This window comes from Schistocerca piceifrons, chromosome 5 (genome assembly GCF_021461385.2).
Source record: "Schistocerca piceifrons isolate TAMUIC-IGC-003096 chromosome 5, iqSchPice1.1, whole genome shotgun sequence".
NCBI classification, from domain to species: domain Eukaryota; kingdom Metazoa; phylum Arthropoda; class Insecta; order Orthoptera; family Acrididae; genus Schistocerca; species Schistocerca piceifrons.
In genome coordinates this window covers 305182262-305470619 of record NC_060142.1, presented here as the reverse complement: position 1 = coordinate 305470619, position 288358 = coordinate 305182262, and the positions used below count along the sequence as shown (strand labels likewise).

The 288358-nt window shown below is 40.8% G+C and overlaps 2 protein-coding genes across 4 annotated transcripts in view; both read left to right on the top strand.

Moving 5' to 3' along the window:
• Positions 1-52824: 52824 nt before the first annotated feature.
• LOC124798340 (lysosomal acid glucosylceramidase-like) lies at positions 52825-172948 on the top strand. Of its 3 annotated transcripts, none has more exons than XM_047261695.1 (11): positions 52825-52870; positions 117456-117510; positions 130644-130847; positions 135691-135817; positions 141785-141938; positions 145494-145654; positions 149827-150064; positions 156180-156324; positions 163982-164061; positions 170205-170485; positions 172274-172948. In XM_047261695.1, the coding sequence occupies exons 2-11, from the start codon at positions 117459-117461 to the stop codon at positions 172371-172373; spliced, it is 1542 nt and encodes a 513-aa protein (XP_047117651.1). In that variant the 5' UTR covers positions 52825-52870; positions 117456-117458; the 3' UTR covers positions 172374-172948. The 3 variants fall into 3 exon arrangements, with proteins under 3 accessions (XP_047117651.1, XP_047117653.1, XP_047117652.1); XM_047261697.1 differs by lacking the exon at positions 52825-52870 and adding an exon at positions 69980-69998; XM_047261696.1 differs by lacking the exon at positions 52825-52870 and adding an exon at positions 117336-117354 and having other exon boundaries at positions 172274-172947.
• A 37761-nt stretch (positions 172949-210709) lies between these two features.
• The window catches only part of LOC124797862 (rho guanine nucleotide exchange factor 18), a 605682-nt gene continuing 528033 nt past the window's right edge, over positions 210710-288358 (top strand). The window contains exons 1-2 of the mRNA XM_047260933.1: positions 210710-210839; positions 213411-213473. Of these exons, the coding sequence (XP_047116889.1) occupies positions 213431-213473 (43 nt within the window). The 5' untranslated portion in view covers positions 210710-210839; positions 213411-213430. The remainder of the gene's footprint in view (positions 210840-213410; positions 213474-288358) is intronic.

The following is a 288358-nucleotide window of genomic DNA, read 5'->3' as shown; positions in this document are numbered from 1 at the left end:
CCAACTCGTTCCACACTCTCTGTAGCATATCAGGCGTAACAGTTTGGATAGCTGCTGTTATTTCTCGTTTAAAATCATCAATGGTGGCTGGGAGAGGTGTCCGAAACACCATATCCTTAACATACCCCCATAAGAAAAAATAGCAGGGGGTAAGATCAGGGCTTCTTGGAGGCCATTGATGAAGTGCTCTGTCACGGGCTGCCTGGCGGCCGATCCATCGCCTTGGGTAGTTGACGTTCAGGCAGTTACGGACAGATAAGTGCCAATGTGGTGGTGCTCCATCCTGCTGAAATATGAATTGTTGTGCTTCTTGTTCGAGCTGAGGGAACAGCCAATTCCTGGGCTGCGAACAAATGCTTGCTGGATGCGTGCTACATTTTCATCACTCGTTCTCGGCCGTCCAGAACATTTTCCTTTGCACAAACACCCATTCTCTGTAAACTGTTTATACCAACGTTTAATACACCACCTATCAGGAGGTTTAACACCATACTACGTTCGAAATGCACGCTGAACAACTGTCATCGATTCACTTCTGCCGTACTCAATAACACAAAAAGCTTTCTGTTGAGCGGTCGCCATCTTAGCATCAACTGACGCTGACGCCTAGTCAACAGCGCCTCAAGCGAACAAATGTACAACTAAATGAAACTTTATAGCTCCCTTAATTCGCCGACAGATAGTGCTTAGCTCTGCCTTTTGTCCTTGCAGAGTTTTAAATTCCTAAAGTTGTGGTATTCTTTTTGAATCACCCTGTACTTCTCTGTTACTAAAACTCAAAGGTGCTGAACCGTATATAAAACAAGCCGTATGCGTGTAATATTAATGTTTCGCTATTACTGCAAATTGTAGACAACCAGTGTAGTCCCAAAATCACGTGACTATCGCGGTTTGATGTTGAGAACATGCGCAGTGAACATGCTCACTCCATAGATATACATTCTCTATGGGGAGAAACTCACATAGCGCCTCCTGGCGACTAGACCTCGTTTCGCAATCAGGCCATTTGGAGCGCTGTATGTCTAACTGTCCATTTTTTATGTTTGCTTTTGTTTTGTTCAAACCAAAGGCTGTTTTCACATCATCATGGTTACAGCTACTTATGTATATTGTATTTTTTGAAATACATTGTAAATATGTTGCTCGTATGAAACTTCCTGGCAGATGAAAACTGTATGCCGGACCGAGACTCGAACTCGTGACCTTTGCCTTTCGCGGGCAAGTGCTCTACCATCTCAACTACCCAAGCACGACTCACGCCCCGTCCTCACAGCTTTACTTCTGCCAGTACCTCGTCTCCTACCTTGCAAACTTTACAGAAGCTCTCCTGCGAACCTTGCAGTACTAGCACTCGGGAAAGAAAGAAGTTTGGAAGGTAGAAGACGAGGTACTGGCAGAAGTAAAGCTGTGAGGACGGGGCGTGAGTCGTGCTTGGGTAGCTTAGATGGTAGAGCACTCTTGCCTGCGAAAGGCAAAGGTCCCGAGTTCGAGTCTCGGTCCGGCACACAGTTTTAATACGCCAGGAAGTTTCATATCAGCGCACACTCTGCTACAGAGTGAAAATCTCATTCTGGAAACATCTCCTAGGCTGTGGCTAAGCCATGTCTCCGCAGTATCCTGTCTTTCAGGAGTGCTAGTTCTGCAAGGTTCGCAGGAGAGCTTCTGTAAAGTTTGGAAGGTAGGAGACGAGGTTCTGGCAGAAGTAAAGCTGTGAGGACGGGGCGTGAGTTGTGCTTGGGTAGCTCAGATGGTAGAGCACGTGCCTGCGAAAGGCAAAGGTCCCGAGTTCGAGTCTCGGTCCGGCACACAGTTTTAATCTGCCAGGAAGTTTCATATGAGCGCACACTCTGCTGCAGAATGAAAATCTCATTCTGTATGTTGCTTATATCTTGTCATATTTTTGCTCGCACCCATAATATTGAGTGGAGTAAATGATTCCATATTTGCTTTTCTTTCATATAAAACAGAAACTAGTTTTATTGCATGGTGTTTCCTGGACTCACATACTTTTGTTACTGTTTACGATCCCACGTTGCCCTGCTCGATTTAATTTGAATGTTAAGTACAGGGTGGAGCAAATAAAAGTACCCCAGATAGCAGAGTTCCAGGGTACAAATAAACACAGCAGAGCAAAGGGAATACTGTACTAACCTAAATGTTGAAAGTGAGCACCATTCCTCTCTTGGTATTTTGGACCCTGGTCAACAAGTTTCTAAAGGCGGATCGAAGGTGGACCTCTGGAATTGTTGCATTCTCATTCGAAATGTTCTGCTGCAGTTCTTTAAGACTAGGGGGGTTGTTGCGATACACCTTGGACCTGAGGGCTTCCCACACAAACTCGTCGCACACTGACAGATCAGGTGACCTGCGTGGCCAGCTAGGGCTGCGACCAGACTGACCTCTGCTAACAGCTCCATCAGGCGTGAAGATTGTGTGAATGTTCTCAAAGGTTCGGCCGGCTGTACGGAAAGTTGCTCCATCCGGCTGAAAGTAACTGTAGGTCTTTTCTTCCTCCGTTAATGCTGCCACAAATGGTTTCAAAATTTTGGCAATGTAATGCGCCGAAGTCAGCGTCTGATGAAAGAAGATGGGACCAATAATTCAGCGTGTAGACACTGCACGCCGAACTCCAACCTTCTGATCATGCAATGGTGTTTCGTGAGTTATGTGGATTCTACACTGCCCAGAATCAGTGACTTTTGTAAACTGACATAACCTCTCAGGTGAAACCGGGTTTCATTAGACGTAAAGAATAAATCCATGTCCAAACCATTCATTCTTATCTCAGAGGACAGCCACTCACAAAACCGGAGGCGCCGAGGAGCATCTGCTGGTTTAATATATGAACAAGACACTCAGTAGGGATGCATGACCAGGTTCAGGCGCAGCATTCGTCCGCACGATCATCGTGATGTGCCAGTCTCTTGTGACAGGCGGCAGGTTGATTTGGTAGGACTCTGAAGCATTTTCTGATGAATTGCATCCACATTTTTTGGTGTGCGGGCACATTATGGAATGTTTCTTGACTTGCTCAAAACAGATCCTGTCTGATGACATTTTCGGACTAAGCTTTGCATGGAACTCCTTGTTGGCACGTTGACACCATTAAACTTCTCAGCAAACAACTGATTACACCATTTCCAAAACTTTACACAACAAACACCCACTGCTCCGTTGTGAGTACCATCATCCCCTTTCCACTCCACCACTCATACTGACACAGCCCGCACTATGTTCTGAACTGGTGTCGATCACATGCCCGGTCTACACGTGGTGTGCACGTCACGGGATGTGATTGTACGCATACATTCATGTCGAGTTGTATCCACTCGTCCAGGACACTTTTATTTGCCCCATCTTGTATGGTATATTGTTTGTATTCTACTTTATTTTTATTTGCATCTGTTTTTCGTATTTGCCCGCGAAAGGCAAAGGTCCCGAGTTCTAGTCTCGGTCCGGCACACAGTTTTAATCCGCCAGGAAGTTTCATATCAGCGCACACTCCGCTGCAGAGTGAAAATCTCATTCTGTATGGAGAACTCCGTGTCAGCAGCTTTGGACAGAATTAGTATTCAACTTTATCACATTTTGTCATGGAATGTCAATGGTGTTCTTTCTTGTCACTGAGAATGTTTGTAGTTTCAATGATGGGATACGTATTATACTGCAAAAATAATCTTCAGTACATCAAAATGCAAATTTGTGTATGGGATTGAATGGTACTAAATAATTTGAACATACTTCCACTATACTGAATTCTTCCACATTTAGTAAACATTATACAGAATTCACTAGTACATCCAGTCATGAAGTCAAAAGAGTGTGTATTATTTGGTTTGAAATTTTCATTGGAGTGGGAAAATGATTCTAGTACATTGGTTCTGTTAAAATGTATTGGTTGTAGTAGCTGATAATGTGTGAACACAGTTATGTAACTATTTCAGTATTTTTAGCATTGCAAGGAAAAATGCTCTAGTCACTAAGACTACAAAGCATACTCAGTGGCAAGAAGCAACGCCATTCAAAACAGAATTACATACTCACTCCATGACAAGATATTATAAAGTTGAATACCAACTTGGTCAAAAGCTGCTAACATGAGGTTCTCCATCAAATGCGAGAAAGTGCAAAAAACTGATGTAAACAAAACTAAAATATACTTACATGCAATTAAATTGAGCAGTCCACACACAGATTCATAAGCAGTAACAAATAAACGTGAGTCTACAGAAAACACAGTGACAAAACAGCTTGCTTAATATGAAACAAAACCTGATATGGAATCATGTATTCCAACCAATATGACTGATGCAAGGAAAAATCTAGAGGAATATAAGCAACAGACAATGCAATTAAAAGAGTGCAATACAGACAAGAAGTATCAGAGTAAACGCAAAATAACGTGGCCGGTAGGTGCGTAATGGGCAGGGCACGTGTGGGGAGAGCAATAGTGGTGGGGGTTGAGGTAAGGCGCTGCTGTAAAAATGCCGAGCACTGGACAGGAAGTGCAGTACTAAACTGAAGCGTACACTCATATTTTTAATTTATATAAAGTGGAGACCCTCCACGCCCACAACTGTATGGTGACCATTCAAAGAGATTACTGTCACCTCTGCTTTTGGTTACCATATAAAAAGAACTCCGTTGAAAATGTAACAAAATCAGCGATTTATTTTCGCCTGGCTTGTCAGCCATTTGTAACTTACATAGAAGCATCACAAGTGGCGAATTTTGAGTAAAACCTACGTTTCTCTTGAAGCCATGTTAAAATTTGCTTCTTTTGCAAAACACAGCGGAGTTTATACAGTATCTCCTCACTAACATAGTGTACAGACGCAATTGCGAGAAAATTCTGACATAGCCGTTTATTAAGTTTATTAAGTGAGAAGCTGAGGAAAAGCAAGCCGGGCGTTGTAGCCGAGTGGTTCTAGGCGCTTCAGTCCAGAATCGAGCTGCTGTTACGGTCGGAGGTTCAAATCCTGCCTCGGGCATGGATGTGTGTGATGTCCTTAGGTTAGTTAAGTTTAAGTAGTTCTAAGTCTAGGGGACTGATGACCTCAGATGTTAAGTCCCATAGTGCTCAGAGCCATTTGAACCATTCTGAGGAAAAGCAAGTTCAATATCTTATGAAAAAGCACATCTTCGGCACAAAAATAAACATGTAATGTCTCCGCTTATTTTGTTCCAAAGCCCACTGCATTTATCCTTTCATCAGCTATCAATGGCCCTGAAAAATTACATTCCTTCATCAAAAAAGTCTGTAGTTAGTGGAATAACGTGGTAGATAATTAAGTTTTGCGTAATAATCAAATGGCAAAATGCGCGATCATTTGCCAAAATGTCATTTCGATATCTCAATCTGTTCTTGAAATATGAAGAATCTTGTTGATATTTCAATCTGCCTTTATCGCTGAAGCGCGCGATAGCAAATGAGTGTGATACATCAGATCCGTTTTCTTGAGATTGGTGACAGATAGAAACCTGCACACAAATCTAAAGGAAACTTCAATAAGTTAGCCAAATTTGATACACAGTAACATATTATGTATTACGTACCAAAGGTAAAATCATAGCGACCGCCATTTTTCTTTGCAGACTTTTTCGAATTTCTCGCAGTGTCTTACTTCAATGTAAATATCACAGTACCTATGATAATTAACGAAATGACTGGCTCGTCATGGTTTTACTAAAATGTGGGAATGGTGAAATAATGTTTATCTTACGCGGAGAAGTATTCCAAATTTGTACCGCACTGTTTGTAATTGAACTTTTATAAGCCTGTGTCCTTATTGATTGAATATGGTACTTTCCTTTTGGTGGACGATGGAGGAAATGTGCGTTTTAACAGAGCTACCGTGGGAATTTTACGCGCGCCCGTTGAGTAAACAGTGTGATTACGAACTGGAAGCATCCCTTAACTGCCGTTGGAGTGCGTTGCGATCGCGTACACCACGTTGGGGGCCCACGTAACTTATGCGCAACTCGCATCGTTACTGAGCGTTCAACAGCACGTTGAACTTGGCACGTCCAACGTTAACGTTCGACAGCACGGTCCGTGTGCCTACGGTTTAAGTCTGAGCACGGCGTCTGAAGGTTGAGCGAGAACAAAACGCCAAGTGGTGATCCACCGACGATTACGACACGAGCTTCGGTACTGGAAACACTTAACTTCCACTTCAGTCTTACTTGCTCACAGTTCCCACCCAGTAGCAGAATCTTTGCAACACGTGAATTACGAAGCGTAAAAGAAAAAGGACCAAAATATCTTTATACAAGTAGCGTAAGCTGTCCTGTTGGTGAAGCCAATCCATCAGTCACCCCTCAAAAACAGGTGAACTTATATTTACATAACATCAAATATTATAGTATATGCTTATATTAAACTAATAATAAAGTACCAGAACCTAATGAAAACGCGAATGTTAGGGGAAAAAATCTGAAAGGGTCAAGACGCCAACCACTACCCCACCATAAAACTCTCCACAGGTCAGTGACTCTACTCATTACGCTAAACCAACATCACACCCATATATCTAATCATGTTACGTTACACCTTGCTGAAAACCTTAATCGTCGATATGTTACCAATTGCAATATAATTATAACAAATTGGGTAGATCTTCAGTGTGTCGCTCCCTTCAAATAGCCTACTCTCATAATACGCAAGTTACAATAATTCTTTTGCTGCGAATATGATGTTTCTCATTATTTAATTGGAACGAATCACACAATTAACAACGGGTTTTCCAGTGATTCTCAATTTGCTGGTGCTCAGAAACGGCATATATACATATAGGCTTGAAATGAATGCCAATATGGCGCCTCACAGCTCTGTACTGAAGGGAGACGGAGTGCGTGTGACGTAGGTGGCGTTGTGCCATCTCATTGGTCAACCCTCGGACGCACGCTCAGAATATCTGACATGCCAGATATTGCTCTGCACGTTCGGAAAGACTCCCGAACGTGCTATTCCACGCTATGACGTCAGAAACTCAGCACGCTCAACGTTCGGATGCACGGTCCGTGTGCCGACGGCTTTACCTTCTGCAGCGGCCACTGCGGCGGATTTGGAAGTTGAGAGGTTTCCTGTGCTGGCCTGATTCTCACCTGCAGCTCGTAATCGACTACGTCTGGACTTATTTTTGAATCTTGTATTCGTGTTCTGTGTAGCCAGTTCGCTTTGCTTAATGAACGAACTGTGTACTACGACTCAACTATTAACTGAAACAGAATACGAGATACGAACGGCGATCTGATGCTCAGGTTCTTGTTTACAGTTAGGCATACATTCCACGTCTTTTTACGTCACAGTACATGAGCATTGTATGTGGGATCTACAGTTTATGGTCTGGAATATGTACCTGGGCCGGTTGGAGAGGCCGCGCGGTTCTAGGAACCGAGCGACAGCTACGGTCGCAAGTTGGAATCCTGCCTCAGGCATGGATGTGTGTGATGTCCTTAGGTTAGTTAAGATTAATTAGTTCTAAGTTCTATGCGACTGATGACCTCAGATGTTAAGCCCCATAGTGCTCAGAGCCATTTGAACCATGTACCTGGGCTTATCTTGCTAATCGCGCACTCATCTAGTTTAACTGCTGATCATTACAGGCAACGTAGAAAGACGTTAGTCATTGGTCCAGAAAGAAGCCGCTAGTGACGATTGTTTGCGAGTTGCTGATTGCCTACGTAATTTTATCTTACCACTATGGTGCGGCTAAAACTACTTTGTACTTGACAGCTAGCCAAGCGCGTGGCTTGCGAGAGTGCGGCCAATCTCAGGCTGAGATTCAGCATCTCCCGCCCTGTGTAGCTGTCACTACTTGTTAGCGCTCAATAGCTGCTAACGCCTGGTGTTGTGAGCGTCGTATCCTGTAAACTGCGTAATCGTTGTGTCTGTTTTTGCTCTCTTTCCACTGCGTCTTGCTGACAAATTTCTGCAGTGGTTTGTCCGTCAAAATGTCCGAAAATAAAAAGCGGGAACGGCCTAGAATCCATGGTACGAAATCATCTTTGGAGAAAGTCGTACAAGGAATACCACTGTAAGGACAATTGCGTGAATACGTCCGCAATGTAAGATGATATTTTCAGATGGAAATGGAGGGCCTCTTATTTCCATTAATAAGGTAGTCGAGAGGACTGTGGCGGCATTAAAAGTAAGCAGAACAACCGTCATAAATATACGCAAGGAACAAAATGAAAAACTGAATACACATTCCGGACGATCAATTCTTAATTCAGAACTGCCAAGTCTGGGAAATGCGGGGATAAAATGATATGTCGAGAAACTTGACAGTTATTACACTAAAACATTTTATGGATGTTGTTGTTATTATTACGATTATGATTATTATTGTAATCGAAACACCCGCTACTGTGGTACATTAAAAGTGAACGTGACAGTAAGTAGCATGGTTATGAGGATGCTGGCACACTTTGTTTACATTTATAGAGTCGTACAACTGAGGTCATCGATCCTAGTGATCATCACAAGTCATGCATCTTTTTCAGTGACATCATCAAGATGGAGGTAATCTAAATTTGAAAGATGGCGAGAGATTTAAAAACTGTTGGAATTTTTTTTAAAAATTTAAAGATAGCAGATGCTAGAGTACTATACTGTCTCGTTATCACCTTATTTCATCTCTCTCTCTCTCTCTATGTCAAACACTGCACCTCCTATTTTGTCTCTGTCTTTGTCACACACTGAAGAGACAATGAAACTGGTACAACTGCCTAATATCACGTAGGGCCCCCGCGAGCACGCAGAACCGTCACGACACGACGTGGCATGGATTTAACTAATGTCTGAAGGGAACTGACACCATGTCATGAATCCTGCAGGGTTGTCCATAAAACCGTAAGAGTATGAGGCGGTGGAGATCTCTTCTGAACAGCACATTGCAAGGCATCCCAGATACGCTCAATAATGTTCATGTCTGGGGAGTTTGGTGAATAGCGGAAGTCTTCATATTCGAAGAGTGTTCCTGGAACCACTCTGTAGCAACGCTGAACGTGTGGGGTGTCGCATTGTCCTGCTAGAAATGTCCAAGACCGAATACACAATGGACATGAATGGATGCAGGCAGGATGCTTACGTACGTGTCACCTGTCTAAGTAGTATCTAGACTACTAGGGGTGCCATATCACTCCAACTGCACATGCCCAAGGTCATTACAGAGCCTCCACCAGCTTGAACAGTCCCCTGTCGACATGCACGGTCCATGAATACATAAGGTTGTCTCCATATCCATACGTGTCCATTAGGTAAATGCAACTTGAAACGAGACTTGTTTGACTAGGCAACATTTTTCCAGTCACCAACAGTCCAATGTCGGTGTTGATGAGCCCAGGCAAAGTGTAAAGCATTGTGTCACGCTGTCATCAAGTTATACGAGTGGGCCTTTAGCTACAAAAGCCCATTTCGATGAGTTTTCATTGAATGGTTCGCACGCTGACACTTGATGGCCCAGTACTGAAATCCGCAACAATTTGCGGAAGGGTTTCACTTCACATTGAAGGATTCTCTCCATCGTCGTTGATCCCGTTCTTACAGTATCTTTTCCGGTTGCAGCGATGTCGAGTATTAGATGTTTTACTGGATTCCTGATATTCATGGTACACTCGTGAAACAAGTGTACTGGAAAATCCCCACTTCATCGGTATCTCGGAGAGCTGTGGCCCATCGCTCGTGTGCCGACTATAACACCACGTTAAGACTCACTTAAACCTTGATAACCTGCGATTGTAGCAGCAGTAACTGATCTAACAACAGCGCCAGACACTTGTTGTCTTATATAGGCGTTGCTGACCACAGCGTCGTATTCTGCCTGTTTTCATATCTCTGTATTTGAATACACATGCCTATACCAATTTCTTTGACGCCTCAGTGTATATTACAGACGTAATTGGAAAGGAAAATAATTCAAACAAAAAATATTCTAAATATAAAATTTATTACATTACCAAGAACGCTCCAGCACTGCAGAAGTCATAAGCAGCCAGCAACTGCAGGATGATCTCACTCCAGTTACAGCTACAAGGTTGATTACGCATTGTGAGACAGATCAGGGCTGGCACCTTGGACCTTTCAACACAGTGGTAGAACAAGAGTTTACAGAATGGGCAAAATTGTTTCTTCATCAATAGACTGCAGAAATGTTTCAGTAACATGGCTGTGACTGTTCAAACAAATTTCGGGCTTGCAGCCGGTCTTCGTTCAATACATCGCATGATATTTCAACTGGGCACCTGCCAGTCATCTTCAGGTGAGACAGGCGATAACGTTTTTTTTTTTTTTTTTTTTTATTCTTTATTGTATTTCAATTCACCATCGGGGTGGGCTGGCAGCAGCATATACGCTGCTCTTCAGCCGAAAGACATAGAACAAACAATAGAAGACATTTAAAAAGAACAAAGGAGAGAATATGGTGAACATAGATATAAAAAAAAGGGGGAACATCATGGAAGGCAATAGACAAAAAACGGGGTGACCATAAAATGGAGATAAAAAACTGTTAAAACTGTTTAAAAGTAGCACACACAAAAAGCCACACACTGCGACAATTAAAAGAACACAAGGCACAGTATGACTGGAGCATAAAAGGTATCGATGGATGGTGTAGCACATAACAAACACTGACGGCGAACCTCAAGGCAGTACACAATTAAAATCACACCTTTTGACACACAGGAGAAACAGCACTAAACACAACACTGATGTGCCACACTGATGATGATCAAAACAGAGGATCTGCCAGGTGTAAGGAGATGAGGGATACTGGAAGAAGGGAGGGAGGAGAAGAGATGTGGGAGATGAGCGGGGGGCGTGCTGAAGAGGGCCAGGTTGGGAGGGATGTGGGAAGGAAAGAGGCAAGTATGGGGTGCAGGGTCTCAGGGGAGGGGGGGGGGAAGGAGGAAAATCCGCTCTGGGAGAAGGAGGGAAGAGGAAAAAAGGGGGCCCTGGGGAGGGGGGGGGGAACAAGGCCAGGTCATAGTTGGAAGGAAGGGTAGATGTCACGGCGAAGTTCGTCATCCGGGAGGGGGAGGCGTTGGAAATTGCCCTGATGAAGGAGATGAATGGTGTGGAGGTGGAGAGAGGGAGGGATACAGCGATAGAGGAGCGGCAATGGGTGGGGGGGGGGGGTGGAGAGGAAGGAGGAAACCAAGGGTGGGGGGGATCAAGCCTGCAGACAATGTAAAGGATGCGGAGATGTTGGAGGAACAGGAGGAGGTGGGGGAAGGGGATCAGTTCATACAGGAGCCGTGTGGGGGAAGGAAGGCGGGTACTGAAGGCAAGGCGGAGCGCATGGCATTCAAGGATTTGGAGGGCCTTGTAAAAGCAGGTGGGGGCGGAGATCCAGGCAATGCTGGCTTAACAGAGGATAGGACGGATGAGGGATTTGTAGGTGTGGAGGATGGTAGAAGGATGCAATCCCCATGTCCAGCCAGACAGGAGTTTCAGAAGGCAGAGGCAGGAATGGGCTTTCTGCTGGACGGTCTGGAGATGAGGGGTCCAGGTGAGGTGTCGGTCGAGGGTGAGGCCAAGGTATTTCAGGGTGGGGGTGAGCTGGATGGGACAACCATAAAGGGTGAGGCAGAAATCATGAAGCGAAAGGAGCGAGTGGTGCGGCCTATGATGATTGCCAGGGTTTTGGAGGGGTTGAGACGGAGGAACCACTGGTTACACCAAGTGGTGAACTGGTTAAGGTGGATTTGGAGGGTACGTTGAGACCGTTGAAGGGTAGTATAGAGAGCCAGGAAGGCAGTGTCATCAGCATACTGGAGAAGGCGGACTGGTGGGGGTGGCTTGGGCATATCAGCTGTGTACAAGAGATAAAGGAGAGGGGAGAGGGCAGAACCCTGGGGGACGCCAGCCATGCGATAAAAGATACGGGAGTTGGTGTTGTGGAGGGCGACATAGGATGGACGGTGCGAGAGGAAGGAAGCAACCAGACGGACAAAATTGATAGGCAGGGTGTGGGTTTGGAGTTTAAAGAGGAGACTGGGATGCCATACACAGTCATAGGCATTTTGAAGGTCAAGGGAAACAAAAATGGCGGAGCGACGGGAGTTGAGCTGGAGGGACAGAAGGTGAACAAGGTTGAGGAGTTGGTCTTCAGCAGAGAAGGAGGGTCGGAAGCCACACTGGGTAAGGGGGAGGAGGTGGTGTTCAGCAAGGTGCTGATGGATATGGTGGGAGAGGATGGATTCAAGGACCTTACTGAAGACGGAGGTGAGGCAGATGGGACAATAGGAATAGGTGGCAGAAGGGTCTTCCACAGGTCAGGGTAGAAGCCAGTAGAGAGGATGACATTATAGAGATGGGCGAGGACAGTCAGGAAGGAATAGGGGCTTTCTCGAAGGTGACGGTAGGTGACACTGTCGTGACCAGGGGCTCTGTTGCATTTGGACCGAAGGATAAGTTTAATGTCTTGTGCTGTGATGGGAGTGTTTATGTTGGAGGGGGGCAACTGCCCCAAGTACTGGAGACTAGAAGCAAGTGGAGCAACCAAGGTATCGGCACGTTCCATGATGGCGGGGAAAAGAGAATAATCAAAGTGGGGATCATCGGGGATGGAGAAGACCTCGGAAAGGTGGGAAGCGAAGTGGTTGGCCTTACTGAGGTTGTCAGGAAGGGGGCGATCGTTATGGAGAAGGGGTAGTGGGGAGTGGAAAGGGAACCAGTAAGGCGATGGAAGGCGGACCAGTACTTGGAGGAGTTGATAGGGAGGGTGGCGTTGAGTCGTGTGCAGGTCTGGCGCCAGTCTCGGCGTTTCGTTGCTGTAATAAGGTTCCGTACGTGTCGCTGTATTTGCCGGTGGCGTTGGAGTGTATCCCTGTCACGAGTGTGCAGGAAGGAGCGATAGAGGTGGCGGGATTCACGGAGGACAGCCTGCGGAGGGAGAGTGGGACGGTGTGGGTGGATGGTTTTACTAGGAACATGGGCCTCCACGGCGTCAGTAATTACCTTCTGAAGGAAGGACGAGGCATGGATGACGTCGTCAGGATGGCGATAGGTAAGAGGGTGGCTTTCGACCTGTGTGGAGATGGAGTCCCGGTAGGCATCCCAGTTGGCACGGTGATAGTCATGGACGACCTTGGAAGGGGGTGCAGGGTGCAGAGCCGGAGGGGGGCAGTGAGCAGACGTTATGGTGAGAAGGACAGGAAGGTAATCGCTACCTGTGGGGTCAAGGACGGCGACAGCGATACACCCAAGAAGGTTGGCGGAGGCAATGACAACATCGGGGGTGGTGTCACTTTCGGGTCGGGTGTGCTGGGGAAGGGGAACAAAGTCACCTTGGATTGTGGAGAGGAACTCATGCCACCACCGAAGGGCAGCAGGAGTGCGGCTATGGATGTTGAGGTCAGCGACAGTCACATAGGTGGAGAAAGTGCGGTCAATGTGCGAGATGAAGTCATAAGGAAGAGGAGCAGTGGAGCAGACATAGATGGTGGCACAGGTAATGGTGAGGGAGGGGAAGAAGACGCTAAGGATAAGGTGTTCAGTGGGGTCATTGAGAAGAGGTTGTGGCTGGACGGTGATATGCTTAAGGTGGCCAATCGTGACTCCACCCTATGCACAAGGGACAGGAGCGTCAGTGCGGTGGAGGATATAGGGAGAGGTGCGGATAGAATGGTGGGGCTGGAGAAAGGTTTCGTTCAAGAGGAAGGTGTCGACCTGGTGGTGGGAGTGGGTGTGCATGAGAAGGTATTTGTTGGAGCGGAAGGAGCGAATGTTCTGAAAGAGGATGCAATACTCATGCCGTGCCATGGCGGGAAGGAGGGGGGGGGGGGAGAGGGAAGGGAAGAGACTTAAACTAGGGTGTCGAGGCGGGTGAAGGTGAAGTGGGCTTGGTTGTGGGAGTAGGTGGCGAAGGTGTTCAGGTGGAAAACAGAGCGAGTGGCAAGGTAGATATGTTGGAAGGTGTGGGGGCGCTGAAAAGGGTGAATGTTTTGGAGTACAACGGTAAGGAACCGGATGATGTCTTCGGTCGTGGGGGATGGACGGAGGGAATTGTTGGGATGGACAGGGGGATCGACGGGACGAACTGGGACTGTAAGCTCAGGGGTGGCTGGAGGGGGTTTAGCTTTACACTTGTGGGAGTAGGTGGGATGGAGGCCATTGCAGGTATTACAGGAAGGAGGAGCAGCGAGGTTGGGGCAGTTCTTAAGGCGAGAACGTCCTCCGTTCCGCAAAATATAGAGTACTGTAACTATTCTGCGCATGCGTCGAAAATTTCATAGATGAGCCACACTGCTCGCCGGCAGTGCCCTCGCTGGTGGAATAGCGACACTCAGTCGCCCTCTGCGTTGCTGTTTGCCACGGCCGTCGACGCACTCTGTCGTCTTCGATTTGAGCAAGTCGTGAAGATGATGGGATTCCATGCACTGTCCAGCTGGTAGCCGCTGTCACGGTTTAACAGATTTTCCGCCAGTCGTATTTCTACGGATTCTTTAAAACTGGAGTCCCAGTAAGACGTTTTTTGTGGACAAAATCATTGTTTTCTCATACTCCATTGAATGTCCAGCAGAAATACACTGTTCAGCAATAGCAGACGTGCTCGGATGCAAAAGGCGGGTGTAACGTTGATGTTCAGTGCAGCGTTCTTTCACGGTGTGTGTGGTTTGACCTATGTAAGCCATACCACATTGGCACGGTATCTTGCAAATTCCGGCCTTTCGTAGTAACAGATTGGCCTTAACTGATCCCACAAGGTCCGCAATCTTCGATGGTGGGTGGAAAACCACTTTTACCTGAAATTTTTGGAGGATTCTTGCTATTTTAAACGAAATGTTGCCAACGAAAGGAATAAAAGCTAAAGATTGTTCTGGCATGTTCTCCTCTTTATTCACTTCCTGCTTTTTAGTTTTAACTGTTAGTGCCCTGTTAATCTGCCGGATGGAATACCCATTTTCGCTGAATACAGTCTTTAGATGGGCGAGTTCTTGAGGTAAGCTATCTAGATCTGAGACAGTATGAGCTCTATGAACAAGTGTTTTAAGCAAACTCATGGTTTGCGATGGGTGATGGCAACTCGATGCTTGCAGGTACAAATCAGTATGAATGGGTTTCCGGTAAACTGAATGCCCTAGAGAACCATCATTCTTCCTTCGAACTAGGACATCCAAGAAAGGCAAACAACCATCTTTCTCTATTTCCATGGTGAACCGGATGTTGCTATGAATGGAGTTGAGGTGATGTAGAAACTCCATTAATTTATCTTCTCCATGAGGCCACACTATGAAACTGTCATCCATATACCGCCAAAAAACTGTTGGTTTCAGGACAGCTGATTCAAGTGCTCTCTCTTCAGAATCCTCCATAAAAAGGTTGGCCACCAAATAAGACAGGGGGCTGCCCATGGCGACACCGTCAGTCTGTTCAAAATATTCTTGATTAAACATAAAATAAGTTGAGGAAAGAGCGTGCCTGAACAAAGCAGTGATATCAACAGGAAACATGTTACCAATCAGTGTCAAAGAATGTGCAAGAGGAACTTTTGTAAAAAGTGAGACCACATCAAAACTTACTAGAAGGTCTACACTGCTAGGACGAAGAGCCCCCAGTCTATTGATAAAATCGCAGAATAGTTGCAGTATTCTATATATCACGGAACGGAGGACGTTTTCGCCAGTCTGCGCCGGCTCACTGAAGATGACTGGCAGGTGCCCAGTTGAAATATCGTGCGAAGTAATGAACGACGACAGGCTGCAAGCCCGAAATTTGTTTGAACAGTCAATTCGCCGGGAAAATTTTAAAATTCACATGGTTGTGACTTTTTAGCAGGGATACACACATCCCAGCAGACCTGCAATTATGATGTATATGCCAGTCTCTGCCCTACCATTGGTCAACAAGCAGCAACTGTGAGCCCAGCTAGTTACCACTTCCACACTCATCTTTTAGCACCCAACCCACCTTCTGAGACTTTGTGCCTCTGCACTGCTGGGCCTCTCCAATGTTCACTCCAACAGCTGCTCGACTCGTGGACCACTCTCCCCACTACTATTGTTCAGATACTGTGGTACCTCATACCACAACTTGTAGAGGTGGGACATCACACTGGGAGGCTGCAAGCTCTGCAAGCTTTCCAGTTGTCATCTTTGCTGCACTGTTGTGCTCCTAAAGGGGTCACTTCCTGCAAGATGGTTGTGGGCATCAGCATTCCAGGGTGCATATATCAGAACCCACCAGTTTGTTGCCAGCTGTCGCCGCACCACTGAAGGTGACTCGAGTGCTCTGGGGTTGCACTTTTGTCCGCATATGGTGGGATGAGTGCAATCTTTTTTTATCGCTGATATCACGGAGAATCAATTGATCTTTTGTCAAGTATGTAATTACACTGGTAAGCTCAATATGTGGCAAGTAGATGTAGGCAGAGTTCTGAGTATTCTGTTGGTATGTAAATAAGAATGTTACATTTGCAATATATGTTATCATGAGCAAGGGATGTGGCTCATTGTCTAAGAGTATATAAGGTGTTAACCATTCAGGAAGGGTGCCTAAGTACTGTCAAGAAGTATTTATTGTTTTCAATGTGTAACCAACAGGTTTGAGCAACCATGCAGGGAGAGTAGTCAAGTTAAAGTATGAAGCATTATGATAGTGTTACACTTAAGTGTCCTTCTCATAATTTGATTTTGCTTTATTCGCTATGACAGGGTCTGAGACCTGTATGAAATGTGTGTTACTTTGCAGTATGGGCATGGGCACTGGTGTTGAACAAGGACAGGGATACCATGGAGGAGGTATTAAAAAAATCGTAGCAACCGAAATAGATAAGATGCAAACAGATAATGCAGGTTGTCTTAGAGACTGGAAGCACTAAAGGCTAGGGAGGAGGAAATAGCTTTCTGCAGTTCTTTGGAGAAAGCAGTGCAAAACGCAGGGATGACTTGCTGACTAGTGGATTAAATAGGTCTTGGGAGATGAGAAACGGGAGGATTTTAGAGAGGATACAAAGAAGAGAAAGAGAGTAAGCACATAATGAGTATATGAAAGGACAAGGACCAGGCTTGTATCTTGTAACCTCCCCACAGATAAATTATATGTCTAATAACCTCCCAACAGTAAAAAAATATAAGTATATAATTCACATTCAGCGTAACCTTCCAACAGATACACTCCAAAACCTCCCAACAGTAAAATTTCGTAACCTGCCAATAATACAATGTGACTAACTTCTCAATAAAATTGTCGCTCACTTATAACCTTTCAATAATGAATGTCAATTTAAACCGGTGAATTTTGGACGTCAGCAGCGCTGCGTCATGGCCCTGAAAGATCATTCTGAATAAATTGAAAATTCTAACCTCAATAAGGTCGCCGGATAACGCATATGTATCTGCTCCTATAAGAAATTTTTCTGGCACAGCCCTGTGCAATGCTGGCCGATAGATTTGTCATTTATAAAAGGAAACAACTGATTTTTCTTTTCAATAATCGGGATGACCAAGGATTGGAGAAATTAGTAAATTCTTTAAATTGAAATGAATGATTGTCAAAAGTTACTTTTTATGAGAAAGATTATTATTAAGAGATCTTTTTAAAACATTTACATGGGACTCGATATAACAATACTACATATGCACGAGGCTGCTTTTACCTCATATTATACCGCTCAGGCTCCGCCATCGCTCCACCACGACCGGCCCAGCCAACACGATACACCAGACTGATTGCTAGCTACTACTGCAACTGCTACACAGTTCCTACTGCATACAACGCTGCTCTCTGGTCTGAGATTCTCTTATACCTTACATATTGCAGGCAGCACGTGGGCAATCCATCGAAATTACATTTGCTCGAGTGCGCTAATAACAAATTCCTTAATCATGGACCTCTTACGTAACCCTCCACTGAGGGGGTAAAAATTTGGTAGCGATGGTGAGTCAATTGGACTCGCCATGAGCAACAAATTTTTCTATGATCCATTTAGTTACTAAGTCTACAGTCACAGAGTATATACATTATTGATAAGTGCAGAACATATTAAGAAATGAAATGGAGTGCACATGCACTGAGTTCAGAACATATTAAGAAATGACAAAATGTATACGCAATCAGTACAAAATATATTAACAAATGACATAAAGTGCACACACACTGTATAAGTCTGTAGCATTTTTTACAAGAACTGAATGCATTAACAAATGAAATAAAGTGCACATGCACTGTAAAAGTCTTTAGCATTTTACAAGAACTGGATACATTAAGAAAAGAAATAAAGTGCACACGCACTGTAAAAGTCTTTAGTATATTTAGGACAACTCATCATATTAACAAATGAAATGAAGTGCACACGCACTGTATAAGTCTTTAGCATTTTTTACAAGAACTGAATACATTAACAAATGAAATAAAGTTCACACGCACTGTAAAAGTCTTTAGCATTTTACAAGAACTGGATACAATAAGAAAAGAAATAAAGTGCACATGCACTGTTTAAGTCTTTACCATTTTACAAGAATTTAAACATATTGAGAAATGAAAGAAAGTGCACACACACACACACTGTAAAAGTATTTGCCATTTTTACAAGAACTAGGAATGGAATGGGAAGGATAGCATCATGGTTGTTGCACAGTGAGTTGCACGTAGCTGCACTGAAAGTCCATATCTTTCTACAGAAGCACAACACCAAGTGAGACAATCTGAAGTTCTCTTCCCTGAAGTTTTTATCATTGTAGCCAAGACACTGAAATGTTGTATTCATATTGTATGTTATCATTTCGGTAGTACATTAGGTACACCAAACAGTAGGTCCATAATAGCATCTCCATCATTCAAGGTGGTGGACAGCTTTGTATGTCAACACCACATTCTTGTAGAATCCATACTCTTTCATCAACGTAAAATTAGTGCAAAAACCAAATATAGCGCTCCATGATCATGGAGATGGACAGGACATACGGATATTGCAGTAATTGGAGGTAATTAAGTCAGAAGGTGAAGGACATTAAGTCTTATGCTAGTCATCATTCAGAATTACACTAGTGTATCAACCGATTTGAATAATTATTGGCAATCACTGGCTAGTTACTAAACGTTTATGTGGTATGTATGGAGTATTACAAAACATTAATCATAAGTCATCTTATTACAGTTTACAGCAATCATTGGCATTGCGTTTATGCATAAGTCATCTCGTTACAGTAATCATTGGCATCATAAGACATCTCATAACAGTAATTATTACAGAACATTATTCATTAACAGTTTACAGTAATCATTGGCATTGCATTTATACATTTGTTATCTCGTTACAGTAATCATTGGCATCATAAGACATCTCATTACAGTAATTATTGGCATTCATTGGCCAGTGACAAGGCATTTATTATGCATTATTCAGAAGTCATCATTCAAAACAGGAGTTATTGCATGTAGCATCAAATTGTAGTGTTTTTATATGATATCATGCAAGTGACATAAGACATATTTAAAATGTAACACATTGTAACTATTACTCAAGGTCTGTAGTCCAATAATATGTAGATACAATGGATTCAATAAAATAGAGAAATTTGTATTATATTTAGGAATAGAAACATATCTTAAACTGGTAGCATTATTTAGTTATATACTGGTAATAGCTTGTTAATACTTGTTAATTCTGATCCATTTAATCTTCATGACAAGTTATTGGAATTTATTTCGTTCATTCCGAAGGTGAAATTTCCATTTCATAGTAAACCACTGTGGTTGTATAATTTATTTCCTTTACATGGTATTGCTTTCTGAAAATGACGAATATGGATCAATATTTTGCATTTAATTCATACACCCATTAAATAAAAACTTGTTTCTAGTGATATAACTAAGCATACAGCATATCATGACAGAAAACGTATTAGGTCAAAACTATAGACAATTTTCAAGTGCAAAAAATGTATACACAGTATCATAATGTAGTACCTAAAAAATCTAGAATAGTCAAAATATTGAGGTATCATAAGGCAAAAATGTCAAAGTCAACTGGTGTTTCTTATATCTTAAAGATTTCATAGCACGTACAGACAAAACAGGAAAACAATCATACATACACGAAAAAATGTGCACAGTCTGATGTGTAACAACAAGAAAAGCGACCTGCTAACCTTACCTAGCCGGGCACTTGCCAAGAAAAAATATAATCATCAGTAAGTGGTCATATCAATAACTAGAAAAGGCATTACAATGTGATAAACCATAAAGTATGTTCATTCAATAAAGGATTTAATATTGGAGACATGGTGATTGCCTTTGCTTTTTCTGGTTCTCAAAGTTTCAACATGTACTACATTGGGGTGAGAAATGCTGCGAATTCTGTATGGACCTGCGTACAGAAGCTCAAATTTACTGCATCTACTCTTTCCTCTGTTGGATAAATAGTGTGTACGTACTAATATCTTCTGTTCTATGTGAAAGTCACGGCGTGTACAAACCTGTTTTTGCTGTCTTCTCCGGCGCTCTGCAACTCGTTTGATGTGGTTGAGTGCAATGTCAATTATTTCATGGTGGCGTAGTCGACGAGATGTACGAAAGGATACTAATTCTTTAAATTTGTTAGGTGGTTCAACATTTTTCAATATAACAGTCGGAGATAGCATAGTAGATTCATTTGGTATGGAGTTAATTACATCCTGGAATGAGCGTATGTGTGTATCACAATCAATATGTTTTTTATGGCAGTATATTCTACATAGTTTACCAATTTCTTTCATCAGTCGTTCACAAGGGTTCGAAGAAGCGTGATACTTGGATATATAGATCGGAGAAATGTTTCTAGCTCGTAACATACGGCTCCATATTGCAGATCGAAATTGTGGTCCATTGTCGGAAATTACTTTCAATACATGCCCTACATGAAGTAGAAAATGTTTTACAAATGCATTCGAAACAGATTTAGCAGTAGCTTTGCGTAACGGAGTGAAGGTAACAAATTTCGAAGTGAGTTCAACAGCGGCAAAGATGTAACAAAAACCTCTATTAGATCTGGGAATTGGACCAAAAATGTCTACAGCGGCCATGAGTCTCAAATTAACGGGTACAATGGGATGTAACGGAGGAATACGTGAAGTCGTGTCTGATTTAGCTTTCTGGCAGATTTTACATGACGCTAAAACTCGTCGAATACGTTTCTCCATGATCGCAAAATAACAGTTCTGTTTCAGTATAAGAAAACAGTTTCTGGCTCCATAATGTGCGTAACTTAAATGAGTTTACCAAATTAATTTGTTAACAAGCTCGTCAGGAATGCATAATAACCAGTTGTTGCTGTCAGGGTGAGACCGGCGAAACAGAATATTATTACGTACAGTATAATGGTTTCTAATGGTAACATTATTCTTATCTTGCCAAAGGCGTTTAATTTCTTTCCATACGTTGTCTTTACTTTGCTCTTGTGCTGTGTCTCGTAACGATGACGAAATAAAATTTTCGAATGCAACTTGTTGAATATACATGACGCTAGAATTTGCTTGGCAGAAGTTGGTTGCGATGTCTTGCTGATTGTTGCTGAGAGAACGGGATAGTGCGTCTGCTACAATATTTTGTGTACCGGGAATGTGAACCATTGTAAAATTAAATTCCTGTAAATAAAGTTTCCATCTGCTTAACCTGTCGTGTGTAAATTTTGCGGAAAGTAAAAACTGTATAGCTCTATGATCTGTGTAAACGGTCGTATGTCTTCCATAAAGAAAATGCCTAAATCTCGTAAATACCCATACAACACATAATGTTTCAAGTTCTGTGACAGAATAATTGCGTTCAGCAGGTGACAGAATGCGACTTGCAAATACAACGTTTTTAATTACTGTAGTACCGTCTTCTTCAATTTCTTGAAAAATGTGTACGCCTAAAGCGGTGTTAGAACTGTCGGTGGCAATGGAAAAATTTCTGGTAGGATCTGCGTGTGATAAAAAATGGTGCGTTCAACAAGGCATGTTTCAGATTAACAAACTCAGACTGTGCTTGGCTATCCCAGGACCAAATAGCGTTTTTACCCGTCAATTGGCGTAAACTAGGGGTGTCTAAAGCAGAGTAATGAGTAAATTTACAGAAAAAGTTAATTAAACACCAAAAGCTGCGTAGTTGTTTCTTCGTCGTAGGAACAGTAATATCACGTAAAGCTTGAAGTTTTTCCGGGTCAGGCGCAATGCCTTTTGCTGAAATTACATGTCCAAGAAATTTTATGGAAATTTTGCCGAAGTGCGATTTGTTAAGATTAACTGTGAGTCCTTGTGCACGAAAAGTTTGCAACAGTTGTTCCAGAATCAGATTATGTTCAGACCAGTTAGCTTCTGCAATAAGAATGTCGTCGAAATACGTTGTGATTCGGTCTTTAAGTTCTGTCGGAAGTATAGTATTCAAACCGCGAATAAATGCTGCTGAAGAAATTGTTAAACCGAACGGTAATTTGCAAAATTGATAACAGTCACCAAAACAGAGAAATGCTGTGTACTTTCTACAGTTCGGATGGAGTTGAATTTGCCAAAATCCCGATTTCAAATCTAATGTGGAATAAATAGCAGTACCATGAAATTTCTGTAAAAGTTTTTCTAGAGTTTGTGGGCGGTCTGTTTCATTAATAATAATGTCGTTGACATGACGCGAATCAAGTACGAGGCGAAGTGATCCATCCTTTTTCTTAACAATATGGAGCGGGTTTATGTACGGACTAACTGCCGGTTCAATAATTCCTTGGTCTAACATAGCTTGTAATTTTTTCTTAAGTTGTCCTCTGTGGATATAAGGAATGGGATAATGTTTAGCTTTAAATGTGTCGTGCTGTTTAACTTGAAATTCATACATAACCAGACATAGTACCAGGGACGTTGTCAAAAACTGGAGCTTTCTGTAAAAGAATTTTGCGTAGTTGCGTACGTTCGTCGTCTGTATTTGCGCTGCTTTGTTTTACTTTATCAGAAATCATTTGCATAACGTCATAGTCAGCTTCGTCTGGTGTATTATAGTTGTGTACGTACGTATCTGTGAACAATGTGGAACGACAGTCCGTGTTACGCGATGTAGAAATGACCTCTGTTCGATTAATTGCCTGTTCGTCTGCAGATAAAGCGTGCTGAAATTCTAATGCTAATTGTACATTCTCATCCTCTAACATTAAATAGGAATTTTGAAAGCCAATAATTGCGTCATGTTGTACCAGAAAATTCGTACCTAAATAACGTCTGTTGCCAATAAGGGAACAATCCAAAAATTTGAGTGGAACGTATGAACCACAACACAAAATGATAAGTGTGTCTGTAATTTTACATCTACTCCTTTTACTTCAGTTTTGCCTAATGGTAACGTAGGAGAGGTATTCTCTTTGTTACATTCGTTGAAAGTTTCTTCATTTATAACTGACATAGGTGATCCAGAATCGATTACTGCCAAAAATGTGGTCGATCCAATCTTTACTTCAATGACAGGGTGGGAAATGGTTTTTTGAATAACTGGTTCTTCATGCAAATGTGTGTCTCGGATGTCGTCAAAAGTAATAACATTTTCGTGAACAAGATTCTGTGTGTCAAAAATATTGCTTACGTTGCTGGAAGATTCAGTGTGTACTGTATCTAGTCAAATTCTTTCTGCCGTGCTGTTATTTGCGGGAGGATGCTGTGTCATTTCGACTATTTGTACTGTTCTGTTATTCCTTCCTGACGTATTAGTTTCGGGATGATACCGACTGTCTGGTTCATTCATGATAATCTGTTGATGCGGATGATTCTGCTGTTGGTAAGACCGACTGTTACGCTGAAAACTGTGCTCATTGCTTTTACGTCTGTCATAATAGTCATTATTATACGGCGCATTGCGGTAGGAGTTGAAGTGATGTGTCGTCTGTACGTAATGATTTCCTTGCTGCTGTGCGTTACTATTTGTCGGAGCCGAAGCTATGCGTGTAGGCGGCGAAAAATTAAACCTTGGTTGACCTTGTACATTACATTGTTGGTTAGGTATGCAAACCGGCTGGTTTTGTTGATGTTGTGGGGAAAAGCCTCTATTGTTACCAAAATATGTCTGCGATTACTGAAAATTTTGTACATACTGATGATTAAAATTTTGTCTGGTATTAAAATTATGCTGGTAGTTCTTGTCATTTCGGGAGTCTCTAATGAAAACTGTCACTTTCAGGTAAAACTTGTCGTATCAGGTTTTCTTTACTAATTCCTAATTATAGATAGATCGATAGTTGAAGAATTGTTTTAATATATATAAAGGATAGTAAAAGAGAAGGCAGCAGTGCACAAAACTAAAGATGAAATAGCACTACTACGGCTCGGGGCCATGTGCACGCTACTGCACATACTCATCGAAGTGTAATGAATCCCCTGAGATCGCTTACGCGCTCCAAATAAATTTTAGTTTCTGCATTACAGGCCAATCCGGTGCAAATTCAAATGCAAATTGTTGTATCCAGTCCAAAGAGGGTATCTGTGTTCTGTCACTTTTAAATACCTTAGATTTTCTCAGGATAGAAAGTGCTTATAATCAAAATTATCGTCTCTGTATATCCGAGCAGGTTCAGGGTTGTATGATAATCTGTTTGTCTGTGATTGTTCGGAATCCAAGTCACGTACTTTCTGTAAATTACCTAGATTATACTGGCTGTGTGCGTTTGAGAAATGTTCACGATGTGGCATATGCTGTGACGTGTTAGTGGCTGAAACATTTTTCAATTCTGTCACTTTACAACGTTCGTCAATTTGGCTGTTCTGTTGTTCAAATCTCTTATCGACTTTCGCATCTAGAGTGTGTGAGAGTTCTGCTGACATTAATTTAAACTCGTCGCGTAACTGTGTTGTGTTTTCTGAACATTGTTTATCAACCGCACTAATTTCATCTCTAAGTGATTTTGTTGTGGCTGCATGTGTATCACGTAATTCTTCGCTACTGTTTTATCACAAGCCTTAATTTCCTCACGTAATTGTTCTTTAGTTTCATTACATTGCACGGAAATGGCTGTAATCTGTTCATTAAGCTGTTCAATAGAGGTGTCAAGTTTTTCATTACTTTGTTTAAAGTTGTCATGAGTTTGTTTGATCGACCTGTCATGTTTTTCATTCGACTGTTTGAAACTTTCATTAAGTTGTTTGTTCGATTCATTAAGTGGCTTATAATTGTTGTCTTGTTTTTCATGGGAGTGTTTGAGATTTTCATTAAGTTGTTTATAATTGTTGTCTTGTTTTTCATTAGCTCGTTTGAAATTGTTGTTTAGTTTTTCATTCCACTGTTTGAGATTTTCATTACATAGTTAGTACGATTCATTAAGTTGTTTGAAATGGTTGTCTAGTATTTCATTCCGCTGTCTGAGATTTTCATTAAGTTTTTTGTTCGATTCATTGAGTTGTTGTTTGAGATTTTCATTACTTTCATTAATTTGTTGTTTGAGATTTTCATTAAGTTGTAGCAATAATGCCATAACTCGATCCATGCCAAAATTAGCTGCTGTATTCTCTGTGTTGTGTGATGGTGTATCTGCATGTGTCATGTTTTGTGTAGCAGTAACCATTTGGTCATTGTCTGATTCACAAAAAGGTTTGCCATTCGGATGTGAACTGTTGGTCACTACATCGGAATCAAATAAACCTGACGTGTTTTGTGTATATTGTTCACCTTCGTTAGAATCATTTATCTGTTTACTGTGTAAATTTTGCAAATCAGGTGTGTTAAACTGGGCAGCGTTCATTGTAACAGAAAGTGCCCAATTGTCGTTAAATTAAATGTGGACATAACTGAGATTGTTAGTTCATCATTTGGAATAAAATCATTACTGGTGGTCGGCACGCACTGAATGTCAATAATTGGAGGATTATCATTAAGACACTGAGTATCGCTAGTATTATCCGTCAAATTATTCAGGTCGGCTTTTTCGCTCATTGCACATCGCGATGTACTGTTAGCAGTTTTTCGAGGCATTGTCACAAATCAAAGTTAAGCACAAAATCAAACAAAGACAAAGCAAAAATGGAACAAATACGGTGACAACAAAGAGCAATAAATTGCCGATGATCTGTGAAAGAAAGAGTGACAAATTAGTAACTGCGTTGCGCCAGATGCAAACTACCTTTAACAATAGTGTAAATAAGAGCAGATATATAACTGACTACTTCTCAGAAATTCACATAGAAAATACGATCCTGGCCGGTTGTCGACAAGTGTAACCTCCCCACAGATACATTATATGTCTAATAACCTCCCAACAGTAAAAAAATATAAGTATATAATTCACATTCAGCGTAACCTTCCAACAGATACACTCCAAAACCTCCCAACAGTAAAATTTCGTAACCTGCCAATAATACAATGTGACTAACTTCTCAATAAAATTGTCGCCCACTTATAACCTTTCAATCATGAATGTCAATTTAAACTGGTGAATTTTGGACGTCAGCAGCGCTGCGTCATGGCCCTGAAAGATCATTCTGAATAAATTGAAAATTCTAACCTCAATAAGGTCGCCAGATAACGCATATGTATCTGCTCCTATAAGAAATTTTTCTGGCACAGCCCTGTGCAATGCTGGCCGATAGATTTGTCATTTATAAAAGGAAACAACTGATTTTTCTTTTCAATAATCGGGATGACCAAGGATTGGAGAAATTAGTAAATTCTTTAAATTGAAATTAATGATTATCAAAAGTTACTTTTTATGAGAAAGATTATTATTAAGAGATTTTTTTAAAACATTTACATGGGACTTGATATAACAATACTACATATGCGCGAGCTTGCTTTTACCTTATATTATACCGTTCAGGCTCCGCCATCGCTCCACCACGACCGGCCCAGCCAACACGATACACCAGACTGATCGCTAGCTACTACTGCAACTGCTACACAGTTCCTACTGCATACAACACTGCTCTCTGGTCTGAGATTCTCTTATACCTTACATATCGCAGGCAGCGCGTGAGCAATCCATGGAAATTACATCTGCTCGAGTGCGCTAATAACAAATTCCTTAATCATGGACCCCTTACAATCTAGTTCACCTGTTCCCACAACACGTCTGACTAGAATTGGTGTAGTTACGCCTATTTACGCTGTGAAGTGTAGGGCAAAGCTTGATGACTGGTGGGATGATCTTTTATGTGGGAAAATTGAGATAACTAATGAAAAGGATAGCACTGTGGAAATCTCTGGGAGATTACACAATAGGAGGAGTAGTAGTGTTGTGGATATTAAAGGGAGTACCATAGAAGTATCAGCTCTGATACTACATGGAACTGTGGAGTCCGAAGTAGTAGTAGTAACAGACCGAGTGAGAGTAGGCTGTACCAAAGAGTATAAGTACGTGGTTAGCAGCATATTTAAGGGTGATAGTGGGTATTGTTTAGAGGCCACAGATCCTGGGCCAGACGTTCAGGGGAGTACACATGCCGTTCATTTTTGGTCCCTGCAGAGCGGAATTGCAGATAAAGATGTTGTTGTAGGTATTATGGAGGATGTGCAGGAAGGTGTTGATGTTGGCAGTTGTGTTTCAGATGCTGCAGAAGGAACAATACAGATGCATGAATTTCCTGAGAAGCAGGGTGAATGTAGGAAAAGGAGATGTGTTCGTGAAGTTAGTGATCAGGCTAAAAAGGCAGAGCCTGTTGAGTAGTACGTGCCTGAGGTACAGAATATAACAGTAATGTGACCACTAGGTCACAACCTTGCAGAGCAAGCGGCTGACGTGAGCTGAGAGCTGTTTACATACAGCCATTGTCTGATGTGTGTGACAAGTGTGAAGTGGTTAAGGATACAAGGCAAAATTCAGACTAATCTAAGAACATCATGCCAAAACTAATCTTGGGCGATGCACACTGAAACTTAGACAGACAAAATTCTAGCTATGGGAAACTGCCGTCAGTGGATTGTTAACGCAAGTTTTGTCCACCTTGCTGGGCATGCCAGTTAAGGGCACAGGGTACCTCTGAATGATATAAATATGTATTTTTATTATTTTATTAAATTATATAGTCTATCTTATTTCTTTCCTGTGTAATTTAGTGAGTTAGGATTGAAAAATAACCATGTATCATTTCTTCGGGGATACTTGAGTTAACAGTGTTGCTGTTTGTAGTGGATCCTAAATCCTTCCTACCAGTTTGTTGTTCAGTTACTCTCAGGCGATCTACTGCACCACATTGTTTACATTTCGCCACTTTCTTTATTAACTACTATGCTCCGATAATCAATAACTGATTATGAAATGATATCACAGTACGCTCCAAAATTTTACCCACAATGGCGAATTAAATGCAGAATTCTACTGTTAGGCAGATATAATTCCTTTTAAGTCATTACATATTCATTTATGTAAAATGTATTTATCTCCATAGTAACCCTATGCAACAATAAAATTTAACAGTATCGATCACCTTACAAGGTAAGCCAGTTAAACTGCAAACAAAAACACCAAAGCTTAATTCGCATGATGTAGTAGCACAAGCCACAAGGCAATTACTTTGATGAGCAAAAGTACCAGTAAGCTGCAGGTTTCTGTACTTTGAGTAGTAGTACCATATGTGACTCATGTGCAGGGATTGGTTTGGGAATATGTTTCCTAAGAGAGCGTAAGGGGAACTTTTGCCTCAGTGCCAAAGTTCCATATGATGTTCCAAGTCAATAAGTTACAAAATCACCGGAATGACAAAAGAGATGCCAAGCATTAGAGTTTAATAGAGCCAGACTATGTGTTCTCCAAGAAGCTTTGTCAGAATAATTTACTAAGAGAGAAAGAGTTTTTCAGGATAATTCTTAGTTATAAGTTGAAAGTGAGAAGTTAAAGATAGTTGTTGTCTACACAGCTTTGTAATGTGGTTGTGGCAAGAAGTATAGAGGTTATAAGGATACTGATCAGGACAGGAGGAGCTTGTAAAGTATGGTGAGGTATTAAGCACTATACAAAGAGAGTCGCCAAGATGACATGGCTAGTGGGTTTAGGTAGTTGTTCTTTGTGTTGTATGTTATCATGAGAACTAATGCACTTTTTATTAGTGTGACACAGATGTAACCTTGTAGTTGTAAGTAATGATCTAACGTGCTAAGTATTTTATGGTGAAATTGCAACCTCTCAGCCCAGCGGTTTAAGCTTCCTAGTACCCATTAAGTGAAGATTTTTGTAAATATTGTATACTGTTGACCATGCATATTGATTTTTTTTGCGGGTCACTCCAAGATAGAGATATGGGAAACAGCTCTTCCAAAAGAGGGAGGGGGAAAAGGGTATTGTAGTGCCAGCACCATTTTTTGGCGATTCTGTGCAAGGATAGTAGTGTAGCATTGGAGAAGCCATTGGCAGCCAGCAGTCACAGGACATCAGCACCTGCAGGTGTTCCAGTCGTCTTCTGCGCCACTTGCACGCTACATGACACACCTAAATGGGTCACATGCTGCTAGCTGGCAGTAAATGCCAGCATTCTGAGGCACATATGTCGGGACGCACCAGCTGATCAGCAGCCATCAACATGGAACATGTGCCTACCACACCACGTGCTCAGAGTGACCTGCCTGTCACACCACCGTGTCAGAGTGTATCTGCATGGATTGTAACAAAGTGATGATTTTGTTTATATTGTTTTACTGATCCGCCACCGGCCTGCATCCTAGCCATGACTTATGATCTTCCTCATTGTAATCATACTCTTGTTCTCCAATATCTCCACGGTCTGCTTTCACAAATACATTGGTTTAACGTCTTCAGTTTGGTCTGTCTTCTTCTTCTTCAGAATAAACGTCCCAGAGTCTGAGGAACAGGTCTGATTGGAAGCTGAAGTCCATTCTACCAAAACTGCATCTTCTTTTTGTATCCAACATTGGGCACAGCAGGATTAGGATCTGAAGTTGTGATCTCTCTCTCTCTCTCTCTCTCTCTCTCTCTCTCTCTCTCTCTCTCTCTCTCTCACACACACACACACACACACACACACACACACACACACACACACACACACACACACACACACGCCTAAAAGTACGTCATCATCTTGCAATATTGATTCACCAATTTTATCTAATCCAGGATTAACAATAAGCTTATACATTCCAAGACAAAACGACACACCACAAAGGAATTATCCGAACGGGACGGAAGTCGGTAGATGTGATGTTCATGTACAGACAAACAAATGATTACAGTTTCTGATAAATTGGACGGTTTATTCAAGAGAAAGAGCTTCTTCAATTGAGCAAGTCAATAAAGCATTGGTCAACTTCTGGCTCTTATGCAAGCAGTTACTTGGCCTGGCGTCGAATGTTACTGGATGTCCCTCTGAGGGATATTGCGCCAAATTCTGTCCAATTGCTGCTTTAGATCATCAAAATCCTGAGCTGGTTGGGGGGCTTTGCCTGTAATCTCCATCGGTTCTTAGTTTGGGAGAGATCTGGCGACCTTACCTGCCAAGATAGGGTTTGGCAAGCACTAATAGAAGCAGTAGAAATCTTAGCCATGTGTGAGCATGCATTATCTTGCTGAAATGTAGGGCCAGGATGGCTTGCAATGAAGGGCAACAAAATAGGGCATAGAATATCGTCGACGTACCTCTGTGCTGTAAGGGTGCCGCAGATGACAACCAAAAGGGTCCTATTATTACAATAAATGCCATGCAAGACCGTCACTTTTGGTTGTCGGGCCTTGTGGCAGGCGACAGTCAGGTTGGTACCTCACTGCTGTCTGGGGCGTCTCCAGACGCGTCTCTCGCATGGAATCTCATTGACTGGAGCAAAAATGGTTTTCAGTGATGAATCCCACATGGAATTGAGACCCAATGACCAGCGAAGACGTGTCTGAAACCGACATTCTACACCCTGTTTTGTTGCCCTTCATGGAAAGCCATAATGGCCTAACGTTTCAGCAAGATAATGCCCGCCCACACACGACAGGTGTTTATACAGCTTGTCTTCGTGACTGCCAAACTCAATGTTGACCATTGTAAGAGATGGAAAAGAGCCACCGTGGTACAACAACCGAGTTAGAAAACTGCTGTGGAAGCCCAGGGAACTTCACAGCAAACATAAACATAGCCAAAGCCTTGCAGACAAACAAAAATTACATGAAGCGAAATGTAGTGTGAGGAGGGCTATGCGAGAGGCATTTAACAAATTTGAAAGTAAGGTTCTATGTACTGACTTGGCAGAAAATCTTAAGAAATTTTGGTCTTATGTCAAAGCGGTAGTTGGATCAAAACAAAATGTCCAGACACTCTGTGACCAAAATGGTACTGAAACAGAGGATGACAGACTAAACGCTGAAATACTAAATGTCTTTTTCCAAAGCTGTTTCACAGAGGAAGACTGCACTGTAGTTCCTTCTCTAGACTGTCGCACAGATGACAAAATGGTAGATATCGAAATAGACGACAGAGGGATAGAGAAACAATTAAAATCGCTCAAAAGAGGAAAGGCCGCTGGATCTGATGGGATAACAGTTCGATTTTACACAGAGTACGCGAAGGAACTTGCCCCCCTTCTTGCAGCGGTGTACCGTAGGTCTCTAGAAGAGCGTAGTGTTCCAAAGGACTGGAAAAGGGCACAGGTCATCCCCATTTTCAAGAAGGGACGTCGAATAGATGTGCAGAACTATAGACCTATATCTCTAACGTCGATCAGTTGTAGAATTTTGGAACACGTATTATGTTCGAGTATAATGACTTTTCTAGAGACTAGAAATCTACTCTGTAGGAATCAGCATGGGTTTCGAAACAGACGGTCGTGTGAAACCCGGCTCGCGCTATTCGTCCACGAGACTCAAGAGGCCCATAGACACGGGTTCACAGGTAGATGCTGTGTTTCTTGACTTCAGCAAGGCGTTCGATACAGTTCCCCACAGTCGTTTAATGAACAAATTAAGAGCATATGGACTATCAGACAAATTGTGTGATTGGATTGAAGAGTTCCTAGATAACAGAACGCAGCATGTCATTCTCAATGGAGAGAAGTCTTCCGAAGTAAGAGTGATTTCAGGTGTGCCGTAGGGGAGTGTCGCAGGACCGTTGCTATTCATAATATACATAAATGACCTTGTGGATCACTTCGGAAGTTCACTGAGGCTTTTTGCGGATGATGCTGTGGTATATCGAGAGGTTGTAACAATGGAAAATTGCACTGAAATGCAGGAGGATCTGCAGCGAATTGACGCATGGTGTAGGGAATGGCAATTGAATTTCAATGTAGACAAGTGAAATGAGCTGCGAATACATAGAAAGAAAGATCCCTTATCATTTAGTTACAATATAGCAGGTCAGCAACTGGAAGCAGTTAATTCCATAAATTATCTGGGAGTACGCATCAGGAGTGATTTAAAATGGAATGATCATATAAAGTTGATCGTCGGTAAAGCAGATGCCAGACTGAGATTCATTGGAAGAATCCTAAGGAAATGCAATCCGAAATCAAAGGAAGTAGGTTACAGTACGGTTGTTCGCTCACTGCTTGAATACTGCTCAGCAGTGTGGGATCAGTACCAGATAGGGTTGATAGAAGAGATGGAGAAGATCCAACAGAGAGCAGCGCGCTTCGTTACAGGATCATTTAGTAATCGCGAAAGCGTTACGGAGATGATAGATAGACTCCAGTGGAAGACTCTGCAAGAGAGACGCTCAGTAGCTCGGTACGGGCTTTTGTTGAAGTTTCGAGAACATACCTTCACCGAGGAGTCAAGCAGTATATTGATCCCTCCTACGTATATCTCGCGAAGAGACCATGAAGATAAAATCAGAGAGATTAGAGCCCACACAGAGGCATACCGACAATCCTTCTTTCCACGAACAATACGAGACTGGAATAGAAGGGAGAACCGATAGAGGTACTCAAGGTACCCTCCTCCACACACCGTCAGGTGGATTGCGGAGTATGGATGTAGATGTAGATGTACATGTAGACCAGCAAGGACGCAAGGTCTCTCCCCAATTGAGAGCATTAATTTTTAAAGTAAGTGGGGGAATTGAATATATATTACAAGTTGGAATTGTCTTTTAAAGCATTAAAACTCTTCCATTCAATTACTGTTAATAGAGAACATCGACTGTAGAACGCTAGTCTTTTCGCGAAAGTTGCGTTACCAAGAGGTCTTCAACATTCTGAAGCAAATTATCGCTTCGCAGTTCTTTCGTGAGTTCGCAGGTGGCGCACATGGGTCTCTGAGCTCTTGCAACCCATTCTTCCTTCCCTGGTTGCGTTTCCTTCACCATGCCCCTTTGTCCGTATCCTCGCTCCTTCCCCTTTCTCGGTGTTCTGATTTATATCCACCTGGCTATCACCCTGATTCCCTGTATTGTTTGCAGTTGGTTCCTTCTGCCTGTTCTCGTTCATCCTTTTTAGTGTTTTGGCCCTGCTTGGGGTTTGACCTCCACTTATAAATTTTTTGTTTTTAGTGTGAGCCATTTGGGGAAGAACTCTCTCCCCCCTTACTTCCCCTCTTCCTTCCCCTCTTCCTTTCCCACTGTAGCCCCCCTCCACCCCACTAGCATGTGTAGTCAGTCTGTGTGGTGCGGCTGTTACGTACCCACCTGGCTGAGCCCCCTGACAACACAGGGCTCACACAATTGATAACTGAGCTGTTCCTTCCCCATGTACTGGAGCATCAGAACTCCTGGCAATGGTCGCCATGCCAGACTGCCCTTGCAGTGGCTGAGTGGCACCCATGGGTAGAGCTCCTGATCAGAGTGGGTGGTATCAAGGTAGATGCTTGGCGCATGATGAAGCTGCAAAAATCTCTCCATTCTGAAACAGCCATCTCTCTGAGTGGTAAATGTTCATTGAATGCTGCTTTGAATGACCAGGCAGCCTTCCCTGGCTACGCCCTGGGAAGAGGATCAAGCTCGCTTTCTTGAAATGGAACATTTTGCCCGCTACCTGGTCTGCTCTAGGACAGACTGGAACTCTTTCACAGCTAAAAAGCTGGTGTTTTTTGTGGAGAACATCGAGGACTGGTTTGGGGAAGTTCAGTTTCTCAGTAAGATGTGGCTGGGCCCTCTGTTCACCACAATGCTTCTGCCGTCCAATCTACAGCTCTTCATGCTTTTAATTGTCTTGGCGACGTTAAGGTGTCTATTATCCCTCACCAGTCACTGAATATGGCCCATGGAGTGATTTTTCATAGGGACATCACCCTGCAAACTAATGAGGAACACTGGGCTAATCTGGAGTGATGCAGCGTTCACTTTCTTCAGCATGTGCAGAAGGGTCATAAAGAGAACTACACCAATAGCAGCGGCTTTATTCTGGCTTTTAATGGAGATACCCTCCCAGTCAAGGTCATATGTTACTGCTGTGACATGAAGCCACATGTCCTACCATGCATGAAGTACTTTCAAAGCTTGTGTTTTGGGCATGTGTCTTCCCAATGTGCGGCAGACCCTCTGTGTGGTGACTGTGAATGCCCACTCCATCTAGGCAGCCCCTGTGTTCTGCCAACTGTGTGTGTAAACTGTCTTTAACGCCTCTCTCCACAGTCGCCAGACTGCGCAAAGAGAAAAGAAGATCCAATGGTAAAATTCCCTGGATCGCCTATCTGATGCTGAGGCTCCCCAAAAATATGACAAATTCCATCCAGTGTCACTTTCTTCAACATTTGCCCCTGTTACATTCTTTCTCCCCACTCCTCCCTCTTCCTTGCCTCAGCCCCAAGCCCCCTCTCCTCCCCCTCCCTTGCAGTTCCCACGCTGTCCCCTCTGGGTGCCGCTCCCCCTCCTCACCCGGAGGACTGGCCTCCTCTCTCCAGGAACACCTGCCCTGGTGTCTATCAGGCCGGAAGCCTGCTACCACAACTCAGCCACGAGATGTACCGATTGTGTGTCACAAGACTGCACACTGTCTTTTGGTCAAAGATTTTACAGAAGCCTGCTCTCTCTCTGCGCCCTGCCCTACTCGTCCTCCAATAGAGGAGGAGGAGAAGAAGAAACGTAAGTCCCAGCACAGAGGCTGTGCAGTTCTAGGCGCTACAGTCTGGAACCGAGCGACCGCTCCGGTCGCAGGTTAGAATCCTGCCTCGGGCATGGATGTGTGTGATGTCCTTAGGTTAGTTAGGTTTAATTAGTTCTAAGTTCTAGGCGACTGATGACCTCAGAAGTTAAGTCGCATAGTGCTCAGAGCTAGAACAAGACCCCACCAGTGTTCCTGGTGGTGACATCTCCCACCTTGCAACCTAAGTCTGCATCTAATTTATGGATGTCACTCCACCCTTGTTGGTGACGACCACTGACCATGTGATATGACCTCTCCTCAGCTTCTTCATATCTAACCTGCACTCTCGCCACATGCTACTCCAGTGGAACTGCAACGGATATTATCGTCACCTACCAGAAACACAACACCTTGTTTTCTCTTATCAGACATTCTGTCTGAATCATGTCAGCTCCGGGATAGCATCTGGAGGGGTCTGCATTTTGGTTCACACTGATGTCATTAGTGGCTGGATTCTCCTTCTTACCAGCCTGGAAGCAATAGTGGTTAGAGTGCAAATGACCCCCAGCAATCACCATTTGCAGAGTTTTCCTTCCTTCAGGTAAGCCACTTCCTTATGTTGAACTGTTTACCTGAATACAGCATTCAGTATCTCCTCCTTGGGGTCTTCAATGCACACCACCCCCTGTAGGGTCTGCCACTTCGAAAGGTAGGGGTCTTCTGATTGACCAATCCATTACAGACTTTGACTTGTGCCTCCTAAATCATGGTTCCTCTACCCATTTTAGTAGCACTTATGGCACCTTTATTATTATCGATCTCACGACCTGCTCCCCTGCTCTTGTGGCTTCCCTACATTGGTCACCCCATGATGATCTTTGCAACAGTGATCATTTTCCAGTGATATTTTCGTTCCCCTGCCGCCGCCAAGCAGACAAGACCCCATGTTGGGTATTCTGCAGACCCAGTTGGCCTTTATATACATCTGCTGTGCACTTCGACGCCTCTGTCTCAGATTGCACTGACGTGGTCGTGCAAGGCGTTTCTGCCGCTATTCTTCATGCTGCTGGAACTACTGTCTCCCTATCCACAGATCGCCTTCGTCGCCGACCAGTACGATGGTGGACCAAGGACATAGCAGTCTCTATCCAGGACCGCCGAAGGGTGCTGCAGCGATTTCAGGACACACTTCACAATCCAATCTTATTGCTTTTAAGCATCTCTGTGCTAGGGCTGGTTACCTGATTGAGCAGATAAAAAGGAATACTGGGAGCGTTATGTTTCCTCCCTGGGAACCGAGCGAGGTGGCGCAGTGGTTAGACACTGGACTCGCATTCGGGAGGACGACGGTTCAATCCCGCGTCCGGCCATCCTGATTTAGGTTTTCCGTGATTTCCCTAAATCGCTCCAGGCAAATGCAGGGATGGTTCCTTTCAAAGGGCACGGCCGACTTCCTTCCCTGTCCTTCCCTAATCCGATGAGACCGATGACTCGCTGTCTGGTCTCCTTCCCCAAACCAACCAACCAACCTCCCTGGGAATGCATGCATCTTCATCTCATGTTTGGTCCAAACTCTGTTGCCTTCTGGGCCACCAGCAATATTCAACTGTCTGGGATCTTATCCTCTAGGGTGCTCTGTGCACTGAGCCACAGGTGGTTGCAGAAAACCTCACGACCCCTGTGTCACAGTATTGGCTTCCTCTTCCTATCCTGCTACCTTTCTCTGACAGATATGTCAGGTTGAACAGACCCCTCTCTGTTTCAATCCCCACCAAGCTGAGCCCTATAAGGAACCCTTCACTGAGTGGGAAATCTTGCAGACTCTTACCTCTTCAGATGATATGGCCCAAGGCCCAGATTCTATCCACAACCAGAGATCCAATACTTGGACATTACCCAAGGGCAACATTTCCTCAGGGTCTTCAACTGCATTTGGCTCATGGGTTCCACACCCTTAAAATGGCGAGACAACATAGTTTTCACCATCGTTAATCCTGGTAAGAACCCAACGTCTCTTGACAGCTACCGCCTGCTTAGCCTGACCAACATACTTTGTAAACTGCTGGAGAAGATAATAAGCTTCCTATTATGTTGGGTACTTGAATCTTGGGTCCTTTTGTCGCCGTATCAGTGTGGCTTCCAGGAAGGGCGATCTCCAAGTGGTCATTTACTCAGATTGAAAGCAGCAATCCGACAGGCTTTTCCTCACCGCCGGCATCATTTTGCGGTCTACTTTGACGTACATAAGGCATACGACACGGCTTGGCACCATCACAGTTACCTTCTAAGACTAGGGCTTTCGCGCTCCCTTCAGATTTTTATCCGCCTGTTTTTATCCCACCGGCTCTTCCAGGTTCGAGTTGGCACTTCATTCAGCACGCCACGGATTCATGGGGAACAGGTACTGTGTTGAGTGTCACTCTTCCTCAAAGCAGCAATGGGCTTGTAACGTCTGCTGGGCCTCTGGTTACCCTGGCGTTGTACGTCAGCGATTTTTGCATCTGGTGCAGCTCCCACTCGGTAGTATCTGCTGAACATCAGCTCCAAGGCGCCATCTGACGGGTCTCTGCATAGCCCTCTCCCATGGCTTCCAGTTTTCTGCCTCCGAAACGCGGGTTATGCATTTTTGCCGTCGACTCGCAGTAGACCCCGATCCAGAACTTTATTTAGGCGACCAGCGCCTACATGTTATGGCACATCCAGTTTCTTGGGTCTTATTTTTGATAATAAGCTGATGTGGCTGCCCCACATTCAGCACCTGAAGACTAAATGCATGCAGAAGCTTAATGCTCTCCACCTCCTGGCCCACACATCTTGGGGTGCAGACTGTGCATGCTCTAGTCTTGTCCAGATTAGATTACGGTAGTCAGGACTATAGTTCAGTGGCTCCTTCCACTCTGAAACTACTTGACCCTGTTCATCACTGTGGGTTGTGTCTGGCTATTGGTGCCTTTCGCACTACTCCTGTCGACTTCCCCCTCTACAAATACGATGAAGCCAACTCTTGGTTACTTACACAATCGCCATTTGACGATTCCCTGACCATTGTATGTACCCTGTTCTCTTCGTAAACGAGGGGTGTCTCCATCCTTATACCTGTCACTGGGTGGGATTGCTGATTGGAATGCATCTGACTTCCCTCTGTTGGGATCTTTATCTCCACTCACTGGAATGCGCCCCTTGTATTTCCTCCCGCAACCTGACCCTCTTTGGATGGTCTCTAGACCACAGATAAGGACCAACCTATTCCACTTCCAGGGTCCTAAGGTCTCTGTCGCCCCTGTAGTCTCCTGGCGTCTTGTATACTCCATCCTTGCAGAGTTCCAGGGTGCTACCATCTTCGACAATGACGGTTCTGAAAAATAGATAAGACAGGGTATGCTTTTATGTCTGCTACTGGCATGGAACACCACTTACTGTCGGGATCATGTAGCGTGTTCACAGCAGAGCTGCTACCCATTAACTGGGTCCTCCATTTCCTTACTCAGGCTTCCCTCCACAACATTTTAATGTGTACCGACTCAGTGAGCAGCCTGCAGGCAATAGACCAATGCTACTCTCTTCACCCTATGGTCTGTGCTTTCTATGACCTTGTCTCTACCCTCAGCCATGTCACCTGCTCAGTTGTCTTTCTCTGCATCCCAAGTCATGTGGGCATCCCAGTAAATGAACTGGCTGACCATTTGCCTAAAGAGGCAGGTACTTGTTCCCCATTCCCTTCCATGACTCAGGATGCAGATATGTGGATCCATATCAAATCTCTCTTTGCCCAAAAGTGGAATGATATCTATTCGCTACTGCTCTCGGTAATAAACTCCCTACAACCAAACAGACTTTTGCAGTTTGGCGCTTTTCCTTCCACTCCTCTCGACAGGAGTTCACTGTCTTATGCCACTTATGCATTGGTCGTACCAGGCTCACCCATTGTCTTCTATTGTGTAACGAGCCACCCCCACAATGTGGCTGTGGAGCCAGACTGACGGTATCCCATATATTGGTGGACTGTCCCCTTCTTTTGGCCCTTCACACTAAGTATAGCCTTCCAGATTCTTTGTCTTTAAAGTAAGCAAACGATTCTGGATGGTTGAACAGGTCTTCAGTTTCCTAGGTGAAAGTGATTTTTATTTCCAGATATAAGATTTTGTTTCATTCCTGAAGCAGGGATAGGGTGAATGTTGTTGGGGCCTCTCTTCATGTTTTCTCGTTCTGGGACCCATGACCACTCCCTCATGCAAAGATCACTCTTTTATCCCTCTGTTTTTCCAGTTTTTAGATTTGGTCTACCCTTCTCTGTCATGAACAATGTGTGTTTTAACTTCCTCGTTTTTATAGTTTGACTCCTCTGATTGGGTCCGTCCACTTTTTGGGGACGCTATCTCTTCCACAAGTAACTTTAGATTGCGGGACTGATGACCTCGCCACTTAGTCCCATAATCCCCCTCTAGTCAACCAATCAAACTTTCTCTGATGTTGCTTAAGTGTTATGGACTATGGATTTAAGACTATGGATTCAAAAGTGCCAATGAAAAGGAAGAAGTGTGCTAGAATTCTAGTGTTACATATTTATTTATCGAGTAGATTAAATAAAAAAAATACATGTAAATTAATTTTTACATTTTATATGAAATGAATGTCATAATTAGAGTGAACTGGCTACTACTTGTTTACAAAAAATTATTACAATATATGTCTAATATTTCACACAGCCTTCACAGCTTGCCTTTAGTCTTTCAGACTAATGATTTCATCTCACAATATCATTATTGTTATGAGTATTACCATACGAAAGCATGATGTCAGATGACTGGTTAACGCTATTAAACTGCACTGGTTCTAATAGATGTATTTCGGCGAAAAAAAAGAACAATAATAATTATTAGAAGTTTATTCATGTTTACCAAGTAAAATCAACTGCAGTCCTTCTTTTAACATTATAGTGAGCCCCATTCACCATTCTAGGGTATTAACTTCATATCGATCGTTTGTGTGTGTGTTTATGTATGTTTGTGTGTGTGTGTGTGTGTGTGTGTGTGTGTGTGCGTGTGTGTGAGTGAGTGTGGGTTAATTGTGACATCATACATAAGGGGGTGTAGCTTCTGATGTCATTGGTCAATGACTTCTGTCACTTGACATCACAAATGTAAGCAAAATGGGTCAGAATCCATATAGCCATACTACTACAGCAAACTACTGTATATTCGTGAAAGGTTATGGAAGATAAAGTAGAAAATAGTGACCCCTCCCCCAGAACCGTGCAAAACTTACTCTGCTTGACAGCAATGCTGTGCTATTGAAATGTTGAAAACCAAACCATTCGAAGAATCCCCGTACTGAGCGCAACTTGAGGCAGTCACATGTCGTTCAGAACAAAATTAAAGAAGAGCTGCGTAATCTATTGGAGTACGTTTTATCAGCTCCTGTGCGTTCCTGTGTTACTGAACTCTACAAGAAGGGATCTGGATTTTCGGCAAAGAATACCCATGAATTCCGAGAACCTACTTTCACAAAGCATTCTGAGAGCTAATGCTATGGTGCTACACCAGTAAACTCTGGTCATAGAAGAAATTTTAATCAGCAATAGTTGGTCGACAACTGGAGGGGAAAGATTTTGGCCTATCTTGTCACTGGACTTTACACCGGTGCCATGGGTTAAAGAGAAAGACTTTCCACATTGTCTAAAAGAGTCTGGAATATACTTCTGTTCATTGTGGTCATTTCTTCGGTGGCATTAAGCTCGACGGATTCTTTGTTTGGGAGCAAGTTTCTTTATAATGTGTAATCGCAACCTCACATCGTTCCTCTCCAATACTCAACATAACAACACAAATATTATACACCACAAAAACCCTAATCACAATACGAATCTCAGACCACACTTGACACAAACCGTCTAGGAGAGAATGGAAATTCTGTTTCTACGTATCACAAATACACAGCTAGAGCTGGTGGGCAGGCGTCCATCCATCAGTATGTCGTACAACGGTTTGAATTTTGTAAAAAGATAGGTATTCGTTATTTGCCTCATCCAGAATGCTGTAGCTTTGCACAAACACGCAAGTACGTGAACCAGTATCTGTTGTTCTACACTCCCTCGCAAATTCTCGAAAAAACAATTTATTGTTTCGAAACTGCGTTTCAAGTCAGCGTCGGTAGCTTCCTGCTTAAAACATTGGTCTGTGCGTGTATTTTTAATTCTGACGTACTCAAGCTAGTGGCTCATTACTTTTCTGTTATCAAGTATTGATTTATCTCATCTTGTAATGACGGTAGATAGCGTTCGTAATAGCTTCTCGTCTTGTTTTCTTCTGTGCTTCCAGACATTCATCTCCTTCCCATTCATTTCAAGTAGTTGCCTGACGCTCAGTTTTAATCTTCCAAAACTTTTCAACATAGCACTCACGCCATTGCATAATGAAAGATTCTTTGTGAAAATAATCCCCTTACCTATGATTAACCCATTTGTCCACGATATCCTGTCTTCAAGGCGTACTAGTCGCGCAAGGAATCCAGGAGTAGTGAGGTACTGGCAGAAGTGAAGCTCAAAAGGCGTGTTGTGAGTCGGTCCTGAGTAACTCAATTGACAAGAGGGTTGGCCGTGAAAGGCGAAGTTAGTCTTGGGAGTTGTGGTCCTGCACGTACACTGATTAAAAGTGCGCGGACATTCCTATGTGAGACGGCCGCTGTGACCGTGCAGTTCTAGGCGCTTCAGTCCGGAACCGCGCTGCTGCTACGGTCGCAGGTTCAAATCCTGCCTCGGGAGTGGTCGTGTGTGATGTCCTTATGTTAGTTAGGTTTCAGTAGTTCTAAGTTCTAGGAGACAGATGACCTCAGATGTTATATCCCATAGTGCTCAGAGCCATTAGAACCAACTCTACATCTACATCTACATCTACATACATACTCCGCAATCCACCATATGGTGCGTGGCGGAGGGTACCTCGTATCACAACTAGCATCTTCTCTCCCTGTTCCACTCCCAAACAGAACGAGGGAAAAATGACTGCCTATATGCCTCTGTACGAGCCCTAATCTCTCTATCTTATCTTTGTAGTCTTTCCGCGAAATATGAGTTGGCGGCAGTAAAATTGTACTGCAGTCAGCCTCAAATGGTGGTTCTCTAAATTTCCTCAGTAGCGATTCACGGAAAGAACGCCTCCTTTCCTCCAGAGACTCCCACCCGAGTTCCTGAAGCATTTTTAACACTCGCGTGATGATCAAACCTATCAGTAACAAATCTAGCAGCCCGCCTTTGATTTGCTCCTATGTCCTCCCTCAATCCGACCTGATTGGGATCCCAAACGCTCGAGCGGTACTCAAGGATAGGTCACATTAGTGTTTTATAAGCTGTCTTCTTTACAGATGAACCACATCTTCCCAAAATTCTACCAATGAACCGAAGACGACTATCCGCCTTCCCCACAACTGCCATTACATGCTTCTCCCACTTCTTATCGCTCTGCAATGTTACGCCCAAATATTTAATCGAAGTGACTGTGTCAAGCGCTACACTACTAATGGAGTATTCAAACATTACGGGATTCTTTTTCCTATTCATCTGCATTAATTTACATTTATCTACATTTAGAGTTAGCTGCCATTCTTTACACCAATCACAAATCCTGTCCAAGTCATCTTGTATCCTCCTACAGTCACTCAACGACGACACCTTCCCGTACACCACAGCATCATCAGCAAACAGCCGCAAATTGCTATTCACCCTATCCAAAAGATCATTTACGTAGATAGAAAACAACAGCGGACCTACCACACTTCCCTAGGACTCCAGATGATACCCTCACCTCCGATGAACACTCACCATAGAGGAAATGTACTGGGTTCTATTACTTAAGAAGTCTTCGAGCAACTCACATATTTGGGAACCAGTCCCATATGCTCGTACCTTAGTTAGGAGTCTGCAGTGGGGCACCGAGTCAAACGCTTTGCGGAAGTCAAGGAATATGGCATCCGTCTGATACCGTTCATCTATGGTTCGCAAGATATCATGTGAAAAAAGGGCTTCCTGAAGCCTGCACTCCTGTGTGAATCGGAATTGACGATTATATGTCACAAGAGGTCAGTATAAGAGGAAGCTGAGAGTACCGTGTTGGCAACGGAGAAGCAATAACAGCACAATGGATCGATCAGGAGAGCTCAGTGACTTCGAACGTAGATTAGTCGTTGGCTGTCACCCGCATAATAAATCCATCAAGGGACATTTCAACCCTTCTAAACCTCCCCACATCGTTTGTTGACGATGTGATTGTGAAGTGGGAAGGCGAGTTAACAGCAACAGCTAAACCGAGAGCAGGCAAGTCTCATGTACTGCCGGACAGGCGTCGACGAACAATGCGAGGGTGAAGCTTCCTGGCAGATTAAAACTGTGTGCGGACCGAGACTCGAACTCGGGACCTTTGCCTTTCACGGGCAAGTGCTCTACCATCTTAGCTACCCAAGCACGACTCACGCCCCGTCCTCACAGCTTTACTTCTGCCAGTACCTCGCCTCCTACTTTCCAAACTTTACAAAAGCTCTCCTGCGAACCTTGCAGAAACAGCACTCCTGGAAGAAAGGATATTGCGGAGACATGGCTTAGCCACAGCCTGGGGTACGTTTCCAGAATGAGATTTTCACTCTGCAGTGGAGTGTGCGCTGATATGAAACTTCCTGGCACGCAGTTTTAACCTGCCAGGAAGTTTCATATCAGCGCACACTCCGCTGCAGACTGAAAATCACATTCTGGAATGCGAGGATGGTTGTAAAAAATCGCATATCAGCGAAAGGAATCACTCGTGCGTTCCAAAGTGCTGTCAGTAGTCCAGTTAGCACAATGGTTGCGCGTAGGGAGTTAAAAAGAAAGAGGTACAGTGTTCGAGCAGTCCTCATAACCTACACATTTCTGAAGTCCGTGCTAAGCGACGTTTGAGGCGGAGTAATGAGCGACACCACTGGATAATGGACGACTGGAAACTAGTCATGGAGTGATGAATCAAGCTACATCCTGTGGCAATCCGATGGAATGTTTTGAGAACGTTAACTGCCATCATGTGTAGTGCCAACACTAAAGTATGGAGGAGGTGGTGTTACAGTATGGAGGTATTTTTCGTTAAGGTGTAGTCTCCTTATTGCGTTTAAGAAAACATCGAATTCGGAAGAACACAGAAACATTTTACAGCATTGTTCAGTGGGTACAGTAGAGGAACAGTTCGCCAACGATGTTGTATCAGCGTCACAATGCACCCTGTCATAAAGCAGCATCTGTGGAGCAATGGCTTGTGGTCAACAACATTCCTGAAATGAACTAGCCTGCCAATAGTTTCGATCTGAATAGAATGGAATGCCTTTGGAATGAATTAGGATGTCGACTTCGCTCCAGACCCTAGCGTCCAGCATCACTACCTTCTCTGGTTGCGGCTCTTGACGAAGAATGGGCTGCTATTTGTAATATAGCGAGGCGATAATGTTTTTTGTTGGTGAATCTTGGGATGTGTATCGTTGCTTTAACACAAGAAAAACAGTATACCACGTCATATTACGGATATCCTCTACCAAATAAATAATACAAATATTGTGTAATCCGGGGCGCTGCTTCTTAATGCTACCGTAGGTCCATGTTTATGTTACTGCATAGCCACACGGGAATCTTGCAATGATTGAAATAAGTTCCAGTATTTCTTGTTCACAAAGAGTTTTATTTCGCAGGCTAGATGTTCGGCGGCGAACTACATGTGTAAAATAGACTTAACACTGTCTCATGACTGACGTAAGACTGACCTCAGACTCACTTCAGACTGACTTATGGCGGCGTACAAATCGCCTCTATTCATATGGTTTTAAACAATTATTGCCATTGTTACATATAAAATTTTTAGATTTATATAAATAAAATTTTTACATATATCTTCCCAAATTACATAGAAATTTACATGAAATAAAAGTGAATAATTTCACAAAAAGACAGGAAAGAATCTGTTTCTATTAAGACCTTAAATTAGATGTTTTATTATTGCAACAATATATTTCGTTAATTTGCATATATTATTATACATACTGAAATGATATTCACCCCACCATTTTCAGGTGAAGAGAAGGATTAGTTTTATTGAATAAAGGCCTAGATTCAATTAATTAAATTTTGTACGAGTAAAATTTTACATTTCTATATAGTCGTAATTACAGTTCTATTCACTGCTACCAATTAGAACATGAGCATATTTGGTTCTGGCTGAAAAATCATCGTGTCATATTTCTGTTAGGAGAATGAACGATTTCTGACTTAAAAAACATAAAAACAGCTGTCTCTCGATGGCGTGAAATATCAAAACTTTAATCGTTAGTTACTCCATAATTACAATAGCAAATTTGTTCCTACCATGTGCTTGTATTTTGTATTGTGTACAAATTGTGATGGTGCATTAGCTTTTAATCAAACATGTTTCCTTTATTCTACAAACAGGTGAGGCCCAAAATAAAATTGTCAAAACAATAGCTTAAATCAGTACAAATTACTAATTTGATGCACAAAAGAAAATCTTCGGTGTATTCGATCCAGATAACTAGAAAAGATAAAGTCAAAGCAGCAGTTTAAATTGGTGTAAATTACTGATCTTACACATACGGGTGAGACTCGAAGAGGATACAGGACCCCAAAAAGGTTGTGGTATTACACATTCCTAGACAGACACTGAGGCACTTAATTGAAAGTATCCCCAGCAGACTTAAATCCATCATAAAGGCGAAAGGTGACTACTCTCCATATTAATGTCCACTAATAGATGTCTGGATACTTTTGATCAGGTAGCGAAATTTAGAAACAATGCAGACTCTGCCGCGGCGTGAAAGATTCCTTTGTAAATTCACAGCAATTAACACTGCAGTGCATTTCTGTCATAATACTTCCAGCAATGGTCATCACTCACGAAGTGCTCCCATAAAATTGCTTTGGTGCCTCTAATAGAGGGGCTTATCTTCTATTTATTTTTCAACCCTTTGCTGAGTCACTAAATTCCCAAGATTTTACTCCACTACTCAACGAAGCGGTGTACTTCCGTTGCACAGAAGCATTTCAAGAAAGTGCCGTCACAGAACGTCTTACAGCATCGTGTTTACCGAAGGGTTAGCACCATAGTTCCCTCCGTATGTATGTGTCGTCGATTACTTCTGCTACACACAGCCCCGACTGCGTGACCTAGACCTCTTATCTAGGAAGTCACTCGGTCACCAGTGCGTTGATATCAAAACATATTGACGTAAGCGATACGAAGTTCCAATTTCTTGACCGATGCTACAGCAGAATTCGAAATGTAAACTGCACATACTGACATGTGTTAATGAGGAGCCGGCTGCTGTGGTCGAGCGGCTCTAGGCGCTTCAGTCTGGAACCACGCGACCGCTACGGTCGCAGGTTCGAATCCTGCCTCGGGCATGGATGTGTGTGATATCCTTAGGTTAGTTAGGTTTAAGTAGTTCTACGTTCTAGGGGACTGATGACATCAGATGTTAAGTGTCATAGTCAGAGCCATTTGAACCATTAATGAGGTCATTACTGTATACTTCTTTGAGTCTGAATAATTTTTCAACATATTTATCAAAACCATAGGGAAGTATCTGAATGGTTGAGTTTTTGTTATCACCACTTGCTCGACTGAAAATTGCTTTGAATATGTGCACCAGAATGGTTCTACTTTATATTTGCAGAAGTGCAGTTACCTTATTCATGTAAATAGATTTCAATGGTTATTTCACACAGTGTGTCCCAGGAGGAAAGGTCAATATTCTGGGATATGGGAGGAACAATCATTCGAAACAGAACAGTCCAGTAAACGTGGGCTCTAAAATGCAGGCCTTAACAGCTATGAGCACTTTTTCAGTAGCAGAGATGTGTTTCGAAGTAGCGAAGATGAACAAGTGTCATAGTTCTTAAGGTATGCACTTCAGAGCCCATGTTTACTGGACATGTTTTCTTTCAAAAATGGTTCAAATGGCTCTGAGCACTATGGGACTCAACTGCTGAGGTCATTAGTCCCCTAGAACTTAGAACTAGTTAAACCTAACTAACCTAAGGACATCACAAACATCCATGCCCGAGGCAGGATTCGAACCTGCGACCGTAGCGGTCTTGCGGTTCCAGACTGCAGCGCCTTTAACCACACGGCCACTTCGGCCGGCCATGTTTTCTTTGCTCTGGTCCTTACTACCACCTCTCAACATATCGAAAGCAAAGAGCTTACAGTAGAAGAGATTTGTTTCACATTACCAAACCTTTTGCTTCGAATGATCCCTCCTGTCGTATCCCTGAAAACTGACCATTCCTCTTGGTACACTCTGAATAACCACTTTCATACTTTTGATATCATTTTAGGTTGAAACTGTTCGATTGGGTTTGATAATTATTTGATGGAATGTCTGGATTGGCACTTACGATTTTTTTCCTCGAACCTATATTAGACTATAGCGCTATGTTAATATCCAGCTGCGCATTTCATTTATCGTATAGCAAAAAATTCGTGAGCCATTAGTGTCTTCTCCTGGTTACTAACATTGACATGCTTGACGCTTAAGCCCTGTCCTCTCAATCGGCAATCATAGCACAACTAACACACAAACAAGATGTCGTACTGTGCATTACTCGGCAAGGCGAACTTCATAGAGGCAGCACCTTGGTGTTCACTTCCGAGAAGCAGGAAAGGAAAGTAGTATTAGCCTACACTCCAGAACTCTCGATAAGCAGAGCGCTGTCACGCGTAACACGTCTGTACGCACCATTGAATAAAGTTCCCACTTAGAAAAAAGGACAGAAACAAGATGAACATTGCATCTCACGTCAGCTGCTCATGACGCTTTGCTTGCAGTACCCGTAAAACTGCACTTCCCACTGGTATCGAATTTTTCACAGCTGTCTGTTAATTCGTCACCTGCAGTTTCAAATTGCGGATGATAATGCCGACACTTAGCTCGAATCTATGCCGACTGATTTTATTCCATTTTCAGTTTCCATCTCCGTCAAAGAATCTCTCTTCCAATAGCCATCGCACTAATTTTTTGCGTCATACACGGTCTTTCTAGTCTTATAACGTTACATCAGTAAATCCTAACGTCATGGCAGCCAAAGCAAACTGTTTTCGGCTAGTAATATCGAGATCCCGGGTTTGATTCCCAGTGGCCACCTCAAATTTTTCTCTGTTTGAAAGGCCTGGAACGAGGTTCGATCACCTTTGTGGTGCCAGTTGAAACACTGCTTGAATATTAATGTAGCGAAACTGACGCGCAAGTCGCCGAAGCAGCGTTACGTCGAAACGGTTCCACCAGACTAGGAGACACAGCAAAAGCAACAGCCGTCATTTTTCTGGGGCAGACAGCGACATGTCTGACATTAACACTACGGATTCCATAACAATGCTACATGTCCGTCTGGCATGGCAGTTTCGCTTTGTTCTAAACTGGGGGCGGAAATAAGACGGGAACCTTTTACTTGCAAAATTTTGTCAGTGGAATAAGTATGAGTAGGTTGGTTCTCCTTATTTAATCCTGAAAGCGCAATTTTCTTGTCTTTATGTATTTGTAATTTTATCCTGTTCATTTCTACACGATAGTCTGAAGTATTCCTCTTAGTCACAAAGGAGAACTGATTACGAAATTAAAATTCGCATTTACAAAAATGAAACGTTGCCTGACACTGTTGTTTGACAATACTGTTTGCTCAGTGTCACTTTGTAACATTTGTTCGTAGTGTAGTATGTATGAATCCACGGTTCGTCTAAATAAGCCACTGGCCGCTTTAATTCTGATGCTTTATTTTTCCATAAAAAGATCTAATTTAGCATGCTCTTTTCACGTATATGTTCCCACTGGCATACAATAACTCGATTCTGGCCCTTTTAAAATCAAATCCTTTAGATGGAACAGGTTTTCTCCGAATTTCTTTGCTAGTGTGGAAGTCTACTGACGAAAGCTATAAAATTTCTGCAAAAAATGCCATTTGCTTGTATTGTTCATAATATCGCAGAGATTGTTGTTTAATAACGCATTTATCTACGTTATCAATGGAACATCAATGGCGCTATTTTACTCGTTCTCCTTTGGAGCAGGGTCTTGAATCCCACTCCGGTCGGCATCGTGTCCGTGCTTCCGTAATTTGTGCATCAGTGACTGAACTTCACTCGTCAACGTTTGCTTGCACCTTCCGTCGCCTTCTCTGCCGGTGTTATCACACCCATCTCGTTCTCATTGTCAGCAAAATTAATGATTAACAGAAAGTGTCAAGACTTTCCGCGGGAATAGTTTCCGCGATCAATTTTAGCAATCGCATTGCTACGTAACAAGCATGCTACTTTGAACTGGAACGTAATTTTTAGCTAGCCCTGTAATCAAGTTAACTCTAACTACAGCCGGATAACCTGCTTCGCTGAATAATAACTATGCGTCTGAAATCAGTGTGTGCATACTGTTATTCATTGGGAGATATACCATTATTCGCGCGCTTCAATCTGACGCTAGGCCAGGTGGCTGAAGGGGCAACTATAAAAGCATATTCAAGGTTATTACACAGACTGCCATCACCATCGCGACGATAATCAGCTTGGATTGTGCCAATATTACATACTTTCTCCCACTGAGTACTGTGGCAAGCGATGTGACTGACTTACAGACTATACCTCGTAACAGTTCGTCGACTTTTGTACTTGACAGACAGGTAGTTTTCAGTTTTAAACCCAGCATTTTTAATTCATTCAAAAAAATATTGAACAGTTGTGGTGTATTCCCAAACTCTGATTTTCAAAGCATGCGTTAATTTGGCGTTATTGTCTGAGGCACTAACTAGCAACGATGGGCTGGAACTGTCAATTCCACTGAAAACAATAGGGTTAGGCAGAAAGAACGGCCCTTTTCAGTTGCCTATTGTGACTGTGGGAGCGCGCGCAGGTAGCAGCATAGCAAGGCAGTGGGAAATTCAGTTGACTGCAAGGCCGAGTCCAGTAATAGAGCTTTACATTGAAACGAAGTCAATAGTAGCGACTCGACCAGATTTCCGCAAGTCACTGGCAAACCCGCCGATAACGATCACCCAGGATGGTGCAAAATCGCGATCCATTTCTCAACGCAGTGTGACGTTATTCATCAGCATCTCATGCTTCCAGTTACGGCGCCATTCCGAATGCAGCCGTTTGAGTCGAGATGTTAAAGGCAGACTACACACGGGATTCCCTACTTCGGCTTCTGCCAGTCACCGATCAGTGGTGCTGGATGACGCGGAATGGTGAAGGGCGTCCATTACTTTTTCTCGAATGGCAGACGCTGATGTAAATGGGTTACATTGCATTTGGTTCACAGTACGGGGATCCTCCCTTAGGTGGTCAGATATATGGTTGACAGGATCCTTGACGACGAGTGTGCCTGCGTTCACATTCCTGCGCAGTCCAACATCGGGCCAATGTCACATACGAAAGCCCCAGAAATATGAATATTGCACAATGTGACCAGCCGGCCACATGAAAATCCACGATGAGGCCCTTTTCGCACTCTGTAAGCTGCTGACAATTCTATCTCACACGAGTACGTGGCGTCTGCCGTCCTTTTCTTGTGATAACATCTGATGCTGTTCACGCCCCTTGCATATATCTACCATTCTTATAAGATAATATAAATCAATGCTGGATAACTGAAAAATTATGAGGCATACTAAGAAGTAAAAACATACTCATAGACATATGTTTTAAGAAGGAATCTACCATCGCTGATTTCAGTTGCAATTTCTTAACGATAAAGTGTATGTTCGAGAGTAGGAGAGGAAGCATAGAACAACAGATTCTGTGTCACGTACTCACGTGTTACTGCAAAGCTACTACACTCTGGAGGAGGCAAAGAAATAATACACATCTTTTACAAAATTCGTAACATTCTATGGCCCCTTCTGGAGGAAATAAATAAATAATATCCATCTTTTACAAAATCCAAAACATTGTATGACGTTCTGATGAATGTACGCCTATACACCACCACGAGTTGTGTATTTTTGGTACATAGGAACAGAGTTTCTCTCCTCTCCTAGACTCTTTGCGTCAAGTCTGGACTGAGTTACGTATTGTGATTAGATTTATGCAATGGCTATTCTTTGTGTTGTTGTAATGAGTATTGGAGCGAAACGATAAAAGGTTGAAGCAAGGTACTGTCGCAAACTTACTCCCAACCAAAGAGTCTGTTGAGCTTAATGTCACCCACGGAATGATCAGAATGTATAGTATATTACAGACTCCATGAGCAATGTGGAAAGGTTTACTCTCTAACTCATGGCTCTGGTGCAAAGTCCAGTGATCGGACAGATCATCACCTCTCTCCTCCACTTGACAACCAACTTTGGTGCCAGTTAAGTGCGATTTCCGTCTCGCATTGAAAGAGATGTGGCATAATTGTAGTGCGATTTCCGGTTTGCAATCGAAAAGAAATTGCACAATTTTAGTATGATATATGCACTGTTCTCTAGCACACTGGCACGTAACTGACCACCACTGGTTCTATCAGAAGAGAGGCCAGATATCTGAAAAGCGAAAATATATTTTGTGTTCACGGTATGTGGACAGAAAAAACACGTATATTTTATACGAATAAAAACATACATTAATAAAGCAATGTTCATTTTAACTTTCATTCAATAATCTTCCTTCAGCAGTGGAAAAATCAGTTCTATCGAAAGATAGAAACAAAGTTGTTTTTGATGTTATTTGATACTTCAAAAAAAAAAAAATTACAATGGAGATTCGCTGAATTATCTTGTAAATACAACATATGTTTGTACATACAAATTGCTCTAGCAAGCAAATGTCGACGTTATGAAATATTTGGACGAAACTTTTCCGGTTGCTTGACTTGTCATCAGTTTACCACACAAACTTTATCACGAACATATGTTATGAAGTTTTCTTTGGCCATTAATAAACTTGTCTTTGTCTATTCTGATACTGTATCCCGACATTTTGTGTCACAAATGGTATCTCATTATTTCACTTTCACCGTTCGATACTGATCTAAGCAAAGTGACGATATGTTTACGGTCTGTCTAATAACCGTGCGCTTTAAGATTGTCGTTTTGTTATCGGTGGAAATCGGCTGTCATCGCGCCCCAACAGATTGTTTCAGCTCGTCGCCAACCTTAGCTAAGTAACAATTTTTTTTTTGCGCCGTAGCAATACAAATTCGGATCTAGTATGAGCTATAAGCTGACTGCCCTGAGAGGAGGAGGTGGGGCTTGTCGCAGCAGCCAATGTGCTACGAGCCGATTACAAGCGTTCGCTCCCAGCAGTCTCCGCAGAAAGACCGCCTTAAACTGCGGGACAGTAGCGTGAACACGCCACAATTTCTCTTGTGGTTTAGTGGCAAAGCGCGTGCTAGAAACCAAGATGTTGCGAGATCGAATCACGGAAGTTTTCCAGTACTTCAGCTTTCTATGATGTAACGACACGTAGTTCGCCGCGCGGAGTGGCCGCGCGGTCGTAGGCGCCCTGCCACGGATTGTGCGGCCCCTCCCTCGGGCATGGGTGTGTGTGTGTTGTTCTTAGCATAAGTTACTTTAAGTAGTGTGTAAGTCTAGGGACCGATGACCTCAGCAGTTTGGTCCCATAGAAATTCACACACACATTTTTGACACGTGGTTCGGATTCCACGTCAAGCTGCGGGTCCGCTTTCCCCGTGGTATGCGGTAGGTCAGGTGCATCCAAGTGGCCCAGGTGACGTCCAATTGAAAGATTTGCAACATGCCGATGAAAAACACGAAAGTATTATAATTATCTAACTTTCACCGTTCAGTTCTGGGCTAGGCAAGGTGTGTTGACATACCGTCTATACCGTCGTGTTGATGCGACTCGCGTGCGCTGCGCAGTGTGTGTGTTGCAAATATGGGCCGCAGCGCGGCGCTTTCGCTGCCCCACCTACGGAGTCACGTGCTCGCCAGTCCGCGGGAAATTAGTGCTGCGGTCCTCTAGCTGCTGGCTCGCGGCTTCTGCGGTGAGTACAGTCACAACTCAACAGGGCAACTGCGCCGTTTCAGTTTTCACAGACTAATGCCATGCATCGTCTGCAAGAGATGTAGTGAAATTCCGTTACTGCAGTCGGAAATCGCACCTACGCAGTATTGTCGTGCAGTATTGATGCGTGCCGGCCGGAGTGGCCGAGCGGTTCTAGGCGCTACAGTCTGGAACGCGCGACCGCCACGGCCGCAGGTTCGAATCCTGCCTCGGGCATGGATGTGTGTGATGTCCTTAGGTTAGTTAGGTTTAATTAGTTCGAAGTTCTAGGCGACTGATGACCTCAGAAGTTAAGTCGCATAGTGCACAGAGCCGTTTGAACCAGTATTGATGCGGTGGTAGTTCATCGTTTTTGAGCCTTACTTTCTGTTAGGTCACTTCGTTTATAGAATCAACCGAGCTAGCATATTAGTAGCGTGATCGGTGGCGTTCTGTATCAGATCTTGAACTCCTTTACATCTATTGTCGACAAGCTACACAACGGTGTGTATCTTTTCTTCTTCTTCGTCTTCTTCTACATTTGCCTTCTCCTGTTTCTTCTGCGGAGTCGACATTGTTATATGGCTTGATGCAATGTTACTAGTAGTTGGTGGCCAATAGTCTTAAGACTGATTGTCGGTAATCCTCCTTATTTTTTTCTTGATTTTCCCGCCACGAGTATTACCAGTATGTGGGATTCTTCTAGGACGTAGCCTTTGGAATTTTAACGGTAAAATCTCGGCGATACACAACACCGCTCTCGTAGCGTCTTCCACTGGCCTTCCATGACCACCGCCGTAACGTTCCGGCGCTGTCTAAATGCACCCGGCATGAGCTGCTGCATTAATCCTACCTGTTATGGGACCCAATGTGACTAGCAATCCGCAAGAATCGATAGAACGAAGATTTTGTACTTACCTCATTTTTCTAACGTACTTTCAATGAATCTTAGTCTGACTGCTTTTCCTTCGAGGGCCGTACCGAGGGTGACGAAATATGCATTCCGCGAAAGTAGGAGTCACGTACACAGGTAAAGATCGCTGGAATACTGTTCGTAACCCAATACGTCTCAGTAAGATATTGCATTGTATGTCCGAAAGAACAGTGCATCGTTCTTCTTACCAACACAGGCATTGTAATATAGTATTTACCCGCCGATACCAGGCAGTGACTTTCAGTTAAAATGTCCTCCGCTATACGGGAATAATGTAATGCGGGTACAGGTTGTGACACAGAAATGACATGTGGAAGTTTGGGCCGGCCGTGAGTCGAGCACGGACAACCAAATCCTTAAACATGGCCGCTCGTGTAAAGCAGGGTTCGAGCCGCAGTCCGGCACAAATTTTCATTGTCATTTTCTGATACACCTGATGTGAACATATTTCATGTATAACGTCTTACATATTGGCATTTGTAATTCAGGTCCTAACTACAACAATTACGTATACTTCTCACCAGCAAAGCAAACAATACGAAACAGTGTGAAGTACAACACAACAGTCAACAATAACTACCTGACACTACCGTCAGCTAGGTGGCTTTGGCTGCTGCCAAAAATAAATGACTGTCGGCCTAAATCTTCCGACGTCTAGCGATTTCTGCCGGTTCTGCACTGGGGAGCTTATCGGCCAATTTAAAGCTAACACACAGTCGCCACAAAAGTATGGAAAGAAAATTTTCAATATCTTGAGATACCAGTGCTTATATTTGACTGGAGAATTTGGCAATGCTTCGCAATTGCTAAAAATGTATGGGAGTTGTAAAAACGTCCTAATCTTCTTCTCCGCCTGCTCTCTGTCCATCTCCTCTTTTCTCCCCTTCTGTTTATCCATCTCTTCGCCCTTCTCACTGTTTACCTCTTACTCACCCCTCTCTCTGGCCGATTTCTCCCCCTTCCTGACAATCTCATCTTCCCCCTCCCCCCTCCCCGGTCTCTCTCTCTCTCTCTCTCTCTCTCTCTCTCTCTCTCTCTCTGCCGCGCGGGATTAGCCGAGCGGTCTTAGGCGCTGCAGTCATGGACAGTGCGGCTGGTACCGGCGGAGGTACGAGTCCTCCCTCGGGCATGGGCGTGTGTGTTTGTCCTTAGGATAATTTGGGTTAAGTAGTGTGTTAGCTTAGGGACTAATGACCTTAGCAGTTAAGTCCCATAGGATTTCACACACATTTGAACATTTCTCTCTCTCTCTCTCTCTCTCTCTGTCTCTCTCTCTCTCTCTCTCTCTCTGACCTTGCCTCTTGTTTATTGTTACTGCAAACGAAACCTCAATTGGAAAATGAAGTCACATAAAATGAATGGGTAAATCATTTGAGATCATTAATACAAGAGGTAAGGAGAGACGTCTGCAACTGCTGTGAGGATAGTAGCTTCAGTGACAGTATTTCTCATAGTTTTAATCTGTGAACAGGTATGAGTGAAAAGTTTCGGATGATTCAGATGTCATATTACGTTAGTATTCTGATCAAAGTCGATAAGACATAAAAACAACATTCCTCTTAAGTACAACGAAGAAAACAAAACAGCACTCTGTTGTATACACAGTTTTTGTTTAAAATTATATTCGGCATTCTATACAATGCTTAGGTAATGTATAGGATGCCTAAAATCGAACGTCAAAGTAAGAAAAGATTGATATTTTATACATTGCCTAAGCAGTGTATACTTTGAGTGATTGTCTGCTAATACGTCTAACCCCGCCATTTTTTTCTCGCCACCACTATTCGCGGTAGCGGTCGGGTCATTGTTCAAGAGCTGCGAAGACGGCATGTTGTAGTACGACGTCCAACTATCACACCATCGATATTGCAACAATAGTCCTCCAGTGTATAGCATCTGGCTGATGTTCTACAGACGCTCTCCCATAAACCTTAGCCGTTCTTGTAACACCATATCGGAAGGGAGTGTAGTGCCAAGACAGGAATCGCGCCACGGTGACTTGTAACGACGATTCTGCGGTTAATTATCTCACGTAAGAGCTAATGCAGCTAAAAACTGTGTTTTCCTACCGAAACCAGTTACAAAAAGGTAGCCTACAATGTGAAAAAGTCGAGGACTGCTACGAAGAAGGAACCCCGGGACTATTCACTGCTGAAACACTATGACGTAATGATCGTCGAGAATAAGACAAAGTTGACCAGTCTTGTTAAGGAAGATACGAGTGCTGTTAAGTTTTACGTCGCGGACTCCAATATTGGACATGCTCCATAAGGCCTATTTGGCTGTTGGTCATGGAGGATGTGGTATGTTGTTGAAGCTTTCACCCAAGGATAAGAATATTATCCGTCATGATACTGAGCTGTACATTCACCTTTGTGAGCTTTGCCAGAAGAAGCAAGACGGTGTTGTGGACTAGCAAATAGTTTTTTCGGAATTCAGTTCCCGTTTTCAGGTCGATCTCATCGATTTTCAGTTCCATCGTGATAGAGAGTACAATTTTATAATTGTCTACCAAGATCGTCTCACTAAGTTTGTCGTTCTCTGAAATCAAAGAGAGCGGAAAAAGTAGCCTGCAGCCTCATCGATATATTTACGTTGCCTGATAAACCAACGTCCGATAACGGCAGGGAATTTGCAAACAATTTGATAAGCAGCCTAAAGGAATATTGACCCAACTTGAAGGTCGTCCATGGCAAGACGCGCTACTCACAAAGTCAGGGCAACATCGAAAGAGGAAATCAGGGCATTGAAAATATGCTGTGTGTTTGGATGTAAGATGAAAAAAACTAGCTGCTGGAGTGACGGATTGCGGTTCGTCCAACTTATGAAAAACAGAGCTTTTCATTTTGGGGTAACAGGTCACCATACGAAACCCTATTCGGCTGCAAAGCTAAAGTAGGTCTCTCGACGTCGTTCCTGCCTGGTGAAGCCATGATTATCTGAGACCCTTCCATTTCTGTGGTTACTGAAAATCCTTCTTTTTCTGATATCTATTGCGCCGGCTGAAAAGAAACTAGCGACGCTCATACTTCTCAAAAGTGTGGCTGCAATGTTCATGCCATCTCTGGACATTCTGCTAAAGACGACGACGGCAAAGAACTGCTAAAACCTGTGTTGTCCTTTCCGACAAAGGGCGGGGTGACTCACACTATGTTGGCCGTTGTTATGAACGTGAAGGAAGATGGCTTTTACCGACTTCGAACTAGCGAAGGATTCTTGAAGCAGCTCTGAGTAAGATCAGTATTCACCTGACCACGAAATACCTCTTCGATCTGCAACTGCTTCTCGGTCCACAGGAAGCGGCCAAAGAATCGTCAGGTGTACGTGCAACACGAAACGCCAAAATATGAGGTGCCTTTGTGTCTAGAAGAAAATTAAGTGCGATTCATAAAGTCATTCTAGCCTTCCCTGCTGCAACTAGTAGGCCACGCCAGTTCTGCTTTGTGTTTTACCGGTAACAATATTCTGTTCGCATTCTTGTTTAAGTCGAGAAATGTATATACAAGATCAAATTGCCAAAACCTAATTTTTTTGTGTGACGAATACAAGTGAGCATTCATTGTAACAAGCACTTCCATCACAGTTCTGGTTTCACTGTTTTCCGGTAAAATTATCCTGTGTTTCATTTCGTAATGCGTATTAATTAATAAAGGCTTCTCATCTTGTGCCCTTTTAACATTTGCTTAAATGGTACTAGTGATTCTGAGTAATGCCTAGGACTTGTATAGAATGCCTAGGAAAAGTATTTAACATTTTCACAAGATCCTTATGCGAGGGTTGGAACTTGAAAAGTGGCAACTATTTATTCACAACCGATACAAAGGAGTTACTTGTTTGTACCTGTTACTGTCCTTCAAAGTAGTCACCAGTGTTGTGTAGAACCCGTTGCCAGCGATGTGGACGGCACAGTATATCGTTAGCAGAGCCTTTTCTGTTGATGGTGCTAATGGAGCGGTCTACTGTCTGTTGGTTCTCTGGAATAGTTCTGAAACGAATGCCACGAAGTGATTCCTTCATCTTCGGAATCAGATTAAAGTCACGAAAACTTAAGTCCGGGGAGTATGGTGGATGGTACAGTACTTCCCAGTCCCATCGACCGAACAGAGCAGCCACAGCTTGCGCTGTATGCGCCCGCGCATTGTCGTGCAAAATGATGGGTGGGTTGCGCAGAAAGTGTCGCCGCTTCTTTCGCAAAGCTGGTCGCAGGTGATACTCCAAAAACGAACAGTAATACCGTGTATTGACGGTCTGCAGTGGAGGAACGTAATGCGTTAGGATAACACCATCACAGTCGTACACGAGAATCACCATTTTTAACTTTAGACTACTCCATTCGCACCATCAACAGAACAGGCTCTGCTAACGAAATACTACGCCTTCCACATCGCTGGCAAAGGGTTCTGCACTACGCTGGTGATTACTTTGAAGGGCAGTAACAGTTGTAAACATGTAACTCTTTTATATCGGTTGTGAATAAATAGTTGCCACTATTTAAGTTCCAACCCTCGTATTTCATAGTTTGCCCATAACCATCACGCATTCTATACATCATCTAGGCATTCTATAGAATACCGGGATTTGACACTATCCCGGTAAGGAGAAAGAACATGTGTGGAAGAAACGATTTGTCTGATTATCTAAATGCCCTGATATCTGAGTTAAAACCGACTACGAGAAAGAGAGTGAAGCAGCACATTTCCACAGCACAGCACTTTCTTTCTCGCAGCCAGTTTTAATATAACATCTTTTCATTGTCGTTTAAAGAAAATATGTAGCCTGATTTAACATAATACATTTTTATTGTCGTTTAAAAAATGTATAGCTTATGGCCGTCTGAATATTAGTAAAGTATTGCGTAACAGTATCGGTTAAAACGGTCAATAATTATTCGAGATCTTTGCTAACAGCGTTTCCCCTATATATATAAAATGTATATTTATATAGGTCTATCACACATATTTAAAAAACATACCGTTAAAGTCCATTTGAATGTTTATTAGAGTATGATGTGAAAGTCTGAAATAAATTGGTCAAGAACTTTTCGTTATTTTTGCTAAGAGCGTTTCCCCCTTACGTATTATATAAATGTTTATTTGAAGTATATATTCAAAATATATGTATCTGTCGGAACGTTTATTGGAAATGGAATAAAAATACAAAAAAGACAAGTATCTTTAGAGATATTTACTAACAACGTTTACCCTTTATGTATTACATGTATGTATTTATGTACCATATATATTAAAAATGTGTAGCCTGTGTCTGTCCGAATGTTTATTTATTAGAGTATCGTGTAAAATTTTGAAGTAAATCGGTGAAGAATTTTTTGAGGTTTTTGCTAACAATCTTTCCCTTTTATGTTCTATATATACATGTATGTACCACATATTTTAAAGAAGTATGTTACCTTTGCCCATCCAAAAGTAAGAATATCATGTTAAAATTTGCATTAAGTTGGTCAAGATATTTTCGAGATTTTTGCCTACAACGTTTCCCCTTTATGTATTAAATATGTATTTATATGCTACACATGTTTAAAAAATATGCAGCTTATGTCCGTATGAACGTTTTTAGAGTATCGTGAAAAATTTGAAGTAAATCGGCTAAGTAATTTTCGAGATTTTTGGTAACAACTTTAATCAATGATTTACCTTAAGTGTATTATTAGAGCATTGTGTAAAAGTTTGAAGTAAACCGATCAAGAACTTTCGGAGATCTTTGTTAGCTACGTTACCCTTTATATAGTGCATATATATTTATATACCATGTATACACTGAAGTGCCAAAGAAAGTAGTACACTTGCCTAATATGGTGTAGCACGCAAAAGTGTCGCAACACGACGTGGCGTTGGCTCGACTGATGTCTGAAATAGTGCTGGAGGTAATTAACACCATGAATCCTGCAGGATTGTCCACAAATCCGTTAGAGTACGAGGAGATCGAGATCTCCTCTGAACAGCACGTTGCAAGGCATCTCATATATGCTCAATAATGTTCATGTCTGGGGAGTTTAGTGGCCAGTGGAAGTTTTTAAATTAAGAAGAGTGTTCCTGGAGCCACTCTGTAGTAATTCTGGACGTGTGGGGTGTCGCATTGTCGTGTTAGAATTGCCCAAGTACCTCTGATTGCACGATGAACATGAATGGATGCAGGTGTCACCTGTCAGAGTCGTATCTAGACGTATCAGGTGTCCCATATCGCTCCAACTCCATACGCCCCACGCCATTTCAGAGCCTCCACCAGCTTGAACAGTCCCCCACTGACGCGTGGGGTCCATGGATTCATGTGGTTGTCTCCATATCCGTACACGCCCATCCGCTCGATACAGTTTGAAACGAGACTCGTCCGACCAGGCAACACGCTTCCAGTCATCAACAGTTCAATGTCAGCGTTGACGGGCCAAGGCGAGGCGTAAAGCTTTGTGTCGTGCAGTCATCAAAGGTACACGAGTGGGCCTTCTGCTCCGAAAGCACATATCGATGATGTTTCGTTGAATGGTTCATACGCTGACTCTTGTTGATGGCCCAGCGTTGAAATCTGCAGAAATTTGCGAAAGGGTTGCCCTTTTGTCACGTTGAACGATTCTATTCAGTGGTCGTTGGTCCCGTTCTTGCAGGATCTTTTTCCGGCCGCAGTGATGTAGGAGATTTGATGTTTTACCGCATTCCTGATATTCACGGTACACTCGTGAAATGGTCATATGGGAAAATCCTCCCTTCATTGCCATCTTGGAGATGCTTTGTCACATTCAGCACCACATTCAAACGCACTTAAATCTTGATAACCTGCCATTGTATCAGCAGTGACCGATCTAACAACTGCACCAAACATTTGTTGTCTTACATAGGTGTTGCCGACCGCAGCGTCGTATTCTACTTGTTTACATATCTCTGTGTTTGAATACGCATGCCTATACCAGTTTCTTTAGAGCATCAGTGTATTAAAAAAATTCGTATCCTATGTTTGTATGAACGTTTACTAGAGGATTTACTAGAGGGTAGTGTAAAAATTTGAAGTAATTCAGAGAAGCGCTTTTGGACAATTTTCGTAACTACGTTTGACTTTAATGAAGTATGTATATATTTATATACAATTTATATTTTTATAAAGAAAGTGCATATATCTGTCCTTACGTTTATTCGAGTATCGTGTAAAAATTGTAAATAATTTCGTCAAAAACCATTCGAGATTTTTGTGAACAACCTTTCTCATTTCGACAGTGTACATATACACCTAAACTCAACTCCCTCGAACAGGCCATGAATGCGCAACGGTACCGACCGACCGCTGTGTCATTCTCAGCCCACAGACGTCACTGGATGCAGATATGGAGGGGCATGAGGTCAGCACACCGCTCTTCCGGCCGTATGTTAGTTTACGAGACCGGAGCCGCTACTTCTCAATCAAGTAGCTCCTCAGTTTGCCTCACAGGGGCTGAGTGCACCCCGTTTGCCAACAGCGCCCGGCAGGCCGGATGGTCTCCTATCCAAGTGCTAGCCCAGCCCGACAGCGCTTAACTTCGGTGATCTGACGGGAACCGGTGTTACTATTGCGGCAACGCCGTTGGCACTTATACACCATATTACATATTTTTAAAAATGTGTAGCGTATGTCTGTCCGAACATATATACCAGGTGATCAAAAAGTCAGTATAAATTTGAAAACTTAATAAATCACGGAATAATGTAGATAGAGAGGTAAAAATTTACACACATGCTTGGAATGACATGGGGTTTTATTAGAACCAAAGAAAAAAAAACAAAGTTCATAAAATGTCCGACAGATGGCGCTGGACAGCAAAACGTCAGTGACTGCGCATGACAATCATGATAAAAAAAGGGGCTGTAATGAGAGAGAGAATCAGATGCGCCAGCACTCGCAGCATGTTGACGTTACTTGAAAAGGCGCTTTTAGTAAAGCTGTATTATCAGAATGGGGAAAGTGCTAGTTCAGCGTTACGATTCTATCGCCATAGGAAGGGGATTCTAACGGGTAAAGGTCCGTTGACAAATGCAGCTGTGGCGAGAATGATTTCGAAGTTCGAAGCCACAGGTTGTTTGGATGGTAGACCACGTAGTGGCCGACCGAGCAAAAGGCGTAATGCTGCTGAGACAGTTCAGGAAGAAACGGAGACTGTAGCGGGTTCGTCTATGCACGGGGAAGTCAGCGCTCGTGCAGCCGCACGTCGCACCGGCATTCCTTCACTACTGTTTGGTTGGCACTGAGGCGTACCCTCCCATGCTATCCGTTCAAAATCCATCGGCATCATGAACTATTACCTGGCGATTTAATGAAGCGGAGGGCATATGTGGTGTGGGCGTTTCAAAAGATGGCGAAAGATGACGATTGGTTAAGTAACGTGTTGTGGACCGACGAAGCTCATTTCACGCTCCGAGGGTCTGTCAACGCCCACAACTGCAGAATTTCGGCTACCGAAAATCCTAGAATTGTCGTGGAAACTCCATTGCACGACGAGAAAGTCACGGTATGGGTTGGATTTATCACATCTACCGCTATCGGGCCTTTTTTCTGGGAGAAATGCGTGATTCTTGTGAGAAGCACACCGATATGTTACAGAATCGCATCATCCCCAGCCTGGGTGATAAACACCTGCCGGAACGTATGATGTTTATGCAGGATGGCGCTCCACCCCATATTGCCAGACGCGTGAAAGATCTCTTGCGCGCGTCGCTTGGTGATGATCGTGTGCTCAGCCGCCACTTTCGTCATGCTTGGCCTCTCAGGTCCCCAGACCTCAGTCCGTGCGATTATTGGCTTTGGGGTTACCTGAAGTCGCAAGTGTATCGTGATCGACCGACATCTCTAGGGATGCTGAAAGACAACATCCGACGCCAATGCCTCACCATAACTCCGGACATGCTTTACAGTGCTGTTCACAACATTATTCCTCGACTACAGCCATTGTTGAGAAATGATGGTGGACATATTGAGCATTTCCTCTAAAGAACATCATCTTTGCTTTGTCTTACTTTGCTATGCTAATTATTGCTATTCTGATCAGATGAAGCGCCATCTGTCGGACATTTTTTGTACTTTTGTATTTTTTTGGTTCTAATAAAACCCCATGTCATTCCAAGCATGTGTATCAATTTGTACCTCTCTATCTACATTATTCCATGATTTATCCAGTTTTCAAATTTATACTGACTTTTTGATCACCCGGTATAATCAAAATATGTAGCCTTTGTGAGTCCGGAAGTTTATTAGAATCGGTCAATAACTTACCGAGATTTTTGCTAAAGACATTTCCTCTTTATACAGTACATGTATATTTAAACACCTTTCACATATAATGTGTATGTGTGTGTAGCCTTTGCCCACCCGATCGTTTATTAGAGTATGGCGTGAAAATTTGAAGTAAAACGGTCAAGAACTTTTCGAGATTTTTAGTTAAACAACGACTTGTCTTTACACAGTGAGATGACAAGAGTCATGGACATATACGGATGGCGGTGGCACGTCGTACACATGGTACAAAAGGGCAGTGCCTTTTCGGAGCTGTCATTTGTACTCAGTTGATTTACGTGAAAAGGTCTGTGACGTGATTATGGTCGCACGACGGGTTAACAGACATTGAACGCGGGATAGCAGTTGGAGCTACGCTCGTAGGACATTCGATATCCTCAGTGTCAAGAGTGTGCCGAGAATGCCTAATTTCAGACATTTCTTGTCACCACAGACAACGCAGTGGCCTCTGGCATTCTCGACAGAGTTGCGTTTGCGTAGATTTGTCATCGCTAACAGACAAACAAAACTGTATAAAATAACTGCAGAAATAATTGTAGGACGTATGACGAACGTATCCTTTGGCGTAGTGCGGCGAAATTTGGTGTTAAGGAGACCACACCGTGGTTCAGGTCGAAAAAAATCGATTTTCGGTTTTCATCATGTTTCAATAGATTAAGGTTTTATTTAAGTACTCTGAATAGGATTTTGCTGATTTTTTTTTTTCGAGCATTTAAAGAGCATTTTCGTACCATGTGTGTTTATGTGCCACGTCCACTTTTCTGTCACCCACTTTTCTTCATATATTTTAGATCTTTATATCCCCTACATTGCACGTTAGGGATTTTGTTTACTCCCGAGTGTGTTGGCTATCCTTGGAATGCAACGGTCGGTATTCTTTTGTTTCTGCTGTTTGTAAACAACACGCTTTCAAACACGTGGTTAGTTTTGTTCAAGTGTGATTGCGAGTAGTTGTTATTGAAAACTTGCAGGCATGCTATGAGCAGGCAATTAGGAGAAATAAAGAAAATCTGGAGGCAATGAAGAGAGATGTTTGGGCCTTATTCCTCCTTTACTGATGATAAGCCATGCCATGGATTTTGTCCATCAGGAGAAAATTCGTGGTGCAAATACATTAGGGCTCAGGCAACTGGAGAGTCTTATTCTCACCAGCATTCTGTTCCTGCTGTTGTTATTACAGCAATTAAACCTATTTTCAGAGACTTGGCACATCCTGACATTCTAAGGAAATGTCTGCATGGGCAAACACAGAACCCAAATGAATGTTTCAGCAGCATAATTTGGAACTGCCTTCGTAAAATTGTATTTGTAGGCATGCATACAATGAAACTAGGAGTTCATGATGCTGCTATTACATTCAACTGTAGTAATAATGGAAAGTTTTGAGTACTGTAAGAGCTGGGAATTAATCCTGGTGAAAATATGATCACCGGGCTGCAACATTGCGATAAAATGAGGATAGCCGATGCAGACAGGTCTGCATCTAATATGGCCAAGAAAGCAAGACAAACGTCCATGAAGGTGAAAAAGAAGCTGGAGGACTTGCTAGAGGCCAAAGAATGGCCATTATATGCAGCAGGACAGTTTTAATTAACTGTAAGTAACAAATTTCAAAAGTTTTTTCTTTAAAGTCAATTTCCTGCATTTTCAGTACATATGCCCCATTATATCGGAAACTATCATAGATAAATGAAAGAAATTTTCAGAGACTCTGCTGAAACCTTCCCGTCTCCTCTATACCTCTTTTGTTAATGATAACCTTCCCTTTTACAATAAACTATGAAACCTTTCCTTAGGGTTAATAATAACAAATGAAATCTTCCCTTTGAAATTTATTCCCTTTCTCTATCTTCGCATACAAATTTAATTGCTGCTTATTAAAAGTGATTTTCTGATTATTTCGACGAAACATAGAATGTGTCGTCGTCGTGGCCCTCAATAACCCAAAACTGTTCGTTACCTTTTTTACTGTTACTGGATCGCCATCTGACTGCTACATCGAACTGCGACAGCAATATACTTACTCTGTTTTACTATGCTCTATTAGCTGCTAGTGGGCTTTCATAATAAGTCGCTGTATTTATTACCAAAGCTGACGTTATTCTTTAATAGCAAAGCTGACGTTATTCTTTAATAGCAAAGCTGACGTTATTCTTTAATTAATTTGACTGAAGTTACGTAATTCATAGTTAAACTTTTTCTTGACAACAATAAAATTTTGCAAAGTTTTAAGTTGATGGTTTTTGGGATGGATTATAATTAGAAATGCAATACTGCTGGCAAAAGTTAATTATATTATGAATGAAATGATTTTACAAACGTTCAAATGGGACTTACTTTTTACAATAATCTTACAGCTAGCAATGCGCAAACATACCTTCAGTAGTCTTGAGTTTCTCAAAAAATTAATTCAATAATATTAGTTCCTCTTTTCATAATAGTTAGCTGATGTCTCTGTACATCCGTTTATAATCTCTTGTAAATCATAGCTAGTGGCTGGCAGGCACACCGCTCCTCTCAACCTATCGCTTCAGACCTGCTACCGACTCGCTTCACTTCTCGCTTACTACTGACATCCTACGAACGCTAAAGTGCGGTCTCTCCTGCCAGCAATGCTTTCTGGTGCAGACAATCCCTGCTACCATTACAAAATGTATCAATGCGCGGTCTTTCCCGCTCTTTTCTTAAAATGTATCCGTACGCGGTTTCTCCCGCCCTATTTAAAGTTATATCAACAATACTTTGGTGCAGATATTCCCTGCTACCACAATTATTTCCAACATGACAAATATTAATTATTCCTACTTAATCCTATTAATAAAATGTAAACATCTTTCATAAATTGTGATTTGACAATAGACAATAGGAATATACACGTCTTACACTGCATAACATAAAAAACCGCCTCTGGTACTACTTTCATTAATATTCCCCCATTAGGAAGTTCACAAAAAATATTTTCTGCAGAAAAGACTTAAAATTTTTTGTTAATGAATTTAAAAAGTTTTTCTTAAAAACTATAAAATGGATAAAGTAGATTTTAGTGCAGTTGACTATATTAGCATCATGTAACATACAGTAAAAATATTAAGGTCCTACATCAAATAGTTTTTTTCAGAAGTGGGTTAAATACTAGCATAAATTAACATGGGTTATATGGATGGGCAGGGTGTGGTTCCCTTAATGAGCTATGGCAGCAGACGAACAAGGCGAGTGCCTTTGCTAATAGCACATCGCCTGCAACGCCTCTCCTGGGCTCGTAAACATACCGGTTGGTCCGTAGACGACTGGAAAACTTTGGTCTGGGCCGATGAGTCCCGATTTCAGTTGGTAAGAGCTGATAGGGTTCGAGTGTGAGGCAAGCCCCACGAAGACATGGACCCAACTTGTCAACAAAAAATGGTTCAAATGGTCTGAGCACTATGGGACTTAACTTCTGAGGTCATCACTCCCCTGGAACTTAGAACTACTTAAAAATAACTAACCTAAGGACATCACACACATCCATGCCCGAGGCAGGATTCGAACCAGCGACCGTAGCGGTCGCGCGGTTCCAGACTGTAGCGCCTAGAACCGCTCGGCAACCCCGGCCGGCACTTGTCAACACGGCACTGTGCAAGGTGCTGTTGGCTCCATAATGGTGTGGGCTGTGTATACATGGAACGGATTGGGCCCTCTTGTAGGGCCCCCTGAACAATTCGGGCTAGTGGTTTGGCCAACCAGACCGACCGACATAAATTCCATGGAACATTTTTGGGACATAATGGAAAGGTCAGTTCTGGCACAGAATCCTTCACATGCAAACCTTTTGCAATTAGGGAGAGCATCGAGGAAACATGACTGAATATTTCTGCAGGGGGCTTCCAACGACTTGTTGAGTTCGCGCCACGTAGAGTTTCTGCACTGCGCCAGGCAAAAGGAGGTCCGACACAATAGTAAGAGAGATCCCATAACTTTTGTCACCTCAGCGTGTAATAAGATAAAATCTGAGTAGATTCCTTCAGTTCAGATCTGTTCATCTCTGTTTTGAAAATAATTGTCAGTAGTGAAGACAGAAAGTCGATCCTCATAATTTTAAATACAATAATACAAGTGTTAAATCAAGCACTGGTATAAATTTTATAACAGATAATTATTTTTTTAGAATATTAATAATTTAGACTAACAAATTTGTGACGAGCAATCACTCTCGTCTTTATTTTGTTAAGTAAATCATTTTACCTTGGTTTTGCGGTGGGTTATTTTCTTAAATGCTTTTTCGCGTTCGAGGTGTTACCCGAAGACTTCAAAGTTTGAACCACTTTTTGCACTTCACTTCATTATTACCCAGTTTATCAAAATGCTACCAAATTTCTCTTTTGGTAGGCTCCATTCTGTCTGATGATTCAGAAGTTCTTGGGGTCAAATTAGTTTAAACAACAGTAGAAAAACGGAATACTAGGTGAACGAACTGCGAATGAAACGTTGCAAAAGTTGGCGAAGCATCGCATGTGTTTTTCGCTCGCATGCACGCCGCGCGTTCAGTTGTTCAAAATGTAGAAACTGAGTCATACGTCCAAACGTTTGGGAAAATAATAAAAATGTAGTAAATAATTACTAGGATCATTCAATACGATACCTGCTATAAAGTACCAATATGAGTAAAACTATTCAGTTGGATAGTATCGAGGAAAAAAGTACGAGTATCGAGATCAAAGTACTGGATACCGAAGGTCGGTTCGATAACATTTTCTCATATAAGGACACATTTGGCGTCCCTTCTCCGCCCTATCATCATTACCTCTACCCTTGCCAGTTTTCAGTACGTTCTATGATATACCCCGTACACAAATTTTGCGCTTTGCCAGGGGCGCCCCTCACAGCTTGGCGCCGCTTGCGTCTTAACAGCGACTCTGTCGATACCAAGAAGTATCTATACCTTTCCGTGTAGCTAACTGTACATACGTAGATCTATACACCCGTGAACACCAAAGCGTCAGTTGAGAAGGCAGAGGTGAAAGAAATGTGAAATTTCAAGGTCGAAAAGTTGTTTTCACCAGAAAGTGGGTTCTCCTTAAACTCCAAGGTGTGCAACCCAGCGCTACATGCAATCCAGTTGATATGGGAGCTCCCGGCAGCAGGAAACGTTGCATCTTTGTGGTGTTTTCGGTCATCTAAAGCAGACGTTAAGTTAAAATCTTTACCAAACTTGCAGCTGTGATAGACAAGTTCTTACCTGTCTTGTTAAGGGTCAAAGTTACGGTAATTTGATAATATCACCCGATTCTAAGACCTTTAACTCAGACACTACTATGGTGTCCAAAACTAAAGGAACAAACTGAAATTCTGCAAGGTTGCGCTTGTTTTGCCACAAAACAATATAAAAGGGTGATAGTAAGGTATGTACTTCGTTTTTTTTTTTCAACTTAACAGGTTTGCACACACATTCCGACAACTGGTTAATGTGCTCAGTATGGTGTATGGCCATCTCTGGCAGCAGTACAGGCCTTATAATGGCGGATCATGCTGTGAATGATGTCATCAGTTTTATGTTGAGGCATTAACGCCCATTCTTCCTGCAGAGCTGGTTGATGGATGCTGACGTGATGCAAGCCGTCTCCCTAGCGCATCCCAGACACGCTCTATGGGATTCAAATCATGAGAGCGAGCAGGCCACGCCGAGTGTGACCTTCTCCAAGAAAACATCAATCACCTGTGCTTTATGAGGTCGAGCATCATCGTCCATCAATACGAAGTCTGGGTCCACAGCACCTCGCAACAACCGCAAATCAGGTCCCAAAATCGTCACGATACCTGACCACAGTTTAACCTTGCCAATTCACCCGTGCAATTTCATCGAATGGGTTTCGAGTTTTAAACATAATTCCTGTGCACATCATTAGGGATCCTCCTCGATATCCGTCTCTTTCCACAACGTTTGGGGCCCGAAATCTAGTTCTACGTTTCCTCCAGAAGCGAATCCATCGAAAATCACTTTCCAGACAAAATCGGGGTTCATCTGTGAAAACAACTTTGGCTGACTGTTCTACCGCCCAAATGGCATGTTGATGACTTCACTCTACACGTTCCCTTCTGTGAAGACACGTCAGAGGCAGACATACAGCGGATCTCCAACAATAAAGGCTACTCTGCCGAAGCCTTCTGCACACCGTTTGCCTCGATACAACACGTCCAGTGGATGCTGCGAGCTCACATGCCAGTTGCCATGCTGTACTAAGGCGGTACTGTCGTGCCCTTACAGCCAAGTACTGATCCAAGCTTCTGAAGTCACACTTGGTCGGACCTGCACACTTGGACTTCGGGATACAGTTGCGGTCTCTATAAACTGTCGTCACATTCGAGAATCAACAGAACGATTCACATTAAGCCATCGGCCACATCAGTTTGCGATTGTCCCGCTTTCTTTCTTTCCATGGCCATCCATCACAGAGTGTCTGGTAGGCATCTTATCTGTGCCATGCTGCCGTCTGTGACTGTGTACACAGCGATTGTGGATGTGGGGCTATCCGGCAAACACTACCTCGTTTCATAGGTGCCCTGACGTCATCGTTCGCATGGTTGCCGTTGACCGGAATGCCATCTTTCGTGCAGAGCACGATCGTACCGACATTTGGCTGACAATTTGTATGATTTTATCGCGAATTAGACACAGACGGGAAAATAGCGGTCGGTCGCTTTAATTCTGAACACCAGTGTATTCAAAGTAAAATTAAGAATGAAGGTAATAATATATAGTTTGAGGTGGTGTTTATGAAGTATTTTTAGAAGTAAAATTTTATGTACTTTTCATCATATTTTATATTTTTTCTGAAAAACCCAGTTGGAAATAGAATAAAAAATATACCGTATTGTTCAGCATTTGATTTTAAAAAGATATTAATTATCTCTTTTATGATTTTTCAATGGAGAGCTTAGGAAAAAACAGAAGGTAAATAGAAACAGTGGCAACATAAAGACGAGGCCTTTGTCGATCGCGTGCTCTTTGAATTCGCAGCAGCCAATTGCAACCTAAGTACAGCATGAACTTAAGTATTTACTATTTATTTATTTTTTATTATTCTTATTATTTTTTTATTTTTATTTTTTGTTGTGTCTCAGACAACGGGCTCCATTAAGTTTCAAACTGAAATCAATGTGTACTGAATAGAGACTCAAGCGTGAGTAAGTTTAGTCTTCATGAAAATATTGTTTATGCTTAATATATGACTAAAAGGTTTTTAAAAATTCTATCATTTATTGTTATGTTATTATTGTACATTTCCATCAACAATGGACATTTCAGCTTCAAAATGAGTCGTAGTTCACTGAAACCCGATAAAGTTCTTGAGTTACACCCTGATAGATTGTTGTGTTCGGAAAATAACGCAAAATTTAAGATCATTTTTCGTCCTATTTGAAACTCAATAGCCGGCCGCGGTGGCCGTGCGGTTCTAGGCGCTCCAGTCCGGAGCTGCGCTGCTGCTACGGTCGCAGGTTCGAATCCTGCCTTGGGCATGGATGTGTGTGATGTCCTTAGGTTAGTTAGGTTTAAGTAGTTCTAAGTTCTAGGGGACTGATGACCACAGCAGTTGAGTCCCATAGTGCTCAGAGCCATTTGAACCATTTTTGAAACTCAATAACCTGGAGACGAGGACTTCCTGGTTCAATCCGAGGCTGTTAAAAGTCATATCGGTAGGCCATTTGCAGGTCTTTTTTTTGTAGGAGGGGGGGGGGGGGTCGTGGCTTCCTACATATATGTTGTTGAACGCTGGGCCTGTGTTGCACTTTATCCAAATAATGGAACGCATTTTGTTCTACTTTATGCTAGCCAAGTTAAAATAACAAGAGCATAAAAATAATGCAATAAACCCATTAAAGTGAAAGTTTGTAAGCATAGAGAGTGCTATAAAAAGCATCGCAGATGAATGTGCGATTTATTTTATTTCCTATGTCTCCAATTTGAAGGGAATTATTGTCGTATTTTTTTATAGTTACACTTGCAGCTATCCAAGAGGAATGAATCAATCATTACAATTTTTTTTTGTTTCAGATTTTTAATCTTCAGTGAAACCCGTAATGCGTTCGTATTTATATGAATAAAAATGTTTTTTTGTGAATAACTCGATAACTTCCTAAACTGAATCATAAGAAAAATGATTTTAGATCTACATGTACATGTACCTACGTCTACGTGACCGCTTTGCAGTTCACACTTTAAGTGCCTCACAGATGGTTCATCGAACCACCTACGGACAATCTCTCTACCTTCCAGTCTAGAACTTTGCGTTGGGTGAAAATGAACACTTAAATATTTCCGTGCGAACTCTCATTTCTATTTTTTTTTACGATGATCATTTCTTCAGATGCAGCTGGGCGACAGGAAAATATTTTCGCATTCGGAGGATAAAGTTGGCGATTGAAAGTTCGTGAATAGATCTCGCCACAACGAAAAACGCGTTTGTGTTAATGAGCGCCATCGCAGCCCGTATATCACATCTGTAACATTCCCTCCCCTGCTTCGCGATAATACAAAACTAGCTGCCCTTTTTTTAACTTTATAGATATTTTCCGTCAATCCTGTTTGATAAGGATCTCAATCAGAGAGCATTATTCCAGAAGAGAACGGACAAATGTAGCATAAGCTGTCACTTTAGTAGGTATGTTGCATCTTCCATGTATCTGCCAATAAAACCCAGTCTTTGGTTGCCTTCCCCACAGCGTTTTGAATGTGATCGTTTTAGTTTGATTTGTTCGTAATTGTAATCGCTAGGTATTTAGTTAAACTGACAGCCTTCGGATCTGTGCAATTTTTCGTGTAACCCAAGTTTAAAGTATTCCTTTTAGCGCTCATGTGGATGACTTCACACTTTCATTATTTAAAGTCATTTGCCAATTTTCACGCTATCAGATATCTTGCTAAACCATTTTGCAATTGTTTTTTATCTTCTGATGACTTTACAAGACGGTAAACGGCAGCATCATCTGCAAACAGTCAAAACTGCTACGGTCGCAGGTTCGAATCCAGCCTCGGGCATGGATGTGTGTGATGTCCTTAGGTTAGTTAGGTTTAAGTAGTTCTAAGTTCTAGGGGACTGATGACAACAGTAGTTAAGTCCCATAGTGCTCAGAGCCATTTGAACCATTTTTTTGAAACAGTCAAAAAGAGAGCTGCTCAGATTGTCACCTAAATCATTTACATAGATTACGCACAGCAGAGGGCCTATAACAGTTCGTTGGGGAAAGCCATATCACTTCTGTTTTATTCTATGGACAAATGGAAATTAGCGTTTGGCATCAATAGCCGGGAGGCCCCTTGGTCCGGCCGGCTTGGTGCAGGTGTCATTACATTCGACGCCACATTGGGCGACCTGCGCGCCTGATGGGGATGAAATGATGATGAAGACAGCACAACACCCATTTCCTGAGCGGAGAAAATCCCCTACCCAGCCGGGAATCGAACCCGGGCCCCTAGGACGTCAATCCGTCACGCTGACCACACAGCAGTCGGGGCGGGCTGTTTTACTCGATGACTGTCCATCAGTGACCTTCCTGACAGGAAATCACGAATCCAGCGCGCAACTGTGACGTAATATCATAGGCAAGCAATTTGATTAGACCCACTTGTGATGACCGGTGTCAAAAACCTTCTAGAAAACTAGAAATATGGAATCAGTTTAAGGTTACCTGTCGATAGCATTTTTTACTTTGTGTAAACAAAGAGATAGTTTTGTTTCATAAGGCGGATATTTTCTGAATCCATCCTCGGTGTCAACAGATAGTTTTCTTGTATGTAATTCAGGACATTCAAACTCAGTCTATGTCCCAAAATCCTACTGCAAACTGTCTTCAGTGATAGCGGTAAGTAATTTATCGGATTACACGTATTTCCTTTTTTGAGTGGTGGAGTGACCTGCGCAACTTTTCTGTCTTTAGGTCCGGATCTTTCTTCAAACGAGCAGTTGTATATGATTACTTATCATGGAGCTTCTGTGACTCAGCCGTCAATTGTCTTAGAAAACTCTTTAGCTAGTAGGGCATAACTGCGCTACAACACTATCTCTGACTGGGAATTTACCCTGAACAGTAGTTGTGTGCACACGCGCTGTGCTCACAAGGGAATATCCCCATCGCACCCCCCTCAGATTTAGTTATAAGTTGGCACAGTGGATAGGCCTTGAAAAACTGAACACAGATCAATCGAGAAAACAGGAAGAAGTTGTGTGGAACTATGAAAAAATAAGCAAAATATACACACTGGGTCGTCCATGCCTAAGATAGGCAATATTAAGGTCAATCCGAGCCGAGGAGCGCCGTGGGCCCGTGGTTAGCGTGAACAGCTGCGGAACGAGAGGTCTTTAGTTCGAATCTGACCTCGGCTGAAAATTTTGCTTTCTTTATTTCGCAAAGTTATGATCTGTCCGTTCGTTCATTGACGTCTCTGTTCACTGTAATAAGTTTAGTGTCTGTGTTTTGCGACAGCACCGCAAAACCGTGCTATTAGTTGACGAAAGGACGTGTCTCTCCAATGGGAACCGAAAACATTTGATCGCAAGGTCATAGGTCAACCGATTCCTCCACAGGAAAACACGTCTGATATATTCTATACGACACTGGTGACAGCATGTGCGTCACATGACAGGAATATGTTGTCGACCCACCTAACTAGTACACTTGGCGAATGGGTAAAAAGATTCTTCTACCTTGCCCGATTTAGGTTTTCTTGTGGATGTAATAATCACTCCAAAAAAAGTGATGAAAACATAAGGGTTTGTCACATAAACTGAAAATAAAAAGTTAAAATTTTCAGTCGAGGGAAGGTTTGAACCAAAGACCTCCAGTTCCGCAGCTGTTCACGCTAACCACGGTACCACGACTCTACACGTCTCACATTGCCCTTAATATTGCCTATATTGCACATGGACGACCCAGTTTGTATATTTTGCTTATTTTTTCATAGTTCCATACAACTTCTTCCTGTTTTCTCGATCGATCTGTGTTCAGTTTTTCAAGGCCTATCCACTGTGCCAACTTATAACTAAATCTGAGGGGGGTGCGATGGGGAGGTTCCCTTGTCAGTACCGTGGTATCAACAAATATAGCGTACATTATCTCCACTTGCTGCCTACATTACTCACTATGACTATCTCTAGAAGGCTCCTCCCCACAATGGCGACGAACGTCAGAACCTGCTACAGATTGCTCAGCATACTTCGTCTCATCACCTACACGACAACAGTGATACCAACACGCATATACAGTTCTGGTGCACTACAAGTGTAAGATAGTGACATTCCTAGTGTTTCTTTTAATGCTAAAAATCAGCACGAACAAGCTACGTTTTCTGCGAAACACGAAAGTGACGCTTTTCTGTGCCGTGCTGTTAGTAGCGACAGTGACCTGTGTTGCATAAACAATGTGTAGTGACTGCGTCCGCCGCTCGTGGTCGTGCGGTAGCGTTCCCGCTTCCCGCGCCCTGGTTCCCGGGTTCGATTCCCGGCAGGGTCAGGGATTTTCTCTGCCTCGTGATGACTGGGTGTTGTGTGCTGTCCTTAGGTTAGTTAGGTTTAAGTAGTTCTAAGTTCTAGGGAACTGATGACCATAGATGTTAAGTCCCATAGTGCTCAGAACCATTTTGTAGTGACTGCCGACGTTCTGGATGGCTTCATTAATTAGTGTAACGCGTTTTCCTACACTGTTCTTCGGACTGTCACCGACAGACACAGTGGCATGTCACCTGAGCTTATCACGCCAGCCGCATCGGGAATATTTCTACCAGTCCGCCGCTCGTGGTCTCGCGGTAGCGTTCTCGCTTCCCGAGCACGGGGTCCCGGGTTCGATTCCCGGCGGGGTCAGGGATTTTCACCTGCCTCGAGATGACTGGGTGTTTGTGTTGTCCTCATCATTTCATCATCATCCAGGAAAGTGGCGAAATTGGACTGAGCAAAGATTGGGTAATTGTACGGGCGCTGATAACCACGCAGTTGAGCGCCCCACAAACCAACCATCATCATCACAATATTTCTGCCGAACCCGTTCGTGACGTCATGCGGAGCTCCCGGCCTGTAGGCCATGCGACAACACTCTCTTGGGATTTTCTTCCGAGCTGCATTTATACCAGGGAAGGTAGTCCGCCGTTGCTTCCGGACTTCCCGTGCCACCACATACGTGCCAAAATTTCTGTGGAACTTTTATTCGACTACCACACTTTTGCCCAAAACAACTAACAATACGGTTCCTGTCGTCGATTGTATTCAGTACAACTACAGAATTTTCGATTACATTTTCAAGTTCGTCACACTACTGAGCTGTATAGGCGAGCACGCTGATGTCATCAGTGACATCATTCGGACTCCCAGCTATGGGTAAATACGACATAACAAAGGCAGCATTGCTTCACCGGGTTACCCAGGATTCCAGAGCAACAACTAGGCTAAGTCATTCACAATCAGCGACTGGGCACCGAGATTCCTTCTGAACTTTGGAGACGCTAACAAACTTTAATCAATAAATGAAAAGCTCCAGTTTGCTTTTTTTCTACAATATTACTTTTACTGTTAATCGGTTTTCGGCTTACAAGGCCATATTCAGACATTTACTGAGTATTATCACCAAAGAAGTTAAAATGTTTGCAAACAACATTGGAAGAGAAGTAACACGTGTAGACTGAAGTAGAAACATACAGTAAGTAACATCTTTGACAGCGTGGTGGTAATGCATTACCACCGCACTGTGCAGTTGAGATGTCAACGACACAGCCGTGTCGCCGATCATTGTAACAAAACCATTTGTTGATCGTTTTGTTTTAGTGTTGCCAGCGAAGTCTACATAAACATAAGTACAAAGTTTACCGCCAGATAAAGTATAGGAGAGACCCAAATCTGAAATACCTCCGAAATATCTGAAAATGCCTTTTACAGTGTTCCAATCAGAGGAAATGGGTGTAGCCTTAGATCGAACAACTTTCAAACAGCATAAGCGACATCTGGACGAGCAGAACATGCCAGGTGCACTAATGATCCCACAGACGAACAATAGGGAACGTTGCTGTCAAGAATATTGCTGCATTCATTGTCTAATTGTTCATTATCACAGGGAGTTTTTAATGGTTTCTAATCAGACATGTTAAAATGTTGTATGGTCGCTGTGAAATGAATAAGATAGGCTCTTGTTGCTCTGTTTGCACCCGTAAAAATGAGTCTATAGATTCCACTATTATTCTGGATTCTGACTTTAACATATCTAAAAATGAATTCGCTGCCCTTTGCGATAGGTTCATCATCGACATAAACAGCAGTTAGCAAGTTTCGTGTTTTGCGGTCGAATATAAATGCAAGTATCTGCTGCAGATCTAGTAAAGCAGTTTTTTTCATGAATGAGTGAAATTTATTATTCCAGCAATGAGGTGATTGCTTAAGTCCATACATTGATTTCTTGAGACGACAAACACGACCTGAGCCGTCATCGAAACCTTCTGGTTGAGTCATGTATATTTCTGGATCCAAGTCACCATACAAAAACGCAGTTCTGACGTCGAACTGACGGAGTTTACCAAATTTTCTTCTGGTGCAGTCGCTATTACAGCACGAATAGCGTCATAACGAGCAACTGGGCTAGAAGTTTCATCATAAGCAAGTCCGGCGCATTGAAACATACGTCTCAAAACCAAGCGAGCGCCGTATCGATTAGGCGACTTATCAAGTCTATATTTAACACGAAGTACCCATCGATTATCGATAATACGTTTACCTCTAGGCAGCTCTACCAAGTCGCAGGTATCATTTTCTTCAAATACCTTCATTTCCTCTTTCATCGCATTAAACCATTTATTGGAATTACTACTTTCCATAGCTTCGTTGAAGTTTGTTGGAGCAAGCTCTTCATGGATTGCTTTTGTCAGGCAAACTAATGCATTTGCTTCTTGAGAATGGTGAGCTTGGTATCCTAATTCGTAGTCACTAACGATGTAGACGTCGATTTGGTAACTCATTCGAATATTCTTGGTCACTAGTCTCAATTTGATCAACAGTAGATTCACTTTTCCCTCCCGTTTCTTCAGGTATGAAATTAAGTTACAACTCAATCGAATTTCCAGTTGTTCACAGTTTTTCTGGTTGAAAACAACGTTGTATGATTTCATCACATGTCGTTTTGATGGAATTCACAGTTTGTGACCATCTTTGTCATTCACGTAGACAGTAGAATGGCCGTGTATAGCTTTGTCATGGAACTTAGAACGAAATTTCTTTGGCAAATATACATAGCATTTTGATCCAAAAATGCCTAAATAGCTGAAACTGTCAAACACTTTGCCAGTCCACAGTTCGTAAGGTGTTTTACTTTCAACTCTTGACTTCCCAGTACGACTGAGTAGAAAAACGGCTGTGCACATGCATGAGCCCAAAATGATTTAGGTAACTTGCTACATGTTACCAATGAGCCAACTCATTCAAGTAAATGTCGATTTGATTGTTCAGCAACACCATTTTGCTCAGGAATATGTGGACACGTAATACGAAGCTCAGTACTACGGACTCGTAGCATTGCAGCTATCATATTGCAATTAAACTCTCCTCGACAGTCAGAACGTGACATTTTTACCTCATGACCAACAGCATCACACTCCTTCAAAAAAGCTTTCAAATTGACAGTCACTGCAGATTGGTATCGCATGAACTATATCTGAACGAAACAAGAATAATCATCTTTGAAAATCACTTAGTAACAAAAACCATTTGTAGAGTCAACAGATATGGGTCCATTAACGTCTGCATTGATTAACTCACCAGCAATTTGTGGACGATATCTGCTATGGCTACATCGTTTGCGGTGAGATTTGCCAAGAAAACATCCATCAAAAAACGATGTTGTATCAGGGCACGTAACTAATATACCTAAGCGAGAGAGCACGTCTCGTACGTGACGTTTATCCTTGTGACAGACTCTCACATGCCAACGTCGTAGTTGGTCTTCTGAAGTTGCCGAGTTAGACATTACTTGTGAAGCCGGAGGACAAATTCGCATGTTCATAATCTAAACTAAACCAACACGTATTCCTGTTGCGACAATTTCACTATGTCGCCGAATGATAACACCTTCCTTATCATAAGTCACATCACATCCGAGCTGTGTAGCTTGACGGACAGAGAAGTTGGTGTCTGACGTCCGCTATGTACCAGACATTTTCAAGCAAAGCAGGCGGCCACGTTATGTTTATGAATATTTCAGTATGAATTTGGGAGAGCCAGTCCTGATGAAACTCTATCATCTGGTGACCAAGATGTACGAGACAGGCGAAATACCCTCAGACTTCAAGAAGAATATAATAATTCCAATCCCAAAGAAAGCAGCTGTTGACAGATGTGAAAATTACCGAACAATCAGTTTAATAAGCTACAGCTGCAAAATACTAACGCGAATTCTTTACAGACGAATGGAAAAACTACACTCCTGGAAATTGAAATAAGAACACCGTGAATTCATTGTCCCAGGAAGGGGAAACTTTATTGACACATTCCTGGGGTCAGATACATCACATGATCACACTGACAGAACCACAGGCACATAGACACAGGCAACAGAGCATGCACAATGTCGGCACTAGTACAGTGTATATCCACCTTTCGCAGCAATGCAGGCTGCTATTCTCCCACGGAGACGATCGTAGAGATGCTGGATGTAGTCCTGTGGAACGGCTTGCCATGCCATTTCCACCTGGCGCCTCAGTTGGACCAGCGTTCGTGCTGGACGTGCAGACCGCGTGAGACGACGCTTCATCCAGTCCCAAACATGCTCAATGGGGGACAGATCCGGAGATCTTGCTGGCCAGGGTAGTTGACTTACACCTTGTAGAGCACGTTGGGTGGCACGTGATACATGCGGACGTGCATTGTCCTGTTGGAACAGCAAGTTCCCTTGCCGGTCTAGGAATGGTAGAACGATGGATTCGATGACGGTTTGGATGTACCGTGCACTATTCAGTGTCCCCTCGACGATCACCAGTGGTGTACGGCCAGTGTAGGAGATCGCTCCCCACACCATGATGCCGGGTGTTGGCCCTGTGTGCCTCGGTCGTATGCAGTCCTGATTGTGGCGCTCACCTGCACGGCGCCAAACACGCATACGACCATCATTGGCACCAAGGCAGAAGCGACTCTCATCGCTGAAGACGACACGTCTCCATTCGTCCCTCCATTCACGCCTGTCGCGACACCACTGGAGGCGGGCTGCACGATGTTGGGGCGTGAGCGGAAGACGGCCTAACGGTGTGCGGGACCGTAGCCCAGCTTCATGGAGACGGTTGCGAATGGTCCTCGCCGATACCCCAGGAGCAACAGTGTCCCTAATTTGCTGGGAAGTGGCGGTGCGGTCCCCTACGGCACTGCGTAGGATCCTACGGTCTTGGCGTGCATCCGTGCGTCGCTGCGGTCCGGTCCCAGGTCGACGGGCACGTGCACCTTCCGCCGACTACTGGCGACAACATCGATGTACTGTGGAGACCTCACGCCCCACGTGTTGAGCAATTCGGCGGTACGTCCACCCGGCCTCCCGCATGCCCACTATACGCCCTCGCTCAAAGTCCGTCAACTGCACATACGGTTCACGTCCACGCTGTCGCGGCATGCTACCAGTGTTAAAGACTGCGATGGAGCTCCGTATGCCACGGCAAACTGGCTGACACTGACGGCGGCGGTGCACAAATGCTGCGCAGCTAGCGCCATTCGACGGCCAACACCGCGGTTCCTGGTGTGTCCGCTGTGCCGTGCGTGTGATCATTGCTTGTACAGCCCTCTCGCAGTGTCCGCAGCAAGTATGGTGGGTCTGACACACCGGTGTCAATGTGTTCTTTTTTCCATTTCCAGGAGTGTAGTAGAAGCCGACCTCGGGGAAGATCAGTTTGGATTCCGTAGAAATATTGGAACACGTGAGGCAATACTGACCCTACGACTTATCTTAGAAGCTATATTAAGGAAGGTAAACCTACGTTTCTAGCAATTGTAGACTTAGAGAAAGCGTTTGACGTTGTTGACTAGAATACTCTATTTCAATTTCTAAAGGTGTCAGCGGTAAAATACAGGGAGCGAAAGACTATTTACATTTTGTACAGAAACCAGATGGCAGTTATAAGAGTCGAGGGGCATGAAAGGGAAGCAGTGGTTGGGAAGGGAGTGAGACAGGGTTGTAGCCTATCCCCGATGTTATTCAATCTTTATATTGAGCAAGCAGTGAAGGAAACAAAAGAAAAATTCGGAGTAGGTATTAAAATCCATGGAGAAGTAATAAAAACTTTGAGGTTTGCCCATGACATTGTAATTCTGTCAGAGACAGCAAAGGACTTGGAAGAGCAGTTGAACGGAATGGATAGTGTCTTGAACGGAGGATACAAGATGAACATCAACAGAAGCAAAACGAGGATAATGGAATGTAGTCGAATTAAGTCGGGTGATGCTGAGGGAATCAGATTAGGAAATGAGACACTTAAAGTAGTAAACGAGTTTTGCTATTTGGGGAACAAAATAACTGATGATGGTCGAAGTAGAGAGGATATAAAATCTAGACTGACAATGGCAAGGAAAGCGTTTCTGAAGAAGAGAAATTTGTTAATATCGAATATAGATTTAAATGTCAGGAAGTCATTTCTGAAAATATTTGTATGGAGTGTGGCCATGTATGGAAGTGAAACATGGACGATAAATAGTTTGGACAAGAAGAGAATAGAAGCTTTCGAAATGTGGTGCTACAGAAGAATGCTGAAGATTAGATGGGTAGATCACATAACTAATGAGGAGGTATTGAATAGGATTGGGGAGAAGAGAAGTTTGTGGCACAACTTGACTAGAAGAAGGGATCGGTTGGTAGGACATGTTCTGAGACATCAATGGATCACCAATTTAGTATTGGAGAGCAGCGTGGAGGGAAAAAATCGTAGAGGGAGACCAAGAGATGAATACACTAAGCAGATTCAGAAGGATGTAGGTTGCAGTAGGTACTGGGAGATGAAGAAGCTTGCACAGGATAGAGTAGCATGGAGAGCTGCATCAAACCAGTCTCAGGACTGAAGACCACAACAACAACAACAACAACAACAACAACAGCCAGTCTCATGTGCAAAACTAACTTCGTTGCAGCTGTACACATTGTGGAATCGGAAACGTTCCTGCCGTTATTTGGTGAGTTATGATGTGTCGTGGCAGTCAGAAATCCAAGAATCTGTACCATCAAAATTAACATGAAACAACAAACTAGCGGCTAGAAATGTATTTGGTTTACTGCTCATTTTTAAATTGGAACTCGAATTATTTTTAGCTGTCGCATTTACTTCTCCTCTTTACACTCGTTCGACCTATACTTGAGTATTGTTCATCAGTGTGGGATCCGTACCAGATCGGGTTGACGGAGGAGATAGAGAAGATCCAAAGAAGAGCGGCGCGTTTCGTCACAGGGTTATTTGGTAACCGTGATAGCGTTACGGAGATGTTTAACAAACTCAAGTGGCAGACTGCAAGAGAGGCGCTCTGCATCGCGGTGTAACTTGCTCGCCAGGTTTCGAGAGGGTGCGTTCCTGGATGAGGTATCGAATATATTGCTTCCCCCTACTTATACCTCCCGAGGAGATCACGAATGTAAAATTAGAGAGGTTAGAGCGCGCACGGAGGCTTTCAGACAGTCGTTCTTCCCGCGAACCATACGCGACTGGAACAGGAAAGGGAGGTAATGACAGTGGCACGTGAAGTGCCCTCCGCCACACACCGTTGGGTGGCTTGCGGAGTATAAATGTAGATGTAGATGTAGATGCAGCCATGCGCTTTCGGCAGTTTGCGATAACATATTCAGCTTTGTTGCAATACGGTCATGTACGATTTTTTCTTCTTTGACTTATTCCGCTCTGCTGTAAATTTCTCCTGTTTTTGATGTTGCTCATCTGATTTTGATTTTGCGTAGAAAGCCCCAGCTGACTGTGTAGCTAGGGAATTCTGAATCGAAAGCAAATTCTCAGTAAAAAGCTTTGTCGTCTGCTCAGATTCAGGAATACGATAACAGGTCGAACTGTAAAACTGATATTCGGGTCCTAATGTTTTGAAAATGCAATGGCGAGACAAAGTTGCGTTTGGATTAATTTTGTTCAGCCATGGAAAATGTAATAAGTAGCGACATGTGTTTTGTTACAGACGTAAAGTCATCTTCCGATGTTTCAAAGAAACAATCGAACAACATATACAGCCGGTGCAGTGAAGATTGTTCATATAACGACGTGAGGGTACTCAAATTTCTTTTCCATCAGTCTTCTTTCGTACATGAATAGCAGGTTCCTCTTCAAGTGCCGTTCCAATGATACGAGCTGCCCGAGCATTGCCATGCTGCCAGCACCGATACGGGTCGGACGGTTCCTCTCCTTCCTCTAATGACGGACACTACGTGTACCATCGAATGAAGAGAATGTTCTAGAAAAAAAGTTGAATCTGCCATTTCCATGTTTCCCACTGATCTTCACTTGACAACTTGCGAATATTTGTACGACTACTGTCATTATTCAGCTGAACCGTTGTGTCTGTCATTCCACAAGTCTTGGAGTCTCGCGATTGTCTTAGTAAATAAAAAGTAGTCTAATGAACGAATACTGTAATTGTCACAACACGAAGAGTTCAAACCTGGGCCTAAACCTGCTATGGTTAACTTAGGATATATTTTTGTAGAAAGAATACTTTTAGGAACAGTGATCTTCTCTCTCTAATACCTAAAAAGGTAACACATAGCAATAATACTTCCTAGAGTAAAAGCATGAAAAAGAGAGTCTTAGGAGCGAAGAATTTCACAAGACACAAAACCAAGCAGCACCGTAGGAGGAAATATACAGTTCCGATTTACTTTTGCACGACAGTGCTCGGGTGGATATTGGGCAGGGTATTACTGATTTGTTCGATCGATGGCGCTGGGAAATACTGTACCACCCACTATATTCCCTGGACGTAGCCCTTATGACTTCAGCTGGATTTCTAAGATGAAGAAAGCACATAATGGCATTTGCTTCAGACCGCTCGGTTGGAACCGTCAACGCAATGTGCGCTGCTGAGGGTATCCTAAGGCTTCCACATAGCTGGCAACGGCTTAAGCATAATGCTTGTGAATCCGTTGAAGGACAATAATACATCGAAACATGTATCTACACTCATGCTCATAAATTAAGGATAATTGCAGAATGTGGTGCCACACTACGTGGCACTACACAAAACTGGCGCTAATAGCTTAGGCACATAGGGAACATACACGACACAGGTCTGTAAGTCCACGGTATTGGTGATAAGTTGAGAAAACCGTCCCGAAACACATGTGCTACAAAATGTCACTGTTTCCTGCGCATGTGACCCGACATCAGTATGGTGTATGATGAATATGCACACATACACAGGCTGCACAATGGGTTGGCATACTCTGGATCAGATGGTAGAGCAGCTGCTGGGGTCTACCCTGGTTGCAAGATTGGGCGTGACCACGGTAACATCGATGTTCGTGCCTTCGCCCCCACCTCCTGCATAGGTGGGGGGGGGGGGGGGGAGGGTTCCCTTGTTTGTTGGCGACCAGTAGCTGTAACGCCATGGTGGTTTCCTCGGCTTTTTCTCCCCGATCATCATGGGTGCCGCTGAACCATAGGGGTGACTTCGCATTTATGTCAGCTGTGATGATGCATCTACACTCCCACAACGCCGTGGTCACTTGTGTTAGTTTATCTAGGAACTCATCTATTCCTCTGCCATACTGGAAGTACTTGTTGATGATGTACAGTACTCCAGCTGGTGAATGTAGTTCCACGACGTTGTAGTGGTCATCAGAGAACTGAGAAAGGACCGTGGCTCTTAACGCTTTGTTGATAATCATTACTGCAGCTCTGTGTTCTACTTCACTGTGAATTGCTTGCCAGTTTGCTGCTGCAAATGGGATTCGCCCGTCTTGGGAGTATGGGTCCTGCAAACAGAGCACATCCAGACCCCTCTCCTCCACGACTCTCCAGAGTTCCTGCATGACTAACTTAATGTTATGTGAATAAATCTGTCCTACTTTTAAAAGGTTCACGTGCGAAGTATGTTCTGCTGTGTGATTCTGGCCAGTTTTTGCTCCAGTCGTGAGCTAATCTTCCGTTTGTGATGACAGATTGATTGTGAAGTTCATTTAGATAAAATTTCTCATTTCTTCTTTCAAAAACTTTTCTAACCAGGTCTCGTACGGCTCCGAAGTCGATGGGGAGATTCATTGTCTTTAGCTGTATTCTATCTACAGCCTCCATTACCGAGAAGGCGACGTCTCTACCGTATTCATGACCAACACGTACCACATGTCTCAGGACTGTGGTAAGGATCACCGGCTCCTCCAGGCATGCTAGTTGTAATGCATGTCCTAGGTTGGGGTATACCCCATTGGGATCTACACCCAGACCTCTATGAGTCGATGGATTTGTGAATGAACATGTACTGCTAACAATGTTAGCTTGCACTTTCTGTTTATTAAGTATGTCATTTTGCTTTGTCATTAGAATACTTCCTACCACAGGAAGCCCTTTTGGTCGTTCTAGCTCTTCAGGCGACCTTGGTCCCCGGTTTGAGGGATAGGGAGCATCTGTCTGACCACAAGGGTCCGTTTGCACACCTACATCTCTCGTTTCCACACTTTCCGTTTTATCTTGGAAACTCTTTCCAAAAATTCCCTAAATCTGCTGGCCCTTAATGCATCCCTCAACCTTTTACTCGGGGACTTTCTTTTAGGCTTCCTGTGACCTGATATGGGCTCAGCTATAATCAGTTCTTAAAATGAGTCTCTGTTCTAGTACCCTGTAGGTAGGGCAGTTTCTTCCTGTGGCGTTACAACTTCTTTTTCCTCTCCGCGTGCAGGGTATACATATCCCTGTTCTGCCGCAGGTTTTTCTGGTATGATCTACTGCGTCGCACCTGGAGCAAGCCGGCTTTCGCTCACAGTGTTTGTGTACGTGATCTAGGTCACCACAGTTGTGGCACTGGGGAACTATGAGATAGTCTCTTACGTTAATTGAATGTAATCCCATATATACTCTGCTCATAGTGGTGAGCTTGCGCCACATGTTCCCCGAGACTTAGGCAACATGGTGCACAACATCACACTCTTGATGTCCAGTTTTGAAGCGCAATTTAAATTCGTTCTTAAAGGTCTCCAAACTCATGTCTTCAAAATTCTGTTGATTCATTGTTACATAAATGTCGTTTTCATTTATTGCAGTGGGAACATTGTATAAGATTACTAGAGGATTCCGCTTTTTAGGCGGTTCACATTTAACTAACTTATTTAATTTCACATGGTTGAGTATTTTATCTCTGTCTTCTTCAGTGGCAACGTCAACTATCACAACATTTTTAGTTGCCTTGACCTTATTTATTTTTATTTTATCTGATGCAGGGTTCACCGTTGTTGTAAAAATCTCCTTTTTGATGTCCTTTTAGAAAGACTGCCGTGTCCAGTCTTTTGGACACCTTAGCTATCGTCCCTCTTGTCTGCGTTTTGGTGGCCGCCTGCGTGACCACTCCAGCCCATGTTTTGGTAGGCTGTTTTCGTAGTCGTTCGTTCTCCTTCTCCAACTCCTCCAGTCGCCCCTCGAGCTTCACGATGGCAACAGCCCAGGCGACGAGTTCTTTTCTAATTGAGAGAACTACTGTGTTGCTTATTTTTCGATTTTTGATACTGGAATCTAGTAACTGATTTATTCTCGTATGCCTTTCTGTTACATTTACTACGTTCTGCCCGGGCCCTCTTCTGGGTGGGAACAGCAAGTGTCGAACACGTCGAAAGAACAGTTGAGTGACTCATCTCTTGGTCAGCCATATTGAGTACACGAGTGAAAAAAGTTGGGAGGGGAGCTCGTCTCTCACCTCGGACCAGCTCCTCTGGCATGGGAGGGGCTGCTGCAGCTCGCCCACCGGCCTCGCCCGAGGCCAAGGGCACTCTTGGGCTACCGAGTTCAGCACGCTGTCACCAACGTATTGGTCCCCCTCGGTGGCCCCGTCATTGAAGATTTCACTCGAGGCTCCTCAGCAAGTGCACCCCGCACTCCGGAGGGGCGGATGCACCTCTCGTCCTTCGCCACCTACTAGCCCGAGCTTCCACCTCTCGGCCGAGGACCCACTCCTACTCAGGTGGTGGGCCGGTCACACAGTCGTTCAGCGGTCTGGACCCAGCTAACCTGGACCAGGCGATGTCACCACCTCCTGGGTTTGGCAGAACACGCCTCGGTTACCCAGGGGCGCAGCGAAGCGTCCTTGCCGACTCGCGCCGAGATTCCACGCCGACAAACGAGGTCGCCGGCATGCAGAGCACCTGCTGGTCTGTGCCTTGCGAAAAGAGAGAGGGAGAGGAGCAGCTGCCGCCCAGTGCAAAGGGGTCTCACACAAGTGAGGAACATCCCCCTGCGGCCTAGTAGCCCCGCTCAACTCTCACCCACAAGGGGCAGATCTTCGGTCCCTCGACACAGCTCCCCCTGTGCCACGCACCCTTCGCTTTCGCATCGGGTTGGGTCGTAGCTCTCCCTTTTGTCGCAGGGCAGCGTTCGGGTGGGCCCGAGAAATGCCGAGCTTAACGTCTGGCACCACGGGAAGCCGGAAAGAGCCATTTGGGAAGGAGAGGCTATAAGAGACGCGTCACTTCCCCTTGTGAGGCCTGTCACGGCACGCCCTACTAGAAGCGATACGCCCTAGTCCGAGCCTCCGTGCCTTACAGCGCGCCTGCAACGGGCAGGGCCGCACCAAGCGCAACCGACCTCACCCCAGACATCATCATCGTACTCGTCATGACCAGTTTCTTCCATATATTTGGTATATGCAGCGTTTGGCCAGATATGAAAGCATGAATACATGAAATGTATTCGCCATCGTGAATATGAACTACCATCAGCTGTACAAGGGAATAACGATAGTGAAAGTTTGTGCCGGACTGGGACTCTGACCCGGATTTCCCGCTTTCCGTGGGTGGTCGCCTTAACCGCTTTGGCCATCCGTGAACGAATCATGGCCAGACCCAGACTTCCATATGTCTTCCTTCCTGCGTCACAACCTGTACTTGTACACACATTATGTACTTCTCGGACAGGGGAGGACATTTGAATTGAAAGTCGCTTTGCATCGACGGATAAATACGATATTGCAATGCCTGTGTTGTTAAGAAAAACGATGTAGTGTTCTCCGGACGTGCATGCATGTCCGAAGGAACATTGCATCATTCTTCTTAACACCACGGGCACAACAGTTACGTAGAAAGGAAAGTGGCAGAAATGCAAGCTCCAGATGGCCAAGGTTTAGTAAAAATAGCATTCTTGCGCGGGTCGGGCGAGTAATGAGGCATTTATGTTAGCATAGTATCCAGGCAGCGGCTGGCGTAATGGTAAGATTGCTGACCGGTAATCGGAGAGTTGTGGGGTCAAGTCCAATGCGGAAATTTTTTTATTTTCAATTTTTACGTTACTCACACTGCAAATCAACCCAAATAATTCTAAATCTGCCGTATTTATTAATACTTTCAGAAAAGCCATGAAAATGAGAGACAACGGAAAATTTTGGATTGCAAACATATTTGAAGGAAGGGATTGTAAGACGTACACGAGGACGCCAGAAGTTTGTAGCCATCCTCTTTATTAATTTTGTCATACTGCTTAATAATTTTAATCGCCTCTCGTATTTTGCGTAAGTGCGTCTATGACTGTTTTGCACGCACGAGGGGTTCCTGGAAGATGATAGGTCGTCCACAGTCTCAGTAGTGTTCCCCTATCGCCGATTTATTGCACTGTGCTAATTGCAGATGTCTTTATCATTCTGTCACCCGTGTGTTGACTTTCCTCCACGTCTCCTCTAAAAACCACAAGTACGTCACACGTTCGATAAGTAAAGCGGTTTTATTCAAGAGCCCAACACGCCATATTATTCCCCACTCTTTTACATGCAAAATCCTACTTTTCAACATAATATTCGTTCAGTGCGCCGCTTAACTGGGAGAGCATATGCCCTCATTGTACCACTCTACTGGCCGACGTCGGAGCCAACGTCTCGCTTAATCGATAACCTCCCCATCATCCTCTTACTGCTTCCCACGGAGCTCATCTTTCATTGGGCCAAACAGACGGAAGTCAGAAGGTGCAAAATCCAGGCTGTAGGGTGGAAGAGAAGTGCAGTGAAGTTTTGTGAGCTCCTCTAGCGTGTACAGACCTTTGTGGTACCTTGCGTTGTCACGGAGAAGAAGAGCATTTGCATTTTGTGACGACGAACACACTGAATTCATTTCTTCAACTTCCTGAGCGAAGCACAACGCACTTCAGAGTTGATCGTTGCAACATGAGGGAGGACATCAAACAGAATAACACCTTTCAGGCTCTCAGAAGACTTTCGCCGTCACTTTACCAGCTGAGGGTGCGGCTTTGAACTTTTTCTTGGGAAGTAATGTGGTTTGGCGCCACTGCATGGATTGTCGTTTTATTTCTGGTTCGAAGTGACGAACCCATAGCTCATCCCCTTTGATGCTGTTCGACAAAAAAATTGTCATCATCAGCCTCGTAGCTCGCAAGTAATTCTGCATAGATGGTCCTTCGTTGCTCTTTATGGTCTTCTGTTAGGCAGTGAGCAACCTGGCGGGTACACACCTTTGTGAACCCCACATGGTGGACAAGAGTGTCAACACTACCATCAAAGATTTCCAGTTGTGCATTCCGTGGATTACCTCGAATGAGAATCATGAAATGGATTAGCTCTTGTGAATATGGGTTACCATCAGCTGTATAATAGAATGATGACAACGGAAATTTGTGCCGGACTTGGACTCAAACACGGATTTTCCGCTTACCGCGAGCGGTTGCGTTACCGTTTGACTATCCGAACACAACTCACGGCTAACCCAAACTTCCATAGTCCTGAACCATGTGTCCACAATCTGTACTCGTACGTCTATTATTTCTATTCCTGTACAGAGGAGACATTTTAGTTGAAAGTCGCTTGCCTGGTGTCGGCGGATAAATACAATGTTTCAGTGCCTGTGTTATTCAAAATTACGACGCAAAGTTTCTTCGGACACGCATGCATGGAAATTCGCGTCGTAATTAGGAATAACACAGGCACTGCATTATACACAATGGACGTAAGAATACAGGTTGTGGACACTTGGTTGACGACGAATGGAAGTTTGGGTCTGGCCATGAGTCGTGCTCGGATAGCCGAATGCTGAGGCAACCGCTCACGGTAAGCTGGATATCCGGGTTCCAATCCCGGTCCGGCACAAATTTTCGTTGTTCTCATTCCATTACACAGTTGGTGGTAGTCCATACTTGCAATTGCGAACACCTTTCGTGTCTTTTATAACGACTGTAGTCACCGAAGTGCCTGCCTGCATGTCTATCCGAAGGAACTTTGCACCCACGCTGGAGATCAGACAATTTTCGCGACCTCTTTGCGATAGTGACAGATGCCTCGCCCAACGACTCAGCGTGCGTTTGTTCACTGACAGGTGTCCGTAGGCATTCTGCAAGCGCCTGTGAATATGTGCGATGCTCTGGTTTTTTGCCTAAAGAAACAGAATGATAGCTCTCTGCTCGGAATGCACCTCCGTCACAAACGCCATTTTGAAGGCTATGTATAGCACCGCCACCTATCGGAACTTCAAGAAACTATAGCAACTGAAGCAGGAATATTCCACGATGTCTCACAACAATTTCCGAATTTTTTAAACCGAAAATGACCGAGAAAAAATGTGTTGCATTACTTATTGGACGCCTTTGCCATTGACCCACGGAAAGCAAAAATCGTATAGCGTTTAAGACTTGAAGAACAGAAAACATCAAAGGCTATTTTGCCCAGAATTATGGAATATTAAGCTAAAAGAAAAAACTGGTGTCGACTTTTCCGCGACGAAGAACATATTCGTGAAATTTTAACAAGATCCGCGACCCACAACTGCCGGCCTCCTCTTGTAAGAGTCAAGTTGTTACAAAACTTTGCTCATGCATATAGCCAAGAAAGAGTTTAAAAATGTAATTACAGTAAAAAACTGAGTCTATAATTAAGCCTGTACTATAATTGTGGGTGTGTTTATCAGTGGCTCTGAGAGATGTTAGCAGACAAACTTGATAAGCCGGTAGTAAATGGCAGTGAGGCAACGAATCAGTGCGGTTTGCTACACTCCGGAAAACAAATATCGAACTTAAATTCGAAAATTAAGCGAAAGGCGCCTTCTCATAATCCTCTCGTGACGACGCCCAATTTACTGCGAGCAGCAACTTGGTTTGCTGAGCGTGAGTATCATCAGAATACTGTATATCAATGACTTGAAAGTTAGTTGCTCCACAGATACTACATCCGTTCGTTTCGCATTATCAGCGGATGATAACGAGTCGACAGGGGAAAGCGTAAGACAACTTACCGCACGCCACGCCTACACAGGCACAGCAGTCATGCCGGAACTCTTTACCTGTTAACTGAGAGTCTCGCACAAAAGCAAATGCATTTCGCTATTCAGAGGCTCTTTTTGTCTTGAACACCCCAAATAACTTTGTCCAGAAGAAAAATTACAAACGTATCAAGCAAATGCTGTTTATCTACCATGGGGACATTAAACACCATGATGGCTTTTATTGTAACTTTCTTCTCTGCGAATACCCTACATCTTTTATGTTCAAATGCGTGTGAATTCCTAAGGGACCAAACTGCTGAGGTCATCGGTCCCTAGGCTTACATACTACTTAAACTAACTTACGCTAAGAACAACACAACCCTCATGCCCTAGGGAGGACTCGAACGCCCAACGGGAGGGGCCGCACAATCCGTCACATGGCGCTTCAAACCGCACAGCCACTCCTACATCTTTTATTCAGTAATTAAATTCCTTTCCTGAAAACATGTTCAAAAAAGTAGCACAGTGTAGTACCTTTTGCGTAATAATGGCGTTATTAAAAGCGTAACACAGAATTGACTTTGACCCCTATAATAGCACACAGCGCCGGTGCCCGTGTGTGGCGTAGCTCGTCCATTTGTTCAAGTTGACAGTAAACAAATGGAAACAAAAGGAGGATGTACACCGGCCATTGAGTTCCAGTTGAAGGTTTTGTGTGAGTACAATGTGCACTAACGAAGAGAAGGTAGAAATGCTACTCATCTATGGTGAATATAAGTTAGCAGAACAGTAACTGTAATAACTTTTTTTATCTGAAATATGGGTACATGTAGTGCAGTAGGCCTATTGTAGTAATTTTAAACGATATGTAGTTTACAGTAAAGGCATTCCTTGATTAAAACTGCGTGATTATTTTTATTTTATTATGACTGAAAGTAGGTGTCGTGCTACTCTGGGAGAGGAACTCTATAGACACAGAGAGCGACATCCTGACAAGAACCCACCTTCCCAACGGATGCTTTCTTGTCTTGTTGTGGCGATTCAGAAGACGGAAAGTGTCAAGCCAAGACAACGCGAGCAGCAATCGTCGTCACATACGGAGCCCTCGAAATTGCTGGTCTCGCTCCTGTTAATAAGGAATCCATACGTGAGCAGACGACAGCTTGAACAGGAGATTGGTATTCCTAAAACCAGTGTACAACGCTATATAACTCGTCACCATCCTTATCAAGTACACTTGGACAACATTAGAGAATCGTGTACAGTTCTGACAGTGGGCGCAGCAGAAATCCTTGCTATCCAGAACTTCTTTTCCGATTTTCTTTTTACCGATGAATGTTCCTTCTCGAAGATAGGGCAAATAATTACAAAGAAAACATCCGTTATTGGTCCAGCGGAAACCAGCGATGGCCACCACAGGTGGAATGTCAGTGTCATTCAAGAGTTAATTTCTGGTAAATAAATAAACACCTTCTGGATCACAATTTTTATTTGCCAACAATTGGTTTCAGTCAGTATTGCAGATCATCTCCTGGTCTAGCGCCCCAATGCCCGAAGTGCAGTTTGTCAACGTCGTGTAAAGACTATTTTTTTTTTTGTAAGTTCCTCTGGGACCAAATTGCTGAGGTCATTGGTCCCTAGGCTTACACCCTACTTAATCTAACCGAAACTAACTTACGCTAAAGACAACACACACACACACACACACACACACACACACACACACACACACACACACACACACATGCCCTAGGGAGGACTCGAACCTCCGACAGGGGCAGTCACGCGAACTGTGGCAAGGCGCCCCTGACCGCGCGGCTACGGGTCGGTGCTGTCTGAAGCTAACTCATTGTTTCACACAATGTTGACAAACTGCGCTTTACGGCGTCAGACCTGAAGATGATCTGCAAAGCAGATGAAATCGGTTGTCGGCAAATAAAAGTTGTGATCCACACAATGTTTGTTTATTTACTATAACACAAGGGTCACGGCTCCTAAGACATGGCGTCTGTTAATGTCTGGTGTCAGATGCTTCGTACTGCAGTTGTAGGCCCTTACTTCATCAGTGGTAATCTAAATAGCAGGTTACATGTCAACTTTCTCACGCGAATTCTTCCGCGTCTTTTGGACGAAGTGCTGCTAAGAATCAGAATGCTAATGTGGTACCAACACGGCGTCCAGCGCATAACGCTTTGTTTGCGCGTCGTTTCTGAACTGAAGGTATCCTCGCAGACGGATTGATCATGTAGGAAAAGCGGATCGACCTGACTTAACTCCTCCGAACTTTTTTGTTTGTTTGGGGATATACAAAAGACGTTATCTTTCGCGATATTCCAATCCAGAGAATATTGCTTGTAGTTCAATTCATGAGGAAACAGTGGAAACAACGATGAATTTTTGATCAGCGGCCGGTCGCTGTGGCCGAGCGGTTCAAGGTGCTTCAGTCTGTAACCGCGCTGCTGCTACGACCGCAGGTTCGAATCCTGCCTCGAGCATGAATGTGTGTGATTCCCTTAGGTTAGTTACGTTTAAGTAGTTCTAAGTCTAGGAGACTGATGAAAATGGTTCAAATGGCTCTGAGCACTATGGGACTTAACATCTGTGGTCATCAGTCCCCTAGAACTTAGAACTACTTAAACCTAACTAACCTAAGGACATGACACACATCCATGTCCGAGGCAGGATTCGAACCTGCGACCGGAGCGGTCACGCGGTTCCAGACTGAAGCGCCTTTAACCGCACGGCCACACCGGCCGGCGGGGACTGATGACCTCAGATGTTAAGTTCCATAGTGCTTAGAGCCATTTGAACCATTTTTCATCAGCGCGCGGACTAATGTCACCACTTTGAGCACCTTTGAATGCTCTACTGTTGATTACAGTAGGCCTAACACAAAATGATATTGAAGATCGCCGTTCTGTTTCTTATTAAGATAACTTTTGCGTTTACGTGAATACGTGACACATTTTCAAACAGTTCTTGAGGAGAAGATACACATTTCTGAATAAAAAATATGGGGTGCTATTTAAAAAAGTACTGTTGTTGATTTCGTCGTAACGAACAAAGATAAAAGAAATGCAATCATCCACGTTAATGTTCCTTCGGTAGCTAAACATCATTTGCTCGATACATTTATTATTTTTCTTATGGAAAAAGTTATTTGGTGTGTTCAACATAAACGGGAAATCTGCTTTATCACCTACATGCTAAGGAATAGAGTGTTAATGTATTACGAGAAAATCCTAAAATATCGTCTCATCGTCAACGACGTGAAGATACTGCAGCACCATGCATTTACAGGCAGTACATACCTCGAAAATATTAATAAGAAATTGAGAACTAAGAATAATATGTAAAACTTATGAGCAGCAGCAGGGAACAACATGCTGTTATCTTAATATCACGTTGTCACTTTGTTGATGATTTTGCGGTTACGTCTGTGTACAACTCTCCAAACACATTTCGCCCCTATTTATTTTAAAAGCAATTTCAGTGGCCTGAAATACAATAACGCGACAAAAGTTATGAGTTAGCGATATGCATATATACTGATGGCGCTCGTATAAAGGGTATAAAAGGGCAGTGCATTGGCGGACCTATCGTTTGTACTCAGGTGTTCGTTGTAACAAGATTTCCGACGTGACTATGGCCGCACGACGGGAATAACAGACTTTGAACGCGGGATGGTAGCTGGAGCTAGACACAGAGGACATTCCATTTCGCAAATCATTAGGGAATTCAATATTTCGAGATACTCAATATCAAGAGTGTGACGAGAATACCATATTTCAGGTATTACCTCTCACCACAGACAACGCAGTGGCCGACGCCTTCACTTGACGACCGATAGCAGCGGCATTTACGTAGTTGTCAGTGCTATCAGACAAGCAACATGTGTGAAATGCCTGCAGGAATCAGTGTAGGAGGTGCCACGAACGCGTCTGTTAAGACAGTGCGGCGAAATTTGGCGATAATGGGCTGTGGCAGCAGGCGACGGCCGCGAGTGCCTTTGCTAAGAGCACATCGCCTGCAGCGCCTCTGCTGGGCTCGTGACCACATCGGTTGGACCCTAGACGACTGGAAATCCGTGTCCTGCTCAGACGAGTCCCGATTGCAGTTGGTAAGAGCCGATGGCAGGGCTCGAGTGTGGCGCAGACCCGATGAAACCGTAGACACAAGTTGTCAACAAGGCACTGTGCAAACTGGTGGTGGATCCATCAAAGTGTGGACTGAGCTTACATGGAGTGAACTGTGTCCTCTGTTGCGACTGAACCGATCATTGACTGGAAGTAGTTATGTTTGGCTGCTTGGAGACCATCTGCAGCAAAAACCGATGGAATTTATGTGGATGACAACTCGCCATGTCACTGGGCCACAATTGTTCGCCATTGGTTTGAAGAACATTCTGAACAATTCGAGCGAATGATCTGGCCACACAGATCGTCCGACATATCCCATGGAATGTTTGTGGGACATAATCAAGAGGTCAATTCGTGCACAAAATCCTGCACCGGCAACAATTTCGTAATTATGGATGGCTCAGTATTTCTGCAGGTGATTACCGACGACTTGTCGAGTCAGTGGCACGTTGAGCTGCTGTAGTATGCCCGGCAAAAGACGTTCCGAAACGACGTTAGGAGTTACCCATTTCTTTTGTCACCTGAGTGTCTATACATAATTTTACATACAGCATGGCCTATTTAAGGGTTTTCTGTATTGTAACTGCGTTCAGTCCTGGTACTTTCAGTGTATAAACCGTTGTCAACATTGGATGAGCACTGTGTATACCCAACAAAGCGGACCGTAACCCGGCCACAGGGAGAACTAACTTGGCCATATGTCTGTTCATAAGCAGAGCCAAACTCCAGCTCGAAGTAGTGCACGATGTTACTCCGCAGTGCAAGCATGGGAAGCGATCACGTAAAAGGCTATTGTGCGCAGATATGGCAGTTTGTTGTTATCGCTAATACGCTAATAAATTCATTGGTGATGAGAAAGAGAAAGAAATGACGCTGCCGACGGGAAAGGTGATGGGACCCCCATGCCTCCTTCGAGATTAATTTTAGCCTGCCCCGGTTTCCGAGTGGAGCTTCCGCCATCATGTTGAAAAACCCTCGGTATTTTCGCGCTTTTTTCCGATTTTCTTCCTGTTTCTCAGAAACTAAGTTTTTAATTAAAAAATAAATCCGCATATAAAAATAAAATCCTGTATTAATTAAGTTCTAACGTGGAAAAGGGGCTGACTCTCTATTCAAGGAAGATAATCTTCCTAACATTTACTGAAAAATCCACTTTGTCTCCACAATATATACATATAATATCTATGAAACGACCACATTTCAAGCAAACTTTTTTTGCCTCAGGCCTGTATAGCTTCATATTAGGTTTTCAGAAAGCCCAGAATATCATTTAAATCCAAATTTTATATACCTGTGTACTTTTGAGTTGAAACCTTCGTTTCTGAGAAATTGGTGGCAAAATGTGAAAATTTCGATTTTTTTTTCAAAATTACGGTGGAAGATACACTCGAAAAACAGGCAAAAACCAGATGAATCATAAATGAGGTATTTTTGAGTGATTGCAGCAGTTTCCAGGACAACACAATTTTTTTAAATCTAATTTGTAAGTCGATAGTATGCAAATTATAGTAGGAATGGGGTGTGATTCAGACATCTGGAAGCAATGTGCACATAATTAATAAGATCTCGACTGTAAACAATGCTAAGAGATGGTCTATGAGACACAGCTACTGCAAGCTACTGCATGCATGGGCGTCCGCAGAAGTTTTACAAGAGGAGGCAAAATTCAGATTTACCGGTTTTGAAATAACTGATTTCGTGATTTTGAAAACGTGTCGTGTCCCGAGAACTAAATTTGACAATAATTACACAACACTTTTGCATCTCAAAATATTGATACACTGTATATCCGCTTAGTATTTATGAGGTAGATTAGTTTGGTACAAAATGGTAAGTATATTTCAACAGTATGTGTAAGGTATATCTTTTTATGTTTCTAATGTAAATATGGATGCCACCTTTTTGATTCAACGAACTGATATTACATCATCATATGATTAAATCCAGCGTATCCAATGAGTTGTGAAATAAAGATAGAACATATTGACAAAAATTATTTATTCATGCTTTCATAATAAGAAGTTGAAACTGAAAATCTGAAACAGGAAAAAAAGTCAGAATGGCTGAAAAAATCCTGCTGCAAGTCATCAATAATGACACATTAATTCTCCTCGAAATGAAGAAACAAGAATTTACTTTAAGAAAGGCTTCTTCATGTTTGATATTATGCATAATACTTTGTTTGCTTTTAAAAGTGCACCTTTGTTCACGTAGATTATATATTGCAGTACTTTCGTGATTTCTATATCTTAGTGTTGATTGGCACGACTGAAGCTGAACATTTTTTTTTTTGTATTGGTTAAGTAAAGTGTAGGCCTGGGCCACTAAACAATTAAATTAATGTGAGAAACCTCCCAGAAGCATAATCTGACGGTTGGAATCAAAATTTGGCAGCCTAGAACTGCATCAGGGTAATCCTCGTCTCTCGAGTTTTCGCGTTATTATGAAGCATGCCAATTGAAATGCAGACTCCTTAGCTCTGTGACTGCATGTGGCGCCGTGTTGCGCCCTTAGACTTTGAGAAGTGGCAGCCCTGAGGAACACATTTTTTACTTCTTCGACCTCGAACCTTCAGACTGTTTTCCTTCTCTTCTAGCGCTGAGAATAGTATTATCTTTTTTCGATTGATATGCTTGGGGTTAAGTATAGATGTGCACATCTACAACCACAGCGTCGCTGTGTTATTCCGAGCACATTACAATAGCTCTGATTTTAAAACTGAATACAGAATCAGCAAGACACCACGAGATTTTTTTCCCACAGTCAAATGGTCAACTACGCTTGTGTTTCCGTTGTGCATCAAGAGGAGGAGGCCACGTTATGGGAACTGAGACGGATGACCCGCACATATACTGCTGCCCTGTTTGTTTGTTACGAATGGGCGACGCAATACGAGCGCAAGGGTTTTAAACTGGCTATTTTCTACGGCTGCGTAAGGGTTGAACGCGGAACCGAAAGAGAATAATTGAAGGCATTATTTCGGCATGGCACTGCAGACTTATATGGATATTGATGACCTGCAGCCGTCTAGAACGAAATTAGAATTATATATTAATACCTTCAGCTGCTGACGGGCGTTGATATTGAAACGTCCCCTTAGAACAATTGTACATGACTGTCCTTAAACTGACACACAATATTTTTAGCGCAACGCAATCTGACTTTCGATAATCCCTACAAAAGAATGGCCCTGACTAACATTAACCTATAACTTTCACAAATCACTTACCTCACAAAAATCTTCGTTACTCGAACTACTGCAATACGGCGAGAGCCACTACTGCCACCTAAATAAAAGATTCAAACTACTGAAGGCACTAACTACTGATAGGCATAGTTAGCAAATGAAAGATTTTGATAGAGAGCAAATGATGTATTTACCTTAATATTCATAATAAATATAGCAGTTCATGACATCCAGTCTTACAAATTTCAAAACTCTGCCATCTCTCTCCCCACATCCACCACTGCTGGCAGCTCACCTCCAACTGCCGAACGCTATGCGCTGTTAACATCCAGCTGCCCAACACTACAATGGCAGACAACAATGCAAACTAGCCACAGACTGCACACAGCACAGGCAGTGATTTTCATACAGAGCGCTACGTGGCGTTACCAATAAGAAAGCCTAAACAGCCTACTTACATAGCCCCCATGCTTCCCACAAAAAAATTTACAAATTTTTTTTTGGGCACTGGCCAATACATATTTGTTAAAATTTTTTTCACAGTTACAATAGCAAAGAAATCATATGCACACACTTATTGATACAATGTTGGTCAAAAGCTAAAATTTTCTCACTCTCCATAAAGACAGTCCTGATCATCCATCACAGTAAAATTGCATTGTTTTTTTTCTCAAAGTCTGAGCAGCAAAAGAAAATGCACACGGAAGTAGTGGATTTCCATGCAGTCTTGAAGAAGTAGTGTTGTCCTTCCAACGGAGACAGTGCTGACTCTTGACATGCTGACAGGTAATGGGCCACAACAGAGCAAACTCACAGCAGAGTCATTCGAAGTTTTGAAGAATATTGGTAGGTAGGTCATCACAGAGTAGACCCACTGTAGTCCTGGTAGAGATTACGGTATTGGTGGGCCACTAGAGGTGCAGACCCACTGTAGTCCTGGTAGAGATTGTGGTATTGGTGGGCCACCAGAGGTGCAGACCCACTGCAGTCCTTGTAGAAATAATGGTACTGGTGAGTCAGCAAAGGTGTAGACCCACTGTAGTCCTTGTAGAAATAATGGTATTGGTGGGTCATCAAAGATGCAGACCCGCTGTAGTCCTTGTAGAGATGGCCAGCAGCCATCTGCTGCGACTGTGCAGGTGCACAATCACCATCGAAGAGTCTTGCGGACAATATAGCAAGTCCATAAACACCACTTGTGCACTCACAAAATTTTTGGAATTGTCCTTAGAACCAGCAATGCTGTTATAGAGTCCCTTGCTGAATTATTAACACACATGCAAACACTAACAGTCCCTACTTCTCACATATTGTCCATTTACTATGACCAACAGAAACGTGTGCAGTGAAATGGAACTTAACAAGTTAATAATATGATGAACTGGTGTCAATTACAATTTTATAACATAAGAATACAATTACAAAGGTACAAAATACATCATTAAAGAACATAACAATACAGATAACATTTGTAGTAATACAGGTTTTACAAAAGAATCGAAATAACATATACATCAGTGTTACAGGAATTATGACATGAGTACATACATAAAAGATCAGAATAACTTTCGAAACATCAACTTCACACATGAGCATTAAAACAGAACAGAATAAATAATGTCTAAACATCTTTACAAAGAAAATAACATATTATCAGAAAAATTCTAGAACATAACTCTTATTAGCTAAACACATTAAGACAGGAAAAACACAAATACACAAGCGTACACAAACACATAGCAGTATAACACAAGAGGAAAGGGCAGGATTTGTTTTCAGTGTAATATTTGGTACTGCAGTCCAACCCAAAACTTCATTCCATAGATCTTTCGTCTTATTTCAACATTTGTTTCCACCAAAAAAATCCTATCCAAGCATGCTTTCTGTATTTATATGTTCACATATTTCTTACCTCATTATTTATTTTCCTTTATCTTACCTCATCAGTTATTTCCAAGAAAATCCTACCTAAACCTGTTGTCCCTAAACCCTACTTTTTTGTTCATATCCTCTTTCAAAATACTTTTTTGGCCAAACCATTTTCTTATAGCATCTAAATGCATTTCTTTCAATTCATCACAACTTGTTCTCTTATATGGCCTATTCCATCTTATACTAACTTAAATCTACTGAGCTCAGATGCTAAACTAAGGGATGAGGCAATGCAGCAGCACAAAACAATTAACACAAACAGCAATGACAAAAAAATGCAGATTTGCAAAGCAAGCAGCATTATAGAAATTAGCAAAGCAATTGCAATATTACAACTAATATAAGGCAATGTGCAGCAAACAAGAAAAATAAATCAGTAGTAAAACTGGCTTAACAGAGTAATACAAAGTGAAATTCAGTAGCACTATGCCTGGCAAACAGCAGCAGCAAATGCAATAACTTATATCTAAACATGACAAAGCTCAAGCAGAAAGAATATTACAGTAAAGACAACAATGCAGACAAGGGAAATGTATATTCACATCTTAATGTCAATGTAATGAAAGTGGTGCACCACAACTTATTCTACCATAAAAATTACCAAGTACTTGAAAAGTAAATTATGTATGCAGTTCCTGTGAAGGGAAATGTCTTTGTGGTCCCTCATTTTTTGGGAAGTATATTACAAAATTAGTATTTACTGGATCTGTAGACAGAAAATATTTATATTAGTACATCTATAAAATTCTATTTTAACCAATGCTGCAGTGCAGCTAGAAACTAGATATTAAACAAAATGAGCAAATCTCTCAACTAGAAAAACAATAGATGTAAAATGTTTCTCATCATTTCATTAGGCATTTTAGTAAATATCATAAATAAAGAGCTCCACAATGTAATCATATGTTTTCAAGTTTGAGTGTGTCGTATTTGCGATGCTTTCTACAAAGGAATGTTAATAGCGAGGATTATGGCCTCTTTTTTTCCACCTATGCCTCTGAAAGGCACACACTAAAGCTTTTTTTCAGGCAACTCGCGCAGCTGGGTGCCCATGACGCATTACGTGCAGGTGGTCACTTAACTTTCTTACCAAAATATTTATGACACCAGTTTGGATTACAGTGACAGTCTCATATAAAAATTTCACAGTTCGAGAATTTGCGTTGCAAATCTGTAGAAACAAAATCCTATAAATATAACAGTGTCCAAAAAATATTCGTCGCCATTGTGATACATTCACACATTTAGACACATTTCATAACTCTTAAAGTTCGATTCTTGGTTTCCAACATACTTTTTCACATGTCAGAGTCCCTAACCATTACTCATTATTCCTTACCTTATTACACATATACATATTCGTCGACACTTCTGCAATATTTCATCATAACAAATACGTAGCATAACCAAATTCCTCATATAGCATCAGCTTATTAATCATAAACATACCTCAGCAGCATAATACACATCATCGTCATAGTAATAATAACATCATAACACCTCAGTCAAATCTCAAAAACGTCGTAGCTTTCTGCAATAATTTCAAAACCTAAAAAAATTCTCTGCTCATTTCAGTAGTGTCATCTACCTCAAACGTACTTTAAAAATCATGATCCCATATCAAATACATCATTCAAAGCTCTCGTAGTATCACAATGGTTCCGAAAAAATATGAACAGTTCACAAAATACAGAGGAAATACAAATTCAGAAGTGTGAAGTTATCCAACTGTGTAATTGCTAAACATCTGTAACTGACGTAGTATAAATTGTTTGTTTCTCTGTTTAAATAATCAGATAGCTGTGTATTTTATGTGTTAGAGAAATATGGTACCGATGTGTAAAGTTGTATAAGCAAATACCATATTAGCTAGGGCTCCTTGTGCTTGCCAAACACATGGTACACAAAGTAAGCGTGTACCCCCCTGAGGATTAATGTAATTATACCCTCAGGTGTTACAGATAACAGCAATGGAATGAAATGTATCACGGAAAACCTTTGTATCGTTGTACTTCAAATATCTATAAAAATAAATGATTTAAGTACAAAATTAATCACTCAAATACGTGTACTGTAGCGCTAAACTGTGCGTCTTGTTGTAAGATAATCTCTGTGGAAGTGTCGTAGTTATCGTCCTCCGAAAGCTAAGTTCTGCGGAAGTCAATGTACTTAACTCATGATAAACAAAAGTGAAATGCTTTGCGTATAGGTATCGTAGTTATTATGCTTATTGGCGTGATGAAGAAAGTACTGTACAGCAACGTATTGTTGTGCCACGAAAAAGGCTGTCTCATTGTTGCCATACCACAAAAGTTACTACTAAAACATGTTTTACTTTCCAGAATAATGCAGAAAAACTGTGCAGACATAAAACAGAAACACCGCAAAAGCAACATTGTAAATTGTCACTCATTAGTAGCGTCGTTAACAAACCGTGTAGTTGTCACATAAACTAACCACTGTGTCGTCTGGTATCTCACAGAAAGTACTTTAAATCCAGAATGTATTTTCAAGTAAACCAAAATGTTGCATTAAAATCTCATTAGCAGTACCAGTATATGTTCTAAGTATGTAAGCCTTATAGTCGTTACGTAATCATGCAACTAACAAGCAAGAATGTACACACACAATAACACTGTGACATCTGTTCACTACAACATTGCATTCGTAATTTCTGTTTCAATAAGTTCTCTTGGTTCTTGACTGGATATTTAACTTCAAACATTGTTGCATGTTAACAGATTCTAAGTCTGACAGGCATACTAGTAATGTAACGTGAAAAGTTATATGGCAAAGACAAAGTTAAAAAGCAGATTATCTTTCAATAAACGGTTTTACATGTGAAATGTGGTGCAATCCTTTCCTCTTCCTATTACGCAGAGTTTCAACTTCAACGCACTTATCATGTGGTATACGTCGGATTCTGTAAGGTCCATTGTAAACTAGAAAGAATTTGTGACTCAAGTGTTTCTTCTTATGTGATAATGAATGAGCTTTAATGAGAACTTTCTGACCAATGTATAATTTCTTTGCATTTGCTTTACCGTGTAGTTTTCTCCTTTTGTCTGCTGCAGATTTTATATTTTGAATAGCCAAATCAATTATGTCCTTGTGTCGAAGTTTACGTGTATTCGGGAAAGGTACAAGCTCTCTGATTCTGTTCGGTGGTTCTTCATTCTTCAGTACAAGAGTAGGTGGTAAAGCAGTGGAATCATGAGGCATTTCATTCAGCACATTTTGAAATAAGTGTAAATATCTGTCCCAATGCTGATGCTTTCTGTGACAATAAAGTCTGCAAAGCTTATTGATTTCTTTCATAATCCTTTCAGACGGGTTACAATGTGGTGAGTACAATGAAATAAAAACAGGTTTGATTTTATGATTCCGAAGCATGCGTGACCAAACAGCAGATCTGAATTGCGGTCCGTTATCTGAAATGACTTTAGCAACGTGGCCAACTTCACATAAGAAATTTTTAATAAAGGCGTTGGGTATAGACCGTCCAGTGGCTTTACGTAACGGAGTGAAAGAAACAAATTTTGAAGTAAGTTCAACAGCGACTAGAACGTACGAAAATCCATTCGATGTTCTGACAAGGGGTCCCAAGAGATCAACAGCAGCAAATTCTTTTAATTTAGAAGGAATAATAGGAAACAACGGAACACGATGTGAGATAGTAGATGGTTTCGCCTTTTGACAAAGTTTACAAATAGACAAGACTCTTCGAATTCTCTTTTCCATATTGTTAAAATAACAAGTCGTCCGAAGAATATGATAACATTTTCGTGGACCAAAATGTGCATGGCTGAAATGAATGTACCAAATGAGCTTATTAACAAAATCGTCAGGAATGCAAAGTACCCATAGCTTGTCATCAACAGTGCAGCGTTTGAACAGTATGTTGTTTCTAACCAGATAATAATGCCGAATCTGAGTGTGCGGCTTTTCATGCCATTTACTTTTGATGTCTTTCCAAATCGGAGCTTTATCTTGTTCATGAGCAATGTCCTTTAAAGATGTGGTGATGAAGTTTTCAAAGGCGACTTTCTGAATGTAAAGAATACTGAAATTTTTCTCGAGGTTGCCTTCTGTGTTACTTTTCTCAAGCCCAGCCGGTGCGCGTGACAGTGCGTCCGCAACAATGTTCTCCTTGCCGGGAATGTAGACTATTGTGAAGTGGAATTCTTGCAGAAACAATGCCCAACGTTTTAACCTGTCATGATTTAATTTTGAAGACATAAGAAATTGTAATGCACAATGATCACTGTATACTTTTACGTGCTTACCAGAAAGAAAGAAACGGAATTTGTTAAATGCCCAAACGATAGCTAAAGCTTCTAATTCAGCAACAGAGTAATTTTTTTCAGATTTTGTTAGCACTCGGCTAGCAAAAGCAATGGTTTTCTGAACAGTAGTGTCATTTTCTGTGGCTTCTTGAAATAAATGGGCACCAAGACCGACTTTAGAAGAATCCGTGCTAAGGCAGAAATCTTGTGACAGATCTGGATGAGCTAGTATTGGCACGTTAAGTAGCGATTCTTTCAAACAATTGAATTCCAACTGTGCTTGTTCGTCCCAGTTCCAAATAGTATTTTTTCCAGTGAGAGAACAAAGTTTTGGTGTAACTAGAATTTGCATATTCAGGAAACGACGGTAAAAATTTACGAGACCTAGAAAACTGCGGACTTGTCTTTTTGTGGATGGAACTGGAATGGCTCTGATTGCTCCTAACTTTTCAGGATCCGGCTGAATGCCTTCAGAAGAAATAATATGTCCCAAAAACCTCACCTTTGACCTACCGAATTCAGACTTTTCCAAGTTAACTGTAATTCCAGATTCTGCAAAAATACGTAACAAACTGTTGAGGATGCGATTATGTTGTTCCCATGAAGCTTCTGCTATTAGAATACCGTCCGCATATAAGGTGATGTGACGTTTTAAGAACTCAGGTAATATGGAATTTAGCCCGCGAATGAATGCTGCCGAAGAAATGTTCAAACCAAAAGGAAGTTTCCGAAACTGATAACAAACACCGAAACAAAGGAAAGCTGTGTATTTTCTACATTCTGGATGAAGTTCGATCTGATAAAAGCTGGATCTGAGATCAATGGAAGACAACACTTTTATACCATTAAAATTTTGAAGAAGTTCTTCCAACGTTTGCGGCCTGTCTGTTTCAGGAATGATGATAGTATTGATTTGCCTCGAATCTAAGACAAGCCTGATCGATCCATTTTTCTTCTCAACAACATGTAATGGATTGTTGTATGAGCTTACTGCAGGCTCAATAATGCCCCCGTCAAAAAATTGGTTCAAATGGCTCTGAGCACTATGGGACTTAACATCTATGGTCATCAGTCCCCTAGAACTTAGAACTACTTAAACCTAACTAAGCTAAGGACATCACACAACACCCAGTCATCACGAGGCAGAGAAAATCCCTGATCCCGCCGGGAATCGAACCCGGGAACCGGGGCGTGGGAAGCGAGAACGCTACCGCACTACAACGAATGCCCTCGTCAAGCATAGATTGTACTTCTGTTCTAACACGGTCCATATAATGCGCCGGAATTACGTATGGTCTAACACAAAATTTAGTATGCTCACGAACACGAAATTGGTATTGAAATCCCTTGATTGTTCCTGTTTTGTGAGTAAAAACTGTGGAATGTGCTTGTAAAATCTCAAAAAGGTCCTTCCTATCAGTGTTATTACAATCCTCAATTGTTTGAATTTTATTCTGAATTAACTCATTAGTATCAAATGCGCCGTTGATATCATCCCTGTCAGTACTTGCAGAGTGATTGTCAGTGTCAAGTTCCGTCGAAAATTCCGAACTGTTGTCTAACAGGAGGTAAAGCCGATTAATTTCTTCGTCATGGTTTGAGAACCAATCTCCAAATTTCACAAATTTCAAAGCTACTGAGTTACCTTCTTTTTCTAAATTTATTTCAGCATCGTGAAAGCTTAAGATTGCTTTGTATTCATTCGAAAAGTCTACTCCCAGTATAATTTTCGTCGACAATAATGGAACAATAAGAAAGTTCATTGAGAAGCTGTGGCTTTGACAAAAGAATTCTAAGTTGGTTTGTTGGCGTACATCTACACTTTTTCCAAAGATTGCACCTTGTAATTTAATCTTACGTAACGGAAGTGTGGGGCAATCGTTCGATTTGTTGCATTTGCTAAAGGCTGTTTCACTAATTACTGAAATGGGACTGTGAGAGTCAAGTACTGCCGTAAATTTTACGTCATTTACTGTAATGTGAATCACAGGATATGCAATATTGTTACGTTTTACGTCGTGTTCTTGGAGTAAGATGTCCCTAATGTCTTCCATTTTTACGTAATTACTAGCTACGGCAGCTGCGTCGTTAGTTTCATACGTACGTTTTGTGGCTGCCAGCGGTATGAGTCATTGCCTATTGTCTCTTTGTTGGCGCGCGTCATTATTGGGGTTTGGAGACCTAACTTCTACAAATTCACCTTGTCGAGAGGGCCCTGCCCTGTTTAAATCCCGCCAGTTCTGATGCAATTCAGGTCTGTCGTTACGATCATATCGTCTGTCGTCATGTCGGTAGATTCCATAGTTTCTTTCTTGTCGGTCACGTGGTGGTGAATTTCTCCCTGAATCGTAACTGCGCGCTGGACCGTTGCGTCTAAAGTTATTCTGTCTCCCTTGATAATATTTATTTTGGTTCCCATATTGTCTGTTTCTCTGATTGTCTCTGTGATAGTCATCACCGCGGAGAGGTGATATTTCCCTGTAATTATTACTACTCTGCCAACGGTTGTCATACAGGTGGTGTCTGTTTTGGTCACGATTTGTGTTGTGAGAATAGCCTTGTCGTGTCCAGTTATTATTTCTTTCATCGCGGAATTGCGACGGTTGTGACCTGTAATTGTTGTGTTCCTGTTTTCGCATTCTGCGATTGTCAGTGTCAATTTCTAATTCTTGTAAGAGTCCCTGAAAAGCTTCAATGTCGTCTTTGCAACGTCCTGCCAAAATAATATGTCGTAAATGTTCAGGTAATTTGATTAGGCAAATGCGGATGAGTTCTGAGGGGCTGTATGGGTTTGAAAGATATTGATTCTTATGCAATATGTCTTCAAAATATTTGACAAGACTGGAAAATTCAGATTGTTCAAAGTGTTTCATCATCATGATGCTATGTTTTACTCGGTCTTGTGTAGCTTGAGACCAGTATGCTGAGAGGAACGCATGATAAAATTCTCCTTCACTGTGGCAATCGTGAATGACCGATCGCATTCGCACAGCTGGTTCGTTCTCTAAGTAGCCACACACAAATTCTAACCTGTGCTCCAGTGACCAGTTGGGAGGAAAACAATGAGAGAATTGATGAAGCCATGCTTGTGGATGAATGTCGTTGTCAGAATTCTTAAATGTTTTGAATTTACGTGTAGTAATGAACAGCTTATAGTCGAAATCATCGTGTCGGCGAGTCGCACATCGTTCATTGTTACTTCATTTCAGCGGTTCCATCTCAAAACCCAATGCGCCTTGCCAATTTCTTTCATAATTTCCGAAGTGCCCTGTGTTATTATTTTGTGGCTTTTCCATATTTCTAAGTCCCTCTTCCCGTGTTGGAGTGTGAGTGTCCTCTGAAATATGTAATTTTTGTATTACTTGTGCCAACTGATCTTGTACTTCCCGGATTTCCCTTTTGTGTTGCGTATTAATTTGATTCTGATTTTGTTTGAATTTCTTAATTTGTTCATACTCTTCTGTGTCAGTGATGGCTACAGGTCTTGTGTCATTCAGATCATCATCTACCTTTGTAGATAAGTTAGTGAACTGATCCGAAAGTTCGGCTATTTTCTCCGATAGTGTACTTATTTCCTCAGTGTGTTTTTCTGAACCAAGTTTCAGAGTATCTACTGTGTCCTTTAAGTTTTCCTGAGTTTTTGCAAGTTGCGTAACCGAATCGGTAGATGCAACTGAGTCAATTTTAGTTTGCAAGGTGTTTTGATTTTCATGAACAATGGTTTGCAGTTCTTTTATGGCTGCTTCGTGATTCTGTAATGCATTTTCATGCCGCGAAAAAATAGGTTGAAAATGCTCACAAATTTGTGTTTTTACTTCATTACAGACTTTTTGACATTTCGATTCAATGTTATGTAACTCAGTAGTTAAATCTTCACGTGTTTGTTCAAGTGTGGTGTCTAACTTTTGAAGCTTTTGCTGTGTTTGTCTCTGATTTTGTTCCATTGTGTCTAACTGTAGCTGTGTTTGTCTCTGGTGTTGTTCGATTGTGTCTAACTTTTGAAGCTTTTGCTGTATTTGTCTCTGATTTTGTTCCATTTGTTGCATTAGCTGTAATAACAATGCATTAGTGTCTGGAATCTGTTCCTCTACGCTTTTCGGCAGTGCATTTGCACCGGCAACATTCACATTTTGACAAGCAGAAAATGTGTCTTGACTTATTTGAGGAAACGGTGAGGACGCAAAACTTGAATCTATAGTATTTGCAAAATTGTATCCTGTCATTTCGGATTCCTGAGGTGAGCTGTTGCCGAGCGATCGATCGATAATGCTTCCCTGTTCACTAATTGTTTCACTGCCTACGCCATTGTTTGCCGCCCGCTCCATTTCCCTATGCACAATTACCAAATTACTATGTTGAACATTAGTTAATTCATTACACGGTGGCGCTAACGCACTGCTTTCGTCTTCACTGTCATTTCTCAGTTTACTTTGGAGTCTAGTATTACGTTTTTCACACGCCATAATTCTCACAATATTTCACACGATAACACAGAAAAGCACAATTTGAAGAGCAAAATAAGATAACATAGCAATGGAAATAATGTCTATTTAATTGCAAGCGCAGGTGCGAAATACTTGGTGCAAATCTACATGTATGTCACAACTGTTTTACTGTACAACAATGAAAAACTACAATTACAAAGGAAATTCTCTCTACGATTATGCGCTAGCAATAATCAAAAGCTACCCTAATTACACAAACTACAAGAAAAAAAATCAGAAGATTCCAGTGAGGTATCCTCGGCTAAGGGTCGACATATGAAACGTCCCCTTAGAACAATTATACATGACTGTCCTTAAACTGACACACAATATTTTTAGCACAACGCAATCTGACTTTCAATAATCCCTACAAAAGAATGGCCCTGACTAACATTAACCTATAACTTTCACAAATCACTTACCTCACAAAAATCTTCGTTACTCGAACTACTGCAATACAGCGAGCGCCACTACTGCCAGCTAAATAAAAGATTCAAAGTACTGAAGGCACTAACTACTGATAGGCATAGTTAGCAAATGAAAGATTTTGATAGAGAACAAATGGTGTATTTACCTTAATATTCATAATAAATATAGCAGTTCATGACATCCAGTCTTACAAGTTTCAAAACTCCGCCATCTCTCTCCCCACATCCACCACTGCTGGCGGCTCACCTCCAACTGCCGAACGCTATGCACTGTTAACATCCAGCTGCCCAACACTACAATGGCAGACAACAATGCAAACTAGCCACAGACTGCACACAGCACAAGCAGTGATTTTCATACAGAGCGCTACGTGGCGTTACCAATAAGAAAACCTAAACAGCCTACTTACAATATATATCGACGGTGACAGGTGAAAATGTGTGCCCCGACCGGGACTCGAACTCGGGATCTCCTGCTTACATGACATGTCCGAAACAACACACACCCTATCCATATAACTATATAGTTCTGGCAATACCGGCCATGACTTTCCTCTTCTGTGCGGATGCACACATATTTACCCGAACTCTTATGGGACTTGGTAAGAGTGTCTTCGACGAGTAATGAGTGTGTTGGGTAGGGACACTACGAATGTAATGTGTGGACATATAAGATGGGTCTCGCGGGAAGCGTGCGCGAGATAGTCCCTGCAGTCGCACTATACTCTGTGCCCTCGGTGGCTCAGATGGATAAATCGTCTGCCATGTAAGCAGGAGATTCCGGGTTTGAGTCCCGGTCGGGGCACACATTTTCACCTGTCCCCGCCGATATATATCAATGCCCGTCAGCAGCTGAAAGTATTAATATATAATTCTAATTTGATACTGTAGAGGTTCGTATCCATCTTGACTGCAGATCAGCGCTGAAACCGCAGTCGCACCAAGGAAACGGTATTATTTGTCATGAACAGTGACAGCAAAGAAAACCGAAGACATACATTGAGGTGACAAAACTCATGGGATAGCGATATGAACTTATACAGATGTCGGTAGCATCGGGTACAAAGCTGGAACTGTCATTTGTATTTACATGATTCATGTGAAAAGGTGTCCGACGTGATTATGGTCGCTCGTCGGGAATTAACTGACCTTGTACTTGGGATGGAAGTTGGATATAGACGCTTGGGGCATTCCATTTCGGAAATTGTTAGGGAATTCAGTATTTTGAGAACCACAGGGTGAAGAGTGCACCGAAAATACCAGATTTCAAGCATTACTTCTCATCACAGACAGCGCAGTCGTCGACGTCGTCCACTTAGAGCAGCGGCCTTTGTGTAGAGCTGTCATGCTAACAAAGAAGCAGAAGTGCTGGAAATAACCGCAGAAATCAATGTGGGAGGCGCGACGAGCGTATACTTTAGGACAGTGCGGTGAAGTTTGGCGTTAATGGGCTATGGCAGCTGACAACCGACGCGAGTACCTTTCCTAACAGCACGACGTCGCCTGCAGCGCCTCTCCTGAGCTCGTGAACATATCGACTGGACCATACGCAACTGGAAAACAGTGGCCTGGTCAGGTGACTCCCAATTTCAATTGGTAAAAGCTGATGGTAGAGTTCGAGGGTGGAGCAGATCCTACAAAGCCATGGAACCAAGTTGTCAACAAGGCACTGTGCAAGCTGGTGGTGGCTACATCATGGTGTGGGCTGTGTTTACATGGAATGGACTGGGTCATCTGGCCCAACTGAATCGATGGTTGACTGGAAATGGTTATGTTCTGCTATTTACAGACCATCTGCAGCCATTCATGGACTTCATGTTCCCAAACAACGATGAAGTTTTTATGTGTGACAATGCGCCACATCACAGGGCCACATTTGTTCAGGATTTGTTTGAAGAACATTCTGAACAGTCCGGGAGAATAATTTGGCCGCCTATATCGCCTGACATGAGCCCCATCGAACATTTATCGAACATAATCGAGAGATCAGTTTATGCGGAAAAATACTGCACTGGTAACATTTTTGAAGTTACGAACGGTTATAGAGGCAGAATGGATCAGTATTTCTGCAGGGGACTTTCAACGACTTCTTGCGTCCATGCCACGTCGAGCTGGTGAACTACGGCCGGCAAAATGAAGTCCGACACGATATTACGAGACATCCCACGACTTTGGCACTTCAGTGTATAGTGATTGCTAACGCTACAATGTCTCTCGTCGCTGTCGGCAATTTTAAATGTACAATTTAGTGGCGTCGCAGACAATGACTGCTGAAATACGAGCTAATTCTATAATGAAAAAAAAGTCTGTATTCGGAGTCCACGAGGGGCAAGTGCCTCCTCTTGCCCCAAATAGAGAAATGGCAGCCTACTTGTATTTTCAGATTTTCTCTAATGGCAGCTTTGTCAAGAAGTGTACATGCGAACACTTGTAACTGCCAAAAACATGGCTGACAGTAGTAACAATAAGTGAAGTGTTCTTGCCAGGATTATATCCTTCAGGAACTGAGATCTCTGAGACTGATGCGCATAACTACGACTTAGATGAAGATCTTGAATATGTTCCTGATCACAAACGTTCAAAAGTTGTTAACCATGTGAATATTTTTTAAGCAAGTAAACAAACAATGTTAACTTGTCTCCCTTATCGTAGTTTACGTGAATTTACGCAACAGGGTGATGGCAGAAATGTAAAGGGCCACCTTTAATATTGTTTATGTGCTGTAATAAGTTATTTGGTGGAACTAACTTAATATTTTGCTGGCATGTAGAGTTATATTTTGCTGCCATGTAGAGTAATTTTCGAGGCTGTTATACTTTTTTATTACAAAAATTGTTCATTTAAGACTTAGTATAAAAAACAAACAACTCAGAAATTTTAATTTGTATTTTTGAGAGGTTTCGCAGTAATGTTTCGTTAATTCTTGCAAGTAAACAGTGGTAAGTCAACGCTAACTCATGTTGAGTGCACTCAGTTCAGAAGTAAACAATGTGAAGTACCTACTGACGAAATTTCGGTAAAATTAACCTTTTTGAAAATATGTTGTTACTCTAAATAAACTTCAAAACAATGACTTATCGGAATAAAATCATCATATTGCATTTAACTGAAATGTCTTATTTATAATATTTTATTGTAACCTTACTGCGACATTTCTCAAAACGACCAGCTTCTTCCTTTCCATTGCTTCCATTGTCTTCATAGCCCAGTGGCGACACATATAAATGTGTTATGGGGCAGCAATTTCTGCGCTGTTGTGAACAGTACAAAGAAAACTGAAAAATAAGCAGCTTCTGTTGCACAGAACGGGACTTCCAGGGTGGCAAGGGCACTCTGAGTAAAGTTATTCTGTCTGTGGTCTGTGGTATTTGGTGTCAGAATAAATGATTCAAATGGCTCTGAGCACTATGGGACTTAACATTTGTGGTCATCAGTCCCCTATAACTTAGAACTACTTAAACCTAACTAACTAAGGACGTCACACACATCCATACCCGAGACAGGATTCGAACCTGCGACCGGGTGTCAGAATAGATGAGTCGTCACGTGCGTGCTACATTAAATTTTTGCGGAAACATTAAGCATCAGAATGAACGTAGACAGTAATTTAAACTGACATCATCATCATCATCATTTAATACTGATTATGCCTTTCAGCGTTCAGTCTGGAGCATAGCCCCCTTATAAAATTCCTCCATGATCCCCTATTCAGTGCTAACATTGATGCCTCTTCTGATGTTAAACCTATTACTTCAAACTCATTCTTAACCGAAACCAGGTACCTTCTCCTTGGTCTGCCCCGACTCCTCCTACCCTCTACTGCTGAACCCATGAGTCTCTTGGGTAACCTTGCTTCTCCCATGCGTGTAACATGACCCCACCACCTAAGCCTGTTCGCCCTGACTGCTACATCTATAGAGTTCATTCCCAGTTTTTCTTTGATTTCCTCTTTGTGGACACCCTCCTGCCATTGTTCCCATCTACTAGTACCTGCAATCATCCTAGCTACTTTCATATCCGTAACCTCAACCTTGTTGATAAGGTACCCTGAATCCACCCAGCTTTCGCTCCCATACAACAAAGTTGGTCGAAAGATTGAACGGTACACAGATAACTTAGTCTTGGTACTGACTTCCTTCTTGCAGAAGAGAGTAGATCGTAGCTGAGCGCTCACTGCATTAGCTTTGCTACACCTCGCTTCCAATTCTTTCACTATGTTACCATCCTGTGAGAATATCCATCCCAAGTACTTGAAACCGTCCACCTGTTCTAACTTTGTTCCTCCTATTTGGCACTCAATCCGTTTATATTTCTTTCCCACTGACATTACTTTCGTTTTGGAGATGCTAATCTTCATACCATACTCCTTACATTTCTGATCTAGCTCTGAAATATTACTTTGCAAACTTTCAATCAAATCTGCCATCACAACTAAGTCATCCGCGTATGCAAGACTGCTTATTTTGTGTTCACATATCTTAATCTCACCCAGCCAGTCTATTGTTTTCAACATATGATCCATAAATAATATGAACAACAGTGGAGAGGGGTTGCAGTCTTGTCTTACCCCTGAAACTACTCTGAACCATGAACTCAATTTATCGTCAACTCTAACTGCTGCCTGACTATCCATGTAAAGACCTTTAATTGCTTGCAAAAGTTTGCCTCATATTCCATAATCTCGTAGAACAGACAATAACTTCCTCCTAGGAACCCGGTCATATGCCTTTTCTAGATCTATAAAGCATAGATACAATTCCCTGTTCCACTCATAACACTTCTCCATTATTTGCCGCAAGCTAAAGATCTGGTCCTGACAACCTCTAAGAGGCCTAAACCCACAATGATTTTCATCCAATTGGTCCTCAACTAATACTCGCACTTTCCTTTCAACAATACCTGAGAAGATTTTACCCACAACGCTGATTAAAGAGATATCTCTGTAGTTGTTACAATCTTTTCTGTTTCCATGTTTAAAGATTGGTGTGATTACTGCTTTTGTCCAGTCTGATGGAACCTGTCCCGACTCCCAGGCCATTTCAATTATCCTGTGTAGCCATTTAAGACCTGACATTCCACTGTATTAGATGAGTTCCGACTTAATTTCATCCACCCCAACTGCTTTATTGCACTGCAATCTATTGACCATTTTATCCACTTCCTCAAATGTGATCCTATTTCCATCATCATTCTATCCCATTCTACCTCGAAATCTGAAACATTTTCACCTACATTGAGCAACTCTTCAAAATACTCCCTCCATCTGCCCAAGGCATCCACAGGATTCACCAGCAGTTTACCTGACCTGTCCCAAAATACTTGTCATTTCTCACAAAACATGGTTTTAGGTACACTAAATGATAATCAGTTGTATACGGACACCCTTGTGTACTGTCGAACCCGCTAGTAAAAAAGGAGGTGGGAAGTTCTGAGCTATCAGTAGACAAGCAATAAAAACAGAATAGATCGTTCAGGAGAGCACAGTGCATTCGAATGTGGACTTGTCATTAGATCTCATCTGAGTTACAGATGCACAGGGACATTTCAACCCTTCTGAAACCACACAAATCGACTGTTGATGATGTGATTGTGAAATAGAAACGCAAGGGAACATTCACAGCACCTCCACGACCAAGCAGACCTCATATACTGAGGGACAGGGAGTGTCGAACTTTGCGGAGGTTGGTTAAAAAAAGTCACATGAAATCAGCGGAAACAACCAGATAGGTAGAGAGCAGGTAAGTGGTAAGGTCCCAGAAACTATTTTGACCCTAGCGTTAGCACAAGGTTTTATTAGCTTGGTCTTCGATCTAAGATAACAAACATACAACTTCTTGAAAAACGTATGTACACATTGAATCATGAAAGATCATTTACTCCATTCGAGTTAAACAACGTCTGTAAGATTAATAAAAAGTATAAACATCTTTACAAACTCTTTTAAATAAACAACTTTTACTCCAGAATATTAACGAGACAGTTCTGGTCAACTGGCCTGTACACAACCAACCCACTGGAGCCTTGGAATAGTAACAATAATTAACAGATAACACTGAACTGTAACAGAGAGAAAGAAAATGAGCGTTTAGAACGTTGAAACCCCAGTTTAAACAAGTGATAAAATCTGATTACCAAAACACAAGAGGTACCAATTATATATCTTAACAAACGAGTTACGGTTAAGAGCTCCAGTTCTGTATTAGAACTCCCGAAATTGTCATATAACTTACGAAAAACAAGCTTATTATAAAATGTCCCCAGATGAGGCAATACGAAGGGCATTCGATAAGTAATGCAGCACATTTTATTCAAGTTTCCAATACACCATGTGATTCCCCACTCTTTTGGCTACAAAACGCCATTTTTCAACATAATCTCCGTTCAATACTACGGCCTTACGCCACCTTACTGGGAGGGCCTGTATGCTTACATGCTTCCACTCAACTGGTCAACGCTGGAGCCAACGTCTTGCTGCATCAGTAACATTCCCGTCATCCAGGCGCTGCATCGTTAACTGAGTCAAACAGTTGGAAGTCGGAAGGTGCGAGACCGGGGCTGTAGAGTAGCTAAGGAAGAACAGTGCACTAAAGTTTTGTGAGCTCCTCCCGGGTGCGCAGAGCTGTGTGATGCCTTGCGTTGTCAACAAGAAGACCGTTTGCATTTTGTGCTTCTTGAGAATAGCACAGTACACTTCAGAGTTGATCGTTGCGCCAACGTCAAACCGAATAACCCCTTCAGACTTCCAGAAAACCGTCGTCATGTCTTTACCAGTTGAGGGTGCGGCTTTGAACTTTTTTTTCGGAGGAGAGGTGGATTGGCGCCAAGCATGGATTACCGTTTTGTTTCCGGTTCGAAGTGATGAAACCATATTTCAGCGCCTATGACGATCTTCGACAAAAAATGGTCACGATCAGCCTCGTCGCTCATTACAGCCTTATGTTAAGCGGCAAGGAACCCAGCGAACACGTAAGTTGTGAATGAGATGTAGGGAAGCAGCCTACTCACGCCATATAGAATTCATATGCTTTCCATTGTGTGCCAGCCTAGTCCGCTGTAACTAGCTATGACGTCACGAATGTTGCGCAATACCTTAAAAGTAAAGTAAATGAGGACTTAACTTCTAAGGTCATCAGTCCCATAGAACTTGGAACTACTTAAACCTAACTAACCTAAGGACATCACACACACATCCATGCCCGAGGCATGTCTATTCTATGCCTGACTTCAAAAATGTGTTCATGGTGTAGCTACGTCTCCACTTTTACACATAAGTCACCAATTTCTATCATTCACTATGAATTATTTTTATTTGCTAGTTCTCGTAACTCTCAATACATCTGGAGACATGATTGTCCTTACTACATATATAATGTTTAATGTTTAAAAAGTCAATCTGTGATTTACTTGCACCGTGGGGTACTGATTATTCGATCGCAAAACAGTTACTTTGTGCATGTTTCATTCCTGTAAGCGATAGCTGATTATGTTGATTTTAAATCGTTACAATGATGTCAGATATTTTATTTTGGAATTCTGTCTGGTTGTCGGATCCTATAAAAAGTAAAATAAAAACAAACATTCGACATAATAGTTTTCTGGGTATGGCACCGCGTCATAATGTATAGAACTACTGCTGCTGGAGAAAAACCAACGTTTCGGCCCACGGTTGCAGCGGCCTTCTTCTGAGTCTCAACAAGGCCGCTGCAACCGTGGCCGAAACGTTGGTTTTTCTCCAGCAGCAGTAGTTGTATGCATTATGACGCGGTGCCATACCCAGAAAACTATTATGTCAACTGACTGGCCGCGGAATCCTACGCAATTATAGAAAACAAACATGTAAAAAATTGAAAAAAAACACCGTAAATCTAAATCCAGGAAAACAACATAACAAATGAAACACAGATTTCACAAATAACACTGTTGAAACCATTGGTTTACCATGTCATTTGATTGCAGTTGATCACAGATGGAGACCTACGAAGCAATACTAGCTACAAATCTACCACAGTGAGCTCATTTAGGTACAGAAAACAGGGTACCAAAGTAAATATAGACGGATAATGGAATAATTATTTTGCAATCTACACCACCACAATATGAGAACACCATGCTGCGTACAGAAAACCATTATCTCAGGGACAGGCAATCAGTAAATTACGTCATCTCCAAACAGAAATACAAGTGCTGCAAAATTGTTTACCTTGTTTGTTTGATCGTACTCATGCAAACGATAAAACTTTCATTATCTTATACAACAACCAGTTGCTTCTGATACAGCAACCTGACCTTGACAGCGCAGCTGCCGATTGGATAATTTGAGAGATTTCTAGGTTTGCAAGTTTTCTATAATACGGAGAATTCTGCGACTTCTTTATCCCGGGAACAAACACGTGAAGCCTATACCAAGTACTTACTTACTGCACCTTGAAGGGCACTCGAAGGTTTTCCCGCGTGCCTCAACCGATAACAAGGTCAATTCAGGCGCTGTAGATTACGGACAAACTGAAGTGGTTTATATAGTCAAGACAATCGCAGGCGCCTCCAGTTGGCACTCATTTCTTGTCTGTTGCAGGTCATGGGGTTCGTCCGGATGTCAACCGGCCTGTGGCTTCTGATTCCACTCACGGGTAAGTCGTCACGGCGAAAAATAAACGCGCTGCAACAAACGAACAGGACTCGCGCTCTGACCGTCCTGTACAAACTTAATTATGTATTAATTACACTACTGGCTATAAAAATTGCTACACCACGAAGATCACGTGCTACAGACGCGAAATTTAACCGACAGGAAGAAGATGCTGTGATATGCAAATGATTAGCTTTTCAAAGCATTCACACAAGGTTGGCGCCGGTGGCAACAACGAGCTGACATGAGGAAAGTTTCCAACCAATTTCTTATACACGAACAGCACTTCACCGGCGTTGCCTGGTGAAACGTTGTTGTGATGCTTCGTGTAAGGAGGAGAAATGCGTACCATCACGTTTCCGACTTTGAGAAAGGTCGGATTGTAGCCCCTCGCGATTGCGGTTTATCGTATCGCGACATTGATGCTCGCGTTGGTCGAGATCCAATGACTGTTAGCAGAATATGGAATCGGTGGGTTCAGGAGGGTAATACGGATCGCCGTACTGGATCCCAACGTCCTCGTATCATTAGCAGTCGAGATGACAGACATCTTATCCGCATGGCTGTAACAGATCGTGCAGCCACGTCTCGATCCCTGAGTCAACAGATGGGGACGTTTACAAGACAATAACCATCTGCAGGAACTGTTCGACGACGTTTGCAGCAGCATGGACTATCAGCTCGGAGACCATGGCTGCGGTTACCCTTGACGCTGCATCACAGACGGGAGCGCCTGCGATGGTGTACTCAACGACGATCCTGGGTGCACGAGTGGCAAAACGTCATTTTTTCGGATGAATCCAGGGTCTCTTTACAGCATCATGATGGTCGCATCTGTGTATGGCGACATCGCGGTGAACGCACATTGGAAGCGTGTATTCGTCATCGCTATACTGGTGTATCACCCGGCATGATGGTATGAGGTGCCATTGGTTACAAGTCTTGGTCACCTCTTGTTCCCGTTGACGGCACTTTGAACAGTGGACGTTACATTTCAGATGTGTTACGACCCGTGGCTCTACCCTTCATTCGATCCCTGCGAAACCCTATATTTCAACAGGATAACGCACGACCGCATGTTGTAGGTCCTGTACAGGCCTTTCTGGATACAGAAGATGTTCGACTGGTGCCCTGGCCAGCACATTCTCCAGATCTCTCACCAATTGAAAACGTGTGGTCAGTTGTGGCCGAGAAACTGGCTCGTTACAATACGCCAGTCACTACTCTTGATGAACTGTGGTATCGCGTTGAAGCTGCATGGGCAGCTGTACCTGTACACGCCATCCAAGCTCTGTTTGACTCAATGCCCAGGCGTATCAAAGCCGTTATTTCGGCCAGAGGTGGTTGTTCTGGGTACTGATTTCTCAGGATCTATGCACCCAAATTGCGTGAAAATATAATCACATATCAGTTCTAGTATAATATATTTGTCCAATGAATACCCGTTTATCATTTGTATTTCTTCTTGGTGCAGCAATTTTAATGGCCAGTAGTGTATGATTTTGAAACTCATTCCTGTTGGTTTTTGAACATTTTTGAACACATTCTAAGTTGATTTCAAAACGAATCATAAGTTGATTTTTGAATACGTTCGTAGAGTACGCGATGTCTCTGCCACTGGAATCCCCATCGCATCTAGAAATAAAAAAACTTTTACGCAGACAAAAGGGGACGGGGCTATACGGGGTGATCCGAATAAGCCCGAACAGGTGAATGTCATCGCTGTTTGTTTATGTGGTTGATTGGGTGTGTGAATGATAAGCGTTATAATAATTATTAGCGAAATCCATAGAGTCAGATTACCAGAATGGAAATAAACGACTAACAGGAATAACAGTTAAGAAAGAGTATATATTATCTTCTCGGTTGTAATAGATCTAAGGGAAAAGAAAAAATTTGTATGAAATAAATATGCCGAGTAGCGGCAAAGAATTAATTCATATACATGTGACAGGCATAAGCGATAGTATCTCATATAATTTTTATTTCTAAAACAGAAGACAAAAACATTGTCATTATTCTTCTGTTCTGTCTATTAGAGTTTTGAGAATAATGTCTTAGCGTAATCTACCAGACACTGTGCAATTATTTAGTTGCTAAAGTAAGTCATCAGAAGTATCGATGTTTTATTAAAATAACAGTACACCGAACCTAATTGCTTCTGTCGTAAAAAATTTGTATTTGTGTAGTAATATTTCGTAGCAATCAGCGCTAAGATAATAATTGACAGGCATAAGCGATAGTATCTCACATAATTTTTATTTCTAAAACAGAAGACAAAAACATTGTCATTATTCTTCTGTTCTGTCTATTAGAGTTTTGAGAATAATGTCTTAGCGTAATCTACCAGACACTGTGGAATTATTTAGTTGCTAAAGTAAGCCATCAGAAGTATCGATGTTTTATTAAAATAACAGTACACCGAACCTAATTGCTTCTGTCGTAAAAAATTTGTATTTGTGTAGTAATATTTCGTAGCAATCAGCGCTAAGATAATTGACGAAGGATAATGGCGTTAACTAAAATTTTATTAGGGTCTCGTATAATAATATGCGTCCTTTCAGACCAGCAAACTGTCTCTTTTAAATATCGATGTCTGGTGTTTCCTTTTCCGGCGACGGTAAGTTACGGAATAACATTTTAGTTGTTGTAATTACGAAAGCCATTATTCCTTAGAGGCTTTGCAAAAATCACTAAAGACAAAGTCACCATAAAAGTCAAGTAAAGTTAGATTAATATGAAAACTGAAATTCTATTTGAGAGACAGCAACTCAAACCTGTAACACGAATATTACAGAAACTTTTCAGAAAACAATATTCTAAATTTTCTATCCCACATGAGTAAAGGAAACTGGTAGACAGTCTTCCAATCACAAACAGTAGATGATAAGTGTGAAGCCTTCCTAAACATTTTCACCTGTTACTTCAATTACCATTTTCCTTTAAAATTAAAAAACAGTTTCCAAAAGAAAGAGGGGACTTCTCTCCCTGACCCAAACAAACTTTTGCGGGAGTGTTCATTTTAAAAAGTACTTCACTGCTTATAAAAATGTATTCAGAAATGTTGTCGAGGCAGCAAAAAAACTTCATTATAACATACTTTTCAAAAATTCAACTAACAAAAGTAAATGTATGTGGCAAATATTTAACACTAATACAGGTAGGACTAAAAACGTTACAGATAGCCGTAACCTAGAAATAAATGGAAGATTGATTAATAACAAAAAAGAAATTGCTCATGAATTTAACTCCTTCTACACAAATTCTGTTGAAAAACTTACTAGTCGCCCTATGCCAACCCCTCTTTCGAGCAACCCGACTGCTTCACTATTCTTATCATCAACCTCAAAAGCAGAAATTGAAAATAAAATCGGCCAAAAAATAAAAAAGGTTCCTTCTGCTGAACAAGATGAAATCCCTTGTTTCGTTGTTCATTGATGTTCAAATATAATAAGTAAGCCTCTATCACATATCATTAATTCATCATTTTTGGGAGGCATATTCCCTAAATTACTTACCATAGCAAAAATTATACCGATACACAAAAAAGACTCTAAACAAGATCCCAATAATTATCGGCCAATAGCAGTCCTCTCTGTGTTTAGTAAAATATTTGAGAATTTAGTGGCTGACAGACTAAAATCATTTCTGAGTAAGTATAATATCCTTTCTCCACGTCAATATGGATTCCAAGTGGGGAAAACAACAGTAGATGCTGTTTGTAAATTTCTAGATACAACTGTCACTCTCTTAGATATGAAACAGCCAGCTGTGGGGTTGTTTCTTGATCTTAAAAAGCCTTTGCTACTGTAAACCATAGAGTACAAAAACTATAAGGGGCACTGCCTACGATTGGTTTGCATGGTACCTACTAAACAGAAAACAATATGTGCCATTATGTGACGTTACCTGTTCAGGAAAATCCACAGTTTCATGTTCTGATATGCAAACCATAAAACATGGTGTCCCTCAAGGATCAGTTTTAGGCCCGATCCTACTTCTCCTGTTCATTAATGATCTTCTTCTTCACCTACCGACTTGCAATACCTTCCTTTTTGCCAAAGACACCAATATTCTGATATCTGACTCAGATGATCGCACTGAAGCTGCAAGCTCTACTGGATTCATGACTAACAGCTAATAAGCTACTTCTTAATGCAAAAAAGACTGTAGGCCAACATTTCATACAGTCCAGAACAGAAATCCCACCATCCCAACTATACAGATAGTTGGAAATAGTATTTACCCGGAAAATGTAACTTAATTCTTTGGAATATCTATCTCTGACACTCTCAGTTGGAAAAGACACACTAACAGCTTGGCTACCAAGCTAAGTAAAGCATGTTTAAAGCTTTTGTCAGTCAGGGAAACGACGAATATAAAAATCCTAACGTCAGTGTACCATGCTCTTTTTCGCTCAATCCTAACATATGGTCTCATATTCTGGGGCCACAGTTCTGAGTCCAATGAAATATTTAAGCTCCAAAAGAAAGCTATCAGAATAATGTTATTTAAAAAGCAGAAAACGCGTGAAAATAACTATTCCAGGAACTAGGTATTTTTCCACTTCCATGCCAGTGCGTATAGGAGATACTAAGTTTTATGAAGCTAAATATTGGCAACCTGAACCAGAATCTGGACTGTAAGCAGCACAACACTAGAGGTAAATACTTGCTGACACAGTTCCCCCATTCCATCAAATTGTATAATTGTATGCTGGTAGTGTAAAATGCATGGCGATTAAACTTTATAATCATCTACCACTAAACATAAAAAACATTAATAACCCAGCACATTTTAAAATAAGGCTTAAATCCTTATTATTAAAATACTCTTTTTATTACTTACATGAATATTTTAATGTGATTTTTTCCATGTAATACGTTTGCACACTTATCTTTCTGCACTACAATTGATCTTCAAAATGTAAATTTCAATAAGGCCAAACCGACTGTTAAAATTGATCTACTTGTATGTATTTATTATACTTATCTAGTAAAACTTACCTATTATATAAATTATGTAATGCTTATCTGTACTTAATATGATTTTAAATGTATCCACAAATTTTAAATTTCAATTAGGCCTTCTTGACCTTAATTTTGAACAACTTATGAGTATACTAATACTATATCTTGTAATCTATAACTAACGTACTGTTGTGTAAGTCTAGGTGCATTTAATTTAGTGTTATGTATTTTTTAATGTTTAACTACTATAATGACTTGCCCCATATCTTGCAGCACTCTCTGTACACAAAATGATTCAGTGGATCAATAAAGAATGAACGAATGTATGTATCTCATTTCACGATCAAGCTAACCTTTACGATGCATCCAAGAACATGAAATTTTTTGCGACATCGCTACACTCCTAAGAGCCAGTTATAGCAGCTATTCTCGGAATAGCGCGGAAGACGCATTGTACGCATACGATATAACGCCTAACCAGAGAATAAATTCGGGGTAACTAAACTGGTGATTCTGGAAGGCTTAGTGAAGTTAACCGGACAAAACGTTTTGACAACTGCAGGAAGTAATTGTTTGTTAGAACGAGGAAGGAGAAGAAACGGGTACATCACACAAATTATATGGAAGAATATGACGATTCCAAGTTTATATAAAAATTTTGTACTTCTACTGCTTTTCGAACTCATGCTTGAGAAACTGGAGCATATGAATGAAATGTGAAACTATTTCCTAACATTAAATTTTTTGCTTGTAGTAGGCTTAATAGGCATTTACATTCTTTCGTGTTGTTTATGTAAATAAGATAGACAAAAATGACATTTTCCGCCAAAACAGTACGCTTATTTGGCGTGTGTTTCAATTGCTGCAATATTAAAAAGGCCTATTTCGTTTTATCTAGCAGATAGTGATAAATATCCTTAATCAAATCGAGAAACCACACCAGTCTTGGGTACTATTCGTATTAACAGCTTTTTCGGTATTAGACAACGATATTCTGATTTTTTTTATGTAGAAAAACGTTTGACGAACTTTGATGTAATAGATTCTTTCGTAGAAAGGCAAGCACGCCGTGTGAAGCTGTAGCAACATTAGAGGGAAAAAATGCTGGGATCTAACGAATTTTCTAACGAGTTATTCTCCGGGTAGAAGAATGCTGTGTGAAACATTTTGCACTTAAGATAAAATAACATGTCTTACATTTCATCGAACATATATGTTCTATATATATCAAGCTCTTCAGAAAGATGTGCACGACTAAGCGAACATTTTTTGAGAACTTGTTTTTTTTTAATTTTTTACGTCTTATCTCAAACGGTCGGGGAAGAGGGTACGCGCGCCACTATCAAATTTTTTGCCCGGTTCGAAAATATCGTAGATCTGGGGCTGATGGACCTCAAAAAGTAAGTTACACTATCAACGTGCAACAAGAGTAGTGAGTTGTTAGTAGGCGGTAGGCGTTCATGTCCCGGGTTTCCTGCATATACAGCCGTACTGCTACTGTACGGATAAAAGATGCACCATACCGTACATCTGAAATAGCGCGGCAACTGGAAAAGTGCCCCAAAGTTGGAGTACGCGGGACAGAGCAATTGTTGTGGGCAAAACGTCTTAATTGCACATAGATCCACCATGAAATTCTGGCAGTATGTGTCCGGTCATAGTGAAATGGCGCCAACAATTTGATGTAGGCTACACAGACGATGTGTGATGCTGATCGGGAGGTCCAGATCTTGCACCACGCGTTTTCCAACTTTTCGGTAAGCTGAGAGAACAAGGGAAGGAGATTTCTCAACGATGAGGACGTTCACAAGCGGTTCTCAGATGGCTCCGTGAGTTGCCATGTGTCCGGTTAATCAGGAACGTCCTGATTTTTCACTCGTTGTGTCGGTGACCTAAAAAAGACTCAGTTGGGACGCCAAATGGCCAGATTTTCTTCTACGTAATTCAATTACTGACCACTTTCCTTTTTTTAAAAAATAGGGAAACTTAATGTTTTGCACACAAAAAGTGGGAGCGGGTAGAGGGGCGAAAAATCTTTGACCTAGGTCACCGTTCTCTGCAAATACAGCCGTAGATACACTTCTACAGGAAACTGGGTTGCATTTACACACGGACTATCAGTGCTGCAGCCGAGGGACATGCTCTGCAAAAATTTAAAAAAATCCGAGAAACTGTAGTGTAGACAGAATTTTTCGGTGGACTGCTGATAAAGCATTCTCCCCTCCAACCTTGTCCTGTGTCGCATCGAGTTCCAGTGCAACCAGTCAGATTCGTAGCACTTCAGTTGACAAAACTGTCAAGGCTTTTTAAAAGAAATGTAAATGGAATATTGACAGTTGGAAATGAATTCAGTTCACACAAACCACCATCGAATTCCTGATATCGAGGTCACGCTAATTATGCACTTGTCACTTATGATCACAAAAAGCAGTGGATAAAGGTCATTTTCAAAACTTAATTAAAAAACCAGGCCTCGGACCTCCATGTCAGAAGAAAGGCACAACGTTTTGTCTACACACATTGTTGAAAGTAAAATTTTAAATCAACTAGAGTATGAAGATACACTGACGGAAAAATAATCTCAACACCAAAGTGTTGTGTGCCATAAACGAAAGTTGGTAATAGTGTTTCTGCAACTGAAAGATGGTGTCTTTCATATTTCGCTAGAAGCACCACTCTGAGGAGCCAAATCAGGTTTGCTTTTAATACACACTGTAACGGTCATGGGCGTAAGTCACCTTTGAGACTGGACGTGGTGAGTTGATGTTAGTCAAGAATGGCTTTAAGGCAACAAAGACGTCATTACCAATATCTCCGAGTTTGAACGAGGTCGTGTAGATAAGACCACAAGAAGCTGGATGTACCTTCTGCGATACTGCAGAAAGATTTGGCAGGAGTGATCGCGAACATGTACGGTTGCAAGAAGACCGGACTGCAGAAGGCCACTTGTCACTACCAAGAGGAAAAACCATCATGTTCGGCATATGGCTCTGCCACATCATACTGGACCTGCAGAAGCAATTTGAGCCGCAGTTGGCACCGCAGTGACACAACGAACTGTTACAAATCAGTTACTTCAAGGGCAGCTCTGAGCCAGACGAGCTGAGCCAGTGTGCGTATCACTGACCCCAAAACATCACCATTTGCGACTTTATTGGTATCAAGCGAGAGCTCCCTAACGAGCAGGGTGTTTTTTGATGAAAGCTGGTTCTGCCTCGGTGCCACTGATGGCCGTGTGTTGGTTACAAGGAGGCCATTTGAGGGCTTGCAACCTACAGGTGTGCATGCTAGACAAACTGGACCTATACCTGTTAGGTCTCGGGTGCAATTTCGTATGACAGCAGGAGGAGCACTATTATGGTTATCTCACACAGCCCGACTGCAAATTTGTACAACAGTCGGGAGATTCGACCTGTTGTGCTACCATTCAAGAACAGCATTCCAGGTGTTGTTTTCCAACAGGATAGCGCTCTCCTGCATACCACTGTTGTAACCAAACATGCACTTCAGAGTGGCAACATGTTGCCTTGGCCTGTTTGAACAGAAAATCTGTCCTCAAACACCAGATCTGTTTGCAGTTGAGCACAAATGGGGCATCACCGGACAACAGTTCCAGCATCATCCACAACCAGCATTAACTGCCCCTGTATTGACTGACCGAGTGGAACAGGCATGGAATTCCATCCCACAAACTGACATACAGTACCTGTACAACACGATGCATGCAAATTTACATTCTTGCATTCAACATTCTGGCAGTTGCACATATTTGCAATGGCTTATCTCACACTTACATTATCATATGACTTTACAAATTAAACCAATGCTAATAACCTAAATATGTTACCTAGACAAATGTATCTCTGAAATTTCATTACTCTGCATAATTATTTTTTGGTGTAGCAATTTTTTTTATTTCATTGTATCACAAGATGCATCATTAATACGAAGACCTCAATAGCCAAATAATATCCTTGAACAGGTATTATGAAACTTAATATCCACGAACATATAATATGTGACAATGTATGACACAAATATTCATACAAATGGCGTAGAGCTAATTGTAAGAACTGTAAAGAATGTTAGCAATTAGATATTATTTAACAAGAACCATTGTTCAATCATATCCATGCAACAAATATTGTACCATGGATGAATGAATAAATCAAATCAAATTAAATCAGTTAGCCAGTAAGAATATTTGAAACTTTCATTTCAAGGCTGTTTCTTTGGGGAAGCAATGTGTTAGAATCAGTTACAGTTACAATTTGTTCAGCTGATACATTCCTTTTGTTGTCTTGCATATTACTGACAAACATGTCTGCTTTTAGTTTCAATATCGTATTTTAAAACTGAAATACTCGTTTCTTTCTTGGACATGAATCTCACCTTTTTTACATACAATTGTTCATAGCAATGTTAATTAATTGTTTTAAATACCTAGATAATTTTAGATCTTTTGTCTTTTTAATCTCATCAATTCATTAAAACAAAAATTTTATCATAAAGTCTTATAAGATTAAATAATAAACCTTAAATAATAGGCTTTTACTTCAAAAATTTCTCTAAAATGCTATTTTTATGGGATAGTCACCATAAGATTTCCCATGATATGGCTCCCACTGCATGCTTAGTCTTATGGTCTATAGATACCATATATGGCCCTGCATGGAGAGCTCTCATACATCAGTAAGCTGGCAAAAACTGCAAATTTACAGTTTTCCAAGGGGCGTTTGCTTTGTGGGACAATATCTCACTTGAAGCAGAGGATATAGTGTTATCACAAACTGAACACACATTCTGCTGCAACATACAGACAGACCTTTTAATTGAGTATTACTTTGGAGAAAGTCAGAACTTATAGTTATTAATAACTAGGAGCAAGCATATTCATACCCATTTGTTGTTGTGATATCTCTAAACTATTTTGTCAGTTCTCACTTTTCTTCTACGACAGAAAATGCCAATTGGCTCTGTATTCTAAAGCCTCCCTGTAGTGGTTGACATTCAGCTGGCGGTGTTTTTCATATGTTTACAACTGATGTCAAAAACTACTAAAATATGAATGCAGGAAGTATTCACTGACAATGAGTGTTCACCTAGTACTTAACTCATTGAGTATAGTTTCTGTGAGATTGTACAAATTATTTTGCTGTTGGACAGATAAGATCAGACACATGTGAATGCTTCCTATATTGACATGTCTGAACCTTCCTGTTCGTCAGCAAGATAATTTGTACACATCTTTTAAAAACTATACTCTCTCAGTCAAGGATTACTGGTATTACAATCTACTATAAAATAATGACATTAGTACATGTAGCAATTAACATATACAATATTCAATAGTTTTGAACCCTACCTCTGCCCTTTGGTCAGATCATGAGTACATTTACAGCTTCTTGTATATATCATGTTTTTGTGTTCCATCTGTGATGCATAAAAAGCTTATGACTTTACAGAATGATAAGACCATTTGTGTAAGCTCTGTCTGCCCTCATCCTGAACGTCTAATATCTTCAGTTTGACTGACAAATCTTCCTCTATGAGACTTAAAAAATGTCATACTTGACAAGTTACCATCAAATAAAGTGACTTTTAATATTTTGCAACTTTTTGCCAGTGGCCTGCAATTTTCCTTTGGGTAACTGCTAGTCCTTGCATTAGCTGCCAAATTAGTAGATGACTGCATCTGACTCAGACTGTTATGCAATAATTACATTCTCCTCATGTAAAACATACATTATTCATGATGGTGTCATCTAAGAACAAAAGTTAAACTCTCTTTGTGGACCATAGCATTGATGCTGAGCTTGGTAATTGTGAATAGGCAAAAGTTGGAAGCCATAATGATCAGATAATGATGAGTGCAATATCCATGTAGAAGTTATTGTTAAATGCTGTGTTTTCTTTTTCTGTGCTGCATTAGGGCTATTTGTGCTAGAGTTAGTTATGAAGTAGCTTCTGGTCAGTCTCTGGCATTATTAAGTATTATTGGGGAAGGAAACATACTGTCTACACACTGAGGATAGATAGAAGACCTGTCTACCTTCATCCTCACAACACAGGGTTCTTCTTATCCTGGGACCTGAGTAACTTGCCCTCCCTTCTTTTTCTGCAAATTATCTCTCTCTGCTTCCTGAAGAAGGAATTAATAGTTCCAAGAGGTATGTTGGTATCATCACTTTCACTGTTATATGTGTCAGTCAGAAGTACTAAACATTTTGGCCTGTAAAAGTAAGTAGTGACCAACAGTTCTGTCTCACTATTTTGTTAGGCTAGTTCACTCAACTATGATTTTCCTTTGATACAACTATTTATATCTTAGTTCAATGTACACTCTTAAGACAAAAAAAAAAAAAAAAAGAAATTATGAAAATTTGTCACAAACTGATATTCATACAGGCGTCAATGAAAAATGCAAAATTGGCAGCCAGTGGATGATTGTCTGATGATGCAGTGCAATTTCATTGCTCAGCTGGCAAGGATAGTAAACAGGGAACATGTCAGTACCAGAGCCTAAAGTCTTTGTGAATTTCATTCCACATACTCAGTTGGACAGTAACTACACATCACAGACAGGTTCATGAACAATACACACAGATGTCAACTTATGAGAGAGAATGTGTAGGTGAGCTCAAAGAAGCTGACAGTAGTAGTCAGCGAATCACTCAATATTTGAATAGAAAAACAGGTGAACCATGGCTGAACATAGCATCAAGAATGATGCAGTTGACCTAGAAACACGACAGAATGTGAGGATCGAGCAATCGTCAGAGAGGTGCTTAGTGACCTAGATTCATTGTTATCATCAATCTGATGTGTGACAGGTGCTTCAGGGACCACAAGGACCATTGAAAGGTGGCTCACAGAAAGGAGACTGAGCTCATGCCTCTTCTTGTGCTGACTACCATTGACCTCTGTACACCAACAAGCCAATTTGCAGTGGTGTTGGTCACATTAAGCCTGAAATCTCACTGACTTGAGTAGAGTTGTCTGCAGTGATAAGTCCCACTTCAAACTGTGGTCCTATGACTACTGATGATGTGTCTGGAGATACCCTGGACAGCGGTGGGATACCTACCTGACTGTCATCCACAATATGACCTGACAACCAAGAGTGATGATCTGGGGTGTCATTTCATTTCATAGCAGGACCTCTTTGGTTGTCACCCCCAGCACTCTTACAGCACAGCATGAATGATATTCCATGCCCCATTTTGTTGCCCCTCACGGCAAGCCTTCCTGGGCTTACATCACAACCAGATATGCACACCTGCGCATGGCGTAAGTTCCTATTGCTTGTCTTTGTACTTACCAAACCCTACCTTAGTCAAGAAGGTCTCTGGGTCTCTGACCAACTGAGAACATTTGGAGCAGTATGGGCAGGGCCCTCCAACCAGCTCGGGATTTTGATCATCTAACTTACTAATTCGACAGAATTTGGCACAATATCCCTCAGGAGGACATCCAACAACTCTATCAATCTATGCCAAGCTGATTAACTGCTTGCATAAGGGTCAGAGTGGACCAACGTTTATTGACTTGCTCAATTTGTTTTCTTTCTGTTGAATAAATCATTCAGCTATTCCAAAATTGTAATCATTTGTTTGTCTGCTCATGTACATCACATCTACCAATTTCCCCATCAGATAATTCGTTCGTGGTGCACATTAGTGCACGTGTCTAAAGTTGAAACTATGAAGTTTTTGTCTGAAATTTTATTAAAAGAATGGAAAAGAAAATTTAGTTATTCCTAAGTGTATGCTATTTCCAGAAGTTATTCTTTTATTCTGAGGCACCAGATCTCTTAATTATTATGGAATTCAAATATAATTTCTCAAACAGTTAAAATTTATTTGGAAGGAAAGATGCACTGAAAAAAGGTTGCTGATTCAATTCTTTCATGTTTTACACAGCTATAAATAAACACAATTGTAAAGTTTATTTCATTATTATTAATTTGTCCATAAATTCAATATTTAGTTCATTTTCATTTTATACATTAAGCAATAAATGAATTTTGTAATAAAAGTTTTTCCTGCTCTGACAGTATAACATTCTGAATGATACGTCACTCTGTATTGTCTGTGCTTCAATTCACTCCAATGCTGCAAGTTGTATTTTGTCTTATATTAGATAATTTTGTGTTTATTTTCAGTGATAGTAGCAGCAGACCAACAATGTGTACCAAAATACTATGGTGACAACAAGATTGTCTGTGTCTGCAATGCGACATACTGTGATACCGTTGATAAACCAGCACCTGTTCCTTCAGGCCAATATTTGCTCTACACTTCAAATGAAGATGGCTTACGATTCAACAAGAGCACTGGTTCATTTACTTCTACCAGAAACATTTTTCGTAAGTAAATGCAAACTGCTAAATAATTTTTCTGCAACATGATATGAGACTATATGGGTGTTGTGATGCTGTTGTTATTAATAGTCAATAACAGTCCTTTACTCCAATTTTGGTACTGTTGGGACAATCAGTTGAATACTTTAATTCCTTTGTTGCCATAAACATATTTGTAAGGATTCTCATGACATAAGGATAACGTGGAAGATGAGGAGGAGGAGGAGGAGGAGGAGAGAGAGATAGATAGATAGAGAGAGAGAGAGAGGGACAGAGAGAGAGAAAGATTTTGAGCTACTATTAATCCTCTGCCACACAACTGTTTCCTACAAGAGCAAAGATATTTCAAAAGTCATTTAACTGATCTTCCTTTCATTTATTGCTTATAGATTCATTGGAATCAAATGTAATGACATGGATGAAAAATTCTCTTCTTTTTATGCATTTTCTCCAGTGAACAGATGTTATTTCTATCTTCTATCAATGAACAAATTATGGATCTACTATTCAGTTCCAATTTTGATGATGAAAAAATAAGATTTAAGTTTAATTCCTGTTTACAGTGTGGGAATTAGAGATGGAGCATAATTTCAAATATGACAAGGAAGAGAAAGGAAATCAGCCATGTCCATGTCAAAGAAACAGTAACTGCATTTGCCTTAAGCAATTTAGTGAAACCATTAAAAAAGTAAGCCTGCATGTCACAATAAAAGCATACACTGAAATGACAAAAGTCGTGGGTACCTCCTAATATCATGTCACATCTCCTCTTGCCCACCATAGTGCAGCAACTTGACATGGCATTGACTCCACAAGTCGCTGGAAGTCCCCTGCAAAATATAGGGCCAAATTGGCTCTATAGTTGTCCATAACTGCAGATGCCAGTGCAGGATTTTGTGCACAAACTGATCTCTTGATTATGTCCCATATCAGGCAATATGGGTAGCCAAACCAGTCACTCAAACTGCCCGCAATGTTCTTCAAACCAATTGCAAACAATTGTGGCCCAGTGACATGGCGCATTGTCATTTTTAAAAAGTTCATCATTGTTTGGGAACATGAAGTCCATGAATGATTGCAAATGGTCTCCAAGCAGCTGAAGATGACCATCACTAGTCAATGATCAGTTCAGTTGGATCAGAGGCCCCAGTCCATTCCATGTAAACACAGCCCACACCATTATGGAGTCAATACCAGCTTGACAACTTGGGTCCATGGCCTTGTGGAGTGAGCTCCACCCTTGAACCTTACCAGCAGCTGTCACCAATTGAAATTGGGACTCATCCGACCTGGCCACAGTTTTAGAGTCATCTATTGTCCAACTGATATGGTCACAAGGCAGGAGACACTACAAGCGATGGCATGGTGTTAGCAAAGGCACTTGCATTGCTTGTTTGCTAACATAGCCCATTAATGCCAAATTTGGCCACACTGTCCTAACAGATACATTCATCGTACATCCCACATTGATTTCTGTAGTTATTTCAGACATCATTGCTTGTCTCTTAGCAGTGAAAACTCTAAGCAAAAGCCGCTGCTCTCAGTAGTTAAGTGAAGGCCATTGGCTACTGTGTAGTCCATGGTGAGAAGTATTACCTCAGATTTTGTATTCTCGGCACCCTCTTGGCACTGTGGATCTCAGAATATTGAATTCCCTAACAGTTTTCAAAATTTAATGCCTCATGCATTTAGCTCCAACTACCATTGTGAATTCAGAGTCTGTTAGTTCCTGTTGTGTGGTCATCACTTCAGAAATCTTTTTATGTATATCTCTTGAACAAAAATGGCAGCTCCACCAATGCACTGCCCTTTTATATCATTTGTACATGATATTACCACCTTCTGTGTATGTGCATATCACTATTCTAAAACTTCTCACCTCAATGTAAGTCTCATTCCTCTCGAATGCCAATTGAGTGTGGTAATTGTAGTACCACATTCTCCAGTCATTGTCATTGATTAAATTGTTTACAGTGGTTATGCACAGATCAAGAGAATTCCACAGTATAGACTAGTGTGGAGAGCTGCATTGAACCAGTCATTCTACTGAAAACCACAATACACACAAGGATTGATTCAGTAAATATTCCTCTTGTTCACCATAATACAACAGCCTCTAGTTATTTACTCAAATAAATGAATACTGGATAACACTATGGAAACAGAAATGGATCCATATATTAGGATTTTTTGGGATATCAAAATATAAAGCTTGTATCATGCCAACTGCCTGAATTTACAGAGGAGTTTTAAAGTCTTATACCTAATTCATATCACAGAATAATGCAGCACCCTTCCCATGGGGAAAGTTTGTCACACATATTAACCATATACACTGTGTTATTCCATTATGCATTTCAACTCAAGAGCACATTGGCATCTTTCTGCATGCAGTAGCCAACTTGGACTTGTTAGCATGAATTACACACACACACACACACACACACACACATGCACACATTGTCTGAAAAAACTGGAGCCTCTCAGACAAACTGAATTCACTGTAAAAATCAGGGAATTCTGGAAGACTTAGGGAATATTGAGAGACACTAGGGGTAAGTGAACTGTTCATTGACAGAAAGAAATGTTCATAGTACCGGTAATTGTGTTACAGATCATTCTGAGATTCTGCTTGGAAACAATCAGTTGTGGAGTCACATAAGGAAAGGTGAAGGAGGTCAGTGAATTGTTGTTTGTTGCTCAGTTGCAGTAACCTTTGGTGCACACATTGACCTCAGAAATGTTTGATCATTTTCCCATTGCATGATTGTGAGTACAGCATAGCTGTGAATTCGGCATTCATACAAAAGCAAAAGTGAGTTCCAAATTTGAGCAGGCATGTTTTGTAGATCAGCACCAAATTTTTAGGTTTCAGTTCTTTTTTACTGATTTTAGTGAAAAGTAGAACTTTGCTAACTTTCTCCCAGCATCACGTTACAACTGTGACCACAGCATGAAGAGTGTCTGGTTTCAAATATAATGTGTCATTGCTATTGAAGTCTGTGATATTACACTCCAGCAACAACAGTTAGATGTGTATACCTGCAAGGATTTCTCATTTACTTCAGGTTATTACACAGTGGTATGGTATAGCATGGAAAATTATAGATGAAGATATTAAAGGAATTTCCAGGGTTGGAAAGACCTTATAACTTACATAATTGTTGATAAAACATCATTAATCATTTGGTCTCTCTTCTTCTGTTGCCTTTGAGACACCAGGTTTTGTCTGTGTTTGTGCCAGCAGTCAGAGGTAATATTTTATTTTGCCAATGTTGGAGGCTATTACTCGTCTTTCTAGTTCATTAGTTTCTATATGGGTCTCTAAAAACATCCCTACAGGGTTTCCATTTGTTCCTAGAGTCACATATGTACATATACAATGAACATAGGATTTATCTGTTATTGTTACAGGTACTACAAGACTGCAGGGGATATGTAGCAGATGAAACACCAAGCAGGGTAAAATTGCACCCCACATTGTTTAATGACCCAATATCTGCTCATGCTAAAAGCCATTGTAAGAGCACAAGGAATGCAGTAGATGCTGCTATTGTCCTTGGCTCCAGAAAGTCTTGGGGATGGACAGGGTTATTGAAGAGTGCTGCTGTGACTCCATTGGTGTACGATGATTTATATAGCTGTGTGATCGAAGGGTTTACAGCTGCATAGCTAAAATCAAGATCCCACGACAAGACAGGCATCACAGATTTTTTTTTCTGTGCCATTGTAAAAACCCAAACAGCATTTTAGTTAAAAATATAAGCGAGCAGTAGTATAGACAGTGCGAATGAAGTTAAGCATAAGAAACCAATTTTCTGTCAAGTCACAAGGGTGAGTACACCATGTCTGGGCAATTCAGTTAAAAGGAAACAGTATAGTACTTTCTGAGACTCTTGTGTAGTTTGTATGGTTAGTGTAATGCTTCCTTGAATGATATGGAATGAATCTGGTTAATGGGAGGCCTTCATATCAGAGAGGAAGAGCTTAAAGTATTTTGAAAAGAACTAAAAGTCTCAGAAAACCTTAATTTTTGTAGTTCACTTCTCTCACTCACTTAAATGCTGGAATGATTTTAATATCTCAAGACAGATGCTAGCAGGAACTGTAAACTTATGCCGAGTGACAGTCTACACAATCATAAAATGTTTTAAGATCAAGCTGTATATCTTGAAAGAAGTCAATAACAACCACGATGTGTTAAGATTTTTGTTGTGTGCTAATGACAACACTCAAACAACTACAAATATTCTCAGTACATGCAGCCAATAAGATTAAATTATCTTTTCTCTCAGTGGTTGATTGTGCCAAATAGTCAAAATTGTTATCTTCCAAATTATATGGCATGAACAGTTTTTTGCACTGTGGTTTTCAAAAGGTACACTTTTTCAACTGTATGCGTCAGCAAAGCTCTTTCATTTGTATTATCAGGAGAGCAATTTAAGTGAATGAAGCTTATAACTAATTAGTTTAAAAAGGTTATGGAAGAAGAAAAAAACTTCTATTATGAAAAGTTCCTTTTTTTATCCTTACCTATCTTTCTTCTCCTCAGACGACTTTGTCCTCCTGCCCTTCTTCTTCTTCTCCATCTTTTATGTAGGTTTAAATATAGGTCAATGTTTTTATTTTATGGCAATAACAATTTAAATCATACTCAGCAGACTACCATCATTATATCATGATTATTTCTAGTTTTTTTTTAAATTCCATCTACTGTTGTTTCTGCTTAACTGCACTGCAAAAAAATCAACAGACCCCATGACATACATAAATTAATACTTTTAGCCATAATGTTCCAAATTTCATGGTAACTCCAAAGAAAAAAATGTTACCTGTCTTTATTTTTTAGGTTTCAAGCTGACTGTTGATCCAACTACCACATATCAAACAATACATGGCTTTGGGACTGCATTCACTGACTCAGCTGGGATAAATGTAGCTTCTCTTTCCAATGGTTCTCAGATAAACCTCATGAGGTAATTGCTAATACATCTGCTGTTTCATAAATATTAATGATATTTAGATACAAAGTGTCTGAAATGCAACCTGTACTTCATAACTAACAATTCAGAAATAATCACACTGAAGATATACCAAGATTTATTCATGTGCCATAAAGTGTCAGTTATGTTCTTTTAGCTTCAAAAATTGTTCATTTATTTGTATCAATTCTTACTATGCTAAATTGAGGTTTACACAGCATGTGTTCACAAATAGTTAAATAATAAGTCAGGAAATAAAAAGTGAGCAAGCATCATAATGCAAAATTAGATTAAATTAGTTGCATGTTTATTCTTAAATTACATTTTCTGGCAAATATGCGATTGCAGTCTTTCTCGGTGTATTCCACCAATGAATTCTTCTCGGGTTATCAGCCGAGTGGTGGCGTCATCTTGTCACAATGTTTCAATGAGTTTTGTACTCATCATCTTCTGGTGAAGTCCAGAAGATTATGGTTACAAAACTCATTGAAATGTTGTGACAAGACAACACCACAGCTCGGCTGATAACCCGAGAAGAATTCATCAGATTTTCTGGCAATCTACCAAAGGTACTCAGTATAATGGGTGTTTCAAAAATAATATAATTAATTGAAAGCTAAGCAATATTTATCAGCTTTTATGTAGATCAATAAATGATATAGGAAAAGAAGCAACAACTCAGAACAGATCCTCAGACAATGTTGAGTGTGAACACCATTTGCAACATGAATGGTGTCAGAACAGGTGAATGTAGAGGCCAGGCAAAAAAAGTCAGGTAATCTGCTCTCATGCAATTTGGGTAAAACATCATTTAACCTTTCTCATACATCATTAATCAGTGTAGAGGCATATCATTTTGTTGCCTAGTAAAGTTGTCTACTTCATCTTAATCTGAGGAAAGAGCTGTATGAAATGTGTTCAAAAAGTATCAAACCTTCTTTCTCTCATAAATCAATAAGGCACAGGTGACTTTCTGTGGTGGGGGCCATTCACACACAGTCATGAATTTTTTCGCACCAGCAGAAAGCATCAGTCACTGCCAGTCAGCCTACCAGTGAGGATGTATAATAAGTGCCCATCAGTTTCTAGTAAATTTAGTAGAAATATTGCATCACATTTCGCCAAAAACTTGACAATACCCAAATAAAGCCATTCACAAGATTCAAAAGGCTTTCAGGGACAATGCCATGAAAAATTCATGGACAGAGGAGTGGTAAAACTGCTTAAAATGGTTTTATGTTAGTTGACAGTGAACCATGTTTAGGCAAATCCTCAACAAGTTGAAATGACATTGTAGACTTAGGTCATAGAAGATCGTTCTATCACAGTACAAGAACTTTTTGATTAGGTAGGGGTAAGCAGGATCAGTTCATTCAATTTTGACCAACAATTTATGTATGAGGAGACTATCCACAAACTTCACACTGAAACAGCAGATAATGCAGCAGAAGCAATGCCATCTGGAAACCACACAATATATGCTGGACAATGCAAAAAGTAACCCCAACTTTCTAAACATCATGAACACAGACAGTGAGCTCAGTGTTTATGAATTGATCCAGAAAGCATGATGTGTGTCATCATAGGTGAAACACCCAACATTCATGAGGTCAAAAAACACACAGCAGCTCCACAGCAATGTTGAGGTCAGGTTGGCCATTTTCTTAGACTCTCATGGGGTGCTGCTTCATAAGTACAAAACACAAGACCAAACATTCACAAAGGGATGTTCCAGGAGGCCCCAGGCACCTTCATGATGCTGTATGTTGAAAATGACTGGATCTGTGAACAGCAAGAACTTGAGTGCTCCATCATGATAACACAACTGCCCATTCTAGGTCTCTGATTCAGAACTTCCTCACCAAACACAATATTCTTGTGGTTATTCAAGCTCCCTACTCTCCAGACTTGACTCTATGAGACTTTTTGTTATTGGCTCAGCAGAAATGTCCCTGAAAGGAACACAGTTTGAGCCAAGAGAAGACATCATGCAGATGCAGCAGTCCAGCTGATCACCATTCCAAAATACACATTCCAGAAGTGTTTCTGATGATGAAACGGCCAAACCGTTTCGCTATTTACTTTATTCATGTCTGAAGGAAGGTAGTTTTCTGGGTAGAATGAAAATAGTTAGAATCTTGCCAGTTGGCCTGCTACTCTTTTTCTCAAAAGTTCTCAAAAAATAATGTATGTTAGATGTATGTCATATTTTGAAAGAAAAGACATCATTAATGGTAGTTAGTTTAGATTATTTCACAAAATAAAATTGACATTAACAGCTGCATTTGAATGTATAATCTCAGTTGGGTTAGATCAAGGCCAAAATCCTATTGGTTTAGTCTGCAGTATTTCTAAAGCTTTTGACCTAGTTGACTATGACATTTTAATAAGGAAATTTGAACACTGCTGGTCAGTGCTAACTACAATCCATCATATCTTCACTGGGCATCTGCTAGCCATCTTGATGGTAGCTATTTAAGACTTCAGTGGCTCATCTAAAGATGACTGGTGGGTACTCAGTCAAAATATTGTCGATTGTACAAGGTGTAAAACTTTGCTTCTGCTGTTTTTTCACAACATTTGAGGCTTTAATGAAATAAATTGGTTACACATGTATCATTAAAAGTATTTTCCATCACTGGCCACTACTTTCTCCCCTCTTTCAGGCAGTGTATGACCCCCACGTCGAAAATGTTGTTCATCTTTTGAAGTGATCCACGAATCGATCCAATTTGTGACTTCTTCATGAGATCAGAAGTGTTGGTCAGCCAGCCCATGCACATTGATCTAAACAGGTGATAGTCAGAGGGAGAAATGTCTGGAGAATCTGGCAGGTGGAGTAGGATTTCCCATTTTGACATTTCCAAGTACGTTTTGACCTCTTTTGCAATGTGGGGTCGAGCGTTGTCATGCTGCAAAATCACCTTATTGTGCCTCTCACTGTATTGTGGCCATTTGTCTTTTAATGCTCTGCTCAAACGCATTAATTGTGTTCAGTAACAAGCACCTGTGATTGTTTCAATTGGTTTTAATACCACATAGTACATGACGCCGAGCTAGTCCCACCAAATGCAGAGCATGATCTTAGAGCCATGAATATTCGGTTTGGCCATCAACATGGAAGCATGGCCGGGATATCCCCATGACTTTTTGCGTTTAGGGTTTTCATAATGAACCCATTTTCCATCCCTAGTCACTATGTGTTCTTACCCCTGAAGCAGCTGTTCACAAATACACAAATGCTGTTCAACGTATCTTGGTTTCAGCTCAAATGGGACCCAAGTTCCTACTTTCTGAATTATGCCCATAGCCTTGAGACATTTTGAAATGGCTTGCTGTGTCACTCCCACTAATTGTGCCAATTCTTCTTGAGTTTGATGCTAGTCTTCACTTAGCAATGTGTCCAATCCTGCATCTTCGAAAACATTCTCTCTTCCACCACTATGCCAGTCTATGGCATTAAAATCACCGTTCTTGAAGCATTGAAACCACTCACAACACATTCTTTCACTAATAGCATCCTTACCATACGTACTTGAGAGCATTCAATGAGACTCAGCCGCTGTTTTCTTCATATTGAAATAAAACAGTAATACCTGCCTCAAATGACGAGAATTAGGCTCATAAACTGACATTTTCAATCAAGTACAACTTGGTGATGCAGACAGAAATCGACTAATGTTTGAATGAGTTTATGTTGACCAAAGTGCAAGCTATTCCGTGTGTCTTTTGGAAGGGGTACGCGGGTACCTATGATATGCACAACACTCAGCAGAAAGAAGACCTGCAATATCCAAGTGGTTATAGGCGAAACAGCCTGACTGGGCAGGGGAAGAGGAGACAGGTACCTGTTATTTTTGTAGCTTGGCAGCTTCAACATCTTGCCTATGATCTGTTTCTTTCGACTGCTACTTACCGCTGTCGCCACCTTTTGGCAAATGGCGGAAGCAAAGTTGTACACCTTTTAGTTAACATCAACAGACAGAAAGTCTGAAACTTCTTTGAATATGCTCAACATGCTACCCCTGAAAGAAACCTACAGACACTGAGTCAGTCAATTGTGTTGGCCATGTAGCACAAATAGTGTAAGAGGTGTCATTTTGTTTTACTTGTACATCCAAGCTGAAAAGTGGCAGAATATGATGATGCTGGAGCCACATGTTCCCTTGCAGAATGATGGGTAGAAACTCAATAAGTACTGGGGATGTAGTCAGAAGAACATAAAGATAAACTGCACCACTGAAATAATTTAGCAAAATGATGAATTCCATTAGATGACAACCATTAGTTCTCACTCAGATATACTTGTATGTGGAAAATGTTTTTGTAGACCTGTAAAAATGAGTACTTCAAGCCACTGAACAAATTCAACATAAAAGACTAAAATCATTTGTCCCTATTCCGTGTGTCTTTTGGAAGTGGTACGCGGGTACCTATGATATGCACAACACTCAGCAGAAAGAAGACCTGCAATATCCAAGTGGTTATAGGCGAAACATCCTGACTGGGCAGGGGAAGAGGAGACAGGTACCTGTTATTTTTGTAGCTTGGCAGCTTCAACATCTTGCCCATTGTGTCAGTGATGCTGCAAACTGTGACAGACTACTTTTATCAGTAAGAAATTTTGAAGCAGCTTTGATACCCAAGTGAGCTAGGTTACGGCACGCATGTATCACACCAAAAATTTTGCTTAAAACCTTGTAGCAGGAGGAGCTCCAGATGCAATCCTGTGGATGATGGATCCTGAAGACACTGCAGAAGGAAAGGGTTGGACTCTTGATCAGTGGCCACAGCACTCCAATTGGCAGTGAGCATGTTGGATGTTGGTGGTGAACTGAGAAATGATGACAAGGCGAACTGAGCTCAGTAATTTGGTGAAATAGGACTTGCATCAACCATTAAAACCAGAGGTGCCCTTTGGGTAGCATATACCAATAAGATGGCATTAGTGAATTAAAGGCAGTATCTCCACAGCTTTCCAATGAACAAGTCAGTTTCTGGAGGTGTGTTTTTCAGTAAGCAAAAGGTTAAATGGCTCCTGAAGTGCTGCTAAATGTGGAATGTGATGTCTGTAATAATTGAGCATTCCTAAGAAACGCTGCCGTCCTTTAAACACTTGTGGAGGAGAAAGTTGTTGAATGTCGATCACTTTCTTGGCAGCGGTGTGATTACAGCTTTTGAGAACTTGTGTCCCACAAATTACATGTCTTGCTTTGAAGGAAAAAAATGTTTATACACATTTATCGTTGTTCCAGAACTTTGAACCTGTTGAAAATCTGTCGTGTAAATGATGATGATGATGTTAAAGAGTTTTGGAAACAATTAGGATATCAGCCATGTAACAAAATGTAAATGCCAAGTCTTGCAGGACTTAATGAGTAAAATGCTGCCATGTTTGTGCTGCGTTGTGGAGGTTGACAGGCACCATATTGTGTTCAAAAAGCCCAAATGGCATAGTTGTGGCAGTTTCATGCTTATCCCTCTTTGCCACTGGCATCTTCAAGAAAGCTCCTGCTCAGTCAACAACGTTGAAGATGCATGAGTGCCCCACACTTCAGTTAAGGTCCATTACATTCGGAACTGGGTATCTGACTGGAATTCTATGTGAACTGAGGCAGCTATAGTCACCACACAAAAGACATCCATGTGACAGTGCTTTGACAGTCCACGCTACACAAAGAATACAATACAGAAAAGACAATACATTTTATGCAATAGTCTTACTTTTGGTGTTCAGTCACATCACTATTGTCACAACTGCATTATTTCCCATAACATGTTAAATGATTTATGTAGTCCCATTGTAATTTTTAACACATCCCTCTCTACAGCTCTTCATATCTACAATGGGCATTGCTTATTGGATAAGCATGCTGTAGGTAACACAGTACTTACTTGAATTACAAAGTTTGATTTACATGTGCTACACCGTCACAACAGCTAATTTTCCACTTTTTACAGGTCTTATTTTTCAACCTCTGGGATTGAACTAAATATGGGAAGAGTGCCAATAGGTGGCTGTGACTTTTCTATTCATGCATATTCATATGATGATTATGAAAATGATACAAGTCTTTCACACTTTAGTTTAACAGAAGAAGACTACAACATAAAGGTAACAAATGAATTCATACTCATTGTATTTATATCATCATTTCCATTCATTGCTACGTAATATGCTGGATTTATGTAGACCACATACAGCAGAGTGTCAAACTTTGTGACATTCATAAACAGAAAGTTGTGATCCTTACATGACTTTGAATCCAAATTAAGATTGTGAATCACATTTTAAGTCCAAAGAGGTTCAAAGCTTATTGCAGCAGTATTTATGTAAGTTTGATCTTGAGCATTTTAAAATTCTTTATCATGATACACGAAATACAATTAAATAATAAGGATAAACATGAAAGTAGCAGAATCATTAGGAGTGATACAGGGTACAAGGAATGAATAGAGAGTGAGGGTGGCCTAACAACCAAGATTCAAATTCTAGTATGCTCCTACTAATAATCTATAGGTCTTTAATTATCTGCTGATTTATCTGAGAGGTCAACATCTTTGTCTACCACATGGAGGGTCAGGCTCAATATCTGGCATTCTTCTTTGGTGGAATGATCTGCTCAGACTCACGAGCTACTTTAATGAGAAATGCAGGCTCCAGTTTGAAATGCCGACATTATCAGCCATACTGCCGCTGAGTAACATCAGTGGCATAGTCAGAATAAGTAATCATTTTGTTATCCTTGGGGCCTGCTTGCAGAGCTAGTTTTTAGTTAGTTGTGTGGCTAGTAAGTCAGTTCTCTCATTCCCTTTACCCTGCAATGGCCCCATTGTTAAATTTGTGCTAAACATATTTCCACCATCACCTATTGCAGCTACCACCTCCAGAGAAACGTGTGTTATTAATGGAAGGATGAACTGGCAGAACACCCATGACATGCCAACAGATTCAGGAATGATTAGATGAGAAACATGACATACATCTGTCTTTTTAAAGTTATAAATACATGGATATACAACTTACATAAGCTTTATACAGAGTCCAGACACATTAATGTGACTACTGCCTATGGCTGACATCAGTGTGTGATAACCATCCATAGATGGCATGTGGCAGTGCTAGCAATCAAGGTTATATAAAGCATGTCAGGGTGGACACGAAAAACAGTGCAGTCACTTTCATATTGCAGAAATTGAGTGATTCATCTGATGTCTGAAAGGGTGTGGTGATTCGCTTTTCGGCCAAGGTGGAAGTGTTTTCAAAATAACTAAGCTTGTAAACTTATAGCGTGCTGCCAAGATTAAAGTATACCATGCATCCCAAAAACAATGCTATCCAAAACCAGTGCTGAGACATATTTGGTGCACCACAGACCATAGACGACAGAGGTGAATGACAACATAATGTAATTGGATAGATAAAAAATCTACTCTCCAAGTGGCTGCAGCTGTAGTAGAATGACAGCTGCAGATATGTATACGGGTGAGTAGATGTGCAACTGTTGAGCAACTGACTGCCCAGATGAACCATGGGGAGACCAACAGTGTCTCCTCCATGACCATTCAGCAAGTGTTGCTACATGTGAACCTCTGCAGCAGATGCCTGGTTCATGCACCCATCCATGCTGACTACTGTTCATTGGCGACGAAGGCAGGAATTTGCATGTCAATACCACAACTGGACATCCACTAAGTGGCAACAGGTGGCCTTCTAAGATGATTAATGTTTTATGCTCCACCAGATGGATGGCCATTGTTCTGGCTTGAACCACCTGAAAGCAAACATCCTGCAACCATAGTCAGAAGCATCCAGGCCAGAAGAGGGAATATTACAGCCTGGAGAATGTTTTCATGGCATTCCCTGGTTGATATTGTCATTCTGGAAAGCACAGTGAATCAACACAAGTATTCATCTATCTGTGGGGATCATGTCCAGCCCTGAATGCAGTTTGTTTTTTCTCAGCACAATGGCAACTACCAGCAGGACAATGCAATGTGTCACAGCTCACAGTGCATGTGCGTGGTTCATACAGCAGCAGGATGAGTTTAGTACTCCTATGGCCACCAAAAACCCCATATTTAAACACAATCAAGAATCTGTGGGACCATTTCAATCATGGCATGGATCCTCAGCTGAGAAATATAGTCCAGTTAGCCATGGCATTTGAGTCGGCATGGCTCCACATCACTGCTGCAGCAGTCCACTCTGAAAAAAGTGGTTATTCAGGCTTTTGACAGGTGGTCACATTAATGTCACTGGGCAGTGTATAAAACACACCAGAAAGTATTATTCTAGTTGCTCAGATGAGAGCAGCTACCAGCAGCAGCTGTAGAACTTACTTTATACAGTGGGTTACCTTAGTTTTTCTTATTTCCTTCTTTGAAGAAGTGAATATTATTTGTGTACTTTTTGTTAAGTAGTGTTTATAACTTTCTTCTAAGTGTTTGAATACTGTTCAAGAGTTGTATGCTTTGCAATTGTGTTCACATATACTGGCTTCTCACATTTTTCAATGCCATTTAAAAGACACCAGAAGTAGTTTTTATTCCTCTTGTTTACATTTTGTGTCAAGCAAAATTGTAATAGTGTAGATTTGTGCAGCTTGTAATCTACAGTTGGTAATTTGATTTCTTTTTGCAGTTCGCTTGTAATTTCTTAGTTAGTTGGACTGCTTTGGTTAGTACCTTTTTTCATGATTTTAAATTGTCTAACATAATAGTAAACAGACAAGAAATGTGCTCATTGTGTGTGGACACCAACTTAAGCAAAGAAGCTGTGCTAGCCACTGTAGGCAAGCTACTACCCTGAGCTGTTGCAGTGTTGGGATACCAGTGGCAAAAGTTATATTTCTCTGATGCTGTTTGTCAGCCCTGGCAAACTCCATCATCAGCACATTTCAATACACAACATGTGATCAGTTTTCCTCCAGGATGAGATTGATTTGCACATATCTGGACAGAAGATGAATATGGGAACTGGCTGCATGACTTTTCCCTTACACCTAAGCAATAAGTGCATGGTGCTACCCAGTGCTGACAATACATCTGAACCAGAATGAGATTTTCCACCTATTGGGCCAAAGGCTGATTTTTCTGCTGACTTTAGACAAGAAGAGAAGGTGGGTACATTGGTCATTGGGAGCTCCAGTGTTAGATGGGTAATGGAGCTTAGAGGAAAATAGTAGGCAGGCCAGGAAAGAATGCCAGTGTATAATCAATATGTTTACCTGTTTGCTGGGAGATCTCATCTGAGATGTGGAGGAGGCTCTGTCAGCATTTATTGAATGCATTGAGTGCAATCAGCTGTAAATTGTAGTCCATGCTGGCATGAACAGCACTTGCTGCTTGGAATGTGAAGCTATCCACAATTCCTTGACATGGTTGGCTGAAATGGTTAAGACTGCTATCCTCACAGACAGGATGGAAGCACAGCACACTGTTTGCAGCATTGTGCCCATAACTGATCATGGTCCCCTGGACTAGAACTGAGTGGACGGTTTAAATAAGAGGCTCAGACAATTCTGCAGTGATCCTAGATGTGGATTTCCTGGCCTCCACTATCAAGTGGATAATTGTAGGACTACCTCAAGGAAAGCAAGCTCTAAATAATTACATTAATAAAATTTGTTGCACTTTCAAATAGTAATCATTATGTTCTGGCTTTCAGATTCCCTTGATAAAATGGGCTCAGGCTATCAGGGGTCAGAACTTGAAGTTGGTTGGTGCTGCATGGAGTCCTCCAAAATGGATGAAAACAAACAATGATTTTGTAGGATTTTCTCTATTAAAGGATGAATATTTCCAGGAATGGGCAGACTACCACATAAAGTAAGTAAAACAAAATTTTGCAGTGATATATTTTCAATTTGTGTGTATGTTTGTGTTTATTTGTGTGTCTATCGACCTGCCAGCGCTTTTGTTTGGTATATATATATATATATAGACACACAAAGAAACACAAACATACACACAAAATTCTAGCTTTCGCAACCAATGGTTGCCTCGTCAGGAAAGAGGGAAGGAGAAGGAAAGACAAAAGGATATGGGTTTTAAGGGAGAGGGTAAGGAGTCATTCCAATCCCGGGAGCGGAAAGACTTACCTTAGGGGGAAAAAAGGACAGGTATACACTCGCACACACACACATATCCATCCACACATACACAGACACAAGCAGACATTTGTAAAGGCAAAGAGTTTGGGCAGAGATGTCAGTCGGGACGGATGTACAGAGGCAAAGATGAAGTTGAAAGACAGGTGAGGTATGAGCGGCGGCAAATTGAAATTAGAAATTAGCGGAGATTGAGGCCTGGCGGATAGCGAGAAGAAAGGATATGCTGAAGGGCAAGTTCCCATCTCCGGAGTTCTGACAGGTTGGTGTTAGTGGGAAGTATCCAGATAACCCGGACAGTGTAACACTGTGCCAAGATGTGCTGGCCGTGCACCAAGGCATGTTTAGCCACAGGGTGATCCTCATTACCTCCCACAGAAGAACCCCAAAGTGCCCCACTGGTGACAGGATACTTTCCGGGACTGGATCAGACTCTGAATGTGGCTCTCCAGCAGGGATACGACTTCCTCAAATCCTGCCTTGAAATGAGATCCATCCTTCATGAAATCCTCCCCACTCCACCAAGAGTGTCTTTCCGCCATCCACCTAACCTTCGTAACCTCTTAGCTCATCCCTATGAAATCCCCAAACCACCTTCCCTACCCTCTGGCTCCTACCCTTGTAACCGCCCCCCGTGTAAAACCTGTCCCATGCACCCTCCCACCACCACCTACTCCAGTCCTGTAACCCAGAAGGTGTACACGATGAAAGGCAGAGCCACTTGTGAAAGCACCAATGTGGTTTACCAACTGACCTGCCTACACTGTGAAGCTTTCTATGTGGGAATGACCAGCAACAAGCTGTCCATTCGCATGAATGGACACAGGCAGACAGTGTTTGTTGGTAATGAGGATCACCCTGTGGCTAAACATGCCTTGGTGCACGGCCAGCACATCTTGGCACAGTGTTACACCGTCCGGATTATCTGGATACTTCCCACTAACACCAACCTGTCAGAACTCCGGAGATGGGAACTTGCCCTTCAGTATATCCTCTCTTCTTGTTATCTGCCAGGCCTCAATCTCCGCTAATTTCTCATTTCAATTTGCCGCTGCTCATACCTCACCTGTCTTTCAACAACATCTTTGCCTCTGCACTTCCGCCTCGACTGACATCTCTGCCCAAACTCTTTGCCTTTACAAATGTCTGCTTGTGTCTGAGTATGTGCGGATGGATATGTGTGTGTGTGTGCGAGTGTATACCTGTCCTTTTTTCCCCCTAAGGTAAGTCTTTCCCAGATGTTGTGACTTACCAAACGAAAGTGCTGGCAGGTCGATAGACACACAAAAAAATCTATCGACCTGCCAGCTCTTTCGTTTGGTAAGTCACATCATCTTTGTTTATATATATAAAACAAAGATGTTGTGACTTACCAAACAAAAGTGCTGGCATGTTGATAGACATAGATATGTGATCGATCCACCTATTCCTCAGCATTCTTCTGTAGTACCACATTTGCAAATCTTCTAATCTCTTTTTACCTAGATCATTTATCGTCCATGTTTCATTTCCATACATGGCTACACTAGAGACAAATATCTTCAGAAATTACTTCCTAACACTTAAATCTACATTTGATGTTAACAAATTTCTCATCTGTAGAAATGATTTTCTTGCCATTGCCAGTCCACATCTTATATACTCTCTACTTCGGTCATCATCAGTTATTTTATTGCCTAAAAAGCAAAAATCATGTACTACTTTAAGTGTCTATTTACTAATCTGATTCCATTAGAATAACCTGATTTAATTCGAGTTCATTCCATTATTCTTATTTTGCTTTTGTTGATACTTATCTTACATCCCCTCTTCAAGACACTGTCCATTCCATTAAACTGCTCTTCTAAATCCTTTAATGTCACTGACAGAATTACAGCATCAGTGGCAAACATCAAAGTTTTTATTTCTTCTCCCTGAATTTTAATTCCTACTCCAAATGTTTCTTTGGTTTCCTTTACTGCTTGTTCACTGTACTTATTGAATAACATCAGGATTAGGCTACAATCCTGTCACACTGCCTTTTCAACCACTGCCTCTCCTTCATGCCCCTAGACTCCTACCACTCCTATCTGATTTCTGTACAAGTTGTAAATAGCCTTTTGCTCCCTGTACTTTATCCCTGCTATCTTCAGAATTTTGAAGGGTGCATTCAAATCAACATTGTCAAAAGCTTTCTCTATGTCTAGAAATGCTATAAATGTAGGTTTGCCTTTCCTTAACCTACCTTCTAAGATATGTCGTAGGATCAGTATTGCGTCAAGTGTTCCAACATTTCTCTGGAATCTAAACTGATCTTCGCTGCGTTGGCTGCTACCAGATTCTTCTGTAAAGAATTCATGTAAGTATCTTGCAGCCATGACTTATTAAATTAATTGTTTGGTGAGTTTTGCACCTATCAGCAACTGCTTTCTTTGGAATTGGAATTACTGCGTTCTCCTTGAATTCTGAGAGTATTTTGCCAGCCTCTTACTTCTTGCATGCTAGATTGAAAAGTTTTGTTATGTTTGGCTCTCTCAAGGCTAACATCAGTTCTGACAGAATGTTATCTACTCCCAGTGTCGCATTTCAACTTAGATCTTTCAGGGCTTTGTCAAATTCTTCTTGCAGTATCATATCTCCCATCTCATCTTCATTTGCATCCACTTCCTTCTATAATTTTGCTTTCAAATTCATCTCCCTCTATATATGCCTTCCTCCTTCCAGCTTCCCCTTCTTTGCTGTTTACCATCTGAGCTGTTGATATTCATACAGCTGCTTCTCTTGCCTCCAAAGGCCTCTTTAATTTTCCTGTAGGCAGTATCTCTCTTTCCACTAGTGAAACACGCTTCTAAATCCTTCCATTTGTTCTCTAGCCATTCCTCCTTAGCAATTTTGCAGTTCCTGTCAATCTCATTTTTTAAACATTTGTATTACCTTTTGCCTGCTTCGTTTGCTGGATTTTAAAAATTTTCTCCTGTTTTGTTACATAGACAACCAGTTTCAGCCAGTTCAATGGCCATATTCAGATCCATAATCCCAGAACCAATATGTTGCATGGTCCGGGATTACGGATCTGAAGATGACCACTGAACTGACTAAAACTTGTTATCTGTGTAACAAAACATATGATCTATGCAATAAAGTGTTCTAAAAGAATACTAGACTTTGAAAAATAAAATAAAATAAAAGCACACCTTCACTGATGACACGATAATGATATCTATTTGTCAGGGTACTTTTGTAATAGTACTATTTCTGCAGGATACTACAAAAGAAAATGTGAAATACTGAGTATGAAATAATAAGAAGGGAGGTTCAACCATTCGGGAGTGAAAACCAGAGTATTCAAATATAGTTCCCTTCATACACCAGTCCTGTGTATTTAAGTTCCTTCTTGACATTCCTTCCATTCATAGTGTTCACAACCATGTAACACAATAAGTACTCATTTCAGAATAGCTGTTGCTAGTGTTTTGTCATTTCTGCCAGTCACTGCAGGAGAGTCTGTGCATCTATTTTGTCATTTCTGCTAGTTTTGGATGGATGGATAAATCTTTGTACCTGATGGTGGCATAACAGCCACAAACTGGTTTGTGAAATAAATAATAAATATTGTAGACTATTACAACAGTGTTGTGTGTGTTTTTATTCATAATGTATAAAATATTCTACCAAGAACAGATGGAATAGTCAGTCAATACAGTGTAATTATTGTATGTTGTTTTTTTCCCCCCTTTCTTACTGAACAATTTTTGAGTCTGTCATAAATTTTGTTATGTTGTTGCACTATATACACTTTACTGTAGTATCTTGTGTATGTGTAAGTTTTAGATTAAAGCAACAATTTTTTTTAGAAGATCCTGAGAATATGTCTTTAGAGCTACTATTTTCAGTTAATTCTCAACGTTACAGATTTCTTGATGCTTACAAAAACATGGGCCTTGAATTCTGGGCAGTGTCTACTGGAAATGAGCCATCCAATGGAATAATTCCTATAAATAGATTTAATTCACTTGGATGGACTCCAAAAAAGCAAAGAAAATGGATTGCTGAAAATTTTGGTCCTGCACTTCGTGCTTCTCAACACAGCAGCATTAAACTCCTTGTACTTGATGATCAACGGTTTTTGTTGCCTTGGATGGTGAACCTTGTAAGTACTTACATTAGATTGCTGCCACATTTTTAACATATATTTATTTCATATTCGTATTACACTCAATTATTGACAAAATAATTAAACTGGATAGATAAAAAAATCTACTCATCAAGTGGCACCAGAACTCACACATAAAAGACAGTTTTAATTGGCAAGCTTTCGGAGCCAGTGGCTCATACTTCAGGCAGAATGGTTGAAGGGGAAGGAAGAGGGGAGAAGGAAAAGGACTGGAGAGGTCTAAGAAAAGGGGTATATTTCAGAAAAGTCACCCAGAACTGCAGGTCAGGGGAGACTTACTGCAGGGGATGAGAAAGAAAGTCCTTTCCTTCTCATCCCTTGCAATAAGTCTCCACTGCCCTGCTGTTCTGGGTTATTTTCCCAAAATTTACCCCTTTTGCTAGCCCTCTCCAGTCCTTTTCCTTCACCCCTCTCCTTTCCCCTTCAACCGTCTCCCTGAAGGAGGAGCCACTGGCTCTGAAAGCTTGCCAATTAAAACTGCCTTTTATGTGTGAGTTCTGCCGGTGCTCGGTGAGTAGATTTTTTATCTATCCAATTTAATTATTTTGTCATATTACACTCAGGATTTCAATCTGATTTTATATGCTGTCTTTACCATGAATGCTATATTTATCAAGAATCTCTGACACAGCAAACAGTCCACAGGAGAAGTACATGGCAACAACAGCAAATGGATGGATGCAGATAATTACAGACCAACATTGCTAATGTCTGTTGCTGGATCTTAGATCAAAATTTTCCTCAAAGATTAAGCACAGCTTCAGCATAAAGCTCTCATGTGAAACAAAATTGGATTTACTCACATGTGATATCTTGCAGACAATACATGCAAATAAATAGATGGAATCCATGTTTATTGACACCCAAAAGTCATTTGGCTTTGCAGCACATCCTCAGTTAATAAGCAACATCTGTTCAGTTTTTGGAAGTTTTAAGTAGTAGTTACACTGTACTGCCAATGTCTGACAAAATTGGAAGTAACATTGGCTATAACACGAGGAAACATATTAGGTCCACAAATGTTTTCAAAATACATACAAGAAAGGGTCAGTAGCACTATCAAATTGTTCACTGGTAATGCTGTTGTCTGCAAAAATGTGTCTGTGTTATATGATTATAAGAAAATGTGGACAAAACATCCACTTAGTGTCATGAATGACAGATCTCTTTCAGTGTAAAAAAAAGACAATGCTCATACAACAAGAAATAAACTGATAGTGTCTGATTAAATGCTTGATGGTAAACTTCTGAAGCCAATCACTTTATTTACATAATTAGGGATAATATCAAGATAAGACACAAAAGAAGATGGACTCAGGAGGCAAATCAAAGAGAGATTTGTTTGATGTGTTCTATGCAGTTAATCTGTAAGGGATAAATCAGACACTAGTGCAACTAATTCTAAACTGCTGCTCCAGCATTTAAGGTCTTTATCAAATATGCATGCAGCAGTCTAATGAAATTAGAGACAAGGTGCTAGGATTTTAAGAGGTCAGTATAGCTAATACAAAAAGTATCAAGATTGTTCAGGGAACTTAAATAGAAATATTAGAAGGAAGATAATGATGTTCTCATGAATCATTATTCACTATATTTAGAGGAGTGTTATTCAAGAAAGGACATGTGACAGTCTGAGGCCTTCATTGCACACCTTGCTTATGGCAACTAAAATTAATAGAAAGATTTTCATATTTGATAAATTAGCAATGTTGTATCTTAAGGAAAAAAAACTTGAAACATTCAACTCTGTGCAGGAGAATGTGAAGGAACTGTGGCTCAAATTCATAAAAATAGTTGATCAAGAACTGGATAGAAACATACTTAGTAAAGCCGTTCCTGATGGGAGGAACTGCCCTTGGCATACAATCATTGTAACAAAACGGTGACTTTTGCATAATAGGTGTAAACTAAAGCATAGAACTGTAAACAATAAGATGCTGAATGAAATGTATTTGGCTTTCTACAGGGCAGTGCATGAAACTTTTAATGAAGCAGAACATTATTGAAAGAAATTACAATGAAATGCAGACCATTATCAGCTTACAGGCATTGATAAATATCAACAGGGGCATTTGAAAATGTGTGCCCAAACCAGGACATGTCCAAAAGAACAGATACCATATTCATATTATTGAAAGATCTCTCACAAAACACAAATTTTGGCAATATTCAAAGGTTGACAGTGGTGCCAAAGTTAGTGTCTAGACACTAAACAGGAACAGAAATAGGGGGTAGCAAAGAAAAAGCTTTTTATGCTGAACTCCATTTTCATATCTTTCTATACAAAAGAAGATGCAGAGGTACCAGACTCCGTGTCAGTGGTAGGATACTGTAAAAATGCATTTAGTCTACAAAGGAGACTACTTAAAAAACGCTCTCGTGTCCAACCTTAGAATATTGCTCAAGTGTGTGCGACCCGTACCAGATATGACTAATGGGAGATAGTGATTCTTTACAAAGAAGGGCTGCATGAGTGGTCGCAAATTTGTTTTATTCACAGAACAACAACAGAAATGCTGAAAAGCCTGAAGTGGCAGACATGTGCAGACAAATGTTATGTATCCTGTAACCCCTATTTTCAATGCTTCAAGAACTTTTGTTTAGTGAAAAATACAGGGATATACTAGAGCCCCCTGTGTTTTGCTCACATAGGGACCGCAAAGTCAGATAGCCTAATTACAGCAATGACACTAGCATTTAAACTGTCTTTGTTCCCATGCTCTACAGCTGAAGAGAATGGAATGAAAACCTTAAATGTGGTACAAAACTCACAGAGGGCATCCAAAGACAGATAAAAACCATGAAGTGAAGTGAGGTGGTGTAGAGGTGACACCCTTTTCACTCATCATGGTCAGGATTTAAATCACCACCTGTTCACTGGTCTGATGTAGTTTTTCTATGGCTTTTAGAAACATTTTCATATAAATGATTTTTTCAACAACATCAGTTTTTGTCGTATATGAGCTACAGCTTGGGCTCTATTGACTTCTGTGTTAACTGAACTTAGAACTCTAACTTTTCTACTGTCCTTTATCATAAAAACATGGAGATGTAATATTGAATGGATATGATATTTCTGACTATCAGCTGAGATCATCCAGGTCTCCATTTGAGACATTACTTTGGAAACATATTGTGCCATTCTATTAGAAGTTTCATATGCCTTTGAAGTCAAACAAGCAAGAATAAATAACATTAGCAAGTCAACCCTGCAGAGAAATCTGTAATTCCTACAGAGCATGACTGAAATTCATTGTCACCATCAACAGGGTTGATCTCCAATGCTGGTTAAAAGAACCATCCTGAGTTTTTCAGTTTTCAAGAGCATTCACACTGATCTTGCATGTTCTCTAATGTCATCTACCCATTTTCCTTTTGGTCATTACTTTGGTCATTTCTTAACTCTGACTGTCCATATTTTATTGGCATCTGTTAAAACTAATAATACACACAAACAGGTAACTGCAAACAAACAAACAAATTACCTATGTAGCTTTATTTTTTTAAAGTGATAATTAAAACTTTGCTGTTACCTGTCATAGAAACTTAGAATGGATCAATGTGTTCTTTCTCAAGGACCATAAGTACATTTTTTAATAATTAAAACCTTCTAGCATGTATTAAGAAACATAACTGGGTACAGTGTTTTATTATTTAAATCATCACTACAAATTTCTAACTATACTATGAAAAGCACACATGACCACTCTCTCTGGCTGCCGAGGCCAGAATGTGAACAACAGCACGTGATGGTAGAAGCCATCTGGGTGGTGTGGATGAGAAGGAGGCTGGGCTGTAAAGGGGAAGGGATTGCAGGGTAGGGGTGAGGGACGGTAAAGTGCTGCTTGTGGGACCATACAGGGATGAGATGAGGAGAGGGTAGGGCAGCTAGATTCAGTCAGAAGGTTAGATGGAGGGCAGAGGGGTGGGGGGCACCAGAAAAGGAGAGAAGTAAAAAGACTGGGTATGTTGGTGGGATAGAAGGTTATGTGGTGCTGGAGTGGGAACAAGAAAGGGGAAGATGGGTGAAGGACACTGACTAATGCAGGTTGAGGCCAAGAGATGGTTATGACTGTGTAGGATATATTGCATGGCAGGTTCCCGCCTGCATGCTGTTCAAAAAAACTGGTGTTGGTAGGATGGATCCAGATGATGCAGGCTGTGAAGCAGTCATCAAAATGAAGAATGCTGTGTTGGGCAGCATGCTCAGCAGCTGAGTGGTCCTTGGCCACAGTTTATCAGTGGCCATTCATGCAGACAGACAGCTTGTTGGTTGTCATGCTTACATAGAATGCAGCACAGTGGTTGTAGCTTAGCTTGTTGATGATATGAGTCATTTCACAGGTAGCCCTGCCTTTGACTGGATAGTTATTGCCTGTGATCAGACTGGAGTAGGTGGCAGTGGGAGGATGACAGGACAAGTACTGCATTGAGCCATGGTTGGGAGCACAGATTGTGTGGGAGTGGATGAGGATATTGTGTAGGTTTGGGGGCTGGCACGAGACAATTACTGCATTGAACCATGAGGCAAGGGGTTGGGAGCATGGACTGTGTGGTGGTGGATGAGGATATTGTGTAGGTTTGGAGGCTGGTGAAATACCACTGTGGGCAGGGTGGGAAGGGTAGTGGGTTGTACATTCCCCATTTCAGGGCCCACATCAACAGTCTTTTTACTTCTCTCCTTTTCCACTTCATCCCCCCCTCCCCCCTCCCCAAAAGCAAATGTGGAAACAAATTTCTGAACAATATTTGGACTCTTAAAAAATCCTAATTGCAATGGATTAGACATAGGCCAACCACTTCACACCAGGAATATAACAACAAAAATTGAATCAATGGATGGAAACCAGTAGCACTGCACCAAGGAAGGTGAAGTTAGTTTCATCTTACAAAATTGTTAAGGCTTTCATGGCTATTTGTTGACAACTTGCCTGGCAGCATCTGTCTCAGTTTCTTCAGCAAATGTTTCTTTGATAAATTTTCTGACATTTTGCCAGCACAAATGGCTGGCATTGCCAAAACTTCATCCTCCACTGCTGGTGGGGAACTAGTGTTGTGCTCATGACTGCTTATTATATGTACCTGGCACACCAATATCCAAGGGCTTTCATGTGTTCATTTCCACTGCAGTTCTCCCCTTGCTATCTGCAGTGGTTGTTTGCTGCAGCTTGGGAATCCAGGATCCATTCACCTTGAGGTTTTCTTCTTTCTTGTTGAAACTATTGTCATGTTTGTGTATTTCCATAGCTTCCACTTGTTTAGGGAAGCTGTAGAAATACACAGACATGACAATAGCTTCAAAAAGAATGAAGAAATCCTCAAGGGAACACATTCTGGATTCCCAACCTGCAGCAATTGACCATTGCAGGGAGTAATGGGAGAGTTGCAGCAGAAATGATGAAGGGAAAGCCCTTAAATGTTGGCAAGCCAGGTAAATATAATCTGCAGCCATGTGGTGACTCCAGTCCACCACCAGCAATGGAAGGTGAAGCTTTGTCAATACCAGCCCCTTGTACTGATGAAATGCCAGGAAAATTATGAAACAAACTCTGGCTGTATAGCCTGAGACAAAAGCCACCAGGCAATTAGTTTCATCTGTCGGAAAGGATGGTCAGTGTTTTTCTAGCTGCAAAAGTAATTCTTATTTAATCACTTTGGAAAGGGTTGAACAATAATTACTAAATTCCCTGCAAGTTTTCCAATCTACAGAATGTAAGAATACTCAAGAATAGGCCTGTATTCCAAAAGAAACTATTAGAACAATGCAGTTATGTACAAAGATGCTTTTCCAATGTGAAATGATCAATTTTAATTACAAATTCACACTTCATGGATAGAATCTACTCTCAGGAAAATTGTTAGATAAAGTATTGCAGTCTTAAAGAAGGTCTATGTTGAACATAAGTATGTTTAGCCTAAAAACAGCATTTCACATCTAGACAGAATTTTTCAACTTCTTATTCCCAATAAATTAAGACTCTCTAGTAGTTCCTACCCTTGAAAACTATTATTTTCTACAGTTTCGTCCAACAATTTTTCTGAAATCGTGCTTATTTTCAACAATGAATAATTCAATAATAAACAATTGCAGCTAATGGAAGATGAAAAAGTGCAAAACTATGTTGATGGTGTTGCTGTGCACTGGTACTGGGACACTTTTCTTCCAGCTTCACTGCTAAGCCAAACACACAACAAGTACCCTTCAAAATTTATTATAGCAACTGAAGCCAGCATTGGTAAGTTTTGGAAGGCATTTTTCTTGTACATTTATTTCTATATTTATCTTTTATTAAGTGTTAGACATAGAAGAAAACAGCAAAGAAAGTTTTGTGATATGATGGCATGTGATGCACAGGCAAACTAAATGCAAATGAAAACATGAAAAATCCAGTAAGCGAGAGTTTGGAAGTGGTTAAAGATGGTTATGATGAACAGCATGACAGATTAGTGTCAGCTTCAGATTACCTTTAAGCAGCATTCATAACAGGTTGAAGTTCCAGTCCTTGAAACAGTATTTTAGTTGTAACAGGCTCTACAACTACCACATTTTGTCTGAATGATAACATTCTACCACAGTGACTGCCACACAATTAATTAAACCATACGCGACTGAAACAGGAAAGGGAGGTAATGACAGTGGCACGTAAAGTGCCCTCCACCACACACCGTTGGGTGGCTTGCGGAGTATAAATGTAGATGTGTAGATGTGTAGAATTTTGTTTTTATTACTGGACAATTTTTGTTGTGAAGCAATTTTTAAATGTTTATAATATATAACCATCAACATCGATCACACAACATTACAATTATATTTTGTTGGCAGGACTTTACAATTACAATGACACTGAGTTTATCCAGAACTGCAGTGATGTAGTATACTACTTTAGAGTTTGAGAAATTACTGCTGTATGTAAAGCAACATCTGATCAGAACTGAAAACAAAATAAAACAACTGTGATCACAAGTGTTGCAGTGTATCATTCAACCTCGAAATACTGTTGACAAATAATAAAATGATTTTTGTATTAAAAGCTGAAGCCAGCAAAAGTGAGTGATCTAAGGAGACATAGCATAAAATTGTTTTGGAAGATCATCAATTGTATGTTTTTGAAACTTTGAAGAATATGTAGGACACCTACTGAATGAAGTACTAGCTGATATGAACAGTAAAAATACTTGTATTGCACTTATGTCTAACCAGTCTACATGTGACAACCTGATTTTGTAGGTGTACAAAACCATACTAAATGACTACTAAACATATCACACTAATCACTGTTCTTTTGTTCCACTATCTTGGCTTATAAAAAATGCTAAACTATAAAACATATCACAAAATGATATGTATGCCATATCCATAAGTAATAACTCCATATGTGAGAGTATGTTTTGGAAACATTTGGGTTTGTTATCCAAGTAATTAAGTTCTGTTTGAAATAGGAACACAACTTGAAGAACAGACAACATCACATTTTGTAGGAACGAACAGTAAACATCTTAGATTCATCACAGCTGCTTATTCTTATTTGTATGGAATGAATATTACACAATGAATAAGACTAAACTGAGTATTATATGAGGTCTGTTCAGAAAATTCTGGACTATTCATAATTTTGTGCCAATGGTGTGTTGAAGTGAAATGCAGTTGGCATCTCTGCACACGACTGTGTTTAATGTGTAACTGCCAGAAGTTTCATTGTTGTATGTCTGTTAGTTACTGTTCAGTGTTGTATTGAGTAGAATGTTGTCTCATACAGTTTGCAAATTTTGAGCTAGCAGAGTTAGAAGATGATGCATCTGCATTAAATTTTGTGTGAAACTTGAGAAAATCTTTACAGAGACACACTAAATTATGCAGGATGCCTACAGTGGTGAGTGCTTAAGCTGCCCTCGGTGTTATGAATGGTTCAGACGATTTAAAAATGGATGGGCAGAAGTTAAAGATGACCCTCATTAAGGATACCCTTCTATGTCTACCGATGACACTGTCAGGAACATCAACAAAATTGTGCTTGTCAATCGAAGACTGCCTGTCTGAGATCTTGCAGAAAAATGTAACATTTCAGTTAGATCATGCCATGAAATCCTGACACAGCATCTTGGAATGCATCATGTTGCTGCCAAGTTTGTCCCATGGCTCATGAGTCAAGACCAGAAAGACCTTTGCTTTGCAATCTGTGAGGAGCTTTTCAATTGCACAAATGAGAACAAGGTGTTAAGAGAGTCATAACTGGTGATGAGATGTGTGTCTATGGTTATGATGTAGAGACCAAGGTTCAATCTTCACAATGTCAGGGAAGGTTCTCCAAGACCAAGGAAAGCTCATCAGGTCAGGTCAAATGTCAAAGACAGCCTTATAGTTTTCTTTGACTTTTAAAGATTAGTACATCATGAATTCAAGCCACAGGGGCAAACTGTTAATTGATGGTACTATCTGAGGTTATGATGTAGAGACCAAGGTTCAATCTTCACAATCTTGGGAAAGGTTCTTCAATACTAAGGAAAGCTCATCAGGTCAGGTCAAATGTCAAAGACATCCTGATAGTTTTCTTTGACTTTCAAGGATAAATACATCATAAATTCCAGCCACAGGGACCAACTGTTAATCGATGGTACTATTGGGATGTGTTGCAACACCTGCAAGAAAATGTGAGAAAGAAATGGCCTGAAATGTGAGACAATTTATGGCATTTTCATCATGATACTGCATCTGCACATTCATCTCTGTTGGGGCATGACTAATGCACTAACAACAAAATCACTGTGCTGCCTATCCCACGTACTCTCCAGACCTGGCCCCTGGAGACTTTTTTTATTTCCAAAGTTGAAAACCCATTGAAAGTATGAAGGTTTGCAATGATAGACGAGATGAAAGAAAATCTGCAGATGGCACTTTGTGTGATACAGCAAGACGTGTACCAAGACTAATTCTGGAGGTGGAAACAGTGTTGGGAGTGGTGTATCAATTGTGGAGGAGAGTATTTCGAAGGACACCATGCACAATAAGAAAAAAATAAGTGTAGAAAAATTTTATGGACAAAGTTCTGGAATTTTTTGAACAGTCCTTGTACTGAGTGGATGGTCAAGATTTTACAGGATATCAGTTACACAGAAACAAATATACTGGAGTTAACAGTGTCATTTAAAAAAAATTGTACATTTTAAGTAATGCTAAAAAACTTTGTAAATATTGTAAAAAGCATTGCCCAGTCTGTGAAGAAATATTTGAGGTGCGGAGGAGGGTGGAGTGGGTGGCCGAAGCATGACAGTGGGGTAGTAGGTGGAGAATCTGGTGTGTAAAGGGAGGAGGCGCTACCTCGGTTGTCTCCGCATGACATGTTGTGCTGGAGTGCAGGTTCTGCTCTGGATTGGTGAAACAATGAGCCAAGTTACTGTTGAATAGGTCAGATTTTGAGTTGAATACTTACACAGGTTTGATTCTGTGTATCAAAACTGTAGTGCACTTGTCACAGAGAAGTATGTCAAATGTTTGTTTACCCCTCTGTAATACCTTCTAAGGACTAGAGTAAGGTGGCTGAAATGATGCCCTTGTAGTGTCATCTTGTAATGTTATATACTTGCATGTCATCAATTCTTTGTGTACAAAAACATTTGATGTTCCATGTCACTGTGGAGGTGGCATTCTATGTGACTCATTGAACCATTTCCAGCAGTTTAGTTGTATTAGGTAAAACCACAGGGTCAACAAATTCTCCTGGGAACATCTACTTTTCACCATATAGGATCTCTGCCAGTAAAGCCAGCAGATCCTCCTTCAAGGCACTGCAAACACTGAGAAGTACCCATGGAAGGGCCTCTGACAACTCCCACTGTGTCACTTCTGTGATGCTTTGAAGATGCAGTGCCACCATTCCAGTGACCATTGTTCTGTGGGTGGTAAGCAGCAGTGCAAAGGCACTAAATTCCACAGAGACCTTGAATTGCCTTCCCTGGTCCATCATTATTGTGGTGAGGCAACGGAAATGTGTGATCCACACTTGTACTAAGGCCTTACGCTGTCATCTCAGCTATGATGTCTGATATCAACACTGCCTCGAGCCACCATGTGACTCTGTCAGCAGCTGACTGAATAGAGTTGTAACTAGCAGAATCTGGGAGTGGTCTGACTAAATACAAATGTATGTGCTGTAGCCTACCTGCCAGATTGTCATATTGGCCAAGCCCTGGGCTAGGAGGCCTGCCTGTTTGTGCAGCGGTGGCATGCATTGCAGGTATGGATCCAGCTCTTATAGTCATTCTTTAGGTCTGGCCAAACAAAGCAGTCTGTTACAAGTTTGGTGATGGGGTGGATGCCCAGATGTGACAAATTGTGAAGGTTATCAAATACAATTCTTCTCATTTGAGATGGAACCAGTGGTCTAACTTTCCCTGTTCATGTGTTGCACCAAACTTGTTTGTGTGAACCAGAGAAGAGGTGATACTCAAACTTAAGGCTTGTTGAAGTGTTCTGCAGAAGTTCTTTGATTTGAGAATCGATCTGTTGTGTCAGAGAAAGTTCATTGTAATTAATACACCCTGAAAGAGCATCAATTCTCAGGAGAGCATCTGGCACTGTGTTGTTACCCATCAGATATGTTGTACATTTCTTGTAAATTGACCCTCATAGTCCAAATAGTGAAAATGATGTAGTGAGCAGTCTTTCATAGAATTCTCTATGGCCTCTGTTAGTGGTCTGTGATCCATGAAAATAGTGATGGGCCTACCTTCAACTTCTGATTTGAAATGACATACTGTCTTGTAGACTGCTAACAGTTCTCTGTTAAACGCAAATCATTTCCACTGTGACTCTGTCAGTTTCTGAGAAAATAACCATAATGGTTGTTGGGCCCATCTACTAACTGTTGGAGCTCTGTGCTGATGGCTGCATCACTCACATCAGGGGTGAGAGATAATGGGGTTTTGCTTACAGGGTCTACTAAAGTCACAGCCTGTTGGACGAACAGTTTGATGTTATCAAAGGCCTTGAGCATTTCCAAAGTCCACATCAACAGTTTCCTGCTGTGTTTGTTTCTCTGTGCCAGTGCTGCATCTGTCAGTGGTGCTTTGTTAGCTGCAGGCTGTGGCAGGTGTTGCCTATAGAAGTTGATGGTTCCCAAAACCCTCCTCAATTCTTCACAAGTCTGTGGCTGGGAAAGAGCTAGAGGCAGTGCTGTTTTGTCTGCAGTTGGGTGGATCCCAGACGCATTGAAAGTTATCGTATTTGTACACATAAAATACACGTGTAAAATCCAGTATGATGTGAAATCTAAATAAAAAATAATGGCAGAAAATTGCTCAAATTTTAACCATATATTCTCTAAGCATTTATCTAGGAGTCATCTTTCCATTTCCAAAATCTCTATCAGTTCACAGGTGGTTCCTTAGACAACCACAAAAAGTGTTCTTTTTTTACATTTTTTCTTACCAAAACTGACCCACAGATTCCAAGACTGCTATGTGTAGCAAATGGATGAAATTTTTACAATATTTTCCAAAACTTCTGATCTCAAAGAAGCCTGAAAATTCTATTGATGCCTTTATCTGTTCCTGAAATACAAAGGTTCAAAGTTACCTCACATATACAAGATAAAATACACAAGTCAAACTGTATGTGAGGTGTAATCTAAATAATGAATAAGCAAATTGTTCCAATTTTAATGTTGCATTTATTTAGAAGTGCCACTCTCCTGTTTTCAAAAATATTTATCCATTATCAAGAAACACCCTAAAAACTTGGTTTTTGGGTAGTGGTACTAAAACTGAGCTGCAGATTCCAAAATGAATGTGCACAGTATATGGATGCGATTTTTTGATATATTCCAAAGATCATGATCTTGAACAACCATAAAATTTTCTTGATATCTTTACCAGTTTCCAAAATACTGTAGAGAGGTTCAAAGTTACCATACCTTTACAAATAGAATCTGTGCATAAAATCCAGAATTAGGTGAAAACCTAGCATGGAGAAATATGCTGTAAAGTGACTGTTATCATTAGAAATATTTTGTGAATACCATACTGTAGTACTGAAGCACATGCAAAATTTTTGTGCATGATAAAATCTGGTATGAGGTGTAAAATTAGTTTTATGTTATTTCAGTTTTACATACCATAAGTAAACTATCAAAACTTTACTACCCCATATTTCTTTTCATATGAGTGACACACCCTGTTATGGCAGGGAAAAGAAGGGAACCAGTGGAAAAATGCTCTTATTGGAGTACAAAAAATGCAAATATGCTTCTGTGTAAAAGACTGTGATCGAGAAGTGGGGCACCAGGCATCTTATTCTACCTTCCTCAAAATCTTTAAAAAATTTCGCAAATGTTTTGGCATGCAAACATATTCACACATTTTTTACTGAAAGAGGAGACAGTGGTAGTGGGAAAGAGACAGAAAAGTAATAAATACTGGAAGATATTACTCAGTCGTTGTACTATAGAGAGAGCAAAGGAGACAATGGCAGTCTGGGAGAAAAAGAGGGACACAGTGACTGTGAAACATAATTGACAGGACAAACCAGTGCTAGGAAAAGAGTGATGGAGACAGTGCCAATGGGAGAGGAATAAACAGATGGAGAAAGTGGAAGTGGATTAGAGCTGGTGATAAAGAGAGGCAGAGTCTATGACAACAACAACAAGGAGAAGACACATAGTGACAGTGGGAACAGACAACAGGAATGAGAAGGAAAGACATTGAGAGGAGACTGTAGTAGTAGGGTACAATGAAGAAGACTGTGGCTGTGAAATAGGAGACAATGACAGTTAGAGAGAGACACAGAGGTAATGATAATGAATTGGGCTGAATGACTGAGAATGGACAAGTGAGAGTTGGTGGGAATGAGTGACGTACAGCGATGGACTAGTGGGTGTGAGCGAGTTGACAGTTAGGGGAGCTCATTGGAGTGAGAAGTAAGTTGCACATTAAAAAGAGTGTGAATATTTTCGTGTGCCATATTGTTTGGGAACATTTTTAAAGGTGCTGGGGAAGGTAGAATTAGGCAGCTCGTAACCCACTGTTCAGTTGGTCTTTCAAAACAGGAGCATTTTTGATTTTTTTGTGCTTGGTAGGAGAAATTTTCTATTGGTAGAATGTATACAGGAAAATAGTCTAGTGTTAACTGAAATATATAATTGGGAATAACAGAACTAAAAAGTTAAGGTGCATCAGATGGATCTTGTTAGTGTAAAGACATGCAAACATGTGAAAAGTGCTAGAAAGGTGAAATATTAGTGATGGTCAATTTCATAGTTTTGGATTCTGCAGACTTATGTGGAAGTATGTAACCTATTTCCAATTACATTAGAAGTAAATAAAATTGTGAAGCACGGGTGAAGCAATGTTCATCCCCAAAGCACAATATTTAATGTCATTAATTGTTTAATGTTAGGAACAGTCTTGCTGAACAGTTCCTGTTTTAATTAGTGGTAGTGTAGGTAAATACATGTAATATTTCTTTTTTAAACTTACGTGATGTATGTAGGGAACCAAAGTTTCTCATTCCTTTTTTGCATCACATTTAACCATTTTTCATTAGGAATCTTCATGAATTTGTTTGTCAAGAATACAACATAAAGAAACAAGCAGGACAAACTTGGATGCGAAAACTTGGAAGACCACTATGGATGGAGAACTCTAGAAGAGGCTTATATCCAGCAATGGATGATAAGTGGTTGTTGGTGATGAAATTTACGAAAATGTGTGCAAACATTATGAAGAAATGTGATGCTGAGTGTGCATAACCCCCCTCCCCTCACCATCCCTGCCTACCTGCTCTGCCTGTATATGAGAGAAAAATGCTTCTCACTGAATTTGTGTTATATGGCTATCTGTGTTCTGTCTCATCAGAAAACAGTACAGCAGTTTATAAATGTCCTTGTTGTATCTTTTCAGGTGACAAACCATGGGATATAACTAAAGTTGTGCTTGGTGAATGGTCAAGAGGTGAACAGTACATGGCTGACATAATTCAAGTATGTTATTCTGCTTTTAAAACTATACTAAAGGTCTTTAGAAGTGAGATGGTGATACAGTTGTAACTAAGATCTTCTGCACAAGGGGCTGCATTCCTCTGTACTAAGCATTTTTAACATGATTTATTATCTTAAGTTCTACCCTCAGATTTTTCTGAATGCCTAGTGTATCTCACTTGCATTTTCAGCAGTCATTAGAAAGTGTCATATTATATATAGCTTACCATCAGAAATGTGCTACTTAAATATACAGTGTACATGCAAATGCTATAATATGCTACTTAAATATACATTGTACATGAAAACGCCATTCAAAGGCACTAGATGTGATATCAGTCCTTGGTTGCTGAAGCCTTTGTGATTCATTTGTCTGTGTACAGTCTTGGTAAAATAATTTACTGTTGCTCACTCTTCAAATCGGGCTGTCAGCTGCCTCACAGTAGTCTGTGGGTTTCTCCCTATGGCTCTGTGGGGAAAAGATGATCTCTATTGATCTGTGACATGGCTGTCCCACTGCAAGGTTCACTGTATGTGCTGCTGACTTTACAAACCTGAAATAATATGTAATCTCCAATGTGCTATGACCCATGTGTCTTGCAATCATTATCATCCCACAGTCAAAGTTGCTACAAGCCATATGTTCATTATGGACCTGTCTGTAACAGACTGTTCAGATATCATAACTACCCTCAAATCATATGCTGCATCTAGTCACAACATTTGAGCATCATAAACAGCACTTCTTTACATGGAACAACTCATCCTGTGAAATTTGGCTAGTTAGTTTAAAAGACATTCATAGAATGTATGATTGATTTTTACATATTTTGTGTATACTCCTTTTACATTCAATTTCTTATACTTTAAGCTAGATGCAACGCCAAAATACAGAACTCAAGATGTTAACAGAGATAATACTGCAGCCGTCATCTTCCAGTAGACAAGTAAAAATGACAACACTGAAGTATTTGCATGCTCAAGGAATAAGCATTTTGTAACCAGTGAATAATTCTAGTTTCCCATTAAAAACATAAGCCTAAATTTTCTTTTTACTAGGTGAAAAAATCCGTTCATTTTCTGTGAAATAAGTGAGCTCATAAAGTTAGTTTGTGGCCTATGCAGCAAACTCTTGAAAGCAGCCATCAAAATTATATCATTGTCTTAGTATATCTTCACCATGCAATAATGACACAAAACACTAAATACTAATTAGAATTTAATCAATATGTACATTTATTGTGTAAACATTTTCCCTGAATCTCATCTTCTCATTGTGAATTTGACATCAATATCAGTTATTTTTAACTTTTTTAACGTGTCATTCCCTTCCCAGCCCCACCTTCACTCCTAGAAATGCTATGAGTGTGTTACAACACTGAATTTTCTCCTAGATTGTAAGCCATATGTGCATTAAGCTTGGTTGAAATTTTGCCAAGCCCTGCAGATTTACACTTATTTGCCTCCTCTTTCACTCCTTTGTCTCTCCATCATCCACATTCCCTCCTTTACCTCTCCATCATCCCTAGGAGCATTAGTGGTGTCTTAGTCCCAGCGTATTATTATTATTATTATTCTTTTTCTCCAGACAGGAACTGATATTCATAAAATTTTCTTGAAATTGATCCCTGATTTCCAGAGTAAGGCTGTAAATATCACAGTTGTATGTATTTGGGACCGCCAGTCAGTCAGCCCAGAAAACTATGGATTCAACAGTAATATATTTTTTATTATTTTTATGGCACATCTGTCACAGCTCCACCCAATCCCTAGTAGGGCTAAGGATATTTTACCATGATAGTAAATTTTTCATACACTAAGTTATAAGTTCCAAAGTTGACTGAAATTTATTAATGTGTTACATGTCACCACTTTCTCACCAACATCTTCATCTCCATCCCTACTTCCACAATAACGATTCTGGGGCGCCTACTCCCCATGATAATTGCCTCCAAACAAAAAACAATACCAAAAATGATATAATTATTTACAATTAAATTCAAAATACAGTAACAAAAATCACACTGATAAAATTGTACAATGTTGTTACTGGTACCAGCACTGATAACAACATAACAGATTTGAAACTAATTCCACAGTGTATTTATTCATTCTCAACAGCTCTTGTGAAAGTGTGTGACCAGCCTTTTCTTCCTTATTCTGCTGAGATGCAGTTGTGTCTGTCACAATCACTAAGGTTAAAATGCAATACATATGATATTCGCAATAAACAGTGCCATTTCTAGTACCTTATTGTTTTGACATAATTTTCTGTGGGGGCTACTATAACATGACTGTAAATTAGGTACCAGTTGATAAAATCTGCTAGAGATGATGCTCGCTTCAAAAAGCCAGTTACTTCTCCTGTTAACAGTTCCATACCAATGCTAGTTACCTCACATAAATCTATTATAGTAAAGTGATGTATCAAGTAAATATTTTAGTTCAAAGGATTGGAATTCACACATTGTTAGGTGTAACAGGCAGAAGATGTGCTTTGTTGATGTTGCACATTTTAGCGATTTTGACTGAGATAAACTCATCCTGCAGTGTTGTTCTTTGACATGTCAATGTAGTAACAGTTAAGTGAAAAATTTATAAATAAAAACTGACTTAGGAATTTTCCTTTGTGTGAGGCAGCCTTTGCTGATTTGAAGTTCTAGATTCACATATTTTACTGTTTTCATCCTTCTGCATAGTCTTTTATTGATTTGTTTGTGATATATTGTGAAATTCTGAACACTTGTGAGAATCGCAAGGATATTCGTCAAGCATATGGACCTGTACCAGACAGGACTAACAGGGGATATTGAATGTATATAGAAAAGGGCAGCATGAATGGTCCCAGATTTGTTGAATCCATGGGAGAGTGTTGCAGAGATACCGAAGGAACTGAAATGTAAGACTCTTGAAGATAGATGTAAACTATCCTGAGAAAGTCTGTTAACAAAGTTTCAAAAACTAGCTTTAAATAATGACTCTAGGAATATACTACAATTCCCTACATGTTGCTCACATAGGGATCATGCAGATAAGATTAAAATAATTGCTGCACACACAGAGGCATTTAAACAATCATTCTTTCCACACTCCATTTGTGAATGGAACGGGAAGAAACCCTAAGAATAGGTACAGTGGGATGTACCATCTGCCATGCACCTCACGGTGGTTTGCGCCACAGTACATGTAGATGTAGATGTAGGTGTAGAATACCTGTTTATATTATAATATATTGTGAAATTTTGAACAGTGAGTGCTGTGATAAACTCATACTGTTATTGTCAATTGTAGGGGTAAACTAATTGTGCTCTTTAAAAATTTTTGAGAACAGTAGGCCTATCCTCATTCAAAACATTCGTTCTCTAATTTCATTGTATAGTTAATGAAAAATATGTTTTTTTTTTTTGACACTTGCAAAACTTACCAGTACAAGTGTTTTGAATACATAACCTATTTCATAGCAAATCAGCATTTGTGGTTCACAGTTACAGCCCACAAATAAATCACCCCTGAATTTCATTGTATATCAACACAAATAAACACGCATTTTTGAAAATTGTCCTTTGCATAATGTATGAGCAGTTTGTAGTAAACCAGCTGATATTCTAACTAACATATTGTGTTACATCTAATTCTCCCTTAAAGAGGAGTAGCCTCATATATTATCCACATTTATCATAAATTAGCTCTGTTTTTGAGTTTACTAACAACTGTAATTAACCTCAAAACGTGTTAGGAAACTGATCATTTTTACCACCAGGTTTTTGGGTTGCCTTAATAGAAATCTCATTTTGTGTATTTGCTTTAATTCTTGTAGTAAATTAGTAACCTTGTATCTCAGTTGGTACAGTTTAATCCTGATACCACTCAAAAGATGAATGAAAGAAGTATTAATGTCAGTGGTGTTGAGAAACAGCTGAAGTCACTATTATTGAAGAGAGCTCCATGGACCAATGGAATCCGTACCATATTCTATACTGAATTTGTGATTTGAGTTAAACACTCTTTTAACTATACTCTATTGTAGATCTCTCAAACAACAAACCATGCCCAGATCTTGGACAAAAGTGCAGGTCACACCAAGGTAGTAGGTGTGATTCACAAAACTACCACTCAGTATCCCTGACATCAATTTGTTATAGAATCTTAGAACATATTCTGTGCTCAAACATAATGAGGTGTCTTGAACAGAAAGACCTCCTCAATGCCAACCAGCATGGATTCTGAAAACATCAATCATGTGAAACCCAGCTCACACTTTCCTCACATGACACTGAAAGCTACGGATCAAAGCAGTCAGGTAGAGGCAGTATTTCTTGATTTCCAGAAAGTATTTGACTCTGTACCAAATCATGGAGATGCTTGTTGTCAAAAGTATGATCCTGTGGGGTGTCAAGTGAAATTTGTGACTGGATTGAGGACTTTTTGGTTGAGAGCATGTTATCTTGGATGGAGAGTCATTGTCAGAGGTAGAACTAACTTCAGATGGGCCTCAAGGAAGTGTGTTGGGATCCTTGCTGTTCATATTGTGTACCAATGATATTAATAGTAATCTCAGACTTTTTGCAAATGATGCTCTTGTCTGTGGTGAAATACTGTCTGAAAGAAGCTGAATAAATATTCAGTCAGATTTTGATAAAATTTCAAAGTGGTGCAAAGATTGGCAACTTACTTTAAATGTTTAGAAATGTAAAATTGTGCACTTCTCAAATCAAGGGGAAAAAAAAGAAAAACCTAGTATCCTATGATTATATTATCAACAAGTCACTGTTGGAAGTGGCCAACTACAAATATCTGGGTGTAACACGTTTTGAAGGTATAAAATGGAATGATCACATAGACTAAGTCATGGGTGGATAGAGTAGCATGGAGGGCTGCATCAAACCAGTCTCAGGACTGAAGACAACAACAACAACAACAACAACAAGTCATGGGTGAAGCAGGTGGCAGGCTTTGGTTTATGGTAGAATATTGGGGAAATGCAGTCAGTTTACAAAGGAGATTATTTACAAATTGCTTGTGTAACCAGTTCTAGAATACTGCTCAAGTGTGTGGGATCCATACCACATAGGACTGACGGAGGATATTAAATGTATGCAGAGAAGGGGCAACATGAACAATCACAGGTTTATTGGATCTGTGGGAGAGAGTCACAGAGTTCCTGAAGGAACTGAACTGGAAAACTCTTGAAGACAGATGTAAACTATTCTGAGAAAGTCTATTAACAAAGTTTCAAGAACAATTCTGAGAAAGTATGTTAACAAAGTTCCAAGAACCAGCTTTAAATGATGACTCTAGGAATGTACTTCAATCTCCTACATATTGCTCACATGGGGATCATGAGGATAAGATTAGAATAATTACTGCACACACAGAAGCATTCAAACAGTCATTCTTCCTGCACTCCATATGTGAATGGAATGAGAAAAATTCCAATAACTCGTCCAATGGGATGTACCCTCTGCCATGCACCTCATGGTGGTTTGCAGAGCATAGATTACGAATATGTAGCAACAATACCGGAGAATGAAAATCTACTCTATTTGTTAAATTGTATTTGTAACATGTGCAAGTCACTTTCTAACAAAACTAGTGAATTTTAAATAAGACTTGACAAGTATTTCTTTTTCTTACAGAAAAACCTCTGTGATTCTTCAATACTTTTACCTCCATAAAATATTTGTTTTAATACATATCTTCAGTCAGCAACAACATACCAAAAAACGGATACTAATACCTTAATCTCACACATTGTTCGTTTTTTATGTTTATAACAGCCAATAATGTTTATCACCTCCTCCTTCTCCCTTCCTCACTTAATCCAATGCTATTAATACTCTTGGCAGTTTCATAATGACATTCATGCATCAATGTGGATTCTTTGATATAAAACTGCACTAAAGTAAACACTTTTCCAACTAATCAGAATGATCACCACCACTGCTACCAAAGTAAGGAACAAAACCACAAATATCCACAACATAATAGAGACAAGGATGATTTTTATAGTGCTATCATATGATATATTGGGACAACATTAGAGCTGCAGCGTTCCCAGTAATTTCCATACAAATCTTGGCAACTTAAAAATTTATCCTCCTTTTTGCCATAGGAGCCTCAAAAATTCATTAAAATTGTATTTACAGGACTTGACACACTGGGTCACTGGTTGGATTGACTGGAATCTTGCTTTGAATCCTGAAGGTGGTCCTAACTGGGTGAACAACTATGTTGATTCTGCAGTTATTGTGAATGCAACAAGTGATGAGTTCTATAAGCAGCCAATGTTTTATGCTATGGGACACTTTTCCAAATTTGTTCCTGAAGGATCAGTGAGAATCAGTATTGAGCCAAATGACAAGAGTGGACTGAAGAGTGTGGCATTCAGAACTCCAGACAATGCTACAGTCATTGTCATGTACAATGAGTAAGTTTCTTTCTCATTTTTCATTCAATGAAGAAAAATATTATAAAAGAAATTTTCTGAATTTTTCATGAAATCAAAAATTGCTTAATAGATTACAGGAAGTATGCTTATGGTATAATTATATTTAATATTCTAATATGGAAATGATACTTCCTGTTGTGTCATCAGCTTTTCACTTTAAGAATTGTAGTTTGGAATTAGTACAAAAATAAATAAATAATATGACAGTATTAATTCTTAGTCAGAGACACAGTAATAATGATGATAAAGAAAAACATCAGTGTTTGTTTAGGTCAGGAGGAGTTAAACACGATGAGAGTTGTATATAAAAATTGGGAAGAGGGAGGGAAGTACAAATAGAAAAAAGCAAAGACCTGGATAAGCTAGGGATCAAAAATTAAAGAGGGAGGGGGGGGGGGGGGGGGAGGGGGTGGATGGAAGTGGCAACAAGAACTACTGACGTATATGATAGGAATTTTGAATGACTGGGATTTACCCTAAGGACATTTCCTTACTGATCACTCCAGAAAATCTTATGCTTTTATAGGGGTGGGAGGCAGATCCTCAGCAGGTGTAGCTGATTGGATCTAGCCTGGTGTTAACTATTTGTGGAAAATATTCAATCAGTTCATGAGTATATCTACAAAGAAAATGAAACAACAATTCGACAACAAGTTAATGATAGATAGGGAACAAATTCAGACTGGATAAGGATGGGGAAGAAAGATGGCTCTATTCCATTCCATCTAATAGGGAGTCAGATATGACAGATGTGGTAAAAAATATTGCTGCTTTCACAGGTGAGTACCACTTACTCAGCTTGAAACACACATGGTAGGGTTGGAGAATTGAGTGATGGGTGGTCCATAGTAGAAGACTTACATCTGGTGTTTTCACAGATTAATATGGTAAGATATAGGGGTAGAAATGACATTAGGGTAAATCAATACTGTATACAGACTGAGTGAGTGATGGAATTCAGAAGGCCATTCCTCTTTCCACAACATAAAAAATAATTGGAAGTTTTAGTACAAGATGTTGTGAGAAAGTGAGTCCTTACCATCAAATGCTAGCAGTGGTATGGGGAATGTGCAGATTTTAGAAGGGTAGAGATGAAGAATTTGTTTGGAGAGTTCTTCGCCATCACTCTTCTTGGTACCCATCCTTAGATTTCTATCCTCTCTCCCACTAATTCTCCTTCTCCTTTCTGCTCACAACCTGCAACAGTGTTGTATTGGTACAATGGAATCCAGATTGGGGTTATCGTTTTTCTGCTGAAAAGACAAGCAATGCTTCAGAGAAGTCGAATAATGCCGAGTAGTTTTGATATATTCATGGAGAAGGATGGATCATCCAGTCCTTTTGTTTCATTTTATGAATTGAGTTTGTAACCTTGATCTTGAATATATATTATGTGTGAAACTGGGAACAATTTTTCCTATAATACCAACATTGCTTTGTTGTGATCTGGTACAAGTAACTTTGTATAGAGGGTTTAACAGAATTTATGAATGACTGGGATTTATGAACTATGAGAGCAGCTGTAAATGGTATATTAAATTTTACACTTAAATCCTAACTGTATGACATCATTGCCATTATGCTTTCTTATCAATGCAACCAGTAATTAGAAATACTACTTAGGTATTTTTAAAGTTCTATATGCACTTAACAATCTGGTTGTACTTTTTCAAGATACTGTTTTAGATAAAAATATATACTGTTATAAAAACAACATTTTGTTTATTCTTCTTGTACCTTTTTAATTATTATTTTTTTTCCTTCTAGGAAAAACAGCGATACGAAGATACAGCTTGTGGATCCAGACCGTGGCAACATTGATCTTACCATCCCAAAGCGATCTTTCAATTCTCTTTTGTACTGGTGATGTGCTCGAAGAAAGACTTAAAATGTGGGATAACAGAGATAAAGACCAAAGATGCTCAGTAGTAAACTATTTATTGAGTGTTTTTCCTTATAAAAACATTAGACTTCACTCCTTACTTATGAGATGCAAAAGACTGTTATTAATGTGCATATAGTCATACTATGTTGTACTAGGACAGTAAAGTACAAAATACATTTTTAGTACTAAATAATAAATGTAGCCTTTTTCCTGGCAATAAGAAAACCAGAAGTAAAATCTACGACTGCATAAATGTATGTAAGCAAAGTGACAACCTTCAAGAATGTGCTGTTATATATCAATTAATTAAAATCAAAAATACAGTCGAAGATAACTGTTGAACTGAAATATGTTAAAAAAGGACAGAAACCAAACTTCTTGGCTTATGTGTGCAAAATAAATGCAACTCCAGGGCAACACATATGGAATAAGATGATCACAAAATTGCCCCTCAAGTTACTTCATAAATAAAAAGAAATGGAACCTGTATGGCACAAAACAACAGCCTATCATTTAGTTGTGCAGATGGACCACATCTCCAAGAAAATTGAAACTACTGTTTGCAAAACTCAAATTCATTTTATCCTGGCAAAAGCCACTGATTCAATGAACTATTAAGCTTTTGTCCGCATTTATTTTTACTTAAAAAACAAGAAATTTGTACATAAAATTTCTCAGAAAAAGACAGCAATAGTATAAATGCAATTTCTAGCTAAGATGGAACCATAAAGAATTGAAAATTAAGCTTTTTATTTTATTGTATAGCATACATTAAGAGTTATTGAATCAACCATGTAGGAAAAGATAGATGGCTACGTGACATAAAGAAGACACATAAAGTTGTAGACAGGCATGATTAAAAGACAAAGACACTTACACATAGCTTTCAGCCCCAGTCTTCATCAGCAAAAGAGAAACATACACCATTCATACACACAAGCAAGCACACATGACCATCAACTCCGGCAGCCCGGACCCAAATGCAACTATCATGTGGAATGGAAGTAGCAATCTGGAGAAGTCAGGGAAGGGGAAGGCATGTTAGTGGGGGTGGGTGGAGAGAGTGTAGGGACTAGAATGCCAACAGATGCAGCATCAGGAGGTTGTGGAATAGGGAGGTAGCAAAAAAAGGAGTGGAAAAGGAGAGAAGTGGGGAAAAATGTGCATGTGCATTAGTAGAGAGTGGTGAACAAAGAGGGGAGACAAGAGTGGAGAGGAAAAGATAGGACAGAGAGTGTGGAAACTGTTGGCTGGTGGGAGAGGGGACAGTATATTACCGTATGTTGAGGATGAGATAATTATGGGAGTGGAGAATGTATTGTTAGGATAACTCTCACCTGCACAGTTCAGAAAAACTTGTGGTGGAGGTGAGGATCCAGATGGCTCAGCTAGTGAAGCAGCCATTTAAATCAAGCATGTTATGTTCAGCTGCATGTTGTGCCAGAGGGTGGTCTACTTTGCTCTTGGCCACAGTTTAGCAGTGGCCATTCACCCTGGTGAACAGCTGTTTGGTAGTCATACCAATATAAAAAACTGTGCAATAATTGCAGTAGAGCTGGTAAATGACATGGCTACTTTCACAAGTGGCCCATCCCCTGATGAGATGGATAAACCTGTGATGGGACTGAAATTGGATGATCCTTGTGGCAAGGGGTTGGGATTGGGAATGGCATAGGAATGGACTAGGGTGTCGTGGAGGTTGGCTGAGTGATGGAACACCACTTTAGATAGGATGGCAAGTATCTCAGGTGGGATGTCTCATATTTCATGGCATGATGATAGGTAATCAAAGTGCTGGTGAAGGATGTGGTTCACTTGTTCCAGTCCAAGGCGGTACTGGCTGATGAAGAGGACACTTCCTTGTGGCTGGTTCTTTGGAGTGGTGGAAGGACTAGGAGTGTGAGGAGAAATGGCATGGGAGATCTGTTTGCAGACTGGGTCTGGGGGATGGTACCTCTCTGTGAAGGCCTTGGTAAGACCCTCAGCGTAGTGAGGGGAGTTCTTGTGTCTGTTTATACACCGTTCCTGGGTGGCCAGACTGCATAGGAGGAGTTTTTTGGTATGAAAGGTATGACAGCTGCCGAAATGAAGATACTGTTGGAGGCTGATGGATTTAATGTGGACAGGGGTGCAGATGGAGCCATCAGAGAGGAGGAGGTCAGTGTCCAGGAAGGTGGCATGCTGATTTGAGGAGGAATGAGTGAAGCACATGAGAAAGAAGATGTTGAAGTTGTGAAAGAATGAAGATAGGGTATCCTGGCCCTGAGTCCAGTTCATGAAGACATCGCCAATAAACCTGAACGAGACTAGTGATTTGGCATTTTGGGAAGCTACGAAATTCTCCTTTAGATGGCCCATAAACAGGCTGGTATGGAAGGGGGGGGGGGATGCCATGCATGTGCCCATGGCTGTGCCCCATATTTGTTTGTGGGTTAGAATAATGTTAGTAAGGTGTATGAGCCATGAGATATTGTGTTTGGAAGCTAAAGGACGCTTGGGTAGGCAGTGCAATAGTGGTAAGACCATGAGCATGAGGGATGTTGGGGTATTGGAAGATGGTGTCGACAGTGATGAGTTGGGATCCAGGAGCTAAAGGAGTAAGTAGTTGGTCACTTTGACATGGAGGCTAGATTACGGGCAGTTGGTTGGAGATGTTGGTCAATGATGGCCGAAATCCTTTCAGTGGGGGCACAATGGCCAGCCACAATGGTGTATCCAGGATTGTTGGCTTTGTGGATTTTGGGGAGCATGTAGAAGGTGGGTGTGTGAGGTGTCATAAGGGTGAGGAGGGAAATGGATTTATGGGAGAGTTTCTGGTGAGGGCTAAGGCATTAAGCACAGATTGGGGGTTGTGTTGGACTTTGGGGATTGGATCACTCTGGCATAGTTTATTGATGAAGTAGTCAGATAACTGGCAGAGGCCTTTTGCCAGGTAGTCACTGTGATTCATAACAGTGGGGGAATTTTTGTCTGCAGGTAGGATGATTAGGTGAGGATTTGTTTTGAAGTTGTCATTATGAAAGGAGGGGTGGGATCCAGAGAAAGGAGTTTTTATGTTAGGCTGTTTGGGGGTCTTCCATGGTTTGGGAAGTATTTGAGAAATAGAATGTGGGATTGGATTTTAGCCGGGGATACTTTTCTGAAATGGTGGAAAAATATGGAGCGGGGGTCCATTGTGGTAGGAATGGCATAAAAGAAATGGGAATGATGCAGAAATTGGCAAAATAGGTGGAGATGGCTGTAAGAGCAGCTGGATGAGAGAAAATACACGAAAAAGATATGTAAAGACACACAGAAATATGCACAGATATGCAAAAATATGCACAGATATGAAAAAATACACACATATGTAAAAATAGGCATGAATATGTAAAACTATGCAGAATGTATGCAACTGCATAAAACTATGTACAAATATCTTAAAAACATACAGAAACATGAATCCACTTCCAGATGTCATGGGGTTGGGCGGGCACTGCTCATTACAGATGTCAGACATTGTAGGCTGGGCAGAATAGTAAAACAGGACAGGCAGCAGACAGCAGAAGAACTAAGATCAGACTTTAATGTTCAGCAGAGTCCAAGTGTCTCTGAACACAGAGTGCACGGAACACAGCTAACAATGGGCCTCCACAGCCAACAACTATGCATGTGCCAATGTTAATGCCATGACATCGACAACTATGACTGAAATGGGGACCATTGACACTGGATGTTGGCTCAATCATAAAACATTGCATGGTCTGTTGAATCCTCATATCTTCTTTATCATGCCAGTGGGATGGTGCACATCCATCTTTTTCCAGGTGAACAGCTCTTTGACACCTGTTCTGCGGGATGCAGACAAGCTAGCGGTGGCTCCATTATGCTCTGGGGAATGTTCACATGGGCATCCATGGGGCCAGCTCATGCAAGGCACCTTGGTGGCCAAGGAATATTATACACTGATTTCAGACCATGTACAGTCCTTGATGACGATCATATTTCCTGATGGCAGTGGCATTTTTCGTCATGGTAATGTGCCATGTCACAAGGCCTGGAGTATGACAGAGTGGTTCAAGAAACACAGTGGCGAGTTTCAATTGATGTGCTGAGCCCCCAACTTGCCAGATCTGAACTCGATCGAACCCATCTGGAATGTGATTGAATGTGGCATCAGAGTTTATCCCCCTTCCCCTCCTGAGGATTTACGGGAATTAAGTGACTTGTGTATGCATCTACACCTACATCTACATCCATAATCCGCAAGCCACCTGACGGTGTGTGGCGGAGGGTACCTTCATTACCTCTATCGGTTCTCCCTTCTATTCCAGTCTCGTATTGCAGTCTCGTATTGTTCATGGAAAGAAAGACTGTCAGTATGCCTCTGTGTGGGCTCTAATCTACCTGATTTTTCATCATGGTCTCTTCATGAGATATACGTAGAAGGGAGCAATATACGGCTTGACTCTTCAGTGAAGGTATCTTCTCGAAACTTCAACAAAAGCCCGTATTGAGCTACTGAGTGTCTCTCTTGCAGAGTCTGCCACTGGAGTTTATCCATCATCTCCGTAACACTTTCGTGATTACTAAATGATCCTGTAATGAAGTGCACTGCTCTCCTTTAGATCTTCTCTATCTCTTCTATCAACCCTATCTGGTACGGATCCCACACTGGTGAGCAAGTGGGCAAGCAATTGTACTGTAACCTACTTCCTTTGTTTTTGGACTGCATTTCCTTAGGATTCTTCCAAAGAATCTCAGTCTGGCATCTGCTTTACCGATGATCAACTTTATATGATCATTCCATTTTAAATCACTCCTAATGCCTACTCCCAGATAATTTATGGAATTAACTGCTTCGAATTGCTGACCTGCTATATTGTAGCTAAATGATAAAGGATCATTCTTTCTATGTATTCGCAATACATCACACTTGTCTACATTGAGATTCAATTGCCATTCCCTGCACCATGCGTCAATTCGTTGCAGATCCTCCTGCATTTCAGCATCATCTACAGAAAGCTTCAGTGAATTTCTGATGTTATCCACAAGGTCATTCATATATATTGTGAATAGCAATGGTCCTACGACACTCCCCTGCGGCAGACCTGAAATCACTCTTACTTCAGAAGACTTCTCTCCATTAAGAATGACATGCTGCATTCTATTGTCTAGGAACTCTTCAATCCAATCACACAATTGGTTTGATAGTCCATATGCTCTTACTTTGTTGATTAAATAACTGTGGGGAACTGTATCAAATACCTTGCGGAAGAAACACATCTACCTGGGATTCTGTGTCTATGGCCTGCTGAGTCTCATGGATGAATAGCACGAGCTGGGCTTCACATGATTGTCTTTTTCAAAACCCATGCTGATTCCTACAGAGTAGATTTATAGTCTCCAGAAAAGTAATTATACTCGAACATATTACGTGTTCCAAAATTCTACAACTGATCGACATTAGAGATATAAGTCATAGTTCTGCACATCTGTTCGATGTCCCTTCTTGAAAATGGGGATGATCTGTGCCCTTTTCCAATCTTTTGGAAAGAGATGGAAAAGAGCCACCGCTGCAAGAAGGGGGGGCAAGTTGCTTTGCGTACTCTGTGTAAAATCGAACTGGTAGCCCATCAGGTCCAGTGGCCTTTCCTCTTTTGAGCGATTTTAATTTTTTTCTATCCCTGTCATCTATTTCGATATCTCCCATTTTGTCATCTGTGCGAAAATCTAGAGAAGGAACTATTGTGCAGTCTCCCTCTGTGAAACAGCTTTGGAAAAAGACATTTATTATTTCAGCCTTTAGTCTGCCATCCTCTGTTTCAGTACCATTTTGGTCACAGAGTGTCTGGACATTTTCTTTTGATCCACCTACCGCTTTGATGTAACACCAAAATTTCTTAGGATTTTCTGCCAAGTCAGTACATAGAACTTTACTTTCAAATTTGGTAAATGCCTTGCATAGCCCTCCTCACACTACATTTCGCTTTGTGTAATTTTTGTTTGTCTGCAAGGCTTTGGCTATGTTTATGTTTGCTGTGAAGTTCCCTTTGCTTCCGTAGCAGTTTTCTAACTTGGTTGTTGTACCACGGTGGCTCTTAAAACTTTTGTGTTGAGCCGTCAAGTACTCTGAAATCTGCTTTTTGAAACTTTTGCTAAACAGAAAAATCTTCCTACCTTTTTTAATATTTCTATTTACGGCTGAAATCACTGATGCTGTAACTGCTTTATGATCACTGACTCCCTGTTCTGCGTTAACTGTTTCAAATAGTTCAAGTCTCTTTGTCACCAGAAGGTCTAATATGTTATAGCCACGAGTCAGTTCTCTATTTAACTGCTCTAGGTAGTTTTCAGATAACGCACTTAAAAGAATGTCACTGGATTCTTTGTCCCTGCCACCCATTATAAACATTTGAGTCTCCCAGTCTGTATCTGGTAAATTAAAATCTCCATCCAAAACTATAACATGGTCAGTAAATCTGCTTGAAATATTTTAAATATTTTCCAAATTTTCCTTCAGGTGTTCTGCCACAACAGCTGCTGAGCCAGAGGGCCTTTAGAGACATCCAGTTATCATGTTTAAGCCTGCTTTAACCATGACCTTCACCCAAATTAATTCACATTTCGGATCTCAGTCAATTTCCTTTGATACTATTGCACTTTTTATCACTATAAACATGCCTCCCCCTTCACTGTCCAGCCTGTTTCTGTGGTATACATTCCAATTTGAGTTTAAAATTTCATGCATGTTTACATCTGGTTTCAGCCAACCTTCCGTCCCTAGTACTATGTGGGCATTGTAACCGTTTCTTAATGAGAGCAGTTCTGGGAAAATTCTATAGACACTCCTGCAGTTTACTAATACCACATTAATGTTGTCATTCCCTGTTGCATTTTGCCTACTGCTACCTTGTCACATTTCAGGAGGCGTCCCTAGGGAGGGAATTCTCTAACCTAAAAAACCCACATGTGCACTCCACACATAATCCGCTACCCTTGTAGCCGCTTCCTGCGTATAGTGCACGCCTGACCTATTCAGGGGGCCCTACATTTCTTCACCCAATAGTGGAGGTCGAGAAATTTGCACCCCAGATCTCTGCAGAATTGTCTGAGCCTCTGGTTTAGGCGTTCCACTCAGCTCCAAACCAGAGGACTGCAATCGCTTCTGAGAACAACACTACAAATTGTTAGCTCAGATTCCACCCTGTGAGTGAGGCTTTCTGCCTTCACTGACTCCGCCAACCGTCTGTATGAACTGAGGATGACCTCTGAACCCAGACTCACTATCGCTGCCAGCAGGGCCTCCTCCACATCTGTGATGAGACTGCCTGGCAAGCAGACAGAGTGAACACTGGCCTTCTTCCCCGACCTTTCCGCTATTTCCCTAAGGGGCTCCATCACCCGCCTAACACTGGAGCTCCCAATCACTAATAAACACCCCCCCCCCCCCCATGTGCCTGCTTGGACCTTGTTGAAGGAGTGGACAAGTGGACACATGTCCACTCACAGGCAGAGTGGGTGGTGCCACATGGCCAGCCTCCACATTGACCCTCCGCCTCATGCAACGCAAACTCCGTTGAACCCGCCATTCCCCTTGGGGAGAGGGTGACCCAACTGCGCCCGGTACCCCCGAAGATGTCTTGACAGTAGGGACCATGGGTGAAGCATGTAACACCTGGGATGTACCATGCGATGCAGCAGATTCCCCACTAATGCTACACTCCAAGGCAGCAGCCGGAAGACGGCTGACCGTGGCCATCAGTACATTCAGCTGTTCCCTCCAGCAACCTACTAATGCCTCGTTGCTTCCATGCCACTATGCGTTGCTGCTGCTATCTGTGCCAAAGATGGACATTGCTGTTAGGTTGGTGGTCATAGTGTTGTGGCTGATCAGTGTATATAGTTTATCACACCACTTGTCACTGTGAGAAAATCTTTGAAAGGACCCTTGTAGACACATGTGGGGCATGTTGATACAATATGAACAACTGCCTGTTGTTCAGTGCCATAGTCTCAAGATAGTGGTGAAGATTTGTCCCACTTGTGGAAAGTTTCTGTACATCTTCCATGTCCCATTCAGATGCAATTCAGAGTAGAGCAAATTTCCAGAGACTAGTCGAATCCAAGGGGCTTCTCCTGGATGCAGGGCAGGTTTAGGCACTGTGGAAACATTCAATTCATTGTCAGTAAGAATCCTAGCTGTGATAAGAGTGGAATGTCTTGACTTTTAATCTTTTTTGCTCCACAGGGAATAATACATCATTCAGTATTGGAAGGTTAGGGTCATCAATAATCTTCTGGTATTCACATAACAGTGCACTCTTCTTTCTGATATCAGAAGGTGGAATATGACTCAAGGTACATAACCACAATGTGGAGCAGATTGAACTGACCCACTAACAATGCACATGGATTCGTAAAGTTGCACATCTATCTTTTTCATGTATGGGCTTTTAATCCAGATGGATGCACAGTACTCTGCTGTTGGGTATAACATTCTAAGTGCTCACCTTGAAGAGTGTCTGCTGATAATCCGCAACTACTGCTACAACGCCTGTGAAGAATGTTATTTCTGCATATGAACTTAGCAGATTTTTGTGTCAAGTGTTGTTTAAAAGAAAGTGTTCTATCTAGTGTGATCATAAGGCATTTTGGATGCATGTTATGATGACATTTGTCTCCCACAAAGTGGACATCAAGTGCTCTGTGTGCTAATCTACTGGACAGATGAAAATGTGCAGCTTCTGTTTTATCTGAATTGGTCTGTAACCTCCTTTACAGAAGTATGACTTAAGATGTCTAGATCAGAAGTTATGATTTCTTCAGTTGTTTCAAAGATTTTATGTTGGGTAGTTACTGCCCATTCATCTCTTTAGCCAAACTTTCTGGACTGTATTGAAGGAATATCAGATAAGAATAGACTGAGCAAGAGAGGAGTCATGACAGATCCCTGCAGTAAGCCATTATTCAATACCTTTGGACAGCTGGTGTCTTTTCCTGTAGTTACAGTAAATTTTCTTCCAGCTTACATGTTGTCAACTAGTTTCATTGTCCATCTGCAAGGAATAAGTTGCAATTATTTATCAAGTAGCCCCTGCCTCCAAACTGTATCATATCCTACACTTACATCAATGAAAGCAACAGATGTTTTCTGTTTCATTTTGTATCCTGCTTCAATAAGTGTTGTTAATCGTAAGACTTGATCAGTGCAGCTGCATCGTGGTCAAAATCTAGCTTACTCAACTGGACAGTTCTGAAAGAACACTGGAGTAATCTGATTGTATAGAATTTTTTGAGGTATAAATAGCGCTCACTAGCGGATTTGGACGATAATTCTTTGGCTGGTCTGGTGACTTGCCAGATTTGAGCATTGCTATGATTTTTCATTGCTTCTTTTTTGTGGAACTGACCCAGATACCATTATGTCAGGGAAGAAATCTGCCAGCTATCTTTTTGCACAGTACCCATAATATAGAAAAATTTGCAATGGTTCCACCATTTCCCAGTGCCTTTCTAGGTTATATAGTTTTAATAGCAACAGACATTTCAGATACAAAGGCAGTTCATTTCAGATACAATGGCAGTTCTTGAGAACTCAGACTGTCATTAGTATTCTTTTTGAGAAATGTAAGTTTGCATCTGATGTATCTTGTATGAGCTACTCCTTGGTGTTCTGAATGTAGACAGTGTATGTGATATAATCCTATTAGTTGATATGTGTGTGGTCCCTTGCTTTTATTTTGTTTCCAACCCATTTCCTTATTCATGGCCCTACTTCTCAATCTGATGTCCAAAAGTCGAGTGACTCAACAGTCGCTTTTCACCAAGTTCACCTGTCTGTATCAATACTATGAGGTATGTTGTCCACTGATTTTTGGATCACCACTTTTTAGAAATTCATCATACTGTTTCTCATTAGTTTCATTCCAACCTGAATATATTGCTTGCATTATCCCCTAGAGATTGCTTTTTCTGCTGCACTTATCATAGCCCCAACATGCCTCTCATAGTTTTTTGCTTTTGGGGAATCCAACCAAAACAATTGGGTTTTATAAAGTTCTATCTAGTTCATGGAAAGGATGATATGAGTGGGATATATGATGTTGGCTGCATGGGAAGCTTTGTAATGCAAGCCAAGAACTTTGAACAGGCAGTTTATTTTCATTAGTTGTTACAAAGCTTACGTTGGGATTTTATTCTGTCTCCATGCTGTTGATACAAAAGTTCCTTTATCCTTTTCATCAAACATCAGATACAAGTTATTATCTTCTGCCTAATTTATGACTTCACTGTCTTCATCAGTTCACTATCTTCACCAATTTCCATTATACTTCCAATGAGTATGGTGCCTGTTAAAATGTCAGAGATATAGGCAGAATGTTGTGATACTGGAATGACCTGTGCAGGCCAAGAGATAGTTGGAAGTATATGTATATTAATTACTGTTAGTTCTCCAGTTTTTGCTATAACACCATGACTGTCATTTAGATCAGATACAAATCATAATTGTGGAGTCTTGATTGACAGTCATACATTAGTTACCACTCCGTAAGCACAGTGGAGCTTGGCTCCTAGTAATCCAGGAATTTTTCCTCTTTGATTCATTTGATCTTCCTTTTCAGTATGTGTTTTCTCAATGGCAACAATGTCGATATTATATTTTGATAAAATCTTCTGTAATACTTGGCATTTTGATTTACTTATGCCATCAGAACTGATTTGACAGATATTGATAACAGATCCAAAGTTCTTCAGTCCCTGTGTCCAGCTGGCTAGACATTAGTTCTCTATTTTGCTTTAAGTGAAATTACAACTTATTCAATGCTGTAATCATGTGTCCAGTACATTGAACATTTTAGCTTTCTCTGGAAATTTTTGTAAATGATATTTAGTTTCTCCTGGTGGCTACACTGAGATGTTCCACTCACAAATGTCATACTCAGTTTTCTGTTGTTATTTGTTGTTGTTGTTGTTGTTGTGGTAAATAGGTCATCAAATTATGTTACAGTCTATGTAGTAAGCTAACATTATTACTTCTCCATTATTTACAAGAGTAAACAATGAAGTCCAGCCCACTGGACAGATGGGCTCAGCTTTGTTCATTTTAGATCATTGACTAATTTCTCTGACCACAATACCTACTGTAAAATGTGTCTGTGCATCTTATTACTTTGTTAAGTGTATGAAATTAGCTGTTCATAGGAAACCACAGCATTTCTCCCATAATTATTAATTTGTAATTATCTTTAGAAGTTCACAACTTTTTTCTTCTCTCAACTAATGCAGGCTTGAATGAACCACTCACAGAAGGGGAAATCGAAAGAAAACTGCTAAAAGTACCATAATAGAAGAGGGCAGTGATTTGAGTGACATAGTACTTTTCACATGAGGAAGACCTTGACATTACTGCAAGTACAGACTTGCGTATACCTGAAGCAGGAAATGAGAGTTCATCTGAACTGGTAGACATTACATCATTATTTTCATTTGCTACAATAGACACCTTCTGAGGTATATTGAAAAAGTCCTGAAGAGAGGAAAAGATATTGAATTTATAATGTTTCATAAATAAATCAGGTTCTTTTAAGTTCTACTTTCTTCTTCCAGGATGAAACCAAAGATATGAATCTATGTCCAAACACATTAGCTATGAGAAAAGGGGCTGTTGATAAATCAAAGGTCATGCCTAGACAAATACTTTGGAAAAAAAGTTCTGATCAAACAGCCAATATGGCCAAGAAGTAGTGGTCAGTGGGAGGCAGGACACCACTCAGATATTTTGAATAGTATTTTGGAAGTGAGATGTGTCATCTCATTGCTGAGATGACAAACATAAAGGCCCTTCAAGATAACCGGATTCCTCTAAATGCAACAGCTACTGAAATTAAGAAGCTTGTGGGTGCACACATAATAACAGATTGTATGAAACTACCAAGACTTAGAATGTATTTTCACAAAAGACTGACAGCCCCTGCTGTAACTGTATTGTATTGTATTGCATTTTTTATTGGTCCTGTTGTCTACATAGCAGCTTATGCATAAGACATTGGACAAGTCAAGTTATAAATATACAGGCTGAAAGTCATTTCAAGGCATACATATTTAAGGTTATGATAATACACTTTACACGTAAGTATTTGTATAACACATTTCATAAATTTAAATATTCTTCAATGGAGTAAAAGCAGTGATGCTGTAAGTATGACTTTAGAGATTTTCCAAATGTATTGACCTCAGTTCAAAAATGGCTCTGAGCACTATGGGACTTAACATCTGTGGTCATCAGTCCCCTAGAACTTAGAACTACTTAAACCTAACTAACTGAAGGACATCACACACATCCATGCCCGAGGCAGGATTCGAACCGGCGACCGTAGCAGTCGCGCGGTTCCGGACTGCGCGCCTAGAACTGCTAGACCACTGCGGCCGGCTATTGACCTCAGTGATAGCTTTGAAGTTTTCAGGAAGTTTGTTATAAAGCTTAACTCCCATGTGAAAAGTACCTTTCTGGCACAGTGCTGTGCTGATTTGAGTCATATGTAAGTTTCTGTTTTGTCTGATAAAGTGATCGTGTATATCACAGTTGTAATTCCAAGGAATTGTATGTTCAAATTGAGAAACTACTTGCACTTCATAAATAATCTGAGTGTTTCAGCTGAAATCAAGGCAAATAATAAATTATTAAAAGCGCAACCAGCCACTGACTGTGTTAGGAGAAAATGTTAGGAGAAAATGTTTGTCATTGCCAGCTTCTACATAGCTTTCAGTAGATGCACAAATGATGCCTTTCCACGGCTAAAAATCTCTTAGACAGCGTGTAAAGAATAAGCCAAATCCAGTCATGTGAAGAATGTTGTGCTGACAACTGCTGATAGACTGGTACTTGGCTTCCTTATTTGCCAGGCAACCAGAGCCAGAGCTCGATTTGGGAGGTTCTGTGGTGAAGAATCTGGTATAGAGAAAGGTTGCAAGGGAGCATGCTGTATATTTTGATTCATACTTCACATACATTTGACCTCTACAATACCTACTGGAAAGACAAATATATGCAGTAAGAACCATTTTAGCTAGCTGCATTCCATCTGGTCTCAGATCGAAACTCACTGAAGACAAGTGACTGATGAAGAGAGATAGAGGTTTCTATGATGAGTTTGCTGAAGAAAATGGGAACATTTCTGTTTTGAAGTGGATTGATAATCATTCTGTTACAGTAGCACCTACTTTTTCTGGTGCTTCTCCCACTAGTATAGTACAGAAAAGCAAAAGAATTCGTTAGAGTGCCTCAACCCAAATGTATCTGTGATTACAACAAATCAATGGGAGATGTGGATCTGTGTGAGAAATGATTTCTTACTATCGAATATCCACATGAACAAAGAAGTGGCCTGTAAGAATCTTCTTCCATTTCATAACTTGGTGATTGTGAACTTGTGGATTGAGTACAGAAAGGATCAATAGGCACTAGGTGCTAGCAAGGTATCAGTCATGGATCTATTGAATTTTAAGATTTATATTGGCAAATCCCTGAATTCAGCTGCAAATGCAGCATGACAGGACATTTACTCTTCAAACTCTGAATCTGAATCTCATGAAGTAGCTCCTAGGAAATGTACAAAGATAATTCAAGCTCTAAACAGAAATGTTATGAAAAGTGAGAGTAGACATTTGCCACTCAACCCAATTACAGACAAAAGTAAGTGGATGAGATGCCAAAACAAGGGCTACAAAGCTAAAACCAAGTTCATATGCTCTGAATGTCAAGTATATCTGTGTATCACTACTGAGAGAAAATTTTTCTTTGACTTCAACAGGTGAAAACTCATTGTGATGTTCTACAACAATTTCAGGATTATTGATGACTGTAACTGCTTTTCTTGTGTTGTTCTTTTGTAATACTCTGTAAATAATGTACCTAAATGTTATATGTAAATAAAAAACACAATTTTGTGTTATCAGTTTCTTGGCCATATATCATGAATAGTGACATTGAGACCCAGTGTCCGGCCAGGTGGACATACATGAAAATCCATCCGGATGGGCAGTAACAAAGAAACTACCATTACACTGCTTATTTATGACATACATATGCCACATCCTTATAAAAAAATATTTGAAATAGCAGAAAAATTTAGGTTGGGTCTGACATTAACTTATCAGGCTGCCTCTGATTCTCAGCTTCAGATATTTGCCTTAAAGAGACTGTTCTCTAGCACCACCTAGAGGACATGTATGAGTTAAGGAATGTCACTGACATAAACAGTCATTCCTGAAAATTAACATTAACCAACAATAGCCAATTTGGAGCATTAGAGTAAAAAATGGAATGAATTGGAGCAAATCACTTGCTCAGCTCTATTCTGAGTGACTACCCCATCCCTCATATCAAGTCACCTCACAATTCTTGTCCTCTTCTGTCAGCAACAGAAGGAATTTGTTCACTGCATTCTGCATTGCTCCTAAAGTATTTTCATCAACATTGCCAAGATTTTCATTCTGTTTATTGAGTACATATGTTATTGCATACCTTCATGAAAATATAGTGAAAGAAGAGACAGAAGTTGAAGAGTGTGCTAGTTAACTGGTAAAGCTATTTTATATGAAACATTTTAATCCAATAGGAGACATTGGTGGTAGGGGTGAAGTAAAATTTTAATCAAGGACACACTGGACTTTACTATTCTTTCATATTTGAGTGAGTGGAAAAGAGTGTTTAAATTTAACAACTTGTCAATGGTGCAGTTAGAAACAGAACACTAACAGAGCTGGAGTTATTCTGGCAGGAGTGTCTGGGAACCCCACAAGGTTGGATGAAAGGAAGACATTGAAGCAATTCAAAGGTGGGCTGCTAAATTTATAACCGGTAGGTTTGAACAATATGCTGGTATTAGGGAGATGCTTCAGGATCTCAGCTGAGAATCCCCGAATGGAAGGTGGCTTTCTTTTTGAGGAAATGTTAGAGAACCAGCATTTGAAGCTGACTGCAGAACAATCCTACTGCTGCCAAAGTACATTTCATGTAAGGACCATGAATCCAGATAGGGGAACTTAGGTCTTGTACAGTGGTCCAGTCATTTTTCCCTCACTCTATTTGTGAGTGAAATGATTAGTAGTAGTACAATGAATCCTCTGCCATGCACTGACTTGTGGAGCATATATAGATGTAGATGAAAGACCCTTTATTGTATGATTACACTGCTGAAGAACAATCACTGGAAGCAATTACTTCCATAAAATACCTTGCTGTATGCATATTGAGCAATTTGAAGTGGGAAAATCACATAAAATTAATTGCCAGTAAGGCAGATACCAGACTGAGACTCATTGAAACAATCCTCAGGAAATGTACTCCATCAACAAAGGAAGTAGGTTACAAAACACTTGTACAAGCAATACTTGAAAATTGCTTGTCAGTGTGTGATCTGTACCAGATAGGATTGATAGACAAATAAAGAAAAACCAAAGAAGAGCAGCACATTTTGTTACAGGTCCATGTTTTGAGTGTGAAAGCATCATGGAGATGCCCAGCTGACTCCAGTGGCAGACACTGTAAAGAGGTGTACTGCATCACAGTATGTTAAAGTTCTGAGTGCATTCATTCCTGGAAGAGTCAGACTGTGCATCGCTTCCTCCTATGTATATCTTATGAAAAGACCATGAAGATAAAATTAAAGATATTTGAACACACATGGAGACCAGCAATTGTTCTTTCCACGATCCATATGTGACTGGAACAGAGACAGATGAGAAGTGACAGTGGTACACAAAGTACCCATAAGGTGGCTTGTGGAGTACAGACATTGTTCTAGTTATGACCTGTTTAAGGATGCATTCTCATATTCATAATAAATCTTTAGAAAAATTACAGAAAACCTGCATCAAGACGATCAGATGAAGATTTAAGCCCTGCTCTTCTTCTGTAAAAATTCAGTTTCTTAACCACTGAGTAATTTCTCTTAGTAACTCTAAGCAATGGCATGTATGTTCGTACCAAATTAAAACTATGTGGTGGACTGAGAATGAAATTCAGAAACTTTCCTTCTTTGGGCAGTACTCTTACCAACAGAAATATTCAAGCAAACTCATGACTGATTCTACGAGCTTCTCTTCCATCAGTATCTCTCTCTTACTTTCCAAATCTTACAGAAGCAATATCCTTTCTTCCACAAGTGCTAGTTCAGCAAGATATGCCGGGGAGTGTCTATGAAGTTGGGAAAGTAGAGAGATACTGGCAGAAGTGAAACTGCAAGGGCGGGTCATGAATCACGTCTCGATAGCTCAATTGGTAGGTGCATCATCCAAGATTAGGCTCTGCATTCAAGTCTCAGTCTGGCACACAGTTTTAAACTGCCAGAAAGTCTTAAAACAGTGCATATTGCACAGCAGAGAGAAATATTCGTTCTGGAAAGTTGTGTAGCAGACACTCCACAGGTTAGGGTGTTCAGTGGGCATGGGAGTTGTGCAGGTGAGGCAGCAACATTACTGGTGTAGGAGACCAAATTCAAGAACTGGAGCAAATGGCTGTCATATTCCCTATAGTGTCACTGACACAGCAATATCTGGAGTAACATTTCTTTACTAGGAGCATGTACAGAGTTATAAGTGTCTTTAGAGCTGCAGTTGGCAGCCTAAAGCAGATGCACATGTGCCATGAAGAAGTGCTATTTTCTTGTCAGCAATTCATGATGTCACTACTGTGAGTCAGTGCCACAGCCACCTACAGGGCTAGCAGCAGCAGCAATGAGGTGATGTCTATCCAAACATTATGCAATGACCTAATGTGGTCTCCACCTCAGTACTCTCACAGAACAATGTGTGGTTAGGCAGGTGTCGCAGAATATTACAGATGGCAGGTGTCATAAAAGCAGATGCCCAGGACTAGATCACTGACACTGCATGCAGCTGTGGAGGTGATTCTGTGTTCAGTCAGGGAGGCAGTACTCCATTGTAATGCCAAACAGATTTTAGGAAGATATTTTCAGTCACTCAGTATGGCCTTTCACCACAGGAAGTCCCAGGCTCACCCACATTTTCTTCAGTCATGGTGTTTACCAGGTAGCAGTGGCAGCTTGCTATGGCTAAGTCCCACTACAGCCAGATGTCTTCTTTCAGCAGCAAGCAGCACATCACAATTCACCAGTCAGGTTATTGTGTAACTAGCAAGACTGTCATTTCATAAGAATCGGTGATACAGATGGGATGAGCAGAGTCTGAGAATGAAGCTTCAGAAACAGTCATATTAAAGCTAGAAATAATATCACTGTGGCCAGTGATGTGGTCTTTGTCCTTCTTATCTGGAGGTGTCATCAGACTTTCCCCACCATGTTGTCTCAGTTATTGCCCATTCCCCCTGCCATCACACTTTCTGTCTGTACTAGGATGCTGTAGAGCAGCTCAGCATGGAGGTTACACATTATGGTTTCATAGAGCAAGGCACACCAATGACACAGTCACTGTCATGCTCTGGCATTTGCACTGTTTGATTATGGCTTGGCTCACTGTGGCAATATATTATGAATGGCGTTCTGCCTTCTGCAACATAGCACTCCTGACATGTCCCTGTATGATCTGGACTTGATTCCCTGTTATCCATGCCACATAATAACTTAAAAAATTTATATTCGCACCCAGGAATCAGATTTGCTATGAAAAAATCCTCCCTTCTTCAAGAAATTTATCCCAAATTTTACTTTGCTGTACCCAGAATAACTGCTGTTTATATTGATTATATCGACACTACTTTATACTCTGCAATCCTGCTTAACATTTTACGAGAATGAACTACATTAATTGTTTCCACTTAGACCTAGGTTATACCTTCTAATATGCTTTAAATTCAATCCATGCTACTTGTTATAATTCATTTAAAGGAGTTGATACAATTTAGTTCCTACTTATTAGTTTTGGCATCAAGCAATTCTGTGGGAGTCTGGTGCAAACGTAGGTCCGGGGTAAAGGATATAAGTTTCTGTAAGAAACATGGCTATGCTAGTAGTAGAAATACTTATACTGATAACCATATGATGTTGGTTTGAACCTCTGTTCTGTAGTAATATACCCCTTTTCCAATGCAGTTAGGTTATCTATTGAGAAAGTTTAGATTTTGACTGGGTACGACATACAAACATTTTTCTGGCCAGTACAACAGTAGTACTGGTAACTTGATCATGTTGCACCAGTAATGGTTGTGAGTAACCGATAGTTAGTCCCAAATATATCACAAGCCATCCCATTGATCAAGATACCACTGTTCTGAAGTTGCACTATTTCCAAACCCCTCTGTCTTCCGTCTTCATAACAGTTAATGATAATGGCCTATGGTGTAAAGACTGCATAAATCCAGTGGGTATTGACTCTCTGAAAATGTGGTTAAGCTTCCAGCACTTCCCTGTGGCATTGTATCACATTTATACTTACTACTGGGGATCAAATCAATATAATCAGTCTTGCATTATCTGTTTTTACCTTTACAGATGGTACATGATAGAAGAGTGCTAAATTCTCTTGTCTTAACTCAACTATAAGCCAAAGCTCTGCTGGCAGGTCCTGGTACATTTTACATAATTCTTCCAAAAATTTCTGTGGCAGCTTTAACACTGAACTTAACTGCCCATGTACTGCATGATGTACCACTTCTTGCATTCCTGCTACTTGAAGTCTTGCATCATTAATGCTGCCTGCCAGTATACATAATATTCTAGTGACAATCATATTTTCATCCAATGCAGTTAATCATTTTTGAATTATTGCCAGGTTGTAATTTGCTGTCGCTGCTGTATTATGTATGCACGCCATTCATTCAACAGGCATTTCCCACATTATTCTAGTTTTGTTCAACACATTCTGCCCCTAATTTGTGAGTTGTGTGTTATGCCAATCTATTGCGGTTTTAATTCTTCCTGCCATGTCTTGCATCTGACCTACCATCGCATTAAGTTCCCACGTCTTTGCTTACTGTCCCAAACAAGGTTTGTGATGAACTCCCTCCTATGTTAATCTATTCATTTTTCCTTCATATCATTGATTGTAGCACTACATCCATTATCTGTGGCAACTGTGCTCTTAGCTTCCCATAAGGTTTTTCAATTCATTACACTAATCACTAATTTCCAAGGAAAAGGCCTCATTTTGCACCCTTACTAGACGGTGTAGATTCACATGTAAGTGAGCAAAGTACTAACATGTTGCCGTGATTCATGATGCAATCATGTACAATGTAGCTGATTATCAATACGGAAAGAAGTGAGATAATGAACTACTGGGGAATGATGATGTGCATTTGAAGTTCTTTATGGCTGTAGATACTGCCATATTGAATACCACAGTAGGCATTTCCGGTGAAGAGGAACAGACATTTCTAAAAGTAGCTATTAAAGAACCTGGGCAGACAAATATAGGTACAAGAAAGGTAACAACAAAGAAACCTTAGGTAACAGAAGGAATACTTCAATTGACTGATGAATGAAGGAGGTACAAAAATGCTCAGGAAAAGTCAGCAGTACAGCAGTATGAGTTACTTAGAAATGAAATAAATAGAAACTGCAGGGAAAATAAAGTGAAATGGTTGCAGGAAAAATGTGAACAAATCAAAAAGGAAATGGTAATCTGAAGGACTGTTTCAGCATGTAGAAATATCAGAACAGTTGCTGGTGAAATTAAAAGTAAAGGCATCAACATTAATAGTGCAAAAGGAATTCCACTGTTCAGCAAGGAGGGAAGAGTAGATGTGAAAAGTGCACAAGGACCTATATGAGGGGAGGAACTGTCTCATGAAGTGATAGAAGGAGAAATGGGAGTCAATATGGAAGATATAGGTAACCCAGCATTAGAGGCAGAGCTTTGGAAAACTTGAAGTCAAATAAGATGGAAGGCATAGATAACTTTCCTTTGATATTTCTGAAATCATTGATGGAAATGGCAACCAAATAACTATTCAAGTTGGTATGTAGAATATATGAAGCAAGAGAAATACCATCAGACTTTTAGTAAAATACCATCCACACAATACCAAAGATAGCAAGGGCAAATAAGTGTGAAAACTATTGTACAGTCATCTTAACAGCTCATGCATCAAAGTTGCTAATAAGAATTATATACAGAAGAAAGAAAAAGAAAATTGAGGATATGTTATACGATGATCAGTTTGGCTTTTGGAAAGGTAAAGGCACCAGAAAGTCAGTTCTACATTGTGCTTGATAATAGAAGTATGGTTTAAGAGAACTCAAGACACCTTCTTAGATTTTGTTGACTCAGAAAAAGCATTCGACAATATAAAATGGTTCGATTCTTAGAAAAATTAATGTAAGCTACAGGGAAAGACAGGTTACAAACAATATGTACAAAAGCCAAGAGGGGACACTAAGAATGGAAGACCAATAACAAAGTTCTCAAATTAAAAAGGGATGTAAGAGGGGGATGCAGTCTTTTGCCCCTGCTACCCAATCTACATATTGAAGAAGCAGTGATGGAAATGTAACGATGCTTCAAAACTGGGATTAAAATTCATGATGAAAGGATATCAAAAACTAAATTTTCTGATGATGTTGCCACCCTCTGTGAAAGTGGAGAAGAATTAAGGACATGCTGAATGGTATGAACAGTCTAATAAGTGCAGAGTATGTGTTGAGGGTAAACCACTGAAATGTGAAAGTAATGACCAGTAGCAGAGATTATGTTAGCAATAAACATAATATAAAAATTGGTGAGCACAAAGTAGATTAAGTGACAGAATTCTTCTTCTTTGGAAGCAAAATAACACATTACAGACAAAGAAAGGGCATAATACAAAGACTGGGATAGGCAAAGAGGGCATTCCTGGCTAAAAGAAGACTACTAGTATCAAACATCAGCTTTGCCTGAGGAAGAAATCATATGAAAGTGAATCATAGATTGAGAGAAAACTGGAAAAGAAAAGAACTGAAACTTTGAGATGTGGTACTTTAAAACGATATTGAAAATTGGGGACTAATAAGAAATGAAGAAGTTTTCCACAGAAGTGGTGAATAAAAGAACATATGGGGATCACTGATAAGAAGAAGGGACAGAATGATAGGATATTTGTTAAGAGGTCAGGGAGTAACTTTCACAGTTCTAGAAGGAGCTGTAGAGGATAAAAACTGCAGGGAAAACAGACTGAAGAGATTAGAATATATCCAATAAATTGTTGAAAACATAAGCTTAAGTACTACTCTGTGATGATGAGGTTGGCACAAGAAAGGTTGTCATGGGAGCCCACATCAAAGCCAGCAGAAAAATGATGGCCCAAAAAATAGCTTTTTTGTGTGTAATATTTCCATACACAGGATCATAACACCAGGTGGCCAAACTGCTCAATAAAATCTTTGCCACAAGGCCTTAAGTAACGTATAGTTATCTCTAAGCCTTACTGAAGCATTGTTACAAGATTTATTAACAGCATTTGGCATGCAAGACCATGTACACTAAATGTAATGGAACATCAGTACATATGTGTTACTACCATTATATGTCTGCCCCCAGTAGCTGAGTGGTCAGCGCGACAGAATGTCAATCCTAAGGGCCCGGGTTCAATTCCTGGCTGGGTTGAAGATTTTCTCTGCTCAGGGACTGGGTGTTGTGTTGTCCTAATCATCGTCATTTCATCCACATTGACGCGCAAGTCACTGAAGTGGCGTCAAATCGAAAGACTTGCACCTGGCGAATGTCTACCCAACAGGAGGCCCTAGTCACATGACATTATTTATACCATTATACAAGATGTGAAAGTATGCTAAATGAGTTTTATCCATGGGACCATAAAAATAAATTTCATCAAACAAAATTATGTTAACTCTGTTAAACCATATTTCAACTAAACTGAAAGTGTGTATCACTGCACTATTTGTACAGGCATTTAAATAATTTCACAAAACTGTATTAAAAGTTAGTGATCTTTATTCATTGTGAGTGCCATGTTTTATGGAAAAAGAACAGATTTAGTAACAGGCCATATAGTTTAAAAAATGATAGAAAAATTAAAAAGATTCATCTTGTTATGTGAACACATACTACTTATTGAGTAATGGCATAATGTTCCAGTTGAGTCACAAATAAAAATCTGGTGGAACTGCCTGGCAGAATATAACTGTGTACCAGACTGTAGCCCAAATCTGTGAAGCCAAGTTGTGAACTGTTCCTGGACAGCTGTGTAGATAAGAGAATTTCTTGTGACCTACAGTGGTTTCTTACATCTACATCTACATCCACACTCTGCAAAGCACTGGAAAGTGCATGGAAGAGATTATTTCCCTTTGTACCTGTTTTTAGTGCTTCTTTCTGTTCCAGTCACATATGGAGTGCAGGTAGCATGAGTACTTAAATGCTTCTGTGCATGCTGTAATTAGTCTAATCTTATCTTTGCAATTTCTACAGGAGCAATACATACGTGAATTTAGTATATCCCTAGATGTAAGACAAAAATGGTTCATGAAACTTTTTAGAAAACTTTCATGGCATAGTTTGTGTTTATCTCGGGGCATCTCAAAGTTCAGTTTTTTCTTGATGCTCTGCCATGGGTTAAAAAAAAGCCTGTGATTAATCCTGCTGCCCTTCCTTGTCTATGTTCATTATCCCTCTGTAGTTCTATTTGGTATGGGTTCTGAGGATTTAAAATAAGTTGTCAATCTTTGTACCTCTTTGAAATTTCATACACATCTAACTGAATAGTTGTACAGCTTCCTTCAGACTGTACTTCATTACAGATAACTACATTGTCTGCGAAAAGACTGAAGTTATTGGTACTACTATGTGCAGTAAAGTAACTGAATAGGTCGACTCTTAATGAAAAACCATGATTTCTAACCAACTGAGCTGTGTGATACTGCTTCAAAATGAATATGAAATGCACTAAATCATAATGATCACATGTTGTACTGTTATTAATTGACAAACTTGATGAAATAATGGTCCTTTTTGCATGGTAATAATGAATTATAATAGAATTGTCATGAAATATAATTTTTATTCAAAAGTATTCTCCATTAATGTAAACATATGCTAAGACTCACACTTACAAAATTTATACAGAGAATCCTAATTGTTATTACCATCATTAGCAATATACATAGAACCAGGAAATATGTTAGCATCAAAATCCAATCTTTATCTAAAAATTTATTTCAATTTCAAAATCCAACCTTAATGAAATATGTTTTTTTCTGTATTTTGGAAATGTCAGCCATATTATTTCTATTTGTTTATTATTCTGAGATGAATGTAACAATTTAAAACTTCAAAAGCTGTATCATTGTCTGAAAAAATCTGGCATCTTTTAATTGAAAACTTCTAAATTTTTGTGTTAAACGAAGTAAATATTCATGTTTCTATTACTGAAACGTATGTAAGGCACAACAAAAAGATTGTCACAAATAAGCTTTCTGCCAGCAAGGTCTTCATCAGAAATAGAACACACACACACACACACACACACACACACACTCATGCAAATGCAACTCACACACACATAACTGCAGTCTCTGACAAATGAAGCCACACTGCGAGCAGTGGTTCTTAAGCAAGATTCTCACAGAGACAATAAGATATGTGATACAACATGTTGCAATGAAGTTCATGCAGTGTGGTGCTTACTGGTGATACATCTGTGTTCCCACTGGGGTGAGACAATTTGTGATATGGCATGCTGTGTGATTCACCATATGACAAGCAAAAAGACACCAAACATCATGTTTTTGCTCAGTTTCAGTTGCAATCATGAACTCTTCTGAAGAGGACATTATTGTGGCTTATCATTATTTAAAGTTCAAAAAACTGGAAAACAAAAGTAAGTACTGGGTGTACTCATATAATGCTGTAAATATAAAACAACATAGTTTGGGTGCGGTTTCTTATGAGGTCTCTCAGCATGAAAAATTCCATGAATTCTATAAAATGAGCCCAGGCAGTTTCTGCTTTATGAAGTAATTAGTGTCAGCTAGTACAGTAGCAGGACACAAATTTTTGACTTCCTATTTCTCTTGATGAGAAGCTACTCATTACAATATCGTAAGATGGTGAAAAAGTGTGAATGACGTCAAAAATTGCACCACGAAAAGTTTGCTTTTTGTAAGGCCACCTAAGTATGATACTTTATTCATTGTGTACATAGGTAAATAATAATTACAAATTAATAAACCAAGGATAGTATTTCTACAACTGTTCAGTTTCACAAAGTATTATATGATTCAGCTTGAGATATATTCAGAAGAAACATCGTTGGATTTGAAGTGAGCTCAGTCACCAACAATGATCTAGCAGTGGTTGGTGAACTCTGTGTACTGGTAATAATGGGTCTGAAGAAATAGAAGAAGCCCGTGATGACAAGGAAAAGCTCAATTTGTTCTTCTCAGCTTTGTCCACTTTCTCATTCAGAAGTAACAGGAATTTAGCTTTCAGATCTCTTTTTTCCCTGTCATAAACATTCCTGAAATCCTGTCAGTATCTTGAGCTGTTGACTCGCAGTGTCTTTTCATCTCAGTATCTTTTTCATTCTGAACTTCAGCTTGTATCAGCAGCTTAAAAAAATGAGAAACATGAGACAGCTCCACACTCTTCATAGCAGACCATAGCAGGCAGCAATAGCATAGTGTATGGCACATAGCTGCTAATCTCGAAGCGGACAGCCTCCAGTATACTTATTAGTTTCTTGTGAATGGAAAGAGATATTTATGATCATCCACTATTAAAAACAATTTCAATATATTAGTTATATTTCATATGCAGCAAATGTAAACTGGACAGCAACTATATTCTTCACTGCGAACTTTTCAAAATAAGCCCAGTGGTTAGTAAATTATCACAATAACTAAGGGCAATAGCAAAAAGGAAACCACTTCATTATCAAGTTGTGATATGAGACTATAATATGTGGTAAACTCATTTATTTTTACCAAATAGTTTCCTTGGAATCAAATGAGAAAGTTTACATAGTGAAGAACACAAACCATGGTTTTAAATATTTTAACCAAAAAGTAAAAGCTTTACTGAGAAACTAAGTGGAGAGATGGAGGTAGCTTTGCTTCATTTACATAAAACAATTTCTTGAGGTACATCTGATGATTCAAAATTTGTATCACATGATACAGTTGCATGGAGTACCTGTCCCTCACAGTTGCGCCAGGCAATCTGACAGACATTCGTATTGGTGTCGTATTGCTGTTGATCCAGCGTGAACCAGTTAAGTCACTTCAACAACTTTGCTATGCACTCCACCAATGTGGGTTGCTTCTGCACTGTATCCTGAGTTGCATCACATATTGTATCACTTATTGTATCACATCAATGAGTGCCACACTTTACAGATATAGTCAACTCAACTTTTCTGACAAGCAAATTTCTTGATTGTCTAAAAATTGCCATAGTGCTCCCTATTCATAAGAAAGAAGATAAATCAAATGTAGAAAATTACAGACTATTTGCCAAATTATCGGGATTTAGCAAAACCATAGAAAAATTAATTTACAACATATTAATAAATTTTATAATAAAAACAAAATTCTCACTGTATCTAGCATGGCTGCTGAAAAAAATAAAATATTGTTGGAGAAGGTTCACATATATGGCATTAGAGGCACTACATTAAAATGATTCACCTAATGCTTGACTAATATGAAGAAAAATTAGAAACAAAATGTGAACTAAGAAAAAACAAGTACAATGTCATATTTCTCAAATGTAGAACACCTATATAAAAAAAGGATTCCTCAAACATCCATTTCTCCAACAGTCCTCTTCCTATTGTACATAATGACCTAGAGCTGGACATTGAGACACAAACAAATACCATTTTGCAGATGACACAAGCATCCTTCTTACAGGAAGCATCCCAAATCAACAACAAACATTTGTAACTAAAACTACAGTCCAATTAAATGAAAAGTGAGGAGAATAAGCTATTGATAAACACTAAAGAAACAACATTCCCAAATTTCTGATTAAAAGGTGATGCATGCAACATCTGTGGTACTTTTAACTCCACCAGAATAACATCCTCTCTGGACATAAAATGTTTATGTATTTCGATTCTAAATAATTTCAAATGGCGCACACATGTGAGCAAAATAAACAAAATCCAAATTGCCTTACTTGTTCAATTCCACAATTTCCGTCAGTATCAAATTATATTATGGGATAACATACCACCTATTAAGGCATTTTTGTAACTCAATGCATCATTGACAAACAGATTTTTGCATACCTCTTATCCAAAAGTCATTAGTCCTTCTACTTCCTTATATCTATGTGCTAGAAACTTGCAAGTATGTTAAAAATAACTTAAAAGACATAACTAATATCTTCTGTATCCATGAATGATATATGCCAAAAAGAAAAGTTCACTTTCTAGTCAGTAAGCAAATCAGCTTTTTGGAACATCTGCTACAAATAGTAAAATACAAATTTACAAAGTATATATAAAAACAAAGATGAGGTGACTTACCGAACGAAAGCGCTGGCAGGTCGATAGACACACAAACAAACACAAACATACACACAAAATTCAAGCTTTCGCAACAAACTGTTGCCTCATCAGGAAAGAGGGAAGGAGAGGGGAAGACGAAAGGAAGTGGGTTTTAAGGGAGAGGGTAAGGAGTCATTCCAATCCCGGGAGCGGAAAGACTTACCTTAGGGGGAAAAAAGGACAGGTATACACTCGCACACATGCACATATCCATCCACACATACAGACACAAGCAGACATATTTAAAGACCAATCTTTAAATATGTCTGCTTGTGTCTGTATGTGTGGATGGATATGTGCATGTGTGCGAGTGTATACCTGTCCTTTTTTCCCCCTAAGGTAAGTCTTTCCGCTCCCGGGATTGGAATGACTCCTTACCCTCTCCCTTAAAACCCACTTCCTTTCGTCTTCCCCTCTCCTTCCCTTTTTCCTGATGAGGCAACAGTTTGTTGTGAAAGCTTGAATTTTGTGTGTATGTTTGTGTTTGTTTGTGTGTCTATCGACCTGCCAGTGCTTTCGTTCGGTAAGTCACCTCATCTTTGTTTTTATATATAATTTTTTTATATATAATTTTTCCCACGTGGAATGTTTCCTTCTATTATATTGATATCATTAATTTACAAAGTATTCCACACAAGATAAAAATTATTTCATTTTTTAGTAAAATTCTAAGAGCATATAACACTGCTTTCTACTACTGCAAGCAGTACAAGCTCTTGTGTAGATAAAGCAAAAAATCATTTATTTATTGCAATATAATATTACTGTTAAACATTCTGTACTTCATGCCAGAGTAGGCTAGTGTGTGTGTGTGTGTGTGTGTGTGTGTGTGTGTGTGTGTGTGTGTGTGTGTGTGTGTGTTCATGCATGCGTCTGTATGCACATTCATGTTTGTGCACACATATTTAGAAATACGTGATATATCACAAAATATGGACAGGTTTTTGGATAAGTAAGTAATTAGAGATGTTATTTCTTTCCCTAATGCCTTTATCCCGCAGTTTCACACGGTCGGGATGGTTAGCAACAGATCTGGCAAGGTTAATGGTTAGGGACGGCTGGATGCCCTTCCTGCCACCACCCTGTACACCCCCCATCCCCCACCCCCGGACAGAATTAGTGTACCTCAGCTGTTAGATGTCTGTGAATCGTATAACTGAGGCGGGATATGGGGACCAGCCCGGTATTCACCTAGTGAGATGTGGAAAACCGCCTAAAAACCACATCCAGGCTGGCCAGTACACCGGCCCTCGTCATTAATCCACCAGGTGGATTCGATCCAGGGCTGGAGTGCCTAACCAAGTCCAGGAAACGGCGCATTAGTGCTCTTGGCTAATCTGGAGGGTCAAATAGGTAATTAGAGATATAAATGTTGTAAATTAATAAAAAAATCAAATGTTGTTTGCCATTGACGGGATTCTAGACACAGTGAAGGAAACTTGACAATATCATTAATGTATCATTTAGTACAGGAATCTTCCCACAAAAATTAAAAAAATTAAATTGTCAAACCACTCACCAGGGCAGTAACCAGTCTGACATTAATAATTACAGACCCATATTTCTGTTGTCTGGTTTTTCAAAAATACACTACTGGCCATTAAAATTGCTACACCAAAAAGAAATGTAGATGATAAACGGGTATTCATTGGACAAATATATTATACTAGAACTGACATGTGACTACATTTTCACGCAATTTGGGTGCATAGATTCTGAGAAATCAGTACCCAGAACAACCACCTCTGGCCATAATAATGGCCTTGATATGCCTGGGCATTGAGTCAAACAGAGCTTGGATGGCGTGTACAGGTACAGCTGCCATGCAGCTTCAACACGATACCACAACTCATCAAGAGTAGTGACTGGCGTATTGTGATGAGCCACCATTGACCAGACGTTTTCAATTGGTGAGAGACCTGGAGAATGTGCTCGCCAGGGCAGCAGTCGAACATTTTCTGTATCCAGAAAGGCCCGTACAGGACCTGCAACATGTGGTCGTGCATTATCCTGCTGAAATGTAGGGTTTCGCAGGGATTGAATGAAGGGTAGGGCCACGGATCGTAACACATCTGAAATGTGACGTCCACTGCCAAAGTGCCGTCAGTGGAACAAGAGGTGACCGAGACCTGTAACCAGTGGCACCCCATACCATCACGCTGGGTGATACACCAGTATGGCGATGACAAATACATGCTTCCAATGTGCGTTCACCGCAATATCGCCAAACACGTATGCAACCATCATGATGCTATAAACAGAACCTGGATTCATCTGAAAAAATGACGTCATTGAGTACACCATCACAGGCGCTCCTGTCTGTGATGCAGCAACAAGAGTAACCACAGCCATGGTCTCCGAGCTGATAGTCCATGCTGCTGCAAACGTCATCGAACTGTTCGTGCAGATGGTTGTTGTCTAGCAAACGTCCCCATCTGTTGACTCAGTGATCTGCTAACAGTCATTGGATCTCAACCAAGTCAAGCAGCAATGTCGTGATACGATAAACCGCAATCACGATAGGCTACAATCCGACCTTTATCAAAGTCGGAAACGTGATGGTACGCATTTCTCCTCCTTACACAAGGCATCACAACAACGTTTCACCAGGCAACGCCAGTCAACTGCTGTTTGTGTATGAGAAATCAGTTGGAAACTTTCTTCATGTCAGTATGTTGTAGGTTTTGCCACTGGTGCCAACCTCGTGTGAATGCTCTGAAAAGCTAATCATTTGCATATCACAGCATCTTCTTCCTGTCAATTAAAATTCACGTCTGTAGCACGTCATCTTCGTGGTGTAGCAATTTTAATGGCCAGTAGTGTATTAGCAAGTATAATGTATGCAAGATGTCATATTTTCTTAATAAAAACTAAATATTATTTAATATACAAACTCATTTTAGGATAAACAGGTTAATTGTCAGAGCTGTATGTGTGTGTGTGTGTGTGTGTGTGTGTGTGTGTGTGTGTGTGTATGGTCCATTGATCGTGACCGGACCAAATACCTCACAAAATAAGTGTCAAACGAAAAAACTACAAAGAACGAAACTTGTCTAGCTTGAAGGGGGAAACAAGATGGCGCTATGGTTGCCCCGATAGATGGCGCTGCCATAGGTCAAACGGATGTCAACTGCGTTTTTTTAAATAGGAACCCCCATTTTTTATTACATATTCGGGTAGTACATAAAGAAATATGAATGTTTTAGTGCGACCACTTTTTTTGCTTTGTGGTAGATGGCACTGTAATAGTCAAAAACATATGGCTAACAATTTTTGATGAACAGTTGGCAACAGGTAGCTTTTTTAAATTAAAGTACAGAACGTAGGTACGTTTGAACATTTTATTTCAGTTGTTCCAATGTATTACATGTACTTTTGTGAACTTATCATTTCTGAGAATGCATGCTGTTACAGTGTGATTACCTGTAAATACCACATTAATGCAATAAATGCTCAAAATGATGTCCGTCAACAGCAGGTAGTTCGCCTTCCGTAATGTTCACACATGCATTGACAATGCGCTGACGCATGTTTCCAGGCATTGTCAGTGGATCACAATAGCAAATATCCTTCAACATCAAAATATGGTACAGGTGTAATCAATGATGGCATTCTCGACACCGAGGTTTTTGAGATTCACGATTCTTGCGCAATTTGTCTGCTACTGATGTGCAGATTAGCCGCGACAGCAGCTAAAACACCTACTTGGGCATCGTCACTTGTTGCAGGTCATAGTTGACATTTCACATGTGGCTGAACACTTCCTGTTTCCTTAAATAACGTAATTATCTGGCGAACGGTGCAGACACTTGGATGATGTCGTCCAGGATACCCAGCAGCATACATAGCACACGCCCGTTGGGCATTTTGATCACAATAGCCATACATCAACACGATATCGACCTTTTCCGTAGTTGGTAAAGGGTCCATTTTAGCACAGGTAATGTATCACGAAGCAAATACCTTCTGCACTGGCGGAATGTTATGTGATACCACGTACTTATATGTTTGTGACTATTACAGCGCCATCTATCACAAAGCGAAAAAAGTGGTCCAGCTAAAACATACATATTTCTTTACATACTACACTAATATGTAATAAAAAATGGGGGTTCTTATTTTAAAAAACGTAGTTGATATCCAATTGACATATGGCAGCACCATCTAGCGGGCCAACCATAGTGCCATCTGGTTTCCCCCTTCAAGCTAGACAAGTTTCGTTCTTCATAGGTTTTCATTTGATGCTTATTTCATGAGATATTTGGCCCAGTCACGATCAATGGACCTACCTGTATATATTTTTAATGGTGATAAATTTCAGATATAATTTTTTATCAAAAAACAAAGATGATGTGACTTACCAAACGAAAGTGCTGGCAGGTCGAAAGACACACAAACAAACACAAACATACACATACCTGGCCTTTAAATATGTCTGCTTGTGTCTGTATATGTGTGGATGGATATGTGTGTGTGTGCGAGTGTATACCCGTCCTTTTTTCCCCCAAAGGTAAGTCTTTCCACTCCCGGGATTGGAATGACTCCTTACCCTCTCCCTTAAAACCCACATCCTTTCGTCTTTCCCTCTCCTTCCCTCTTTCCTGATGAGGCAACAGTTTGTTGTGAAAGCTTGAATTTTGTGTGTATGTTTGTGTTTGTTTGTGTGTCTTTCGACCTGCCAGTGCTTTCGTTTGGTAAGTCACATCATCTTTGTTTTTCGATAAATTTTTCCCACGTGGAGTGTTTCCCTCTATTATATTAATATCATTTCATATATAATAACGCATTAAACTATTGTTTGTTTTTGCTTCTAACTAAGGCGTCTGATGTCAGTGAACATAATTTACTGCTCAGTAAACTATATTCCTATGCGATTTAAGGAGTGGCGTATGACTGAGTGTGGGCCCACTGAATGAAGCTATTTCAAAACTGTGCAGACTGAATTAATACTCTGCACAATACCTTATAGATCTGATAACCATGGAGAAAACCTCAAGATTTTTGAGATGAACAAATATTTAATGAAAAGAGCTGCAGTGACAAAGCACATCAAAGTAATTGACGTAAACAGGTTTCTTCAACAAAAAGATTTTTCAAGACACGGATTTTACATGACGAAGTTAGGGAAAGTTAAACTCTGTGCAAATTTATTGAAGGTGCTAAGAAGCAGTTGGTGTACTATCAAATACCTGACCCCTTCCCATCATTACATTCTTGCAAATAAGTAGAACTATAATCAAACGAGACGGAAGCCTCAACAGTTGCTGCAAAACCAACGGAAAGTGTAGATGTGAAAATACAGGATGTGCTCTCCAAGAAGGCACCACTACTACATGCAGAAAAGAAGAAAGTAGCCATGGCAAGTACAAAATCTAAATCATATCCTGCTGAAGTGGCACCAGGTGTTTCAAAACAGTGTGTTCCCACCAGTCTCTGGAAGGTGATGTAAAGCACACTGCCATCTGTGTCTCAAGCAGACCCAAAAACATGACACAGAGAAGTAAAGATTTTGTATGGGCTGCACCAAGGAAGTCCAAATGCAAACTATCTTAGGACCTAGTGCTAGACAAACAGTTCTGTGTTCCTCCAAATTGCCCCATAACAAACTAAATCCTTCTCCTTGTAATATTTGCTCTGTTTTATTTTACACTTATAAATATCAGGTCCGTAAAATATAAGACTGATTATCTTGGTATTGGTTTGAAAGATAGAAGAAGACTGATATTGTGCTTAAATGAACAATGGCTAAAAGAAGACATAAAACTGTACATACAATACTGAAGTGCTGGAGTTATTCTAATGACGATGCACTGCGGCGACCACAGCCATTACTAAAGACATCAGATAAATTCTCAATTGGGAATAGTGACTACCATCAGCTGTAGAGTGGAATGACGACATATGGAAGTTTGGGTCTGGCCATGACTCACACACAGATAGCCAGATCGTAAGGCTCATGATAATTGGGAAATCCGTGTTCGAGTCCCAGTCTTGCACAAATTTTCATTGTTGTCATTCCATTCTACAGCTGATAGTAGTCATTATTCCCAATTGCGAATTCATCTGATGTGCATAGAACTGTATGTTCCACCAGATTTTCTTCTAATTAAAAGTTACTAAAGACCCAATGAAGGCCATGGGGATTCCTCCATACATTCAAGTGATGGTTTAAACCTGGAATATACTGTTCTGGATGTTAATGACTTAAGTATTATAAGTGTTTTTGAAACAAATGTTATGCTTCTACCATCAGTAACTGTTGATGTATAAAATATAATAATTTTTGGAGATTTAATCACTGATGTTAGAAAAATGCAGCTAAAAATATTAACTTAACAAATATGTTAAGATCGTACAATCTTTTCTCTACAAATGAAAGTCCTACAACACCTGCCTTGATAACTTCATAACAAATGTACATAAAAGTGAATTTGAATTAGTACTGTTTAATGTTGATCACCTATCAGACCATGAAGGTATATGTGTGAAATTAATTACTAAGAAGTTAAATGTAGACCAAGAACAAATTCAGTGCTGGGGTGTTACAGTATTAGCTGATAAGGATATTAACACCTAAAGGGAGGAACTAAAACTCGTAGATTGGAAAGCTGTCTTACTGTCTTCCAACAATGGAGAGGAAGCCTTCAACAGATTCAAGAACATAATATTTAAAAGTTTTAATATCTGTTGCCAAAAGATCAAAAAACAATATAGTAATAAATTCAGAAGTCCCAGGCACCCGACACAAAACAAATGGTTAGTGCCTGACCTACAGAAACTATGGGTACTGGTAATTACTTGCTAAAAAAGAGTAAAATGTGGTAATGTGGACAAAGCCACCTATAACAACTTCAAAGCACATAACAGATCACAAAATAGAATAGCCAAATGTAGTGCAAATGGACATTACATTGAATACTCAAATAATAAATGTAAGGCAGCATGGAGGATTATAAAAGCAAAATTGGTTACAGACACAAATTGTAAAGAAACCATAAGTGCCGTCAGTATCACAGCAGACGAATTTAATCAATTTTTTGTCAAGGCAGAAAATCCCACTACCGCCCCAACTTCTGGCCACCACATTGCCAATAAAATGTAGACCTCATTTCTAGCAATCAGTTTCTTCAAAACTGTGCAAACTCTGTGCTATCTTTCAAGTGGGCACAAGTGTAAGTGTGTGGTCTGGTTAAATAAAAAATAAAAACTAGACAATTCAAAATCTGAGGATATTTATGACTTATCAAATTTCGTGATTTAAAAAAATAGTAGATCTCATATCAAACCGTCTTTGTATATAATGAACTGAATGTATGTTAGTGGCCATTTGCCAGAGTGTCTACAAAGAACAGTTGTCGACCTTACTCATAAAAAGGGTGACAAGTTATGCGCAAATAATAATCATTCAGTTTCATTGGTAGTTATTTTCTCCAAAATAATAGACTACCATGTATAACATGATATTTGCAGGCATTTATCTGAAAACAATATTCTGACTAAATCTCACTATGATTTTAGGTCCAAATTATCAACAGCGAAAGCAGTTGAAGACATCATTTCTTTTATAAACTCATTTGAACCAACGTTATATACTGAAGCCATTCAAGTAGACTTAAGCAAGGCATTGATTCAGTGAACCATACACTACTACTGAAAAAAACTTTGGAGTTATGCAGTCAGAGACTCTCCCTCATAATCTCCTATCTCATTGGCAGAAAACAAACAGTGATTTTTACAACAACCAAACGTCCCAATACTTAGATATAATTCGAGACATTCCTCAGTGCTCTGTGCCTGGGTCTTTAATGTTATAATATTTGTGAATGATCTTCCCAATAACATGCCCTGTCGATCTGTACTTTATGCTGATGACACAACATATATTAGCTCTGGGAAAGACATAAACAGATTGAAACTGGAAAACGAAGAGTATTTTAATCTGTCTAATACATGGTTCAAAACCAATGAGCTATCCATCAACTATGAAAAGACAGTGAACATCATTTTTCGTTCATCAAGCAGCGAAACTAAATGCTCAACTGTTAAGCTACTTGGTGTAGACCCTGATTACAGATTAACCTGCTACAAACACACAGATCATGTATGTAGAAAGCTCTCTCATGTTACCTTTTTACTGAGTAAATACAGATATGTGTAATAACACCTCTGTTACTTAACTCTACTATAACTTCTTTCACTGCCACCAGTAATATGGTAGCCTTTTGTGAGATAATTCTGCAGGGGCCAAAAGAATATTCATCCGGCAAAAAAACAAAACGCTATCAACACTATTTCTGGAGTGAGATTAGATTAGATTCAGTTTTCGTTCCATAGACCCAAAAAATGAGATGATTCTTGAAGGGGGGGGGGGGGGTGACATGTAAGAAAGTATGACATAAAACATTTGAATATAGTACTTACTACCCTGATCATTTGTCATGAGATAGTCGAAATATGTTAAAACAATGCAGTAAACTGGAACAGCTAATATTTACAGAATTAACACACTGTCAGAATGAAACACTGTTATGCACTATTAATAAATTTATCATACATAAAATATCTAATCTTGGCTGTTGTGACCAAGTTTTGTCAAAACTGAAATCCAACTGATATTTTTACTTAAGCTGGCTTAACAGTCTCTGTTAAGATATTCATCTATGGAGTAGAAGGAGTTGCCTATCAAAAAGTCTTTCGAACTCTATTTAAACCATGCTTTATCTTAAACCAGGTTTTTAATGGTCTAATTTATTGAAAATGTGTGTTCCTGAATATTGGACCCCTTTTTGGACCAAGGTAAGTGATTTTAGGTCTTTATGTAGAGTGTTCTTATTCCTAGTATTGATACTATATATTGAGCTGTTGGTTGGAAATAGAGATATATTACTTGCAACAAATTTCATCAAGAAATAAATATACTGGGAAACAGTGGTTAGAATACATAGTCCCTTTAACTGGTTTCTACAAGACGTTCTTCAATTTACATCACAAATGATTCTTATCACACGCTTTTGCACCCTAAAAACTTTTGCTCGGTTTGATGAGTTGCCCCAGAGTATGATCCAATATGACGTAATACAATGAAAGTAAGCAAAGTATGCAATGTTTTTTTTTCATATTTATATTTCCCACATCTGACATTATTTTCAATGCAAATACAGACTTGTTTAGGGACTTAAGTGCAATTCTGTGGTATGCCCTTCCCAACTGAATTTAGTATCGAGCTGTAATCCCAGAAATTTAACACTGTCAACCTCTTCAATCTGCATGTCTCCATATGTTATACTCATGCTGGAAGGAAATCGCTCACAGGTTCTGAACTGTGTATAGCGTGTCTTCTCAACATTCAATGACAGTGAATTAGCTTTAAACCACTTATTAATGTCTGTGAAAATTTGATTAGCAGCTATCTAAATTTGTACTTGACTTGCTTCTTATTGCAATGTTTGTATCATATGCAAACAAAACAAACTTAGCATCTGGCAATGTAACACACGAGTGGTCATTAATGGACACAAGCAAAAGTAATGGACCCAACACAGAACCTTGAGGAACACCACAGGTAATTAATTCCCAGTCAGATGAAAACTGACTGCTTACTGCATAGGTTTTTCGCAACGACATCCTTTGTTTCCTATTAAGCCACTTTTTAAAGATTTTAAAGTATTGGCTGTCCCATCATAAAGAAAACTTAAATAACAACATCTTGGGGAAAGCTGTACACCAACATATAACTAATCCAATGAAATAAATAGGTATGCCCATAGCTAGATTAAAGAAAACACAGTCTAGTTATGAATACCTTGGCATAAAATTATCTAATACTTTACTTTTACAGGCATATGATGCCTCATTTAATGGCTTTAAAACAAAAACTGAAAAATGGTTTAAATATTAGGCTTTCTACAATATTTCAGAATTTCAAACTGTAACGATGACTGAGATACTAAATTATTTCTAACTGTAAACTACTTTGCATTTACGTTGGTATGTGAATAGTTTATTTGATACTTCTATATATTATTTTCTATGTACCGTGCATTTAAGAAATTGTTCTCTAGTGTATATTTTATGTGCCTTGTATTATTATTAGTATGTCAATATTTGTACAACAAAAGTAAACTCCCTATGATGGCATCAACTGCATGAAAATGCTCAGAGATGGATAAAAAAAAGAAATAAATAATATTTGGCTAACGGATATTGAAGGTTTGAGATACAGCATAGAAAGTTTATTCATTGACATATCAGTGTGTCATATATGGCATTAAGAACATAGCAGGAATCAGCCTAATATTATTTCTATGGTAGTGTAAGATGTTACAAATACCCATTACTGAATGTTTAGAATTAAGGCTGGAGGTACATTTAAGGTAGAAAAATGTATCAAAATGTTAAACAAAAGATTAAATCAGTATTATCATGTTCTAACAATGCTTAAAAATTCATGTAGTACTGAAACAGTGTTATGCATCTAAGTTGGACTCATAAAAAGCATATAAAGATATGGCACAGTATTCGGGGGATACCGCCTAGCTGAACTCTCATTAGCACTAGAAATGAGAGCAATAAAAATAATCAAAGGAACATATACAGAGAACCATATAAATATAGTTTCAATGACTTTAAAAGTAATAACTTAACAGTTACATTCATGAAAGTGTATACTACTGAAGGTACATCAGGTATTCCCAGTGTTAAACAGTCAAGTCCAAACTATGAAACAAGAAACAAAGACAGTTTTCGTACAGAAATATAAAGAAAAGCCATGTATCAACTCTGCACCATATCAGCCACGAATACTGTTAAGTGCATTACCGACGGAAATAATCATTTCAGAATTCCACATATTTAAAAACGAATTAAAAATTGTTCATTAGTAACAATTTTCCAGTACTGAATAATACATGGATCATCAGCAGTAAAAGCAGAAAGACATTTTTTCTTCATTGTAGTGAACTAGTGTATTTACATTAAAACTAATTATATCTGTAGCACATAAAACACTTTTTTTACTACGCTAATTTACAGTCTGGCTTGTTACGTCTGTGGTTTCATATAATTCATAATAATTTCTTACTAACAATTGTAAAATTGTTTCATATACTATTATCTATGACAAATCCTGTATCATTGTATACAAAGATGATAATAAACTGGATTGATCGTCAAGTTTATCTTAGACATTTTGTTACCGGGAACATAGAAGAATATTGGCTCTTGTGCTTCACCTATTCGTCCAACATTCACTAGAAAGTCATTTCCTCGAAAAGAATAAATGAGAGTAGAATATCCTCTAAGCAGTAAATTACATACAGTAGAACGCTCAAATATTTTAATTTTAACTACGGCGTTTCACATTTAGCGTTTTTACAGATTTCATGCGTGGTGTATTATTCGACACCCTTGTAAAAATGTTGTAAAACGACCGTGTGCGCATTTACGAACAAATATTTAACTAATAAGAGTCTTTGTGGCCCTTAGAAACATATTCGACGTATTAAATTTTCCTTGGTTGCATTATTCAGAAGTCTGAAGATCATAAAACGTGGTAAATGACGCATTATTCATTATCTTTTTTGGATTTAATTCATATCCGTCTACAGAAAGACAGTATTGTGAGCAGTATGCCTAGGTTTTTCCAGTATCTTATTAATTGTTCGTAACAACATAGAAGACAAATGTCAAACAATATTACAGTGTTTTATTAAAGTGGGAATCTGTTCATTGCTTGCAGAAACGCACATTTGAATGAAATTTTCTTCTGTGCTACGGGTCTATGCGCATGCGGAGACGCGCGTGGGGCCGGCTGAATGATGCTTATAATTCCCGCCTATGTCTTTGAACGTACACAACGTCACGTCCGTGTAAAATGGTTGAAACAAATGGCATAGTGTAGAACGTTAGTACTTTCTAAAAGGTATATTAAATAATTCGTGGTGTTGTGTTTGCCGATAAGACATAGCTGGCTTGGAAATTTGTATGAGTTTAGAGTTAAGGTAAGTTTTAACTCATTTTGTTAACTCAGTTTGTTATGACAACCATTAGTTTACAGTACAGGTGAGTGACTTGCTGTCAGTTCACGGGTAAATACAGTAAGATAACAGCAACAGAAATGTTGCGTTGACAGAAAGCGTTATAGACGCGCGAAGTGCAGAGAACATTAAACCGAAAGACTAGCTAATAATTATCTGCAGGAACAGTTATATTGAGGTTGCATTAGTTAATTCACTTTTTTTCGGGCTATTATGTGTTAGTCTCCTGTAATTGGATAATAATCTCTTTACAGGTTAGTGTTTTTGGCTACGCAAAAATACTTTAACAGTAACAACAAATTGGGATTTACGAAAATAAACGGCAGAACTCATTATATTCTGTGAACTATTATATTTTGTTTAAATATGCGTTTTTCAGTAAAATACGTGAAATTCGTGGTTCATTTCACATATTTGGCTTCCATTCTCTTCCGCCACATTCTTTCGAATTTTTCATTTTGTCAACGTATTACTTGAAAATTCTTATGTTTGGAATCATAATATGTTTGTTTATTTTACTACGACTGCCACGTGTGTGATGTCAACAGCAATCAAACACTGTAGCGTTTGCTCACAAAAATTGGTTTTGTTGTTCTGTTTGAATGACAAAGGTGTTGTCATTACGTGGTGCTGGAATTACTGTGATTTTGAATGAAAATTGAATGCTCCCTAAACCGTAAAAAACTTTCATATGAAGACTGATGAAGGAGCACTTATGACAGCGTTTAGCAACTTGATTCCATTGCTGTTAAAAAGTAGTAAACGTTCAGTAGCTCCACATTTTGCAAGCTAGACAGAGTTCTTGTCTTTAGTGACTAATTAACGAAATAATGTTTTAACAGCAGCATGAGACACTACTGTGAATGAAAGAACTTACCAGAAATAGAATTAATATTTTTTGATGGTTGTGTATTCTGCCCATAGTCCCTGGCATCCTGTACTAGCTACTACATAATACCCTTCATTTTTGAACATACACAGTTTTCCTTTGTACTGCATGTTCAAAAAATTACTTCTAGCCAAACATGGTTGGTGGCAGTTTGCACTCAAGTTTGGGCAGTTTATATACCCATTCTCCATACAGTATCTTGTAAGGGATTCATTTTCTCACAGTCTGAATGTAGTTGTAGTTACAATCTCCTGCTTCCTCAATACAACACTTACTCCTTCATTCATAATTGCAGATTTCTTTTTTTTTTCCAGATAATGAATTGTAATGTCCTTAACATCTAGAAGCAAATGTTATGCATGTTGTAAATCTACCAGATCATTATAGTTGGGATGTGATACAGCATAGGAACTACAGTCATGCCAGAATGAGATTTTCACTCTGCAGCGGAGTGTGCACTGATATGAAACTTGCTGGCAGATTAAAACTGTGTGCCCGACTGAGACTCGAACTCGGGACCTTTGCCTTTCGCGGGCAAGTACTCTACCATCTGAGCTACCGAAGCACGACTCACGCCCAGTACTTACAGCTTTACTTCTGCCAGTGTCTCGTCTCCTACCTGGTAGAGCACTTGCCCGCGAAAGGCAAAGGTCCCGAGTTCGAGTCTCGGTCAGGCACACAGTTTTAATCTGCCAGGAAGTTTTACAGTCATGCTGTATTCATAATGTTATTGATGCTTAAAAAATAGATCTTACTGTGTTGACTATAGGTGTATAAAGTTGAAATTACAGTTTGTGTATAACAGAAAAAGACAATTGATAAATGTTCATGCTGTTGTTTATCGTGGATCATATTATTTAAAGCAGTATAGAAAGCTGCATCAAACCAATCTATGGCCTGAGGACTGAATCAATTCAGAAGAAACTCTTGGATTTTGAAATATGGAGCAAGAGGTTGAGAGGAACATTCAGTACAAGTCATTGGTCTTCTCCAGTGACACAATGTTAATGGCTACCATCATGCCATCTTTTGGTCCAGATACTCACAGTTTTGATGTTAGTTCACAAAGACAACAATGTTATAGAGACAAAAATTTGATTGTGGTGACACATTAATTGGCCTATAGCTTTGTTTGAGGTCTAGAGTAGGTTGGAAGGTGACGGTTTAGTTGTTACAGAGTGATCTGTAGCTTAGACTGTTCGAAAAAATTGCCAGTATCACATAGTCAATATATTTACAGTGTTGGTCATATGTTTCGCATGACACTGGTCAAAGCCAATGACTCGTATCGAACATTCCTCTGTATCCACGCAGGGGTGGTTATTAAAGAAGGATGTACAAGAGTGCTTTAATTTCATGTGGCTGCTGATATAGATGTGTCATTGCCATTACACAACCCTTTTACATTTTGTGAATGGCCCGTGGTACTGAACTGTGACTTCATGTAACAGTTCACAGGAGACCACTCACTTCAGGTACTATATACATTAAGACCTTTGCTCACAGGTCATGCCTAAACATGTACAATAGTTATGAGGCAATGTGCATGAAAGGTTTTGAAATAATTATCTATATTAATTTTCCAATTATTTTGCTAAAAAAAAAAAAGAGCATCATAGTAACCTTTGCTTCAATATATTTCCCAGGGTGTCGTCATTGTGAAGAAATGGAGAGGCTGATCGAGTCACATATGTGCCCACTGTCATCAGGTATGTGGCTTCTTCCATCTTTCTACAAATTGGGCAAGGAAATTTAATTATAGTTACATGCTGTGCTTTCAGCTATTACAGCTATAATTGAACACTGATGACCAATCAGTCCCATTTTCTGCATTGTCTTCAAAATTCAACATTTTGTATACTTAATACAAGTGTGCTTTATCATAATATGCCATAAACAAGTGAACCTAAGTTTACCAAGATTTTATGTGCTACACTGCAGATATCTGTTATCACAACCACAAGCATTGTTTCATATTTACATTTTTACTCCTGCCAAACTTCAGAGAGGGGGAAATCGCTATCACATTCAAGCCCAGTTACTTAAAGCCTAGTTTACACGACAACATTGGGTTGCGCCATTCGTTGCGTAGAATGAGTTGCAAGCAAGTGGTTTCATATGACTGTAGACACGGCGACACCAGTGTACACTTCAGTTCATTTTGTGGGTCCCTGAGTCATGTCTGAAATGAAGGTTTTGGCAGCTGCACATCGCACAAGTTGTGATGGAGTTAAAGCTTGTTGCGTGGAATTGCTGCATAAGAAAAAAAATAAGAAACGTGTTTCGATTCATGACTGGATGAAGGAAAGAAGTCAGCTCGGTTGCTCAGCATCCTTGCTGAAATAATTTATAACGGAAGATCGAAGAAGTTCTTTTAATTATCTTAGAATGTCGACAAGAACTGATCATGCTTCTTCTAAATAGAGTTAATTGTGCGATAGGGAATAAAGGTACTGTAATGCATGAAGCACTGTCGCCAGAACTGAAATTACATATCATATTGCCTGCATTACAATCGAGAACACTCGGCATGCTATAAGATATGGTTTTAGTTGGTGATGACACTATTTCATTAACACCAATAATTATTAACATTAGCAACCATAATTATTCAAAGCAGGCCACATTAAGAAGAGAATGGTTTGCAAACTACTCTCTTGAAGATAGATCTGTACAGTGGCAATATTTCAAAATTCTAACATGTGAAAGGGGAGTACTGCAGCAACATTTTAAATAGATGAATATTGAATAAAAAATGCAGCTTCTTGAATTAGTATAGCCTTCCCTCCTGTAAACAATATTCCTTAAAGATTTGGCCAACTCGAACGATGGGATTTTACTCTTGTAGATGAGAGCATTGCCACAGCTAGAATTACACTTGCATGTATTATTCTTAATTCAGCTGTGTATGTGCTCCTAACTCAATAAATTTTGCCCTGCAGCTCAAACATTGTCAAACCATCTATGTTATGATTGCACATGATGGTCTCTGTGGCAGCAATATGTTGCTTGTTTTTGTAATCAGCATCACTGAAATCCCACAAACACCTATGCAAAGCATAGATATCCAAAAATTGAACATTATTGTCTGTTCCCCACTTCGTATTTCAGTTTGTCTACACTCTGCGAACACACACAACCTCAAAACTCGTGCAACTAATGTTTGCCAAAGTTGGAACACGCCAAAAGTATTTAGTTTCGCAGAGTTGCGCAAATATGTGGCGCTCATGCGCAGTGGCCGGTAGCGCAGTTGCCTGCAACCTAGTGTCATTGTGTGAACTAGGCTTAAAGTACACTTAATGGCGTTGGTGGCCCTTGTATTGAGTGCTGAAGTTCACAGTTGATTGATGTTGGTCATAGACAATGCAGTGATATTTACATCTGTTCTGTCCAAACCACTGTGGAGCGCATGGCACAGGGTGCATACCATTTTACCAGTTATTATGGTTTTTCCTGTTCCATTCACATATGGGCACAGGAAGAATGATTGTTTAAATGCTCATGCAAGCTGTAATTAATCTAGTCTTGCAAATCTTGACCTTACTGGCCCTATGGGAATGATACATAGGTGACTGGTATGTTTCTTAGTCTCATTTACAAACGGTTCTTGAAACTTTGTCAATAGGCTTTCTCAGGATGGTATAGATCTATGTTCAAGAGTCTGCCAGTTCAGTTTCTTCAACATTTCTGTGACACACACTTATGGGTCAAACAAACCTATGATCATTTATGCTGCCCTTCTCTGTATTCATTGAATATATCATATTTCAGCCACGTTCTTAGATGGTCCGCACAAGTGATTTTTAAGCAATCCCCTTTGTTGCCTGATTCTCTTTCCCCAATATTCTACCAATAAACCGAAGTCTACCACCTGCTTTAGCCACGACTGAGCCTGTGGGATATTTCCATTTCATATCCCTTTGAAACGTTACACCCAGGTATTTGTGCAAATTGACTGATTCCAGCAATGACTCGTTGATATTGTAGTCATAGGATATTACTTTTTTCATTTTGTGGAGTGTAAAATTTTATATTTCTAAACAGTCAAACCAAACTGCCCGTCTTTGCACCATTTTGAAATCTGATAAAGATTGGACTGAATATTTGTGTAGCTTCTTTCAGAGAGTACTTCATTATAGATAAGTGGATCATCTGCAAAAAGTCCGAGGTTACTATTAATATTGTCTGCAATCTCATTAATACACAACATGAACAGCGGGAGCCCCAACACACTGCCCTGGGGCACACCTGAAGTTATTTCTACGTCTGTCAACGACTATCCGTCCAAGATACCATATTGTGTGCTCCCTACTAATAAACCCTTAGTCCGGTCACAAAGTTCATATTTTATGCTGTATGATTGTACATTTGATAATAATCATAGATATGGTTCTGAGTGAAATGCTTTTCAGAACTCGAGAAATACTGCATCTACCTGACTGCCTTTATGCAAAACTTGCAGTATGTCACATAGTCGATGTTTTTGGAATCCATACTGGTTAACATGGAGTAGATCATTTTGTTCAAGTAATCTCGTAATGTTTGAGCTCAGAATATATCCTAAGATTCTATAGAAAATTGATTTCAAGGATATTGGACGGTAGTTTTGTAGATAACTTCTACTATCTCTCCTATAAATGGGTGTGACCTGTGCTTTCTTCCAGCTATTGGCCACTATAATAGGGCTAACTCACCACAAATTATGTATAGAAATAGGGAGGTTTGTTCAATTTTAACCATGTCAGTAATTTCTCAATGCCACTGAAGCTAACACTTGTTTCATCCATTTTTTCAGTAGGAAGAGGATTAAATCGAGACAATTATCTTGGGCTTTCCGTTGTAAAGGAACATTTGAAAATGGATTTGAGCATTTCTGTGTTTGCTTTGATGCCCTCAGTTCTTGTCTCATTGGCAAGTAACTGGCCAGTAACTTTGGTGCCACAAACAGCCTTTGTATACAACCAGAATTTCTTTGGGTTTTCTGAAAGACCATTTGACGATATTCTGCTACGGTAGTCATTGGAGGCTCCTCACGTTGCTCTCTCGACAGCCAAATGTGTTTCATTTAGCATATATCTATCTGTACTGCTACGCTTTGTTGTACATCTATTATGCAGTAGTCTCTGCTTCTTTGCAGTGAATGTATACCATGGAGGGTTTCTCTCATAAACTGTTCTACTGGGTATGTATGTATCCATTGCATGGTCAACTATTGTTTTAAACTTGAGCCATAGTTCCTCTACATGCTTCAGTCCTCTGCTAAAAGTTTAAAATTCCTCAGTGAGATATGACAGTACCACTTTTTTATCTAGTTTACTGAACATACATATATATCTTTTTACTTGTTTTAGTCACCCTTTGTGCTTTGGTAATCATCCTGCCACTACTGCCTCATTGTCACTGGTGCCACTTTTGATGTGGACATCCTCAAGGAGGCCAGGTCAGTTGGTGACATTAGATCTAATATATTTCTATTATGAATGGGGCTACGAGCTATATATCCAAGTAGATTTCAGAGAACAGCAGTTAGTAATGTTACACTGAATGTCTTGTCATGCCTGCCGGTAACAAAACTGTAATTTTCACACTTGATTGTTTCCACCGATTAGTACAGAATGGTTGGGAAACTTAATGTGCAAATAAACTGAGATTCTCTCTGCAGTTACTGATGTGGTTATTATGGCTTTTAAGGGTGGTTGCTGATTTACATGTCTATTAGTGAATGGAAAATACTAGATGTGCTGATGGACTAACCTGTAGCGAAGCCCAGGTTAGATTGGAATGTTCCAGTTTGCTTGTGAGTTGACAAAGTCAGCATATCTCAGCACAAAAATACGATTGCTGTAATAGATGGATGTGTAGTGTAGCCCAGGATGTATGTTCATCATTGCAATAACCAATTTTTATCTCATTTCCGATTTTGCCAAAAATTGCAACAAAGCGATTAAATTCTAACTTAATAGTCAAAAACTTTATTTGTGAACATGCATTCTAATTCGCCACCGACAAGTCTCACTACTTATCGTATTCAGTTCTCACCATTCATCACACAAGTCATTACCAACATTGGCATTCAAAGGACCAGCTGCCATCACCATAACTGTACTTTTGCCAAGCCAGTTTATTGTTGTTTAAAACTTTCGTCTACTCTTTATAGCTGTTTCTATTTTTTGCTTAAAAAGATCACTAATATTTCTGTGACATGTTTTGAATGTCTTATAGGTTTAGAATAAATTAAACTAAGATAAATGTTCTGCACTGACAGTTTGTCCCCCTTTGTGGCTTTCTGATGATACGTTCAGAGTACTTTTGTGATTCTGCCATACAGTCCATAGACTTTGTATTTTTTTGCGCTACAGGGAAAGATTGTGCTTAACCAGGGAGACAGGTGATTATTGTTCTTTGATTCATCCTCATAGGATGTTTTTTATATATAATTAAATGAGCTATATTTTTGCTGCTTGTGTAGAAAAGCATGTGTGCAGTTGTACGGAAGTAGAGATAGGAAATGATTATCTTTTGGCAGTCAGGTACAGAAGGCTGCGAAAATATCTGCATATTAGCAAATACAGGTACTGAGTGCTGTCTTCCTTACTTAATATTTGTATTGTATTTGTTTGGAACACAATTTTTCGTTTTGAGTCCCTTTTGTTTTATTAGTATGAGTAGCCAACTTTGTCATGAGGTGGTAGGTGTCTGTGGCTGTTGCATCTTATCATCTACCAGATGTTGTTTTACTGCATTGGTGGATTATAAGTTTTCGTTATGTTTACAATACATTAGAAAATATTAATAATGCTTACTTCATGGCAGATTAGAGATCATTTCAAACTGCAAAAATGTAGTAATGGAAGGCCATTGCTGTTTGAAAACAAACTGTCTCTCTTCAACATTTTTGCAACTGCTATCGTTGTACTTTGCTTGTGTGAGCAACTATCGTAGATAGAGTGATTGATTGATTTACACCTAGTGTGTAGCAATTGCTTCATTTTGTGACCACTCAAGCTTGAAATTTAGATGATGGTGCTCTTTGCACTATTGAGGATAAGTTTTTCATGGCAAAGCTATTTTTTGTGGTTTGACCTATTTTAATTAACTGATCTTTATTCTAGTTAATGTTAGAATTTCACTGAATGAAGTTTTTGCATTGATTGTGAATGAATGAATGTTCTAATGTACTGTGAATATCTCCATGAGACATTTTCAGATTTATTTGCAGTTAAGGCACACTTAATTTTATTTGAAAATGTATTAACCAGAATGTGGGCAGCGTGGTGGCTTGTTATATTTTATCATAAATGGCTGCAGTTATTAACAACACTAATTCTTGTTGTCTGTCTATAGTGCTCTACTAAATTCCATCAATATTTCCTGTTGCGTGTTTAAGCCATTGGCAATCTATTAGTAATGAGAGAGAAGAGAAAGGGCAGAATGGAACAAGAAATATCTGTCACAGAGTCATGTCCAAAATGCTTTAGGTGACCCATAAACAAAGCTAGGTAGGATAATGAAGGTGCACACCTTTGAAAAAGAAAGTAATATTTGTAATTTTGGGTGTACTAGCTTTAGGTGATAACTGTCTGGAAAAATGAGCTTTGAAATGTGAATTATTTGTGCATGAATTGGATTAACATGGAGAGAAAAAGTATGTAGTTCAAATGAATATATAATTTGGGTGCAATGAATTAAATTACCTTAGACAGTTTGGTCGATAGAAGGTTAATTATCAATTAAATTTGATTTTGGGTCACAGTTAGTTATTATAACTTGTCAGATCACAAAAACAGCTTCTTGCAGGCCTATAACAACTTCCATTGAAAATTGTACAACCTGTATTTGTCAATTTCCATTACCCCTGCTTATTACTTGCTGTCTTCTTTCACTGTGCAAGATGGCTGATGATTTTATGCACTGGAATTACGGGAGAAGTAACATGATGCATCTTAAATGTGATCAAGGAATTGTAAGTTTGGTAACTGACAGAAATGTGTGTGTGTTTGGGTGGAGGTGGGGGGGGGGGGATATGGTAGATGTAGATGAAGATGTTCATACAGTAAACAGGTTCAAATTGATGTCTGCTGCAGTAGTTAATCTGAGATGAAGAGGCCTTGCACAGAGTAAATGAACATGGAGAGCTGCATCGGAAAAATCTCCACACTGAAGTTCATAACAGTGCCATTTTGGAAATCTTCTGATCCATTCAAATTTAGGGTTTCATTACTCTCCTGTGTCACTCAAGTGAAAATTTAAATCTTTCCTTAACACCACAATGATCAATTGACTTCTGGATTTTCCAAGTGACCAACTGCTCATTCTGTATGCACTTACCTATTTAAAGTGAGACTGAAGTTAAGAAATGTACTTCAGTTTGATCTGTTTAGTCTCAGTCAACAAATTTATGATATATGTTGCAGGGCTGTTACACAAAATTTGCTTGTAAGCAGCAACTTATGAAAGAAATTAGTTTGTAACCCTTCTTTTTCTTTGGGACGTATGGCCCTGTCATGCGTGCTTATATGCTCCACAAGCCACGGTATGGAGCACAGTGACGTGTATTTCATACCAGTGTAACATGTACACATTAATCTGAATTTAGTAAATACATGAACTGTGGCAGGAGTGACATGATGTGGAAAGTATAGATACGACAACATATTCTTTTCAGTACAATATTTAAAAGATTAAGCAGAGGTTTTTATGCACAAAGTCTTGGGCCTTTTCTGAGGAAGAAGAGTCTGAAACATTCAGAGGTAAGGAAGGAAGGTTACAGTTTACTTTACCATCAACACTCAATTCCTTAGAGGTAGAGCACTAACACAATTTGGTCAAGGATGGAGAACAAAAAGTCTCTCTGCTCTATTCAAAGGAACTGTGATGGCATTCAAAGGAAATTATATAGTGAAGCCCTAGATTCTGGTAATTTATGGGATGGGAATTTGAGCCCTGGTTCCCTTAAAAACAGTTCATTGCCTAAAAAACTGTGTAATTTGTTTGGTTTCTGCAGAGTTGTTAAGCAGTTAGTCCTCTGTCATACATCTGAATTTCAAACTACTGTTTCAGCAGTTCATCAACATTGGGAATAGTACATTTCATACCATATGTAGTACTACTGGTAACATATTTTAAGTTAAAAAAACTAAATCTAGTTCCAGAACACCCTATCTTCATGAGGTCTGAATGACCTGCACTTCCCTATGAACCTTCCCCCTTGTATTCATCTTTCTTTTCTAGGGAGGTAACTAGAAGGTTTTTTACTTTTGTGTAGCGTGGAGACTTCGTGATAGAAGTCCAGACTACAGAGCCAAATGTCTCTGGTTCAAACCCCAGTTAGTCCTACTGTTTTGTCAAAACAGAATTGTGCCCATCACCTTCCATCTGTGGTGGAGATATCGTGCACCATTTAATGACAGCAGACAAGTGTGATCAGTCTGTTTTTTGAAATGTTCATGTATGTAATTGTATTTTGATAGTTGTCTTTGACCTTGATATTTATTGATAGTAAAAAGTGCATGCACGTTCTTTAAGTCCACGTCTGAAGATTTCAGGCAGGAATGTAGATGCTTGAATAGCATCTGAAGTCAGACAGATGGAAGAAAGGTTGATAAATTGAATTTTTATTTAAAATCTGTTAAATGAGAGTATGTGTCAGTAACAGCAGATTCTATTGATGATTTGCATGAAGTCAGTTGTCTATGAAATGTGCATATAAGCTAATATGTTATTCCATAATTTTTTATGTTCAAAATACTGTCTTGAAATAGTTTCATTACATGAGAAATGTAATAAAATGAAACAAAACATCATAATCACTCAGAACCAGCCACAGATTTTTTGCAGTTTCGGGAACAGCGAGTAAAATGTTTTGTTTCAGACATGAAATTAGTAGCTCACATTTCAATTTGAATGACTAGTTCCCATAAAATGTTTCAGAAATGAGATCAGTAGCTCACACTTGGATACGAATGACCAGTTTCCATGTAATGAAGTGCCACTGCCAGCCTTCATCACTGTAGAAATTCCATTACAATTGATCTAGGGATATTCACTATTAGTTTTTTAACCAGAATACCAAAATTTGCTGTGACATTTAATTGCAAGCACATTATTGGTGTTTACCCCCTCAGTTCCCATGGATTCCCATTAGAGCGTGGCAGAGAGGTGTGAACACATATTAACACTCCTGATGTTCTTGGGTAGTACAGTATGTAAGAGGAACTAAAACTCTTGGAGTGATAATGCTGATCGGCATGATGAAATTATAACTTTTGGGATGGGGTATTGTTTGGGCTGTGCAGAGAAATTTCTTTTTGGGTAGTGGACTATGGAATCAAAGAGAACCTCATTGCATGTGAAATGACAGATTGTTTGATGATTTGAGCAGTTTATTCTCACTGGTACTGCTGTGTAAGAAGGGAATTGTTAGAAGTCCCTTCCCAAGAGGACATCGAGAATAAGTATCTGTTAGAAGAGTTGCATTTGCGACGGTCTGTGACAAACATAACTGCTTTTCTTTGCTGCATACAGTTAGGCAGCACAATGTAAACAGCTGACACGTTACACAGTGTTTGAAAGGGAATGCATCGACATCGATGATAGTTGACCAGGGCTGCACTTGCACTGCAACAGTGTAAAACAGTAACTGTCTTTGTTGTAACACTGTAATGTGAGCCCTCTTGTTAAAGACATATGTGTAATTATTTTGCATGGGCTTAAATGGCTGAATGTTTCACTAGACAGCTGATACAAATTAAGGTAGCATTCACCTCTCAAATCCTGCACTCCCAAGTACCAAATGCCCAGTGAAACATTTTGCATTTCCTTATGCAGCATTTCTAAGGCATAAAAGACAAGTTAATGAAATTTAGGATTTTGAAGTGATTTCTTTTTCGCAGAATGCCAACTTCTTGCAGATCTCATTTCATCCAAACGAGAACCTATAAGTTTTTACTTCCTGTCACCTCACAGAGATTCTTGGATTCATAAAGCTTTGGGAAACTGTACTGGTCTAATTTCATTCATTATGTACTAGATGTCCTATGATCCACAGCCTCTGATAGGTAGTTGACTCGTGAAATTGTAGCAAAGTCAAGGGACCATCACGAGCATTTTAGTCGAAAATTCTGGCTTTGCTCAGTATTGGAAGTGATGTTTAAGACTTGACGGTCAGTTATCAAGTGCTAATGTGCTACAGTACACTGGAAAAATCGTACTAAAATTACACAATTTCTCTTCGAATGCAGAATGGAAATTGCACTAAAATTACACCGTTTCTATTCGGATGCTTGCCGGTACGCAAATAAAATGGACAAAAACATGTTTTGTAATGCTCTCTCCACGATAAACAGAAACACGTATTGAGTGCTAAAGTGATGGTCAGCCACACTATGATCAACTCAGAGAAGGGAGGCAGCTGCCTGTTTTTATCTGCGTGCTCTGATGGGGCACCATCCTTTGTGGCACTGAGTCCTACTTTGCTCACAGCGCGTGGTCAATATTTTTCTAAGAAAGTGGGTGTAAGATATTGTGCAAGCTTAGGGTATGAGAGATTTTTGAGTGGTAGTTCTGGTGACGGCATTGTGACAGAGTGATCAAGCGCACTGACCGACAGTTTGTTGGTTCAGGTTCAGTTCCTGCTGCTACCATATTTTTGTCACTTTATTTTATTGCTCGTATTGTTAAATGATTAATTATAAAATTTGACTATGTTTAAGCAATTTAATTTTTATATGTAAACTTAATATGTTCAATTTAGTTACCATTACTACCCTTGTAAGTCAGAAGTCTGTAGGCCACCACATTGTAGCACATTGGTAAAATTTTGTAAGAGATGCCACTGTGTTTGACACAACTTAGTTATGAAGACATAAATAGTTTCACTAGTATCCAGTGTAGGAACTAATCAGTTAGCCAGTAATATTATATTAAGCTTTCATTCCAGGCCTGATTGTTTAAAAAAAAAAAAGTATTTGAATGAAATAAAAGTAAAACTTGTTTCGTCGTTACATTTTTATCTTCCATTTGCCTAACAGATATTTTTAAAACTGAAATACTGATTTTTGCATAGACATTAATACATTGTGGTGACAGAAGTCATGGGATACCGCTTAATATTGTGTCGGACCTCATTTTGCCCGATGTAGTGCAGAAACTCGACGTGGTATGGACTCGACAAGTCATTTGAAGTCCCTTGATGAAATATTGAGCCTTGCTGCATCTACAGCCATCCATAATTGCAAAAGCATTGCCGGTGCTTGTGCACAAACAGTTCCATAAATGTTCTATGGGATTCATATCAGGTGATCTGGGTGGCTAAATCATTCACTCAGATTTCCAGAATGTTCTTCAAACCAATCACGAACAGTTGTGGCTCGGTGACCTTATTTAGTGCCATCCATAAAAATTCCATTGTTGTCAGGGAGCACGAACTCCATGAATGACCGAACATAACCATTTCTAGTCAATGATTGGTTCAGTTGAACGAGAGAACCTAGTCCATTCCATGTAAACACAGCTCACACCATTTGGAGCCATCACCAGCTTGCAGTGCCCTGTTGACAACTTGGGCTCGTGACATTATGGGGTCTGCACTATACTCGAAGGCTACCATCAGCTGTTACTGACCAAAATGGGGACTCATCTGACCAGGCCACGGTTTTTGCAGTCGTTTATAGAGTCTAACCGAAATGGTCGCAGCATGTGATGTCTAATGTATACGTTCGTTGTATGTTGCACATTGATTTCTGCGGTTATTTCACGCAATGTTGCTTGTCTGTTAGCACTGACAACACACGCAAACGCCGCCGCTCTCCGAGTTGGAAGAGTAGTGGAAGAGAATGTTCAGTGTCTTGAAAAGAGGCAATAACATGAATATCAACAAATGTAAAGTATAGATAATTGAATGTTGCCAGGTCAGGCATGTCGAAGGTATTAGGTTAGGAAATGAGACACAAAAAGTAGAAGATGAATTTTGCTAAAAACCAGAATAACTGATGATGGTAGAAGTAGAGAGGATGTAAAATAGAGTGGCTGTAGCAAGAAAAGCATAACGGAAAAGGAAAATTTGTGAACATGTAATACAGATTTGTTTGGAAGTCTATTGTGAAGGCATTTGTATGGAGTATGGCCTTCTACGAAGTGAAACATAGTCAATAGACAGTCCAGGAAACAAGAGAATAGACGCTTTCCATATGTGGTTCAGCTAGAAATAATAACTAATGATGAGATACTGAACTGAAATGGGGAAAAATGAAATTTATGGCACAGCTTGACTAAGACGGGATCGGTCGGTGAGACACACCCTGTGGTATCAAGATATCGCCAGTTCGTTTATGGGAGAAAGTGTGAGGGTAATAATTGTAGAAGAAGAACCAAGGAGTAAATACAGTCAGTAGATTCAAATTAATTAAGGTTGCAGTAGTCGTTCGGAGATGTAGAGGCTTGCACGGAATAGACTAGGGTGGAGAGCTACAACAAGCCAGTCTTCTGACTGAAGACTATAACAACAACAACAACAACAACAACAACAACCTGCCATTCGAACCAATCTGTTCATTTATTCTGGCATCTGTTTAACAGATAAAATAATGCTCTTGTTGTTTCTTTGTTACATTATAGCTAATTCCAGCCCTATGTGACGCAGCAATGACATTTCCACAGTGTCTATATTTCTTTTAATGTTCACAGTATCGATGAAGCAACTGCTTAATAGAACAATCATGACAGTTACCGAGGGAATGCTTATAATTTCTCCAGGTTGCGTTCGTATGCTTTTATGATTAGCTCACTCAACATCGAACGTTTACAAAAGAGCCCTTCAGGGCATCTGGCGCAAATACGGTCATAACATCCATGATTCGTCTCTCTCCTTACTGAACTAGAGGAAGAAAGTGTCATTCTTCTGGGAATCCAGGCAAAAGCGGCCGTCGGTTTAGCAGCAAAGGTTTCCTGCATGAGAAATGCTATGGCACTGTGTTCCATTACCGTTCATTTAGCCAACTCTCTTTTGAAGCTCAGAATAAGTGTGTCAGTTGGTTTATGCACACAGGTGAAATGCATGCAAAGGTTTATTCAACCTGACATCGAAGTTAACAGATCGTCGGCAGCTTACCTTATCTGCCCGCCCGTTTCTTGCATCAGTGTACTAATTACTGTAGTTACTTACCACATGTTTTGCTCGCTTTGTAATGCGTACCTTCCTCGCTTCTTTGAGTGCACTGAACAGATAGTCACGAGGAGCGAGGTCTGGTATAGGAGGAGGATGTAACAGACTTGCAAATTTAATATCCTGACTAGTCTTAACTGTCTTACGGGCTGTACGCGGTCGGGAGTTGTCATGCTGTAGCAGTACTCCTGAAGTCAGAAGTCCTAGTCGTTTACTCCTGATTGCAGGGCGAAGTTCATTTTTCAGCACGTCTTAATAAAAAGTACTGGTTACCGTTACTCTCCTATCTATATAATGTTCCAAAATTACTCCATTCGCATCCCAGAAGAGAATGAGGGTGACTTTTCCAGCGACTGTTGAGTGCGGAACTTTTTTGGTTTCGGCGATGAGCTGTGGCGCCATTCCTTGCTTTACCTTTTCATTTCTGGTTGGTGATAGTGGACCCAAGTCTCATCGCATGTAGTAATTTTTCCCAGAAATGCGTCATCTTCGACACGGAAACGATGCAAAAGTTCTTCACTGGTATCGACACGATGGGTTTTCATTCAACGGTCAACTGACGTCGCACTCATCTTACAGACATCTTATTGAAGTGCAGTATATAGTGAACAGTATTCTGCGCTGAATCAGTACTAATCTTCAAACTTGTGGCTACTTCGTTCAGAGTTACTTACACATTTGTTCTCCCCTTACAAGCTTCTCCACTAACATAATGTTCTCGTCCGTCACAATGCGGTGAGCTTGCCCTGGTCTTAGGGCATGCTCCATAAAAGTTAGACTGCTGTTAAACTTCCTACACTGCTCATACACCGCACAGCGCAGACCTATGAGCATTAGATGTTCTAGATGGTGTTTTCTTTTTAGTTGTATTTAACACCAATGTATCTTGCGTGTTCTTGTCACGTAAAACCCAAAATCGTTCATGGATCTGTTCTTGATTTGTTGGGCATATTTCTGCGTAACATTCTTTTGCGCAACATTTTTTAATGATTGCAAATTTCTTAGAATAGACTTTCTCACCGGTTTTCGTTGAAACATAACACCTCTTCTTCGCGACCTCTTTCTTCCATTTCCCTTTCTTCCTGAATTTTACGTTTCCTTTCAATTAGGAAGTTCTCTGTACGGGATATACTACCACAGTCACTTCCTATATTTTGTTTACAGTCACTACTATGTGATGCTGGCAAACGTAAATTCCCGTCACTGACAAATACGTCTCAGCACAGCGCACAAGCAACACTGGTACGAGCGGCGTGGAAGTTGTCTACTGACCGCGGCGGTCGGTGGAACGACGACGTAGAATAACACGGCCGTAAAATGTTTCTGGAGGGCGTTGCGTCTGTCGGAGAGTAGCAATAATTTGTAAGCACAAAGACTGATTCTTGTTGTCGTTGTGGTCTTCAGTCCTGAGACTGGTTTGATGCAGCTCTCCATGCTGCTCTATCCTGTGCAAGCTTCTTCATCTCCCAGTACTTACTGCAACCTACACCCTTCTGAATCTGCTTAGTGTATTCATCTCTTGGTCTCCCTCTACAATTTTTACCCTCCACGCTGCCCTCCAATACTAAATTGGTGATCCCTTGATGCCTCAGAACATCTCCTACCATCCGGTCCTTTCTTTTAGTCAAGTTGTGCCACAAAATCCTCTTCTCCCCAATCCTATTCAATACCTCCTCATTAGTTATGTGATCTACCCATCTAATCTTCAGCATTCTTCTGTAGCACCACATTTCGAAAGCTTCTATTCTCTTCTTGTCCAAACTATTTATCGTCCATGTTTCACTTCCATACAAGGCTGCACTCCATACAAATACTTTCAGAAACGACTTCCTCACACTTAAATCTATACTCGATGTTAACAAATTTCTCTTCTTCAGAAACGCTTTCCTTTCCATTACCAGTCTACATTTTATATCCTCTCTACTTCGACCATCATCAGTTATTTTGCTCCCTAAATAGCAAAACTCCTTTACTACTTTAAGTGTCTTATTTCCTAATCTAATTCCCTCAGCATCACCCGACTTAATTCGACTACATTCCATTATCCTTGTTTTGCTTTTGTTTATGTTCATCTTATATCCTCCTTTCAAGACACTGTCCATTCCGTTCAACTGCTTTTCCAAGTCCTTTGCTATCTCTGACAGAATTACAATTTCGTCGGCGAACCTCAAAGTTTTTATTTCTTCTCCATGGATTTTAATTCCTACTCCGAATTTTTCTTTTGTTTCCTTTACTGCTTGCTCAATATACAGATTGAATAACATCGGGGATAGGCTACAACCCTGTCTCACTCCCTTCCCAACCACTTCTTCCTTTCGGTACAAATTGTAAATAGCCTTTCGCTCCCTGTATTTTACCCCTGCCACCTTCAGAATTTGAAAGAGATTATTCCAGTCAACATTGTCAAAACCTTTCTCTAAGTCTACAAATGCTAGAAACATAGGTTTGCCTTTCCTTAATCTTTCTTCTAAGATAAGTGGTACTGTCAATATTGCCTCACGTGTTCCACGGAATACAAACTGATCTTCCCCGAGGTCCGCTTCTACCAGTTTTTCCATTCGTCTGTAAAGAATTCGTGTTAGTATTTTGCAGCTGTGGCTTATTAAACTGATAGTTTGGTAATTTTCACATCTGTCAACACCTGCTTTCTTTGGGATTGGAATTATTATATTCTTCTTGAAGTCTGAGGGTATTTCGCCTGTCTCATACATCTTGCTCACCAGATTCCGACAGATGCAATTACTGCAGCAAACGGAAAAAAACGACGTAATGGACGTTAAATCGTTTTTCGAGTGAATGCCTCAATTTCACCAGTGTCAGTTTTTGCTGTTAATTATACTAAATCTTTCATACGCCCTCTATCGCTAGACTAAGTGTACGGCATGTCTGTTCAATCATGTATTCCACCTTGTGATGGTGGCTTCATTAAGACGATTTTGCAGTGTGTTTCATTTTCCACAAACGTTAGTAGATGGCATGAAAAAGTGGATAGCAGGCCATGATCGGACAGGGTATTGATCGGCGAGCAGTTGCTGCTTGTCATTGTAGACTTTGGCTCAGAAGAAGCGTGGGAGGCAGAGCGCGATTGGCGGCCCGGAAAGCGCGCGTCTCTGGTGCGGGGGCGGGGTCAGCAACTTGGCGGTCTGCTAGGACGATTTGGCGACCGGTATGCACAAAAAACGCTGCCGCCGCTCTGGAGGATCGCGGCCGCCAAACTTGCCCGTGCCGTGCATCTTCTTTGCGGAAGAAGGTACAACTCAGGGCATTACGCCGAACTTCCTGCGCGTTAGAAACTTGAACGAATCTTTGTTGTTCCCCGTTCCCTCTTTCTTCAGCGCCTCCCCTTTCTTCCCCACCCCGCCTCCCTCCCCTCCCCCTCTCTTTTCTTGGAGTTGTGCCGTTGCTTTTTAACCAGAGGCCAAGAAAAAATAAAATTAACAGAACTAGCGATCCGTCCTTCGTCGCAAGGGTGGCTCCACAAAGAGAACACTCGAACTTACCCTCACCGATTTGATTCATATTGGCAAGGTGTGTAGGGTACAGGTAAGACTTTTAACATAATTATGTAAACAGGAAGACGCAAGTCACAACTGTTTTTGAGAAAATCTAGTTTGAAAATTACAGGCGTGCTTATGTTGTTCAGTTTGTGGACCGCTAGTGTTCACGGGATCCACCGCCCAGCGAGTAAGCACTTAGTTTCAGATGCACGAGGTCTCTGGATCGAGTCTCGCTGCCGTTAGTGTATTTTTCAATGCCACGTAATTCTGACAGATTTATTGTGACCGTGAAAGTATCAATACCTAATGAAACACTTCTTTTTTCCTAGTCTTCAACATGGAAAAAGAGGAAGTCGTTTTTTTTCTTAAGATCGCGAATAAAATTTTAATTTATAATATTGTTAGCTGTACCCGGTGACTCTTTGCAGTGGCTCTTCCTGCTTAAATGGAAAAGAAAGAAAGGAGAAAGCACACGTTTTTAGTAAGTATGGGAACTAGATATTCGTCCTAATCTACTTCTCTCCTCTCTCTGCCCATCGCTCCCTCCCAATTTCTCTGTCCATCTTCCCCCTCCCCCCACCTCTCTCTCTCTCTCTCTCTCTCTCTCTCTCTCTCTCTCTCTCTCTCTCCCCCCCTCTCTCCCTCCCTCCCGCCCCCACCCCCATTCCCCCCATCTCTTCCTCCCTCCTCTCTTTGTCCATCTCCTTCCCGTTTCCTATGGTCATTTTTGACACCCTTCTGTCCATCTCCTCTTCCCCCCTCTCTCTGACCTTAGGCCTTGTTTGTTACTGAAAATTCATATTCTAGTAGTATTCTAATCATAAACCAGTAAACCATAAATACGACTTCAGGGTATGTGTCGCGGGAGAACCAGGAACACGCGGGAATTTTTTTCATCCTGGAGAAAATCGAGAAAAACCCGAGAATTTTTCATAATTTTAGTTTTCAATAAACTACTGTAATTTTGACTTGTAAGAACTGATATTTTAATAAAGAATTTAAGTGTGTTCCGCTGCTGCAGCAATAAAACATAAACGAGAGAAAAAGAATAAAACTTAAGTTGCAAAAGAAATGCGCTATTTAGAGCAACCAAGCACAGTGCACAAAGCGTCCACCAACAGTAAAATGTATCAGATGATTTAGTACTAAGACCATACAACAACAGACTGCTTCCGATGACTGTGACGTCACAACTGTTTACATTAGGTTCTTTTGAGCAATTGCTAGCGGGCTCATGCGCATTTGAGTCGCGTATGAGCAGTACATTGTCCCGCTTCTGGCTACTTGAATGAGGCTCTAGTGGAGACCAAGCAGCCAGATGCTACCCGGAAAAAATTTTTCTGGCGCGCCCTAGCTGCCAGATTAGCGCATGCGCAGAGCAGTCAGGTGTAGAGGAAGGGGTGTAGTCTCTACGTGACCCGTGTTTACGATTAGTAATGTTGCTGTTTCCTCTTGTTTACAACTCTCACGTCAAACGAAAACAAAACAGATTTCTGTAGCTGGGAGCTATCAACTGAATTAAAATACATTCACAAAATTACGGAAGACTGAAATAAGTTACTAGTTTGTTTTTCATTTTGTTTCCACGTGTTTGGCAGTGAAACATTAATCGCCTTAGGGAACAATGAAGTTATTTTTGTCGATTTGCTAAAGAAATTTGGCTTTTATTAATCGTTTCCGCAAAGCCAGTCAATTTATTCGAAACAAAGTGTGGCATTCCACACTATTGGCTAGTTTCAACTGTTTGCTGAATTTCAAGCGCACGTTTTCATCTTTTGGCACACATGGCGTTATGCCATAATAAAGGACCGAACACGAGGTATCCCAGTGTTGGTACTCCAAAGACAATTTGTATCCCGAAAACCTCACTGAAAAGCTTGATGTCAGGTTTGGGCCTACTTGTTTGTGAATCTGGATATAAGAATGTGCACTTTAAGCCTAATTATGCATTTTAGTATGGTTTACGAAATTCTGATGCTCTTCTATCCTCTAATGTTTTGATTCTTTTATGACGTAAGAATCTATATACATGCGAACATAAGGACTTCCTACGTTCATTGTAGCCCCACACGCGCCTGTTTTCTAGCGGTCTCTGACGACTACTGAAACGACTTCTAACAGATCGCGGAAAATATTGCGATTGGTGTTTTGAAAAGTGTTACTTTCAAAGTAAATTTCATTTTACGCAAGATGAATTTTGTTACATGCGAATATGTGCTTTGAATTTCTTAAATCACAGAGCGTCTGACACTCATTTAAAGGGTAACACCTTGAGGGGCGGTCAGTTAGAAGAATTTCCAACCCAGAAGACCTGACATTCATGTCATTATTTAAAATTTTACTTTCCCGTTTGTGTGATGTTTCTTTAAAGAAACTGACGTGCTGTGTTTGGTGGAATTCGAATTTATACTTCCGCAATAAGAAAATGTGTAGCGTAACGAAATACAAAAAGCTACAGCGTACATGTTGCTGCACATCAAAGATTTTTCCAAAACGATTTTTTTTTTTTTTTTTTTTTGCATTAGAATGCAAAGCCGGCCAAAATTTCAAAAGCAAATCTGTCAAGAACTTTCGGAGATACACTATTTCGAACAAACGAACATTTATATATTTATTTGAATAGATTCTGGCAAATCTTTGCTGCCTTTTGTAGTTGCTGCAGCAGCGTTTCTGCTCTTTCGGGCAGATACCGTCTCCTCTGTTGCTCTCATTATTGCCACGAGATTTTACTTGAAACGCTAGTTAAATATGAAACAGATAATACATATATTACACTCTCATCGCTACAGTAATGAATTATGTACACAAATATTCCTCGTGAATCAGAGTATTAGTGTAAAAAAAAAAAAAAAAAAAAAAAGGAACCTGTAGTAACTCCCACGCTGCTAATCAAAAGTAGTCGGACATCTCTATGGAATGCGAAATTGAGCACTAGATGTCAGGATAGGCGGACCCGCCAGTATAAAACGGAGGCGGGGAGTATTGTATTGTCTGCAGAGAAGCAGTAACAGCAGAGTGGTCGGTCATAGGAACTCATTGATTTTGAACGTGAGCTGCTGTCTATTTCACAATGTTTAACCCTTGACTTTGAAATATTGTGATTACATCGCATGGCGATCGTCAATGTGCTGTAACTTGCCGGAATAATTGAAATGTCTACTTTTATTTGGTGTATGAATATTATATCATATATTATCATACAATAAACAAAGTAACGACGAGTATAATAACCACAGTAACAGATGAAAATAATCAAAGTGATAGTACGCAGCGAACTATCTACATCCACGTCTGTTCTTCGCAAGCCACCTTACGGTGTGTGGCGGAGGGTACTTTGTATACCAGTGTCACTTTCCACTTTCCCTGTTCCAGTCCCGTACGTTTCGTTGGAACGATTGTTGGTAAGCCTCCGCGTGGGTTCGAATTTCTCTAAGTTTATGTTCATGATCTTTTCGCGAGACATAAGCACGAGGAGTCTCGTAAGACTAACACAGGGTGAGTCACGTAAGACTAACACGCGTTTCTTTTAGTGAACTGTTCTAGGTGTCGAAACGATGTTTTCGGCAGATGATAGTCCGCTAAGTAGCATGTGATTCGGTATGTGATAAAGTATCGTAACGCTCGTATCGATCAAGATATGAAGCAAGTATCATTTATTAAATACGATTATACACGTTTAACGGCTTCCGAAAGCGCTTGAAAAGACGAGTACAGGGTTGTATTGCTTGTTAATATTGTGGTTGAAACTCTTTGCAAAATAATCCGAGAAATGAACGAAAATTGGAAAACATTGTCGCCAGAATCAGGTACTGCGGTGTAAACACCGTCAAGCAGAGCTATCATGCGAGGCTGCGGCGTTGTATGTAGCAAGACTTACTTTAGTGACATTAAGATAATGCCTCGTTTCCTGTGCAACATAAATACAGGGTCAGTTACGATTCACGTTCGTGGAAGTTACGGCTAGCTTCTGGTGCATAGAATGGGCTCAGGAAAACTATTTCATAGTGGTGTACGTTTCCAGGTTTTTGTGGAAACAACTACAGTTACGTCAGGCAGTTTTTCATTTAAACCCTCTCCTTTGCTGCTTACTTGTCAAAGCCGAAACAGAAACGTCGGTCATTCATACTTCGCAATGATAAACAGCCCTATTTAAGGGAAAAACGAAACTACTGTATTAACTTCCTTAGATTTGAAGAAAAAAATCCTGACCTGTTGTTGCCTGGAGACGCCGCAAAGCTTCTTAAAATAAATCACCTGCTGTCGGACAAATGTATCTGTAGTACTACACGAAATTGTAATCAGACGAAATTCAGTTTAAATAATGTAAACAGTTTATTCAAAATGACTGACGACATGTCACGCACAAAATGAAATCTTTTCTTAAATAAACGTAGTTGTACATTTTACATAAGTATGTGCTCAAGTCGTTTATCATCGACTGCAAGGCACATCTGCAATCGCCGTTCGGTAGATAGATGAACAGATGAAAGTACATTGGGTGATACACCGTTGCATGCTGTGGTGATTCGACGACACATGTCTGGCGTAGATGGGGCTTCATAATAGACTGCAGCTTTCAGTGCTCCCCATAGAAAGAAATCAAGAGAAGTCGGATCAGGAGACGTGGCCGGCCATTGTACGTACTCGAGCATTCCGTCCGATGCAACAGTCAGGAAACTTTCCATTTAGAATTTGCGTTACAACACTGGAGGAGTGAGCTGGACAACGGTCTTGTCGGAACCCATAGACTGTCGCTTATCCGGTGGTACGTCTTCAAGAAAAACAGGTAGAATGTTCTTAAGATGTCCGTATATACTCGTATTTCCATTTAAAACTTGGAAGGAAATAAGGTCCCGCAATGGAATTTCATGTAATGCCGCACCGAACGTATACGCTCGGCGGTCGTTCGTGTACCTGACGAAGCAAGCGTGAATTTTCAATTGCCCGGTAGTGCATGCTACGTAAACGTGAATTTGCATTTACGTGTTTCGTAAACGTTGCTCCGTTGGTAAAGTGTCGTCTCCCAGGCGCTGCAGAGCAAACAGACCAGATTCTATACGATGTTCGAAATCACGTCCTCAGAGTGCCTGATGTAGTAACATGATAAAGATGGAATTATATATGACGGTAGCATCTGTTCCCGAAAGAACAGTTACCATTGATGACCATGCAGCTTTGCTAGAAATGAAATGATAATTAAATGGACACCCTAGCTGCAAACAGGCGTTGATGTACTTCATTGGGGACATGTTGAAAATGTGTGCCCCGACCGGGATTCGAACCCTGGATCTCCTGCTTACATGGCAGACGCTGTATACATCTGAGCCACCGAGGGCACAGAGGACAGTGCGCCTGCAGGGACTTATCCCTTGCACGCTCCCCGTGGGACCCACATTCCCACCATGTCCACCCCACTACATTCGTAGTGCGCCTAATAGATGTTTTCCCATCATACTCATGGAATTTATGTCGATGCAAAAGATGGGATTGGCACTCGTCTGGCTGATCACATTTTCCTGGCAATACAGCTCGTGCCACCGTGCGGACTGATTAGCGTCCTACTCAGAACAGCTTATACATGTGCTTCGTCAGTGCACTGATCGTCCCCGTCCTTTGACGTCGCACTAGTGACCTAATAATTTGGGCAATTGCCTGGCGCGTAGATCACGATAGACATCCATATACCGCTGTACAGTCTTGACAGTATTTCTTTGACATTCGCCGCATGAATGTAGCATGTCCAAATTCTCATAGGTGTACATGTCTCCAAGCAAAGAATGATGAAGTAGAAATGACCTGCAGATAGTAAACACAGTTCCTCCTAGCTTTGCAATGCAGACAAGCAAACAGTCTAAAAGCTTGATAAAACGACTAATCTTCCTGAAAAGCCCACTTTCATGTCGGAGCTTCACGAATGATAAACCTGTTGCTTCCGAAAACAACGTTCTCGAGAGAGCGTTTCTTCGTCTCACAGTAATTTACTATCCTACTGCATATGCAGGACTGTTGACGACTTCATATTCCTATATTGCTTCCAGCTATGTTATTTATACGGCGGAGGGCGGTGAATATCCATGTACTTTCTAATGACAGTGTCTTTAATATGCAACACTAACTTTTCTTGTTTATCTTCTTTCCAACAACGATATAACAGTCACACGCTTGCGGTATGGCATGCATTTCAGATGAATGCTTCTAAAGTTTTCAGTAGCCACCCAGCGTTTTTCCTCACATTTGGGATAAAAATTCTTCGTGAAGCGAATTATAAGTTTCTTTAGTTATTCGTAACTGTCCGGTGTGATGACACGAAAAATGAAACGTTTAGCTATAAAAATATTCATCGGCATGACGGAAAACATTCCGTAAAAGATAAGGAGGAGTTGTTAAAAAAAATCCCTTGTATGACTAGGAGAGCGAAACATAAAAGATGGTATGCGAAGGCAGCTCATGTTACAGCTTTCAGTCGCGTAACTGTGGACGTTGAGACAATCAGAATAGCATCTGTTGCCCCATATTTCGGGAAGAAATATGTATGCCTAGCCCGAGGCGAAGATGAATAGCTTCTGCTCCGACAAAAGACTTGATGTGTAGATTGGAAAAAAAACAGTGATTGTGAAAAGTACGGTGACAATTATTTAAACTTAAGAGTTTATCCGGGGCTGGGAAACCAGCTCTGCAATCGCTGGAAATAAATTTTCACGTAAAACTGAATGAAACCCGTTATGCTATCAAAATTACATCATAATTATCAGCTGGAGCTATTTATTTCAACAAACTGAGATTAACAGTTGTGTGAGTACTCCAGCGCTTCGAGGAGTGGCAGTCAGCAACTCTCTTGTGAGCGAGATAGAATTAAATATAAATTGGGGTGGTTGGACGGATGGAAGGTGACTTGAACCCACTCGATCACGAGTCTTGTGTGCGAATCACTGCCCCATCTCGATTGCACTAACAGCAAGTTTCACCCTTTTTCGTGTTTATTTACCGAGAGAGACCGCACTGGTCCAGTATCCGTGAGGATGGTGGTGTGAAGTCCCATCCAGCCAGCCAAATTTAGGTATTTCTTGTTTACCAAATCGCATTAGGCGAATGCCGCGATGGTGACTCTGAAGATAAAAAAAGCCACATTCAATTTCCTTTCCCATTCATAACCTGAGGTCCGTCTCTGTTTCGTCAGCGAAGAGACCATTGAACGCATACCTTTCTCGTTGTCTGTTTGAAACTTGATGTACCCAATTAAAAGAATAAGATAAAAAAACGTCAAAGCACGGAATTAAACAGTCACCCATTTCTGGCGCGTAAACGATGTTCGAAACTAAAACAATTATTCGCACACCTGTATCTTTCTTTTGCTTCTTTTGTTCTGTAAGTTGTCTGAGGTCCGATTTGCTGACATGATCAAAATGTGTTTGCCCACTTTCATTGCGCTATGGAAGAGATATTAACAATGAGCGTTTTATGGAAACTTTGTCGTCTTAATTAAAACATTATCGTGCAGTTTTCTAAATTAAACATTTCAAATTCGATAATGTTAATTTCGTAGTGAAACTACAAACAATTTCTAAAACATGTCTGCATCACATTGAATAAATTACATTGATAGGCCATCGTCTATTTTGAGTCTCAGATAGTAATTGCGCAATTGAAAATAGTGTTTTCTGCTCTGCAAAACGCGAATTGTAAGTTTGTAGGGGCAGTTATAATAATGGGTATTTATTTCCGTTACAGTTGCGGGGCGACAGAAGTAATCTTGGTCGATATTGGTGATTAGAGGCCAAATACAGATCTGTGAAACAAAGATGAAAAAGTTTAGACAGAGACAAAATATCTAATGTGTCGTACTTTCAAGATCGGATACTTGTCATTTTCAGGAAAAATGTTCTACGCATTTGACACATCGGCCAGTTGTAAAATTCTGTATCTACCGCCCACTGCTTCTCTTTCCCTCCCCCTTTTTATATACAATTTCTTTTAAGACCTAAAATGGCCCTGGACACTATATGCCCAGTATTTTGTAATCGCAGCCATTCATTGCAAACGAAACAGGTGCGTTACACTGTAGCCTACCAATCTACGCATAACTTCTATAAAGTAATTACATCTGTGTAATCTCGCGGTCGATCCTTTGATTCTTTCGTGTTTTTAATTTATGAAACTGAATACTCTGACGGTTGTAACCTATTCTCGCAGCTCTTGTTAAAATTGACAGTTGTAAATAATATTCAGTACTTCGTCCTCATGATAGATTTGAAACAGCCAGTGACCCGATGAGTTTGTGTATCTGTAGGCTATGCCGTACCACAGTAATCTTCATGTATCTATTAAAAGTTGTTGTTCCCTGGAATATGATGGCTTCCGTTGCGAGCTTCTGAGATACTCCAAGTAACCTATAAAACCAAAATAAACTCCGCTATCGGGCCCAGAAGACTAGCGATATCGACCAGCCGCCGTTTCATCCTCTGCCATCTGGCGTAATGCGAATGCGTTACGGAGGATCGTGGGGTCAGAACAGTGTGCGATTTGCAGGGGGGATGGGGGGGATTTCCCCCCTCCCCCCCTCTGCATCAAACCATCCCCTCCTCTGGTTTTAGTTTATGCATCCCAACCTGGGATGTTTATTTCCCATGCACTGGAGTAAAACTTTACATATAATTTAAATTTGTGAAGCCAAACACTGAAAGTTTTTAATAAAGTCTTACTATTAATACTGTTAATATGTTCGCTTATTAATTTTGAAAAAGTGTTATGTAGTAGGTAATCATTTCAAAACATTTAGAACTAACTGACAAGACGACGCACGCCACATTTCCGTAGCATGCTACAATGTTGCAAGACGTCGCCCCAGCGTAAACGAGGCTTTCTAAGCCAGGTCTGTATTGTATGGTGGATGTGATGTGTTGCGTACGAAACTAAAACCTGCAATCAGATCCAAACGTCGTGGAAAACTGTGAAGAGGTGTCATCCTGCAGCAAGATAACGCTCGCCCACATTCTGCCAAACGGACAGCCGACACAATAAAGGAGTTGAGATTCGAGGTGCTGGAACATCCACCATACAGTCCAGACCTGGCTCCAAGCGATTTTCACATGTTTGGACCCTTAACGGAAGCACTACAGGGAAGAAGATTTGAAAGTGATGAAGACGTCATTGCTGCGGTGCAAAATTGGTTACAGATGCAACCGATGAACGTATTTTCTGATGAAATAAAAAAACTCGTAAAACGTCGGGAAAACTGCATTGAAGTCCAGGGAGGTTACGTAGAAAAATAACGCATGTTTCAGTTTTCTATCATCAGAATAAGTACAGCTTTTCACAAATGTGCCTTTACTTTTTAAATTCCAGTCGTATACCTGTATGTAGATGATTTTGTAAATAAGCTTCACCTATAATGTACTTTTAAAGATATAACAAGGGATGGTTTTTCTGATAGTGCATACGCGTGAATAGTGAGCTTCGGCAATAACATCTATTTATAAATAACTGTTTAACCATGGGTAACGACACGGTCAAAGCTAGTAACATATATAATTGTACTAACCCTCTAAGACATCCCCCCCCCCCTCCCCCCCACTGGTAAAAGCACAAATCGCGCACTGGGTCAGAATATAGCTCTCAGAGCCGTTGTCGACATGCCAGACCTTGGAGCAGCTACTTCTCATTCAAGTAGCTCCTCAATTGGCATCACGAGTCTGAGTGGACCCCGTTCCTCAGTCGCGCTGACCACTCGGCTACGGAGGCGGACCCCAAGAAAAACCAATGCTGCATTCATGCCAGTAGATTGTGAAAAATTATTTTCCTGTATCTAATTTTAGTTTCCTTTCGGTAAGTTGTTAACTTACATTTCTTCAGTGAAAGCAGATTTCTGTTTCTAATACACTTAGGCCTATGCATCCCCATGCCAAGAACAGAATTATATTTATACTTTTTGGTTGTGATTAAATGTTAACACTGTCGTCCAGTCGGATGCAGAAAACTTAAGCCTAATTTCGTGAGTACGGGTTGTGTTTCTTGACGAAATTTTAGTACTACATGACAAAGTGAAGTTTTTCCTCGAGATTCACCTTTCTTTTCCGGCAAAATTTTTCCTATTCCTACTGTTCGGTGTTCATAGCTTGCTGTCCTTACTCAAGAGATTTGAAGTAGTACTGATTCAATAGATACACTGCGTGACAAAAAAAGTAAAGGACACAGAAAGAGGGAGGAACCGAAATGAATGTTTACGGGTGGAGTGGGAGGGTATGTGATGTTATTGTGAGAGGCTTGGCTATGATACTGCAGTGCTTACATAATAAAGGGAAAATTTACAAATAACATGGCAATATGTACCCAATTATCAGTATGACGTAGCATCACCTCTGACTTGGCTGCATGCACTGATTAGGCTAGGAAGGTTGTCATAAAGCTGTTGTTTCCTCTCCTGAGATGCGCCGGCCCACGTGTTGATGTAACTGGCCCGTGACATCCAGGATACTGGCGCTAGGATGGAATTTGCGTCCTAGTTGGTCCGATAACATGTTCTATTGGGGAGAGATCTGGATATCTTACACGAGAGTGCCTCACTATCACGCAACCAGTTATATCGTCCGGAGCTCGTGGTCGTGCGGTAGCGTTCTCGCTTCCCGCGCCCGGGTTCCCGGGTTCGATTCCCGGCGGGGTCAGGGATTTTCTCTGCCTCGTGATGACTGGGTGTTGTGTGATGTCCTTAGTTTAGTTAGGTTTAAGTAGTTCTCAGTTCTAGGGGACTGATGACCATAGATGTTAAGTCCCATAGTGCTCAGAGCCATTTGAACCAACCAGTTCATAGAGACATGTGCCATGTGTGGACGAGCATTATTCTTTTGAGAAATGGCACCATGATAGTGTCACATGAGAGATAGCAAATGAGGACACAGGATTTTCGTGACGTACCGTTGTGCCATCACGGTCCCCTCAATCACTACCAGTCTTGACGTGAAGTCAAACCCTATGGCTCACCATACCTTGACGCCAGGAGTAACACAGTTGTCTCTCTCCATAACATTGGAAGAATGGGACCTCTCCCCAGGTCGCAGCCATACTCGCTGACAATAGCCTTCTTGGGTATTGCAGAACCACTGTTCATCCATGAACACAGTGCAACGCCATTCACCAGCAGTCCATGCTTCTCAGCCAAAGCACCACTCCAAACTTAGCCATTTATGTTACGCGTTAATGGCAGCCTACGCAGGGGACGGTAATTCCCTAGTGTGGTGCTGCCAGTCTCCGACCACTGGTGCCGGGTGGTAACAACACTAAACACGAACAGTACTAATGCACACTGGTGACTGCTTTACCTGTCAGAGACAACTGCAACTAATACCGGCAATGACGTCTACTTGTACAAAGTTACATTGCCATCCGACCGTGTCTTTTGGGTGCTTCACATTTTTGTTAGATATTGTATTTTGCCTCCCCCCATGAACCATGGACCTTGCCGTTGGTGGGGAGGCTTGCGTGCTTCAACGATACAGATAGCCGTACCGTATGTGCAACCACAACGGAGGGGTATCTGTTGAGAGGCCAGACAAACGTGTGGTTCCTGAAGAGGGGCAGCAGCCTTTTCAGTAGTTGCAGGGGCAACAATCTGGATGATTGACTGATCTGGCCTTGTAACTGTAACCAAAACGGCCTTGCTGTTGCGGTACTGCGAACGGCTGAAAGCAAGGGGAAACTACAGCCGTAATTTTTCCCGAGGGCATGCAGCTTTACTGTATGGTTAAATGATGATGGCGTCCTCTTGGGTAAAATATTCCGGAGGTAAAATAGTCCCCCATTCGTATCTCCGGGCGGGGACTACTCAAGAAGACGTCGTTATCAGGAGAAAGAAAACTGGCGTTCTACGGATTGGAGCGTGGAATGCCCGATCCCTTAATCGGGCAGGTAGGTTAGAAAATTTAAAAAGGGAAATGGATAGGTTAAAGTTAGATATAGTGGGAATTAGTGAAGTTCGGTGGCAGGAGGAACAAGACTTCTGATCAGGTGAATACAGGGTTATAAATACAAAATCAAATAGGGGTAATGCAGGAGTAGGCTTAATAATGAATATAAAAATAGGAGTGCGGGTAAGCTACTACAAACAGCATAGTGAACGTATTATAGTGGCCAAGATAGACACGAAGCCCATGCCTACTACAGTAGTACAAGTTTATATGCCAACTAGCTCAGCAGATGACGAAGAAATTGAAGAAATGTATGATGAGATAAAAGAAATTCAGGTAGCTAGTGAAGGGAGACGAAAATTTAATAGTCATGGGTGACTGGAATTCGAGTGTAGGAAAAGGGAGAGAAGGAAACATAGTAGGTGAATATCAATTGGAGCTAAGAAATGAAAGAGGAAGCCGTCTGGTAGAATTCTGCACAGAGCATAACTTAATCATAGCTAACACTTGGTTCAAGAATCATAAAAGAAGGTTGTATACATGAAAGAATCCTGGAGATACTAAAAGGTATCAGATTATATAATGGTAAGACAGAGATTTAGGAACCAGGTTTGAAATTGTAGGACATTTCCAGGGGCAGATGTGGACTCTGATCACAATCTATTGGTTATGAGCTGTAGATTAAAACTGAAGAAATTGCAAAAAGGTGGGAATTTAAGGAGATGGGACCTGGATAAACTGACTAAACCAGAGGTTGTACAGAGTTTCAGGGACAACATAAGGGAACAATTGACAGGAATGGGGGAAAGAAATACAGAAGACGAATGGGTAGCTCTGAGGGATGAAGTAGTGAAGGCAGCAGAGGATCAAGTAGGTAAAAAGACGAGGACTAGTAGAAATCCTTGGGTAACAGAAAAAAATAACCAATTTAATTGATGACAGGAGAAAATATAAAAATGCAGGAAATGAAGCAGGCAAAAGGGAATACAAACGTCTCAAAAATGAGATCGACAGGAAGTGCAAAATGGCTAAGCAGGGATGTCTAGAGGACAAATGTAAGGATGTAGAGGCTTATCTCACTAGTGATAAGATAGATACAGCCTACAGGAAAATTAATGAGACCTTTGGAGAAAAGAGAGCCACTTGTATGAATATCAAGAGCTCAGATGGAAACCCAGTTCTAAGCAAAGAAGGGAAAGCAGAAAGGTGGAAGGAGTATATAGAGGGTCTATACAAGGGCGATGTACTTGAGGACAATATTATGGAAATGGAAGAGGATGTAGATGAAGATGAAATGGGAGATACGATACTGCGTGAAGAGTTTGACAGAGCACTGAAAGACCTGAGTCGAAACAAGGCCCCAGGAGTAGACAACATTCCATTAGAACTACTGGCAGCCCTGGGAGAGCCACACCTGACTAAACTTTACCATCTGGTGAGTAAAATATATGAGACAGGCTAAATACCCCCAGACTTCAAGAAGAATATAATAATTCCAATCCCAAAGAAAGCAGTTGTTGACAGATGTGAAAATTACCGAACTATCAGTTTAATAAGTCACAGCTGCAAAATACTAATGCGAATTCTTTACAGACGAATGGAAAAAACTGGTAGATGCTGACCTCGGTGAAGATCACTTTGGATTCAGTAGAAATGTTGGAATACGTGAGGCAATACTGACCCTACGACTTATCTTAGAAGAAAGATTAAGGGAAGGCAAACCTACGTTTCTAGCATTTGTAGACTTAGAGAAAGCTTTAGACAATGTTGATTGGAATACTCTCTTTCAAATTCTGAAGGTGGCAGGGGTAAAATACAGGGAGCGAAAGGCTATTTACAATTTGTACCGAAAGGAAGAAGTGGTTGGGAAGGGAGTGAGACAGGGTTGTAGCCTCTCCCCGATATTATTCAATATGTATATTGAGCAAGCAGTAAAGGAAACAAAAGAAAAATTCGGGGTAGGTATTAAAGTCCATGGAGAAGAAATAAAAACGTTGAGGTTCGCCGATGACATTGTAATTCTGTCAGAGACAGCAAAGGACTTGGAAGAGCAGTTGAACGGAATGGACAGTGTCTTGAAAGGAGGGTATAAGATGAACGTCAACAAAAGCAAAACTAGGATAATGGAATGTAGTCGAGTAAACTCGGGTGATGCTGAGGGAATTAGATTAGGAAATGAGACACTTAAAGTAGCAAAGGAGTTTTGCTATTTGGGGAGCAAAATAACTGATGATGGTCGATGTAGAGAGGATATAAAATGTAGACTGGCAATGGCAAGGAAAGCGTTTCTGAAGAAGAGAAATTTGTTAACATCGAGTATAGATATGTCAGGAAGTCGTTTCTGAAAGTATTTGTATGGAGTGTAGCCATGTATGAAAGTGAAACATGGACAATAAATAGTTTGGACAAGAAGAGAATAGAAGCTTTCGAAATGCGGTGCTACAGAAGAATGTTGAAGATAAGGTGGGTAGATCACGTAACTAATGAGAAGGTATTGAATAGGACTGGGGAGAAGTTTGTGGCACAACTTGACTAGAAGAAGGGATCGGTTGGTAGGACATATCCTGAGGCATCAAGGGATTACAAATTTAGCATTGGAGGGCAGCGTGGAGGGTAAAAATCGTAGAGGGAGACCAAGAGATGAATACACTAAGCAGATTCAGAAGGATGTAGGTTGCAGTAGGTACTGGGAGATGAAGGAGCTTGCACAGGATAGATTAGCATGGAGAGCTGCATCAAACCAGTTCAGGACTGAAGACCACAACAACAACAACAACAACAACAACAACTGTATTTTGAGGCAATAGCCTCCTGCTCCTAATTAATGTAGACTGCAATACTCAGGAAAATTAGGTGTTCAGAATTGCTTGACCCATTTTCTGGTCCTAGAGAGGTTTGTCGAATGTATATACTCGAACAAATTTAATATCTAAATTTAGTATAGTATCAACATACCTACATTGCTTATATTTTCATTCTCCACCACTACCGTAGCGTTGTATTCAACTGCACTGTAATCTGCAAAACGCTATGAAACTTATTTTTCATTAATACTATCCACGTCGCTTAAGCTTGCATGTGTTTTCTACAAAAAATGTGTATGAAATAAATAGTTTGTTCATAAGAAATAATATGAAGCTACAGTTAAAATTTGCGTTGGTATCTGTCAGAAATTTTGTGTTAAGCGCGGATATTTATAATGAATTTTCCTATCGAATATAAATATTGTGAAAGAGCGATTAAAATGCCTAACCCATTGGAGAGGTTTCTGCAAGGTGGGTCTGGGTGTTGTCACTGCTCGCTTTTGTGAAATCAGTATTTTCTTTTTCCTGGTTAGTAGTTGCTCCAGAACAGTTTCCATGACTATCAATTATATGAAGAGCAACTGTTGCTGAAATTGGTTGTTCGGGCAACTAAATAATAAGTTTCTTGAACTCTTAAGCTTTACATTGATGCAGTAACAAAACAATTATGCTGTTAACCAGAGGTCATCTTGGCAATTGAAGGGGCATCAGGATGATCACATCAGCAAGTATACTTGATCAGCATGGTCGTGTTTACGCATGTAGTACCTGTACATAAAATGAAGCTTTATGCACTCGGAAAATTAATACTAATTAGGAAACGAAAATGCATAAAATTCAACAACTTGTCAGTAAGATAGGAAAGGGTTTAGATTTATAGACTGCCATCAGCTATGCTGTCAAAGAGTGGTACCTCAGAAACACATTGAGTTTCTCGTCTCTGGGTACACACCACCAGACAGATGTACTACAACAACTACTACTACTAGTACATCAGTAACATTTAATTATTATTCTATTTATAATTTTACTATTCTATACTCTTCGGATCTTTATCATGATTATGTAGGTTGTGTTCTTTATATTGAAGTTGTCAATATTCCGTACCGAGGGTGTTGGATCCACCTGTGTTAGTAAGTAGTAATTCTAGCCTATGTTAATACTTGAAAGTTAGTCCTTATTTATGTTGGTCTGTCTTCGCCTGTGTCACTGCTGTCTCTGCCACTACCACTAACATTGTCTGCGAAGTCATTAGTCGCCTGTACTTGGCGTTGGTAGAATTACTTTTTATATGGTACTCTAAATATTCTGTCTGTTCAGTCTTTGAGATCGATCTACAATGTCTGGTCTCTGAAGTGATTGTGTTGTGTAGTCGTGAGTGTGTCATAGTCGTCTTTCCTGCAACCAGAGGTCACAGTGTAGAAATGTGTGTTCTCTCCCTCCCTCCCTCCCCCTCCCTCCCCCTCTCCCTCCCCCTCTCCCTCCCCCTCTCCCTCCCCCTCTCCCTCCCCCTCTCCCTCCCCCTCTCCCTCCCCCTCTCCCTCCCCCTCTCCCTCCCCCTCTCCCTCCCCCTCTCCCTCCCCCTCCCCCTCCCCTCTCTCACTCTCTACGGACATAGATACTTGATGAAGGTGTAGACCCAGGAAATGCGTGGAGCATGGACCATGGCCGATTAAGAAATGAATCCTGCCTGGCTGGAATTGACGCGTTTCATCCTCAGTCGCTTCAAGTCAATGTGACGCCGCGCAGTACTTAAGTTATATCTGTCGGCTGTATCCCAAGCTCTACGCACAGTGCCTGCACCGACAGGGTGCCGAAAGCTCCATCAGACACAGTCGAGAGGCTTGGAATTGATCCCTGGTCGTTGGCAACAGTTTCTCCTCCCCTTGGCGGCCACACAGTGGTGACGGAAATTTCTTCCACCACGACTACCACCACCAGCACCACCATCATGAGTCGAACAGGCCATCTCCGGATCTAACGGTATCGCACCGTCGCTAATGAGAATTCATTCCGCTGATGGCAAGTGACACTGCGTGGCTTGGCGTACTGCTCCAGAGCGCTCACAGTGCTCACCCCGACTGGATGCTGCGGTCGCGTTTACAGTAGTGTTCGGAAGGGCGCCTGATGAGATTGGCTGGGACACAAGCGCGACCTGTCACAAAAGCGGCCGGCGCGGCCGTGTTTTGTTGCCGTCGCCAGCGCTGGTTAAAAGCCATCCAATCTGCTCTGGCCGTGCCCGCCTAATGAAATCCGATATTCGGCGGTTCGCACGTGGTCTCGTTATCCACGCTGCGTCTGCCACCCGACGCGTCATCAGCTCCCACTGAGTTCGCGAAGTGTCCAAAGCTCACTCCTAAATTCTCTGCTCTACTGCGCCGTTCCCACCAGTGAATTGAAGCCAGTACGAATCTCGGTGCCATCTTTCTACATGAAATGTTTATCGTTTTTCACTGACATTTTCTAGTAATGAAAAGATCCACGATACGGTGACGAAATCAGAGAGCTATTTTTGTATTGAACTCCAGTAGACCTTAAAAAAGAGAAGCGTTGAATATCACAAATTGAGGCAGCTGAGATAGGCCACCCCATATACATCCAGAACGAGTAAATATACGTAGGTGCGGTTTTCGTAGAATTACAGCGGAAAACGTGGCGAATTTTCTGACATACGCAACGTTCATAGCAATCGAGTTATGAGATGGATTTTTAAAAACAGAATTATAAACATTGAAAGAAGAGTTCAGCGACGTAACATGCATGGAGCTTCCTAACAAGATAAAAAAGTCGCCAAAATTTGTCCTGCTATACCAAATGTAAGCAATAACACGGGCATAGTTTTTGTCTTTATATGTGTCCCTGAAACCCACTAGTTTGTGCTCTGCTATTCAAATGATCTACAACAGTCGAAAAATGGATGTGGTGTTCGTTTATGGCGAACGTTGCCAAATTGTTAGAGAAGCGGAGCGATTGTATGTCTGAATGTGATCTTGTGCTTTTTAGCATTTCATGTTTCAACCGTATTCCTCTCATACTGTAATTGTAAAGAAGTTGATGACTACACCGTTGAGCATCCTAAACAGGCAGCGACAACTACTGCAACAAAACAACGACATTCTGCAACGTATCCAGAACTTACCAAGCCGTCACGATCTGTCTTTGTAAACATTATAAAAAACTAGTCGTTAGCTGTGAAAATCCAATTCAGTTTACATACAGCGCTGTAAATGTGCTCTCACTCTTCTATTTCTTTCTTGTGCTGTTTCTCAAAGTGTCTTCAGCTATCCTAACCACACAAAACGTATCAGGTTGTTCTATGACTTTAGTGTTCCATACCGGATAGACATCTGTGTTGTAAATATAGTTGCAGTTCGAATAGCTCCATCCGAAGTGCCTTCTTTGCGCCAACTTCATCGTTCCAGCGTATCCTTTACGCTCTTCGTACTGAATTTTATCAATTTGTGCAACTAGAGCTTTTGTTGACTTGTGCAACACGAACCTGTAATCATTGTGTATCACCCTGCCTTCTCCCAATACGTCGTAATAAGTGTTTTCCAGTCTTTTCGTTATGAGATATTAGAGCTATGTGCCCTGTTCGTTTTTGAATCCGGATACTGGTTTGCGTTCCGCCAAAGGGCTGCCGAGTAAGGAGCGTTGTACGCTGCGATATTGCAGGATATTTGGAAAAGATTGATTAGATTTTGCAAGACTATATCATCTACATGAACGAAGATAAAAACTTAAACTGAATTTTAACTTGCGCATACGACTGGCAAAGTTCTTTTCCAAAATATCAGTCCAATTTTTTAAGGTCACTAGCGACACAGCCCCGGTATCATTAAGTATCTACGGCCGGACATCATTGGAGTAGCGTATTTTGTATGGGTGCCACAAATAAAATTCAGAGAACAATTTTGAGCGAATATCGTCACTTTCATATAACGTGATATAAGCAACGCACGCCAGGGAAGTTGCTGGAGGCATGAATGTTGTATATTCCATTTTGAATTGGTGTTTGGAGTGATATCTCATGGCGGTGATGAGAGCACATCGTGACATAAGTAATATGTTTATAACCAGTGTAAATGTTATATACGAATCATGGGTGTGCCTGTGAGTGATTCAGTATGTATCGAAGGTTGGCTAACATAGCAAAAAAAAAAAAAGGAAAAAAGAAAAAAGACACGCACGAGCTAAATGTTTAGCTCATGTTATAGCACGTCTCGTGTGAAGCTGTGTCATTGTCGTGGACCCTACATGGCAGATATCTTCGCCATGCCACGCAAAGAATCGTGCGCACATCTAGGTTTGATTCAAAGAAAAACGGAAGCTGAAACTTGAGTCATCAGCTGTGCTACTGAAAGTACGAACTGTTTGTACACCAAGCAAAGTTGCTGAAGTACTTTTTCGAAAAACATATTACTTGAAGCGTCAAAAAATAAAACAACATATATTTTGGTTCCGCTTGTTTTTTCGGTAGGCAGTTACTTTCAATCGATTGCAGGGAAACTATTAGTTAAAAGTATTCCATTATTTCAGATTGTAAATCTCACATCACAGCCTGAAGATGAAGTGGTTATCATTTCGTTATTGGTTGTATTTATTACGATACTTGAAAGTTGAGTAACTCACTCCTCGTTCGCAGAATTTACACTGGATGACGAGTGCGAATTGCGACTGGTAATCTGATGGAAGCAGAAATTGGCAGTGTGAAATTGTCATATTTTGTAATGCATCCCTCAACCACCTGTTGAAGGATCTCGAAATATCGTGCATTAATCCGCAGAAAATGTCGGAATCTATTCGAGAAGATTGTGTCCTTGTATTTATGATCTTTAAAAGGCCTAAATCTTATTCTTGTCTGTAGAATGTTGTTTACCAGTCTTCTGCAGAATTCGAAAGAGTCCAGACGAATGATATCTTTCGTCCCAACACGCAGTGTGTCCTTGTTCGCTTCTATGTTTGACTCAAGAAAATGAGGGAGCTTAAAATTAAGCAATTTGCTGCGCTGCTGCAAAACTGTCTTATGATGGGTGAAGTAAAGCTGCAGCCCGTGCTGCGTTGTACTTTATGCCCAAGTAGTTGAAAACCATAGTTTTTCTACTCACATAGTTCTCGGTGTGAAGTTCTGAAACGATTGCAATCCATCCGTACCATCTTCTGGTTTCAAGCCACACACATTACCATTAGATCAGTGGTTCCCAAGCTGGGGGGTAATTATCCCTGAGGGGTAAAATGAAATTTTGTAAGGCGTAAAAAAAAAAAAAATTGTGTTACGGTTACGAAACTAAATTATTTTTAAAGATCACTATTTCGTAAGACTGTAAAACTAATTACTAACTACCGAGTCATTATCTTTTTTTTTCTCTTTCAAATACGAGCATTAACCTGTGATATAATTTGGTTGAGATTAAAACTAATGAAACGAATGCCACTTACTACACACAAACATTTTGCTCTGTGGCATGCATGTATGAGAGGAATATATATATATATATATATATATATATATATACCAATTCAGAAGAAAGGAGTCCAGCAGTGAAGTAATTTACAGACCGCATTTTAATTCGGTTGCTTCTAAATGGGGGTGTAGAGTGTGTACGAAGCAGGGGTCGCAAGGGAGAGAAGTGGTGCAGAGGAAGTATATTTTGTACCAAGTGTCTATCCTCAATGTTGATAGTTAGCTTTCTTTACTGAAGAGGATTTATAGGTAGCATTCGCGGTGCACTGCTGAATGGTTCATCATTCTATAAAGAAGGTTTATAGAAATAAGCAGAACGATTAGTTCATCATATAATAAAACACCTGCAGAAACTTTCTTTCGCCATTCTTAACATAAAAGTGTTCAAACAGAATTCTTTTTCATTCTATAAGTTAGTTATGTGCTAATGTTGATGACGTAGGAGATGCGGGGAACTAGCTAATATCTGACTGCACTCAGGGGTAGTGGCCTCAGAAAGTTGGGAAGCAGTGCGCTAAACAGTCACAGTTGATCACGTTTTGTGCAACTCAAGTCACGGCTCTCTCTCTCTCTCTCTCTCTCTCTCTCTCTCTCTCTCTCTCTCTCGTTATGGCGGTTTTTCGGTAGGTGGCAGTGGCATTGTTTTCAGAACTTTGTACGAAATGTTTATAAACTGTATACAAAAACCGGTCAAGGTTTTGACACTTTTTACAGTTATGCTTAGGATCAAAGCTTTCATTTAGCAAATACGAATGTTCAATATGTTCTCCAGCGGACACACAACGAACGTTCAGACGATAGTCGAATTCCATACACACTTTCGCTAGCATGTCTGGAATACTGCTTTCATCGGTGTTACGCGGTGACGAAGTTCGGTCAACGTTTTCGGAAGGCGAGGCCCATAGATGGAGTCGCCAAACCACAAGATCCGGCGACCGTGGAGGCCCACGCTTCTGGAGCTGTAGTGCTACACTCTCGGTGAAAACCGCCCCTCAAAGATGTAATTTAAACGGACAACTAAAAGCGCCTTTGGTTAGGCTGTTATCATTATCCCTACTCGACGCACATTGGGCGATGAACGAGTGAGTGTGCTAGGTATCTCGTGACCCCTATGTGAGCCGGCAACTTCCAGCTAGCGCCAAGGTAAACGTTTAGTTTCAATGCGCAAGTTAAAACTTACCCCAAGTTGCTACCATCACTCATGTGAAATATGGAGTCCAGTGAAATCCGTTGAATCCTTTTGAAACACCCTGTATTGTGATGTCTGCAAACAGGTCTCATCAGATCGGAGTTTGGCTATCGGCGTGGCAGCGACGACAGGTTCTCTATCTTCCGGACTGGACGATGTCAGTGACGTACCGCCGTCAGTCCGTAGACTTTGGCACATAATCAGGCGACGCTGCCACAGGTCACGTAATTGGTAGCGCGGGGTGGAGGTGGGCGAGGAAATTAGCGTATGTTGATTGCACGCTGGACTGATTGCTCTGGCCCCGCCGATAGGAAACGACGTGCGCGTCGCAGGGAGATTGCTGTTTTCCCACTCGGGGCCGCCGTAGCCAAGCTGACAGCTGCGGCCGATGACAAACCGGCAGCCGAGTCACACAGGACAACAGATTAATCCCCGCTTCTCCGTCTCTGCTTTATTGTCGGACAACACAATAGCTGCGATCGACACCGCATTGATGGCAGACGGAAAAGTCTTGCTCACAATTGCGTGACTCGCCTAGTCGTTGCTAAGGAACTTAACGTCTTGCCGACTGATCTGTCGTTCCTCAGAATTATTAATTCATTGACATACCCTTTACGAATAGAAGGCGTGTTCTCTGAGTTAATTTGAAAAAAAAGTAAATATCTGTTGGAAGACCATTTTCTTAAAATATGCCATTAAGTTTTATATCTACATGTACTTGACTACTCTGCAGTTCGCGCATAAGCGCCTGAAAAGGGTTCTTCAAGTATCTGTCCTATCGTTACTCTCTAAGATCGCCTGGAGAAAATGAACACACAAATCTCTGTACGAGCTCTGATTTTTCTTACTTTATTGTTATGATCATTACCCTATATCTGTTGGCGGCAGTAAAATATTTTCACATTCGGAGAAGAAACTTAGTGACCAAATTTCGTGAAAAGATCTCGCTGCAGTGAAAAACGACTTTGTTTTAATGATTGCCATCCCAATTCACGTATAATATCCGTGATTTCGCAATAATACCAAATGAGCTGCCTACCTTTGAACTTTTTCGATGTCCTCCATCGATCCTATCTGATAAGGATCCCATGCGGCAAAGCAGTACTTCAGCAGAAAACGAACAAGCAACGTCTCTTGTAGACATATTACATCTTCCAAGCGTTCTCCCAATAAGACGTAGACTTTGCTTATAGCTTTCCCCACAACAACGTCTATGCGATCGTTCCAATATAATTTATTCAGAATTGTAATCCCCAAGTATTTAGTTGAATTCACAGCGTTTGGATTTGTGTGATTTATTGTGTAAGCCAAATTTAGCCGTTTCCGTCTGGTACTCAAGTGAATGACTTTATGCTTTTCATTGTTCATAGTCAGTTGCTCTTCGCACTCTTAAGGATACCTTGTCTAAATCATTTTGCATTTGGTTTTGATCTTCTGATGACTTGACTAGTTTGTAAATGACAGCATCATCGGCGAACAATCAAAGAGGGCTACTCAGATTATCTTCTAAAGCGTGTATGTAGATTAGGAATAGCAGAGGGCATGTAACACTATCTTGGGGAACACCGTACATCACTTCTATTTTACTCGCTGATTTTCCTTCTGTTTCTACGAACTGTGACCTTTCTTAGAGGAAGTCACAGAGCCAGTTGCACAACTGTAGCGATACGCGCTAAGCACGCAATGTGATTAGAAGTCTTTCGTGAGGAACAGCGTTAAAAGCTTTCTGGAAATCTAGAAATGTGGAAACAATTTGAGATCCCCTGTCGATAGCACTCATTACTACATGCGAATAAAGAGCTAGTTATGTTTCACAAGAACGATGTTTTCCGAATCCTTGCTGAATGTGTGTCAACAAACCGTTACCTGCGATGTAATTAACAATGTTCGAACACAGTATGTGATCCAAGATCCGGCTGCAAATCGACGTTAGTGATGTGGGTCTGTTATGCAGCGGATTACTCCTATTTCCTTTATTGAGTATTGGTGTGATCCATGCAACTTGCCGGTTTTTTGGTACGAATCTTCCTTCGAGCAAGCGGTTGTATATAATTGCTAACTATGGGACTATTGCATCGGCCTACTCTAAAAGCATCTTTATTGGTTGCCGTCTAGACTGGAAAACAGACGGTATTTCATACCTTACATCGGCTTTGAAAAAATCGAGGGTAGATGGAAGTCACCACGAACTACAATTACATGAGTGGGGTACCTTTTGGGGCTGAGGCTCAAGTTTTCTGTGAACTGTCAGCAGCTGTATCATCCGAGTGGAAGGGTCGGAAAAATGAACCCACAATCTTTGCGAAAAAGTGAAGCTGCGACCTGGAAACTGGTGACGGTGTTTGTCCTTATGTATACGTTCACCCTTCAGTGCGACACATTTTCGCTACAAGTGACTCGGCGGAGACCTTGGTTGTGGAAGTCTGTAGTTTGGCTGTTCCACCTCCAAAAGCACCTCATTATCCTGAAGATGCTTGCCACACAGTGGGTTCTGTCGCACAGTGGTTTCTTCATTCCAGAAAAAAAGGAAGAAGTCGCTGGGGATGAGGCAAAATTTGATAGCCCAAAGAAGCAGCATGCGTATCTGTGTCCTGTGCAGAATGTGCTGGGGCGATATGGTGTAGCAAAAACACTTTCTAGTACAACTTCTTGTAACGCTTCATCTTGATAGCAACCAGTAAGGCCGCCAGCAGCTTTCTGTGATGTGTCCCAGGAGGAGCGATAATTTGAAGCAAGAAACTTCAGAGGGACATATTCCCTATTCCGAACAGTTTCCGAGATACAACGCATCTGATGTGCATTGTTAGTCATTTTCTGTGTTATTCAATACATTGTCTAGTTTAGACATGCACAACAGTTACTAAAGAATAGGACATGCATTTTACAAAGTATATATTGAAAAATGTGTAGTTTTATCATTCTCACATATAAGCATTATCGTACATGTTATATTATAGTTGTTGTAGAGTTCACAATAAACGTTCGAATAACTCACCGTCAATTTCAGTGCACCTGTCCACACCTGAAAGAAATGTTGTGTTGCTTGTCTGAGGGCCTATGCACGTTCCCTAGTGAGGACAGCAGCATACAAACAGTTCATCTCGCGTATTCACCTTTCTTTTGTACTCCTCAGACTTCGTCCAATTGATTAAACGAAAATCTTGTGAGTCCAGTTAATTGTACTAGTATGTCTAATCTAGCAATTAGGGTAAGTGAGGTTGAGGTGTCTCCTCGCAGGTTCGTTAAAATGTGGAAGGGTTTCGTCATGCTGAAGGTACATTGCAGCCAAACAAATATTGTCATGGCGTTCAGCAAACAAATTTTCCAAAAAAATGGAAGTTATTCTGCCTCGTCATTCGCTCTTGTGGAATGACTGGACCTGTCAATATGGGAACTTGGATATTGGTTTCCTCAGTAACGTGTGGGTTTTCTGCAACGATGGATGATTATTACGTGTGTTGTCGTTTCCATTCCGTGCACACGTGGCTTCATCAGTGAATAGTATTAATGGGACCAAATGACATTTGTAATTTAATCAGCAACAAAACTCAGGTCGTGTGGCATTGTTGCCAATGTGAAGATTGTGGACACGTTGCTTGCGAGCTGCGCGCAAATTTTTGGCCACACACGTGTGCGTGGGACATTGATAAGTGCAGAAAATCTGGTCGAAAGACTACGTTGCAACATTTTCTGTTGCTGTTCGTCCACAGACTGTAAAACTACAAGTTCGGAAGAAAAATGTGAATTTGGAAGCACACCTGTATCAAGGAATGTGCTTCAGACTCTGGTAAAGAATCTGCGATCAGGAACTCTACGTGTCGGGAAGTGTTGACAGTATTCTTAGACAGTAGGAGGAGCACTACCATCGCAGGAGCCGTAAACAAATAAAATATCTGCGTATTCTTCATTAGTGTAGAAGTGTGTCATTTTAGCTAGCGTGTGTACAAACACAGTTAACCGATGCTTCTCTCTGATACGCTATCAATCCTTCGCGCAACTTCAGGCACACCATGGACAGCTGCGCATGCAGTGGGATACTTTAATGACAGAAATCATCGCGAGCGAAGAAATTGAAATCAACAAGGTGTCTTATCCACAAAACAAATGTACATTAAATGTGTTTAGACCCAGAAACTGTTAGAGGACATATACCAATACGAAGTCTTTTGCTTCAGATGAGCGTTCCTTTAATATCCCTGATTACTGGCCAATCCTTCTAGGACGCCTTGTATGGAACGCTCCTCTGACGATTTGTTTCTGATGAGCGTAATCTGTTAGCACTGCATCACTGCAGTCCCCAAAAACTCTCACCGCCACCTTGCCCGAAGATGGTTGCGGTCTTTGCTTTTTAGGCGGCGGTAAACCCTCATGTTCACCTGCTTGCTTAGATCCTTGTCTCGGGGCCATAGTGATATACTCAGCAATCGACCATGGAAGTTAAAATGCTAAAGAAGTCATCTGTATTGGCATGACACAGCAGCAATATTTCCGCTACTGCCAGGGTTTGGTGGGCCACTTGAATGGGCGTTGAGCAGTCGCGGAACCCAGCGGGCGACTACCTGCGTTATGCTCAAACTGTTGTGTAAGATGAAAACAGATCGGTGATTGTTGAATTTTGTTTTATGAGCATTGGCCTGTGGTCTAAAGCATTTCTCTGTGCGCGACGTTTCGTCTTCTGGTGATGTCTCCAGCATTAGGAGATGAAACTTTAAGCACGGAAATACGTCGTCTACCAAGGCGAACAATACTCTCGACATGATAAGCACACATTTCATATTACGGAATTTTTTTATCTTCACTGTCTGAGTATCTGTTTGAGAAGTTAATAGCAGTGTTCCACAATGGATCAGGAAATTACTGTAGCTCTGAAGCCAGTTGCTAGCAATACATATTAGTTAAGTTTCTCTCGATTTTAACCTAAGAGTAGAGAATTTTTGCCTCAAAATTATTTGTGAAGCAAACAAACCGCATTCCGTCGCCAATCGTGATATCTGTTTCAATACACGATGCATTGCGAGCACTGGTGGCTATCTTCAGGTGCTTGATCAGTTACACTTTTTTTTTCTCTTTTCAAACTCGTTAATACTGTTCCTGTTGAGAGTACACAAATATATTACAGAGTGCTACAGCTACAGTTTTTACAAAACTGTTCCAAAAAAAAGGATTTACTAGGTGAAGCATATGTAAACAAACCTACAAACACTTTTTTTTTCTACAGCACATTTGCGTAAAGTCAGAGAATATCTAAATGTAAAGATGTTACGTTACATTTTTATTTATACGCAGATGTTGTTCGCTAAACAAAATTTCTCTGACGATATATGATTTGACATATGTTGAAAAATGGTTATAATTGTTAAATTATGGCTTCCTTAAGGTATCTGTGTGCTATCCACAGGATCCATAGTAACCTATTTTCAGAAACTGATGTAAATTCAACGGTCACTTAAAGATAAAGCCCCCGGCCTCGAAATGCGTCGTGTACTGACATAAAAATTATGATTCATGACTGCAGCGGTTTGTTTTCTTATTTACGAAAGTAGTACAGTCAAGGCAACGACAATGAAAGTGTGGGCAAAATTGAGTTATGTATAAAAGCTTTGTAAGTGCTTTTCAACATGAATGGGGAAGAAGTTGTGTCTCGTACTGTTCTTCGTATACGACTATTAGTTCCGTATAATGCATAGTAAACGAGAACTCCACCGCCAGAATTTCGGGGTGTTTCACGGTATGAGGGAACCGTGGTTGCCGGTAGCTCGTTGCACAGTAATTGTATTTCGTTTGGTTTCTTATCGTCATTTATCTTTATATCTGTGTGCCGCTGATGATTTGTGCGCACCAATGCAAACATCGTCGGTACATGCTATGTGTCTTACTTGAAACAAACTAACAAACTTATACCGTTCACTCACGATACTTGCTCCTGACAGTAATAATATCCACATTACTCTACGGCCTCAAGCTTGCGTTCAGTACTGTTCAGTTCTGTCTCATGTTTGTTTTTCCGCTGTGTTATAGTTAACAGTGTCATCGTTACGAAAGCATTGTTTCGTTTGGATTTTACGTGCAAAAAACACGTTTTTCTTGGATCTTTCTCAAGCGCGCCACTTCTGTTCTTTAAACTTGTACGAATCGGTTCAAACTTAACACAAGGTAGATGAATGGATAAAGTCAAAACGAAATTTTTTCATCCAATAATCTTTAACCGTTGTCGAAGTACGATAGTTTAAAGTCGAGCTAAATGTAGGACGTAAAATTCATTCTTACGTGAATTGAATGCGCGGAAGCAGTTTAAAGTGAATCAGATAAAAAAAATTCATTCTTACGAAAAATTGAAAACTCGCTTTCAAAAATACAGCTTCATTTGGATTGTATGTACAAAAAACACGTTTCTCGTCAATTTTTTTATGCGCAACACTTCTGTTTCAATCTTTTGTCAATCGCTCCATATGTAAAAAGGTAGATAAATACATGCTATTAATGACTGTCTTGTTGTTTTGTGAAAGCTTTATCCGTTGCTACGATATAAACAGCGTGTTTTGAAAGAATTAAAAAAAACATATACCGTATCAATCGTCGTCCATGTCGGCAGAAATCTACATTGGTTTGCAAGCTATGGCGATGTCAAAATTGGCAGAGTAAAAGTTGGGAGCCGGAATGAAAAATGTTCTCATGAAGCACAAAAGACGGCGAGTGTGTCCTGGGCAGAGTTAGGCATGTAAAAGAAGGGAACTGGCTTTTCGACCTATCTGGCAGCTTCAAAGACATTTTAGATCAAAATATCTTGACATACTCGCCCCTTTTTTTTACGATTTAACCCTACTCCCCAGCGTAAAGAGTAGACCCACCCCCCTGTTACGTGCGTGATGTGTGGTATAAGGACAACTACACACAAATGTGTGTGGTTCTAGAGATTGGAATGCATCCACAATAGAAAGCATCCAAGAACGGTGGTGTACCTGTAATAGGGAGTACCTCAGTGTGTGGATGCATGCTTCTTGAACTTTAACATGTTGCATGATATTGCAAATGACAAGTGCCATTTTAGATGATACAATGGCATGGAATGTTATATAACATGACGTGGGCACTAATACTAACAAGTAAAAAAGCGTGAATATGTCCAGATATTTGGTTTAAATGCCTCCTTTGAAGCTGCCAGGTAAGTCTTAAAGCTAGTTCCCTTCTTTTACAGCCCAAACTCTGCCCAGGACATATTCGGCTTTTTTTGTGCTACGATAGGAACATTATTCAATCTGATACAGCAGTGTGGATAGTTTTATTGCTGAAGAATAGGCCTCTGTGCACCTCGTGTATGGGTTCGCTGAATGCTGTTGAGCAGCTTTACAACGACGTTTTGCTGAGCTGTTCCCGCACCGACGGCAAGCGCATCACAGTGCTTCACTATCTGTACCTAAGTGTCTACAAGGAACCGCGTGTATGATTTGGTGACTGCGTAACACAGATTTGCCCACCGTTGTGAAGATGTATTCAGAAAACAAATATAATTGGGATAACAAACAGAGTAAACAGTAATTATAGTTTTGCTGTGTATAAGCCAACGAAGACCACGGGCTCCTTTTACAAAATACTCGGAAGATGTCCCAGAGCAACCTCCGAAATTTTGTCGGTGGGGTTTGGGATCATCTGGTACATACAAATGAAGCAACTAAAAGTTTATTGACGCAACGCGTGTTGGACGACCGAGAACGGTGTGAATGCGAACTACTTGCCCGGCAGTGACACGTAAATCAAGCAAGTATGCGATGGTTTGACATTCAGAATATTCCGACATTTCTCGTCTCATTCCAACCATTATTACACGAATACCATTTCGTGGTTTACATTTCGGTTCATTGCACTCTTTGCTGAAAGAGAACCAGACAAGATTATGGAATTTTGTGAGCCAGTGCGTGATTAGTATAGTATTGACTTCAACTAATTTTGCAACGAGCCTTGGCCAAATGAACCGCACGGAAAATTATAAAAATGCAAGCCTTCAAAGCAAACAACACACGTTCACTGTACTTGCACTATACAGCTGTTGTTGAAATTCGAACTTTTATTTCTCTTCCTTTCGTTTCTGAATATTTTTCAGTTAAAATATTTTGCACTACAGGCCACCATTGTAAGCAAAACAGCACCATCTGATTAACAGTTCGTCATGTAATGCGTCCATCTGATGATGAACGAAAGTTCGAAAACGGCATTGCAAACAAAAACATCTTTAAATTAATGGTTGGTAGCGGTTTTATAACATATAATACAGTCACAGAGCCCGCATAACGATAAAAACCCTATCGGACGGCAGGGTCAAGGCCAACATCGATATCACGGCACAACACCACATCCGGTAAAATGTAGATGCGGCTCTCGTTTTCGCTATAAACTGAAGGTAATGGATCTGTGTGACTTCTTCAAGAAGAATATAATAATTCCAATCCCAAAGAAAGCAGGTGTTGACAGATGTGAAAATTACCGAACTATCAATTTAATAAGTCACAACTGCAAAATACTAACGCGAATTCTTTACAGACGAATGAAAAAACTGTTAGAAGCCGACCTCGGGGAAGATCAGTTTGGAGTCCGTAGAAATGTTGGAACAAGTGAGGCAATACTGACCTTACGACTTACCTTTGAAGAAAGATTAAGGAAAGGCAAACCTACGTTTCTAGCATTTGTAGACTTAGAGAAAGCGTTCGACAATGTTGACTGGAATACTCTTCCAAATTCTAAAGGTGGCAAGGTTAAAATACAGGGAGCGAAAGGCTATTTATAATTTGTACAGAAACCAGCTGGCAGTTAGAAGAGTCGAGGGACATGAAAGGGAAGCAGTGGTTGGGAAGGGAGTGAGACAGGGTTGTAGCCTATCCCCGATGTTAATCAATCTGTATATTGAGCAAGCAGTAAAGGAAACAAAAGAAAAATTCGGAGTAGGTATTAGAATCCATGGAGAAGAAATAAAAACTTTGAGGTTCGCCGATGACTTTGTAATTCTGTCAGAGACAGCAAAGGACTTGGAAGAGCAGTTGAACGGAATGGACAGTGTCTTGAAAGGAGGATATAAGATAAACACCAACAAAAGCAGAACGAAGATAATGGAATGTAGTCGAATTAAGTCGGGTGATGCTGAGGCAATTAGATTAGGAAATGAGACACTTAAAGTAGTAAAGGAGTTTTGCTGTTTGGGGAGCAAAATAGCTGATGATGGTCCAAGTAGAGAGGATATAAAATGTAGACTGGCAATGGTAAGGAAAGCGTTTCTGAAGAAGAGAAATTTGTAAACATCGAGTATAGATTTAAGTGTGAGGAAGTCGTTTCTGAAAGTATTTGTATGGAGTGTAGCCATGTATGGAAGTGCAACATGGACGATAAATAGTTTGGACAAGAAGAGAATCGAAGCTTTCGAAATGTGGTGCTACAGAAGAATGCTGAAGATTATATGGGTAGATCACATAACTAATGAGGAGGTATTGAATAGAATTGGGGAGGAATTTGTGGCACAACTTGACAAGAAGAAGGGACCGATTGGTAGGAGATGTTCTGAGGCATCAGGGGATCGCCAATTTTCATTGGAGGGCAGCGTGGAGGGTAAAAATTGTAGAGGGAGACCAAGAAATGAATACAGTAAGCAGATTCAGAAGGATGTAGGTTGCAGTAAGTACTGGGAGATGAAGCTTGCACAGGATAGAGTAGTATGGAGAGCAGCATCAAACCAGTCTCAGTACTGAAGACCACAACAACAACACCGTCGAGTGAGTGAGTTTGAAAGGAGGCGCTTTTTTGAGATAATGCAGTGCAGCCGTCCGGGAAATTGCTGCGTGTGTGGGACGAAGTGTTTCAGCAGTGCAACGGTTGTGTGCCGAATGGTTCACGGAAGACCGTAGAACACGACGAAATGGGTCAGGTCGCACCATCCAGACCCCCCCCCCCCCTCCCCCCTGAGAAGATCGACACCTCATCCGAATGGCATTGCAGGACAGATCTGCTTCATCCTCTGCTGTGGCGCTACAATAAAATTGTGTAACACATCGTACACTATCAGAGTTGACAATGTGTCACCGTTTATTACGACATAGGTCACGCGCGCGTAGTCCACTTCTCCGCCTACCTTTGACGAATATGCAGAAAGATGCTAGACGCCAATGGTGTACGGAACGACCTCACTGGGGCAGAAATGGTATCATATAGTGTTTTCAGACGAATCCGTGTTGTGTTTGTTTGAAAATGTTGGCAGGATTTTGATTCGCCGCAGACGGGGAGAGCGGCATCACAGTGACTGCATTCGCACAAGACATACAGCGCCAACTCAAAGCATTATGGTGTGGGATGCTATTGGATACAACCACAACATCACGGTTGGTGCGTGTCCAGGGCACTGTGACCAGCGTGACTTGCGTGAATGACATCCTGCGACCCGTAGCGATACGCTTTCGGCACAAAACTACAGACACCATTTTTCAGCGAGGCAATGCGTAACCACATAGTGATGCACGAACACATGCCTTCTGGGTGTCAAGGATGTCAGCAGAGATAGATAGATAGATAGATAGATAGAGAGAGGGAGAGAGAGAGAGAGAGAGAGAGAGAGAGAGAGAGAGAGAGAGAGAGAGAGAGAGAGAGAGAGAGAGAGAGAGAGGGAGGGAGGGAGGGAGGGAGGGAAAATTGAGGAGTAGAACTAGTAAAAATAAGGATATTGTAAATGACAAGCAGCTGTCAGCAACACGAGCCCTTTCTCGTACAGCAAGTTGGAATGATAAAAAAAGAAAAAAGCTCTCTTCTTTCCATTCATTCTTAGTAAAACTTTTAAAAAGTACTTCTTTATAAATGATCAGATTTTGGTCATTTAAAACTGCTTTGGGCAAATTCCCAGCCCATTTGTAAATGTCCTGCTCACTGGGCATTTGCCCGGCCCGTATCACTAAACAGGACATATGCCGAACTGGCGTGACTGAAATGCTAATCATTTCATAGAATATACCACTGTACGTGTCCTGTGAATATGAACGTCCTATCTCTAGTCGCTCAAGGTGTTCTGTTTCTTCAGAACATGAGTGTAGCCCTAAATTTTTTCCAATGACACCACTTACCACTTTTTTCTCTTCGATGTCATTTTACACTCTCAATGAACGGGGAAAGTACAGTACTGTGGAGATCAGTGTTGACCTGTTAACTGATTCGACCCAGGATCTGTGTATTACGTTTGGCGAAAATTGAATGTAGTAATTATCGTCGTCGACTGCTGTCGCAATATCTGTCGGAATATCAGAAAGAGATCAGGACGCACCGGAGATCTGAATTAATGAGGACCAGATAAACGACCTTCCACTGTACTTACGATATCGAGAGCGGGAATCGTTCAGAATTCCCACAACCTTGGGCAACTCCAATTCTTTGACGATGAAGCTCTTCCATTATGCAAAAAATTTGTGTACTTTGGCGTCATTTTCAACCATAATCACTTTTGAAATTCAACTACCTATATATACCTATGTATAATTACGCACCGATGGACTTCTTCCTGTGTGGTGTAGCTGAAGACGAAATGTGTAGGATAGAACAGTGAATAGATTGAACAGCTCAAAGCGTTCTTCTAATAGCATAGCTTCTACACTTACGACTTCATTGCTAGCCGTTTAAGACGGCGATATTTCAAAGCTAAATTGTGAATCGTGAATTTACTGTTTTGCAAGGTATGAAGCGATTTCAAAGGTTTGATAAATACTGGTTTTAGAGACACGGTTCGGAATCGTACGCCCTTTGAAGTTTCGGGAGCGGTGCCTCTTCTGGGAAGAGAACAGTAAACGACTTCCGTGAATTGGTCAACGAGCTGCGTGTGTGACATACGAGAACGTCTCATGCGCGCACTGCGTTTCTGAGGTTAGTCCGCTTCGCTTCACCTCGGTTCGCATGACTCAGTGTGTGCGGGCGTCGTGCCATCTGGGTGAGGTGAGGTATACGCTTACCTTATGCAATGCAGTGCCGCCGCTGCACCTGCTGTGATATGAAACACGTCTGCCCTATCATTTAATATCAGATCTAGACAATGAAAATCTCATAACTCCATGTTGTTAAATTTTACAGGAGTAGCAAAAAGGTTTGTTAAAAAATAATTTGATGTGATACAGTTGAAATTGCCACATGTCTAACTATATAGTAGAAGCCTAGTTATTCACAAATTAGAGACGTCCATGCTCTTTCAAATCTCACTTTGATAGTGGATTGCTGTTTACTGGAATTAGGAGGTTTTTACAGACAAACTGAGTTACGAAGTTTTCATTGCCCACCATCGCTATTAGGTACTAACGCTAAGCAACTGTGTGACTAAGTGATCAGGCTACCAATCCAAAGGTTCCTTGGTTGGACACGTAGCCTCGAAGTGTATGTTGGTAACATCTCTTGCGAGTGACGGTGGGAATAACGAGTGCAAGTCAGTAAGTACAGATAGCTGTTAGAGAAATTTTTGTACGGAAAACACATTGTGAGGAAAATCATTTCTCAACATCATTCCCATTAATGGCTATGCACTTGGTCCATCTCTTGAAAAACAGCAGCTCTGTGGGATCAAGCACGTCGAGTCTTGCACCACCTCTGCAACCCCATCCTCCAACGAAAGCTTGGATTAACGCAGACCAAAAGGTGAAAATCACTTGGAGCTAAGTCAGAACTGTACGGAGATGCTCAAGAAGTTCAAAACCAGTATTTTGAATGCAGTGGTGTTATCCAGCAGTATGAACGCAGGCGTCACCCTGAAATTCATACCTTTTGAAAGACTCTCTCTCTCTCTCTCTCTCTCTCTCTCTCTCTCTCTCCCCTTCCCTCCCTCCCTCCCTCCCTCCCTCCCCCCCCCCCCTCCCCTCCTAATTTTAGATTTTGGGTTTCATGTATTGCAGTAGGTCACAGTTGCTGTCACTATTCACGGTTTGAGCTTTAGGAATACTGTTTTTACCAAGCTCTTCCGCCTGCTCTGTGTTTCGTTATGGTAGATCTACGTCTCATCGACGATTATTGTTTGACTGAAGTAGTCTTCTCCCTCCTCTTCAAAACGTCTTACATTTGATTTCGACGACAGCAAACTTCCTTTTTGGCGTTGACATGGTACCCAACGAAGGCAAACGTAGCTTCAGTTTAGACGTTAATGGGTGACTGCAGTGCTAAACTGTGGCTAATATTCGACTTGTGCGAAGTATCATCAATTCTAGTACGTCGATAATCATGAATCAGTCGCTCAGCTGCCTCAACGTTCCTGATCGTCTTCAAAGCGGATGGCCTACCGTATACTTTTCGTCGTATATGCATCTCCTCTTCTAAAGCCAATGATGCACTCGTAAATGTTTTGGTGACTAAACGACGCGCGGTATTAGCCGAGCGGTCTCAGGCGGTGCAGTCATGGGCTGGGCGGCTGGTCCCGGCGGAGTTTCTAATCCTCCCTCGGGCATGGGTATGTGTGTTTGTTCTTAGGATAATTTAGGTTAAGTAGTGTGTAAGCTTAGGCACTGATGACCTTAGCAGTTAAGTCTCATATGATTTCACACACATTTGAACATTTTGGTGACTAAACCAGATGTCACCATACTGCAGCGATATTCTGCGAACAATTTTCGCACTTCCATTCTTCTCAGAGTGCAGAAAATAACTGTCCTCACTTCTTCCTTGGTACATACAGTCAGTGTGCACTTATAATAAAAACCTCTGAAATCACTATGAACAGAACTGTCCGCTTAACCAACACAGCTAATGCGCAAAAACAACGGTGAGGACTTACTGCTATCAATCCGTGGAGCAAACATAAATAAATAAAAAATAAAAGACTTTACTTATTCTGTATGTGTGTGGTGTCTTCTGTTGGACATGCCCGCCAGCGCAGACACCGCAGTTTTTAATGCAGTAGCCGTAAATATCAATATCACGAGCGGGTACCGACGTCAGCCGCAATTGGGCATTGAAATAATTCACTGGCGAAATTTGAAAATCAGTGCCTGACAGGGGCTCGAACCCGGATTTCCCACTTCACGCACGCGACACCTTCACTGCTTCGGGTATCCGAGCACAAATTTCAACTTCCGCCTTTGAATTATTTCATTGTCCAATTGCGGCTGACGTCGGTCCATAGCTCGCAACACTGATATTTACGGCTGCTGTTTAAAAAACAGTGGTGTATATTCTGTTGGACATGTTCCGACAGAAAAGACAGCACACATACACTATGTGATCGAAAGTATCCGGACACCTGGTTGACAATGACGTAATTCGTCAGTAATGCTGGAATTCAGTATGGTGTTGGCCCACCCTTAGCCTTGATGACAGCTTCCACTCTCGCAAGCATACGTTCAGTCAGGTGCTGGAAGTTTTTGGGGAATGGCAGCCCATTCTTCACGGAGTGCTGCACTGAGGAGAGGTATCGATGTCGGTCGGTGAGGCCTAGCGCGAAGTCGGCGACCTAAAACATCCCAAAGGTGTTCTATAGAATTAAGGTCAGGACTATGTGCAGGCCAGTCCATTACAGGAATGTTATTGTCGTGTAACCACTCCGCCACAGGCCGTGCTTTATGAACAGGTGCTCGATCGTGTTGAAAGATGCAATCGCCATCCCCAAATTGATCTTCAACAATGGGAAGCAAGAAGGTGCTTAAAACATCAGTGTAGGCCTGTGCTGTGATAGTACCACGCAAAACAACAGGGGTTACAAGCACCCTCCATGAAAAGCACGACCACACCATAATACCACCGCCTCGGAATTTTACTGTTGGCACTACACACGCTGGCAGGTGACGTTCACCAGGCATTCGCCCATACCCACACCCTGCCACCGGATCGCCTCGTTGTGTACCGTGATTCGTCACTCCACACAACGTTTTTCCACTGTTCAGTCATCCAATGTTTACACTCCTTACACCAAGCGAGGCGTCGTTTGGCATTTACCTGCATGATATGTGGCTTATGAGCAGCTGCTCGACCATGAAATCCAAGTTTTTCTCACCTCCTGCCTAACTGTCATAGTACTTGCAGTGGATCTTGCACTTTGGAATTCCTGTGTGATGGTCTGAATAGATGTCTGCCTACTACACATTACGACCTTCTCCAACTGTCGATGGTCTGTCAGTCAACAGCCAAGGTCGATCCTGTACGCTTTTGTGCTGTACGTGTCCCTTCACGTTCCCACTTGACTATCACATCAGAAACAGTGAACCTAAGGATGTTTAGGAGTGTGATAATCTCGCGTACAGACGTATGACACAAGTGACACTCAATCACCTAACCACGTTCGAAGTCCGTGAGTTCTGCTCTCTGACGATGTCTAATGACTACTGAGCTCGCTGATATGGAATACCTGGCAGTAAATGGCAGCACAATACACTTAATATGGAAAACGTATGTTTTTGGGGGGGTTCTGATACTTTTGATCGCATAGTGTGTGTAATAAATGTATGAGTGTCAACTTTTGCCACTGAATTATCCAAAGCCCAACGCGGTTGACGTCGGCACCTCCCTCGTAATCTTTATTTATTGATATATGCTTATAAGTAGCAACAGATTTTCAGTACCCAGTGATCTAACAATGAGATAGTTTCGTTTCCATAATCACATCCCCGTGCTTTCGATTCTCGTACTCACAGTCAAGCTGTATTCTTCAACCTTATTTAGACCTAAACCAACACTACAAATATGTCGTCACCGTATTCAGGGTTTTCGTATTCAAATTAACCATTGTCAGCATTGTGTGCATCTGCTTTGTGTCGCGTACAATACAGTGCGTAAACTTTAGTCTTACTCTTGGATTTTTTCTTTATTTACTTATCGCGTCTTTTCACCTGTCACTGATTTTTTTGGGTATGTAAAAGAGTCAAGGTACACAGTGTATCAGAGTCTACCTTAAAGTGTAACGCCTTCGATAACTGGCTGATTAAGCCTGTTCAGAGGAAGGCAAGGACTATGTGGTGTTCAAACGTACTCTCGGGTTGAGGATAGCTTCGCTCTTTGATAAAGCCAGACAACAGTTTTGTCCAAATATAATTGTTATTGTAAGAAAATTTGTTCTGCTGGGTCGTCATGGCCAATTTACTGTGTACAGGAGAGCCGGGAAGTGTGACTATTGGGGTCCTGGGGATTATAAGGTGCTGGCATGTGACGGGAAATGATATAACTTGTTCTCCCCGGGGGCCTGATTCACGTGTTTGCTGTGCCGCTCCGCAGAGTTACAATAGTTTCTGTGGATTTTAGTTATCCTGTTGTTTAAGATAAGTGGTCATTAGCTTATTTATTGTGGAGAGGGAATGTGGTTTATTACTATTTAATGAAACTGTGTTGAAAGTTCTATATCTTGACTCCTGTCAGTAGTGCTGCCTTTGGGGCCACTAGTTCTTTGTTATAACAGTTTTAATTTCTCATTTTTTAGTTTAAAAGTGGCCACTTTGTGAAAATTGAATTGTGCACAGTGCTTAATTTGTTGCTAAGGTAATTAAACTATTAGGCATTGTACTTCAATAGTTGCAGATTATAACCACTTATTTTTATGCATTTCCGTCAATTGCTACTGACAACGACAGGTTCCCACCGTTGGGATCGACAGTTTGAAATCATCTATACAGTATCACACCCTGCAGCCATTCACTGTGGTGGGCTGTCATTTGCGAACAATCGACGTAAAAATATTTTGGAATTTCGCAAATATTGTGGAGACCTATCTCTTAGCGTAATGTACAACCCTCATATACAAGACGTTATGCATTCGAATCTCATCGACTGCTTTGAAATTTTTTTATTTTTAAATCTTTATCGAAATGATTTTGATCATTATTTTTCTTCGGTTAATAGGTTTAAATTTAATTTTTTTTATTTATATTCCTTTGGCACACAATTTTATTCACCATATTACCTTTTCCAATTGCTCTCAAGTTTTCTTTTCAACATTCTTTTTCCAGTTGGAATCTTTGTGTATGCGAATTTAGTTATTTTTGTTTACCCATCATAATATTTAAACATTTTAAAATGCCGATCTATCGGTTAAAAAGCAAAATACTAAATAATCTCTTTGTACTGACTGTACAGTGGAGTCAGCGACCGAAACCGGTCGTGATAATAAAACAGATTTACAACTGAAGCGGTATTTTCAACCTCTAGGAGTCAAAAATGTAATTTTCGTTAAAAGATGTTCATTTTCTTGGATGGTAATCGTCATACAAACATTTAAAATTTATATTCTTAATGCACTGTGGACAAAATACACAGATGAAGTTTTAAACAAAAGAAGGAATTAAAAGTGAAACGAAATTCAGGTAAAATGAGGAACAGAAATAATGAACGCAATAACATGGACGAAAATACAGGATGGCTAACCGTAAGAAATTAAATCGATCTTAATTTATTGAAATCACGCGCACAAAGATTCCGTCGAAAAAGAATTATGGAAAGAAAAAATGATAGCAGTTGAGAAAGTTAATACGATGATTACAATATGACAAAGCAATATAAATAAAAAGTACATTGAAACAAAATAATTGAATAAAAACAATCATGAAAGTGATTTCGATGAAGATTTAAAAATAAAAAATTTCAAAGCACTTGATAACATCCAAACCCACAGTCTCTTGCATACGAGGCTTGTAATACTAACCGTTTCACTACGCAACCAATCTTTATAAAGCTTCCTCCGAAGCTTTTTTTCGTCGATTACTCGCAAATGAGGGCGTACCAGGATGAAAGGCTGCAGGGTGTGATACCTGGGACCTTAACCAACATCATCTTATAGATAGTTTCAAAAGTCGATCCCATCACTGGGAACCTTTCCTTGTTAGCTTAAAAAATAGAAATACCTTGAATGAATTGGCTTGGCCGCTTTGCCCAGCTCTCCACTACCTGTTTGTAAAGATATTATTTTTATTGAATAATTTTTATTGATATTTGTTAAGACATTCTCATTCGTTAATAAATGTGAAATATAGAAGAAAAGTAAAGAAAAGTTATTAGCCGGATTCGAACCCTCAACTTCAGGATTAGAAGATTCTTGTTCTACGCGCTAAGCTGGCCAATACGCAAGTTTACTTATGAGAAATGACCAGTAGTTGTGAGGACATGATAACCGCTGCCAGTTTTCAACACGTCACCTGGCACCCCATTGTATGTGACCCAGCAAGAGTGCTGCGCACGCTTGAGGGACACTAGTCTTGATCCTCCGTGTCGGGTTCAAATGGCTCTAAGCACTATAGGTCTGAACATCTGAGGTCATCAGTCCCCTAGAATTAGAACTACTTAAACCTAACTAACCTAAGGACATCATACACATCCATGCCCGAGGCAGGATTCGAATCTGCGACCGTAGCAGCAGCGCGGTTCCGGACTGAACGCCTTGAACCGCTTTTTCACTGCGGCCGGCTCCGTGTGGGAGCCACGCCCCCTATCAGCGCTTTGAGCAAAACTAGAATGGCATCTGCTCCCGTTCATTTGCTTTGGAAGTCGAGATTAGCTTAACAAGACAAACAAAACTGACTCAGAAAAACTGATTGACTTGACAATGTATTACCAACACCAACAATTCTAGTACGATGTAAAAGCAGCCAGAGTTACTTTTTGTTTCATTTCCGCGATACGAAAGTTTAATTTACAGTTTATTCAATAAACTATTACAAAAATTGAGTGCACATAACAAGATACAGAGCGTATCGCAGCAGGATATAAGTACCACATAGACAAAACAGCGGAATAGTATATAAATCATATCAAGATTATACATATACGTGTAACAAAGTCAAGTTTAGCATTGCACAGTGACAGAACAAACATACAACAGATAGTCTGCTTCCTCTGCTGCCGCAAGGAAACCTAAGGTCGAGGGCGCCATTTTAGGATGTACGGAGTGTCTTTATTACAACTTCTAATCATCAAGGACAAATCAGTTATTACAATAAAATAAAAAGTTCACTACTTGACTTAAGCTCTTAATTTTTTTCGAAGAACAGTATGGCATTTAAAACCAACGAACAATAAACAGCAACAGCGCCACGTACGGCATATATAAACAAAAGTCTTACGTTATAGTGACGCTTAATGTCGTTCTCTGTGAATCATAAACATTGTGGAAAGAAACCAAAACAGTATGACATTGAAAAATCACCACCTTTCGAAGAAAAATCACCACCTTTCGAAATACATCACACTGGTATAATAGTTAACCAGAAATGAACCTAACAGAATATATAACTTTAAAAAGCCCTTCTAAATAACACGTCGTAAGTACAGACGGAAATTAAATTCTAGGTTCTATTTTACGTTGCAGCAAATGTTAGCCGCGCAGTCTTTTTCCTGGTCGGCACTTCCCTGTCTCGCAAGCTACGCGTTACATGTATCAACATGTTACGTGTGGAACAATAGCATTATTTTTATTATTTTACGTAATTTTGTTATTATTTTACGTAACTTTTCCGCTGAAGCTTCAGTGTTAGTTACCTCTACCGTGCGGCGTCTGTTTCGTGGTTCCGCGTCCCGACAGTGGCTTTCAAACTATTTAATAGAATGACTTTGGTTGAATAAACGGGTATTCTACTGTAAGAAACATGGAACCCCCTGAAGTTGAGAAATTCAGTTGATATTTTTGCTGCTTGTAGAGGCCCCATGTCGCCTACGTTGTGCCCTATACCTGATAACTCTATAGGCCACCACTCAACTGCTCGAAGACTGTTATCGTTGTAACTTTGAATTGAACTCGTAAACTTTCGTGGGTAATCTGTTTCGCAATACGAGTTTTGATTTCTAAATTTTGAGTGTTTTGGATATGATTATATCCACGCCATTTGCTGTCGGGCAGCCGAGGCTTCTGCGCATGTTACGATCAGCGCCTGCTGTTGTCTATGTACGTTCCAGGGCGGGCAATCTGTTTCACTGCCTACCGTTACGCTCACGTCGGCAGCTCGTCCTGTGAGTGACTTTTAAATGACCAGCTTGCTTGTGTTGTAGGCGACTTGACCCAGAGCAATAACTTCTAAAAACTACTGCGACCTATCCCCACTTCGCAAGGGGGCGCAAAGTATTTATGGCCGGACGACTTGTGTATAGCGTAAGGGCAATAAATTATACACACACATTTCTCGTGAATCACTCCCCCTCATAGTGAAAACTATATCAAAATCACTACAGTAGTTCCTGAGATTAGCCTTCATAAAAAATAGAGGTGGGGAGGTGCAGACTTTAATATGTATAGATACTTAGTGATGATCGAAAAGAACTTCTACTTTCTGAAAGTAAAAACAAGCGGGCGCGACGCACACACACACACACACACACACACACACACACACAGAGAGAGAGAGAGAGAGAGAGAGAGAGAGCGCAGGGGAGACGGGTGAAAATTTGTGGCGAAAGGATAAAATAAGGAGTGCGCAAAAGTAAAAATAAATAAACCCGAGACGAAGGGCAGAAGAGAAGGCGGAATCGGAGGGTGGAGGATAAAAACGCTGTTAGCAGCCGTAGTGCTGGGTCAGGTCGCCGGGATCGCTGTGAAAGTGAGCTCCGGCGCCAGCGATGTGTTTTAGCTGGAGAGGAAAACTGCGGTGCTTTATGACGTCAGCATTACATTTCTCTCGAGCTGCGACCTCGGGGTTGTTGCGTCGCGCCGCCTACAATCGCTTGACGTCACTGCAAACCCGCTCAGGTCTCACTGCGCGCGCCGTTGTGCGAGGATTTGCAGCCAGCTAATCGTAGCACGTAAAGCATCCTGTGCCAGGCTCACAGAATCCTAAAATGAGTAGAAAGACTCTTTGTTTTAAAAGGAGAAGAAAGTTTTATTTTTACGCCAAATATTACTCATAAAGCGAAGCATCACCCCACGTTTCCATTCTGTCCAGAGATGGTTGCGCCAAGCCTCAACTAATGTGCTTTAATAAAGAATACGAAACTTAATGTCACTGCCTGAAACCAATTACTTGCTTACATTTCATGGCCTTCATTGCACCACTTTCATCAGTTGTATAAAATAGGGTTTACTGTTTTCTGTTTGTCCAGTACTTCTCGATTCGGATCTCAGCTTCGTTTCTTCGCCTGAAATCATCCTTCCCAATGTTTGCTGATGTTGATTTGTTTCTCTTTGTGTTTTTTGGTGTTATAATAATTATATCTTCTTTCCATGATACCGATAATCTGTCAAATGTTGTTGTTACTGTTCCATAATTTCTCTATTATTTTGTTTTCGTAGTGTTCCTGCTCATTACTGACACTGAGCGAGGTGGCGCTTTGGTTAGCACACTGCATTCGTGAGGACGATTGTTCAGATCAGCTTCGGGTCAATCAGATTTAGGTTTTCCGTCATTGCCTTAAATCACTCGCGGCAAAAGCCAGGATGGTTCCTCTGAAAATGGCAACAAAGATTTCCTTCCCCATCACTGCGTATTCCGGATTTGTGCTCGGTTCCTAGTGTCCTAGGTGTCGAAGGGACGTTAAACTTTAATCTTTCTTCCTTTCTCGTTACCGATTCCACTTCCTTGTAGACTATTTCATTAGAAGCTAGTCTCCAGTCTTCTTTTTCTTGGTATTTTTTGTTATACACATTCTGATTAACCCTCTTTCTAACTGCGGTTTTCTATTCTTGTAGCGTTAGTTGTTTTGAAAACGGTTTCATTTGCTTGTGTTACATCTGATTAGTGTTTTGAGGCCTTTATTTTTATTGTTATTGAGAGGACGTTTTTGTTGTCTGTATTATTCACGATATATTGCACATTTCTCACTTTCTTTATTCCGTTACGATACGTAATTTTCCATAGAGGCTGCTTGCTGCGATTGCATTGTCCAGTTATTAAAAGCAGTTGGCATAGTGTCCATAGAGCTGATCGATCTTCTTTCAATACTGCCATCGTTTGAACCGCTGTCATTGTTACTTATACTAAAAGTACGCTATTGGACAGCAAAAAATACATGAATTGAAGCAATTAATGTTATTCACGTATTTTACAAGCCATGCACTAATTCACAGAAGAAGGAAATATAAAACTGCAGCAAATGAAGCAGGCAAAAGGGCATACAGACGTCTAAAACATTAGATTGAAAGGAAGTGCAAAATGCCAAAGTAGAAGTGTCTAGACGAGAAATGTAAGACCATAGAAGCATGCATGACCAGGGGAAAGGTAGACGCCGCGTATTAGAAAATTAAAGATGCCTTTGACAACAAGAGAAACACGTTTATGGATGATAAGAGCTCAGATGGCAAGCAAATATAAACAAAGAACGGAAGCAAATTAGGAAGACAGCCGTACGGTCCGAGGCGTCATGTCAGGGTTCGCGCGGCTCACCCCGTCGGAGGTTAGAGTCCTCCTCCCTCGGGCATGGGTGCGTGTGCTGTCCTTAGCGTAAGTTAGATTAAGTAGTGATTAAGCCTAGGAACCGATGACCCCAGCAGTTTGGTCCCATAGTCCTTACAACAAATTTCCAAATTTTTCCAAAGTAGGTGGAGATGCGACATGCGATACTGCGAGAAGGATTAGATAAAGCACTGAAAGACCTAAATCAAAACAAGAACCGTGAGTCGATGTCATTCCCTTAGAATTATTGAGATCTCTGGGAGAGCTAGCCACGACAAAGTTATTCTACCTGGTGTGGAAGGTAAGAGACAGGCGAAATACTCTGAGACTATAAGAAGAACGTTCAGTTCCAATTACAAAGAAGGCAGGTGCTGGCATGTGTGAATACTGCTGAACCATCAGTTCAATAAGTCATGGTTGCCAAGCACTGACACGAATTATTTACAGAAGAATAGAATAATTTGCAGGAACTGATCTCATGAAAAATCAATTTGGGTTCTGGAGAAATGACAGAACACGCGGGGAAATATTGACCCGACGACGTACCATAGAAGATACATTGAAGTGAGACACACCTACGTTTATGGCATTTGTATGTTTAGAGAAACATTTTGATCATGTTACCATATTGGTTGGACTACACCCTTCGGAATTTTAAAGGTGGTTGTTGTTGTTGTTGTCGTCGTCGTCTTCAGTCCTGAGACTGGTTTGATGCAGCTCTCCTTGCTAATCTATCCTGTGCAAGCTCCTTCATCTCCCAGTACCTACTGCAGCCTACATCCTTCTGAATCTGCTTAGTGTATTCATCTCTTGGTCTCCCTCTAGGATTTTTACCCTCCACGCTGCCCTCCAATACTAAATTGGTGATCCCTTGATGCTTCAGAATATGTCCTACCAATCGATCCCTTCTTCTAGTCAAGTTGTCACAAATTCCTCTTCTCCCCAATTCTATTCAGTACCTCCTCATTAGCTATGTGATCTACCCAACTTATCTTCAGCATTCTTCTGTAGCACCACATTTCGAAAGCTTCTATTCTCTTCTCGTCCAAACTATTTGTCGTCCACGTTTCACTTCCATACATGGCTACACTCCATACAAATATTTTCAGAAACGACTTCCTCACACTTAAATCTATACTCGACTTTAAAAAAATTTTCTTCTTCAGAAACGCTTTCCTTGTCATTGCCAGTCTACCTTTTATATCCTCTCTACTTCGACCATCGTCAGTTAATTTTCTCCCCAAATAGCAAAACTCCTTTACTACTTGAAGTGTCTCATTTCCTTATCTAATACCCTCAGCATCATCCGATTTAATCCGACTACATTCCATTATTCTCGTTTTGCTTTTGTTGATGTTCATCTTGTACCCTCCTTTCAAGACACTGTCCATTCCATACAACTGCTCTTCCAGGTCCGTTGCTGTCTCTGACAGAATTACAATGTCATCGGCGAACCTCAAAGTTTTTATTTCTTCTCCGTGGATTTTAACACCTACTCCGAATTCTTATTTTGTTTCCTTCACTGCTTGCTCAGAATACAGATTGAATAACATCGGGGAGAGGCTACAACCCTGTCTCACTCCCTTCCCAACCACTGCTTCCCTTTCATGCCCCTCGACTAATAACTGCCATCTGGTTTCTGTACAAATTGTAAATAGCCTTTCGCTCCCTGTATTTTACCCCTGCCAACTTCAGAATTTGAAAGAGAGTATTCCAGTCAACACTGTCAAAAGCCTTCTCTAAGTCTACAAATGCTAGAAAATGAGGTTTGCCTTTCCTTAATCTCTTTCTAAGGTAAGTCGTAAGGTCAGTATTGCCTCACGTGTTCCAATATTTCTACGGAATCCGAACTGATCTTCCCAGAGGTCGGCTTCTACCAGTATTTCCATTCGTCTGTAATGAATTCGCGTTAGTATTTTGCAGGTGTGACATATTAAACTGATAGTTCGGTAAATTTCACAGGTCAACAACTGCTTTCTTTGGGATTGGAATTATTATATTCTTCTTGAAGTCTGGGGGTATTTAGCCTGTCTCATACATTTTACTCACCAGATGGTAAAGTTTTGTCAGGTGTGGCTCTCCCAGGGCTGCCAGTAGTTCTAATGGAATGTTGTCTACTCCTGGGGCCTTGTTTCGACTCAGGTCTTTCACTGCTCTGTCAAACTCTTCACGCAGTATCATACCTCCAATTTCATCATCATCATCATCATCTACACCCTCTTCCATTTTCATAATATTGTCCTCAAGTACATCGCCCTTGTATAGACCCTCAATATACTCCTTCCACCTTTCTGCTTTCCCCTCTTTGCTTAGAAGTGGGTTTCCATCTGAGCTCTTGATATTCATAGAAGTGGTTCTCTTTTCTCCAAAGGTCTCTTTAATTTTCCTGTAGGCAGTATCTAACTTACCCCTAGTGAGATAAGCCTCTATATCCTTACATTTATCCCCTAGCCATCCCTGCTTAGCATTTTGCACTTCCTGTCGATCTCATTTTTGAGACGTTTGTATTCCTTTCTGCCTGCTTCATTTATTGCATTTTTATATTTTCTTCTTTCATCAATTAAATAAAATATTTTTTCTGTTACACAAGGATTTCTACTAGCCCTCATATTTTTACCTACTTGATCCTCTGCTGCCTTCACTACTTCATCCCTCAAAGCTACCCATTCTTCTTCTACTGTATTTCTTTCCCCCATTCCTACCAGTTGTTCTCTTATTCTCTCCCTGAAACTCTGTACAGCCTCTGGTTTAGTCAGTTTATCCAGGTCCCATCTCCTGACTAAACCAGAGGTTGTACAGAGTATCAGGGACAGCATAAGGGAACAGTTGACAGGAATGGGGGAAAGAAATACAGTAGAAGAAGAATGGGTAGCTTTGAGGGATGAAGTAGTGAAGGCAGCAGAGGAACAAGTAGGTAAAAAGGCGAGGGCTAGTAGAAATCCCTGGGTAACAGAAGATATATTGAATTTAATTGATGAAAGGAGAAAATATAAAACTGCAGTAAATGAAGCAGGCAAAAAGGAATACAAACGTCTCAAAAATGAGATCGACAGGAAGTGCAAAATGGCTAAGCAGGGATGTCTAGAGGACAAATGTAAGGATGTAGAGGCTTATCTCACTAGGGGTAAGATAGATACTGCCTACAGGAAAATTAAAGAGACCTTTGGAGAAAAGAGAACGACTTGTATGAATATCAAGAGCTTAGGTGGAAACCCAGTTCTAAGCAAAGAAGGGAAAGCAGAAAGATGGAAGGAGTATGTAGAGGGTCTGTACAAGGGCGATGTAGTTGAGGACAATATTATGAAAATGGAAGAGGATGTAGATGAAGATGAAATGGGAGATACGATACTGCGTGAAGAGTTTGACAGAGCACTGAAAGACCTGAGTCGAAACAAGGCCCCAGGAGTAGACAACATTCCATTAGAACTACTGGCAGCCCTGGGAGAGCCACACCTGACAAAACTTTACCATCTGGTGAGTAAAATGTATGAGACAGGCTAAATACCCCCAGACTTCAAGAAGAATATAATAATTCCAATCCCAAAGAAAGCAGTTGTTGACAGATGTGAAAATTACCGAACTATCAGTTTAATAAGTCACAGCTGCAAAATACTAATGCGAATTCTTTACAGACGAATGGAAAAACTGGTAGATGCTGACCTCGGTGAAGATCACTTTGGATTCAGTAGAAATGTTGGAACACGTGAGGCAATACTGACCCTACGACTTATCTTAGAAGAAAGATTAAGGGAAGGCAAATCTACGTTTCTAGCATTTGTAGACTTAGAGAAAGCTTTAGACAATGTTGATTGGAATACTCTCTTTCAAATTCTGAAGGTGGCAGGGGTAAAATACAGGGAGCGAAAGGTTATTTACAATCTGTACAGAAAGCAGATGGCAGTTATTAGTCGAGGGGCATGAAAGGGAAGCAGTGGTTGGGAAGGGGGTGAGACAGGGTTGTAGCCTCTCCCCGATGTTATTCAATATGTATATTGAGCAAGCAGTAAAGGAAACAAAAGAAAAATTCGGAGTAGGTATTAAAGTCCATGGAGAAGAAATAAAAACGTTGAGGTTCGCCGATGACATTGTAATTCTGTCAGAGACAGCAAAGGACTTGGAAGAGCAGTTGAACGGAATTGACAGTGTCTTGAAAGGGAGGTATAAGATGAACGTCAACAAAAGCAAAACTAGGATAATGGAATGTAGTCGAGTAAACTCGGGTGATGCTGAGGGAATTAGATTAGGAAATGAGACACTTCAAGTAGTAAAGGAGTTTTGCTATTTGGGGAACAAAATAACTGTTGATGGTCGAAGTAGAGAGGATATAAAAGGTAGACTGGCAATGGCAAGGAAAGCGTTTCTGAAGAAGAAAAATTTGTTGACATCGAGTGTTGATTTAAGTGTCAGGAAGTCGTTTCTGAAAGTATTTGTATGGAGTGTAGCCATGTATGGAAGTGAAACGTGGACGACAAATAGTTTGGACGAGAAGAGAATAGAAGCTTTCGAAATGTGGTGCTACAGAAAAATGCTGAAGATTAGATGCGTAGATAACATAACTAATGGGGAGGTATTGAATAGAATTGGGAAGATGAGGAGCTTGTGACATAACTTGACTAGAAGAAGGGATCGGTTGGTAGGACATGTTCTCAGACATCGAGGGATCACCAATTTAGAATTGGAGGGCAGCGTGGAGGGTAAAAATCGTAGAGGAAGACCAAGAGATGAATACACTAAGCAGATTCAGAAGGATGTAGGCTGCAGTAGGTACTGGGAGATGAAGAAGCTTGCACAGGATAGAGAAGCATGGTGAGCTGCATCAAACCAGTCTCAGGACTGAAGACCAAATCAACTACAACATCTCCTTAAATTCCCACATTTTTGCAGTCTCTTCAGTTTTAATCTACAGTTAGCAGGGATAAATTACAGGGAGCGAAGGTTATGAACAACTTGTACAGAAACCAGGCTGCAGTTATGAGTCTCGAAGGACGTGAAATGAAAACTGTAGTTGAGAAGGAAGTGTGTAACCTAATCCCAGCCTTATTCAGTCTGTACACTGAATAAGCAGTAGAGGAAACCAAGGAGAAATTTGGAATGGGAGTTACAACTCAGGAAGGAGAAATGAAAACTTTGAAGTTCGCCGATGACGTTACGTCAGAGGTGACAAAGTATTAGGAAAATCATTTGAACGGAATCGCTAGTGTTGCAAAAAGGTTATGAGATGAACATCAACGAAAGTAAAACAATGGTAATGGAATGTAATCGAATTAAATCAAGTAATGCTGACAATATTATTGTAGAAAATGAGACATGGGAAATAGTTAAGTTTCGCTATTTGGACAGCTAATTGACTATAGCTGAAGTCCAGAGGACATAAAGTGCAACCTAACTGAAGCAAGAACATATTTTCTGGAAGGGAGAAATTTGTTAACGTCTAATATAAATTTAAGTGTTAGGAAGACTTTTCGGAAGCTATTTTTGTGTATTGTAGCGTTGTGTGGAGGCGACACGTGGATGATAAACAGCGCAGAAAAGAGAGTGGAGGCTTTTGAAATGTGGTACTACAGAAGATTAGATGGTTAGATCACATAACTAATGAGGAGTTAGTGAATAGAATTGGTAAGAAAAGAAATTTGTGGAACAATCTGACCAAAAGAAGGGATCGGTTGCTAAGACACATTCTGAGACGTCAAGAGATGACCAATTTAGTAGTGGAGGGAAGTGCGAGTGGTAAAAAACGTATATGGAGACCCAGTCTTGAATACAGTAAGCAGGTTGAATAGAATGTAGGTATCAGTAGTCACGTAGAGATGAAGAAGCTTGAACATGATAAACAAGCGTGGGCGCTACACGAGGTCAGTCTGTGGCCAGAAGACCACACCAGCACACTGTATATAATCAGAATCAAAGGAGGATTCATATGCAGTCAGACAGTCTTACACAAGAATTACTTTTTTAATTATTATTATCTCATATACGGTAGACTTCTGTAGTTGCAAAACACTCTTGCAGTCGCGAACTAGTACACGAACATAGTCTTCGGACGTCATATTGATAGAGAATATTTCGTTCCACTTCCATCCGTTGCAGCGGCTGGTCGCGCATTGTTACCAGTAATGCGTGTATATCCAGACGCTGCTCCATAACAGCCCCCAGTTGCTCAAAGGGGTGACAAGACGGGATCGTACTGGCGCTGGCTGGAGGAGCAGACTGATATCTAGCGGAGCGCGCTGAGTGATGCGTGGTGTGTGCACACTGGCGCAGTCTTCTTGAAAGATCACTTCATTCTGAACAAAACAGAAAGGACTGGTTGCGTTTTTGGAGGTATTATGCACTGTCCAGTGTTCTCCCGACAATCAAAGAAGCTATGGCACCACTTACCCTGATACCAGTAGTTGGCTCTACAGTCCCTGGCCCATTTATTAGACGCACTACAGTTTTTAAGGAAATTTTGATTTCTGTCTAACGAAAAATGTTTTTAATACACAAATTGTGATAAAATGATTGTGTAGTCTGCTTCATAACTAAGGTGATATAACAAATAAAACGTAGTATTTGTTGCAAATATTTTATTTCAGTAATTACAAGAAAAATATTGTGGAAGTGAAAACCTTAGTTTTAATATCTTGTTGAGCCACCTTTTGCAGCTATGAGAGCCTTAACACGACACGGCATGCTGTCGATGCAGAACTGTACTGTGTCCTGCATTTGTGGATAATTATACCACATATTGATGATCTTCTCTAAGTGCTGTGTTTTTGTTGTGATGACATCTTTTGCCACCTGCCTCTTCATTAGTTCCCATGTATTTTCTATGGGGCTCATGTCGGGACTATTACCTGGCCAGTGTAAAAGAGGGATATTGTGTTTCTTCAGAAAGGATTTAACTGACCTGGCTGTGTGACAGGGAGCTCCGTCCTTCATAAAAATAAATGGTTCCCCATTCGGGAACCATTCTCTGAGCTGTGGTATTAACCGTTTTTGCAGGACTTCCTTTTACTGGTCTTGCCTCATTATGACTTTAACCACGTAAAGACGTCCTGTACCCTCGCCACAGATGACAGACCAAATCACCACCTTAGTTGCATGTTTTACGGTCTGAATAATGCAGTGTGGATGAAATATTTCTCCTGTTCGACGACGCACATACTGAGATTTGTTAGCAACAATAGATACAAAATTCAACTATGTAATAAGGGCCCAGAATAACTGTCATAAATTTTCCGATTAATCGCATTAAATGTAGTACTCAACACCTAATTATTACAAATAACATTAAAAATGTGCTGTGCTTCTAATAATTTGGCCAGAGACTGTATATGTCGCTACCGAGCGACGTGGCGCAGTGGTTGGCACATAGGACTCGCATTCAGGAAGACGACGGTTCAGATTTAGGTTTTCCGTGATGTCCCTACATCGCTCCAGGCAAATACCAGGATGGTTCCTCTGAAAGGACACGGTCTCTTTCCTTCCATATTCTTCTAAAAATTCGAGCTTGTGCTCCGTCTGTAACGACCTCTATGTTTTATGCAATTCAGCACTGCCGCCTAATGAACAAAATACCAGCGTAAGGGATATCAGACCAATTGTGCGATTGCCGTGAAGAGTTTCTAACAGACGGAACACATCATCTCATTCTCAACGGAGAGAAGTCTTCAGAAGTAAAATTATATTGAAGTAAAAGTGTCCTCAGACGTACCCCAAGGGATGTTACAGGAACATTACTTTTCACAATATACATAAAAGATATATACAGAGGTATCGCTTAGTACCAAAATTTTCTAACCGCCCACCAATTCCTCAAAGTAGGGAAGTATCGTTATTTTCTAAAATTTAAACAACAGAGTTGTAGCATGTTAAAATATATAATAATAATTACTTACCAAATTCTTTACTTCGAAATTTCATGATAACCTAATGAAAACATCTACTCCCAACACCTTATCGTCTACTATGAAAGCCGGCCGGAGTGGCCGAGCGGTTAAAGGCGCTACAGTCTGGAACCGCACGACCGCTACGGTCGCAGGTTCGAATCCTGCCTCGGGCATGGGTGTGTGTGATGTCCTTAGGTTAGTTAGGTTTAAGTAGTTCTAAGTTCTAGGGGACTTATGACCACAGCAGTTGAGTCCCATAGTGCTCAGAGCCATTTGAACCATCTACTATGAAAGCTGGAATGCGCACTACTGGGTGGTAGGGACCAGGTTGACTACCACTTACCTAGTAGATAACGTCGGAAGCTCCATGACGCTGTTGTATACAGAGAGGTTGCAACGCTAGTGGATTGTAGCGAAATGAAGGAAGCCCTGCAGAGGATCGAAGCTTGGTGCAGGGGGTGGCAATGGCCCCTCAACAAAACAAATATAACGTATTGTGTATACATAGACAGAGACACCCATTTATTGTATAACTAAACAAGTGCACAACAGTCACTAAAAGCAGTTCCACAAACTGTCTAGGAGCTTGCGTACGGATCGATTTGAACTGGAACGACCAATAAAATTAATCGCGGGTGAGGAAGAACCCAGGCTGAGATTCATCGGAAGACTCCACAGGAAATGTAACCTACAAACCCTCTTTCAACCAGTATTTGTGTACTGCTCGTCAGTGTGGGGTCCGTAACAGATAGAATTGATAGAGGAAATACAGAAGATACAAAGAAGAGCATCACTTTCTGTTACAGGTTCATTTAGTATGCGCGCAAGCTCACAGAGAAGCTTAGCCAAATCCAGAGGCAAAAGCTGCAAGCTAGGTGTTCTGCGTGATGCTGTCGTTTCCTGTTAAAGTTCTCAGAGCGTACGCTCTTAGAATAGTCAACCAGTACTTTGCTTCCTCATACCTGTATTTTGCAAAAGGACCGTGAAGGTCAAATTGAAGAGGTTCGAGCCCACGTAGAGGCTTACCAGTTATCGGTCTTCCCGCGAACCGTTTGCGACTGGAACAGGAGACAGGAGAACCGATGCTAGTACACAAAGCATCCTCCGCCGCACTCCTCTGCTGCACGCCGTCAGGTGGCTTGCAGATGTAGATGTCGAGGGGTTTCACAGAAATGTGGAAGACCAAAAACACAATACTTTACCATGCTTAATACGGCGTAGGAAACACATTGGCATTCAACCCAGCTTCCAGTCGTCTCGGGATGGATAAATAAAGGTCCTGTATTGTATTCAAAGGAATGTTCTACCATTCTTCCTGCAAAATAGTGGCAAATCCAAGTAACGGTGTTGGACATGGATAGCGATCACGCACCCTTCTCTCCTCAGTAGACCACAAAGTTTTCAATAATATCAAGATCTGGTGACTGGTGTACACGAGAGATGCGAAAATTCTTCCTGATGCTCACAAAACTATTCGGACGATGACAGCCGTTTGAACAGGAGCCCTGTCGTTTTGGAACACACCACCACCATTGGGGAAAAGACGTTGTTTCATGAGACGGACCTGACCGGCCAAAATGGTCACAAAATCTTTGGCAGTATTTCGACCTTGCAGAGTAACTATGGGGCCCATGCAATACCACGATATTGGATGCCCAAATCATCACCGAACATCTGCCATGTTTCACTCTTGGGATGTAAACTGTGCCAGAAGATGGAAACAGTGTGAAACGAGACTCATCCGCCCACATTACTTTCTTCCATTGTTCCAGAGTCCACGTTTTGTGGCTTCTGCACCACAGTTTCCTGTTACGAATGTTTGCATCACTGATGAGTGGTTTTGGACATCCATGCCGCCCTGCAGTTGCCACTTTACGAGCACCAACAGTTGCTCACATACGAATTCACTTAGCTCCGACATAATTCACTCACATCTACACAGAATACGGTTCTGACCACGACTGACACTTGCAACCTACTGAGGACGTTACACAGTTGCCGTTCGTGGTCAGATTCAACAGCGCATTCTGCAGGCATCGCTAGGATATTGCATTTATGTTCAAGCTTGCATTTCCCTCGGTTTTTCCCACATTTTTGCCTAATCCTTGTAGATGTTGACAGGACATTAAGCTCTCTTCCTTCCTTCTGTATATCACTGCCTGAGGCCCTATGGCACTAGTATTGACATTTAAGTTTATGCAGACAGATAATAGACGAACCTGTTCTGATGTGACTTGACTATTCTTTTAAAATTTGTTATTGTTAAAACCGTGACAGCTCAGGAGCTGTATACGGCGAGCAGTGCTTCCGATGGATTACTCACAATTTGACCAAAGCTCAAAAAACAGGATCTTGTCAGATCGTGTAAGGAATTGCTCAAAACAGGCGACCGAGCGACGTGGCACAGTGGCTGGCACACTGGACTCGCATTCGGGAGGTCGACGGTTCAATCCCGCGTTCGGTCATCCTGATTTAGGTTTTCTGTGATTTTCCTAAATCGCTCCAGGCAAATGCCGGTATGGTTCCTTTGAAAGGGCACGGCCGACTTCCTTCTCCGTCCTTCCTTAATTCGATGAGACCGATGACCTCGTCGTCTGGTCTCCTTCCTCAAACAACCCAACCCCAACATTCGACAGAGGAAATGCGGAATTCGTATACAATACCGTAAAAGGAGACAAAACTCTAAGCAGTTATCAACTATTTAGATGTTCGAGGCTGGACCGACACCAACAAAAGTGGATAGTTCGTGAAGCACTTAAAGAAAACATCACTTGTCCCTTTGGTTACACTTGTCGCGATCATTCCCTTAGGGAATCGAAGAACGCTGAAGGATCTAGAACAGTTTGTTTGCCACAAATCATCGGTGAAATAAGGGAAAACAGTCGAAAACGTAACATCCTTTGACAGTGACATCTGTCACACAGTACGCTAAACGCAAGCTTCTTAAAGTAGAAACGTCAAATAACTATTTGACGGAGAAAATTATCGAATCGATAAGTCTGCTGTTTTACCTACTTTACAGGTTAAACTATTTCATTTTGTTCTCTTAGGCCAGAAAAAACAAACAAAAAACGCGTGGACATTGATTTTCATCGCTTAGAAAAGCTGTTGAATTCTTTTGAAGCGTTGTTTCTGCGGTAGCTACACCATAATGGGGAAAACCACTTTCAGCGTTGGTTCGAATGTGTACAAAAGTGTATAAATTTGAAAGGCTAGAACGGTGTAGTGAGAAAAAATTAGACGATTTGTACCAAAAATGTTTTAATTTTTATTGTTTTTCGTAATTGCTACTAACTGCCATTCTTTCTTGCAGGTACGTATTTTGGTGTAACATCGAAGATAAAGAACGAAAGGAAGCAACGCCCCTGCTCATAGCCCAGCTCCCGGCCATGTCTTCCTGATGCTCCCAGCTGACGGTGTCAGTGCGACGTTGGCCCTAATTTGTGCTGTGTTTGCCGCACGAGCACTGTAACTTAACGACGCGTCCCAGGCGTAAATACTGAATGTATAGTGGGGTGATGTGCATCAGCAAGGCAAGTTCTGCTGTGGGCCCCCAACTTTCCCGGTATATGGTTCCTATTGCTTTTGCTGCCTTCTAAGTAGCCCATGCAAAGATAATGCTTTTACACTACATCTTTAGAGGTGTTCATTTCTCGGAAGTGTCTTATGTTGTCGCAACATCAGTATGTTTCCAAAAGAAATATTATAAACAGAAACGGAATAAACGATGCGCTGTAACTGCTACAGTGCTGAGGTATTCTTTGACCGCAAATGCTGACTGTATTATAGTTTGTCTTAGGTTTCTTGAATCACACCGCCAACTTTGGTACAATTACAAAATCATATATGTACACAGAAATCACAATATAAAAAGTTAGAACAGTTATTTTAAATTTTTTTATATTTCTCCACATAGGTTTCAGCACTTACAACTGAGTCATATTGACGTATGAACTACAGACAAAACATAAGGAAGACAACTCAACAAATATTGGAAAGCATACACTTAGAGATTAGGGTGCGCTAAAAAAAGAGGGCTTTATATACAGTATTTCGGAGTCATCACGATAAATATCCGGCTTCAGTAGGTAATGCAGTAAACATATGTGCTGTACTTGGGAGAAGCTGCAGGAAAACAGCAAATGAAAAACAGCTGTCCCACTTTCTTCTGACACCACAGAAAAGGTTAAGCATGATGCCTGTCCGGTGTAAGTGAGAAGAATTTGAACGATGATTGGTACGCATCCGTACGAAAGTAGTTACCTGCTTCCTTCTCGCCTGAAATTTTCGCAACCAGGGGAGCTTCTGATTACTGGTTGGATCGCAGTATTGACCTTTGGCAGATTGAAAGGCACCGATCCTCTGCCCATTTTTCCTCTACCTCTTTCCGCACCCATAACTTGAAATCAGAAGATGGTAGATTGACATCCATTACAGAGCCAGAAACTTTGTCATTGCAAGCCAATCCTACATGAGACGAGATCCGTGAAAAAGAGATTCTGATACCTCACTATTTATTCGTCAGTGATCTTCGTATAATTTCCAGTGCCTCTGCAATGCCTTTGCGACGTGGTTATCGTCGCCGTTGTCGGCGCAATGTCCCTGTGTACAAGTCTTTGAAAGCTATAGACATTGACCTTGCTGGCCAATTCAATAAAGCAGCAGCTTATTGGAGGTCCAAGTGTCTTTCATTGACTGAGAATGCAGTTCACCTGCGATGTTAGTGCTGTGTTTGGAGACAGTAATGGCTGACCTTGGCTGTTGTATGTGGGAACCATGCAGGCTATGGTGGCCTTGAAGCATTCCCTGATCAAACATTTTGGCTTGGAAGACATGGAGTATAGCGGAGAGTACAGGACTACTAGCTAAGGTTCCTTATGGTACGTTTGTTCCAGACAAGCCTTTTAATTTATTGTTCCATGTCGTTTCAATAATTACAATACACGTTTTGAGTGTGACATGTTCTGGAGCCCGTATGACGACCAGGTTTGAGAGCCTCTCAAATCTCTACTGCTTATGGTTCTGAGCACTATGGGACTTAACATCTGAGGTCATCAGTCCCCTAGAACTTAGAACTACTTAAACCTAACTAACCTAAGGACATCACACACATCCATGCCCGAGGCAGGATTCGAACCTGCAACCGTAGCGGTCGCGCGGTTCCAGACTGAAGCGCCTAGAACCGCTCGGCCACACCGGCCGAATCTCTCTACTGTTTACACAGTAAATTAAACACTGACGTACTGAACAAAAGACTGTTTGATGTAATTGGGAATCGAGTCTTCAAAAGAAAAATCGAGATAATTCCGCCTAAATCGGATATCCGGCAACCCTTGTTACTCAGGAATTTCAGTACGACGTATGTACTTGCGCGTCTGACAACGTTTCCCCCATTAAGAAACGCGATTGCAAGTCTTTAAGTCGAATCGCATTTCAGTCCGAAGATTGGATGCAGCTTTCCGCGCTAATCTATCCTGTGCATGCTACTTGATGTCTCCATAACTGCTACAGCATTAATCCTTTTGAACGTGCTTACTGTAATCAACCGTTGGTCTCTCTCTATAATTTTTACCCTCTGCACTTCCCTCCGTTGCCAAATTGACGATTTGTTAATGCCTCAGGATATATGCTATCAAACAATCTCTTCTTTTAGTCGAACTTTGCCAAAACTTTATACTCCCAATTTGTTTCAGTACCATCTCATTAGTTATTCGATCTACCCATCCAATCTTCAGCATTCTTCTGCAACATCATGTTTAGATAGCTTCTATTCTCGTTTTGACTGAGCTACTTATCGTCCACGTTTCACTTCCTTGTAGGCTACACTCCACACATATATCTTGACAAAAGACTTCCAGACACTTAAGTTTTTGTTCGACGCTGATAATTTTATGTTTCTCAGAAATGCTTCATGCAATTCCCATTTTACATTTTATGTCTTCTCCACTTTACCATCATAAATTACCGTCCTGCCAAAATATAAAAACTCATCTGCCACTTTTAGTGGCTTATTTTCTGAAGTGCGTCCCTCAAATACGTGATTCGATTTTACCACATTCCATTAGATTTTTTAACTTTTGTTCGCGTTGATCTTATAAAAGATTTTCAAAAATCTATCCATTCCGCTCAACTTCTCTTCCTCCGCCGTCACTGAAGAAGTTTCACTTTTCACGGATTGACTTCAAAGTTTTCATTTCTTTACTCTGAATTTTACTTGTTTCAATTTTGCTCCCAAATTTCACCTTGCTTTCCTTTACTGGTTGGTCGGTTTACAGAAGGAATAACGTCGGAGATGGTTACAAACCCATGTCATTCCGTTCTCAACTACTGCTCCTCTTTCATGTACCTCGATTCTTACAACTGCGCCGGCCGCGGTGGCCGTGCGGTTCTGGCGCTGCAGTCCGGAACCGCGGGACTGCTACGGTCGCAGGTTCGAATCCTGCTTCGGGCATGGATGTTTGTAATGTCCTTAGGTTAGTTAGGTTTAAGTAGTTCTAAGTTCTAGGGGACTTACGACCGAAGATGTTGAGTCCCATAGTGCTCAGAGCCATCTTACAACTGCAGTTTGGTTTCTGTAGAATTTATGAATAACCTTTAGCTTTCTGTATTTTATCCCTTTTACCTTCAGAATTTCGGCGGTGTTGGAAAGTTTCCCTATATCCACAAATGCTATAAACATTTTCTTCAACCTATCTCCTAAGCCTTTCTCTTACTTTTTTCGAGTTGCAGTTGGTACATTGGCTTCTGACATCGTGGCCATTGAGAAAAATTTGCTGTGTTCTGTTCATTCGAAACTGGCGGGATCCAGGTTCTGATTGTGGAGGTGGGGGATCATAGTTTGTCGCAATCATTCCCTGCCCCATCCACACCCCTTCCTCTCCTCTCCCAACTTCGGCTACGCAAATGTAACTTGCCATCCCGTTTAAAGAGGCACAGATGTCTAAAATGTTTGTTTATATCAGTGTGTGCATCAGTGTAACAATGTCCAAAAAAATTCAGTTCCAGAGAACTATAACCGAGCGAGGTGGCGCAGTGGTTATAAGACACTGGAGTCGCATTCGGGAGGACGACGGTCCAATCCCGTCTCCGGCCATCCTGATTTAGGTTTTCCGTGATTTCCCTAAATCGCTTCAGGCAAATGCCGGAATGGTTCCTTTGAAAGGGCACGGCCGATTTCCTTCCCCATCCTTCCCTAATCCGAGCTTGCGCTCCGTCTCTAATGACCTCGTTGTCGACGGGACGTTAAACACTAATCTCCTCCTCCTCCTCCTCCTCCAGAGAACTATAGCATTTGAAAAGCATTCGTCCACACATTTGGTAAATACATCTCACACAATTGATGGATCTATAAAAGGCAGTGAAAGGAAAAAACGAAATAGATGGAAGAATAGTAAATAAACTGTTAACTATTTCAAAAGTAATAGTGTT

What these genes read in the sequence shown, in the direction of transcription:
- LOC124798340 (XM_047261695.1), top strand. Translation starts at nt 117,459, where the DNA reads ATGGGGTTCGTCCGGATGTCAACCGGCCTGTGGCTTCTGATTCCACTC. An exon ending in GCTTCTGATTCCACTCACGG is followed by an intron (nt 117,511 to 130,643) that starts GTAAGTCGTCAC and finishes GTTTATTTTCAG; the next exon opens with TGATAGTAGCAGCAGACCAA. An exon ending in GTCATTGTCATGTACAATGA is followed by an intron (nt 170,486 to 172,273) that starts GTAAGTTTCTTT and finishes TTTTCCTTCTAG; the next exon opens with GAAAAACAGCGATACGAAGA.